We start from the raw sequence: 288,358 nt of genomic DNA, 5'->3' as shown, positions 1-288,358 counted from the left end.
TGGACATTTCTCCCTTCCCTTAGTTTGACCTCATATTTCCTAGTCCTAAATTAAAATTTTTATATTTCCTGAGTGGTCAGTGAAATGGGTACAAGTCAAAGATTGCAGTGCATTTTAAGAAAGACTTCGGAAGGTCTGAGTATTGTGCAAGTAAGCAAGTTTTTGACTTGGATCATTTATTAATGCTCTTGAAGTTGAGCAGTGTCCTATAAAATGATGGAATGATTTATTGAAATTATATATATATCTATATATATATATAGATTTCTGCTGTGTATGAAAGGGAGATAATTCATTTTCTTCTTCTTTTTAAAAAGATTTATTTATTTATTTGAGAGAGAGACATGCACAGAGGGACAGAGGGAGAAGGAGAAGGAGAGAAGCAGATGCCCCACTGAGCACAAAGCCTGATGAGGGGCTTCATCTCAGGACCCTGAGATCATGACCTGAGCCAAAATCAAAAGTTGGACACTTGACTGACTGAGCCACCCAGTGGCCCTACATTTTCTTCTCAGATCTTTTTATTCTTTTTGTGCTTATTTCCAGTTGGTATACAAAGACAGAGGAACAAAAATTCATGTATAAGCAAGATTCTAGGGATATAAGGATTTTAATCTGAGATTAAAAAACAAGAGGGATTCACTCAATTATTTTGCTTTAGTACTATTTTTTCTTAAGGAAAAAGGATTCAAAAAAGTTTACCATGTTTTTAAAATTTAGTGTTTTATTTTTAGAGTGTTAATTTTATATAGACCACATGACTATTAGACTTCCGTATATGTAACTTTTAAATATCCTGTGGGAGTGTTTATATGTATGTAGATATATGTATATATTTTTATAATCTATACAGCTCTGAAATTAATTTTGAAATGTATGGGAAAATAGGCTTTCTTGCCTATGCTCCTTCTTAAAGCTCTCTGATTAGCTATGTACAATATATTTTATTGTGGAAAATGATTGGATGTTATTATTATGCAGAATTACTTTCTAGCTGGTGAGGTGAGGGGTAATTTTTTTTCAAAGAATTCCCTTACTATTTTAGAATGTCTTTAAAATAATGATAGTTTTAATATAAAATTAATGTCTGAAGATTTTTAAGAACATAACAAATATTAGAAAAATAGTTTGTGAAACCTGGTTTAGAATATATTGACTAAAATAAAATTCATTCTTATTAATTTAGGTCATAACTGCTTTTGAACATCATGAAACATAAGAATGACTTTATTCCAAGTGAAGATCATTCAGTAGAGTCAAACTGTAGTGCTTTCCAAAGGAATTTTCTTTTAATGGCTTGCAGATGTTATTGTGCTCAATGCCAGTGAAAAAATGAATTTGGCTTGAAGACATAAAATGTTACATGAAATTAATCCCCTGCGTGGATTAAGTGTTTTCACTATCATGGAAAGAAATTTGGAAAAGAATAATAACAGATATTCTTAAAATGTATTACAGAATATCTTTGCTAAATATTTTAATGTTGTTCCTAAAGCAATCTCTTAAATTGAAAGGCCAAAAAACAATTTTCTTTCAGAAAGACAAAGTGTTTTTAGGATAAAGAAAGAAAATCTTTACATCTCAATATCCTGTAGTTGCTCCTTTCAATCAGCATTTTAAAATTTCCAATGAAATATATGAAAAACAGTTAAAATTTCTAAAAAATAAACATTTCTTTTAAAGGCATAAAATATTTGTGTCATATTTCAAATGTGTAAACCAGTGCTTCTCAGAAGTAGTCCTGAAAGTATCAGCATTATGACCAGCTTGAGGATTCCTATTAAAATGATGTGGTTGGAACTGGGGCATATATGGCCCAAGATGTCTTGTTGTGGAAACTTTACGGTACCATAGTGGCTGATGGACCATTCAGGATCTCATTCCCCCTTTTTCTTGGATCTACTCACCAAGGCCCAGACAGCCACATAGTGAAGGTAAAGGCAGCTAACTTAAAGAACTGAATTTCGTGGCTCAAAAGGAGCTTGTTAAGAATAGACTCTTGGGTGCTGGGTGGCTCAGTAGGTTAAGCCTCTGCCTTCAGCTCAGGTTATGATCTCAGGGTCCTGGGATTGAGACCCATGTCAGGCTTTCTGCTCAACAGGGAGCCTGCTCCCCCCGCCACTCTCTGCTTGCCTCTCTGTCTACTTGTGATCTCTGTTTGTCAAATAAATAAAATAAAATCATAAAAAAAAAAAAGACTAGACTCTCAACTCTTAACTGTTAGAATCAGCTTCAGAAAATGAAGATGCCTAGACCCCATTCCAACTTCTATATTAATTAGAATGTGACTTGATCCCACCTGATTCTGGAGCCTCTAATGCTCACCCAAAGTGTTCTGTGCTCTGAATTTCAGGTAGGCTGAATTTTCAGCTCTTCTAGGGAGGCTATCAGACAGTCTCTTGCTTCTACACCTCTATACATCATGTCCTTTTTACCTAAAATACTCTTCGCTGTCTCCTCCCCTATCCTTTTGCCTCTTTATTTCTTTACCTTCCTTGCTGAGTGGTGAGCTTCCTGAAGTCAGGAAGCATGCCTCTTCAGCTCACTACTCTATTTCAGTGCCCAGCACGTTGCTATGTCCTCAAGAAATATTTACCGAAAGATCTATTCTTTTATTTTTTCATTTTCTAATGGTGCTAAAATTCTAATAAATCACTCAGAAAAAGCAGCATCCCAATGTTAGAATTGCCTTAGTTATCTATCAAGTCTCCCCCCCCCCCCAAAAAAAAATTAGGACATGTAGATGAAGTCTTTTTCCTTTTAAAGGGGTTGGCACACTCATCATACCAAGTTGTCTTAAGCATTTTAAAAGCGTTACTGCTTTAGAATTAAGACATGATCTCAGTGAAGTGCTAAGAACTGGTCCAAAATACAAACAGGAAGGAAAGCAAGGAGTTGAGCATGAAGCTAATAGGGTCTGGACTCTCCTCTCTCTCAAGCACTCTTTCCTTACACCTATCCCAACTATGGAGTCAGTTCTGCTCTAACATCTGGGACCAGTTCTAACTTTAATACAGTAGAGTTTAAATATTTGTAACTAAGCTCTCAGACTCACTAGTGACTCTGTTTTCCTCTGACCTTTTGTTTCATTTCTAGAAAATTCAGTGCCTGTCTGTTAGGAGATCACTTCCTCCACTTATACTACGCTTGTGGAAACCGGGTACAGAGCAGCACCTCAGCAGTTTCTCCCAATCCACGGGGGCTTACTAGTTTGATGCTAACCAGTCATTCCTATTCATGTTCAAACAATCAAAAACAGAGCTAGCACTTGGGAAATGTGAACACATGCTACTCCCTCTCCTCCTTGAAACTCTCCCTCAGAAATAAAACCCAACCCTGGTAGCACTTTCTCCCTCCTCACTTTCACCAGATACCAATCATGGAATTCTTCAGTTCTTTTATTATCAACATGAATTCCGAAAGGTGTGTTACCTTCTATCCAGAACATGAAGTACTTGTATCTACTTTGCTTGTAACTTACACTTCATTGCAAGTGGTCCAAGATGAAAACTATAAGCAGTAGACTTGCACATTTCAGTCATATGACTCCTGATATTTTCCCTAAAGTTAGGAGTGGATTCAGTTTGCAGTGATTGCTGTGTGTGTCATTATTACCTTGTAACACAAGATTTTAAGAGTATATTAACTCATGCCTTATGAGATGAAGTATGCCATAGTTATACAAATAACAGCAGCTTGGAGAATTGATTTTGAAAAAGAATAGTATTATCTTTCATTCATGACTGAGATCCATTTGCCACGTATTGTCAGGCTCATGCCTGTAGGTGCCTGGACTCTGTGTCATATTTACTCTTTGTATACCAGCTAACAGAAGAAAAGCCAAGCAAATGTTAAAGAGTTCAGATCCCTTTCAGAAAAATATGTAATGTATATAGTAAAATTGTTTATGCTAAGAAAAGATTCTATCAATATATAGTGAAAACAGGGCTTTAAATAGTTTATAAGCAGCTATTTTATAAATCCTCTTTGTCTTTGTGGCCTTCATAAAATAACCCTGATTATCAAGACAGAAACAAATCAGATGTGTGAATCAAGTTTCTCCAAACACATAAACACTGGTGGTTTTTCTGTTAAAATAAATTCCTTAGGATTTATGGGTAAATGGTACTCCGGTGCCAGCAGTGTTGCCTCTCTGATCAACTTGCTAAAAGGTTGAATTTTTTTGGCAATAGACTTTTCCTTGCCATGATACAGATTGCATTTTAATTTTGCAAATGTATTAATTGGCTGTTATATCTGACTTTGTAGTAGGTACTAGGCACTCAGGGATTGAGCCTAGCTACGAAGGAATCACAAGTGTTTTATCTGCAGCCAACTGATGTTTTTCCTTAACTCTAGTCCTTGTCTAAAACTAAATCTGGGTTTGGAGCAATAGAAAAGAAAAAAATGGGAAAAACATTTTTCATGAAGAACCATTCAGCAAAGAATACATTATTTTTTCTTTACTCTTTTTTGTTCCAAATCTAATCTGTTTGTCTGAGGTTGGCATTTATTCTTAGCCAGATATTTATTTTTTTGCTATTGATTTATTCTTTGCCAAATGTTGCTATTTTGTTGACTTTCTCTATCATTTATTTAACCCATATTTTATTTGCTCTAATCTATGTATGCGCTGAAGCAAGACAGATTGGAGTTGAGACTCTCAGAGTATGGTTTTACAACTCCTAAGAAAAATTTCTTTCTCTTCTCTCCTCTGCCCACTACTCTAAAGATTGAGTCAGTATCATAAGGCAGATGAGGGTTAGGTGAACCCATCGCTGCAGACCTCTTAGATCTTTATGATTGATACATACCATATTTTATATATAAGCTATAGCTAATATCTTACAAATATTTCATAGTTAGAACATGCTAAAATGATTATTGTATTTTGAAGAAGGAACTAAAAGGTCAGTCTTAAGACAAACATTTGTCACTTTATAGCCACATTAGAAAAACATTCTAAGAGACTAAAATGAAGTTTTCTTTTTATGTGTCTATTATTAATACTAGTATTTTTACGTGTGAAAAGAGATTTGTTATTTCAAGTTATTATGAGAATGCAACTTTTTTTCACTTCATATAAAGAATCCAGGCACCCTAGATGTTCTGCAAGATTACTTTTAAACATACATGGTGTGGGTGTGTATATATATATATAAGTGCTTAATCAAACAGATGAATAGCTTTCTAAATAGAAGTATACAAGGACAGTTAATGAATCTCTTAATTTCTTAATTGTTCTTCCCTCCTGTGGACTTTGGGTAGAGCTTTTTTATTTTAGGTAACAGGTAATTGGGTTAAATGAATGGGTTATTTTCAGCCAACAGATCCTCCTTGGCCTCCCACTGTGTCTGAGGCACTGAGTCAGGGATTGGGATTAATCACCGGGTCAGGGGAAAATTCCAAACAATCATTAGTGTCTGGAATTGCTTGGTACATTTTTCCTCATCATAACATAAGATTGAAAAGGAAGAATTGTCTTTTTGAGTTATAAACTGCAGAAGTGAGACAATAGTATCAATTATAAATTTATTCATTTCCTAGGAAATCTAAGACTTTATAATTTTGTGGAGAAACAGTCCATACTGTTAATCTATGTGCCATTAATATAGCTTAAAAAATAACAGAAAGATTTACTGATAAGGATGCTAAACTTCTTCTTTTAGAAATTACCTGAATTATACCATGGACGAATTTCTATTTGACTATAAAGCCATTATCACCAATAAATCAGTTGATTGGGGGTAAAATTTCAACCATCAACTTTCTCTGTGATGATTTTACATTTTTTATTATGTTATGAGATTATGCTTTAGCCTAGGCCAGAAGCCTATTGCTGTGAGCTAGAAAGATGAGAATTTAATGAGGTATAAAACATATACACAAATTGCAATGTCCATGATGATGTCTTAATAGCTTAAGAGGCCTGCATAACTGGATTATAAACTGGGACATAAAAAGATACAGCATGTTGACATCAAGCTTGTAAATCAGCAACCCAAGGGCTTTAAGAGCTTCACAACCTAGAGCAGAGGCAATTTGCTTCAATTTTCTCAACAACAACAAAAAGCAGAATGTACAATGTCCATAGAGAACTATTTTCTGATTTCAAAGTAAGTCTTACTCGAAAAGTAAGGCTGGATTTACTTCTTTGTTGAAATAAATCAACATCTATCTTGGAGAAAGAATGAAGTTAATTTTGTTAAATCATTTTTTCCTGTAAAAGTTAGATTAGAGATCAAGAAGCCATTCCGTCTTTATTATAACAAAAGCTGAATAAAAGGAATGGGGAAGACAAAATGAGTGTGGAATGGGAAGGTGATCTTCTCCAAGTCCTGGGATCACCGGCAGTCTAGTCTCTGCTTCGTCAGTTTATTAAAGAGATCTCTGAAAAATAACCCAGCCAGATTCATTGGTTTTACAACTCAAAGACTTTCTGAAAATATCTTTCTAAACCTTTAGTTCTGGAAGTCAGTTCTATTTACTTTCTTTCCTTACCTTGCTAGATCTCAAAACAGCAGGTAGAGCAGCAGCAGCAGCTTGCTGAATATCATGGACAGTGTCTGATACTGCACGGCTCCCTCCACAGCCTTGTTAGAGGGGTGGCCATTTTTCTAGATTTCTCTTCCCAAATTAGAGAAAAAAAAGTCTATTGGAAAATGACTGATACTAACTTAAAGATGGTTGTATTTTATTAACATATTTAGGAGAAAGATAAAAAATGAAGGAGCAGTATAGCATAGAGGTAAAGATCTACTTTTTTTTATTAGCCAGACTTCATAGGTTCAGTTTCCAGATATGCTAATTAGTGACTTAATAAAGTTGTAATTTTGGGTAAATTTCCTATTTTCTCTGTATTTCGATCTCCACATCTGTAAAATGGGAATTATAGTAATGATAATAATATTAATAGCTACCTTGAGGTTGCTTTTTTACTTAGAACAAAACCTGGTGCACTGTAACACTATATAGAATTAGATGCTGGACAGCTCCATCCATTCCTTGCAGACTTTCCCTAATTAATCAGGGACACGGGCATACTTGCTGCTGTGTATTTCATATGGATTCAAAACATCTTTGTAATTATTTTGGAAGCTTGACACTTTCATACAGATTAAGGAAAATCTAGGGAAAACTTGCTTTGAAGGCAAAATGTTAATATCTAAGTTAATAATATTCCTCTTAGAATGTGATTTCTGTTGAAACTTTTCCTTTTGTTAAAAGGGAAGCACACTCACATTCTCAGGGTTTATAGCTGAGTTAAAAACTGAAAAACATTTGACTGTCAAAAGTTTTATGATATGTCAAAACTAGAGTTTTTATTAGAATTTGATGGAAAAGATTTCTAGTTTATTTTTTATCACTTAGACAGAAATTTTACATTTTAATAAATTTTGGTTGTTGTCTCTATCTTTTACTATTTGGGAAAAAAACAGATTTTTCTCTATATGCAGGTAGAAGTAAATAAAGTTTCATTGAAAAATACAAATATGCATTTCAGTATTTTCCAAAGTTGTCTGTTTTTAAGCATCTCCCAGGGTCCATTTTGATAATTCAGATTCCCAGAGCTCATTCCAGAGTTGTCAAATCAGAAGCTGTAAAAGAGTTTGTAATAACACTCTAGGTGATTCTTCTGATCAGATAAGTATGTAAAGAACTAACTTAAACAAATATTTCTCAGAATTAAACATGTCTTATGAGACATTTAAGTAAAAGGCAACATGGACTTTCTCAGAGAGACTTCAATTAATTAAAATAATGAAGGTTTGGAGAGTAATAAAGTTTATATTTTATAAACAAAGCTAATTCATTATCTTAATTCCTTTTAATCATCTCACTATTCAAATTAGTTATATTTAAATTTGTAATTTCCTTAGATTCACAAAATATTTAACTCTTTGACCGTCAAAAATAAGAAGTGCAGACCAGACTTGAGATTTTTAAGTATAGATCTACTTTTAATTTGTGAAGGGATTTTAAATATTTTTTTTTTATTCTTCAACAAATGATTTAAACTATCTGCATGTTGGTGCCTGCCAAGGTATTGTGTGAAATTTTACCAACTGGGAATTATTTCCTCATTCTCTAGTGTGATTAACACTTCCAGCTGTAGAATAATTAAAATGTCAATCAGTTCTGAAATAGACCAAAACAGTTTCTCATTTGATCCATTAGTTGGAGGCTAAATGGGGAACACGTCAGGTGTCTAGCCCTCAATCACAACCAAAGTTCACATCCCGCCCCTCTGTTTTCCCCCACCTCCCCTTCTTCCACTTCTGTGTACACAAACCCACTCTGGAGGCTGAGTGCAGGTTCTGCTCAAATTTGTTTTTTCAATACCCCATTGCTTTTTGGAAATGTGTTTTGTTAATTATCTTTAAGGAAAATTGGAGGAGAATGAGGTCAGAATATTAAGTAATTATTGAATACATCTGTTTTCTGCATGTACATATTTCTTGGACCATGATAACATACACTCCATTATTTTTTCCCCTGATTTCTTGAGATATAGTTTACATGTAAAATTGTATAAGTTTAAGGTGTACAAGATGCTAATTTGATACACTTATATATTGCAAGATGATTACCACCATTGTTTTAACTAATACCTTCACCACTCACATATTTACCATTTGTGTGTGTGTGTGTGTGTGTGTGTGTGTGTGTGTGTATGTTGGAAACATTTAAGATCTACTCCCTTGGCAACTTTTAAGTATATAATACAGCATTGCTACTATAATCACCAGTAGCAAATTTAGAAAATTTATTTTTATTTTTATTGTTTTGAGAGAGAGAGAGAGAGAATGGAAAAGAGCTTGCACTAGATCCCTAGAAAATTTATTTTTATTTTTATTGTTTTGAGAGAGAGAGAGAGAATGGAAAAGAGCTTGCACTAGGAGGGAGAGAATCCCAAGCAGACTCTGTGGTTAGATCAGAGTCCATCTGGGCTTGATCTCATGACCCTGAGATCATGACCTGAGCCAAAATCAAGAGTCAGATGCTCAACCGACTGAGGCACCCAGGTGCCTCTAGATCCCCAGAATTTAATCATCTTATAACTGGAAGTGTGTTTAGTTTCAAAACTTTTCCTTCCTGACTTGTGGTCACTGACCTGATATACCTCCCTTATAAAACCTTCCATAATGATCAGGCTTCCAAACCTAGAAGAAAAAAAGTGATGGGAAATTATATTCACAGCATGTTGGTGAATGATCAGTGCTTCATAATGTTCTAGAGTCTTTAGTCTTGCACCAGTGCAGGGGCTGGAAAATGCAGGGTGGAAGCAGAAATTTAGATTCATACATTTCTGAATTTTCCAGTCCCATCTCTGCTTCATAGATATTCTTTTATAGGTCTTGATGCCTGGAGTCAGCAGTGGTTATGTGGCTTTTATGTTTTCCTGTTAGAGTTCTTTTTAACTTAATTAAGGCTTTAATAGGAGTTTTATTTCCCTTAGAGGGTTATTGTAAAATTTAAAGTGGCCTCAGAAATAAGTACCCAAAATACCTGTTCCATCAAATATCTTTTTCAACTTCCTATTTTACTCAGAGGAATATTGCTAATCAGGTATAGGAACACTCTTGGATGAATCTGATACTCAGTCTACGTAACAGTCTATAAGACTTCTGTAGTGATTATTTTGGTGGGGTTTTTTGTTTTTGTTTTGTTTTGGTTTAGTTTTTGAAGTATTTTAAGAGGTATTAGTGAAATGTGAGTTCCTGAAAGGGGTATCTGAGAAAGTTCCTCTCATTTGAGGGAACCCTGAGCATCTCTTTAGCTAGTACCTACTTTGCTGAGAGGCTGAACCAAGATAACATGGTGATGCTCTTGTGATTTTTATGTTGAGACTTATACTGCCCAAGAGCACATTTAACCCATTAAAGCTTTCTTCTTACCATTTTTCTCCTTTTAAAATTTTTGTGTGCCTATGCCTATGGTATTTGTTGAATATTGAGACTTCCAAAACATGCACTCTTTTTTCCTCCTTCTCGAACACCAAACATTTTTGTTCCAAAGGAGGAGTTAAGACAGTCATAATCTTTATTTACCTTTTTGGGCAACAGAATTATTTTCCTGATTCCTGGTGTCATTATTCCCATACATTAAAGGCAATCTTTCCCTGATGACTGTGCTTTTATTGTGAGACCAAGAGACCAACACTGTATCAGCAAGCATTAATCCGCTGATCTAAGATTCATACTTGGAAAGGAAATTTGGGATCCAATAAGAGAGATGAGACTATGGTTCAACTAAAGAAATTGCCTTTTAAAAAGGACAATGAAATTCCTTCAAGTCTAAGGTGTGTGCTTTGAGCTGTTGAAAACTGTAGTTATTGTTGGAATTTTACTCCGAGTAGCAGATATTTTAATGTTGATGAGTCCCAAGTGCAATACTCTCGGCTATTTTTGAAGGCTATAGTGCATTAGAAAGCAAAAAATATAAAGTTACCCCGAAAATGTCAACATTGCATCTGAATGGGTTCAGAGCAAAATCAGTCCATGCCCTGATACCTTGTGCTTTCTCTGAGAACACAATAACTACAAATAGTGCCAGAGGGAAAAGGGAAAGGGCTTCTGTTGACTTCAAATAAAGGCGATGTCTGACAAAAGGGAAGCAAATGGTACCTGGATATGCTATTAACAAAAGCCTTGTATATCTACAGCTGCACTCTATGAGCACTTTGGAAATTAAAGAATTGCCAGCTTTTCCACTTTGGGACAAAAAACATTTGTGCTAAACAGCCGGTAAGTAAATGCAGTAAACATATTTTTACAGTGAATAGAATTGTTTTATATTTTGGGGACTGATTGTGAATTTCTACTGCTTCTTGATTAGCAAACATTTGGCAGTTCTCGAGTCTTTAGACTTTAAAATGCCAAAACAGATTTTTATTCTCCGACTGAGCTCCTATATATTTTTTTCATCCCTCTAACAATTATCCTCAAAACATTTGAAAGCACTAAAATAAAACGTGTTCTGAAAACACATTTGGAAACGTTTTACCTGTGTGACTTTAATAAGCATGTAAATAAAAAAGTATTGGGTTGCTGTTGAACTTCCTTAGGGCAGAGATGAGAACACAGTACATACGTAATGACTGTTTAAACTGTTGGTGGGCACTTCCTAAGGTCTTGCCTTGGGACAACTGAGGGTTTTTACCGCTGTACAAGTAGGCTAGTAAAAACAGATGTTTGTGTGAAGCTTCTTTCTTGGGTTTCTCTCTTTGTAGTGACATCCCTGCTCATTTTTTGAAATCAGTAAGTTCCTAAGAGATTTAAAACTTTTTCAATAATGACTTTTATCCACTTAGGCTTTTAAAAAGAGTCATGGCCTTATGATATTTTTTGTTATTGTATTGTAATTACCCCTCTTGGAAGGTTCTCTTTTCAATGGTTTTGAGTATCATGTTCTTTTCCTTTAGCAGTTCTTTAAGATCAGGAGAGTAACTATATTTGTTTTGCATCCATATTGTCAATATTGGTTTTCATTACAGTTAGATTACCTAATTAAATAGAAGGCAACTTTTTAATGTATCAACTTTATATAAAACTTGAAAATTTGGGGCACCTGGGTAGCTCAGTCAGTTAAGCATCCAACTCTTGGTTTCTGCTCAGGTCATGATCTCAGTGTCATGAGATCGAGCCCCACTTAGGGCTCCGTGCTAAGTGGGGAATCTGCTGACTCCTCTCTCTCTGTGCTCCCCCTGCCCCTATCCCGCTTGCTCACTCGCTGTCTCTAAAATAAAGAAAGAAAGTAAATCTTAAAAAAAAAACTTGAAAATTCAAAGTAAAGGAGTAAGTAAAATAGTTTAATTTTGTACTGTCTTACATGTTGGTTCCAATGCAGGATTTTGCAAATCTATGATTGTATGTGCATGTTGTATATGTATTTGTGCATGTGTATGTATACATATAAGAGGAAATCATGGTTTTATCATAATCAAAAATATTAATTAAAATATAACAGAGGTATATTCATTTGCTATTGCTCTGGAACAAATTACTACCTAGTGGCTTAAGACAATACACACTTATTGTCTTTCAGTTCTGGAGGTGAGCAGTCTGAAATGGGTTTCACTGGGTTAAAATCAGTGTCAACATTATTACCTCTTCTGAAGGCTCTAAGGAAGAATCTTCTTTTCTTTCCTTTTCTGTTTTCTAGAGGTCACTTGCATTCCTTGGTTCATGGCTCCTTCCTCCATTTTCAAAGCCAACAATGGCATCACTCTGGTCTGTTTCCATCAGCCCCTTTCCTTTTTTTGACTTTGATTCTTCTGCCTCCCTCTTATGTAGACCTTTGGGATTATATTGGCCCCACCTAGATGATCTAGGATAAGTCCGTCTCCATCTCAGAATCCTTAATTTAATCAGAGCAGCAGTCAATTTTTGCCACGTAAGTTAGTATATTTATAGGTTCTGGGTATTAGGATGCTGACATCTTTGGTGGGGGGCATCATTCTATTAAAAGCCTTTTAGTGGCACAAAATTCTCTACTAATAAAATTCTCAGCACTTACCTCTCCCTTTGGCAACATTTTCTATGATTTCTTAACCTCTCCTGAACTCCAGCATTTTTATCATCCATGTTGTTCACCTGTTATCTCAGGAAGCCATCCTTAAGTCTACATGAAATTAATCCTGATGCATCTTACCCAGTGCCCCCCCCCCCCATACCTACTTCGTAAACTCTGGGCTTTTCCTTACCTCTCCCTCAGGTGAGGTGCAAACGTTACTTCTAGTACAGACTTCCTCAATCTGCATTTCTTCTCTAAGTGCTGCTTTAGTTCCCTGAAACTGAAGCATGAATTTCTTTTGTAGGTGCCATTTATATCAAATATTACACTGGAAGTAAATTATTTTTCTACTTCTTACACTCAAGGTACAAGGAGGAGCATCTTCTTCCTTATTTCTGAGAGGCTCCTCCAGGCCATTATCCCATCACCACCATTTCACAATCCCTCCTTCGTTGAAGAGGATGACATCAAGTGGTTACTTTTCTCTCCCCATTCTTGACATGATCTGTTTGCTTCAAGAACCACACCTTTGTATTCTTCATTTTCTTTATCATTTTGCTATCATGACTTGCAAGTATCATTTCTCTCAGAGGCCTTATTGTCCATGTTGCTGATGTGACACAAACTATTTTCACCTTCATCACCAGTGACCTCCATCATCATGACCCCATAGCCTCCCTTAAGTGTGACAACACCTTGAACCTTGAAATTCCTTGGAACTTACTAAATGGAAGATGAGGAACTCTAGGCTTCTACTTTGTGACTTTAACCCTTCATCCCTTCCAACTTTTCCTGATCCTTTTTTCTTTTCTGAACCTGTTCTTCATTTTCATCTCTCTGTCTCTCACTCTCTCTTTTCTTCGTATTTCAGCCTCTCCTTGTGTATTTTATTAATACTCTAGAGCAGTGCTTTCAACTGCCTATGAAGTAAAAGACCAGCTTTTATTTCCTAACCCATTGTCAACTAATACATTAGTAAAATACAATAAATATGGATTAAAAATAAAAATGAAATATGACTAAAAATAAAAATAAAAGCCAAGACATTACTAAATGCAAAGTAAAGTTTTCTTTTTTTTTTTTTAAGATTTTATTTGTTTATTGACAGACAGAGATCACAAGTAGGCAGAGAGACAGGCAGAGAGAGAGGAGGAATCAGGCTCTCTGCCAAACAGAGAATCCAATGCGGGACTCGATCCCAGGACCCTGAGACCATGACCTGAGCTGAAGGAGAGGCTTTAACCCACTGAGCCACTCAGGTGCCCGCAAAGCAAAGTTTTAATATAAGATTCAACATAAAATTATATTCCTAATAAACATAATCAAAACAAAATGAAGTAACAGGAATTATAAAACAATGCATTGAAAATGTGCTTATAAATGATTAATATAGAGTATAGCCATATTACTAGTAGCAGTGTAGTATTCTGCAATCATAACTAAACAGGAACATAAAGTTTTTTTTTTTAAAGATTTTATTTATTTATTTAATAGAGATCACAAGTAGGCAGAGAGGCAGGCAGAGAGAGAGGACGAAGCAGGCTCCCTGCTGAGCAGAGAGCCTGATGTGGGGCTCAATCCCAGGACCCTGAGATCATGACCCGAGCCAAAGGCAGAGGCTTCAACCCACTGAGCCACCCAGGCGCCCCAGGAACAGAAAGTTTTAAGTGAAATAACAACTCTCCATATCCTCTATATATTCATTTTGAATAACAAATAAATATAAATTTGCCTTTGATGTGAAAATAAGCTTTCTTATTGCCTAATTCATCTAATCTAGAGTGTATGATAACTATGTACTTGTAGAAGATAATTCATACCTAAATTGTTTCTATATTGTCCTTTCATAGTACCTATAAGTACCATTGGCTCACAAAGGAATATTGACAGGAATGTGAGAAAGACGTAGTTTCAGTAAGCTTTAATCCAAAATGAAATAAGTGATGGTCTATTTTCAAAATTTATGTTCAAACTTTTATCAGTAGCTTATTTTAATAATTCATCCTATAAAACTCCAGTTAAATTTTAATTATACTTAAGTGAAAAGAAATGGATTCGAAAGCCATGAAATTCCCATGTATGGAAATTTCTATGTATTTTTCTTTCGATGAAAAGCAAATTCACAATATTCTATCAAGTGCATGAGATATTTGGTGTTAAATTTCTAAAGGTAAGGAGTAACAAGACAATCACACTTTTGGTGATGCTTATTGTTAAACCATAGAACTTATTATAACAAGTTGTAGAAATGCTGTTCTTTCATGCTTTTAGATTTCATTTTTGTCCTTTACTTTACTTATTATCAAAAAATATGTCCCATTCCTTCCTTGCATGGAAGTATTAAGATAATTAATAATATGAAATGTCTCAGGCAAATAAGCAAGCCTGGCTGTAAAATCACATATTTAGAAAATTCAGACCAAACTGGGAATGGATAGTTTAATAGTTTAAACTATTAAAATAGTTAATGAATAGTTTAAACATTTTTTTTGTTTTTGTTTTTAAAGGTTTTATTTATTTATTTGAGAGAGAGAGAGAGAGAGAGAGAGAGAGAATGAGAGAAAGTGTGAGGCAGGGCCAGGGAGAGGGTGAAGCAAGCTGCCTGCTGATCAGGGAGTCCCATACAGGGCTTGATCCCAGAACCCTGGGATCATGACTGAACAGAAAGCAGATGCTTAACTGACTGAACCACCTAGGTGCCCCTAGTTTAAACATTTTCAATAAAACTTTTGCCTTAATAAATATAATGCCTCATTCATGCAACAATGTTTTAAATATAAACATGGAATTTTATAAATTATAAAAATTTTATAATTTTATAATAAATTTATAAATTATAAATTCCATATTCATAAAATAGAGAATAATCTCAAATTTAATAGATTAGCCTTTACATCATCACAGTTCTCATTATGACGCCACACTTTCTGTTTATTTTTGCTGAAAACTTTTTTATAGGAAGAGACTTTGATGAAGGAAGCTCCATTTTGATTATACTTTTTGTTCAAGCTCTGAAATCTGGGCAACAGCCCAGAATGTTTCCCTGTTCTTGCACCTGTGAAGTGTGCCATCAGAAAATACTTCTACACAAAACTTACACTTCAAACCACATTTGCTGACTACTTTTATACATTTCAGGGCTACATTGTTTGTTGGCAATGAGGTCAAAAAAAAAAAAAAGGAAAGGAAAGATGGAAGGAATGAATGTACAAATGAAGAAGAGAATAAAGAAGGAAGGAAGGAAGGAAGGAAACCCCTTTCATATCAGCTTCATGTCTGAATTGCAGTTGTACTAAAAAAAAAAAAAAAAAAAAAAGCCACAGTAGCAATATCTGTGCATTCAACAAATTGCAAGTGAAATTGAGTCATTAACTTTACTGAATCTGTGTCTCTTTCCTTACCATTAGACAGTTCCTAATTTTTGAGCTTTGGTGTAACTGTAAAGTGGTACTTGAGCTACCCATCTTGCCACAGATACATCCAACATCTTCAAACAAATATTTTTGACACAAATTTTTTACTTCTCTCTTAATAATTAATATTTAGATCTTTATTCATAGTAAACCAAACTGCTACTCTACAAAAAGTCTTCCAAGTATAATGTTTAAGTGGGAATTATTGAATGTCTGCCAGCTTTTGAATTCAAAACTCTTTAAAAAATTGTTTTTGGGGCACCTGGGTGTCTCAGATGGTTAAGCATCTGCCTTCGGCTCAGATCATGATCCTGGGGCCCTGGGATTGAGACCTGCATCAGGTTCCTGGGTGGGGAAACTGTTTCTCAACCTCTCCCTCTACTGCTCCCCCTGTGTGTGCTCTCTCACTCTCTTTGTCAAATAAATAAATAAAATCTTTTTTTTTTAAATAAATAAAATCTTTAAAAAATTGTTTTGATTTTAAGTTACTTATGTTCTTTCTGTTATGTTTCTCTATGGTTTTCGTCCAAAATAATATATTGTGGTTTTAACTTTCTCCCATCAGTTCTGACTAAAAAATGATATACCTTGGTTTTAGCACTTCCCCATTAATTCTGACTAAAAAATCAAATCCAGTGTATAAGGAATTGTATATAATTTGTGGTAAAACCATTATGTATTCTACTGGTCTTCATTTTCTTGGAGAAAATGACTTGCTATTATGGCTGCATCTAGAAGAGCTATGTCTTTCTTGGTGAAAAGGTCTAGTGAAGCTCATTTCATCTTTTGTAAATTAGGGTTAAAAATAAATCCAAATTTTATTTTCCTAATTAATAATGTTAGACTATAAATTTAAACAAGCTTGATTAAAAATTAAGATTATTTTAAAATAATAAGATGTAAAAATACAAATGATTATTTTTCTCATTTTTATATGTTTTTGGGTTATGGTTAATGAAATAATCTTAAAATGTCACACATTGTAACACTGTGCCAAATGTGAGTTTTATAACTCCCAATTTGGTGTATACACTGCTAATGAGATCAGATCACGATTCTTCACTTGGATGTCACAGCAATATTGAATTGTTATAAACACTTCTAAACATTTATTTTCAATTTCTGTACTTATCTCTCCCATTCCAGACAATTAACAAGGATCTGTGCCAGTTCAGTTACCGCACTTTGGCCTCAAAATTACAGGGCATAAAAATATCTTGTGAAATTTATTAAAATGCAGCTTCAGAGTCAATAGGTCTAAAGTAATGTCCAAGAATCTGAATTTTTCAAAACCCCCTTAATGTTTCTTACAGGAAGTATTTAGACTACAGTTTTGTGATGGTCTCTCTAAGAAAGCTGTATCCCTTCCTTTCATCCTGTTTAGTAATCCTTGGAACAAAGTTTCTGAAAATACTGATTAGGAATCACCTGGCGTGCTTGTCAATAAATAGAATCATAGTTCTCACTGCATAATCTCTGACAGCTGGGCCTGGGAATCTGAACCTACATTTGTTAATTTTAAGATTTTATTTATTTATTTATTTGAGAAAGAGAGACTACATGAATGGGAGGGAGGGGCAGCAGGAGAGGGAGAAGCAGACTCCCTGTTGTACAGGAAGCCCGACACGGGGCTCAATTTCAGGGCCCTGAGATCATGACCCAAGCTGGACTGAACCATCCAGGTGCTCTGTCTTTAAGAAGATTTCCCAGGCCCCTTCTGTACATTTAAGTCTAAAACCTACTGGCCTGAATGCAATGTATCATCTGCTTTCTTCCATTTCCTCCTATATTTCTAGTCATTTTTATTCAAATACGACATGACATTTATTCTATTTTTAGATTTCTAATTGCTTTCCTCTTTACTTTACTGGCTTCTGTTTCCCTTACACCAAGGTTTTCTTTTCTTTTTCCTTTTTAATGTTTTATTAACATATAATGTATTATTAGCTCCAGGGGTACAGGTCTATGAATTGCCAAGTTTACACACTTCACAGCACTCACCATAACACATACCCTCCCCAGTGTCCATAACCCAAAGGTTTTCTTTTCTTTATTCTGTCCTTTAATGAGGTAACCCAATCTCATGACTTTAACACATAATGTCTGTGGATAAAGCAGCATTTCTAATTTAGACTTCCATCTTTTGTTCCATCTTACATTTTTAATTCCTCTGGGCAACTCTTCTTATATCTTTGGTATTTCAATAAAAGTATGACCAAAATCAAATTTGTCTGCTTTCACAAACTCTTTTATATGTTGATTTTTGCGGTACCATTTTATGAGTGCCACCATTTTTCCATTCCCTACGATCAAATCTTTAGACTTGTGTTTATTTTTTTCTATGACAGGCAGGATTCTAAAATGGCTCCTGTAATTTGTACTCCCTGAAACACATATCTTTTTGTAATCCTCTCGTCTTTAGTGCAGGCGATTCACTTTTGTGATTCACTTCTAACTAGTAGAATATGGCAAAGGTGAAGGAATTGCCTAGAAGCAACTAAGGTCCCTAATCACTTAACTCTGAGTTAATCAAATGGGAGATTATCCTGAGTGGACCGTCTTGATCATGTAAGTCCTTTGTAAGGGGAAATAGAAAACACTCTATTCCATGCTGACTTTGAAGAAATAAGCTGCCATGAATTCTATAGTAGCAAGGAAATGAATCCTCCCAATAGCCTGAAGAAATCTGGAAGTTGATCCTTCCTTAGTCAAGCTTCCAGATGAAATGCAGCCCCACTACCATTCTGATTTCAGCTTTCTGAACCTTGAGCAGAGTACTCAGCAAAGCCATATCCAAACTTCTGACCCGAAGAAACTAGAGAGAATAAATATATGTTGTTTAAGCCACTAGGTTTGGAGTAATTTGTTATGTAGCAATAGAAGAAGACTAATACACTTCTTTTCCCTCAATTTCCACATTTGCTCTTCAAATGAGCTCTTCGAATAAGGCAGAGCTCTTCTGCCTATACAGTATTTCTTCTGCCTATACAGTATTTCTTATTCTGGTCTTTCACCTTCTCATAGCTACCACTTTGGTTCAGAATCTCATTTATTCTCTTTTTTACCAACATATTCTTTTAAATGCTCTTCTGTCATCTGTATATCATCCCAAGAACCGCTATAGACACTGATCATGCTTGTATAGCTTGTATAGCTGTTGTTAGAAAGTAGAGTGTTTGGTGGTTTTTCTGTAGAGCAGTTAGCAGACACTAATGCCCAGGGCAGGGCTATTGGAACAGGGGGCTGAGATGAAGAGAGAAGAACCCTAGAGACAGGTTCAAAATGTCAGAGATCACTATGTTGTTTATGCTATCTAGGTGGACATTGAAAGTATAAAGTATTCTGGTTATTTTAATATTGTAATATTAATATAATGAACTAACTATAAATGAAATGACCCATTTTATATTGTTTCTCATGCATATCTTTATAGAAACATAACAATAGTGTCCCTTGACTTTTTGAGAAGAAATAAAAAGGACATGCATTTTATCTAACTCTTTATACCTAAGAAAAGTCAAGTATTTCAAAGTCCAGATAAAAAAATTTGATGCCATGTAGGTAAAAAACCTGTGATTGTCAAACCTGCTAACAAAAGGTGACTCACTTAAGCTCTTTCATGCAGTGGCTGCTTTCCACTAGGAAAAACAAATGCCAGTGTTAATCAAACCAGCATGGAAGTTAATTAGAACCCCAAGAACAAGCAGATGGGCTTTGCACCTTGGACACATGAGTACCCTATTTCTAAAGATGACCTCAAAAGATTGCATAACAATCAAGCCCTGCACAAGTCAAAAATAACTAATTAACTTTTCATTTTTCCCATAGTAATTTAGTTTTGCTCCTTGAAAATATTTTTAAACTGAGAAATCCCTATTAATTTCTGATATTGGTTGTTCAAAGGAGGGTAATGACCCTTTACTTGATTGTATATACCCAACATTTAATTTATTTTTTTATGTGTTCCTTAAAAACAACTCTCAAACATGAAGCATCTTTAGTTAATGGCCTCATTAAATCTGAACACAAAGAGAGGATTTCAGAGATTGGAAAACTTTCAAACATTGCATGGAAAATAGTTTCTTATCTACCTAGGAATTTAGAGATGGCTGTAACCTTTCCCACAGACGGTTCTAGAGGGACTGCCTCACCATCCCAGACCCCTGGAGTCTTAGAGTGGAAATATTAGGAAGATGGTGCAAAGGGAGGCTTTCTTCTCCACTGTTCCTTTGATATTTTATTATTATTATTTTTTTTTATTTTTATTTTTTTTTAATATAATTTTTTATTTTTTTTTTAAACATGTATTTTTATCCCCAGTGGTACAGGTCTGTGAATCACCAGGTTTACACACTTCACAGCACTCACCAAAGCACATACCCTCCCCAATGTCCATAATACCACCCCCTTCTCCCAAACCCCCTCCCCCCAGCAACCCTCAGTTTGTTTTGTGAGATTAAGAGTCACTTATGGTTTGTCTCCCTCCCAATCCCATCTTCCTTCATTTATTCTTCTCGTACCCACTTAAGCCCCCATGTTGCAACACCACTTCCTTTGATATTTTAGATGCTGCTCTGACCTCTCTCAGGTGTGGAATCCACCCACTCATTGGTAGCCCAGACCCACACTGATAAAAGAGAGGTCAAGGGTCACCTCAGATGTCTCTGGGACAGGTTTTGTTTTGCTATGTTAGCTTTTTTCCCCCCTCTATATTCAGTCAATCTACTGAGGCCCCACAATTATATCAACTGACCTGAACAAGCTTAACTTTGTCTTTCTCTTTCACTTTTTTAAATAGACAACTGGCCTAAATTTTTTTCTAACTGATGGCCCCATGCTCCCAAGTTGCCTGTGACCTTTGGATACTCCCCTTGGTTTGGGGGAACACCTACCTTTCCTTACCTTAGAGTAAAATTCATGCCAAGATTGAAACTCCCAGATTGGAACTGCTTCACAAATAAATGTCTCATTTGTGAATTGTGATTTCAACTGTTTAACTTTTATCATGTTAACCATTACTTCCCTCCATTTCCTCATAAACAGAAAAGTAAATAACAAAATAAGTATTTATTGCAATGTGCAAACTATTAGAGATACAGAAATAAATAGAGTGTCTGCACTTGAATGACTGGTAAGGGAAACAAATATGGGGAAAAAGAAAAGAATTAAGTTTCCTGCCACTGTAGGAAGAGATCATATGGTGCAGATGACTGCCCTATGAAGTGGGAAGACAGCCCAGGTGTAGCAAATGATTACCTCATATATAGGTAGGCCTTTGTAGGGGATGTGGTCTAATGGCAAAGACAATGAATCTTGGCTTTCGAATGCTGTGGCTGGATTGTCACTCTCCTCCACTGTGTAGCTGACCAGACTTTGGACATCCTCCATGAAGGACTAGAGATATCCTAGGTAGCTATGTTCCTTTTTCCATTTGCATTAATTCTTTGCATTGTTGCCTTATGAGTTTCCTCAAAACAAACTGAATGCAAATAAAGTAAAGTCTGGGTCATCTTGCTTGTCAGTGTTGGAATCCTGATTAGACTTTGTGGTGGTGTCCGCCTGCTTACCTGCCCCCTCATTACTCACAGTAAAGTCACTGAGCCTTGCCCCGCACCACTGGGACCAGCAGAGAGACATTAGTGGGGCTCAAAACCATGCAGCCGGAGCTGCCTGTAGGCTTCAAAGAAATCCCTGCTCCCCTCTCCTCCTCTGTTCACTCTTTTGAGCTCTAGATAAACCAATGGAGAAAGGCTTTAGGGAAAGAGCAGTGCTGGAGCAGAGGTTCCCTGAGGGGCAGTACTACCAGTTGGGGATCAGCAAGTGGGATAGAAGAGAGAGAATCAAGTCCAAAATGTGGATCCTAAACTGTGATGCAATCCTCCCACCGTAACCAAACAAGGAACAGCACATGCTGTTCTACCATATCCACATTATGAACCAATTAGTTAAGTAAGATGACTGCATAAAGGAAATATATCAAAACCATATAAGGAATGAAAATGGAATCCAGCTAAGGTACCAGATACCCACAGGGGAAGATGTACTCACGGCCAAAAGGAGCCAGACATTTGAAGGACAGGTAAAGGAGAATAAATAAAATGATAAGAAGAATAAATAAAATGAGTAAATAAGATTAGGTGAAATAGGCAGATCAAAAATTTAAAATAAAATAATACCCTCTAATACATGATAAAATAAAGAAAAAGTAAGCCATTATAAAAACAAAGCACACGTAGTGGAAAAATTGACCATTAAAAGGTAATAATTAGAATTAAATAATAGATGGGATAAAAACTGGAATGATTGCTACTGGAAATGAATAAACTGGAAGATCAGGTCAAGACATTCTCATGGAAAGAATTAGGAAGATAAAGAGGGAGAAAATACAAAAGAAAAATTAAGATATGTGAAATTTAGTAGACATAAACATCAAAATATTAAGAGACTAAGGAGAGGAAAAAATTGGATGGAGAGGAAATTATTGAAGAATAATAATGCATAACTTCTCAGAAATTATTTAATTTCTCAGAAATTAAACTAAAGTAAGTTTAAATAAATCATGTTGAAAGATTCTTAGGTTGTCAAATGGGATAAATAAAGAAAAATTCGCACATGGATACATTATGGTGACATTTAAGAACAATAGCAAGAAAATTTCAAAAGTTTTCACAAGGGAAAAAAAACTGAGATGAACCTCAGACTTCTCTGTAGGGACACTTGGAGCAAGAATGTGGTCACAATCTAGAAGGAGAAGAATTTAAATATGGAATTTTATTTTATTTTATTTATTAAATATTTGTGACACATAAAAAAGAAATAATAAAATAGACACCATATATCTATTATCCAGGTTGAGGAGTAATAAATTAATACATTTCTCATGTAAGTATTTTGCTTGGCCATACCAAATCAAATTCCTCCCTGCTATGTTGAATTCGGTGGGCATCATTACATGCATGTCTTCATGTTTTTAGTACTTGTGAACACATTTGTAGACAGTATGTTACTTTGTTTTGTACTTTTTATTTTAATAAGGAAGCCAAATGTTTTACTATCATTATTAAACAGTCATTTATCTTGGTGCAGCAATGAGCCAAAGAGATATATGGAAAAATTAAGATAATATTGAATATCTTCTGATGCATGCAGCTAAACAAATTTTATTTTCACTTTAGTTATTTCCAGAGGCACTTCCTTAATATACTGACAGGAACTCAGTGATAGATATGTAGACCAGTTACATCATTCAGGGTCTTTTTACAGAGAATAATGGCCTTAAAACATATTTCTTAGAACTACTTTTTATCAGATACTATGAGAAACTCCACACATTTTTAGCTAGAATCTAGTTTGAAAATCACCAGTGGGTTGTGAAAAAGGTATGAATTATATTTATTCGATAAGTTCATGTAATTTTTCTTCTAACAACATATTAGCAAAAATAGTATCTATTTTGCATTGGATATTGCTAAAATTTTCTATTTCATACCTTCTCTTCATCATTAGCCTAAGACATTTAGTGCTGAGACTCAGTTGTTTTATAATGATATAGTTGGGGATTCCATTTTCATTCCTTATATGGTTTTGATATATTTCCTTTATGCAGTCATCTTACTTAACTAATTGGTTCATAACATAATGTGCTGACAGGTCCTATATGTTCAACAAGAGGTTAACTTCTGCTACTTTTCAGGATAGAAAAGAGTTCACCAGAAGCTTTCTCACTTTCCAAAGCATGAAATTATCAATTTTGTCCCTACTTCTAGAAGCCCAGAGTAAATGTCATCCCACAAAGCTGTCCAAGATTGATTCTCAATGTTTGGCTGCAATTTTTCTATGCTATCCATTTAAAATATTTTAAAATTTTTTTGAAATATTTAGAGATTAGCAGGCGATCGTAAACAAATGTGCAGGAAAATCCCATGCACCCTTCCCCCACGCTTACCCTATGCTACAATATCCAAACTAAGAAATTGACATTGGTACAACTCAGAGAGTTTATTTAAACCTCATAATGTTTACATGTAATCATGTGTGTGTGTGTGTGTGTGTGTGTGTGTGTGTATAGCTCTGTGCAGTTTTATCACATGTGTACATTTTGCATAACCAACAGGATAGTTAAGATACTCACTCAACTGTACTATCACCACAAAATTCACTCAGGCTCGCTTTTTTTTTTTTTTTAAGATTTTATTATTTATTTGACAGAGAAAGAGAGATCACAAGTAGGCAGAGAGGCAGGCGGTGCAGGGTGGGGAGAGGAGCAGGTTCCCTGCTGAGCAGAGAGCCCGATTCGGGGCTCGATCCCAGGACCCTGAGATCATGACCTGAGCTGAAGGCAGAGGCTTAACCCACTGAGCCACCCAGGTGCCCCTCAGGTGCTTGCTTTTTATAGCCATACCCATGTTCTTTCCCCAGCCCCACCTACTGCAACCACTAGTCTGTTCTCCATTTTTGTGTTATTTTTATGAATATTACATAAATGTAATCATGCAGTATGTATCCTTTGAAAATTTTCTCTTTTCACTCAGCATAATTTTCTTGAAGTTCATCCAAGTTGTTGTGTGTATCATTATTTTTCCCTTTTTATTGCTGAGTAGTAGTGCATGCTATGGATGTACCATAGTTGGTTTTACCATTTACCCGTTGAAGAACAACTGAGTTGTTTCTAGTTGTTGTCAAAGCTATTATAAATAAAGTTGCTCTGCACATTTGTGGACAGGCTTTGTATAGACATAATTTTCATTTCCCTCAGGTAACTTATTGCCAAAGAGTACAATAACTAGGTAGTATAGTATAGTATAGTATGTCCATTTTAGTTTTCAAAAGAACTGCCAAAGTATTTTTCAGAATAGTTGTATTATTTATACTCCCACCAGCATTTTTTTCACCAAATTTAGTAAGTTTTCAACCACTTTTATATTTTTAAAAATATTCTTGCAGTCTTCCCTTCCTCTCTGTTTCTGGGACTCTGATGATATGAATATTAAATCTTCTGCTGTTGTGTTCCACTGATTCCTGAGTTTCTTCTCATTTTTTTTTTGTTCTATTTTTTCTGTTTTTCAGATTGAGTAAATTCTATTGATCTGTTGATCTTTTCTTCAAGTTGAGTGATTTTATCCTCTGTTATCTCCCACCTTACTACTGAAACCTTTAGGTTTTTCATTTCGTTTACTGTATTTTTCAGTTATGTAATTTTAATTTTTTAATTACTTTTTATTTATTTGCTGAGCTGTTTTAGTTTTTGTTCTTAAAATGGCAATTGATTGTTGAGGCATTTTTATGATAGCTAAAATCTTTGCCAAATATTTCTAACATATAATTCATCTCAGTATTGGCTCAGTTGATTGTCTTTTCTCATTCTAGTTGTGATTTTTCTGGTTTTGTTTTGTTTTGGCATGGCAAGTGGTTTTCAACTGTACTATAGACATTATTGTTATGATTTTGGGGGGTCCTTGATCTTATCTAATCCTTCTATTTAGTGGGTGGCTGCTTAGTTTAGGTTTAATGTCTAGGTTCTAGTCTCCTTTGTTGGCTTTAGTTTCCATGACAGTTTTGTTTCCAGGGCCCTTGCAAATTCTATTTCAGTACGCTTCATTCTTCGGGTACTTCTGTAGATCCCCTTCAGTCCCTGTCGGTGGCATCTCTGGAGTGAATGGTGCTGGGTGTCACTTGGCCACCTTTTGTTGTGCAGGGGAGAGACCTGGGTCTGGCTCTCTTTATATCACTGGGAGATTCAGGAGCTGTTTACATGGGCCTTGTGGATGGCTCAGTAGTGAATCCAAAACCAGGAGTGCCTGAGACTTCACCGCTGACACTGCTGCTGGTGGAGAAGGTTGTAGATGGCACCTGCATTGTAAAGCAAGGGTCTGGCCTCACTGCACATCTGTCCTGGACTCTCCATTGATCTTTTGGTCAGAGAGCTTAGACTTTCCTGGAGGATGTATGGTGAGTCTTTCTTCTTTCCAGCTTTCAGAGTCCTTTCATCATTGTCCAATGGGTATTTTTCAGGACATTTTAGCTATACTTAGAAATGAGAAGGTGAAAAGGGAAAAGTGAGTCTGTATCTCATTCCAGAACCAGAGCTGTTCATTCACTTTTTATTGTAAAGGTATGAACCTGATGTGGCGGTGGCAAACATAGAGGAGATAGGGAAGTGATTACCTGCAGCCTGGAAGCTCTCATTCAGTGATTTTTGCATGCATTTAAACTTATGAAAATGAGATCATAATTTTTTTTAAATTGAGGTTTCTGTTCGACTCTATGAGATTAATTCCGATTTATGTGTATAGTTTAAATTAACTCATTTCACTACTATCTAGATTATATCTCAAGTTATTCACTCATTTATGTTGGTGAATATTTAGATTGCTTTTTATTTCATTTTTTAATTTTTAAAATACCACATAGTAACTTATTTTCTATCCTTATGCTTATATTTTACTCTATATCTGATAGTAAATGAGTAATGAAACATACTTAACTCTTAAAAATAAGCTAAAGCTATGTAGATATCAGTAAAATAAAAAAAGATATAATGGAATAATTAGCAAAACCAAACTCTTCTTTGAAAATATTAATAGGCTAGAAAACCTTCTAGCTAAGATGATCAATTAAAAGAGAATTTGCAACTAATCAAAATACAGAGGGCATATTGACACAAGTGAGATAATAATTATCATCAAAACTATATATTCATCAACTTAATAATTTGAAGATGATTTATTTATCTATGTAAATAGACAAAAATGTAAAAGGCCAAATTCAAGGTAAAAAAAATAACTGAAAACCTAAATAAAAAAATTGAAACAATATTCAAAGACCTTTCCCCTTCTAAAAATCCTAACACATTTGGACTTCATAGGTACATTTTATCAAACTTTAAAGGAATAGATATTCCAGCTTTTAAGTTGTCCCAGAAAATAAAAAAGTGTGGGAGAGCTACCCAACAAGTACCCAACTCTATCTCTCCAAAACAAAAGTTAATTCTTAAAAAAGTTTAAAAAAGTATATATCATGTACATATGTATACATGACAATCAAATAGGATTGATATGGAGTCAAGAATGGTTCAAGATCGGAAAATTCTGGCAATGTAACTTATCACATTAATGGATTAAATTTAAAAAATCATTATTAGCATTACATAATAATGTTAAATAATTCTTATGCCTAGGTGGCTCAGTCAGTTAAGTGTTGGCCTTTGGCCCCCAGCAGGGTCTTGGGATGGAGTTTACATGGGCTCCTTGCTCAATAAGGCGCCTGCTTCTCCCTCTTCCTGCTGCTCTGCCTGCTGTTTTCAGTCTCTCTCTCTTCTGACAAATAAATAAATAAAATCTTAAAAAAAATAAGCAGAAAATGGTTTTGAAGTTAACTCATTAACCTGAAGATATTTGTGAAAAAAATTTAAAAGCACAACCTTTAATGGAGAAACCTATTCATATTCCCATCAAGACAAAGACTAAGACAGGAAGCCAATTTTTAATCCTACTTATTTACTATTACTAGAATTCCTGGACAGTGTTATAAGGGTAAAAAAAAAGCATAACTACTGTTAAGAATTAAATAAATGAAATGGAAGTATCATTATTGGTGGGAGATAATCATCTAAATAAAAAATCCATTGTGAAAAACTGCTAGGACTAATAAGAATCTAGGAAAGTAGTGGATTAAAAAATCAGTTTAAAGATTTCTAGTTTTCAGCTTGCATATGAGGACTTTGGAAATTGTCACTCTGTTCTAACAAGTAAAAAGCTGAACAGGTTGAAAAATTAACAGTTCTCTTGGGTTGATAAGAGAAGTAAGGAAAAGGGAAAACCACTCCTTCATGATTGGAGAAATAGACAACTAACTGAATAAAGAGTCATGGCTTACCAGAGCAGAGACTGACAAGCAGAAACCATGGAAACTCTACACCAGAGTAGGAAAACATGAACTAATTAATGGATGAATCGGTGAAGGTTCTGTGAGGACACCTTAGAGAATTAAAAAAAAAAAAAAAAAAAAATCCAGGGGGACCCAATGATAGGGGAACCTGCCCAATTTTGTGAGATTTACCTCCAGGAGCTCAAGGAGACTCTCACAGTAAATACTGGGGGAAAATACTCTTGAGCTACTGGAAGGAGGAAGAGAAAAAGAGCCATACTGAAATACACCAGAGCATAAAGCTTCAAGGGAAAGTAGTTAACTAGGGCCTAACCTGTTGGAGTATTATTAGAGCCTAACTGACTTAGGGAAAGAGAAATAGCCAATTCCAGCCTACTTAGACGTTCTCTTCCATCTAAGATTCAAAAAGGCCCATTGGATGGGCAATCTGCCACAATCTTTGCAAAAGAAACAATTATGAGAGGGGTGGAGCCTGGATTTCAGTAGGATGAATTAAATGGTGGAAGATGGGGAAATATCAATAGCAAATTAAGACCACAGCCAAGATGTTTAAGAGAGAAGGCAAAAGAGAGAGTAGCGGTAGGGAAGTATGATATCAAGAAACCAAATTTCTCCCTTCCTCTTCATCACTTTCTCTCTCTTACCCCAATTCTGGTTTAATCGTGAATTCTGTAAAGTTGAAATCTGGCCAAGTCTTAGGTAAGAAAACTTTTTAAAAAAGTTTTTCATATGAGAAAGGCTTGACTGTATTAGTAGGTGTTAAGGAGAGATCCAGTGAAAAAGAAGAGGCAGAAGACAGGAGAAAGAAGGAGGAAACTGGTGTAGTGAAGCTTTAGTGAGGGAATGGTGGGAGAATTAAAACAAAAGGTTAGACCTGTCAAGAACAGTTGATTATCATCAACTTCAAGTGTAATAAAGAGGATAAATTGGGAGAGGGAGAGGAATGGAATATTTGTGTGTGGTAGGGATGGAAATTGAGAGAATTCATAGAGTAGAATTGCCTTTATTTCTCTGTGAATCCAAAGGCAGAATTATCTACTGAAGGTAAGGTGTCAGATGAGGAGCTGACAGAAATAAAAGTCTAAAATGGAAAAAAACAATTGGCATTTCCTCTTTATTAGAGGAAAGAATGGAACCAGCTCCAGGATGCTTAGTAAATGGCCGCATCTCAACTACCTGAACTGCCTTCTCTGTTGTAAATCTTTTCTTACAAGTAGAAAGCCATGGCAAGCAACCTGTCACAGAGTTCCAACTGAGTTCTAAATGCATGTTTTTCTTTAAAACCTCCTCAACGATCACTAAACAGATGGCCTTCCACAGTTAACTTCACCAGAACATCTTGTCAGGCCAAGCCTGTTTAGCTTTGAAGATGGCATAAGTTTTCACTGGCCTGACTGTATTTCACTGCAGGGCTGTTCACCTACTAATTATTTACACAAGCTTCATAGTTTTTATAAAAGCTAAGTTCAGGAAAATATGTGACTATCATTTCCTTTTCTTCTTCTTCTTCTTTTTTTTTTTTCCTAATTTATTGCTTTACAAAAAAGTTTTGTTCTAAAACATGAGCCTTATTACTTCATTCCTTTGCTTAAAATGTGTCATAAGGCCCCATATCCTAAGTTAGGGTAAGACTGTGGCTCTCAAGTGTGACTCCATGACATGGACCACTTGTCCACTCCACAGCCTTATCCTATGGTGGAGAGTCTTATTCTCAAAATCGACATTCTTGGTTTTGTTTCTGAGCCTTCACACAGGCTGTTCTCTGTATCTGCATCACGCACCTCCTTATACTTCATCATGCTAATTTATATTCAGGTTTCATGTCTCAGTGTAGATAATACTCTTTCTGAGAATCTTCCCTAATCTTCCATAGGTTAAATGCTCCCACCCTGTGGTCCTCTGTGCTGCTATACAATTGCCTTCTTATCTGTTCATCTACCTCTGTATTTTAAGCCCAATAAGGTCAGATACCATATGTGAAGGGACACTTCCCTTTCTACACTACTTTGTATATAGTTCCTGACACATAGGAGGAACTCAGAAAATATTTGTTAAATTAAACCATGGTTTTGCTCTTTTATGATTTTCAGAAGAGAATGTATAAAACTAGCAAGATTGGAGTTTGGAGATATGATTCAGTTGCTTGTGCCAACTAGATAAATGACTAGATAAATGACCTTGTAAAATTCTTTAAACTTATTTGATCATTCTTTTTCTTTTCTTTTTTTTTCAAGATTTTATTTATTTATTGACAGACAGAGATCACAAGTAGGCAGAGAGGCAGGCAGAGAGGGAGGAGGAAGAAGGCTCCCCGCTGAGCAGAGAGCCCGATGCAGGACTCTATCCCAGGACCCTGAAATCATGAGCTGAGCTGAAGGCTGAGGCTTTAACCCACTGAGCCACCCAGGTACACCTGATGATTATTTTTCTTAATTGTAAAATGGAGTTAAGTCTACCTACCTACCTCTTTGTTGTAAGAAGTAAGTAAAGCGATCTTTAATTAGCACAATGAATAGGACAAAAATAGGGTAACAAGGATAGATTCTATCTCATGCTATTTTTTTCTACTTGAAACATCAATGCCAGCATTTTCTAATTGTTTCCCTCCTTTTCTTTCCCTTCTACTCATTCTATCAAGATGGCAGCAGGAAGTATATTTGAAAAAAACTCTTTATACAGTAGTTGAGATATCAATAGCAGCTGAAAATAACATTTGTTAAGCAATTACTCTGTGTCTGACATTGTGCTACCTAGTTTATATGTACCAGACCCCTAGCCCTTATTTTTATTATTTTATTCATGACATTCAGTGTTATGGAGGAGGAATTCACTTGCTCTTCCTGTAGTCTGTGGTGACAGTGAAAGACAAAATAGAATCTCCTCAGTTATCTTGGTATTTCAGGTGGATACAGTGCATGCCTAGTGCTACTTTTGTATTCTCTCACCTTTTCATAACAGTAGTGACCAGTAGGAAGAGAGGGGGTACATGAGAAGTTGACTCTGAGTTGCTCCTCTCCTGCAGTTTCTGCCTGCAAAGTATGCCTCTCTAAAGCTCTATAGATATGTTCCTTCTTCCCAAATATGTCACTAATTTCTTGGCCATCCTCTTCTTCTAACTCCAATAAATACCCCGCATATTTAATGTCACTGAGACTTCACATTGTTGGTGGTGTTTGTGGTGGTGGTGGTGGTGGTTTGTATGTTTTATGTAATTGCCTTCTTCTTGTCATATTCTTCTGTTGTCGCAGTGGGGTTTTAACTTCTTAAAGGCAGGAACTGGTTCTTAACTTGCCTTAAAAGCCCCAGAACCTACTATCTGCCACATGATAAGCTTCCCCAAATTCTTGTTAAGTGAATATGTTTTAAATAAATCAACCCCCTTGACTTGACACATGTATACCCACACTTAGACACACACAAATATTTGCTAGATAATTGGTATGGCTTTCACAATCGTGTTAAGATGTGTACTTGAAGTGTATTTGTAGCATGCAGAGGCTTATTTGGGCTAAGTAAAAGATACTGTCTGAATAGTGCTGGCCTGTATAGAAAGTTGGGGCTCTGAGAAGAACAATCATGAGAAAAGGGGTTTTCAAAATGAATAGGTTGTGCTTCTCTGTTAAAAGTAGGAATGATGAAAAAAGAAAGTGGAGCTAAGTGTGCTAACATGACCTTGGACATTGTTCTGGACTCTGAGCTAACCTTATTCTGCCACCTCAGTCAAAATAATTTTTTCAATTAAAGTCTGTGTTCTCATCTGTCAAAGAAACGTGCTAAAAATGACCTTCACAGGATAGTCCTCTGTAAAAGCTAATAAATGATTGCAAAAATCTGAGAGAAGGGAAAGCACTGGGTAAATCTTGAATAATAAATCAGGACCTTTCTGTATGAAGTCAAAGTAGGAGGCATTTAATTTGGACTCTTCCAGTGTTTGACTATCTGCTGAAGGAAAAAAGGATCACAGGAAATGTATATATAAAAGAAGAGCTGACAGTTGAGAAACTAAAATGAAAGTAACGACATAAACAATGTTAGGAGATGCCTTCAAGGAGACAAGTTCTCAGAAAGTTGAGATCTCAATTTAGAACATTTCTTTCTCTCTAATTGTTGTTCTGGGTGCTGCTGCGATATGATGAAATGGCCATAAACTTAGTGTGATAGGCTTGCAGAATAATTTAATTATAATTTAACATTTACTTTTATGCTATGCAATTACTTACATTGCTTTTTGCTGAAGACAATACATTTAAGCAGCTGCACACAATGAAAAAATAGCTGACAGGGTCAATTCTGAAGTTATACTAAGGTTTAGTTACATTCCTTTTTCACCCAGTGGACTTTACAAATTAGGCGGCATGAGACTGGTTGAAAGAAAATCAGACAAGTAATCAGGAATTCTTGATTCTCCTCTAACTTTTTCAAGATCTAGCTCTTATGAATTTTGTAGATTTCTTAATCTTTAGTGGGTTAGTGGCCATTTTCTTATGATGAATATTGTCTCTGGATGGCCACTATTTCTTTCATTCACTAACATTTTGTGAGAATGATACTAGTGTTTGCAGAATCAAAGAAAGCCTATGTCATTTATGAGATTAAATTCATCCCTAAAGCCAAAGTCATTAACATGTATTGGGTGTCTACACTATGGTATTGTACAAGACTGAAGAATCATGATGTTAGGCTTTCATTCTCTACTCTTGATTTTCTTTATATTTTTCATCTTCTTGAAAGTTTGCATCATAAGTAATTCTCACATGAGCAGTTTTAGTGCAAAATATTTGTTGCCTGGGTTTCATAAAGTGACTCTATGAACATATCACTTAGAATATTTTTGTGTTAAATACAGTTCCCATTCTCTCTTTGTGACTTGAATATTAAATAATTTATGTTAATTTTATATTAACAAGGATACCTTCTAACACATCAAATTTGGCTTCTGTAATTTAGAATTTGAGGTGATTCTGACAGTAAACAGGCTCTGTTAGAATTAGAAGTCCCAAGTAAAAGACATAACTTACAGGCTTATAGTTTTTAAAGTTTGCAGGTAACACAGAAATTCCTTAGTGTGTATGTGTGTGTGTGTATAGTGTCATATATCTGTATCTATATTTTATCATATATTATTTAGTCTATTTCTGTTTATATATTTTAGTCTATTTATATATTAAAAACTGACATGTACTTAAACAGTTTCATTGAGATAAAATCAATATAGAAAATTCACCCATTTAAAATGTAAAATTCAGTATTTTTAAATATATTCACAACGTTGTGCAGCAGTCACTACAATCTGATTTTAGAACATTTTTATCCCTCCTAAAAGAAAACCCATATCATCGATCCTAAGCAATCAATCCTCATCTCCCCCCACCCTTCCTACCTCTACTTCTAAGCAACCATTAATTTACTTTCTCCACCTCTATGAATTTAATTATTTTGAATATTTCAAGAAAATCAGATCACATAATATGTGTATTTTGTTATTTGATTCTTTTTCTTAGCAAAATACCTTCAAGGATCTCCAATGTGTAGCATGTACCAGTACTTCATTTCTTTTTATTTCCAAATATACATTATTTTGGTATATCACCTTTTATTTACATGTTCATCAGTTGAATAATATTTTGGTTGCTTTTTTTTTTTAACTGTTAAGAAATGCTGCTAGAAACATTTGCAGCTTTTGTAGGGACACGTGTTTTTATTTTTATTTATTATTATATAGTATAATCAGTATATCATATGTTAACTCAAACATTTTGAGGAAGAGTCAATGTGTTTTTCAGAAATGCTGCACAATTTTATATTCCCACTAACAGTGCATAAGATTTGAATTTCTCTACAAGCTCACCAACATTTGTTATTATATTTTTCGTTGTAGATGTTCAGTGGGTATGATGTGATACCTCTTTGTGGCTTTAATTAACATTTCCCTAGTGTCTGATGATATTGAGCATCTTTTCATATGCTCACTGGCTGTTAGTATACCTTCTTTAAGAGAAATGTCTATTCAAGTGTTTTGCCAATTTTTGGATTTGTTGTTTATTTTTTTATTGTTGAGTTTTAGGAGTCTTTTTTGTATTCTACTTATTAAATCACTATAAGATATATGGTTTACAAAAGTTTAAGTTTTTCACTATATTTTTCACTTACTTAATAATGCTCTTTGATGAACAAGAGTTTTTAGTTTGATGCATTCTACTGTCTCTCTAGTTTAGTTTTTATCTCATTGATCTCTGCTCTAATCTTGATTATTTCTCTTCTTGTGTGTGGAGTTGGCTTAATTTGTTGTTGATTCTCCAGTTCTTTAAGGTGTAAAGACAGCTTGTATATTCTGGATTTTTCAGTTGTTTTGAGGGAGGCTTGGATCGCTATGTATTTCCCCCTTAGGATTGCCTTTGCTGTATCCCATATGTTTTGGACCGAAGTATCTTCATTCTCATTGGTTTCCATGAATTGTTTAAGTTCTTTTTTAATTTCCTGGTTGATCCAAGCACTCTTAAGCAAGGTGGTCTTTAGCTTCCAGGTATTTGAATTCCTTCTGAACTTTTTCCTGTGGTTGAGCTCCAGTTTCAAAGCATTGTGGTATGAGAATATGCAGGGAATAATATCAATCTCTTGGTATCGGTTGAGTCCTGATTTGTGACCCAGTGTGTGGTCTATTCTGGAGAAGGTTCCATATGAGACTCTTAATCTCAGGAAACAAACTTAGGGTTACTGGAGGGAAGGGTTTGGGAGGGATGGGGTGGCTGGGTTGATGGACATTGGAGAGAGCATGTGCTATGGTGAATGGTGTGAATTGTGTAAGACTGAAGAATCTTAGACCTGTACTCCTGAAACAAATAATATGATATATGTTAATAAAAAACAAAGAAATTTCTAGTATTATAAATATATATATGTAATTTTTATAAGTTCTTTTTAAGTCTCCTTCAAATCATTGGAATAAAGCTGAGCAGAAATAATTTTAAAAAGGGTTTTTAATTTTAATTAAATCAACTTATCTATTTTGTCTTTTGTTGCTTGTGCTTTTAGTGTTATTTGGCTATGAATCCCTGTCAAATCCAAGTTTATGAAGATTTATCCATATGATTTATCCTGAGAGTTTTATGTTTTAGTTTTTATATTTGGGTCTTTGGTCCATTTTGAGTTAATTTTTTTTCAAAGATTTTATTTATTTATTTGACAGACAGAGATCACAAGTAGGCAGAGAGGCAGGCAGAGAGAGAGAGGAAGCAGGCTCCCCGTGGAGCAGAGAGCCTGATGCGGGACTTGATCCCAGGACTCTGGGATCATGACCTGAGCCGAAGGCAGAGGCTTTAACCCACTGAGCCACCCAGGCGCCCCTTGAGTTAATTTTTTTATGTGGTATGGGGAAGGGGTTTAACATCATTCTTTTACATGGAGAAATCCAGTTGTTTCAGGACTACCTGTTGAAGAGATCATTCTTTTCCTATTGAACGGATTAGTGCTCTTGTCAAAAATCAGTTAGCCATAGATGTTTAGGTTTATTTCTAGACTCTTAATTTTATTCCATTGATCTATATGTCTATCTGTATGCCAGTACTAACTTCTTTTGAATACTGTATCTTTTATAGTTTGGACAACTTGCATTTCATGTGAATTTTAAGATCATTTTTTCTATGTTTGCAAAAAATTCTGTTGGAATTTTAATAGGAATTGCATTGAGTCTGTAGATTGTTTTGTGTCATATTGAAATCTTACCAATATTAAATGTTCTTCTCTATGAACTTGGATGCATTTCCATTTACTTAATTTCTTTCAGCAATATTTTGTGGCTTTTGGTGCATAAGATTTTTACCTCCTCCTAAGTATTTTATTCTTTCAGAAATTTTTGTAAATAGAATTGCTTTCTTAATTTACTTTTCTAATTGCTTAGTGTTTATAGGAATACGATTGATTTTTATGTGTTGACTCTATGTCCTGATACTTTGAAGAATTCATTTATTACTTCTTGTAGTTTTCTTATGGAGCCTTTGGGATTTTCCACATAGAGGATCATTTCATCTGTGAATAGGAGTAATTTTACTTATTGTCCAATTGCTCTGGCTAGAACTTCCAGTATAATGTTAAATAACTGGTAAAAGTAGGCATTATTTTAAAAAAATTAAGGATTTTATTTATTTGAGAGAGAGAGAGAGAGAATGCATATGAGTGGGGGAGAGGCAGAGGGATAAGCAGACTCTCGATGTGGGGTTCCATCCTAGGACCCCTTATCTTGTTCTTGATCTTAATATGGAAGTTTTCAATCCTTTCCCCATTGTTAGCTGTGGGTTTTTCATACAAGCTCTGTATCATATTGAGTAACTTCCCTTCTATTTCTAGTAATGTTATAATATTTGCTTTCAACAATCACATATTTTAAACAACTTAAGGGAAGAAAAATAGTCTATTTTATTACAAAGATATTTACTATTTCTCTTATTCTTCCTTCATTTCTAAATTACCCCTTTCCCTCTATTATCATGTCTCTTGTGTCTGAAGAATTTCCTATAGCATTTCCTTTGGAACAAATTTGCTGGTAATAAATTCTCTTAGGTTTCCTTCACCTGATAATGAGCTTATCTAAATTTCATTCCTGAATGATATTTTTTCTTTGTATTGAATTCTGGTTTGACGGTTCTTCCCTCTTAACACTTTAAAAATGTTGTTCCAATACCAATAGTTTCTGATGAGAAATCCATTATCATTTAGACCTGATCTTCTGTAGATAATATATCATTCATTTCTATTTGCTTTTAAGTTTTTTTCATCTGTAAATTTTCAGAAATTAAACTATGATAATTCAAAGTATGGATTTCTTTGTATTTATTCTAATTGGGATGAGCTGAGCTTTCTTAATCTGGATGCTTGTGTATTTAACCAATTTGTTAAGTTTCGAGCCATTATGTCTTCAAAATTTTTTTCTGGTACTCTGTTTTATCCTTTGCTCTGGAGCCCTGACTACACAAATATTAGACCTGTTGATGCTGTCTAACAGATCTATAAGTTGTGTTTAATTTTGTCAGTCTTTTCTTCTTGTTGTTCTGATTGGATAAGTACTATTGAACTCTCTTTAATTTACTGACTCTGCTCTGTCTTCTCTATTTCTCTGTTGAATCCTTCCAGGGAATTTTTGTTTGTTTTAGTTATTGTACATTTTCATTTTAAAATTTATATTTTGTTCCCTTTCTATCATTTTTTGTCTATTTCTATTCTTTTCAAAAATGTTCACTTGTACTTTTTGAAACTTGATTATAATAGCTGCTTTAAAGTTTTTGTCATGTTATTCAATATCTGCATCATCTCAGCATTGACCTCTTTTACTTTTCTCTTCTTTTTAGGATATTGATTTTTTTTCCTGTTTTTTCACTTGCAGACTAATTTTGGATTGTATCCTGGAAATTTGGTACATTGTGTCATGAAATTCTGAGTCCTATTTAATTCTTAGAGATGGTCAATTTTGCACACGTGCATGTGCTCATGTGTGTGGGGGGATGGTGTGTTTTATCAGTTAATAAACCTGTTCTATCAGTTAATAGACATGGCTAGGTTTAGGCTGAAAGTTCCAAACTCCCTTTTGTGAGTTATGGTTCTAAGTTGGTTCATTTTTAAAGGAATTCATGGTGTTAACTGGCTCGGTCCATCCAGAGGCCAGTGTGAGGCCCTCAGGGTGGTCTACTGATGACAGATCAGTTCTCAGAGACTTTGGTGTGCTGTTTAGGGTCACATTCATGCATATGTAGCTTAGGTTATACACAATTTTGGGCCAACACTTTCTTGAATTTCTTCATCTTTGCCACCTTTTTGATGCTCTGGCTCCCAGAGGCTTCCATTCTTCTTTCTAGAAAGATAGGACTTTGGTTTGCCCACCTGGATGGATGCTTCCCACAAATGTGTCTGCTTTGTGTTCAGACAGCAGGACAATTGAGAAAGAAAAAAAGAATTGGGATCTTATTTCACATTCTCAGGACCACAGTTTATCATGTTAGAGAAAAGGGTTCTTTTTCCTCAGAGTTCAAGTACCTACCCAGCTGCCGCTGCCCAGCCTTGCCACCATTGCCGTGGGTTTGCCTGGGACTAGAATGGAGAAAATGGGAGGAAAAAGTGTTTTTTTCCTATTCTCTGACCCTGGGGATCTCTCTTCTTTGTTGTTCAGACCAAAAATAAAGAGTTCTCTTTGAACTCTTTTAGCCTACAACCAGAGTATAATTTGGGCCTTTGCAACTGCTTTTCCATTGAGTCTGGGAGATACTAGAGGGAAAAATATAAGAAATTCACCCTTATATTAGTCTGACTTTGAGTTCTGGTTTGCTTTATCATTCTGTCTGCTACCAGTTAACTTTTCAGAGTCTTTAGGTAGCTGCTCAATGCATCTGTCTAGGTTTTTAGTTGTATTCAGTAGGAGAGACAGGATGAAGTATGTTTGCTTTTATCTGAACTGGCACCAGAACCTTAAATGCATATTGAAGAGATTATATTAAAATAGATTATTCCTTATTTCTGTCTATCTCGTTTATTTGTTTTCCCTTTAGATTTGTATTTTCTAAACCACTCTAAGCAAATGGCACAAATTCTTTTGGGAGGAAAATACAGAACAATATTCCAGACCTTCCACTGGTATTTAGAGTTGTATTTTTATTACCTTATTACCAAGAATTACTTCTTTATATTCTACTAATTTTAAGTTCATTTTCTGTAGTTGTACTTGTGGCACATCATATCATATCATTTTCTATGTAAGAAGTTGTTAGATAAATACTTAAAGGAATTTGGAATTTTGATTAAGTTTATCTATTTAAATTAAAGTTCTTAAAGGTATGTATGCATATTTAAGAACAGTGCAAGGAAAGAAAGAAATTTCAGTAAGTATTTCTCCGGAACAGAGTAAGTCTTACCTGTCAGATATACATATACAATTCAGAGAGCTTGCTGAATATATGCTTCAAAATAAGATACAGAAGTAGAATGCTATTTTTAGGCAAATTCTTCTTATTGAATTGGCATATAACCTAGATTTTCTTTTTAATCTTATGGTCATCAGAGTTCATTGTATATTTTTTAATGAATAATTACACATGTACTAAATGTTGTACCCGAGCTTTTGCATCCAAGAGACCACCAAGGAGCCAAGCACGGATGCAATCACATGAGGGTTTATTTGACAAGCTTAAGCTTGGGCCCAAGTATACCCAACACAGCAGAGTAGGGACTTGGACCCCCAGCTTAGTTAAAGCTGGGGTATTTATGGGTTCCTGTTACTAAAGCAGTGTGTGGATTCCTGGAACCAAAGCAGGGTGCGGTCTCTGGAACTAAAGCAGGGTGGGGCTTACTAACGCAGGGTGGGGGAAAGTTCAGCCCTTGGGCACAGGGGTCTGAGATGGCTGCCGGAGCTAAGATGGCTGTACTTATGCTAAGGCTAAACCTGAAGTAGGATGGCCTTAATTTTTCTCGGCCTCCTAAATATTTGGTGATATTTCATAAGAAGAATCTAAGTAAGTCCATGTTTAAGTTGTTGAGTAAGAAGAGCACTGGAGTGGGAAAGGAGTGCAAGACATGACCTTAGTGTTGAAAAGATTTCTATGTGCCTGAATTTGTGTGAATTTAAGAAATAAAACTGATTTATAACTAAGCTAGTAAGGGTGGAGGTAAAGATTTTTCAGAATCTGTAATGAAAAAAAACAAAAACAAAAATGGTTATGTTTCCCTAAGGTGGATCTTTTTGTGGTAGACTATAACAAAGCAATAAAGGAATCGGCAATACTTGCATACCCAGTGGACTATTTAAATATTACTGTGACTGAGAACAAAAGACTTCAAAATTTCCCTAGCTCTCTTATTTAAATCTATATGGGAATACAGATTTAGAGCTAAATGGAGCACAATCACACAGGGAGCCTCTGGAGGCTACAAGGACTATGAATATTGATGGCAATTCACTTCTGTGTTGTGCTCTGAACAAATGACAACAGAGTAGTAAACAACTATTTCCTTGGAGATGCAAATAGATTCCATAGGCTGTGAACTGAGACTCTTTCCCACTCAGATCTTATTCAAAGCAGTGTATTTAGAAGGGTACACATACCTTAACAATTAGACTGGGTATGGCAAACTGGAAACAAAGAAACAGAATTAGTTCCAACTCATTATAACTGTAAACAAGACTCTTTTTCTCTCTCTCACCAAGTAGACTAAAGATGGCATTATTTTCGTTTCACACACAGTTTTAGAAATAAATTAATTCATTCTAGGAAAGTTGCCTTTAAGTACTTCACAAGATTTTGCTGTATCTGAATTCTGCAAGTGCTACCTTTCAGAGGTACAATATTTTCTGGAAGATTGTTGCGAGTTATAATTTTTACTCATTGAAAAGCTCTATCTTCCAAATAGGAAAATTTCTCTCTGGAGTCTACAGAGATTCATAAGTGACCTTCCAGATGACAAAATGCCATCAGGACCTAAGGGGACAGTAAAACATTACAATAGCTGATGCAAAATATCTGAAAATGATATTCTGAAGAGATAAATAGAATCCTTTCTCCTGGAGGACAAAAGCAGCTTAACACTGTTGGATTGAAATTTAGAAAAGGAAGAATATGCCCAACCTGAAGACAGATGAGCAGAGAGAAATAGTAGGCTTGAATAGTAAAACAATCTACATAGAATTTAGCATGATGTCTGTAAGTAAACATTTTAAAACATTAGCATTAAGATTAGCGTTTTTCAAAAGCAAGCAAATTTAGATTATTTACAAAACAAATAAAAGAAGTAAATTTGTGTATTGCTTTTTATTTCTATAAGGAAAATAGTTACAAAGTCTATTTTGGAATTCCAGAAAATTTTCTAAGAACAAGAGCTGGGTATTATTCTTCTTTGTGTTTCTACGACCTGAGATGAACTCTAAATACAGATATCAACCAAAAATCTGTCTACATAGCAATCTATAGGGATGCTCAGATATCACTGGAAATGGATGGGGTGGGGGAGTATTTTCCTGGCTTCCTCTTAGGAAGACCATTGCATTCTGTTAGAAAGGATTCTTTGATATGTCCTTGCATTTGGCAAGTTAGACCTTAATGAGTACGTTCAAGCAATAATGGATGAACTGTAAATTGCCTTCTAAGGAGCATGTTTTTGTTGTTGTTGGTGGTGTTTTGTTTTTAAATTGTAGAGCTTTAGAGTTCTCCAGTGCAAAGTACAAGCTCAAGCTCCTCAAAGAGCAGAGTGACAGAAGAGCGTAAAGCAAGATGAAAGAGGAGTTTGAGCTCTGCTACCAGTAGTTGTCCTTTGGTCTTTCTGACATGGGATACTCAGTGTGCTTTTAAATAAATATTTTGAATTATTTACACAATTGTTAAAAGACACAGCAAGTTGTTAGTTTTGGGGCAACCACATAACTGCATGTGGGTCTGCTTATACTTCTCACCATCAGAGGTGCTGTTGAATTCATGTCGAATGTTATTTGTTTGCTTTCCTGTTAGCGGATATTTCTGCTAACAAGAAGGAGGAAAAGTCAGTTTGAGTGTTAGGGACTAGATTTTGCAGATTCTGTTGGAGGTTCTCAATCAACTCAGTCAACTTTTCTTGAAACATTACTCTCTAGCTTTGTGCCATAAACTGGGCTGTCTCAGCTGCAAAACTTCCTCATTCCTGTACTGCTAGTAAATTTTCCTTGTAGAGCTGCGGTCAAATATGCACACACTCTTACATCTCACAATTTAAGGGTCTTTCCAAGATACAGCCGAGTCCTGTGAGCTGAGGGTATACATCAGTTCTTATCTTCACACACTTGCAGCAAGCTGGTCCAACCATGGCTCTACTTTCTCCAACCATCATTAAAGATGTTAAGCCCCTTAGATCATCCATTTTCTCTTTCATTTTCTCATCCCACTACTGTTCTCTCTGGGCAACTCCCAAAATATCAAATGTGCTGAGAAACTTCTGTTCTTAAATTATTAGTCTCTCATTCATCCTTAAACATCTCACTGACCCTTCCTCATAATGCCTGTCCTTAAGTGAGCACTGGCTCTTCCTTGAGGAAATCATCTTCCTTGTAGCTCTCCTCAGCTTGCAGCGGAAGGAAGGCTGTCATTCTCCAAAACCCTGTTTGTATTTTGGTCTGGGTTTGAATCCTTGGCCAGAGGCTGCTGGTTGTCCCTGGTCATTCATTCTCCTTTCTTTTATTGTAATGGAAGTTCCATTTTTTAGCTAAGTTGTAGTTGCCTCGAATAGAGATATTTCCTAGAATCCCTTACAATTTGGTGGTATGTGACTAAGTTCTGGTTAATGGAATATCAGCCAGAGTAGTATATAAACTTCCTCAAATGTCTTTAAAGGGTGAGGGATGAACCTTTCTTCTGGTTCCTCCCTTCTATTAGCTGGAGGTGTTTGTGATGGTGGAGCTGGAACAGCTGTGGCTTATGGGATGTTGGCCACAAATGGCAGAGCCACAGGAAGAAGACTTGGTTTCTGATACTTTGAGTAGTCTAACTACATTGGACTGCTTATTCCTATTTATGAGAGATATAATAAATAATCAATCTTTTTCCCCCCACTTACCACCAAACATAATCATAACAGAGGATACTCCTATTCAGTGTTGATTCTACTTTATTGTTAAAGCCAGTTATCCTTTGAGATTCATGCCATTTGCCTAAACCATCTTCTATCACTGCCCTCTCTTAACCTTACTCACTCCCTACTCCCTCAAAGACCTCAGCAGCTACTCTCAAGGATAGTTTCCACCCCCATGTTCTGGCAGAGTGACTTCACTATCCCTGTGTAGAAAACACTGTCACCATGCTGGCATCCTAGGTTTTTCTTTCTCAATTTCTTTGATTTTTCCCATTTGTATGAGTTGTTATGTGACATCATATGTCATGTTATGTGACAGTATAAAACAACTCCCAAATCTCAATAGTTTACAGTAACAAAGGTTTATTTCTTGCTCATGTTACAAGTCCATCCTGTGTCATCTTTACTCTACTACACATGCTGACTTCTAATTGAGACATTGCCATCTTATGGGAGAGGTAAAAAGACATGGTAAGCCATGTGCTGGCTCTTAAAGCTTCTGCTCAAAAGTGCCACGCATTAATTATACTCAAAGTTTCCTGGCTAACTTAATTCACTTGGCCATATGTAGTATCCATATGGTAAAAGGTAGACAATTTTTCTGAAAAATGATATAACATTCCACACTAATGCCCTTGCTAAAGATGTAACATAACAATAAGTATTTATAGACTGATTGAAATATAAAATCATTTTTTCATTAGAAAATATGATGTAAGTTTTATTTTGAAGAAACAGAGATCATCTGTTTCAATCTTTTATCCAATTCTGGGGCAATTTTGTTTTATCCTGACAAGGATTTGCTATTCTTTATTTAAAAACTGCTTAATAGGGAACTTAATATCTCATAACAGAATTCACTGATATTTAGTTTCACATGGATATGGTTATTTCAGTGACACTTTGAAAGGATCTAGATAAACATGTGGGATGAAATGCCAGTAAATCTTAAATTCCTTTAAATTTCGAATCTCTGTTATTAATACTTCTTTGTAACAAATTGTGATTTGTTGTCTCATAATGTCTGTCTCTTGGCTCATACCTGAGTTTGGAGATGAAGAATACGGTGCTGGTAAGAGAACTTGTCTGGCAAACTGAATAGCACATATCATCTCTAAAGAAGGCAATTTTTATTTAGCTCCAAACTGTATAATCCAGGAAGTTACTCTTTTACCCTGCTCAGAGGTTCACTTACCCTTAACTGGAGAAATGGGTTTCAATTAAAAGCAAAGAAAATTAACAATAATAGCTAAACCACAGCATATCTGGATGCTATATCTGGCCATAGGTTCTAGAATGTGACCACTCTGTAAGACTGACTGAATAGCTTAAGAATAAACTCCTCCCCTCTGGACATTTTTTTTTTTTTTTTCCTTATTGGCCGCTCAACTATGCCTTGTAGTTAAAAAACTGAAAGGAAATGAAACTGTGAAAATAAGAAAGCCAGGAACTGGGGAATACCCTAAATGTCTCATAGGTGCCTCTTCATTTATGAGTTTCATAACATTGTGGCCAGAGACAGTGAAATTATACATATGACATGAAGGATTCCATCCCAACAGGGCTGGGCCTGATAAGAAAAGTAATTGATGTCTCTCATATACATGGTTTCTATCTTGCTGTGGCTTTAATCATTGATAAATCTTTTTAAAAAGGCAGAGAATTAGAAGCAGCATCAGTAGTGTGCAAGCATGTGAGAACTCCCTTCTGGTAAGAACAATGATGAATCTTGTCTGTTTTTTGTCATTCAGGCACCCAAGAATCACTATCACTATGACATATATTATTACTCTGCTTGGCATTTCTTATGTTTATAAAGATATCTTGAGGTACTGTTTTTTTTTTTTAACTAAAATTCAGTTATATATTTCTCCTGTTTGCATCAAGTGTTTAGCTTCCTTTAGAGAACACAGTTTCCTGAAGAGTTCACAGCCTTGTATTCCATGCTTCACTCTAGGATTATGCTGTATATCAACCTCCAAATTGCTAGCCAGTAATTTCTGGAATCTATCCTTTTTTCTGATGTTAAAAATTAGAATATTTCTTTACTCCATATTTCTGGGATGTGCTGTATTTGTCATAATTCTTCAATAATCACTAACAGTTGGTTCTGTGATCATATCTGTAGATTTTGTTTCCTGGGATATAATTAGAACCCAGGATCTGGAAGTCATTTAAGATAGGTCCATGGTCTTGTATTATTCTGATTTTTGTTTGTTTGTTCACCAAGTATTTATTTAAGCTCAACATGTTTGGATTAGGAATTGGGGATGAGCTATACTAACTAGAAACAGATTTTGCTTTCTAAGATTTAAAGTATCATAATTAGAGTTAAAAGGATTGAGTGTTGCCCATGTAGAAGGACTACATATCATATTTATTTTATAATGCTCATTTTTTTCTTTACAGTATCATGGGACTGATGCCATTCATTTTATAGAAGAGAAAGCTGCTGAACAAAGGGTTCCAATGAGTTATTGAAGCGCTCGCAATTCATAAGTAGAAGTATCAGTATTTAAACCTAAAGTTTATACACGTATCAAGTTACAACTCTGGCACTACTTAACTTGAAATTGTCTCTCATTAATCCATTTGGCTGTGGTAGGTTTGGCTTTAAAGATGTTCTTCTTAATGGAGAGGGCTGAAACACAATAGAGTTCAGGGTAATGCTTATTTCCTCTATCCCACAGATGTTTCCTAATTCCATCAGTGGGCATAGATGACTGTGCAAAACTAATATTACAATACAGGAGATTGTCCTTTTCTTCCTCCTTTGTCTAGCCTTCACCATACTTGTTAATACCCTTTTTATTGTTTGTTCTAAAACTTGTTGACACCTGTCTTTTCTATACATTTCAACATCTCTATCATGGGTTTTTTCTCTTTCTTTTTTTATGTGTTCCTTCTTTCACTTGCCTATATGTCCTTTACCTGGAATCATCAAAGACATCCCTGGAGCTGTATTTTAAATGACATTATACTTTTGATATAAGCCAGACACAGAAAGGAAAAAAAAAATAGAAAAAAAGAAAACTGCATGATCTCACTAACTTGTGAAATGTAAAAAAGTCAACAGAGACAGAGAATAGAATGGTGGTTACCAGGGATAGGGAAGTGGAGGAAATGGAGAAATGTTGGCCAAAGGGTACAAAGATGTAGTTATGTAGGATGAATAAGTCTAGATATCAAACATACAACCTAATAATCCTGTATTGAATACTGAAATTTGCTAAGAAAGTAGATTTCAAGTATTCTTATCACACACAAAAGAAAGGTAACTATGTGAGGAGATGGTATGTTAAATAGCTTGACTATGGTAATCATTTTACTATGTGTATGTATATCAAAACATCATTTGCTCACCTCAAATATATACAATTTTTACTTAAAAATTAATTTAAAAACAAGGGCCATCTTCCCCCATGGTTTATTCTTCTTAGTATCATACACAGCGATTACATTTTCTCTTTAATTGAAATATCTTGCCTCTGAGTATATTTGATAATAGCAGTAATCCTTTCCATCCCCCATATTTCTAGAAATCAAATTTTATTAAATCTTTTTCTTTGATAGCATCTCCAAAAGCAAAGTGCATCCTCTTTTATAACATTCAATTCAGTATTTACAAGCACAGTGATGCAGGTCATGCTCTGCAGAAAGGTGCCCTGCTAAGGAAATGTGATTGGGAGCTGTAATCACCCTGAGTTTAGCCCTACAAGTCATGAGGCTGCACAAAGCTTGAACCCCTCCCCTATAAGATGGGATGCATGTGAGTCCAGGCCTAGGGTTCCCTTCCTTAACTATTATGACATGATCTTTTTATTCTAAACTTGGAAGCTGCCATTTTCATTTCATCAATGAGCTCTTTTTAGTAATAGTTAAGTCTAGAGCAGCAGTAATCTTTTTACTTCCACTCATCTTCGGACATGAAAAATCAGCAAGATAACTTAATAGAAATTGCTTTGCTTTGATCAATGTGAGTTCTAGTGAAACCTAAACAGGTGAAATTGCCCAACTCTTGGTAGGCATATTTGCTAAGAAAAAAAAAAAACCTGTATTAGAAAACATATTTAATTTGCTCAGTCTGGTCAGTGGTCAGTAGCAGACAAAAATATTCTTTGTTCTTTTTAAGTCTTACTTCATCTTTATTCACATAGAAACCCACATCCCATAATGAAGTTATTAACAAAAGTGATAACAGGAAGGATTTTGATATTTGTGTTTTAGACTTACAGTTCAAATCCTTGTTTTTCTCAGAGGCTCTTTTTAAAATTAATTTATTTTTATTTAAATTCAATTAGCATATAATGTATTATTATTTTCAAAGGTAGAGGTCAGTGATTCATCAGTCTTTTATGATACCCAGTGCTCATTACATCACGTGCCCTCCTTAATGTCCATCACCCAGTTACCCATCCCCTGACCCCTCTCTCCTCAACAACCCTCAGTTTCCTATGCTTAAGAGTCTCTTATGCTGGGTGCCTGGGTGGCTCAGTGGTTTAAAGCCTCTGCCTTCGGCTCAGGTCATGATATCAGGGTCCTGGGATTGAGCCCCACGTCGGGCTCTCTGCTCAGCAGGGAGCCTGCTTCCCTTCCTCTCTCTCTGCTTGCCTCTCTGTCTACTTGTAATCTGTCACATAAATAAATAAAATCTTAAAAAAAAAAGTCTCTTATGCTTTGTTTCCCTCTCTAATTTCATCTTGTTTTATTTTTTCCTCTTACCCTATGATCCTCTGTTTTATTTCGTTTCTTTTTTTTTTTTTTTAAAGATTTTATTTATTTGTCTGACAGAGAGAGAGAGAGAGAGCACAGAAGGGGAAGCGGCTGGCAGAGGGAGAAGGAGAAGCGGGCTCTTCATCAAGTAGGGAGCCAGATGTGGGGATCGATCCCAGGAGCCAGGGATTATGACCTGAACTGAAGGCAGCCACTTAACAGACTGAGCCACCCAGGTGCCCCTGTTTTGTTTCTTAAATTCCAGATATCAGTGAGATCATATAATTGTCTTTATCTGATTGACTTATTTCACTTAGCATAACACCTTTTAGTTCCATACAAGTCATTACAAATGGTAAGATTTCATTTTTTGTTGGCTGAGTGTGTGTGTGTGTGTGTGTATATATATATATAAAACACCTTACTTATCCATTCACCTGTCAATGGACATGGACTCTTTCCATAGTGTAGCTATTATGGACATTGTTGCTATAAACACTGCAGTGCATGTGCCCCTTTGAGTCACTATTTTTGTATCCTTTGGATAAATACCTTAAGTAGTGTAATTGCTGAGACATAGGGTATTTCTTTCTTTTCCTTTTTTTTTTTTTTAGAATTTATTTTTATTGACAGAGACATAGATGGAGAGAGAGCTCAAGTAGGCAGAGCAGCAGGCAAGGCGGGGGGGTGGGGGGTGGGAAGCAAGCTCTCCACTGAGCAGGGAGCCCGATGTGGAACTCAATCCCAGGACTCCAGGATCATGACCTGAGCCAAAGGCAGTTGCCCAACCAACTGAGCCACCCAGGCACCCCAAAAGGTATTTCTATTTTTAACTTTTTGAGGAACCACCATACAATTTTCCAGAGTGCCTGCACCAGTTTACATTTTCATCAACAGTATATGAGGGTTCCCCCTTTCTTTGCATCCTCTCCAACATCTGTTGATTCCTGAGTTGTTAATTTTAGCCGTTCTGACTGCTATGATGTAGTATCTCACTGTGGCTTTGGTTTATATCTCCCTGATAATAAAGTGATGTTGAGCATTTTTTCATGTGTCTGTCAGTCATTTGTATGTCTTTTTTACAGAAATGTCTGTTCATGCTTTCTGCATGATGTCTCACATTTAGGTCTTTAATCCATTTTTTAATCTATTACTGTGTATGGTGTAAGAAAGTGGTCCAGTTTCATCTGCGAAGAGTGATAATTTGACTTCTTCTTTGCCGATTTGGATGCCTTTAATTTCCTTTTGTTGTCTGATATCTGAGGCTAGGACCTCTAGTACTATGTTGAATAGCAGTGGTGATAATGGACATCCCTGCCGTGTTCCTGACCTTAGCGGAAAAGCTTTTAGTTTTTCTCCATTGAGAATGATATTTGCGGTGGGTTTTTCATAGATGGCTTTGATGATATTGAGGTATGTGCCCTCTATCCCTACACTTTGAAGAGTTTTGATCAGGAAGGGATGCTGTACGTTGTCAAATGCTTTTTCAGCATCTATTGAGAGTATCATATGGTTCTTGTTCTTACTTTTATTGATGTGTTGTATCACATTGACTGATTTGCGGATGTTGAACCAACCTTGCAGCCCTGGAATAAATCCCACTTGGTCGTGGTGAATAATCTTTTTAATGTACTGTTGAATCCTATTGGCTAGTATTTTGTTGAGTATTTTCGCATCTGTGTTCATCAAGGATATTGGTCTATAGCTCTCTTTTTTGGTGGGATCCTTGTCTGGTTTTGGGATTAAGGTGATGCTGGCCTCATAAAATGAGTTTGGAAGTTTTCCTTCCATTTGTATTTTTTGGAACAGTTTCAGGAGAATAGGAATTAGTTCTTCTTTAAATGTTTGGTAGAATTCCCCCGGGAAGCCGTCTGGCCCTGGGCTTTTGTTTGTTTGGAGATTGTTAATGACTGTTTCAATCTCCTTACTGGTTATGGGTCTGTTCAGGCTTTCTATTTCTTCCTGGTTCAGTTGTGGTAGTTTATATGTTTCTAGGAATGCATCCATTTCTTCCAGATTGTCAAATTTATTGCCGTAGAGTTGCTCATAGTATGTTCTTATAATAGTTTGTATTTCTTTGGTGTTAGTTGTGATCTCTCCTCTTTCATTCATGGTTTTATTTATTTGGGTCCTTTCTCTTTTCTTTTTGATAAGTCGGGCCAGGGGTTTATCAATTTTATTAATTCTTTCAAAGAACCAGCTCCTACTTTCGTTGATTTGTTCTATTTTATTTTGGTTTCTATTTCATTGATTTCAGCTCTGATCTTTATGATTTCTCTTCTCCTGCTAGGCTTAGGGTTTCTTTCTTTTTCTTTCTCCAGCTCCTTTAGGTGTAGGGTTAGATTGTGTACCTGAGACCTTTCTTGTTTCTTGAGAAAGGCTTGTACCGCTATATATTTTCCTCTCAGGACTGCCTTTGTTGTGTCCCACAGATTTTGAACCGTTGTATTTTCATTATCATTTGTTTCCATGATTTTTTTCAATTCTTCTTTAATTTCCCGGTTGACCCATTCATTCTTTAGAAGGATGCTGTTTAGTCTCCATGTATTTGGGTTCTTTCCAAACTTCTTTTGTGGTTGAGTTCTAGCTTTAGAGCATTGTGGTCTGAAAATATGCAGGGAATGATCCCAATCTTTTGATACCGGTTGAGTCCTGATTTAGGACCGAGGATGTGATCTATTCTGGAGAATGTTCCATGTGCACTAGAGAAGAATGTGTATTCTGTTGCTTTGGGATGAAATGTTCTGAATATATCTGTGATGTCCATCTGGTCCAGTGTGTCGTTTAAGGCCTTTATTTCCTTGCTGATCTTTTGCTTGGATGACCTGTCCATTTCAGTGAGGGGAGTGTTAAAGTCCCCTACTATTATTGTGTTATTGTTGATGTGTTTCTTTGATTTTGTTATTAATTGGTTTATATAGTTGGCTGCTCCCACGTTGGGGGCATAGATATTTAAAATTGTTAGATCTTCTTGTTGGACAGACCCTTTGAGTATGATATAGTGTCCTTCCTCATCTCTTATTATAGTCTTTGGCTTAAAATCTAATTGATCTGATATAAGGATTGCCACTCCTGATTTCTTCTGATGTCCATTAGCATGGTAAATTCTTTTCCACCCCCTCACTTTAAATCTGGAGGTGTCTTCGGGCTTAAAATGAGTTTCTTGGAGGCAACATATAGATGGGTTTTGTTTTTTTATCCATTCTGATACCCTGTGTCTTTTGACAGGGACATTTAGCCCATTAACATTCAGGGTAACTATTGAGAGATATGAATTTAGTGCCATTGTTTTGCCTGTAAGGTGACTGTTACGGTATATGGTCTCTGTTCCTTTCTGATCTACCATTTGTAGGCTCTCTCTTTGCTTAGAGGACCCCTTTCAAGATTTCCTGTAGAGCTGGTTTGGTGTTTGCAAATTCTTTCAGTTGTTATTTGTCCTGAAAGCTTTTAATCTCTCCTTCTATTTTCAGCGATAGCCTAGCTGGATATAGTATTCTGGGCTGCATGTTTTTCTCATTTAGTGCTCTGAAAATATCATGCCAGCTCTTTCTGGCCTGCCAGGTCTCTGTGGATAAGTCAGCTGCCAATCTAATATTTTTACCATTGTATGTTACAGACTTCTTTTCCCGGGATGCTTTCAGGATTTTCTCTTTGTCACTGAGACTTGTAAGTTTTACTATTAGGTGACGGGGTGTGGGCCTATTCTTATTGATTTTGAGGGGCGTTCTCTGAACCTCCTGAATTTTGATGCTCGTTCCCTTTGCCATATTGGGGAAATTCTCCCCAATAATTCTCTCTAGTATACCTTCTGCTCCCCTCTCTCTCTTCTTCTTCTGGAATCCCAATTATTCTAATGTTGTTTCGTCTTATGGTGTCACTTATCTCTCGAATTCTCCTCTCGTGGTCCAGTAGCTGTTTGTCCCTCTTTTGCTCAGCTTCTTTATTCTCTGTCATTTGGTCTTCTATATCACTAATTCTTTCTTCTGCCTCATTTATCCTAGCAGTGAGAGCCTCCATTTTTGATTGCACCTCATTAATAGCTTTTTTGATTTCAACTTGGTTAGATTTTAGTTCTTTTATTTCTCCAGAAAGGGCTTTTATATCTCTCGAGAGGGTTTCTCTAATATCTTCCATGCCTTTTTCGAGCCCGGCTAGAACCTTGAGAATTGTCATTCTGAACTCTAGATCTGACATATTACCGATGTCTGTATTGATTAGGTCCCTAGCCTTTGGTATTGCCTCTTGTTCTTTTTTTTGTGTTGAATTTTTCCGTCTTGTCATTTTTCAGAGAAGAGTATATGAAGGGGCACGTAAAATACTAAAAGGGTGGCAACAACCCCAGGAAAATATGCTTTAACCAAATTAGAAGAGATCCCAAATTGTGAGGGGGGAGAAAGGGGATAAAAAGAGGTTCAAAAAGGAAGAAAGAAAAAAAAGAAAAAAAAAAAAAGAAAAAAGAAAGAAAAAAAAAAGAAAAGAATTAAAAAAAAGAAACACCTAAGAAAAATATAAGAAAGAAAAAATATATGTATTAGATAAACTAGTAAAAAATCGTTAAAAAAGAAAAAGGTAACAGTTAAAAAAAAATTTTACCCGAAGGCGAGAAAAAAAAAACAAAAAATGAAAAAGAAAAAAATTAAATTAACCGCAAGACTAAAAAAAATCACAGGGAAAAAGCCATGAGTTCTGTGCTTTGCTTTCTCCTCCTCTAGAATTCTGCTGCTCTCCTTGGTATTGAAACCGCACTCTTTGGTAGGTGAACTTGGTCTTGGCTGGATTTCTTGTTGCTCTTCTGGGGGAGGGGCCTGTTGTAGTGATTCTCAAGTGTCTTCGCCCCAGGCGGAATTGCACCGCCCTTACCCAGGGCGGGGTGAGTAATCCGCTTGGGTTTGCTTTCAGGAACTTTTGTTCCCTGAGCGCTTTCCATAGAGTTCCGGAGGACAGGAATACAAATGGCGGCTTCCTGGTCTCCGGCCCGGAGGAGCCGAGAGCCCAGGGCCGCACTCCTCAGTGCGCGCTCAGAGAACCGCGCCCAGATACTATATGTGGAAAACCCAAAAGACTCCACTCCAAAACTGCTAGAACTTATACAGGAATTCAGTAAAGTGTCAGGATATAAAATCAATGCACAGAAATCAGTTGCATTTCTCTACACCAACAGCAAGACAGAAGAAAGGGAAATTAAGGAGTCAATCCCATTTACAATTGCACCCAAAACCATAAGATACCTAGGAATAAACCTAACCAAAGAGACACAGAATCTATACTCAGGAAACTATAAAGTACTCATGAAAGAAATTGAGGAAGACACAAAGAAATGGAAAAATGTTCCATGCTCCTGGATTGGAAGAATAAATATTGTGAAAATGTCTATGCTACCTAAAGCAATCTACACATTTAATGCAATTCCTATCAAAGTACCATCCATCTTTTTCAAATAAATGGAACAAATAATTCTAAAATTTATATGGAACCAGAAAAGACCTCGAATAGCTAAAGGGATATTGAAAAAGAAAGCCAACGTTGGTGGCATCACAATCCCGGACTTCAAGCTCTATTACAAAGCTGTCATCATCAAGACAGCATGGTACTGGCACAAAAACAGACCCATAGATCAATGGAACAGAATAGAGAGCCCAGAAATAGACTCTCAACTCTATGGTCAACTAATCTTCGACAAAGCAGGAAAGAATGTCCAATGGAAAAAAGACAGCCTCTTCGATAAATGGTGCTGGGAAAATTGGACAGCCACATGCAGAAAAATGAAATTGGACCATTTCCTTACACCACACACGAAAATAGACTCAAAATGGATGAAGGACCTCAATGTGCAAAAGGAATCCATCAAAATCCTTGAGGAGAACACAGGCAGCAACCTCTTCGACCTCAGCCGCAGCAACATCTTCCTAGGAACAATGCCATAGGCAAGAGAAGCAAGGGGAAAAATGAACTATTGGGATTTCATCAAGATCAAAAGCTTTTGCACAGCAAAGGAAACAGTTAACAAAATCAAAAGACAACTGACAGAATGGGAGAAGATATTTGCAAACGACATATCAGATAAAGGACTAGTGTCCAGAATCTATAAAGAACTTATCAAACTCAACACCCAAAGAACAAATAATCCAATCAAGAAATGGGCAGAGGACATGAACAGACATTTCTGCAAAGAAGACATCCAGATGGCCAACAGACACATGAAAAAGTTCTCCCTATCCCTCGGCATCAGGGAAATACAAATCAAAACCACAATGAGATATCACCTCACACCAGTCAGAAAGGCTAAAATCAACAAGTCAGGAAATGACAGATGCTGGCGAGGATGCGGAGAAAGGGGAACCCTCCTACACTGTTGGTGGGAATGCAAGCTGGTGCAGCCACTCTGGAAAACAGCATGGAGGTTCCTCAAAATGTTGAAAATAGAACTACCCTATGACCCAGCAATTGCACTATTGGGTATTTACCATAAAGATACAAACGTAGTGATCCAAAGGGGCACGTGCACCCGAATGTTTATAGCAGCAATGTCCACAATAGCCAAACTATGGAAAGAACCTAGATGTCCATCAACAGATGAATGGATCAAGAAGATGTGGTATATATACACGATGGAATACTATGCAGCCATCAAAAGAAATGAAATCTTGCCATTTGCGACAACGTGGATGGAACTAGAGCGTATCATGCTTAGTGAAATAAGTCAAGCAGAGAAAGACAACTATCATATGATCTCCCTGATATGAGGAAGTGGTGATGCAACATGGGGGCTTAAGTGGGTACGAGAAGAATAAATGAAGGAAGATGGGATTGGGAGGGAGACAAACCATAAGTGACTCTTAATCTCACAAAACAAACTGAGGGTTGCTGGGGGGAGGGGGTTTGGGAGAAGGGGGTGGTATTATGGACATTGGGGAGGGTATGTCTTTTGGTGAGTGCTGTGAAGTGTGTAAACCTGGTGATTCACAGACCTGTACCCCTGGGGATAAAAATATATGTTTATAAAAAATAAAAAAAATAATAAAAAATAAAAAAAAAAAAGAAAGTGGTCCAGTTTCATTCTTCTTCATGTGGCTGCCCAGTTTTCCCAACACTATCTGTTGAAGAGACTGTCTTTTTTTCCATTAGATGTTCTTCCTGCTTTGTTGATGATTGCTGACCATAGAGTTGAGAGTCCATTTCTGACTTCTCTATTTTTTTCCATTGATCAGACTTTTGTCTGTTTTTGTGCCAGTACCATACTGTCTTGATGATTACAGCTTTGTAATAGAGCTTGAAGCCCAGGATTGTGATGCCACCAGCTTTGGTTTTCTTTTTCAACATTCCTTTGGTTATTCAGGGTCTTTTCTGGTTCCATACAAATTTTAGGATTATTTGTTTCAGCTCTGTGAAAAAATTTGATGGTATTTTGATAGAGATTGCAATGAGTGTATAAATTGCTTTGAGTAGCATGGACACTTTAACAATATTTGTTCTTCCAGTCCATGAGCATGGAACATTTTTCCATTTCTTTGTATCTTCCTCAATTTCTTTCATGAGTGTTCTATAGTTTTCAGAGTATAAATCCTTTGCCTCTTTGGTTAGGTTTATTCCTAGGTATCTTATGATTTTGGATGCATTTGTAAATGGAATTGACTCCTTAATTCCTCTTTATTCTGTTTCATTACTAGTGTATAGATGCAACTGATTTCTGTGCATTGATTTTATATCCTGCCACTTTGCTGAATACAGGTATTAGTTCTAGCAATTTTGGGGTGTGGTTTTTGGGTTTTCCACATAGAGTATCATGTCATCTGCAAAGAAAGAGTTTGACTTCTTCTTTGACAATTCAGATGGCTTTTATTTCTTTTTGTTTGATTGCTGAGACTCGGACTTCTAGTACTATGTTGAACAGTCGTGATGATAGTGGATATTCTTTCTGTGTTCCTGACCTTAGGGGAAAGCTCTCAATTTTTTCCCATTGAGAATGATATTTGCTGTGGGCTTTAATAGATGGCTTTTGTGATATTGAGGTATGCTCTCTACCCTACACTGTGAAGAATTTTAATCAAGAAACGATGCTGTACTTTGTCAATTGCTTTTTCTGCATCTACTGAGAGGATCATCATATGGTTCTTGTCCTGTCTATTATTTATGTAGCTTGTCACATTGATTCATTTGCAGATGTTAAACCATCCTTGCAGTCCAGGAATAAATCCCACTTGGTCGTGGTGAGTAATTCTTTTAATATACTGTTGGATTCTACTGGCTAGTATTTTGGTGAGAATTTTTGCATCCTTATTCATCAGGGACATTGGTCTGTAATTTTCCCTGTTGGTGGTGTCAGGTTAATGCTGGCTTCATAGAAAGAGTTTGGAAGTTTTCCTTCCATTTCTATTTATTTATTTATTTATTTATTTATTTATAAACATCTTCAGAAGAATAGGTATTAATTCTTCTTTAAATGTTGAGTAGAATTTCCCTGGTAAGCCAGCCAGCCCTGAACTCTTGTTTGTTGGGAGATTTTTGATTACTACTTCTATTTCTGTTCAGAAATTGGGTCTGTTTAGGTTTTCTATTTCTTCCTGTTTCAGGTTTGGTAGTTTATACCTCCTTAGGAATGCATCCATTTCTTCTGAATTGCCTGATTTGTTTGCATATAGTTGCTCATAATATGTTCTTATAAATTGTTTCTATTTCTTCGGTACTGGTTGTGATCTCTACTCTTTCATTCATGATGTTATTAATTTGATCCTTTCTCTTTTCTTTTTGATAAGGCTGACCAGGGTTTTATCAATCTTATTAATTCTTTCAAAGAACCAGCTCCTAGTTTCATTAATCTATTCTACTGTTCTTATGGTTTGTATTTCACTGATTTCTTTTTTTTTTAAAGAAATGGTCTTTTTTTTTTTTTAAAGATTTTATTTATTTATTTGACAGAGATCACAAGTAGGCAGAGAGTCAGGCAGAGAGAGAGACAGAGAGAGAGAGAGAGAGAGGAGAGAAAACAAGCTCCCTGCTGAACAGAGAGCCCGATGCAGGGCTTGATCCCAAGACCCTGAGATCATAACCTGAGCTGATGGCAGAGGCTTAACCCTCTGAGTCACCCAGGCACCCCTATTTCATTGATTTCTGCTCTAATCTTTGTTATTTCTTTTCTCCTACTGGGTTTAGGCTTTATTTGCTGTTCTTTCTCCAACTCTTTTAGGTGTAGGATTATTTTGCATATTTGAGACCTTTCTTGTTTCTTGAAAAAGGCTTGAATTGCTATATATACTTCCCTCTTAGGACCATTTTGCTGCATTCCAAAGGTTTTGAACTGTTGTGCTTTCATTTTCATTTGTTTCCATGAATTTTTTAAATTCTTTAATTACCTGGTTGACCCATTCATTCTTTAATAGGATGCTCTTTAACCTCCAAGTCTTTGAGTTCTTTCCAAATTTCCCCTTGTGACTGAGTTCTAGTTTCAAAGCATTATGGTCCAAAAATTTGCAGGGAATGATCCCAAATCTTTTCCAGCCAAAAATATTCTTGATAAGATAGATATTATTCTTAATTTAGAATTAGAAGACCAGTGTTCAAGTCTTGGTATCAGTTTCCTCTTACTAACATCATCACTTTTTAACACCATCACCTTTTAAAAGTAACTAGTCTTCTCTGTATCTTTTTACCTTCTATAAAATGAGATCAAATGAGTGAATGAAGTTTTTTAACTCTAGAAATTAGTGTAATAACACAAGCTCTTGTGTTTTTCACCTCTCATATGCTCACCTAGAAGAATATCTACCAAGCTATAATCAGATGGATCTTAGGTGGTCATTTGTTTTGTTTGGGTTTTGTCTCTGTGTTAGAAGCTAGCTTTAATAACTACTCCAGAACTTTATTATTTTACCAAAAGTCAGAGTCAAAATATGTTGGTGTGTGCTTTTAACTGTTATAATTTAGCATAACACAGTATTTTACTAGCTGACGATTACTTAATGCCTTACTGGTACTATTTGTAATTGTCATGACAAATCTATTCCCTTAGGACTCAATCATATATATAGAATCTATAGTTCTATAAGTCTTTCAAATACTTACATAAAAGAAGATGATTTATAATTACATAATTTAAAATCTCAAACTGAACTGTGTTTGGGCTCTGAAAAATACTGGCTATATGATCTTAGAAAAGAAGTAATTTTAATTTTTGAATGCTTAGTTAATTCATTTAAAAAATAGTGATAACAGTCTTGCTAACTGAAGAATAAATGAGACAATGTAAGATACTATGTATGAAAAGTACATTATCACCAGTTAATTGATGTAGTTACTCTTTTTAAAAAATGCAATCTTACACCATTATTAAACTAGGAGTCCATTTAAGGTTGTGTAAAAGTGTTGCACAGTTTCAGGGGGTGCCATTTCCAGAGAACTCCATGTAACTGGCATGCCTTGCAGTTGTACAGAATCTTCACTTTGAACTTAAGTACTCCATGGTCTCTGGATTCCACTAACTCAACAAACATATAACCAGTGTCTAGTGGGAGGCTGGCAGTGTGCTAGATGACAAAAACAAATAGGGTACAGTTCCTTTTTAATAGAGTATAAAACTTAATAAAAATTTTAGATGGAGAATTACACTAGAGGAAAAAAAAGTAGCAAGGGCCTTTGTTTTCACATACTTAAGCACACTTTAGGAAAATGTGTCTTCTCTGGGTGGAAAAGTAAGAAAAAGCTGTTCCTTATGGGGGGGATGCAGGGGAGTGCAAGCTTCTTACCACAGACCCACGACTTGGAGAGCTAAACTCAAGCTGATTTCAGCCCCCAATCATGTTTCTTAGCAGGGAATCTTTGTGCAGAGCACAGCCTGCACAACTGTACTTGGATACCCTGAAGTGAAGATTATATTCACTTTTGGATATGCTATCACAAAAGATCCAGTGACACTAGGGAACCTCAGAATTTTTGCATTATATGTAAAAAGCCAAGTTACTATGTTTTAGTTCATTGTTGCATTAGATGAAATATGAATCTGGCATTTACAATAATTGAACAGCAATTTAAATTTTTACTATGGTGCTTAGAGAAAATGCCAAAAGGGATTGCATTCACAAAACAGAACTTACTTTTTTTTTTCTTTTGTCTTTCTCTTCTAATCTCTCATACCCATGGGTGGGTGGGAGTGGAGGAAATACATTTCTTTCTGTCCCACTGATTTAAAAGTCATCAGATTTTTATAGGAATTGGTCTTATTCACAGGTAGAATAAAGATGAGAAATGTTGTAATAAGTGTGATATTTAAGAACAAAAATCATTTGCAAACATTATTAAATTCCATAGAGTGGGCTAGCTAAGCCAGAATAGTTTTTTTTTTTTTTTTAAATTCACTACCAGCTAAAGTTAGTGGTGGTATGTTACAAATTACTTGTCTCCCAAAAGTCTTATAAAATATACCACAAACTAAAGTTTAAATAAAACAAACTGCTGCACTTCCTTTTGATTCCTAACCCTAAAAGCTCATGAGAAATATATACACTTTGGGATAGGGAACAGATAATTAATGGTTGCCTATAATTCTGAAGCTGAGCATGTTCAATCTGGGTAATTACACCAAATCAGGCAGAAACACTATTATCAGCTGTTAAATGCTATTGTACCACTAGGCTTTTTACCTTTGTTTTTCCACTTGAGATGAGACATGACACCTTAATTGAATATATCCTCAAGTTGATGACAAATTTTAAAATATACAAAAGTACTTTCCCCCTACTGAGTACTCAAGAACAGTTCTAAAAGTAGCTGAGACCAATCTCACAAATCTACAGATAACAATGTATTTTACCCGATCATTCTGAGGTCTCTTCTGGAGGGGCACCAAATACCTCTATATTTATAATTCATGTTTTAAACTAAATATTTGATTTTCAAACCAATTTTTAATTTTATTCGTACTCATTCAGTGCTCTATTTGAATGAGGCTGGAACAAGAACAAGATTGAGAATCATATGATCCTAGAATATCTAAGTACATGAGGTGGTGTTTTGCTTAGTACCCTAATGTGCAGATGGCAACAAAAAAACTGATGGAATTTAGTACTTGTTCAAAAAAGTCATCAAATTAGCTGTGACCTACCAAGAACTAATACCTGATTCCCACTGAGTAGTATGCTTTTAACTCTGAAATGCTCCCAGGAGTTTTGGTGTTTAGAACTCAAACTGATGTCAGCACTTGGACAAGAATTGAGACAGGGAACACTACTCCAATTTTATTTTATAAATTTATGTCCATCACTTAAGCTTCAATGTTGTTTAGTAGTCATGACCACTTTGAAAACACACAAGGCAATAGGAGAGATAATCTAGTCAGAGAGAGAGAGAGAAAGATAATGATAGATACAAAATATCAGTATCTTCCAAAAGTATTTTTTTGACTAATATGTATTTTCCCTTATAGTTGATTTTTATTGTAGATATAGAAAAGAAAATACAAACTGATTTAATATTTTTAAAACCCTTATATTTTAAGGATTTTTGGCCAAGATTAGATCACTTCTGTCCTCAACATTCTTCATTCAAAAGATTTTGAAATAATTATTTAGAATAAAGCACAACATAAAAAATAATGTATTCCTTTTTCATGCACTGGTGTTCATTTTGAGAAAACAAATGGACTAAGTTGTGGAATGAAGAGGAAGAAGCTATAGACGAATTGCAGAACCATATAGGATTTCCAGATACAAAACTGTTTGGGGAAAAATTTAATGTTTCAGATTTTATACCTATTTAACTTGCTGTGATGCTGAGACATCTAATTGAAATGGACTAATGAGCAATGGAAGCATTCTGGCTCATCTCATAAATTCAAGTGAGTCATTTAGATTGTGCAAGTTTCCCAAGGGACAGTTAAGCAAAGAAGGACAAAGGGTCAAGAACTAGACAGTGGATTCTCATGTTTTAAAATGAGATTTAAAAACTGAGAAATCAGGAAAAAAAAAAGTCAAACAAGAAGCAGAAGAATTGAAAGGGAAGCTGGAAATCAAGATAATTTATCCTGAAAATCAGTCATGGAAAGGCCTGAAATCCTGGTGATGAGTAGGCTGCAATGGAGACAGTTCATCCAGGATATCTGAGTGTCAGCCAGACCTCCACAATGTCTTTCTCTCCCACCGCCCTGTGACAATGAATGTAACCTGCTCTCTGGTCTGAACCCTGCCTTCAAAGTTCTGGACTTATTCAGGGTTGAAATAAAAGATTACACATATGTCTTTAAAAGTGGTTTACCCTGAATGGCTGTAGACAGTTATACTAGGATAAATATTGAACATTAAAATACATGTAGACTATATAGACATTTTATCTTTAGGGCTTACTCCTCCTCTTGATTCATCATTTTCTTGCTTGATATTCTGACTTTTCCAATCAGATTTCTTCTTTCATGATCTGCTACTGCAGTGCCATGAAGATTGTGTGGACTTTTATCCTAGATTTTTAGAAATCTGGTAGCTCGGGCATCATCCCATTTAGCCTCATTTCATGGGAAATAAGCAGATACGGAACAGGCTTACGTGCTTTGCCAAAAAATACAGCTAACTGGCTTCAGAGACTGGTCTAAAGTTTCCAGATTGACATTCTGAGTTAGCTGTGATTTCTCTTATTTTTAGTGCATATTTATATTACTTCAAGGACAGAGATGTTTTAATAGACGATAATAATGGCTTGATCTCAGATTTACTGTTGCTATGTGACCTTTGACAAATTATTTCACTTTTCAGCACCTCATTTTTCTCACATTTAAAATAAGCATAGCGGTGGTACTTTCTTCATAGCATTGTTGTGAAGACTAGACGGGCAAGCAAATGCATGTAAATCTTTAGAACAGTGTCTCACAAGTAGCAGGCAGTCAATGTATGCTAGCTATGTTGTTGTTACTGCTATTATTATTTTTATTCCTTGGTATATACAAATTTTAGGATTCTTCTCAAGGAATTCATACTGTTGTATAGAATTAATTTAATAAAATTGAACATGTTCCTGAGAAGTTTAGGGACTTAGGAGATTTCGGTTTGCTTCTAACTCTGCTATTTTATCTGGGTACAATTGGAATAGTCATTTAAACTATATGAGCCTCAGTTTCTTCTGTTACAAAAGAGGGCAGGAATGATTCTTGATTCCTAGGGTTACCGTGAAGATCAAACAAACAATGACTATGAAAGAATTGTGTAAGTTACAAAATGCTGTATACATGCAAGACACTATTTTTTTTTCCTTTGGCCCTTCATGGGTCACTAAGTCCAGTGGAATCCTGCCCTACATATGCTTCAATACAATATGAAAGCAGGTTGTATGACACCATTTCTTTTCTCTTGTTCACGCATATGTGACTTCCTTCTTTTCTCTTCACTCCCCTCCATTCCCCTGCCCTTCCCTCCTTTCCTTCCCCTCCTTTCTTCTATTTTTCCTTTCTACAGTTATATTTTAATGCTATTATGTGCCAAGGCATGTAATAAATATTGCAAATAACAAAGTCAAGATTTCCCTCAAGGAATCACATTTAGATACACACACACACAAGAAATAAATTGTATTATATGATGAGCTCAACAGTAAATATATGGACTGGATAAGAAGGTTTACTTATACACTTATTGAATTGGGTCTTTGGGAATACATCTTCATCCATTGTTATTCTTTTTGTAGTGCAAAATCTTGAAACCCAGAAAACAAAAGTTGATTCTTAAACATGGAGTCGTAAGTACGTTGGCAGAGCTCACATATGCAGGATACTCAAGAATTGCCTTTCAGCTAATTACTTTGCAAATAAATAAATACACAATTTTAAATATTTAGGTAAGAAATGTTTGATTAAGAGTCTAACAATTTTATAAAGTGACTGCAATTTTCTGAAATCTTAAGTTGATATTCTGTATATAATTATTATTATGAACTATGAAAGGCAGTCTCTCAAATATGCAGAGATTTTTTTATCAATATCCAAATTCCAAATAACTTATCTTTATCTTTGAATCCAACTTAGATGACACACATTGATGAAAAAATTATGATCAACATTTGAAGTATTGTCTCTTATTGACAAGCAACAACATTTTAAATTCACATCAGCATGGAGATATTTTGAAGTAGAAGGTACAATTTTAGCCCTTTATAAACTGTAATCCAATGAAAAAGAAACAAAAATATATTCATATATATTTGTACTTAAATACATGAACACAAGTGAGGAATTATCAGATCAATTGAGATAATTATAGTTGGGTGACTTAGTCTGAGGAGAACTGCAAAAGGAATTACAGCAAAGATCCCAATGAGCCTGTAATCTCTCCTTTTGCATTTTCTTCTCACAGTTATTATTTCTTTGGTTATTTGTGGTAATTGGGTCATATCATAACCTTTTCCCCCTTCTTAGCTGCGTCATCACTGAACATCTTTCTGTGTGCCCCAGTCTTTTCATCCACCCATCTGTCTAACTGTTCCATTCGCCTCCTGCCGTGTCTCATGGCAGTCGGCTCCTAGCTCAGCTCTGCTTCCACCCACCTCTTCCTTTTATGCTCCAATGCACAGTGAGCTCAAAATGGCATCAAACTGATCTCCCTCTACTTGAAGGATCACAACACCATTGCTGCAAAATACAGGAAGTTTCTAAGTTAACTCAGCTTTCTTGTCTTTGTGTCTGCTAGTTAAATGCCATTTTCAAAAGAATTCAAATCAGTTAATTCAGGTTATATCAAATCGGGTGACTCTTCCTTTGTGGCACTTGAAAATTTGTTTCCAGTTCTGACTGAAATGTAATGTAATGTTGCTATGTTATACCAACTTCTTATTAAGGAGGTTTACTTGAAGCTTATTTTCATGTAAAATCTCATGAGGAATTTACAAAATACGTGTACCATAAACAGTGAAAATATTTGTAACACATAAAATCAGAATTACATTTAAAAACTTTAAAAGTATATCTTTTTCTATAAAAGTCCTTACCCCCCCCAAAATAACATTAATTTATTTATTATATCTGACCATAATGACTAAATTCTAGGGAAAGTGAGGAGAACAATAACAAAGAATTAGATAACAGAAGCTTACTTAAGTCATGGAGACATGTTGTCCATAATAGCAGCTATCATAATGGACCCCTATGTGCTATGCACTATTTTAAATGCTCTACACATACCTGTACTCTGAGGTATGCACCATCATTATCCCCATCCTACAGGTGAGAAAACAGAGGCCATAGGTGGTAAGTAACATGTTTAAAGTGACCTAGCCAGGGACGCCTGGGTGGCTCAGTGGGTTAAGCTGCTGCCTTCGGCTCAGGTCATGATCTCGGGGTCCTGGGATCAAGTCCTGCATTGGGCTCTCTGCTCGGCAGGGAGCCTGCTTCCTCCTCTCTCTGTCTGCTTCCTCCTCTCTCTGTCTGCCTGCCTCTCTGCCTATTTGTGATCTCTCTCTGTCAAATAAATAAATAAATAAATAAACAAATAAATAAATAAACCGACCTAGCCAGTATGAGGCTGCCCCAGACTTTGAATTGTCATTTGGGTTTCCAGAGCCCACTCACATAACCTGCTGTCTACTCAGTAATAATTTCAAGCCTCCCATTTACCATAAATATATTTTACATAGAACCTAGTAGATGAGCTCAGTCAGAGGCAATCAAAATATTTCTTTTTTTTTTTTTTTTAAGATTTTATTTATTTATTTAATAGAGATCACAAGTAGGCAGAGAAGCAGGCAGAGAGAGAGGAGGAAGCAGGCTCCCCGCTGAACGGAGAGCCTGATGTGGGGCTTGATCCCAGGATCCTGAGATCATGACCTGAGCTGAAGGCAGAGGCTTTAACCCACTGAGCCACCCAGGTGCCCCAAAATATTTCATGTTTGAAATATGTTATTTTATTCAAAAGCTCACAGACATCAGGCTAAAGTTCAATAGACTAGGCTGATGAGCTGGGATGACCTTAACCTTTCTGAGTAGGCTCTATAACCTTTGAACCTCTTTTCTTGAGTGTGTAATGAGAGAAGTCATAATCCTATCTTGTTGGGTCATTTTGTGAATTACACAAAATACTAACAGTGAGCACAGAAGAAGTGCCCAGTAAATAGTAAGTACCTGTTTACTTACTATTACCTAATACTAAACAGATTCATTCTTTAAATGGCAATCTTTTGAATTCATCTACTCTATTTTGAAATTCCAATGTCATGTAGCTGCTTGCAGTGAAGCTATGAAATGGAAAAAGTCCATGGACTTTCAAGAACAGTACTTCCTGAAAACATCTGTTTCCAAATTTGCAAATATAAAAATGTTTGTAGAGAGGTTCCAGCTTTTTCAAATCCTTTTGTCAAAAGTCATGTGTTTCCTGTGCATCTTCTCATATAACAATTTAATTACTTTTTCATTTCTTTTAAACTGATACATCTATCTTTTGTCATGGACACTTTTATCAAAGGACAAAATATTTTACTCCATGAGTGCTAATGTCACAAGACAAGTAGTTAACCACAAAATTACATTATGATGGGGATACCAGGGATTTGTTTCCTGACATTTATGCCTTAGCAAGCTAATACAGCAAGACATGATTTTTCGGATTAGTGGAAAAAAATAGACATTCAAGAGTATTAAATCTTCAAATGCCATGAATATAGAGAATTCCTCTAAGTTTAGTGCTATAAAAATAATGGGTAATCCTACTATATGATTGTAGTTATAGCAAACACTATTATTCAAGGTAAATTAACATTCTATTTTTAAGTGTAAACGATAAATATGATCTATTTCTAAAACTTGCTTTCAGAGTGTTATGTGTAGCAGAACTTGAAAGACATTTTGCCAATATTTTCCCTTATTAAAAAAGACAATTTAGGGCACCTGGGTGGCTCAGTGGGTTAAAGCCTCTGCCTTCAGCTCAGGTCATGATCTCAGGGTCCTGGGATCGAGCCCCGAATCAGGCTCTCTGCTCAGCAGGGAGACTGCTTCCCTTCCCCCTCTCTCTGCCTGCCTCTCTGCCTATTTGTGATCTGTGTTTGTCAAATAAATAAAATCTTTAAAAAAAGGACAATTTATCCTTTTAGAGGAAATAAAATATATATGTTTATAATTAATTAATGCATGACACCTGAAAAAGTTACTATGGTACTAACTACCTGATGTTCAAGATGTCCTTTGGCTTTTTAGTTTTCCTCTTAAACAGGAAGTCATATTTTTATAAAGATAAGCAAGTACAATTCCCCAAAGACTGAAAGCCGGTTTAGGAAGGTCAAATGAGTTCTAATATTGGCAAAATTTTCCAGATGCAGTTTAACAAATTAAAGGAATATCTTTTCCTTCCATCCATCCTTCCTTCCTTCCTTCCTTCCTTCCTTCTTTCTTTCTTTCTTTCTCTCTCTCTCTCTCTCTCTTTCTTTCTTTCTAAATCGCTTAGCCTATCAGTATCCAAATTAGTGATACTGTACCACACAATTTAAAGACCTAGTTTTAATTGTACAACATTAACCACACTATAAAAATGCTACGCATGGAGCCATCTCAGTGATCTGTTTGGAAAGCTTACACTAAGAAAAAAAAGGAAAAATCCAGGTTTGTCTTAAATTCTCTATATTGCTTATATCGACTTTACTAAATTCTCTGGTGATACATCTTTATTTCTATTTTTCCTTAATAGTTTTAGCAACTAGTTTTTACTCTGTCACTCTAAGACATGACTTAGAAATAAATATGTTGTGTGAAAGCTTTAGATTATGAGGTACAGTTTTATACTATTCTCAAACTTCGCATTTTATGTACTGTATTTTATAGCTTTAAAATATAAACTTTCATTGGTTTGATCTACCTGTGTTTCTTTTTTTTTTTAATTTTCAAAAAAGATCTTATTTATTTATTTGACAGAGAAAGAGAGAGTACAAGAATGGGGAGCAGCAGGTGAGGGAGAAGAAGAAGCAGATTTTCTGTTGAGCAGGGAGCCCAATGCCATACTCTGTCGAAGGACCCTGAGGTCATGACCTGAGCCAAAGGCAGCCACTTAACCGACTGAGCCACAAGGCGCTCTCTCCTATGGTTCATGTAATTTTTATGAATTCACCACAAACACTGGTCTATAACATACTTACTGAAATTTTTGCCATACTTTTATCAGGAAAGTAGTTATTTTGTCTGTGTACTCAGGCAGTTACCAGCATTGCACCAATGTTGTATTGAATAAATTGTTGAGTATTTAGATTTTTCTTTCCTTCTTTAGCTTCTGTTTAGTCCTTAACCTCTTGAAATGTGGCCACTTTCCTTTTCCACCACATCTGCTCTTACTGTGATCACCTGTGAGGTCCTTTTACCACAGTCCATAGTCTTCACCCTTCCCTACGTCCTGCCAGTAATTGCTGTTACTGATTCCTCTTTCTTGTCTGAAACTCTTATTTTGGAGTCTGTGACACCACATCCTCCTGTTTTTCATCCTATCCTGTGGCTTCCCAATTTGATCCATTGAAGTGTCTTCCTTTGCAGCCCACTGAGCACTCATTTTACGTAGAAATTTTCTTCAGCCTGATTTTTGGAGGGATGTCTTTTTTTTTACCTTAGTTAAGCTCAACTTCTTCTAAGGTGTCAGTGAACCACATACATTACCGCGACTCCCAGTCTTTTTTAAGGGGGGAGGAAGAAAGTGGGGAAGGGGCAGAGAGAGAGGGAGAAATAATCTTAGGCAGGCTCCACACTGACTACAGAGCCAGACTAGGGGCTCAATCTCACAACTTTGAAATCCATGTCCTGAGCTGAAATCAAGAGTCGGATGGAAGCTTAATCAACTGAGTTACCCAAGTGCCCCATGACTCCTAGTTTTTATCTCTATCTTACATTTCTATATTTAACTCTACATCTATTTACCAAATTGTTAATTGGAATTCACTTACCGGAATGTGTTTCAAGTTCAATGAATCTAAAATAAATTTAGCACCATTCTTTCCCAAACCTAACAGTCTTCCCTTACTTGCAATATCAGTTAATAACCCCACCCAGTTTCTTAAATGAGAAACTGGAAATCATACTAGACTCATTCTTCCCCACTGATTATATCCAATCATTCACCAGGTCCTATTGAATCTACCCATATTTTCTTGCAGATAACTGCTCCCCTGCTGGCCCTCTGTCACCATCTTCATTTAGAAATGCATCCCCAATTGTCTAGACCATTACAATACCTTCTCTTTCTTTCTCACTCTAGTCTCTCCCCTTTTCCCTTGACTTTCTTTAAAGATCTTTTTCATCCAGTCCTCACCTCTGTTTGACATCAACTCCTTCCTATTTCTACTTTGAACTCTCAAAATATTAAATTTCATGTACTCTTCCAAAGGGGTCGTGCTCTCTCAACCACCTTTGCATTGGCACACTCTTTTTTTCCCTTTCCAATTCTATTTCCAGTGCCTACTCTCTATGACCTACCTAGCTAACTCCTGAAATGGAGCCACTTAATTTCTTTTTCAAGTTGCTCTTAGCTTAGGTCTATCTATTGATCTGTCAATCAATCTATCTAATCTATCTGCTTATTATGTATTCTGTCTACATTTGTCTTATATATTCATTAGCATTTTACTTAATAAATGCTTACTTGGTACCTACTATGTGTCTGACAACGTGCTAGGTATTGTTAATACAGATAAATGAATAGGTAGGATTCCTGGTCTCAAAAGCTCCATCTTGCAGGTAAATCTTAACTTGTACATTACTCATTTATTCTCTGAAAGCTTTTCTGTCCTCTGCCTCCCTAACAGGGCACACTTAGGCTATTGTCATCATGCTCTCAATGTATACACCCCTGGCATCTTTGTAGACATTATATTATTCTATTATAATTGCATAATATCTCCACATTAGATTGTGGGCCACTTAGGTTTAGGGACTCTGTCTTTCATCCCTCAATTCCTGATTTATAGGAGCAACTCAACAAATAATTTTCCTTTTTTTTAAATTTTTTTTATTTTTTAATAAACATATAATGTATTATTAGCCCCAGGGGTATAGGTCTGTGAATCGCCAGGTTTACACACTTCACAGCACTCACCATAGCACATACCCTCCCCAATGTCCATAACCCCACCACCCTCTCCCTACCCCCCTACTCCCAGAAAACCCTCAGTTTGTTTTGTGAGATTAAGTGTCTCTTATGGTTTGTCTCCCTCCCGATCCCATCTCGTTTCATTTATTCTTTTCCTACTCCCAAACCCTCCACTTTGCATCTCCAATTCCTCATATCAGGATCATATGATAGTTGTCTTTCTCTGATTGACATATTTTGCTAATCATAATACCCTCTAGTTCCATCCACGTCATCGCAAATGGCAGGATTTCATTTCTTGTGATGGCTGCATAGTATTCCATTGTATATATATATAAATATACATATATATACACACACCACCTCTTCTTTATCCATTTATATGTTGATGGACATCTAGGTTCTTGCCATAGTTTGGCTATTGTGGACATTGCTGCTATAAATGTTTGGGTGCACGTGCCCCTTCAGATAACTACATTTGTATCTTTAGGATAAATACCCAGAAGTGCAATTGCTGGGTCATAGGGTACCTCAATTTTCAACTTTTTGAAGAACCTCCATGCTTTTTTCAGAGTGGTTGCACCAGCTTGCATTCCCACCAACAGTGTAGGAGGGTTCCCTTTTCTCTGCATCCTCGCCAGCTTCTGTCATTTCCTGACATGTTAATTGTTAATTGTAGCCATTCTGACTGGTGTGAGGTGGTATCTCATTGTGGTTTTGATTTGTATTTCCCTGATGCTCAGTGATGTGGAGTACTTTTTCATGTGTCTGTTGGCCTTCTGGATGTCTTTTTTGCAGAAATGTCTGTTCATGTCCTCTGCCTATTTAACAAGTAATTTTTTTTAATGAACAAATTAGTGCAAAACTCTGGAAACATCTACAGAACTTTCTGAACCATTTAAATTTTATTGTATCAAAATATTAGTTTTTGATTATTCATACCTTTGTTTTTCTATTTGACATTTTTTTCTTTTAAAGATGCCAATTTAAAATCTATCTAAATATAATTAGAATTTATTTTCCTTGAAATAATTTATTTATTGGAAATGAGCATGTAATACAGACATAGTGGAAAACATGGCCATTGTTCTTAAGAAGCTCATATTTTAATAAGGAAAACAGGATGAATCTTTGTATTTATATTACAAATCCATTAAAATTTCACTTAATAAGTCTTGAGGAGTGCCTACTATATGTTAGGAACTGTGCTAGAAATTATGGATTTTTTTAAAGAGTAAGAAGGGGTTCCAGACTTTAAGAACTCTGTTTTACATATAAAGAACTAATGCTGCTTATATCCACAACAAAAGAAGAAAACCAATTAACAGAATCATTAATTATAAAAGAAAAAAAAAGAATCATTAATTGTGCTTTGTGAACACCTCTATTGTAATACATTTATTTTAATTAAGGCCTTCTACCTAGATCAAAGGTGTTAACATGGCTTCCTGGTGTGAAATGTAAGACTTGTGAAATACTAACCACTTGCAAAGACCTGCAAAGTCCTGTAATTAGTGGAGGACTTGTACTTAAACGATTAACTTTGATAATGTTAAGTGTAAAAACAAATACTGTGGACACTAATAATGATAACAGTCTTTAACCACTTACATAGTCAAGAAAAATACAATCTAAAACAACTTATTAGCTGTAATTATAGAGGGACCTTTGTATGTATGTATGTATATTAAGTAAAATGTCAAATAGGCAGAGCAATGGCTGAGTACACAGAAACACTAGAATAGTGACTAAAGTTAAGAACTTCCAGACTGGTAAGATTTCAACTGACTGATGGGCTGTTCAGAAAACATTAATCAAGGGGTGCTTGGGTGGCTCAGTCCATTAAGTGCCTCACTTTGGCTCAGGTCGTGATTTCTAGTACTGGGATTGAGGCCCACCCCCCCTCCTCCCACATGGGGCTTTGCACTCAGCAGGGAACCTGCTTCTCTGTCTCTCTCCACATCTCCCCTGCTCCTGTGCCTGTGCATGCTTTCTCAAATAAATAAATAAAATCTGAAAAAAACGGAAAACATTAAGAAAAAAGAGTAGGGAGGCGAGTGGGGAAAAGGGTTAATTTAAATAGGTGATGGGATTAAGGACGGCATTTGGGATGGGAAGATGTATGGAATTGTTGATTCACTCACTATATTGTACACCTGAAACTAATAAAATACTGTGTGTTAGCTAATGAAATTATAATAAAAACTTAAAAAAAGGGAGAGAAAAGAGTGTTTACCAAATAGGAAAGCAAATGAATATAGATACATTTAGAAGTATGGGAATACAGCAAGTTCAACTTTGGAGAAATAAATTACTTCTTATGTATTCTTTTTTTTTTTTTAATTTGTTTTTTTAAAAGATTATTTATTTATTTATTTGACAGAGAGAGATGACAAGCAGTCAGAGGCAGGCAGAGAGAGAGGAAGCAGGCTCCCTGCTGAGCAGGGCTTGATCGCAGGACCCTGGGATCATGACCTGAGCCGCAGGCAGCGCCTTAACCCACTGAGCCACCCAGGTGCCCCATACTTCTTATGTATTCTTGAGTATTCTTGAATACTTCTTATGTATTCCTGCTATTTTAAAAGATATATAGCTATGAATGAAGGTTTATATCAAATATGTTGGTGCTCATTTGCTTTTAGCTTGGAAAGCAAAGCAAAAAACCTTAATTTCAGAGAAAATATATGTAATAATGTGGCACATATAGCTATCAAACCCATCACAATTTTGTGCCAAAGTATTTTTTGTTTATAATTGTAGATATATCAGGAAAAATTCAATGTGTGCCACAAACTTCAATGTGTGTCATTGAAAAATGGAGTCATTCAAGTAGTGAAATAATTGTGTGTGTAGAAGATGAATAGAATATGGAAACTGAAAAAAAAAAGGTTAATATTTAAAGTAACACCCGTGTAATATTCTAGTAAATTTGATGTTCCTTGAAGGACCATGTCTTTAAAAGGGGAGGTTTTCTTAAAATAGATGAAAATACCTTTAAAAAAAAAAACAGGTAAAGGCTAAATTAACTCATCTTATGAGGAAATATTACAAAAGCCAAATTCTCTATTTTTTATTTCTGCTATTAAAAACACAACAAGAAATGTGGCAGTGGTTATAGTTCTATTTCTACTGTTCCAAACCAGTGTAATTTGGAGTACCTCTAGCTAACTGACAAAGTGATATTCAATATTTCCTGTGGATTCATGTTAATTTGTAGTTTTAATTTGTTACCATTCACAGCAGAACAATTTCCTCACCAGGTTTCCTCATTGAATACAATTCTCAATTTACCAGAGCTCCTACCACACAATCTTTAGAAGTAGAGAGGCAGGATTGATTTTCAATAAAAGAAGGAGATTACATCCTTGTACAATGTCCATTATCTCTAAAAAATCTTTAGCTTATGATAATATAGGTTCTAATTACCTCATTATTCTTAGTTGCAATTATTTACCATGAAATACCTGATATGTTTCCTCTTCTCCAAGAGAAAAGAAAGCTCATCTCACACTTGCTTTCCTGACCACAGTGTAATTCCTAGACCGACTCTTAGATAACCAAAATGGTGATCAAAACAGATACGAAAAATTAAACAAAACGTTTAGAAAAGATGGAGCCAAAGATATTGCCTTAAAACTTCCTTTACCAACTTTTAGAATCTGTCCAAATTATGAGAAAAGAAGGAATTGGGGAAGTAAAATATCAGCAGTGAAATAAGGAATAGAATAAACAATTCTGCTGGTTGCTACTATTTCCTACTAAACTTCAAAGCATTTTTTTCAGATATTTCTATCAAATATAAAGATGACTTTGGAAACTGATAACTTCTTTTCAAGATTTCTGCACATTATTAAGAGAAATAAGTAGATAAAATTCCATCAAATATTACTATATGCTCTGATCAGGAGATCTTGTAGGAAAAATGGAAACTCTTCCACTGCAGATCAATAGCATTCCTTATCTATTAGGATGGACTTCGCCATTGATTTCACCATGTCTCATTGTTTTCTGGAAGTTACTGTTATTTTTTGTTCCCCTGCCCTTGTGGAAAGCAAACAAATAAAATAATGCTTTTTTCCAGACTCTGCCTTTGTTCAGATTGCTATGTATCAAGTTCCTTAAATTTATTGTGTTTTTGAAACATAGATTAAAAAATAAAAAGGGAAAATAAAGTCACAGCTGTGTATCTTTGACTTCCACACTATCTGTAGAGCTCTCAAATTTAATTAGCTCTGTAGAAAATGGTGCACAACAATCATTGGCCATTTGGTTCACTATCTTCCCACCAGAGTTGCTCCTAGAGTGGGTGAATCACTTTGGAAGAGTGGAGAAAGCGAATGGAGACCAACAGTTGAACTCCCTTACTGTCTGTTAGGCTTCTAGCTATAATCTCTTGAGTTATCTTTTTGTACTTGTAGTCCGTCATATTTAATAGCAGAAAAGATTGGATTTGGGTAATTCTTACAGAGGTACTAAGTGTTTAAACAAGTTTACTTAGTAGAGAGAACGTATGTGCCCATTTGACCCACACTCACATGCACACACATATACACACACACTATATATGATGTATATACATAACTTTTTTCTGTAAACCATAAACCTTTTCCTATTCCCAAAAGTGAATGACAAATTAAAGCTCTTTTAGGGATTCTTCTAGGAACCTGCATATCTCAGTGAACAATTCAAAGATATAACAACCTCTATCTGTAATTGTAAAATGATGTTCAGCAAGCTATTGTTCAGAAATCAGCAGTTACCAGTCTTGTTGTGTCACCTTTGCTAAAATTGTTTATAGTCTGGCTCAGATTTTCAAGACAGGGTTTGAGGAAAAATTCCATATTTTGTCTTGTTTGTATCATGCAAACCTTGCAAAAGATGGTCAGTATATATGTGGCTTTATGTGGATGTTGAGTATAGTTTTCAGAAAGGAGATATTCCAAGATCCCATGAAATTTGCTATGATTGGGGAATAATGTAGAAGATATGATAACAATCTGTTTGAAGCCGCTTTTTATAGGAGTGGACTAATAACAGACGGGTGGAGAATGACTATGGAGAGTCTTAGACTGGAAATTTTATAGTCTATCAAATGTATTGCCAAAATGGCAATACAGGAGAGCAATCTAAAAATTGGAATGTACTTTCCAAGAGTCATGAAATTCTCCTTTCTCTATTTAGGCTGCATGGGCTCCTACTGTAAAAGTTTCAATAAATATAGAGAAAAGGCAAACAGAGACAAAAACTCCTCAACTCCCACAATCACAATGACCTACAAATTTTTTAATTAGTGTTATTCGTAATATGAATCTGTATCATGCTTAAAATTGGTAGCCCTCCAAAAAAGCACCAAATTTAATGCTAAAAAGAAACAAAAGAAAAGCAAGCAAACAAATGAACAAAAGACCTTAGACATAATCTATTAAGGTAGGTAGAGTAAGACAGAAGATATTTTTCTATTATAATTTTAAAATGACAAGAGCTATGTAATTACAAAATAAGACAAGACTTGAAAAAATATTAAGTTATATTTATTTATATATATATGGTTACATACCAAGAAAAACAAACTACTAGAATTAAAATGTGAGTTCAGTAAATAAACTGATACAAAATAAATATACTAAACCCCCCAATAATGCCCTTGAAAGCTAACAATAATGTTTTAGAATACAATTAAATAAAGTTTAATGCAAAACACATTCATTTACCAAGAAATGTGCAGAATGTACATGAAAAGAAAGTTCTACTGAGGAATATAAAAAGAAAACAAATAAATAGAAAAGTATTACATGGTCTTGGAACATTTTCTCCAAATTAAGTTGTGTATTTCATGCAACAGCAATCAAAATTACAAAGATTTTTCTTGAAAAATTTGTAAAATATATTTGGAAAAGAAGTGGATAAAAATATCCAGTAAAATTCTGAAAAAGATAATGAAGGCACTAACCCTGTCAAATATGAAATTGTAATTTAAGCTACATTGATTGAAAGTGTGGTGAGACTCCAAGAATAGACTAATCAATGAAACAGAACAAAGTCTCCATAAATTGACAGCAAAATTAATATCTGACAAAAGTAGCTTTTTGAATCAGTGAGCAAGGTTTTGGTTATTAGAAAAAAAAAGAAGAAAAAGAAACAAAAAGAAATTTCCAATATCTATTTGAGAACCAAAATAAAATAAATAGAGCTTTAAGTCATTCCTCAGATCAACATGAATTTTGGATATATTAAAGATGTAATATAAGTAATAGAAGAAATATTAGATAAATATTTTAACAAATTTGACATTACAAAGCCCTCTAAGCAGACATCAATGGTCAACTATGTAGAGTATAAATTCACATATTCAATTAAATAAAAATTAAAACATAGTATTTTACAAATATACTATGAAAAATGAGAAAAACATGGTTGGAGATATATATTTGTAAAACATCAATACTTTAATGTCTTAGTTACAATAACAGTAAATGACTGATTAAGATAACAGAAAAGTAATTTTGGGAGTTACTCATAAAACCAAGAAGGCTTGAGAGGTAGGTTTAAATCAGTGAGCAAGGCAGAGCAGGTATATCCAAGGTCTATACAGGAATAGCATCTTACCACCAGGTAGTCATTGTGAAACTTCTAGACCTTGTACTCTACCTCTATATTATCTCTAATAGACTCTGTCTTCACATCACTTTTAGATTCAACATTCCCAGCAGAAGTATCTGATTGGCCACCCTTAGTTCATGGGACTCTGTTCTACTTGCCAGAAGATGGGGAGAGAAAATGTTATTTCCCATTTAGCTTCCAGAGTTTAAAGCAGGAAGGAATTCCCCCAAATTAGAAAGGGAATTTGCTGGGCAGCCCAATTATTTTCTACTAAAACATGCAACCCTTTACATTTAAAGACCAAATACTCCAACAGATATGCCAACAGTAACATAAATGAACACAGGACATTAAAATGCAGTTCTACTTCTCAAATAATGCAAGTTATTAAAACAAAATATGCAAAGAAATTATCAACCAAAATTATAAAAGTTTGGATATATCCAGTGCTGGTGAGAATGTAAGATAATGGACACTTTGATGCAGTGTTACTGGGAATATAAATTAATGTAACTTTTTAAAAAAGATTTTATTGGTTTTTGTTAGAGAGAGAGAGAGCGAGAAGAGTGCGTGCATGACTGGGGGAGAGAGGGAGAAGCAGACTCCTCACTGAGCAGGGATCCTGATGCAGGACTCTATTCCAGAATCCTGGGACTGAGCCACCCAGGTGCCCCTTAATGTAACTTTCTATAGAATATTCTCAACTATATTTCCACCAGAATATAAGCTCCATGAGTGATGCCATTCTCTTCTGTTTTGCTTATTTCTATGTTCACAAATCCTAGAACAGTACTTGGTACATTGTAATTCCTATAAATTAGTTCTATAAAAGCTACTCAATAGATTAATGGCAACATTTAACTCATATTGGTGTGTGTGTGTGTGTGTGTGTGTGTTTGCTATATAATTTCACCTCTAAATATTTACCCTAAGGATGTAAAGATCTGCATGTTCAACAGTCAGTTTTTGGTTAAATATTCTATGGTCTTTACATCAGTGGAATATTACATAGTTTTAAAAAATACAGATGTGTATGTATAAAAATACAGATGTGTAAAAAATACAGATGTGCTCCAGTCTCATGACTGGGGCACCTGAGTGGCATAGTCACTTAAACATCAAAGTCTTGGTTTGGGCTCAGGAAGTAATCTTAGGGTTGTGAGATGAGCCTAGTGCCCTACTCAGTGCCTGGTGTGGAATCTGCTTAGGACTCTCTCTCTTTCTCTCAAATAAATAAATCTTTGAAAGAAAGAAAAAAGAATGTTCATGACCCATTAATGAATGCAAGAAAAGCAATTTGCAAAATGATATCTTATTTGATTTAATGTTTAGTTTTATTTTTTCAAAAAGGAAGGGACATCTCTACAGGTGATACCTGCATGGACAAAAGCCTGCTAATTATATGTATCAAAAATGGTAACAGTGGTTCATCCTTTATCCCTTCCCTTCTCTTCTCTTTCTGAATAATTCAGTCCCAAAGCCACTGGGCTGGATCTTCATGAGGGAGAGGGGCTGCCACGGACTTTGTCATTTTCAGTAGTTGCATCCTCCACAATCCGAGTTTCCAACAAACTTATATTTCTTACTTTTCCAGGGTCATTCATACTAGTTCCCTGATCTTAAAAATTCTTTTTGATGTTTAGTACAATTATTGTTCTCCTTGTTACTGCCTGACACTTCTACCTCCTCCAAATACTCTGACTTCCTTCCATATCAGCCTAAACTCCATTTAATTACTCCCTCAGACATATCTTCAGTTTGTTCCAGTCATCCTCTCTTGGAACTCATCCTCTTGTTGAGAAGACTAGTAAAAAACCAAGAAAATAAATAAACCTATATCATGTGAGGTAAGGTTAACATAAAGGATAAAAGAGGAATGGGGTGTGGTTCTAATTTTACATGGAGGGAGTTGTGTGCCGAACATGTTCAAGGGACATGGAGGACAGCAGTGTAGCTCTGTCAGAGTTATGGAAGGGTGACAACAAAAGATGACCTCAGTGAGGTACAAGTAACCAGAAATGTGGGGCCTAAATTTACCACCTAAAATCTTAGCCACCTTTAACTTTTTGGCATATTTTCTTCTAGTTGTGTTTTCTACCCAAATTCTCTTACATAGTTGAGATTATGCCACGTATTTTAATTTTTCGCATTAAGCCTTTTTGATATTTCCCCTTCAGCATTAACAGTTTCCAGTGGCATGACATTTCCAATATATTTTAAGTCACTGCATAATATACTATTAAATATACACAGATGCAATGTCATTTACTACATACTGGTCAGAATGTTCTGACTGCTCACATAGAAAGCACATAAGGCAGCACAGGTGAATGATTCTGCAACTCCTCACTGGTTTTCTCTCACAACTCTGTGGAACAGTTCTTACCTCATTCCCATGACTGCACCTCTTCTCTGTTCCTTTTATTTTGCCTAGCCCATGCCAGAATCCATATTTTATAAGGTTCCTCTTTTCCTGTTTCCCGGGCCTGAAACCTCTGGAATTCTCAGTAGTGGGACAAAAAACAAACAAATAAATAAATAAATAAATAAAAATAAAAAAGTAAATCACTCTCTTCAGACCTATTTCTTATAGACAAAATAAAGGAGCCATATTTTTATATGTTAACACTTCACAAGTTTGTGATAAATAGTACATCAGCACATAACCAACTTTTTTTTTTTTTTTTTGAAGAGAGAGAATGAGAACGTGCACATGTGGGGTGCAGGGAGGGGCAGAAGGAGAGGGAGAGAGAGACTCTCAGGCATGCTCCATGTTGACCAAGGAGAGTAACGTGGGGCTCAATCTCATGATGCTGAGATCATGACCTGATCTGAAATAAAGAATCAGATACTTAACCGCCTGAGCTACCCAGATGGCCCAGCACATAGCTGACTTTTAAATTCCCAATTATAGAATGCTAGTATTTTTGGAGTAAAACAGAAAAATGTGTAGTTTCTATTAGTGTGTCTGACACACAGTTTACAAATAATTTAATTCTCTTAAACAGGGACACATATGCCATATTGAAGACCTTATTAGTTCATTATGCCTTGAGTATCTTAGAAGGAATGCATGCCATCCTCTGCCCACACAGCAACAGTATGGCTGGAAGCTCTTTAAATATTGGGGAACCCAGAAAGAGAAACAGAAAATAAAAATTGAGAGGAAATACACTAGCAGATGTTTTATCTCCTTTAGGGAGGATTCTAGAGATTATTCCAATTTGGGCCATGGGAGGTGGATGGAGAGAAGGTAATTGGGATCATCATGGAGTAGATATGAAACTCCCATGTTTTTAGCACAAAGCTGTGTTAAGAACATCAAATATTAGCTTTCTAGCATGAAGGCCCTTTTAGGCCAACATTTTGCATACACTTTTATTGAATCAAGATTTAGGAACACGACTTGGATATTCATCCCCAAAGTGATCAAAAGATCTGTAATATCAAATCAGCCTTTATTAAATATTAGCCTCATATCTGAGGTAATGCTGAAAAACTTATCTCCAGTTCCTAAGAACCCGAGTGCTGTAATGAAGTAGCACAGTTACTATTACTTGATTTAAAATGGCCATGGATGATTCACAGGTGTGCACCGTGGGGCTAATACTACATTATATGTTAGTAAAAAAATTTAAAAAAAATATTTAAAAATGGCCATGGATATTAGTGCTATATGTGCCATTATTTAAATAGCATAACAAAGACAGTTGAGTTTCCTGAAACCATCACCTGCTCGTTATCTTTATTATTGTGATGGTTATATGTGGTGTGTGTGTGTGTGTGTGTGTGTGTGTGTGTGTGTGTTGGATAAATAGCAAAATACCATGAATGTAGTTTTGTTCACTACAAATTTCTGTTCAGAAATTGAAATCTCAAGAAGAAACATTTTTATACTGAAACCCAGATAAATTACCATTTTGTCTTTCAAGCTCGTGGACGTTTCCTCCCTAAATCTTCCCAGCACATCCAGAGTATGGCTTCCGGTGGAGCCACCTAATCACACAGTGGGAAAGATACATTAATGGAAGTCAGAAGTATGGCACTGAATAGACTAATGGAAGCTTTTTAAGAATTCCAAGTACTCTTCATATTAGAACTTTTGTCATACAGGTGACAATATTAACAGTAATAATCCTCTCTAACAAAAGACTAATATGAGGTCTGACTCGGTAAGAGCCACTGGTTCCACTCTGCTGTATCCGTGGATGCCCTGATTTTCACTTCTAGCCCTGAGTACATATTGTTCAATTCAATAACCTAAATTTTCACTGGTAAAACAACGTCAAAATGAATTCAGTAATTAGCTTCTCCATTAGGGGGCTCATTTAATTTCAAAGTTAATGCTATCCACATTTCCATTTCTATTTAATCCAAATATAGAAATGCTATAGTAACCAGACAGTATGTTCTTTGAAGAGCTAAACCCATGATACTGCCATGGCATCAACAAATGTTAATTAGAACACCGTTCCAAACAAGTGAAACTTTTTCCTCATCTTTTTTCTTGAATTTATTTGTTTTGCAATTTTAAAACAGTTAAGAAATATACAGCTTCTCTCCATCTTATTTCTTGAGAAAATTTTTAACCAATTTCTAAATAAGATACATGATTTTGTAAGATTCAGAATGGAAGAATATGGGTTGAGATTATTTTGAGATCAAATCCGAGAAATTTAAAGCATCTATGGAAGGTTTCCTTGAGAAATATTGTTTAAAATACATGGCTACCTGGTGGGGTAGCAAAACAGGTTCCATTCCATGAACAGGTTTGGCATACATGAAATTATTTAGTGTGATAATCATTACTTTAATTCTTTCTAAGGCTATGTATCTATATTCCAGACATCCTAATAATAGTCCAGGGGCTATGAAAGTAGGAAAGGAAAATATCAAGATTTGAAACAATATCTAATTATTCTCCAGTAGGAAAAAAATGTTAAATGGAGTATGGCATTGTTAAATGGAATATGGCTTACTTTCACTCCAGCAGGAAGGAGGACTATTTAAATGTGGAACTCTGTCTAAGTCACATTTTCAAATAATGCTGTCGGCTTTTCCCCAGAGGAAGGTGGAGATCAGAGATTTTTCATTCCATAAGTATAAAAATATAGGATCGTGTGACTTACATATGTTAGCAGAATAAAACAAAGAAATGATTAGTTGATTTATTGATTGCTTGAAGGAGAGTCAGAGTCATTCTAACCATTTGGAGGTCAACCTGGAAGACTTCATCTAGAAAAAGTCTGATCAACTCACAGAAACAGTAGATTTGAGACAACCCAAAGAAAAGTGTAAGAACTATCTGATCAAAAGGAATCACAAACAGAGAACAAATGAAAAGAAGCAATCAGTCGCCTGCCATCAAAATGAATACTGTTGAGTACAATGAGATAAATTGGATCCTCCTGGAGTGGTTGAAGTTATGATTAGGAAAACTTTCTAAGAATGATCTTTTGAATGACTACAATGAAGTTTTCAAGTAAGAATTATACATTGACAGTTTTTTAAATCTTCCAAAACACTGGTCAAGCAATAAGGATGTTTGACCTCTGCTTCCTTAGAGCCAAATCAAAGACAGGCTGTTTCATAAGAACAGAGCACCACCTTGTGTTTGTAAGTTATTACACCTTCCTGAGACACCTATGGGAGGCCCCTGCCATCACGGTAAATGAGAACTGGTCAGTTAGAAGGCTGTTGAGTGAAATAGGCAGATATAACAGCTTCTCAGTCCTTTTAAACCCTTAACCTCATGTATTTAGCTGTGTTTATGTTCTAAGAAAGATAAAACAAAATAAATGACTAGTACAAAAACAAAAAGTATTTTTGTACCTTTTAATATAAATGTTTTATTTCAGGAAAGAATTCTGTAAGCTAAATTCACAGCCCTGATCCTGATCCTAAGTTGATTTTGCATTTGACACATTATACTCATTTTTTAAACTTGAGCTAGGTTTGATATCAAATCTCATTAAAACAATTTTTTTTGAGTTTGAAATGACTGAGAAGTGCATTATTTCCCAAGTATTCAATATATTCTTTAGAGATCATCAAATATTAACTACTCTAAGTTGAAAATAAATTCACCTGATTTCTAGTAAAACCATAGGAACATTTATCAAGTAAGAAAAAAACATTAGTCAAATAGCATTACATACCTTTACTTTCCTAGAATTATTGTTCTAAAGATTTAATTTTTTATGTAAAGTGAGAAATTTTAAGATCTGCAACTGATGCAAATGTAATTTTGCTCATTCCTTAAAATTAAACTCAAATCTTAACAAAAATTCCTGTGTGGTCATCCCATACTCAGTATTCCTAGGGTACTTGGTTTTGTAAAATTAAATCTGTTTAGTATTAAAGAGATTTTGCTCATGTCTCATCTCATTCAGCATGTTTTCTGTTCTTTGGCTAAAGCCTCCTGGTCTCAACTCCTTTCAATGTCCCCCAACTGTCTAGAAGGATGTTCTTTTCTCTAGGACTTTCTGCAGTGATAGAAATGTTTTCTGCACTATTCAGTAAAATATCCACCAGCCACATGTGGCCCTTAAGCAATTGAAATGTGGCTAGGGTAACTAAGAAACTAAAATTTTAAATTGTATTTAATTGTATTCAGCATAAACTTAAATTTAAATAGTCCCACGTGGCTAGCAGCTACTCTATGAACAGGGTGGGTCTACAGAAATGCCTTAACAAAAAATAGCTGTTGAGTGAATAAATGACAATTATTCGAACATGATGTGTTAAGTGATTTCTACTTTTTTAGTGTAGGAACTAATTAAAATTCTCATCTTAACATTTTATGTCTTTTCTTGAGAGCTTAACTCAATCCCTGTGAGAATTTTTTATGATCTAAGCTATTGGGATAGTTTTATTTCCTTCAGATACAGGCTTTATGCCCTTCGTTCTCATATGGTTAAAAAAAAGCATTTTATTCCCTTCATCCTGGATGAATTCTGGAAGCAATAAATTTAATTGTTTCACTAGAACAACATAGGAGGGTTTTTACACACCTACATAAGTAGATTTGAAATTATGTGAGTAGACTTCAAATTCAGTACCATCTTTTCTAGATTTCCAAAATAAATTTATAGTAGAACCCAGTATCTCATTAGTTCTTTTTCTCCCTCCCTTCTCACCAACTATGTAAAATAATAGGGCATCCTGAAAAGCTTTTTCGGGTTAAACCCTACAAGTGCATAGGCATACCTTAATATTTTGTATTCCATCATTCAATTCCCATTTTGCTTGCATTTATTCAAAAATAGTATTTATTGAATCTATATTATATGTCAGGCACTCTACCAGATACTTGGACAGATACAAAAATCAACTCTAGTCATAGCCTTAAGGTTTATAGTTTTAGGGCCAGAAAGTAGCTAAATTTAACAGTTCAAAATATATACTGAGTAATTCTTTCAGCAGCTCTATGAATATTAACAAAGGATAAGGTTTGAAGATGTTAAGTCACTTCTTTAAAGCAATTTATTTGGCAAATGAAAAAATCAGAATTTGAACTCATATCCTCTTACTTGCAAGCCAGAAACTGATAGAAGCTATGTTATATTGAATTTTTCATAAATAGTTATTTTAAATATAACATTATAAATGCTCTAAGAGTTTTGGGGAAATGCTGTGAGAGTTCAGGTGAGGCACTAAAAGTAGGACATTTCTCATGAATTCAAGTCTATTGAATATATATTTCTTTGATATACAGAGAGGTGGATTCGAGCATAAATGAAGTAGAATTTTACCTCATAATCAGATAAATATTTGTCAAGCAATATCTAATTTGAGCTAGAGACAAAACAGATCCCCTGATTACTAAACTAGTATTTGATGCTGTGCAGGAATCCCAGATCATGCCTTTTCAATTTACATACAGGCTTCTCTGGATCACTATTTGAATAAAATATCCCAAAACACCATTAGTCTTTAGTGTTCAATTGCTAAACATGAAATGCGAGACACATATGGTTTATTCCAGGAGAATGGGGAGTGGGTCATCTCACACGGACTTTTATATGGGAAGGAAAGTGAATGTTTTTATACCTTAACATGAAACACGTATTCCTTATCTTCTAGAAACATTTTTTTAAATACACTTTTTTCTTTGTTTAGTTTATTTTCTAAATGTGTAAATAAAGAGACTTGCTTATCTAGTTTTTGATTCGTGTTTGTAGAAGTGATAACCACCCTTTGTAGGAAAACTGTATTATTTTCAAGCAACTGTAATCTGTATCTGTGGTTAAGTATGAGAACTCAGTATTGGATTAGTATAGCTTCCTGTCAAAATGGTTAATGTTTATAAAGTTAATGCACATTGAGCCTATTTCTTCTTATCCTTTTTCTATGAATACTTTCCTTCTTCCTGAATGTCTGGATATTAAATATTAGGGAATATTAACATTTCAATTTTGGAGGGAGGTCATTATGTGGACTGAACATGAGTATCTCGTGGCCATCCCATGACCAAATTAGTGTGAAGAGAATGAATGTTCTAGGAAAAACATCCAAGCTGCAACCTTTAACATGTTTCTCTGGGGGACATTACTAACTCCCCGAGAGTCTTTTTTTACATCTCAAGAAGGCTCCTCCCTCCCACACCTCAGCAATGACTGAAACTGATTTCCATCCTTCCATAGCAGCTTATAACTGAGTCATATTCTATCTACTTCTCCAAATTAAAATATGATATAATGTCGTGTACTTTGAATGTTATAAAGCAAAATCACACTGGCCTCCTAGTGAATTAAGCAGTCATCTTTTTGTTGTTTGTTTTGAAATATATTTGACATATAACATTGCATTAGTTTAGGGTATAAAACATAATGATTTGATACATGTGTATATTATGGAATGATTACCACAGTAAGTTTACTTCATATCCATCAGGCATGCAGGTATGATTTTTTTTCTTATGATGAGAATTTTGAAGACCTACTCTCTTAGGAACTTTCAAATATATACTATTTTGTTATTAACTATAGTCATCATGCTGTCCATTACATCGCCAGTTTCTTTTTTTTTTTAAATTGTAAATTTGTACCTTTTGACTACTTTTGACTATACATTTTGTGCCCTTCCTCTCCTATCCCTTGTCTCTGGCAATCACCAATCTGTTTTCTGTTGCTGCAACTTTGTTTTTGTTTAAATTTCTGGTAAAATATTCTATTTTGTTTAGATTACTTTATTTCTCTTAGCGTTTATGTTCTGTCATTTCTAGATTTCATGGCTAGTCAGTTACACTTATGAAGAAGCAGTTCTATACTCTATCTAAAACATCTAAATTAGTTCTTCAGCTATCTTTATTTATTTGTAGTCATCTCTGTGCTTAATCAATTTACAACTTTATACATTTTTGAGCACTTACAGTCTGTCCAGCGCTGTAGCAAGAAACCCAAAGGAGGTGGGAAACATTGCTTATGTCACAGGATTTCCAAGCTTGTTGGGTGCCAGACTTAACAAATAACATCAATATTGTCAGACAAAAATAAAGATAAAAATAGCATTGTCAATAAACGCAAGAGGAATTAGAAGAAATGAAAGATTAGTGTGGGCTCAGTATTCTTTTCATAATATCCTTGTGAGGTAGGAATTATTTCACTCCATTTTACACATGAAGAATGTATCAGGGAAGCAAAGTGGCTTTTGGGAATTTGACTCCAGAGCTTCTGTTCTTCTTGCTGTGTCACCACGTTAGGGAAAGCCAGAGATGGCACTCAAGCTGAGTCTCCAAACATGTGCTAAGCTGAAATAAACCAGAGGGCAGGAGGTCAGCCACAGAAGCTTGGGATGGGAATGAACATGGCAGATGTGAAGGTTTGCCTGATGAGCCAGAGGTTTGTGTTGTATAGTAAAATGAGTAGGACTTGGAGCCAGAAATAGAAGGTCTTGGAAGCCACGCACACTCAGGAGCTGATTCTTTTGTGATAGATTGTAGAGCAGGGCAATTGCACATTCAAAGGACATTTTAGGAAGATTTCTTTAGTAAGTGAGGATGGATGAGAGTGGGGAAAAATAGTTGCAATCAGAAGGACAACTTGTCTAGAAGTTGTAAAGAAAATATTGCACTGGATACATGGTTAGAAAAAGAAACTCCTTTTTAAGCTTCTAAATTTTGAGCTCCTAAAACGAGGAGTATATATTCCTCATCTTTATTTATGTATCCCTGTTTTCTTCTCAGTCAACTCAATGCAGCTTCCATAACCACCATTTCCAGCTATTTTGCTCAGCAGTAGAATAATTGGCAAGGGAACACCGGTTTACTTGTTTATTTGAAGTCTTCTCCATCAGTATACAAGGGCCACGAACAAAGGAAATTTATCTTGCTCATCTTCAGTATTCCTAGAACTTTGGATATATCCCAACACATAATAGGTGCTCTAGAAGTATGCTTTTTAATTTTTACATCACTGGCTTTTGTTTAAATCACTATAATATCTTTCAGACTTAACGGGTGGACATATTTGCATGGGAGGACTGGAAATATATATTATGCAGTCTTTAGCAAAGTTGCTCATGGGAGAATCGCATATTGGAGTGTAACTAAGTTTAAAATGATGGTGGCCTAATTCCAATTACTCAGAAGCTGATTAGTTTGCGAATCGTCCACAGGCCCCCTGCTTCTCTTCCTTCTAACTGCTGCCAACTTTTGGCTAATTTTGTGCTCATTAGCACTTCCTCCAGAGCTTGGGCAAGGCGAGGGTGTGACCTTTGAGTCTGTCCATTTTGCTGCTTATTAACAATTTTAGGAAGGATATGGTGAGATAGAGATTAAGAACTATTGGCAAACATGAATAAATATTTTATATTATTTTGTATAGGTTTTATTTACTCATGTTGTTATTCCTACCTTATACCTGACTTATTTGAAAGGTAAGTGTGTAATATGAGTTTAATGTACCTAATGGTCTCTCTGATCTTGAACATTTGTTGCCACATCCATATATATATGGATTATAAAATGGAAATGGATATCTAATTCCAAAGGTTAAATTCAAGACAGTTGCATGCCAAAGTTATTCAGTGTGTTAGTGTATATCTTTTATGTTTCTTCATGTTCAAGGATTTAAACAACTTATGTAACTTTGTAAACTTTTTTGTTTTAATTAAGAAGAGCCACACATATTTTAAGAGCTGCATATATTTTAATGACTTACTTTGACCACAAATCCATATACCATATACCCCGGTGATGAAAACACCAGGTTCTGTGATGAATTTTAATAAATTACAAAATAATGTGCAATGAGAAATATCAGTAGGAGAATTAGATATTAAAATATTAGACATGAGGAGACAACATAAAAATAAATTATAACCATAAATTCAAATTCATTAAGATAAAATTGAAATGAAGGACAATAATATTAGTAACATGGATAATTTGCTGCAGGACTCATGGGCTCAAAATACACCTAATAGTTGCATTTTCTAAAGAAATGCAATAAAAATATTCAGCTATATAGATCTACCAAATTATTTGATGAAATCTCTTCTTCATACAGTAAAAATTATTGTTCTGTGATTCTGAAGTTAGTGGGAATTTGTCACATAAAAAATCCATTATTTTAATTGGCATAAGTGTTTGTGTTTGTGTGGTGAATAAAGAGGTTAAGGAATATATAGGTAGAGATTAAACCGTAATCTTTCACTTTTATCTATGGGAAAAACACAGATGGAAGTAAATTCAAAATTTATAAATTTTCAAAATTTGTAAATTCAAAATTTACAAAATTCAAAATCAAATTCAAAATGGGTTTAGTCTTAAAATTTTGTTAGATATTTGCTAGATGTAAAGCAAAATAATGTGGATGAAAATAAAGAGTATAGCATGACTGAAGAAAATTATAGACTATTTGTAAAAATGTATTATTGACTTTGCCAGAAACTTAATTTGAATTAATTTTAAATGGACACTAATAAGTTAAATTAGACAATTTGTCAATGTATTAATTAATAGAATATATTTCCCAGTATAATACAGATATACTTGTATCAAGCATTACTGTGTTTTACTCATGTTTTCAAGAATTATTAAGTGCTGTCAGTGAAGATCTCATTAATCAGATTTTTTAGTCTGCAAAGTTTATATAAAACAAGGTGAGTTATAAATAAATATATATACAAATAAATAAGTTTAAGAATACTCCAATTCCAAATTTTAAGTGCATCAGTACTGCTGTATTTCTTTCAGGTGCTGCCAACGCATTATCATCATAAGTTCTATTTGTATTAGAAATTCTGAGGGGAAGAAACAAGTAATTCAGCACAATACATTATTTATTTTTTACTATGTCTTTTGGCTATTTAATAGCCTACCAGAGAAGTGTGTATATATTAGTCACTGATTGATGCGCTTTTTAAAAAAAATTTTTGTACTTATTATTCACAGATAGTTGTAAATAGGACTGTATTTGAATTCTACTGATCAGTACTAGTTGTTTATGGCTGGCATCTGTTCTGAAGGGTCCATGCCAAAGTCATACTAATTATTAAGTATTTTGAATATCATCCTAGTTGTCATATAACTTTATTGGCTTGTATGAACAAAAACAGGAATTTTGTTAGCTAATCACTAACCTTAGAAAACAAACAATTTGGGGGCCGTTGGGTGGCTCAATCAATCAAGCGTCCAACTCTTGATTTTTGGCTCGGGTCATGATCTCAGAATTGTGGGGTCATCCCCACTTTGGCTCCACTCAGCACAGAGTCTGCTTGTCCCTCTCCCTGCCCCTCTGTCCCTCCCCCCTACTTATGTTCTGCACATGTGCCCTCTCTCTCTGAAATAAATAAGTAAATCTTTAAAACGAAGAAGAAGAAAACAAACTATTCTTTAAAAAAAATAATCACTATATGTGCAGGTTACTTAGAAAATAAGCCATGTTGTTTATATTTTCTTTGAAGCTTCCACCATAAATACAGTATTGTCACAAGGAGTACTGTGATTGACAGAAGGATACCAACAGATGCATTCCAAAGACATACAATTCTTTACTAATGCAAGATGAAGGTATTCTTGCAGAGATTAAGTAGAGCAGGCATTAACGCAGCATGCTTCCAGGGAGAAGAGCTGCTTTGCAGACCCTCAGAAACCCCACAGGGAGTCAGCTCTTCTGGAAACTACCTGTGTGGGGTGAGGCAGTGGGCAGGTGCTGGAAGCTCTCTCTGCCTCACTGTGTCAGAGATTTTACATCCTCCCGAGAACTCCTCCTGACTGCAAGGGACTATGGCAAAATGCCTGCCTGTCACACAATGGAAGAGCAAAACAACTTTAGCACCTACCTCAGTCATTCCTAGGACCAAATGTAAAATGAGGTCATTTCTCCAGGAGCAGCCCTCTGCTGGCCCAGACTCCAGGCCTGTGTGACTCCTCCTGGATTAGTATCGTTTTTACTAGTCAGCCTGAATTTTATATTTTGATGATATCAGTAGTGGAATAAGTAATTCACCTACTACTCAGTTATCTGCTCTTCTTAGCTTCTGACAATGGAGAACTACCAAATCCTCCTTGATTCCTTGCTCTACACCCAAGACAATGACAGATATTTACTCTCCCTGGGCCAATAGCTCCACTCTCTACATATAGAAGACAACTTTATTTGTGTATAACACGCTCTTTAGTTCAGTTTTGTATAGCTATTCATTGAGGATGAGATGAACTATTTTTATCTGTGATATGAAGTGTGGTGAATACAGATTCTCATTGCCTCAAAAGCTGTGTAGATCACACTTGCCTATTCTGGAGTATTACAGGATGAAAGACTTAAGCACGTTACCCAACCTAGGAGAGATACACCAGAAGAAACTCACTCACTCCCTTGCTCACTTGCTCACTCACTCATATATCTCTAAGTATAATAGCGTCCATAGAAATTACCTTCTAGTTGTAAGGACTTCTCCTTTCCTGATCATTTATTTTCTTTAGAACAGAATACCCCATACATGGCCATTAACTGCCGTCTGCCTTTTGCTTATCATGAAGTTCGGAAGAGATAGGAAAGCATCAGCAACTTTTCTCAGAGTACTAACACAAAACAAAGGCAAAATAAGGCCAGGCTATATATAAAATGAGTACATTATACATAGGGTATTCAGTAATCCAATTAAGGAACATACATTATTAACCCAATATACCAAAATATCTGCTTTCCCTTCATTCTTAAGAGCACAAATCTTGTTTGTACATACAGTTAGAAGTCCGACTGGTTGTTTTCAGCTGAATTCAACTTTACCGGTCACATGGAGGAAAAGATTTATAGTTGCAAGACAGAAATACTTGTCCCCCCCCCCAAATATTAACCTGGGATGAGAAGAATCTGTGCAAAAACTAGAATAAATACAGCATGTTAAGTAAACTTGCTTTTAAAATGGAAATCAAAGTACTCTATCTCTTTCTGTTTTTTATTTTTTGTGTTTAATTACAAAGCAATGCATACTTAGAGAAATGAGATAAAGGAAAAACATCACTAATCCTCCCGATCTGTCCAGTTAGCCCCCCCATCCCACCCCTCAAATGGGACTAACCTTAATGTGATCCTTCCACCTCATTGTCTAAGCTAATAACAAACCTCACTTATATATAATCTACATATGTTCTTTCTCCTCTTCTTTTGTTAAGCAGATATGAAGTCCTACTAGAAAAATTACTGTGAAACTACCTTTTTATTTAATATAATGTAGATACCCTTACAAGTCATTATACAGAGCTCTGACTTTGTTTCAAATAACTATATAATATTCCATGGTGTGGGTGTTCTGGAAGCAATTCAACCTTCTCCTATAAGTGGACATAATTTTGTTGTTATTTTCCAGTATTTATGACACTCAAGCAAAACTGCAGTAAACACACCTGCCTCTGTATATCCTTGGGCACTGCTGTTTCTAGCATAGAATCCCATAAATGCAGCTGCTGGGTCAATTAATGAGTGTATACGTCTTGTTTTTGTTTATAATGCTGTCTTATTTTATAAAGATGTTTTATGAGCTTCCACTCTTTCCAGTAATACTCACTCATTCTAGATATTATAGTTCTTTAATTTTCATTAATTCAGTCGGTGAAAAATGGTACTTTGTATTATTTAAATCTGCATTTTTCTGATTACTAGTAAGATTGAGAATCTTATTTTATACTTATTGCCCATGTGCATTTGTTCTTCTGTGAATCTTTCCTTATCAATCTATAAATACTTGTTTGACTTTATAGCTATTAAAGTTTTATTATATGTATATCAAATGTTTTTATCTATGGCTTTGTGATCTGTACTTTTTAATTCTTATGTAGTCATACATATTCTTCCCTACTATTATTTTGAGTCTCATTATTTGCTTTAAGCTTTTCTTTATTTAAAAAAAAATTCTTCTTAATAGTTTTCTAATGTTTTAACTGTAGTTTGAACTTCATTCTATTTGGAGGATTTTTTAAAAATGGTTTGAGGTAGGGACTCTGATTTTTTTTTTTTTATCTCATATGGATAAACAAGTATAACACTTCTGAAATAAAATGCCATCTATAGTATTTACTGTTTTCTAAGGTATCATTTTGTATTTGGGGATTCTTTATTTGTCTGTAGGAACTTATTTAGCTATTTAAGTGCTCACAACTAGTATTTTATTATGATAGCTTTATAGTATGCTTTGGTATCTGTTAAGATGCTTCCAATCCATACCCTCCCAGATTCAATTTTTTAAAAGATTTTAATATTTATTTATTTATTTAAAGACTTTATTTATTTATTTGACAGACAGAGATCACAAGTAGGCAGAAAGGCAGGCTGGGGGGGGGGCGGGGAAGCAGGCTCCCTGCTGAGCAGAGATGTTGACTGGATGTGGGGATGTGGGGCTCAATCCCTGGACTCTGGGATCATGACCTGAGCCAAAGGCAGAGGCTTTAACCCACTGAGCCACTCAGGTGCCCCTATTTATTTATTTTTAAGTGATTTATATACCAGTATGTAGCTCAAACTCGTGACCCTGAGATCAAAAGTCACACTCTCCAACAACTGACCCAGCCAGGAGCCCCCAGATTCTTAAAAAAAAGAAAAAAATTGTCTATATTTTTATTTTTCTTTCTGGATTTTAGTGTAACTCTGTCAACTTCAATATAATTTTATTATAATCATAATTACCAATTGTTATATATGTAGTAACATATATATCTTACATTCTTCAAATGCTTAACATTTTTAAAATAAATGTTACATTTCTTTTCTCATAGGTCCTATAGCATGTTTTAAAGAAATTTCCTTGAAGTTTTTGATATTTTTGTTTGCTTATATAGATTTTTCTTTAATATAATTTTTTATTTTTTATAAACATATATTTTTATCCCCAGGGGTACAGGTCTGTGAATCACCAGGTTTACACACTTCACAGCACTCACCAAAACACATACCCTCCCCAATGTCCATAATACCACCCCCTTCTCCCAAACCCCCTCCCCCCAACAACCATCAGTTTGTTTTGTGAGATTAAGAGTCACTTATGGTTTGTCTCCCTCCCAATCCCATCTTCTTTCATTGTTTCTTCTCATATATAGATTTTTTCCCATTTCCAAGATTTGATGTTTTTATTTTAAGTTGGAAGTACTTAATCTTATTACTATATCATCATAGAATTATTAATATTTTATATAAGAGTATATCATTTTCTTCTGTCTTGAAAAGTGTTGAATGATTCGAGCTTAAATTTAAGAAAAAATAAAAACAAAGAAACTCTTGATCAAGTATGTATATATTATATATATATATATATATATATATATATATATATATATATATGTGGTATGTGTGTGTACTGGCCTAAAGAGTTCTTTTTTCTGAATGGAGTGGCCCATCAACCAATTGCTAAGTGTTGTAGATGACACACAAAAGATAAGGAAGAGAAGAAGGAGCAACATCTAGCCAATCAGTTCATTGGAATAAATACTGGAAGCCAACAAGAAGACAAATGTCACCCTCAGAAAATTCTTAATCCATTCAAGATACTGAGTAACCTTCCATAAAGATGAGGTCTGGGTCCAGTCCATCCCTTTGCTTCTGGGTCCTGAGACTGTTTAGTGATGGAGCTTAGCAGAAGTCGTGCTGGGCCAGTTTCCAGGTGACTGGTAATTCTCCTGCCTGTCTTTTTGGGCATTGAGCTTTGAAACCCTGTGGCACACTGTATGGAAACCAAAGCTGCCTGATGGGGAAAAGTGACCATAAAGAGAAGTGTGGGTGTCTCAGCCAACCCCCAGCATCAACCACCAGTCACATGAACAAAGGAGAATTTGAGGTGATTCCAGTTCCTTCAAGTCGTTCCAACTGAGGCCCCAGACATAATGGAGTATCTGTGTATCTACTCTGCCATGGTGCACTTCCAGATTCCTGAAGTACAACTTCAGTAAGTCTATGAGTGGTTGTTTTAAGCTTATAAGTTGTGGTACCATATTAGTACCTGTACAGGGATAGTAACTGAAATAAGTGTGCCCCAAAAATAGCCTCTTTAGTATCTATGTCTCTTAAGGACTTAATGATGGTCATTGTTTCCATAGGGGCTGCACTAGAGTGGCATACATTTTGAAAATAACCTCAGGAATTTAGATATGCCATCTGGCCCAGAAGTGTATTTGTACTTAGGCCCCAACATTGCAAATAAATGTTAATAATATAGCTGTTCTTCTGAGTTCATTATGTTTAGCTTTTTGTGAAATCTCTTTGCATATGGTCCTGTATGGATTACTTCCAGCAGGCCTGATATTGTCCTAGCTGTTTTATGAGAGATATCCTTTATGCCACTGATCTTGGCCAGTGCATGAAACAGGCCCACTTCTGAGACAAGTTTCAGGGCAGTTTGTACCAGCTTGTGAGTTAATTTATTGATAAAACAATATTGGTGGTTTGCACCTGGTTTGGGTGCAATGCCTATGGGCTCTCCTATTGGTTGGCCACATCGATAAGGTGCCTACCTGACCAGTGGAGTGGGTATAAGACCCAGCTAAGATTCCGTTTTGCACTCCTGATCTCAAGGTATTCCCTACACTGTTGGAGGTTCTTGATCCAAGAGAACAAACACATCTAGGATGGCCCTGCCAAGGGAAGACCAATGGAGTCCACCCTGGACCTCTCTGGACAGCTTGTTATGAGGCAGCCCTTGTCTCTGATGCATAAATAGTGATACTACATTTTTATGTTTCTCTTGCATCAAAGTGGAGATGTGTAAACATTGTGCTTGAGTCCTGTGAGTCTTCTTCATGTCTTCTTTAGTTTTGTTTGGTGTCTAATTGCCACTGTTACTGTGGATACCTTAAACAGATCTTTGTGCTGGTCTGCGAATGCACTTCACATACATGTGCACAGCATTAGCCTCTCTTTTAGTTAGGTTACTTCTTTTCTTGCTCCATTGTATGGTGGCTTCTGGTCTTTCATTGTCTTGAAATACACTATAATTTTGAGTAGGACTAAGGGTTAAGAAGGCGGCTGCCAAGATTTCTGAAGTTGGGAAGATAAATTGCAAATAAAGACAAATTTGCATTTCATATGCTGCAACGCTGTGTACTAATAGGGTAACACCACTAGCCCATTTTGAGAAATGGCTTTTGTGGTGACAAGGTCAAAGAAAATATTTGGTGTCCTACCAGCATCCCCCCCAGTTCTTACCAGGCAGTTCTCCAGTGAGGTTCTCCATAAACAAAGCCTGATGGCTCTGGTCATTAAACCAGTGCCAAAGTACTAACACAGATATTTTGGTTATTTTCTCTCTGAGTACCATTCCTCATCACTTTGAACTTAGGTGATTTGTTTCCTCCCATGAAATATTGTCTTAAATGCTATGTCACTTATGCAATAATAATAGGCATGACATAATTTTCCAACTTCCCTCTGGAGATAATACAAACATATGACTAGATGGAATCTTTAGGCCTGAGCTCCTGAGTCATTATAGTAAACAGTAGTCCTTAAGTGATTGTGCTGGGCAAGAAATGTAAGCAGGAAATAAACTTTCATGTGTTAAGCCGCTGATGAGTGTTTGTTACTACATCATGACCTGGCCTGTCCTGCTACAATAAGGTATTCCTCTCTTACATCTGCTTTTTGGTACATGCTGAACTTCTGGGATATTCTGCCTTAAGTAAATTCTAGGAGAGATTAATTGTTGAATGATTCTTCTATAGAAACTCCTCTCCCAATTTACTTTTACCATTTCTTTTTTTATTCTTGGATTTGAAACATCATTGCAAATTATGTTTTAGCTGTTTTTTATATTGTGTAACTAGAAAATGTTCCTCTCTAAAACCTGTGTGTTGTATTCTCATGTTAAGGTGGAATATATATTCCTTCAAAGAGACATTTATTTCTTGATTTTTCTGCAAGGATGTGGTAACTGTTTTCAATCAATGCCCTACTTCAGTGGTTACTGGTTACACCCATTTTTGCACGATTACAAGAGGAACACAAGCAACAATAATTTTGAAATTCATTACAATGCCAGGGTTTATATGCTCTCATTAAGCATTAATTGGTAGTTGATGGCTATTGCTATTTTTAACACCATTAGTTCATAGCAATATAATTAGTAACGCTAAGTACAGGAACCACATTAATAGCATTACTAATTGTAAATCTGGAGATAGAAACACAACATGACTGGTTAATTTCCAGGCAATATCTCATGATAATTAGCTGTAGGACATTTGTGCTGAACTAGAAAGGTAAATAATTTTAATTTTTTTTTTACATTTTTTGTCGTTTGCAATACTAATACCAACCTTTTATGCATGGATCCCATTCCACCTTCTGATATTAACATGTTTTCCTTTTGAGCTCCCTTTTGATGTAGGCTAAGTAGTGATTCATTTGTCTCTTACAAGAAAAATGTACTGTCGTTTGTTGAGCAGATTTTACTGTTCCATACCCAAGTTATGAAAAGGAAACATAGTAAATGACTTGCTACTTCTATTACATTATAATTGGCTTGTAAAATGTAGTGCAAAACCTCTTACTAGTCTTTGGTAGGTACCCTTTCTTCCATCATTTCTCTAGCAGCCAACTGGTCAACTTCATAAGTCTACTATTAAGTTTCAATGATTATAGAATTAAGGGGGAAATTTCTCAAGCTACAATAAGTGATTTTTTAAAAACCCACTAGACAGTCTATATTTACATTCATGCTCTTCAACATGTGCCGATTCCTTCTGTAGTCACACTTTGGGCTTTAACAGTCTATAGTACCCATGATACCGGGGAACATAGTCTTTAAGTGCCCTATATGTGCTTGCTAAAGGGCAAGGTTTAGAAAGACATTCTCTGTTGCTGTTGTTGTTTTCTTTTCCTATTCTTTGCAGAATTTTGGTGGGATATGTGTGAGGGGATTGAGAACAATGAGACACTCTGCTGTAGTCAAAATATTTGAATCATGGTGTAAGAAATCATAGACTATTTAATTTTACATTAATCCTTCCAAAATTATTTTTCTATTAGCTATGAAGCTCTTCAGAAAAAATTATTGGTAACATGCCATTTCAGACATGTCTTTGCATTTGTTTTGGTTTTTTGAAAGCACTAGATTACATTGGCAAACACTGGTTTTCCTCTCTTGACTTGGTTTTCCTTATTATTTCACATTTGAGAGTCACCACGTGTATCTTGCTGCTTCATTGGTAGCAGGGGGATCAGCCAGAATGATGATTTCAGCATGTTGAAACTGTGAGTGTCAGTAGATTCTATGATTTATGATTGGATAAAATGGATAAAAATGAGTTGATTGCTTAGTGAATTAGTCTGTAATGTTAATACAAATTCAAATGCTTTTTCTACAATGAGAAGCAAGAGGGAAAAAAGAAAGACACATGGTTGGTGAAAGCCCTGGAAGAGTTTATTTCCCATACTGGCATTTAAAGATTTTGTGAGAGGAGTAGTTTTGTTTTTCTCTTTCTTGAGCTTTCAACTCTTAACAGAATGTGCGTTAACCTGTCAAAATGTGCAATGCTATTATTTAGTTGTAATTAGTTAATGATTATGTCGTTTCTTTTGGCAGAGAATGCCTTAACTGATGAAACAAATCTTCTACTCACTTTAAAAATATACATATATAAACAATAGAGCAAAAGAAGCCCTGGGAAGGCACTTGAGGATTCTTTATTTTCCATCACATTAGCACATTAATGTGCGGTGAGTTTAAAGAAGTGGCATGAATAAGCTGCTACACTGTACTGTTGGTAATATTGACTTTTATGGGCAATTTAATTTTAAGTCTACAGTATATGATTTAAAGCAGTTCTGCCTTTCCATAGACAGAGTATGAAGGTGATCCTTGTTCAGTGCAACACCAAAAGAAAATAAACTATTTCATCCTTCTCTGGTCATGGTTAAGGTTAGTAGAAATAGCACTACTAGTTGCTTTGCTTTCATCAGGTAATCATTTTTAAAGTGAAAGGGGATAATTAATTAGCTGCAGCTAATTATTACAGGGAAACCTGGTAGCTGAGTGGAAGAGAAGCGTTTCAGCTTAACGATCAGATTAAGATGCTTTCTCCCCTCTTGTGAAAAAAAAAAAAACAATAGAGGACTGAATTTTAAGATGTTTATAACAACATCAAATTTATTTTACTTTTGTTTTTTGCAACTTGGGAACTGAAGTAGAGTGGCTTCCCCTCCCCCACTCCCCCTTGCAGGCTTCACATGCAAGCAGGCTGCTCTGGAAGCAGGCAGGTAACAGAACAGGTGGCGACCTGTTGGGGGGGAGCGCTCACTCCAAGTGTTGCGACTTCTAGGCCATCTGCCTGAAGCGTCCGAGCCTCCAGAAAGCCTGAAGTTTTCAGGATAATATATGGTCAGTCTGGAAAAAGAATTAAATACATGTGTGACTCTGTTGTGGGAACAAGACACATGTGTAACAAAGGCAAGTTTTATTTGTCCTGAGAATGATTGGACCGTGAAATGATAGAATATTTAGAATTTTAACAGCCATGCACTATCTGAAGCAGATGCATAGGAGGGAGGCTGCAGGCTGAGAGTGATGCCCTGGCAAACCCAGAGAAGACAGTGTTTTATTGTTCCAGACCTTTATGTATCCACCAGCAGATGTCCCTATAAGGCAATAGTATCTTACAGCTACAACAGCTGATTATGAAAATCAGAAAGTGAACCACTCATCATATTTCCAAAGATTAATGGGATTAAATCCACCATGTACTTCAAAATGTTTCCAGAGATAGATAAAATGCAATGTAGTGCGAAAGGAAATTCAGTTTATTTCAGAAAACTGCATGGAGCAAAATTCCTTTTACTTATTTATTTTTATTTGAGGAGTCCCCAGCCTTTATCAACACTAAAACCACTTCTAAAATAAAATAGCATAAAATAAAGTAAAGTAAAGTAAAAGAAAAGAAAAGAAAATTCTTGGTTGTGTCTGTGTTATTAGTATACTTTAAATATCCATTGAACAAGGAATAATACTCAAGGTCCCCAAACTACTCTGAATTCAGTAAAACGTTTAATTGAATTTATATTTATTACTGGGTATAGTATCTTCATCCATTTGAATTATGTTTCCAGGAGACATGCTACTCAACTTGCTGATAATTTTCGATGCACATACAAATTTAAGGAATCTGGGAACAATACAGTCTTCCCAGTGTATCTGTATCTGTATCTCCAAATACTGAAGCAATAGTTTCTTCCATTACACTTTTCCTTTTTATTTTAAAGATTCTATTTATTTGGGGGAGGGTGGAGAATGAGGGACAGAGGGAGAAGCAGACTCTCTGATGAGCAGGGAGCCCAGTGTAGGGCTTGATCCCAGGACCCCAAGACCATGACCCCAGCGGAAGGCAAATGCTTAACCAACGGAGCCACCCAGGCGCCCAACCCTTTTTCATTCTTTAGAGTTATACTACTTCTTGAAAGATGGCAAACAGCGTAGAAGAAAATTGTTGCAAAGAAGTAACAATTGGCTTGCAAAGTGATAGCTTCAGTGATAAAACATGCTAAAATCCAAAATTAATACCAACACTGATAAGCATTTCTATTTTTAAAGGTAATAGGCATATTTGTTTTTTTCCCTTTATGAGAGGCAAATGCTATTAAGGCCAAAGTGCCAAGCTAGGTGTAATAAAAAATATGGATTTTGAAACTAAACAAACTCAAATTTCTAACTCTCTGCCACTTTCTAGTGTGTGAGTCAGAGCCAGTTATTCAACATCTAGTTTATGTCTTCTCAGTTGAGAGTAACAATAAAAATCTCATAGAATTGGTGCAAGCAATAAGGTAATCTATAAACATTCTGGTGTGTTATGGGAATTTAAGAAGTGCTAATTCCCTTACTTCATTTCCTCAATCAGTTACTTTATATTTTATGATTTCAGTGAATATTAATTCATTTGCTTTTCAGAAGAAGGTGAAATTACCTCCCATTGTGAGAATTAGAGAGGGGTTCATGGTCATGGAAGGGCATAAAAGGGTGGGAAAATGTCAGATGAAGTCAGAAGTAAAGAGAATATAGAAAATGCATACCACAAAGTTCTGGACCTGTCGTATCAGTCAACTGAAAATTTTATTCTGAGCTTTCTGGGAGGCAGTGCAAAGAAGGATACACTCATCTCTCGTCCATTTCCTCATTCAGCAAATATTGGAGCACCTCCTGTGTGCCAAGCACCTATTCTAGGAGCTGGGGATAGATCAATGAGCAAAACAGCATAAGCTCACATTCAATGGGAGGAGACAGGCAATGGACAATATAAGTAAACTACATAGTATTCTAGATTTAGCGAGTGTTTTGAGGGAAAGTAAAGCAAGGAAGAGAGACTGGGGGTTGTGCTGACGGTGGCAATTTTAAAATAGGACGGCCTCACTGAGAAAGTGGCAGTTGAAGTGAGCCCTCAAGGAGTTGAGGGTTTCAACCCGGCAGATCTCTGAAGGAACACAAAGGCAAGCAGGAGAGTTTCTCAGTGGGAATGTGCCTGGCATAGGTGTCCTGGTAGTAAAACAAAAAGGAATTTCTGAAGCTGAGGGAGGTGTGACTCAGTGGACACACCCCTCAACCATATCTCTTCTCCAATGTCATTCTTAAGATGTCCTCATTGTTGAATCACAGACCTGCACCCCTGAAACAAATAGTATGTTATATGTTAATTAAAAAAAAAAAAAAAAAAGATGTTCCCATTGTGCTTAATAGGCTTCATGTTAGGAGGTGGCTCAGTAAGATCAGTTCTAGAGTTGTTGAGGGACAATGATTTCTAAACTGGCTGTCTTAATCCATGATGTAATGTAGCTCACCTGGAAAAGAACGGTCTAACCTTGTGTCAGGGAATCCACATACTCGGATTTGGATAATGTGGGCAATTGTGTGCATTTTTCTGAAGAAATCTTTCTAGTTTTCAGCAGATTCTCAAAGGGGTCCATGGCTGCAAAAGGATTAATAATCACGGGTGGAGAATGAAAGAACAATCCTTCGGACAATCTCTTTTTCAATTGTCCTTTTCCTTTTTAATCACTGTGGAATTTGTGAGAAGAAAATACCAGGTTACATTCTGCAGCTGAGTAAGGACAGAATCATGGCTTAATAATCACCCCAGAAAGGGTCAAGGAGAGGGAATAAAAGGTAATAACAAGTGAAAATGAAAATGAAAAGCACGAGAAAAACACAAAATATGAAATTCCCTATGTTGGCTAGTGAGCATGGGGGGCGTGGTAAGTTAAGTCCATAAGAACAAGAGAATGTGGGAGTAGGATCCATATAGGATAACCGGATAAAGTCAGTTTGCTTTTCATCTAGGCAAAGTTTTGTAATAGCAAATAGAACTCTACTATTAGACGTTTCTAGTAAGAAGCCAACCAGACACCTACTTTAATTTCTAAAATCACCAAAGCATATGCTAACGACTCTGAAATGGATATCATCTTAGCTATTATTGACACAAACAGAAAGTAATACTGTAAATGAGAAACAAGGTGATCCATGAAAAGGGAGAAAGAAGCAAAAATGAAGTTAGCGTAAAACAAAAAGAATGAAAATAAGAAAACATGTCTCAAAGTCTGTGTATCTGATAACTTCCACTCATATTTTGCACTATATCTTTAAAAATTAAACTGGTCTTTACAGTGGTTTATCATTAATAGCACAAAAGGATTATAAGCTCTGAGCTATTTAGGTGATACGGGAGAAATAAATTCCGAAGGCCAGCCAGTAGATACTGGGACAGCCTGCCAGGAAGGGTGTGGGTCTTCTACCAAGATGGATATTTGAAAGAAGACAAAGCCCAGAGCCCACTCTGGGACACTTTTCATAGTTTTCCACCTCTTTCCTGCCCTCACGTCTCTCCCATCCTCACCAAGCCAAAAAGATGGGAATGAATAAATCACCTCTGTAGCCTTCTTCCACCTTGAGCTTTAAAGATTCCTTGTTCTCATCCACCCTCAAAAGGGATAGATATTTACTCAACACTCTCCTTCTTTTTTTTTTTTTTTTTTTTTTCAGGGACTCCTCTGCCTTTCAGGCATTACCAAACATATAATTAAGGAATGCTTTAAAGCTTGAGCAGGCTCAGTTTTTAACACACACCCCTACCATTTGAAATGCAAAATGGAAATGCTAATGCGAGTTTCCTTGTCTATCACCATTCCCCAAGCTGAGAAATACTAGATCTCAAATATCTTCGGATTATCTCTTGGAATAGGTAATGAAAAACACTGAATGTTCAATCCATAAGGTAATTGTACTCATTAATTACAGGCCCCAAATTTTCACAATGAAGATAGATTCAGTATTTTTACAGTGAAGTGGTGATTACTGAGCAAATGCCAAGCCTCATTTATGGGAAAGAAGGAATGATCCAAATCTATTCTCTGAGGATTTTTCCTCTGACCTTCACCAATGCTCCTAACATGTCACCTAGCCTTGCCTCTAGGAGTGAACAGTTTTCTTAGAAGTATGATTAGAGAGCAGGAAAGAGCAACCACATGCCATAGAATGTGTCCTAGAAGGCATCAAATGCCCAGAGGAGGTAAATTGTTTTGTGATTTCATTTCTAACTGCTTGTCCAACATGCCCATGTAGGTGCCCACAGGGACTTCAAAGTCTGTATGTCCCAAAGCTAACGTGTCTACTTTTTCTGTTTTCTCTTGTATCCCCCTTTTCCTAGGTATTCAGGTTCAAATGTCAATATATCTCAGGTTTCCTTTCTCACTTTTCCCCCATTTCTAATCAGGGTTCTTTCACTTCCACAGTGTATAATAGCTTGTGTATTTCACCAGGGTCTCTGCTTTTGCTCAGGTTCTAATCTCTTCAGGCTTTACATTTTCTAACTCATCTTTCAGCCAACAGTCTCTCCCCCCTTCAGTATATCTTAACGTTTCAATTTTCTGGAAGGAGTGCTTTGTTCAAAAACCTTTACTGATTCTCTTCCAGCCACAAGGTAGAGCTTAATCCATCCTCCCTATCACACATGTGCACACAACCACTCAATTCCTGACTCACTTCTAAAGAACAGAGCATAGAAATGAAAAAAATACTTAATTTACAGTAAAGTGATCTGGCAGACACTGCCTTAACCAGGTGATCGAAATTACACATCACCAGGGATAAGTCATGTTGCTACTATGTGCCTCTGTATGATGTGATAAAAAGAGCCCTTCACTTCCGTGGGTTCCTTCTTCAAAACCCATAACCCCAGTTTAAAACAAAGAAAGACCTCACAGAAGGAAGTTAACAAAGTAGCTGACGAGCACTCTTCATAGTTCTCAAAGTCATGAATAATAAGGAAAAACTGAGAACTGCGGAGACGTGATGATTTTTTTAAAATTTATTTTTTATTTATTTTCGGCATAACAGTATTCATTATTTTTTCACCACACCCAGTGCTCCATGCAATCCGTGCCCTCTCTAATACCCACCACCTGGTACCCCAACCTCCCACCACTCGCCAATTCAAACCCCTCAGATTGTTTTTTAGAGTCCATAGTCTCTCATGATTCACCTCCCCTTCCAATTTCCCCCAACTCCCTTCTCCTCTCTAACTCCCCATGTCCTCCATGCTATTTGTTATGCTCCACAAAGAAGTGAAACCATATGACAATTGACTCTCTCTGCTTGACTGATTTCACTCAGCATAATCTCTTCCAGTCCTGTCCAAGTTGCTATAAAAGTTGGGTATTCATCCTTTCTGATGGAGGCATAATACTCCATAGTATATATGGACCACATCTTTCTTATCCATTCTTCCGTTGAAGGGCATCTTGGTTCTTTCCACAGTTTGGCGACCGTGGCCATTTCTGCTATAAATATTGGGGTACAGATGGCCCTTCTTTTCATGACATCTGTATCTTTGGGGTAAATACACAGGAGTGCAATTGCAGGGTGGAGACATGATGGTTAAAGCATTATGGTATCTGAATGGGATTCTAGAGTTTTTTGTGTGTTTTTTTTTAAGGACATTAGTGGGAAAAGTGGTGAAAGCTGAACAAAGTCTGCAGATTAGTTAATAGAATAGTACTTTACCAATGTTAATTTCTTGGTTTTGAGACATGTACCATGGTTATTATATAAGATTTTAACATTACTGGAAACAATGAAGGGTGTGTAGGAACTTTTTACTATTTTTGTGACTTTTTGGTCAATCCCAAGTGATTTCAGAATTTTAAAAGCATATTAAAAAATAAGTTCATTGGTTCTTAATTCTCAAATACAGTTAAACAACTACTACTTTTTCTAAATATGTATTTCAGCGCCATATCCACGGAGATACTGGTTCTGTAGGTCTGGGTGGGGTTCAAGAAGCTGTATTTTTAGGGGCATCTGGATGGCTCAGTTGGTTAAACATCTGCCTTTGGCTCAGGTCAAGATCCCAGTATCCTGGGCCGCTAGTTGGTCTCCCTGCTCAGGAGGGAGCCTATTTCTCTCTCTGCCCTCCCATTTCTGTTCACATGTGCTCTCTCTCCCTCTGAAGTAAAGAAAATCTTTAAACAAAAAAACAAACAAAAAAGAAGCTGTATTTTTAAGCTCTTGCAGATTCTGGTATGCTGCAAGTTTGAGAATGATTGGCCTACAGAACTAAACTGTAGCTTGCATACAAACCCCAGAACTGGGCCAAATTGAGCCATTAAATGTTTACATTCTTCCTTCCCAATCAGAAAAGAATTTCATCTTTGCTCATCTTGCTTTCCAGGACCCTCAGATTTGCTTCAGATTTGTTGGCTCTTTCAGTCTCTCCCCCAACTCACACCCCCCTCCCCGTTTCCCTTCTTTTCCTCTCTTTGTCCAAGGAGACAGGTTACAATGTAAAGATCCCTAGTGATGTAGTGAGTCTAATTAATTCTAAGCTTCTCTCTTCCCTAATGAGAAATGAGTACATCTAATGGCAGCCTAGGTTGAGCAAAGTAGTTCTTTACAAATTAAAGAAAAAAATAAATGTTTTTACCTCCTAGATTATGGATTAGTCAGTACTATAGCACTTATAAGTATTATCTATCTGACTGCTCTAATGAATAGATAAGAAACAACGTTAGCTGCTCTGTATGTTTTTTTTTTTTTAAGATTTATTTTAAAGTAATTTCTACACTCAACCTGGGCCTCGAACTTATACCCCTGAAATCAAGAGTTGCATGCTCTACTGCCTGAACCACCAGGCGCCCCCCAATTTAGTTGCTTTTTACTTGGCACTTAGTGAATATAAAGTGCTGCATATTTAAGACAGTTTGTCATCCCTCCAGAGGTTATGTAGTATCTAGTTTAAAAATAAATAAATAAAATAGGGAAAGCTCTCTGCATATCTTTTTAACACTTAATCTTCCGACTGATCTTGTGAAATAGATGGTTGTTAATTCCATTTCACAGATGAAATAATTTAGGCATGGTGAGCTTAAATAGTTTTCTCAAGGTCATCTAGCCAGGAGCGGAGGGGACAGGTTTACAACCTGGGACCTCAGTTACCTACTGCAATGTGCTGCTGACCTATAGAAATATGCTGCAAAGGAGTCTGGGAAATGCTGGGAAAATCTATAAAGTAGTGCATTACAATTTGATATCTGAGTTGATTCCAGACAATGTAAAAGGTAAAATTGGTGTGCATGGGTGTATACCATGTATATAACATTTAGCTGAGATGCATAGTATATTCTTCCCTAGCTTATAATGTTTTATAAAGGAGGACCAATATCGTATGTGTATGTGTGCATGTGTGATTTTTCTGTCAAATTTTTAGCAGGCTACCATTTTGATTCTTACTCACTAGGTAAATTTCCTGGATCTGAGAAATTGCCCAAGGATTGAAAAATCTGGGATCCAAAGTAGTATGCATAGGTGTGTGGTGGTAGGAAGGCATCATGAGACCAGGGCAGAAACTTTCTTTTAATGCATGAAGAAGATTGGGTAGAAAACATTTCAGTTGGACATCATCTAATCCCAGGTCTCTACAAAATGACTGCATATGTTTGCTTGTAATGTGTTCTCAGGAAATTTCCCAGAACAAGCAAATGAAACAAGCCTGCATTGTCATTCCTGGAAATCTCCAGTCTATTACAAAGAGGAGAGCACCTGTTTTAAAATAGTCTGGGTGATAAATCACAGAAGGTTGCATTAATCAAGGCAGCCTAAAGCTGATAAGTGCAATTATGGGTTTGTCACCCTAGGGAAATATCTTGATCAAGACTCCTCGAACCTAGTATAAACCCTCAAATTTTTGCCCCAAGACTTCTGTACCTAATGTGGGGACTTAGCACATCTTTTCCTTAGGGTATTGAAGGCCTTCTGGCAGGGCCTTATCCAATATCCACAGTAATGAAACCTTGTTCTGGTGAGATCTATTAATGGCGTGATGATGGAATACCTCTACTACCAATTGGCATCAGTCGTCACACATCACAAGTGAAAAGGAACAAAAACAAAAACCAAACTTGAGTCTTGTTCTCTCCTAGTCCCATATATTATAGAATTTTAAAAGGAATGAGTGGAAACTAGTTGTATCTAACCATTCAGAGAGATGCCTGGCTTAGGTTGATTTTTTTAATGTTATAAAATAGATTTTTAAGGCAATATTCTCATAATTCAGGAAAAACATGAACAAACAGATTTAGGACCAAAATATAAATAATTAAGCCATTGTTGTTGAATATTATTTTAAAACTATGCATTTATTGATAGTTGGTATGAGTTATTACCTATGATCTTATTATGAAAAGTATTTTATTTTTCCTATCAACAAAATGAGAGAAATCCATTTCGATGCTAAAATACCTAAAGCTCCTAAATTCTGATGTTAATAATCTAATCTCATTTCAAGGGCTATGCCAGTCCCTCTTGCTCCAGAGTTTACTCTTCACATTATGCTCTGCACTGTGTTCACTCCTTCTAGTATGCAACCATGTATCACCAACTGCTTCTCCCACATTTTTGACTTGTTGCCATAGATCACACTTGGCAATGTTGAGTAACACCATGTATGCATACAATATTATCCCATTAGCCTCTAATAGCTGAGTCTCTATGGGACAGACGTTACCATACTCTTTTGTGTTTTCATAGTTCTTTCTTTTTCCATGTTACACTTAATTTATGTTTGATAAATGACAAAGCCTGAAAGAAAATGGATATTTTGCAATAAACAAAACAAAACAAGGACACATATCTTTATTGAACAAAGTGTTGATCTCCAGAATATATGAAGGTCCTTATAGAACAAGATGAAGAAAAATTTCATAGAAAATGAGCAAAGACTGGGTGCCTGGGTGACTTGGTCAATTAAGTATCTGCCTTTGGGAAGCCTGCTTATCCCTCTCCCACTCCCCCTGCTTGTGTTCCCTCTCTTGTTGTGCTTCTCTCTGTCAAATAAATAAAATCTTAACAAAAAAAAAAATGAGCAAATGCTAAATCCACGTGGCCAAAAATTTGTGAAAATATGTCCAGATACACTCATAACATGCAAAGTAAGGTAATAGTGAGATATCACTTTATTCCCATCCACCTGGCAAAACTCAAGAACTGTTCCTGCCAGGAATGCAGAGGAAAGGGTACTTTCATACATTGTAGCTGGTTTTGTGAAGGCTAAGGCCTTCTTTGAAAACCATCTGACAAAACAAAACAAAAAAAAGAAAACCATCTGACAATGTCTATTAAAATTACTACTACACAGACTGTATCTTAGCAATTCAATTCCTGGAATCGCTTTCATAGAAATAAAAATACAAACAAATAAAAATGCGCATGTATAGATGGCTGTTACTCCCTTGGTAAATATCATGAAACCAAAAAAATAGTGAATCAAAGAGTAAGCTAGTTAACTTGGAGGAGTTTGCCTGAGGGATTGTTGAGTGAGAAAAGCAAGATGGAGGGCGCCTGGGTGGCTCAGTGGGTTAAAGCCTTTGCCTTAGGCTCAGGCCATGATCCCAGGGTCCTGGGATTGAGCCCTGCATCGGGCTCTCTGCTCAGCAGGGAGCCTCCTCCTCCCCACCCCCGCCCCGCCTCTCTGCCTTTTTCTCTACCTACTTGTGATCTCTGTCAAATAAAATAAATTAAAAAAAAAAAAAAAGAAAAGCAAGATGGAGAAACGTAGGCTTGATATGATCCTTCTTTTATAAAAGAAAGACATACCTTCCTCTATTTATAGGTATTATATAATGGTAGGTATGAATATTCATGCATGTGTGAATTTCATGTAAGTAAATGAACATGGATGAAAGTGCAGAAGGATATTTACCAGATTGTTAACATGGGACATAATTCCCTGGGGAGAAGAGGAGAAGGAAAAGAGGGAGAGAGGAATATCAAAAGAAATAGTGTACTTCAAAAAACCAACCACCTATTCCCAAGTGCTGGAGGGTGAACATGGAGTTTGCTGGTGAAGAGAGGTGACTTGCAGTGCCTCAGTGAGAAGGAGGATTTCATATGTAAAATTACACATACATGCATATTGGTAGAATTCTTCTTTAAAGTGACTAAATAGAGTGAGTTTTTTCATTCTGTAAAGTATCTCGGTGTCTTCATTGAATCAACAGTGGTTTCATTAACTGTTCATATCAGGATAATTAGTCCATCCATCTCCTGAATAAGAATAAAGAGAAGCTAGGACTTCAGCCTGATAATTTTGATTTTTTTAATACATAAAAGGAAAGATGTCTTGAACAGAAACTCCCTGGAGACAGCATGATGGTGAAAATACATTAGCCTTTGAAGTCAGATTTCCTGAGCCTCTAACTAACCCCCACTTCATCATTAATTAGTTGTGTGACCTTGGACCAGTTGCTGAATGTTCCCTGCCCTCAGTTTATTCAGCCATAACATGGGAGAAGGCATAACCTGTGTGGATGGTCTGTGTTAGAGACTGAATTATATAATGTATGTGAGTGCGCCTAGCAAAGTGCTTGGCACATTGCAGACTCAGTTGGTTACATGAAAAACAAATCAACATTAACTAAAGGCTTGGAGAGACTGGGAGCCAGAAAAATCATGTAGTGCTGACTTTAATGGATATTTTTGATGTGGAAGCCATTTGAAAAATGATTATGCACAATTAGTCGCCTTCATTCCCTGTAACACCAAGGTGCAATAAATAATCTTGGAATTGTCTGCACGGGATTCGGGTTTGCACAGTGGGATCTCTGCTCGCTTTGGCTGGCTTGCACGGCCTGTTCCGAGTTGTTTTTATATATTGTACAGATGGATCATGCTTTCAGATACACCAAGTTGTCCTCTACAAAGGAAGAATTTATGAAGTCCTGTGGTTTTCATTTCATGAAAAGTGGATGTAATTTTTTTTTAGATCATTCAGCTAAGATTATAGGTACTTTTCCCTAATAGAATTTTCTTCTTATGTATTGGCCTCATTTTTAAGAAAATAGGTTTACTTGTACACTAAATCCATCCAAACTGGAGGTCTGGCTAGGTAGGAACCAGGTAAATAAGATAGAACTGAATTTTGTAGATATTTTTGATATAGCAAGCTCTATGGAATGTGATTATGTGTAATTCCCTTTTGAAAGAAAACTTTCACATTGAATTAAGCTGCAAACTATGAAAACTGACATTTGGGGGAAATTTAAAAATATTGTGAAGTTTTCTGAGCACTGGAAGAAATTTGGTGGAGTTCTCTGTATGTGGTTTATTTGATTTTAATCTATTCTAATATATTTAAAGATCTTGCTATAATTCATAATCTAGAAATCTTTCTGGTGTTCAATTTTCTCATTTACAAAATACAACCCTCTTGTGAATCTTTTAAAGGAATTTTAACAGTGATCCTCTAACGTCTTTTAAATTAATCCATTGTAAATTATCAGTTAATCCAGTATCTTTGATTTTTCCACTAGCAAATATAATTTTCTTCCTCCATTAGAATTTCCCATCTGGAAAAGCTCCTTTTTCATATTTTTCTAATAACACTAGATTCTTTTAAAAATCTTTACACGTCTCCTATAGAGCAACATTTACTGAACTAGTACTTTATGAGGAAAGATATAAAACAAATATCTTTCATCCAAACTGACCCTGGCAATTCATGAACTCATTCTTTAATTATTTTCCTCTGGTCATTGTACCATTTCTGTTTTGTTTTTGTTTTTTTTTTTTTTAAAGTCTACTCTGAATGGCTGAATAGCCCTATATGGACAACACGGGTTAATTAGCTCAGATTGCTACTTAGATGAAGATTATATTGCTTGCTATAGGCAAAAGAGCCCGTATTTACTCCTGTAACATATATGCTTCTTTTTGCACATGAAGCTCCTGACAGGTGTTTGGTTCTGCTAATTGGCTCCCATATTTGCTTTTAAAAAGGCAACACTAAAATCCTGACTTTAAGAATAGGATTCAAGTGTTGCTATATCTTTATTCTTTTGTGTGAATTGCTTCATATATTCTTCAACTTAAACACAAATACTTCCTTATTGTAAATGGTGAAACAATATACAACAAAGATGTGATAAAAATGCCAATTATCACACATTCCTTTCATTCCTATTCTCATAACTCGCTAATTTTGCTTTTCTATTTGTTCACACAAAGGAATATAAGTACATAAATGCAAAAAAATGTAGTTTTGGTTGGTTGAATATTTTATTATCAGAGTAGTAGCATAATCTATGCATTTCCTTTTAACTTGTTTTTGCTTTTGTTCACTTGATGTATCATCGGTAACCCTATACATGAGTAGATATTCATCTATAGTTTTTTCTGTCTTGAAACACACAAACAAATTTGTACAAAAATGAAAATAAATAATACAAGCTGGCTTGATATATTTTATAGAAACATTTGTTTCTTTTTGTGTTTAACTGTATGTCCCTTACCTTGTCAATTAACCTAAAAGATCCTTCTCCCTTGATATTTAAGCAAATTCTGCCTCTAGATTTTTTGATCCCCTCCTGGGATTGATGGGCACACCTCACATTTGAAGAGTCATAACAAAGATTCCTTACCAATTTTAACAATTCTTCGCTGCCTGAATTCTCAATTAAACACCAGACAGTAATTAAATCACCCAAGAAATGAAACCATGTCCCTCAGATTTTAATATGACCAGCCTGTTATTCTTCAGATTATGTAGGTGCTAGATGAAAATCTCAGAGGTAAAACCTGAGTGAGCTATTAAGATAACAAGAAGTTTTGATAGCTTGAATCCCCATATACTTCTCAGGCTGCTTGACGGGGAGGCCATGGTCTATGATTTTTCCCCAAGGAATGTCATGCTTGTGAATTATACATAGGGTCAGCTCAGATCAGTGAAAGGTTAACCTATGGGAATACCAACCCTAAGAAAATGGTTTACCTCACGAAATATTTATATTCTCTTTGGGTATTCTAAACGTTTTTTCTCAGGTCTTGTCTCTTATCTTCACATATGCTAAATCTAGGCATCTGTAATTGTGACAATACTGTGATGTGCTGCTCCAAAGCCCCTTCAGAAAAGAGGGGCTTGTCATCCCAGCTGCCAGGAGTACTGCCAGCAGTCAGTCCTCTCCAGGAATTATCTCAATCAAAACAGCCACCTTGCCTCGTGGTCACACCTCTTAGAGATTTAAAGGCCCAGCTTTCTAACTTTGATTCAGGACAGTTCTGAGGGGGGCATCCATTCTTCAGAACTTCCCATGGGTCAGCTGGAGTTTCCAGTGAGACTATCTTGCACCTCAAACTCTCCATCTGCCCAGTCTTGCTTCCTCCCTGAACTTCCATCTGAAAAATACTTATATATAAAACTGACTTCCTCTTGTTCCCCAACCTGCCTCTTCCTTCATCTTTTGAGAGAAACATCATTTTATTTTAAACTTGAAATCTTTTAATCACCTTCAAGATTGGCCCTTCCTTCACACTCAGTTAACAGGTCATTCTTGTATGTTTCTTCACAGGGTCTTTCATGGTTGTGCTTCCTTTCTTTTCCTCAGTTTAGATTTTCATTGCTACACCTACACAATTATGATAACCAACTTCCCTATCTCTAGCTCTGTCCTTTCCATCTGTTTGCACTCCACAACCAAGTGCTGTTCCTAAACCAATTTTTAGTGACTAACATAATATACTTGAGCAAAGCCAACAGGCTGGTTATTAGTGCTCTTCATCAGTATTTCCGGTACTCCAGACAGTAGGATTATCCTTCTTGACTTTTATGGAATTAGACATGACTATATGGCCAATGAAATGATGGTAGAATAGATGTCACTTCTAAGGGGTAACTGTAGAGCCTATGTGTGTGCATAACTTTTTTCTTGATCCCCTTCCATGTGGCATTTTAGATGGCAGAGACCTTTTAGATGGTTAACACTTATTCTCTAGGTGCGGAAACACACAAAAAAAACCCCTTACCAACTTGAGGTGAATATGTAGCAGGAACCAGAGTTCAACTTTTTTTTAAAGCAATTAAGATTTTTGTTTTCAATCTCAGCATAATTTAGTCTATCCTGTGTCATTCGAGTTTCTAATTGGCAGTCAGCATAAAATCAAATTTCTTGAGCCTCTCCTTTGAAAGGCTCCTCTACCCGGTCCTAACTCAACTTCTTAAGGCTGTCTCCCACTCTTTTCTTCAACAAACCTTCAGCTCTGGCTAATCTGATCTCCTTGTTTTTTTTTTTTCTCTCTAAAACTTATTCCAGAGTTTTGATCAGTTTTCTACATTTTGGAATTCCCAAACCATTTTCTTCTCCTGGTCAAATTATTTGCTGCCTCCAAGCCAAATTTAGTCCTCCTTCTCCATGAAGTGCCCCTCAGCTCTTCTTCTCTCCCCAACCATCCTCAACTATCCCCAACCACCTCAAGGTGATGTGGCCTTTAAAAATCATATGACATTGTGTGAACTCTTCAGGTTACTAAATGCCTATCTCTAAGTGGAAGATAGAACATTATGATTCACCCTCCCCTTGCCCTCAAAAAACACTACTACTATATTCTGAAATACAGTTTCTGAAGTATCTGAATCATTTTATCACCATTGACTAGAAAATGATCTATCTCAGGGTATCTCATGAGAGACAGTAAGTGACCACCATGTAAATGTATCACATCAATAAAGCCAGCTAAGCAATGTGTAATTACTGTGATATATGTGGTACATTTTTAGCATTTACTGCTGGTAGCAAATTATTTCTTTGGAATAATGAGTTTGCTTCTTACTTACATTTCATTTTCATTAAAAGTTTTTCTAATCTATGCCATCTAATAATATTTTTATCCCATCTATGTAGGCAGTTGTATTGATTTTTATTTTCTGTATGTGGGCAAATCTTAGGTAATATTTTGAATTAAAAAAAACTTACATCTGATTTCAATCAACTTTATTTTAAATGGGGAGGGCATCATGGATATGTTCTAATAAGATATAAATTTTATTAAATAATTTAAAAATCATTATACATAAGGAATGCCTTTCTATATTAAATAATACTCTTTGAATTAGTTTTGTGTGTGGGTGTATGTGTGTATGTATGAAAGAGAGAAGGAGGAAGCAATAAGTTCTGTTTTCTGTTTCAAGCATTCTTGTTTGATACACTTGTAATAAATTCTTAAGATCAATAATTTTAATTGAAAATAATGCACATAGAATTTTTATTCTCAGATACTGACATTGTTTTGTTTTTAATTTTCCTTAAATTGTTGAAAGTGATTTTTCTAGTATTCATTCAACAAACATTTATTGAACACAAATTAAGTGCCAGTTACTGTGCAAATCATTAGATATGTAATGATGAACAAAACAGTCTTTGGCTTCAAACTACCCACAAGCTAATGAGATCATTAGTGACTGCAATAACTATACCCTTTACTCCAATCATCACATGATTTCAATAGTACTTTCCAAGCTTAGAAGATTTCCTGTAATTCTATGAAGGACAACTCTACCTTTGCCCCCTATAGACAACTATGGCATAATATAAGCAGTATTGAATCTGGAACAAAGAGATTTAAATTTGCATTCTGGTTTTTAGTTACTCCCTAATCTGTCACCTTTACAAAGCAATTGAACTTTTTGAGTAATTTTCACTCCTAAAATCAATGTGATATTTATCTCATAGGCTATATAGAAGATTAGAAGTTAAGAGTTATGAAATAAGGTAGTAAGTTTCTGTAATCTCCATGCTAAGTGGCTTCTTTCTCTCTTGAGTTCTGTAGAGGAATAATTACACAAGGTAAGTTTCACTGCCTGAATTTTGTAGCTGAAATTTATCACCTTTATCATCATCATTACCATCATCATCCTAGTTAAAATTTTGGCATGCCTTCTCAATACCATGCAATGGGCAAGGTTGTATATTTAGTGTTTCTCAACCTTAACTGCACATTAGAATCACATGGGTAGCTTTAAAAAAAATGTGCATGTTCTCTATTCCAGACCAATTACATCAGAATCTCTGGGGGAGGGACTCAGGCACCAGTGCTATCTAAAGCTCTCCAGGTGATTCCAATTAGGATGAGAACAACTACTTTGATTAATTATCTCATTAAATCTTTATGAAAACCCTAAAAGTAGAGGTGTTCATTTCCATTCTCTTCTTCTTCTTTTTTTTAATAGAGGAAACTTAGGCTTGGCAAAATCAAAGATTTTATTCATTGCACATACCCAGTCAGTGGCAGATTTGGGATTCAAACCCAGATCTGTTTGGTTTCAGAGTCTATGTTCTTCTTCTTAAGTTGTTAATTATATAATTTCACTTCTATTTTGCCCATACAACAGAACGGAAGATCAAAAATAAGAGGACTTTGAGCTCAGTTTTGTACCACTTTTTAAGGATTTCTACTTCTCACTGTTTTCTATAGATAGGGATTAACAATTTAACTTAATTAAAGTGTTAGGAAAACTTAGGAATGAAAATGTTCCATTTCCAGATAACAAAATAAGGAGCCTTATTCTTTACAAAACAAGTAATGCCTATGATAATTAAATTCAGTCTGTGGGCAGAGGTAAGAAGGAATGGAATACAAGTTTAATAATTGCTTTTAGGAAGCAAGTAAAAATGTTACAAAATATTTTCCTGAAATATATCTTTCCCATTTTTTTTACCTTTAAGCTTTATATGTTATTTTGTTTTTGGTTGGAATCTTATAAATATAAATGGCATGAAGTTGAATTTTTGAAAATCCTAACTGTGAGTCTTTGACTTTCTTTTGAGTCTTAGTCCTTTTTTTTTTTTTTAAATTTTTTATTTTTATAAACATATATTTTTATCCCCAGGGGTACAGGTCTGTGAATCACCAGGTTTACACACTTCACAGCACTCACCAAAGCACATACCTTCCCCAATGTCCATGATTCCACCCCCTTTTCCCAAACCCCCTCCCCCCAGCAACCCTCAGTTTGTTCTGTGAGATTAAGAGTCACTTATGGTTTGTCTCCCTCCCAATCCCATCTTGTTTCATTGATTCTTCTCCTACCCACTTAAGCCCCCATGTTGCATCACCACTTCCTCATATCAGGGAGATCATATGATAGTTGTCTTTCTCTGCTTGACTTATTTCACTAAGCATGATACGCTCTAGTTCCATCCACGTTGTCGCAAATGGCAAGATTTCATTTCTTTTGATGGCTGCATAGTATTCCATTGTGTATATATACCACATCTTCTTGATCCATTCATCTGTTGATGGACATCTAGGTTCTTTCCATAGTTTGGCTATTGTGGACATTGCTGCTATAAACATTCGGGTGCACGTGCCCCTTTGGATCACTACGTTTGTATCTTTAGGGTAAATATCCAATAGTGCAATTGCTGGGTCATAGGGTAGTTCTATTTTCAACATTTTGAGGAACCTCCATGCTGTTTTCCAGAGTGGCTGCACCAGCTTGCATTCCCACCAACTGTGTAGGAGGGTTCCCCTTTATCTGCATCCTCGCCAGCATCTGTCATTTCCTGACTTGTTGATTTTAGCCTTTCTGACTGGTGTGAGGTGATATCTCATTGTGGTTTTGATTTGTATTTCCCTGATGCCGAGTGATATGGAGCACTTTTTCATATGTCTGTTGGCCATCTGGATGTCTTCTTTGCAGAAATGTCTGTTCATGTCCTCTGCCCATTTCTTGATTGGATTATTTGTTCTTTGGGTGTTGAGTTTGATAAGTTCTTTATAGATTCTGGACACTAGTCCTTTATCTGATATGTCGTTTGCAAATATCTTCTCCCATTCTGTCAGTTGTCTTTTGGTTTTGTTAACTGTTTCCTTTGCTGTGCAAAAGCTTTTGATCTTGATGAAATCCCAATAGTTCATTTTTGCCCTTGCTTCCATTGCCTTTGGCATTGTTCCTAGGAAGATGTTGCTGTGGCTGAGGTCAAAGAGGTTGCTACCTGTTTTCTCCTCAAGGATTTTGATGGATTCCTTTCGCACATTGAGGTCCTTCATCCATTTTGAGTCTGTTTTTGTGTGTGGTGTAAGGAAATGGTCCAATTTAATTTTTCTGCATGTGGCTGTCCAATTTTCCCAGCACCATTTATTGAAGAGGCTGTCTTTTTTCCATTGGACATTCTTTCCTGCTTTGTCGAAGATTAGTTGACCATAGAGTTGAGGGTCTATTTCTGGGCTCTCTATTCTGTTCCATTGATCTATGTATCTGTTTTTGTGCCAGTACCATGCTGTGTTGATGATGACAGCTTTGTAATAGAGCTTGAAGTCCGGAATTGTGATGGCACCAACTTTGGCTTTCTTTTTCAATATCCCTTTGGCTATTCGAGGTCTTTTCTGATTCCATATAAATTTTAGAATTATTTGTTCATTTCTTTGAAAAAGATGGATGGTACTTTGATAGGAATTGCATTAAATGTGTAGATTGCTTTAGGTAGCATAGACATTTTCACAATATTTATTCTTCCAATCCAGGAGCATGGAACATTTTTCCATTTCTTTGTGTCTTCCTCAATTTCTTTCATGAGTACTTTATAGTTTTCTGAGTATAGATTCTGTGCCTCTTTGGTTAGGTTTATTCCTAGGTATCTTATGCTTTTGAGTGCAATTGTAAATGGGATGGACTCCTTAATTTCTCTTTCTTCTGTCTTGCTGTTGGTGTAGAGAAATGCAACTGATTTCTGTGCATTGATTTTATATCCTGACACTTTAATGAATTCCTATATAAGTTCTAGCAGTTTTGGAGTGGAGTCTTTTGGGTTTTCCACATATAGTATCATATCATCTGCGAAGAGTGATAATTTGACTTCTTCTTTGCCGATTTGGATGCCTTTAATTTCCTTTTGTTGTCTGATTGCTGAGGCTAGGACCTCTAGTACTATGTTGAATAGCAGTGGTGATAATGGACATCCCTGCCGTGTTCCTGACCTTAGCGGAAAAGCTTTCAGTTTTTCTCCTTGAGAATGATATTTGCGGTGGGTTTTTCATAGATGGCTTTGATGATATTGAGGTATGTGCCCTCTATCCCTACACTTTGAAGAGTTTTGATCAGGAAGGGATGCTGTACTTTGTCAAATGCTTTTTCAGCATCTATTGAGAGTACCATATGGCTCTTGTTCCTTCTTTTATTGATGTGTTGTATCACATTGACTGATTTGCGGATGTTGAACCAACCTTGCAGCCCTGGAATAAATCCCACTTGGTCATGGTGAATAAACCTTTTAATGTACTGTTGAATCCTATTGGCTACTATTTTGTTGAGAATTTTCGCATCTGTGTTCATCAAGGATATTGGACTATAGCTCTCTTTTTGGATGGGATCCTTGTCTGGTTTGGGGATCAAGGTGATTCTGGCCTCAATAAATGAGTTTGGAAGTTTTCCTTCCATTTCTATTTTTTGGAACAGTTTCAGGAGAATAGGAATTAGTTCTTCTTCAAATGTTTCGTAGAATTTCCCCTGGAAGCCGTCTGGCCCTGGGCTTTTGTTTGTTTGGAGACTTTTAATGACTGTTTCAATCTCCTTACTGGTTATGGGTCTGTTCAGGCTTTCTATTTATTCCTGGTTCAGTTGTGATAGTTTATATGTTTCTAGGAATGCATCCGTTTCTTCCAGATTGTCAAATTTGTTGGCGTAGAGTTGCTCATAGTATGTTCTTATAATAGTTTGCATTTCTTTGGTGTTAGTTGTGATCTCTCCTCTTTCATTCATGATTTTATTTATTTGGGTCCTTTCTCTTTTCTTTTTGATAAGTCGGGCAGGGGTTTATCAATTTTATTAATTCTTTCAAAGAACCACCTCCTAGTTTTGTTGATTTGTTCTATTGTCTTTTTGGTTTCTATTTCATTGATTTTTGCTCTGATCTTTATGATTTCTCTTCTCCTGCTGGGCTTAGGGTTTCTTCCTGTTCTTTCTCCAGCTCCTTTAGGTGTAGGGTTAGGTTGTGTACCTGAGACCTTTCTTGTTTCTTGAGAAAGGCTTGTACCACTATATATTTTCCTCTCAGGACTGCCTTTGTTGTGTCCCACAGATTTTGAACCATTGTATTTTCATTATCATTTGTTTCCATGATTTTTTTCAATTCTTCTTTAATTTCCCGGTTGACCCATTCATTCTTTAAAAGGATGCTGTTTAGTCTCCATGTATTTGGGTTCTTTCCAAACTTCTTTTGTGGTTGAGTTCTAGCTTTAGAGCATTGTGGTCTGAAAATATGCAGGGAATGATCCCAATCTTTTGATACCGGTTGAGTCCTGATTTAGGACCGAGGATGTGATCTATTCTGGAGAATGTTCCATGTGCACTAGAGAAGAATGTGTATTCTGTTGCTTTGGGATGAAATGTTCTGAATATATCTGTGATGTCCATCTGGTCCAGTGTGTCATTTAAGGCCTTTATTTCTTTGCTGATCTTTTGCTTGGATGATCTGTCCATTTCAGTGAGGGGAGTGTTAATGTCCCCTACTATTATTGTGTTATTGTTGATGTGTTTCTTTGATTTTGTTATTAATTGGTTTATATAGTTGGCTGCTCCCACGTTGGGGGCATAGATATTTAAAATTGTTAAATCTTCTTGTTGGACAGACCCTTTGAGTATGATATAGTGTCCATCCTCATCTCTTATTATAGTCTTTGGCTTAAAATCTAATTGATCTGATATAAGGATTGCCACTCCTGATTTCTTCTGATGTCCATTAGCATGGTAAATTCTTTTCCACCCCCTCACTTTAAATCTGAAGGTGTCTTCGGGCTTAAAATGAGTTTCTTGGAGGCAACATATAGATGGGTTTTGTTTTTTTATCCATTCTGATACCCTGTGGCTTTTGACAGGGGCATTTAGCCCATTCACATTCAGGGTAACTATTGAGAGATATGAATTTAGTGCCATTGTATTGCCTGTAAGGTGACTGTATATGGTCTCTGTTACTGTATATGGTCTCTGTTACTGTATATGGTCTCTGTTCCTTTCTGATCTACCACTGTATATGATCTCTGTTCCTTTCTGATCTACCACTTGTAGGCTCTCTCTTTGCTTAGAGGACCCCTTCCAATATTTCCTGTAAAGCTGGTTTGGTGTTTGCAAATTCTTTCAGTTTTTGTTTGTCCTGGAAGCTTTTAATCTCTCCTTCTATTTTCAATGATAGCCTAGCTGGATATAGTATTCTTGGCTGCATGTTTTTCTCATTTAGTGCTCTGAAAATATCATGCCAGTTCTTACTGGCCTGCCAGGTCTCTGTGGATAAGTCAGCTGCCAATCTAATATTTTTACCATTGTATGTTACAGACTTCTTTTCCCGGGCTGCTTTCAGGATTTTCTCTTTGTCACTGAGACTTGTAAGTTTTACTATTAGGTGACGGGGTGTGGACCTATTCTTATTGATTTTGAGGGGCGTTCTCTGAACCTCCTGAATTTTGATGCTCATTCCCTTTGCCATATTGGGGAAATTCTCCCCAATAATTCTCTCCAGTATACCTTCTGTTCCCCTCTCTCTCTCTTCTTCTTCTGTAATCCAATTATTCTAATCTTATTTCGTCTTATGGTGTCACTTATCTCTCGAATTCTCCCCTCGTGGTCCAGTAGCTGTTTGTCCCTCTTTTGCTCAGCTTCTTTATTCGCTGTCATTTGGTCTTCTATATCACTAATTCTTTCTTCTGCCGCATTTTTCCTAGCATTGAGAGCCTCCATTTTTTATTGCACCTCATTAATAGCCTTTTTGATTTCAACTTGGTTAGATTTTAGTTCTTTTATTTCTCCAGAAAGGGCTTTTATATCTCTCGAGAGGGTTTCTCTAATATCTTCCATGCCTTTTTCGAGCCCGGCTAGAACCTTGAGAATTGTCATTCTGAACTCTAGATCTGACATATTACCAATGTCTGTATTGATTAGGTCCCTAGCCTTTGGTACTGCCTCTTGTTCTTTTTTGTGTGTTGAATTTTTCCGTCTTGTCATTTTGTCCAGAGAAGAGTATATGAAGGAGCAAGTAAAATACTAAAAGGGTGGCAACAACCCCAGGAAAATATGCTTTAACCAAATTAGAAGAGACCCCAAATCGTGAGGGGGGATAAAGGGGATAAAAAGAGGTTCAAAAAGGAAGAAAGAAGAAAAAAAGAAAAGAAAAAAAATTAAAGAAAAGAAAACAAATAAGAAAAATATAAAAAAGAAAACATATATATATTAGATAAACTAGTTAAAAAACGTTAAAAAAGAAAAAGGTAAAAGTTAAAAAAAATTTACCAGAAGGCGAGAAAAAAAACAAAACATGAAAAAGAAAAAAATTAAATTAACTGCAAGAATAAAAAAAATCACAGGGAAAAAGCCATGAGTTCCGTGCTTTGCTTTCTCCTCCTCTTAAATTCTGCTGCTCTCCTTGGTATTGAAACCACACTCCTTGGTAGGTGAACTTGGTCTCGGCTGGATTTCTTGTTGATCTTCTGGGGAAGGGCCTGTTGTAGTGATTCTCAAGTGTCTTTGCCCCAGGAGGAATTGCACCGCCCTTATCAGAGGCCGGGGTGAGTAATCTGCTCGGGTTTGCTTTCAGGAGCTTTTGTTCCCTGAGCGCTTTCCGTAGAGTTCCGGAGGACCGGAATACAAATGGCGGCCTCCTGGTCTCCGGCCCGGAGGAGCCGAAAGCCCAGGGCCCCACTCCTCAGTGCGCCCTCAGAGAATAGCACGCAGTTACTCCCGTCTGCCTGACCTCCGGCCGGGCTCCAAGCTCACTGAGCCTGCGACTGTTTCAAGGTAACACCGAGCTGTGAGCTTACTGTCCGCTCTGTCTCTGTAGCCGGCTTCCCCGTTCCAATAGGAACGCAAGCTCTGCGACACTCAGACACCCCAGATCCTTCTGTGACCCTGCGGGACCTGAGGCCACGCTGACCCCGCATGGGCTTCGCCCCAGTTTAGCCTCTGGAGCGATGTCCCTCAGTGGAACAGACTTTTAAAAGTCCTGATTTTGTGCGCCCTTGCTCCGCCGCTTGCCGGGAGCCGGCCCCTCCCCCCGGGGTCTATCTTCCCGTCGCTTTGGATTCACTTCTCTGCCAGTCCTACTGTTCAGAAAGTGGTTGTTTTTCTGTTTCCAGAATTGCTGTTCTTCTTCTCTTAGATCTGCCCATGGATTTTCAGGTGTTTGCAATCTTTAGATAAGCTATCTAGCTGATCTCCGGCTAGCTGAAGTAGTCTCAGCCTGCTACTTCTCCGCCATCTTGACTCCTCCCCCCAGTCTTAGTCCTTTAATAGTTAAATTTAACCCAGTCACATTTATTGTGCTTACTGATCTATTTGCATTTATTTCTGACATATAATTTTGTGTTTTCTAATTATTGTTCCCCACCTTTTTGTTGTTTTCTACCTTCTTTTGTATTTTTCAAGTTTTATTTTTCCATATTTTTTTACAGTTTTGGAAATTATACTAACTATGGTTCTTATATGCAAACAGCAGAAACAAATTCTAATTGATCTGAGGAGAAAATGCATTGATAAAAAAGTATTGTGTATCTAATTAATTTAGCTGACCAGTTGTGTACAGTGGAATAAACTGTCGAAGTAGTTTATTTCTAATTGCCTGTAAACTTGAAGTAATGGTTGACAAAGATCAAAATTAATAAAATAAAATCCATTCTAATGCATTATCTGTAAGAGTTGCTGGGGCTCCTCAGTGGCTCAGTCAGTTGACAACCCACTGTTGATTTCAGCTCAGGTCATGATCATAGTGTTGTTCAGTGGGGAGTCTTCTTGGGATTTTCTCCTCCTTTCTAGTGCATAAGCTCTTGCTCTCTAAAATAAATAAATAAATAAATCTTTAAAAAAGGAAGAGTTGCCATGTGTTTCTGTTTATGACTGTCAACCCAGATTAATTAGTGGTAGTGCCTCAGTTTATTAAATCAATTTTTTAAAATAGTGAATATGATTCAGGATGGTTATTACCTGGTTTGAGGTGATAAGTTGGTGATAAAGGGACCTATAAAGTTAGATGCAGCTCATGTAGGTCATAGCTTTTGTTTTGGAGTAGTGGGTTTACAGGTAGTTACTACATTACCAAAAATGAATAAATAGACAAAAATAAGACATGTTATAGGTTGGTATGAATCAAGGATCATGAATAATCCAATTTTTTTCACTTGCAGTTTAAGAAGAAAGTCAAAGTTAAACCAATAAGAAACTAGTATCTCCAAACTATATGAAAAACAGAGATTATGAGTAATTTATTACCTAATTCAGATTAAATTTACTTTCTTTTGTCAGTGATTAGGTAATTCAAATTTTTTTTTTGAGAAAATCAGACCTCAGCAGTTCACCTTATTGTACATAGTCAACCTTGCCAAATAATTTATCCCCCTGTTTTAGAATCAGAAAATATCCCCATTGTAACTACATTTAACAATAGCTTAGTTTAGCACTGAGTTTCAACATTTATGCCATTACAGAGTTTTCTAACGTTGAACACTGCCTGGGTCCTGACATGGCTATTGCCCTACCAGGCCTCCTGAGCTGCATATAATTCCTGTGTTTTTCTGGCTGGATTTCACCCCAAAGTCTGACTGACACTCTATGTTTCTTCTCTCTCACATTTGCCCAACTAAGTCCTTTGTATCCTGTCATTTTCAATTTAGATGTCACCTGGGAAACCTTTCCTGACCTCCCTACCACCCTCTCTGCTTGGCCTAAATTTATCTCTCTGTGTTCCAACATCTCTATGTTGTAGAATCTACAGGAGTAATGTTTGACGGAGCTTCCTCCATTTGACTACAAGCTCTAAAAGGGCAAAAAACTATGATTCATTCACTTTTTTTATCTCCAATAATTTGACTCCATATCAGATATCTATGTTTTCTTTATTTATAAATGCATTTCTTGATGTGCAACTTATGAGTCAGGTAGAAAGAAAGAACACCTTGCTTCTTTATAGTTTTCTGCAACTACATTATACAACTTAAAAAAATATTGTTATATTTATTGGTTGGATGTTAAGTAAGTGCTGGTAAATCACTTATGTTTCAGCAGCTGACTGCTAAACCCCCCTTAGTCAGAGTCAAACATGCTATAGTTATGGCTACTGTTTTATCTGACAGCAAGCCTACCCATCTTACTGGAAAGGAGCTCATTTTCCAATCAGACATAATGAACACTTAAGGAAGTGCTACACTTGAAAGAAAACATTGCTTCATGGACTTTATGTCAACCAACTGACCATATGTAAATATTCACATAGACACTTTCTGCCTCTGTTGTCAATGAGTGGGCTTTTGTTTAATATTTCCAGTTATACTTTAGAATTGCTTTAAGATATTAGTTAGTGACAAAACACACCCTATTGTTAATTTACCATATAATCAGCTTAAAATGACCAAAACTCCCAGAAAGAGTACCATAAGAAGTGATTGGTGATGGCATTCATCTCTCTTAGGTATTAGAACTAAAGGTTAATGATGATAGTGTAAGAATTCCAGCAAATCAAGGGCACTGTTTAAAAAATTCTTGAGCTGGGATGCCTAGGTGACTCAGTTGGTTAAGTGTCCAACTCTTGATTTCAGCTCAGGTCTTGATCTCAGGGTCCTGGGATCAACCCTCGCCCCCAGTGGAGGGGGAGTCAGGCTCTGTGCTCAGCAGGGAGTCCACTTGAGATTCTTTCTCTCTCTCTCTCTTTCTCTGCCCCTCCCCTGCTGCATGTGCTCACACACATTCTGTCTCTAAAATAAATAAATTATTCTTTAAAAAGATTCTTGAACCCATTTCTCCTATTTTCTCAAAACAGTTTATTCTCTGTTAATAAATATAGCGTAGAAAGATGTTTGGTTAGTGGAAGGAAAACGGGGTTTAAATTAAATGAGGAGAGTTTAAAACCTAGCTTCAGCATCTCATTTGATCAAATTACTTAACTTTTATGAACCTCAGTTTCCCTATCTGTGAAATGGAGAAAATGGTACACTGAAGATTATTGCAAAGTCTACAAAATGATGCACTAGATCAAGCACTGGGCATAGAATTAATGCTCAAAGATTAGTTGCCATTAGACACAATAGGAAGAGAAAACCAATTACCTAAATCTTTGCATTTTTCCCTTTTCCTCTCTTCATTGGGTGAGTTTTGGTTTTGGAGCTTGATTATATACAACTCATTTTACAGTGAGTACCTGTGAGTATTCATGAAGCTCTTGGTTAGACCATCACTCTCAAATACCAAAAATAGCCTTTGTGTGACATCAGTGTTTTCTGATTTCCTCTAACAGCTGAGGTTTATAATTGTTCTGATTGTAAGCAGTCACTCATTTTGTGCAGAAGATTACACAACCAGTAAAAACAAGGTTATCTGAGAGTAAAGACATTTCTTTAATACCTAGAGTATACAAGTTGTCAAGTGAAAGAAATTCTGCTCCTTCATTCAGAATTAGACCCATCAAAACACTGTGCACAATAAACAATTCTAGACTCAGTTTACATTGTTGGCACTGCTTTAGATATACATCTTTATTTCTGAGGCTAGTGGTGAAACTTCTGATCTGTGCTCTCTGTGCATATCATACTTGCAGTGATGGGAAACAGAGTGGCTGCTGGTGTGTGCCCTACCCTGGTCCAGGAGATGTGTTTGTTTCTTTATGCAGATCTCTACCCTTTCCCCAAGGCTAGAATTTCCAACCAAAAATAATCCTTTAGGTTTTGTTTAGCTCCAATCTAATTACTTCAAATATGTAGGTGTTTAAAAAAAAAAACAAAAAACAAAAAACCGAAAAAACACAAACTTTCTTTCTGATCCTGAATGAGGATTTAGTTAAATGCCTGTTTAAGAATTGATGAGTAATTTAAAGGATTTAGGAGAACATTCTGTGCTATTATATGCAAATACATGCCATGCATGGCTCCCTATGTCATTAACCTGGCAGTCATTTCATGCATGACTCCCCATCTTATTAAGCTAGCAGTATGGAATATTTGATTTACTAAACTGGTATGAACTACTTAGTGTGCTAATATAGGAATATAACTTTTAAATTTCTTTGGAATAACTATCTTCGAAACAGATTCTTGAAGACGATAACATTATTTTGACAGCTGTGCTCAGTTTCTAAAAGTCTATTTTAGGAAGCTTCTTATAACTGTTGGAAATGTACCTGTGTGATTTGAATGAACCATACAATAATTGAAAATGAAAACCATCATAGCAATAAGAGCCCTTAGAATTCTGTAGCAAGCGATTCGACAACACAGGTAAATAAATTTGGTAGAAGCATTTGCTTCTAGACAGGATGTTTAGCAATGTATGGTTGCCTGAGAGTCTGCCACTAGGCTTCCAGTTACCATGATGCTCTAAAAACTCTTTTTACAGCCAAGGCCCCCCTGGCTTTCCTGGCTTTCGTTGCCATAGCAGCATTCATTGGCCATGGGATTTACAGGAAAAAAAAAAAAAAAAAGGAGGGGGGAGGGGGATTGCATATTTGTAAAGTTGGTGCAGTGCCAAATGTAGCAGGAATTATAAATGCAGGATGCTGGATTCTTCCTTTAGTGTCCATTTCAGCTGGCGCCTAATGTCACCCACATAATCACAAACCACTCTGTCATCATTCAGACCAGCTGCATGAAATGAGACAAAGGGAAATTTAGCAGCAACGGAGGGAATGGTAATTTAAAAGGCTTTTAAATGATGTTTTCTATGTTCCTCAATCAACAATATTTTAAAGCCTTTAATTTTTTTTTCCCTACAATAGGATTTCCTTGTTGTTGGTGGCTTGACTGATGACATATTAGTACTAAGTTGGCCAAAAAAATGTCAGAGACTAGAAAGGAGGTCAAATAGATAAATCCAAAAAGGAGTAGAAAGGAAATATTTATAGTAACCTTCATTGCTGCTAGATTTTTTTACATTTAAATTATACAGGTAAATTTGCATTTATCCTCTGCTTAAGGTATAATTTTTGAACCACAAGCATTCAATGTTTATCAGACATGTCTTTCAATAAACACTTCTAGATTTGTAATATTATGTTGATCGTTCTTCAGTCATGACACGTATTTCAGACTTCACAGGCAACAGGAAAAAAATGTTCATGGGGGAAGAAAAGCAAGTGAATAATCCAGGGAAGTTGGTGAACTGTGACATGTCCAGGGCTCATGTGAGCCATGAATATGGAAGGGGCACTGTGTAGGCCAGGGGTGGGGGAAGGGGGATGGGAAGAGACTGTTAGGTGGGGAATTTGTCCAAGAGAGGGAATATACAATGTGTTTGCTTGCAGCAATTCCAGGATTCTGGCAAGTGCACTAGGACACACAAATGGATAAAGTGATCTCTTAAAATGGCAGTAGTTTATTGGTAGATGGTTGGAAATGAGCTGTGAGCGGACCATTAATGTTTGGCTGAATCTTTTCTTGGTTAAAAAAATTTATTTTTAATGAACTTTTCAAACTGTAAATAGTGCCTGAATATAATGATAAATAATTTCATAAATTGAAGAAAATAGAGATCTCAGGCATCGACTCTCCATTATCTGGGAAATTGGTAAACCACAAAGATGACATTACAAATCAGTGGTGGAAAGGAAAGACTGTCCAGTGATCAGTCTGGGCACAATGTGGTTATCTCTATGGGAAAAAAATGAAAAGAGGATTCATCTATCAGATCATAGGAAAGAAATAGAAGTGACTAAAAATGGAAATTTGAGTAAAAGAATCTAAAATCTTTAAGAAAAACATAGGATCCTATTTTTTATTTATTTATTTTTTTAAAGATTTTACTTATTTATTTGAGAGAGAGACAGTGAGAGAGAGCATGAGAGGCGAGAAGGTCAGAGGGAGAAGACTCCCCATGGATCTGAGAGCCCAAAGCGGGACTTGATTCTGGGAGTCTGGGATCATGACCTGAGCCGAGGGCAGTCGCCCAACCAGCTGAGCCACCCAGGTGCCCAAGGGACTATTTTTATAATTTTAAGGGAGGTAAGGGTTGTTTAAGCAAGCTATGAAAGTATAAATTTTGATGGAGAAATAGCATGGTTTGATCAAAAAAATAATACAAGCACAGTGAGAAGACAAGTAAGTCTAGGAGAAGATATATTTTCAGTTCAATAGCTGATCAAAGATTGTTTTGAAGGCTAAAGAAAACACTACAATAAATTAATCAAGAAAAAGATTTTTTAAAAAGTCTCAACAGACTAAAGTAGCTAAATAACATGAAGAGGTCATTCACAGGAAGCCTGACCTGGCAATGAACATACCGTATCAAGGTGATCAAATTCATCAGTAAGAGAATGCAAAAGAAAATAAAAACAAGAAAGTACTATGTAGATCAATGATCAGCAAAAATTTAAAATCTGACAATTCCAAGTATTGGTGTAGGTTTGTGAGAATAGTGCTCAGTACTGGCGGGAGCTTAACCTTTTATCAGGGCTTTGGAAAACAATTTGGCAAGGGATGGTGAAGTCTGAAATGTGCCTCCTTTAGGACTGAGCAATTCTATATCCAGGTGAACACATATGAACACCAAATATTACAGCATTAACTAAAGTGGAAACAAATATATCATGGCATTTTCGTATTTTGGGGTACAAAATGCCTATTAAAGTGAATGAAATAAATAAAAGTTCTAATAGATGATGAGAAAAAAGTTGAGTAGGAAGAGTAAGTTTCTGTATTAGACATAAAATATGGTACCATTTATGATACCATAAATATGCTGTTATGGTAATATAAAATAAGCTGTTAATGGATACATATCTCTACAGCAAAAGCATAAAAGCCTGAGTATTCCAATAAAGGAAAAATGGGCAAAGAATTAAGCAAAGGCAGAAAGAACAGATGAAGTGCTGGCTGAGGTAAGAACACGTTACCACATTTGAAGTGGTGTTGCCAAACAAAACCAAACTCAGACCTGGATCTGATGAACTTCTGAGATTCAATAACAAATTGTTTTTTAAGATTTTATTTATTTATTTGACAGAGAGAGATCACAAGTAGGCCGAGAGGGAGGCAGAGAGAGGGGGAAGGCAGAGGCTTTAACCCACTAAGCCACCCAAGCGCCCCCTCAACAACAAATTTAAAAGAAATAGAACAGAGGAACATTTCAGACCTCAGAAGGGGGGTGTAATCAGTGAAATTCACACTATGGGTCACATAGTGGATATATAAATATCCATAGTTATCTATGGATAACTAACTCTGTTTCTTGAAGAACAACAACAAAAATTGCATTTGGATCCTGATTAGAAAACACTGTGAAGTTACATTTATGGGGCAATTGGAAATGCACATAGCGACTGAATATTAATATTATTTTAGGTGTGGTACTGGTAATACCATCTATTTAAGACTATACAGTAAATAATTAAAGAAAACAGTACAGAAGTAAGCAGGGCAGTCCCAGTTCCTATTTTACTACAAATTACGAGTAGGGAACAACAATCAGCTTTGAACACATCTCTGGAGTGGTCAGAAAAGACTCATTCATATCTTCGTTCATTTAACAAATATGTAGAGAAGACTTCATAATATCAGATAAGATACTCTAATACACTGGAGATGTTAGTCCACTAAATAAAATTTCCACCCTCACAGAGTTTATACCCTATAAGGTTAAAAATGGGCAGTAAACGAATAAACATGCAAATCAATATATCATTGATAATAATCAGTAGACCGAAAAATTAAGCAGGCAGGGGATGGCAGAGGGGCAGGTTACTATTTTATACTGTCAGGGAAGGCCTCACTAAAAAGACGCTATTTAAACTGAAAGATCTGAAGAAGTATAAACATGCCAATAGCCGGGTAGTGCAGTGAGAGTGGAGACTTCTTGGCAGGGGAGTCCGCAAATGTGAAGGATGTGGGATAAGAGTCTAGCTGGGGGTGATCTGGAAAGAGTCAGGAGGTCAAGGGCTGCTGGAGTGCAGCAAATGATGTGAAGAGTCAGAGATCACAGGGCGAGGTGATGTGGAGCCCTGCAGGCCAAAAGTAAAAACCAAAATTTTGCTCTGAATGAGGTGGGGACCTAGTGGGAATTTTCAGTGGAGGTGTGAACACTCGGACTTAAATTTGTAAGATTTACTCTTTTGCCATGTTGAGATTAGACCTTAAGGCAAAGGCAAAAGCAGGAAAACCAGTCAGTCAGTCAATTACAACAATCCATTTGCCTGTTACACCTCAGTCCCACAATCTTATAACCAAACTTCTGATTTTTCTCCTCAGATTTCCAGCTCTTGGAGTCTTCCCATTTATTTTACTTGACCAAACCCAAACCTCCTTTTCTTTCATACCCACATAAAATCCTTCAGATTTGGGGGGCTACCTTCAAAAAATATTCAAAATGCAACTTGTTCTTTTTTATGATTATGGTAAAAATACATAACATAAAATTAACCATTTAGTCATTTTTAAGTGCATTTTCTATGGCATTAAGTGCATTCACGTTGTGTGAAACCATCACCACCATCCATCTCCAAAATGTTTTCATCCTCCTCAGCTGAAACATAGAAACACTAAACACTAACTCCTCATTCCCTCTCCCTCCTCAACCCTGGGCAACTGCTCTGGTACTTTTTGTTTCTGTGAATTTGACCATTCTAGGTACCTAATGTAAGTGAAATCATACAATAATTATCCTTTATGACTGGCTTATTTCACTTAGCATATGTCTTCAATGGTCACTTATATCATAGCATATGTCAGACTATCCTAGCTATTTAGGGCTGAATAATATTCCATTTTCTGCATATACTGTGTTTTGTTTATCCATTCATCAATCGATGGACACTTGGTTTGTTTCCACCGAGGAAAATTTACTCATTTTGCTTGACCTGGGACATCCATCTTCTCTTGCCCTAAGATGTCAGCATTACTGTTCTCAGGCCTTTCAGATTTGCACCAGGCCTTACCCATTGATCCTCTGATTCTTGGGTTTTGACTGGGACTGCATCCTACCACTGGCTCTTCTGGGTCTCCAGCTGGGACTGCCTGGCTTTCATAGTCACAGGAACAAATTCCTATAATAAATATCTTCTTATCTATATCTATATCTATATCTATATCATCTTATTCGTTCTATCTCTCTGGAAAACCCTGAATAATACACTTACTATCAAAGTTAAGACTGCCATGTGAATTCACTACCTCATATATATATATAAAACCAAATTATAGTTTATTGGTATTATTAAGTATTTTCTATGCATAAGATAATGTATCATCTGTAAGATTGTTTTTGAAAGAATGGTTACTGTTTTCAATGAATAAGTTTAGTTTGGGACATGAAAACAGATGGGAGATAATGCCCAAGAAATAACTTATTGCTTTTTTTTTTTTTTAAATTTATAGCACTTTTTATTTTAAGATTTTATTTATTTATTTGACAGAGATCACAACTAGGCAGAGAGGCAGGCAGAGAGAGAAGGGAAGCAGGCTCCCTGCTGAGCAGAGAGCCCAATTCGGGGCTTGATCCCAGGACCTTGGGATCATGACCTGAGCCAAAGGCAGAGGCTTTAACCCACTGAACCACCTAGGCGCCCTGACTTATTGCTTTCATATCCTGGGACAGAGATGGGGCAGTCTTGGAGAAGAGCAAGCTTACACATAGACTTATTCTCTATGGCAGTAATTAGTGCTGTTTGGTAAGTATTTTTTGATTCTCCACAATCTGGGCTTATGGTAGGAATGTAATTTCCTCCTTCTTTGTGATGGGATAGAATCCTGGTACTACTAGCTCTGGCTCATGAATTGTGAGAAGATGTGATATGTGCCAGACCAGTTAATGTCTTTAATGCTGCTGTGAGAGAGACCCTCCAAAGCTGTCTGTTCCTTCTGATATGGGAAATTTCACAATACTGGTTACTCTGTGGGCCCCTGAAAAACAAACCTTAGCAAAGTCTCACTGATAATATGAGATAAACGTGCAGGAGAAGGAAGATACAATATATTTCTTTTTCAACCAGGAGATTTGAATATTGTTTGTCACTGTTTATACTGACTAATGCAGTCACTAAAACTTGTGTTAAATTAGCTGTTACTTAACTTTTGGGAGAAATGAGAGGGCAGAGATTGGCAGAGCAGTGTAAAATTATATATTTTATGCTGCATAGGTCATCTGCTTGAAGGAATGGCAGTTGAAATCCTTCTGGGAGCCTATGGGAAAGTTTCATCAGCCTAGAAGAGGCACATTTTACTATTCATCCACCCAGAACAGCTACCTTTTCTAACTCATACTAAGTTACTTTATGTGCTAGTGGTCACCTCCTATGTGAAGAATATCAAATTGACAGATTTTGCTGCAATCATATTATAGTATTTTGCAAATAAGCTGGAGTCTCAAGCATATGTGGAAGGGTGATTGGAGAAGGATTGGAAATAGAGAAAAGAAATACTCTAACCCTGTTGCTTCTGTGCCAAACACTGTACTTATTTTAACTCATTTAGCCCTCAAAAAACCAAAGAACTGTCCTCCAGGTAGTACTATTATTCCAATTCCTAATTTGCAGGTGAAGCAACTGAAGGTAAAATGTTTAGATGATTTGCCCAAAATATTTTTTAACAAATGGCAGGGTAGAATTTAAACCAAGGTTGTCCAAACTTCAGAGGTTGAATGCATAATCTTTATGCTATCCGGTTTCACGGTTAATGAATGCTAGACTACGGATATGTTAGACAACGCTTCCATTTATTCACTCTTTGAAGCAATATTATTGAGCCCGCTTATGGGTCAGACATTGTTCTAGGAGCTGGAGAGACAACATTAAACAAATCAATCTCTGCTTTCCTAGATTACATTCTAAAAGTTGACTGACAGTAAACAAATCAAGATATAACGTGTTGAGTTATGTTAAGGGCTATCAAGAAAAAGGAGGGACGGAGGGATGGTAGAGAGTCTGATAAGACTGTTTGGGTGACATGTGAGCAGAGTCGAATGAAGGGAGAGAATGAGCGTCATGAAGATTTAGGAGAACATTTAGCTAAGAGCAAGCTGCAGGTGTGACGGTGTGCGAGGAGGAGTCAGTGTGGCTGGAGTAGAACAGATACAGGGAGACCTGAAGGAAGAGAGTTCACAGAGAGTTGAGATGGGGAGAGGCAGGACACGATGGCAAGATAAAGTAGATGGCTAAGGACTGACTGTACAGTCACACAATGTACATGATTATATATATATATTCAATATGTATATGAATTCATATATATGCATATATGTATATATATATATATCACAACATGTAATGCATGGTTGTATATCATTACAATAATAATGAACTTAAGAAAAATTATTCTGGTTGCTCTGTGTAGTTAGAATTTAAGCAAAAATATTTTGGAGGAGGTATGTACAGTACTAGAAGGAAAAGTGGTTGGAGTCTTACCAGAATAATGACAAGAATGGAGAAGGGAAATAGATTTCACTCCAGTTTTCCTCCCCCAGATCTCTGTGTCCCAATTAGAGCTGTCTTTCAAGTTTTTGGCAGGTTCTGCAGCTTCTTGCCTTGGACAATGCCCCATTGCATGCTATTCCCTTTCTTTCATTTTTCCTCTTCACTTCCTCAAGAGCTGCCTTCTAGATTCCCAAGACTAGGTGTGTCATTGCCAATTATAGTATTATATAGTGTGGGCACCCTTACTCCTTCTCAGTTGCACTTATTATAATTATAATGAATTATCTAATAATATTTCCCCCTACTGACTATGAGATCTTTAAGGGGGAGAGGTTAGTTAAGTCTTGTTACTCCTCAGGCCCCAAACTTATTACATGTGTAAAACTTTTTTAAAAAAGTAGAATTAGATCTCTTCTTTATTTCCCAATACATATATTATTGTAGTTGAAGGGAAGAAAAAACTGTTCCATTTGGGGCTCTAAGTAATCAAAATTTAAAATTGTTTTAAAAGACAAATGCTTTATACTGTGCTCATCTAGCAAGTTGATAATTCTACCCGAAGCCTCAACAGTCATTAGGTTGACTAATAAGAGAATGTAGATTATCTCATATTTGACAATGAAAGTAAAATGTCTCTATACAATGTCCCCGTGATACATTGTTTACAAATCCTGAGCAGGGAGAAAAGGATGCAATTTAAAAATCTGTTTTTCAAGGAAAACAAGGTCAATGCACTGAAGTGTTGCTTTATTTTTAAGATTCCAAACTTGTAAAAAATTTGTATTCCTAAAATTAGTAACATAGCTTAGTGGTATTCTGTGTTTTCACAAAGGTTGGTGTGTTACTAAATTATACTGCATCATGTTTGGTTTCTTCAATCTCAGTATTGAAAATGTCAAAAAAAGTCTAATCACTTTTGTCAAAACAAATTCACAACATCTTTACTGTTCTGCATATAAGAGCTAACTGGAAACATTCATTAATCTAGCACTTTAGGATTTTAATTTCCAGATGGAATGATTAGCATTTCTGAGCTTTTTATATTCAAACCACAAAAATAAGCCCTTCTCAGGAGTCACTGGAGACAAATAATTTAGACCTAATATTTTGCTAAGTTAACCACTATGCTGTATCATTTGGAATATTCACTCTGACTCCATATTAGTATTTTTCAAATTTTGCTCTAATACAAACCAACTTATTTGAACTAAGGGTATCAATATGACACATACTGGAGAGTTCCTTTGTATATTTTAATTTTTTATGTATATGACTCCTATGTTTCTCTGTTTTCTTAAGAATTATTTTGTAAATTCATTATATGAAAATACTGAACACTACTGTGAGAACTAAATTGTAGCTCATTGCTGTAGTTATAATTCAGATAATTATATTACTTTGTTAGTTATTTTATTCCCTTGTTTCCAAGGGAAACAAGGAAACAAGGAAACATAAAGTCCTATACACTCTCAATATTTAATAGGTTTTAAAAGTGTTAGGTGGAGAAAAACAAAGCAGTAAGGATGATGTTGATATAAGAATACCCTCATTTTATTCAGGGGATATATTCATTGAAATATGAGGAGTTATTGATTCAATTGTTCATGGGTTCTTGAACCACAGTCCTTATGGAAGCTTCCTACAAGCACCTTTTCATTATTTCTCCCTTTCTCCCACTTATATGGAACTAGTTTTAATTTTATACACATCATTCATTTGCTTTGCTTCTATTTAAAATTGATGTAACCCTATATAAATGTATTCCTAAAGTTTGTTTAGCTTTTCCTTTAAAAAAATGATTTATTACTTGATTGAGAGCAAGAGAGAGGGCATGGGAAAGAAGCAGAGGGAGAGAATCTCCAAGCAGATGCCTGGCTGAGAACAGTGCCTGACATGGGGCTGGATCATATGACCGTGAGATGGGGACCTGAGATCACAACCTGAACTGAAACCAAGAGTCAGAGACTTAACCAGCCGAGCCACCTAGGCGCCCTATATTTAGCTTTTCCTTTTTTGAACACTTATATTGGATCATACCATATTGCTTGTCTATGATTTGCTTTCCTCACCTAGTATTTATTGATACATATAGTTATTGAGTATTCTGTTGTATGAATCTACTACCATTTGTTTATCCATTCTAGTTTCTAACTTTTTTGCTCTTATGAACAATGTGGCTAAGAATGTCTTCTAATGTGCAAGCTCTAGGATACATACTTGAGAGTTTTAGATTACTAGGTCTTGGAGTGTGGAATTGCCAGTGTGATATTGATGTTGATGCCAGTGTGATGATGATGATGATGATGTGCCAGTTGAATTTTATTTAAGTGATAAGAAGTCTAAAGTTATATCAGCTTACATTTTTATCACTTTTATTTCTGCAAATCCTTGCCAACATTTAGTATTGTCAGACTTTTAGTTTTTCTAAGGTAAATATCTCTTTATAAGTTTATTGACTGTTTTTATTCTGTACATTTCTATCATGACCATAATAGGTCATTATCTCTAGTGATCCTTGCCTCCTGGTTTTCATGCCCTTTTGTAATCTCTTCCTGAGTGAGAGCTAGACCTCATGATTTGCTTGTCACAAATAAAATGTGGGAAAAAATGATGGGATGTCAATTCTGAGGTTAGGTTCCAAGTAGTCCGTGGATTTAGTCTTGTTTGCTCTCTCTCCTTCGTTTACTATTACTCTGAGTGAAGTCAGGAGTTGTTGTGAGATCCCAAGGAGGGGTCCACATGTTAAGGAACTGAGGGAGGCCCCTGGCTGAAAGCTGCAAGGAACTGGGGCCCTTACTCCAACAGACTGCCAAGAACTGAATCTTGCCAACAACCAAAAACCATGTCAGTGAGCACAGAAGGAGCTTCTGCCTTGACGGAGTCTTCATATGAACTGTGGTACCTCCTGGCACCTTGGTTGCAGCCTTTTGAGAGACCTGGGTGAGGTGCACTGAGCCACCCCTCACGTGGTTCCTGACCCACAGAGACAGTGAAATAATAAATGTTCATTGTTTTAAAACTGCTGAGTTTTAGGGTAATATTGTTATTCAGTGAAGCCAACATGGTGACTTTGAGACTGCCATTTTCTTATGGCTTCATAGGAACTCTTTACATATCCTGAATATAATCCTTGTCAGTTCTCTATGTTGCATTGTTTCTAATTGTAAACACATTTTCCCTTATGTCTTTTGAACAAAGACTTCTAAAGTAAGTCTCTCTTGTATCTATATGTATCCAAAAATCCTTTTTATCCTTGGTACTTTTGGGATAATAAAAAATCCTTTCCTAACTCGAAGTCCTGAAGATCCTCTTCTATATTCTCTTTTTATTTTATTTTTTAAAGATTTTTGTTTATTTGAGAGAGAAAGAGCACACACATGTGGGTGGGTGGGGCAAAGGGAGAGGGAGAATCTTAAGCAGATTCTGTCCTGAGCAGGGATCCTGACTCCGGGCTTGATCCCAGGACCCTGAGATCATGACCTGAGCCAAAACCAAGAGTCTGATACTAAACTGACTGGGCCACCCAGGTGCCCCAATATTCTCTTTTTAAAACTATGTAGATTTTCCTTTAATATTCAAGTTCTTTAATTCATTTGAAATTGATTTTCTTGTACTATGTGAGGTAGGAACTATTTTAGTTGTTCTTCCATTTGGAAAACTGCCATCCCCTCATTTATTGAATAACCCCTTCTGCAATTACAAATCTATCCTTTTTTATACATGCAAAGGCTTGTGTTGGATCTTCTATTCTATTCATTGCTTTATTTTCTTATTTCTGTGTGAACACCACAGAGCTTTATTTTTATTTTGTTTTTTAATTTATTTATTTATTAAAGATTTTATTTTTATTATTTATTTGGCAGAGAGAGAGAGACAGAAAGAGGGGAACAGAAGAAGGGAGAGTGGGAGAGGGAGAAGCAGGCTTCCCACTTAGCAGGGAGCCCGATGTGGGGCTTGATCCCAGAACCCTGGGACCATGACCTGAGCCAAAGGCAGACACTTAATGACTGAGCCACCCAGCAACACCAGAGAATTTTAATTAGTATAATAATTTCATAGTAGGTCTTGATAACTGTTGGAGCAACTCCCCTACCTAGTTTTTCAAGAGTGTTTTGACTAAACCTATCTCTTTGCTTAATCATATGAAATTTAACAACTTTCAGTTTATATTAACAAACTTTTTTTGGTAATTTTTATTGAAATGCCATTGACTTTATAGATCAATTTGGGGAGGATTGAAATCTTTATGATAGTAAGAATTCCTATTCATGAATATAGGATAGTTCTGCATTTAGTTAAGTTTTTTTCTTCAGAAAAGGCACATTTTTTCCTAAATCAGGTGTAATCCTAAGTTTTACCTTCTAACCACTTGTTGCTGCTTGGAATATAAGTGGTTATAGTATATCCAGCAACTTTTCTAAACTCTAATTTAATCTAACAGTTTATCTATAGAATCTTGACTTTCAATCATTTTATCTTTGAATAATGGCCATTTTGTTTCTAATGTTTGTAATTTGATTTTCTTTTATTGTTTTATTGTACTTATACTAAGTATAATGATGAATAGAAATAGAATTAATAGGCATTCTTGACTTGTTTCTGATTTTTGAAAAGAATTTTTAAAAACATTTCACCACTAGGTATGATGTTTGCTATAAGGTTTGTAGTAGGTACTTTGTTACATTAAGTTGGTAGGTACTTTCATGTACAGCTTACTGAGAATTTTTGTCATAGGGGAGCCAGAGCAGGCTTGTAGTAACTGACTGACTGAGAATCAGTCTCAAATATGCCACTGAAGGTAAGGTTTTGGTTGGATAGTCAATTTGTGCAATTATTGCCTTAAAAAAGAAAGACAGATTCTACTTAAACCTATGCAAATGACTCTATTGCCATTAAAGAAAGGATACCAGTAAGAGTTTCTGAATCTGGGGGTTCACTGAGAAGCAGATATCACTTCAAAATGTTTCATTTTAGTTTATGAAAGAAGTCTATTTAAAGAAGTGTTAGAACTAGTTTGAGAAAGGATTTTTTCAGATAGTCATAAAAAAAGAGCGCTAAAATAGCATTGACAATATTCTAAGCAAATAGTGATGATAAAATTTTTCTAAGCAGTTTGGTGAGTGCTACTTAATTAATTCTTATCTAATGAATTTGGGTCAGTTGTCTGGTTTCCTGAAGCCTTTTACCTATGGACTAAAAAGAGTCCTGGAAATCCTGACTCAGTCTAATAGTATGGTTTGAAAGTTATCTACATAATGTTACCTGAAGAGTTTGTACCTAAAGACTATTCTTGAGTAACTTGTATGGTCCTTTCCAAAAGGCTTTCAGATTGCCGTTTTTTTTTCTTTTTTTCAAGTTTTAAACTCCAGTTAGTTAACATACAGGATCTGTATGTTATGTTAGTCATATTACTTTTGAGTGTTGAATCTGGTGAATCATCACTTACATATAACACCCAGTGCTCATCACAAGTTCCATCCTTAGTACCCATTACCCATTTAACTGATCCCCCAACACCCCTCCTTTCCAGTAACCCTCAGTTTGTTCTCTGTAGTTAAGAGTCTGTTTTATGGTTTGCCTCTCTCTTTTTTTCCCCCTATATTCACCTGTTTTGTTTTTTAAATTCCACATATGAGTGAAATCACATGGTATTTGTCTTTCTCTAACTTATTTTGCTTAGTATAATATACTCTAGCTCCATCCACATCATTGCAAATGGTAAGATTTTCATTCTTTTTTTAGGGCTAATATTCCAGTGTGTGTGTCTGTGTGTGTGCGTACCACATCTTTATCCATTCATCAGTGGATGGACACTTGGGCTCTTAACATAATTTGGCTATTGTTTTTTTCCCCCATAATTTGGCAATTGTTGATGATGTGCTATAAACATTGGAAGGGATATGTCCTTTTATATTTATTTATTTATTTTCAGTGTTCCAAGATTCATTGTTTATGAGCCATACCCAGTGCTCCATGCAGTATGTGGTCTCTTTAATACTCACCACCAGGCTCACCCAACCCCCCACTCCCCTCACCTCCAGAACCCTGTTTGTTTCTCAGTGTTCACAGTCTCTCGTGGTTTGTCTCCCCCTCTGATTTCCCCCAACTCACCTCTCTTCTCCTCCCAGTGTTCTCCGTGTTATTCCTTATGCCCCACAAGTGTAACCATATGATAATTGACTCTCTTCTTGACTTATTGCACTCAGCATAATCTCCAGTCCAGTCTATGTTGATAAAAAAGTTGGGTATTCATCCTTTCTGATGGAGGCATAATACTCCAATGGATAAAGAAGATACAGAATATGTCCTTTTAAACCCGTACTTTTGTATCCTTTGGGTAAATACCTAGTAGTGCAATTGCAGGATTGTAGTATAGCTCTATTTTTAACTTTTGGAGGAAGCTCCATGCTGTTTTCCACAGTGACTGCTCCAGGTTGCATTCCCACCCACAGTGTAACAGAGTTCCCCTTTCTCTGAATCCTCACCAACACCTGTTGTATCCTGTGTTGTTAATTTTAGCCATTCTAACAGGTAAGAGGTGATATCTCATTGTAGTTTTGATTTGTATTTCCCAGATGATGAGTGATGTTGAGCATCTTTTCATGTGTTTGTTAGCCACATGGATGTCTTCTTTGGAAAAATGTCTATTCATGTCTTTTGTCTTATTTATTAACTGGATTATTTGTTCCTTTGGTGTTGTGTTTGATAAGTTCTTCATATATTTTGGATACTAACCCTTTATCAGCTATGTCATTTGCAAAACCCTCTTTCATTCTGTAGGTTGCCTTTTAGTTTTGTTGATTGTTTTCTTTGCCATGCAGAAGATTTTTATTTATTTTTAAGATTATATTTATTTATTTGAGAGAAAGAGAGAGCAAGAGCAGGGTGGGGGCAGAGGGAGAAGCAGTTTCCCTGCTGAGTCGGGAAACCAATGTAGGGCTTGATCCTGGGACTTTGGAATCATGACCTGAGCCAAAGGTAGACACCTGATGACTGAACCACCCAGACTCAAAATATTTTTTCTTTTTTTTAGATGTTATTTATTTATTTGACAGAGAAAGACACAGCGAGAGAAGGAAGAGAAGCAAGGGAGTGGGAGAGGGAGAGGCAGCCCCCCACCCAGCAGAGAGCCTGATGCAGGTCTCCATCCCAGGACCCCAGAACCCCAGGATCATGACCCAAGCCGAAGGCAGCCACTTAACAACTGAGCCAGGGGCCATCCAGGCTCAGAAGATTTTTATTTTGATTTTTATTTTGGTGAAGTCTCAATAGTTTATTTTTGGGTTTTGTTTCCCTTGCTTCCAGAGATATATTTGGTAAGAAGTTGCTGAAGCTGATGTCAAAGAAGTTACTTCCCATGTTCCCCTCTAGGATTTTGATAGTTTCCTATCTCATATTTAGGTCTTTCATCCATTTGGGGTTGATTTTTGTGTAAGGTAGTATAAGAAAGTGATGTAAGAAAGTGGTCCATTTCATCCCTTTACAAGTTGCTATGCAGTTTTCCCAGCACCATTTGTTGAAGAAACTATCAGATTGCCCTTCTTGAAGACATAAACTCTGGTCTTTAATTTACAGCAGAACCTTAAAACATGCATTGAAGAATATCAAAAGGTATCTGTAGACTATAAACACTTAAATCACTGTGATTCTATTACTGCAACTAGTAATAGAATGATGGAGAGTAATATTCTCTAACTGGGTATAATAAATATGTATTTCATAAAGATTTTGATCAGTCTTTCCCCTAAAGATAAAAACACAATGTTTAGTAAAAGTATTGAGAAAGCTCTTAGGCTTTCTTATAAAGTATGCAAACTTAACCCAAGAGAGTCACTTTTTTTTTTTTTTAAAGATTTTCTTTATTTATTTGACAGACAGAGATCACAAGTAGGCAGAGAGACAAGCAGAGAGGGGGAGAGGAGGAAGCAGAGAACCGGATGCGGGGCTCGATCCCAGGACCCTGAGATCATGACCTGAGCTGAAGGCAGAGGCTTTAAACCACTGAGCCACCCAGGCACCCCCAAGAGTGTCACTTTTGATTTAATAATTCTTCCCATACAGATTTTACATTGTGTGTCTAATTAAGAAATGTCTAAATTAAGTTCCAATCTTAGGAAACCAAGTGAAAGTTAATAAAGACACATGAGCATTTGATTAAAATGGATAGGATCATGAGTGCCAGAAAAACAACAATTGATTATCAAATTAATCAAAGTGACAAAGCACTTAAAAATAAATATAGAAGGAAGGAACACTATTGTAAGAAATGCTCGCTCTTTCATTGAGAAGGAAACTGTTTATTATTAATAGTCAAGGACATAATAAAGATAATATAAAATACAGACTACAGACATGGCTTCTCGTAAGATACAGAATCTCTGTTTTTAATGTGCATTTCTTTCATATTTAAGGTAAGGGTCATCAAATACTATCTATAAATGGCAAGAAACTGATATTTTAGGATTTGCAGGCCCCATAGTCTCTGTTGCAACTACTCAACTCTTGTTACAGCAGAAAGCAGCTATAGAAAAATGTAAATGAATGAGTTTAGCTGTGTTCCAATAAAATTTTATTTATAAAAACAGGTGACTGGCCAAATATAGCCTATGGGACATCATTTGTTAACACTTGTTTTAGGTGAAGGCATTAATCAGAAAACCAAGGAAGCAAGTTCATCAAAACAAAATGTGAATTATAGCACATTCCATAGCTTCTTTTCAGAACCAAGTGTTATAAATCTAGGCAGATAAACTCATGCCCCAAAGATAGGAACTTTCTGTAGCATATAAAAATGAGAAGCGAGAGTATTTAAAAATAAATTAGTCATTGATCAATGTTTCAGTATTCCATCTCATTTATAAAATATCTACATGGGGCACCTGGGTGGCTCAGTTGGTTGAGCCTCTGCCTTTGGCTCAGGTCATGATCTCAGGGTCCTGGGAGTGAGCACCACACTCCCACTCTCTCTCAGAGCACTCTGCTCAGCGGGGAGCCTGCTTCCCCTCCTTTCTCTGCCTGCCTCTCTGCCTACTCGTGATCTCTTTCTCTCTCTGTCAAATAAATAAATAAAATCTTTAAAAAAAATCTATGTTTTCTAAGAATTATCTATTAGTTGCTCAATTTAACATTAATTGAAAGTTTTAGAAAATATATTTAACTTAACACACTATAAATTACTATCAATTTAAAAAGTTTACTAACATGATGCATTAATTAAATATAAGTATATATTATTTATAACTTGAATATCATGTAAGAGTGTTGTCAGTATATTGATTTATCAAAATGTATGAATTTAGGATTTCCATAATAACATTATCTAGGTGATAAAAATCCAAGTAGAATAAAATGTGTGTTTGTATAATACTTAACACTGATAAATCAGGCGAAAAACCGTTATTTATTTAAAATAAATATCTTAAACTAGTCTCACTTTTAAAATGTTTCTGTGCTAACAATTTCTGTAAGAAGGATTTTTTAAAGTCCAGCTCATTTAAGCTATTAGAAGTTTAATTCTCTTATTTTCTGGGAATTTTAGAAATATTTTATAAAAATGCTTATTTATCTCTATAAGCCAATGCCAACAGAGTTATTTTAATTTAAGAAACAAACAGAATAATTCATTGAAGCTTCCAGAAATAGAAAAACAATGACATGTAAAAGCATTTAAATACAGACAAAGAAACACATAGAATACTGTAATTCATCAGTTGTACAACCTCAGCTATAGGTAAAAACTAAGCACAAACATAAAGACATATTGTTCCATACATCAAATGCTATTTTTCTCAATGAGTACAGAATTTTTAAATCAATTTGAATTCAAAATGGAAATTAATAAAAAAGAATAAAAAATGAGATTTTCTTTTCTTTTATCTAACCCAGAAAATAGACATTTATCATCATTGAACAGTAATCACCAAATGGTTAGATCAGAGATTGGCAAGTCAGCCTGTGGGCCAAATTGGCTTACTGCCCATTTTTGATGTTTCACAAAGAATAGATTTTACACTTTTAAGTGTAAAATAATATTTTATGACACATTAAAATTAAAAAAATTAAACCTTTAGTTCTAATACATAAAGTTTTATTTAACTGAGTCATGCTTATTCATTTACATAATGTCTGTTTGTTTTTATAGTACAATGACAGGGTTGAGTAGTTGCAACAAAGACTATATGACTCTTAAAACCAAAAATATTTACTATCCAGCCTTTTGCAAAATTAATTTGCCAACACCAGTATAAGACTATAGAATAAACTCTCAATCATTGCTACCTCACCAGAGGAGAATAACTTACCAGTTTATGTAAATCAGAAAAAATATCAAGACAAATTCAATGCAGGAACAGAAGACAGAAACAAAATAAACAGTTAAAACTTCTACTGCTGCTTGGGATTCACTCTGAAAGTCAAGAAATGTGCTCTTTGGTGTAGGCAGACTACAAAGTTCACTTTTCTGGTAAGTTCTGATAAGTTCACTTTTCTCTGTTAGGTAAATTCATTGGGCATCTCTGTGGATGACCATCACACTGTTAGGTGATAATTTTTAAAAAATAGAATGGATGTAAATATAGATATGTTTCAAATATTTTATTGAATTCAACCAGTCAGGCGTAAAAACCAGTTCCCTATAGGATTGTTTTACATTAACATTCCATGAGATTGATCTATAGCTATTTGTGTGTGTGTATGTGTGTGTGAGAGAGAGAGAAAGAGAGAGAAATCTTAATCAGATTTAGATGTCCATGTTCTATTTTGTTCATGAAAATTCAGAAATTTTCCTTTGTGTTCCGAAACAATTCAAGATTAGTATTTGTTTTGACATTAACAATATTAATATTACATAGTTTCTGAAGATTTTGTAAAATTCCCTGGTAAACTATCTGGGTTTGGTGACTATGTAAATAGTGCTTTAATAACTTTTTGCAGTAGTGCCATGGGAATTGATCTATTTAAGCTTTCTATTTCTACTGTGGTCAGTTTTATTGAGTTCATTTTATAGAAAACTATCTGTTATTTCATTTTGAGTTTCAAAGTTATTTGGATCAAATTACAGAAATTAGTCATACACACATATATGTGCATATATACATATGTATATATATATATATAACTATTTTCCCCTTGTTACTTCTTATTTTGTATATTTGTGCTTTCTCTCATATTTTCAAAATTAGATTAGCTAATGACTTATTTATTTTATTAGATATTTTTAACATCATTATTTCTATCCTTTTTCTAATCCCATGAATCCCTGTTTTTATCCTACAGTTTCCCCTTTTGTATACTTTTGTATTCCTTTTCAAACTTTTGAGTTAGAAAATAATATATCATTTTTATTGATACACTTATGTAAGGCTGTGGATTTCCTTCAAATCACTACTTTTATTATATCATAGATTTTGATATGTAGTATTTCCATTATAAGTATGGTCTAGAAATACTGTAATTTCAGGATGTTTATTTTTCTTTTTAATCCAAGAGTTGTTTCATGGAGAATTGGTTGCTGTTTTTTAATTCCAGATGGAAAAATAATTTTGGAGAGATTTGAGGCATTTTATTTGTTTGGTTGGTTTTGATTTCTCTTTTGTTACATTGTAAGAATAGACTCTTATTTGTATTATTTCTATTTTATGGAGACCTCAGAAACCATGAAGCAGAGATTGCAAACCATGCTTACTATGCCATTTCTGAATTCTACATCAGAATTCATGAGGATAATAAAACTGTTGTTTTACACTAGTAAGTTATGGAGTGGTTTGTTACTCTGTAATAGAAAACTGGCACATGGAAAAATGTCAAAAAACTTTACTTTATGATTTTAAAGAATAAAATAAATTCATCAGTGGATGTGACACTATAGGACATAAAATCCAACCAATTTTCTGATGTTTGAATACATTTTAAATAAAATTGCCAATCATTATTATCCAGATTCTATTTAGGTATCTCCAATGACTGGGAGTTTACTGATTATAAAAGCTTTCCATAATCAACCTAGAGTTATTCTTCTTGCTGGGTTTAACTAGTAGGATATGATACATTCAAAAAAAGAAAAAGAAAAAGAAAAGTAAAGAAGAAAGTAGACCCAGTTTTTTCAAAAGAGATAGTGTATACAATCATTTATCTGGTTCAATTTTTTCTAATCTTTAATAGAGACAGAGTAATATAACAGCTTTTATAATTTCTGCCTTTATCTTCTGTTCTCTATAAAACAAAGAAAATTTTAAAATGGTACTTTGTATAGTATTCAATTTATTACATAACTGGCTGTCAAACATGACTGGTTAGAACTGATTGATATTTTTCACTGTTTTAGAGTTATTTCTTTGACCAGACGCATATTAGGACTTATATGATTACCACTCTTTTGCTTTAAATGAAGTGCAAAAGTTCCATCTGCCACTATTTTATGTGCCCATGGCTGGCTACTGACTTTGATGTCCAGAATATAAAATCTGGGAGCCATCGCTGTGCCTCTATGGTAATCATCATTTATTCAGTATGAAGCTGTCTTTCTCTTTGCCATCTGACCTCAGGATAAGAAACTGTTTTCAAATGTCCATCATTTTAAAATCTTGGTTGGTGTTGTGTTGTGGGCTGTTATAGCTCCAAATATCCTGAAGGCTTTGGGCTGAGTCCCTGATTTCATTTCAGCTCTCCATCGCTACATCATTTGGAGCAATAATTAGAATGCACCCCCAAAGAGTTTATGAACTTAAGGTTTTTGGAATCATTCTCAAGTTTTCCTGGAACTTACCCAGTTATAATGATTAAATTAGATCTGATCCTATGGATTACAATGGCTCTGTTTTGTGAGCGTTCTAATGTATCTTAGACCAGAGACTTCTGTGAATCTGTATCCCTTGAGGATTGACAAAAACCAAAATAACATCTTAGATTTGGAAACATTCAAATTATGTCATCTGATACTGATAAATTTTGGAGAATACATATTTTAAAAATGTAGTGGTTAATACCATTATTATTTAACCAGTTTATTGCTGGTTTTGCCAGAGTAAAGAAAGAAAGGAAGCAAAAATAAGAGTATAATCATTGGGAAGATGAAAAATTTTGCAAATTTTATTGGGAAAATAAAGAGAAAATCCTAAAATAAATAAGTTGAGTTTTAATTTTTTTTTAAAATGTGCTATTCATAGCCAATAGGTAGACATAAGCAAAATAAGTTTTCATTTACAGTAATATGTTTTTAAAATATTCAACAAAAGACCTTGGAACTACCTTGTTTGTATAAGACTTATGTGACTACAACTATAAAATTTTCTTGGGAGAGAATTATTGAAGAATTTGGGAAAATGAGAAAATGAACATTATATAATGTTGGTTGGGAAACTGGCATATATAGTGTTATTCTAAATACCTTTACATTATGCCCATGCATAAAAATATGATAAAAAGAAAACATTAGAATTTAACATTGGTTTTCTCTGAGTTTTAATGTCTTGTTATTTTTCCCTCAAGGTTTTCTATGCTTTCAAAATTCTTTGTCTTAAGTATATATTTTATAATTTGAATAAAAATTTTAATCATTAAAAATTATCTCAAGATTTACTGAAATATATTTAACAATTTAGAAAAAAATAACTAAAATTAGTGAATAAAGTTGTGACCATCTTCTCAATACTCTGAGTAAAGATTCATATATCCATATGATTTTTAGGAATTAGAAATGACTGCTCCTTCATCCCATATTATTATTATTATTTTAAAGATTTTATTTATTTATTTGACAGAGAGAGATCACAAGTAGGCAGAGACACAGGCAGAGAGAGAGAGAGGAGGAAGCAGGCTCCCTGCTGAGCAGAGAGCCTGATGCGGGACTCGATCCCAGGACCCTGAGATCATGACCTGAGCCGAAGGCAGCGGCTTAACCCACTGAGCCACCCAGGCGCCCCATCCCATATTATTTTGAAGCAAATGCCAGACATCATATTATTTCAACTTCAAATATTTCAGGATATGTTTCATTTTTGAAATAAAAACAAAATACCACTATCATATCTGGAAGCTTAAGAATAATTTCTTAATATTAAATACATAGTATTCAAATTCACTAATTATTTCATAATTCTTCATCATTTTTTGAATCAGAATTCAAAAAAAGTATATACATTTCAATGTTTGATATTACTTTTCACTCTCTGTTCATCTGTAGGCATCTCAATGACTTGTTGGAGGTTGAATTTCATTTGTTACACAAACTGGGTCTTTTATTTTTAGACCCTTCCATGATCTGGAGTGACTGGATTTTGCTCATTAAATTCTTGTGTGTCATTTAGCATATTCCCTGTGTTTCTATAAATTTCTGGTTAGAGCTAGAAGCTTTGTCAGTTTCACATGTTTTCATTTTTTTCCTCTTTTTTTCTTTCTGATGTTGATGATCATTTGTAGCTATTTTAAAATGTTAAAATTTTTTTGATACTCCCACCATTCAAGTGTGGGATATATAAGCTTTCCACATGAATCTCAGTGTACATTAGTGATTTTCTTATAACCAATAGAATGCAGTGAAAATAATGCTATGAGCCTTTTAAAACTAGGTCAGAGAAAAAATCGTGCAGTTTCTACTTAGCTTGTTGTGGGTGCTTACTCTTGGACAATGGTTCCCTACCAAAAGTAATCTATGGTCTCCTTCCTTCTCCTCAGGGGACATTTGGTCTGAGATATTTTTGGTTGTCCCAGCTGAGAAGGTTTTACTATTGCCGTCTATTGAGTAGAAGATAGCAATGCTGCTGAACATCCTACAGTGCACAAGATAGCTCCCTGTAACAAAGAATCATTTGGTCCAAAAATATCAGTAGTGCCAAAATTAAGAAATCCTGTGCTAAGGGGTGTCACCTGTCATATGCCAAGTCTGATAACTTTGAGACTCTCATGTGGAAAAATCCACCTGATACTTTAGAGCTCTCATTGACAGCCAGTATCATCTTTTACATGAGTGGATTATCATGGATATTCAGTCCAGCTGAGTTTTCAGATCACAGTAGCCTCAGCCACCCATTGCCTTCAACTTCATGAGAGACTCCCAAGTAAGAGATGCTCAGCCAAGCCCATTCTGATTCCTGATTTACAAAATATAAGCAAAATAAAAGATTATTTAATCCAAGAAAAATTGGGGTGATTTGTTAAACAGATAGGAGAAGGCACTGCTTAAATCCATTCATAGATTAGGACTTAGGAAATGGATATAGTTCTATCCTTCTTTCTTCATTTATTAATTGCAATATTTGTACAAAGAAGAAATTATCCTGGTTGACTATTTAATTACAGTAATCTACAATTTATATAAGAAACCCAGCATGAATGCTTAACTACAACCTACAAAAACTGCAAATACATTCATACAAACTTGCAAACATACATAAGAAGGGGAGAAAATCTTGAAAGTAAGGAATGGAGGTTGATAGAGTATTTCAAAAGAGAATAGTTATAGTAACATCTGAATGCTCAACAGTTACAATGGGAAGGCAGGTATCAATGGATGATGGTTTCGATTTGCTAAAGAGATAACTGCCATGCTAGAATTCTATAATCAGTGAAAATATTCATTAAGATTAAATGTGAAATAATGATCACATTTAAATGAGTGATAACAATAGAAATTAAGAGTGTTTATAGCTTCTACAAAGCTCTGAGCTCACGATATTATTTTGGTTTTCTTTTGTCAAATAAAAGACAATTATTTCCAGTTTCTCTGATGTCTCAGTGGGACCAAGTGACTGAGTTAAGGCCAATAAGAAGAGGACACAAATAATGCACTAATTCTAGGCCTAGACTTAAAATATTTTATAAGATCTTTTAAGCTCCCTTTTTCTCTTATGTGGCTGCGAGTAAAGAACTAATACTTAGTCCTAAATTTGCCTTCCTTAGAAGTCTGATTTACTTAGTCACATTTCTAAGAAACTTTTCAGAACTTCTGCCAAACCCACAAAGAGTGCAACATGAGCAAAAAGTACATTTGTAAGAGTTATGCTTCTGAAATTTTGAGAAATGTTTGTTAAAGAAAAAGTATTAATTTCCCAATTAATACAGGTATTGACAACTGAAGAAAAGGCTGAAAGCTGTAAATTCATTTTTGTATACTGACAGTCCATTTGGCACACTGTTACCTGGAGTACTCTAAAAGGCAAAGTTTATCTACTAAGAAAGCAGCTCTTGGAAATATTATTAGGTTTAAAAAAAAAACCCTTAGTGTGTATTGATTATTATTGGTAGATTTGATGAAATATTATAGGAAAAAATAAGCTTAAGAAAGAATTGGAAAGTTTTGCTGCCATAAAAAAGAGGTATCCTAAAAAGCCCAGAAATTCAGGTTCGATAGGTTGAAAAACTGTTTCCAGATACCAGTGTTAAGAGTTGGGATTTTTAAAAAGCCACAAGAAAAATAAAAGCCTAGTCAAACTTCTTAGTTTGATAAAGTAACTGAGAGCACAGATTAGATGAAGGTATGGTTTTCCAACTTATGTTTCAGATGGCCTTATATAAGGTCACCATAATTACATTGACAATGGAAGTCAGAAGTTATAAGAAACAAAAGAAATCAGGGTCAAAACAAATTTAGGTGTTTACTGGCTTATGAAACCAACTGGAAGCAAAGAGAACTAAGTTTTGTTTTTTAAAATATTTTATTTATTTATTTGAGAGAGAAAGAGAGAGAGAAGCTGAGCACATAGGGAGGGTGAGAAGGAGAAGCATACTCCCTGCTGAGCAGAGAGCTAGATGTGGAGCTCAAGCCCAGGGCCCTGAGATCATGACTTGAGCTGAAGGCAGATGCTTAACCTACTGAGCAACCTGGGCACTCTGAGAACTAAGTTTTTGAAAAAAATTGTGTTACTGAAAAAATCATAGCCAGGGCGTTGTTCTAAGCCAAAAGCTTTTGACATTTTGGAACTCAAAACTACATTTGCTCAGTACCCCTTGCATAAGTTGAAAATGGATAGCTTGAAAAGAAGAAATATTTTCTAATATTCATTTCAAATATGTCAGGTAAGACAAATGGAAGTGAAGAACCTTGCAGAGGGAAAGACAAGGACCATAAGGGACGGTGGGCAAGGGTTTCCCACCCAAAGAGCAGACTCAGGTCTAATCATGAATGTTCCCAACCCAGGGTGAAAGATCTTCCTAATGTCAGATCCTGCATTGTTGTGGACCACTGATTAGTGTTTCTTTATTGTTTCCTTGTCTAAATGATAGTCCCCTATACAATTATGCTGTCCCTGTTACCATATAGTATATTGAGTATATGGAGGAAAGACAAGCAACTATTCTTTTAGCCCACAGGTTTTAGGATCACAACAATCTACATCAAAGCCTGATAGAGCAGATTGTTCATTACCCAGATCACAAAAATCCTCATGATCAATGTCCACCTTGGATGTGGCAGCTGAGAGTGGCACTTTCCATGCATTCCTGAGCTAGGCATATTTCCTCATTTTACAGGCAAGGAAACTGATCTAATAAGTACCTTGTTGATTTTTTAAAATATCTTTTTCCACTATACATATCACAGAATGTTATTGTTGAATTGTAATTGAATAATGAAAAATTTGAGGGTATATATGTTGCTGCAGTTTGATATGAATAAATATGAACTTAGTTAGTTTAAAAAATAGCTGGTTGGAGGGGCACCTGGGTGGCTCAGTGGGTTAAGGCCTCTGCCTTCAGCTCAGGTCATGATCCCAGGGTCCTGGGATCAAGCCCCACATCAGGCTCTCTGCTCAGCAGTGAGTCTGCTTCCCCGCCTCTCTGCCTACTTGTGATCTCTCTCTCTCTGTCAAATAAATAAATAAAATCTTAAAAAAAATAACAAAACTGGTGAGAGATTGAGTTTAATTACCACTAAGAAAGTTGAAGCTTTCTGCTTTTACTTTTCAGCCTTTTGTCCTACCACTAGACAATTGTCAGCAAGTCATCATAAGCACAGCAAAGTAGACTGCAGGTGTTGATAATGATCACTTATAAATTTTCACACTGTTCCAAAGCTGCATTTTGTTACATATTCCAGATTTAGCTGTTTTTATTTTAATTGGTACTTTTTGAGATTTGGTATCTAACCAGCTGGCATGGTCCAGCAGGTGAGGCAGAGAAATAGTATTTTTGTCATGGTAAAATTGAAGGCAAATTGACTAATGTCTATCAATGGTACTTGAAATAGGCCACTTCTTCTCTGTTGACTTATATATTCATAAGATAGTGGGTGGGGGTCTTGTCCTCTGGGAGGACTTATATTTTTCCCACATAAAGAGATTTTGAAAAAATCCACAAAATAACATTAGGAACATAGAAGCCCTATATAGTTTAACACTTGTCGATTTTGATGTTCTACTTACCACTAATGAAATTAGAATTTATTGGTCAAATACATAAAATGCTTGAGGCATAAGTGACAACATTGAAGAAATACACTCATTTCCTGACAATTAAAGAAATTTGCACATTTACTTTATATATTCCCTGTCCCAACCTACCAATGCACAAGCTCTTAATACAGGTTTTATACTTAAATAAGTATAATGTTTTACATAACAATTTGACACATTGATCTCACAGATAGCATGTGATCCACACGTACTTATTAGTGATGAGGAATCTTTAATTTAAAAATAGCTAATTCAACATAGTACTAGAAGTTCTAGCCTCAGCAATCAGACAACAAAAGGAAATTAAAGGCATCCAAATCGGCAAAGAAGAAGTCAAATTATCACTCTTCACAGATGATATGATACTATATGTGGAAAACCCAAAAGACTCCACTCCAAAACTGCTAGAACTTTTACAGGAATTCAGTAAAGTGTCAGGATATAAATCAATGCACAGAAATCAGTTGCATTTCTCTACACCAACAAGACAGAAGAAAGAGAAATTTAAGGAGTCAATCCCATTCACAATTGCACCCCAAACCATAAGATACCTAGGAATAAACCTAACCAAAGAGTCTAAGAATCTATACTCAGAAAACTATAAAGTACTCATGAGAGAAATTGAGGAAGACACAAAGAAATGGAAAAATGTTCCATGCTCCTGGATTGGAAGAATAAATATTGTGAAAATGTCTATGCTACCTAAAGCAATCTACACATTTAATGCAATTCCTATCAAAGTACCATCCATCTTTTTCAAAGAAATGGAACAAATAATTCTAAAATTTATATGGAATCAGAAAAGACCTCGAATAGCCAAAGGGATATTGAAAAAGAAAGCCAAAGTTGGTGCCATCACAATTCCGGACTTCAAGCTCTATTACAAATCTGTCATCATCAAGACAGCATGGTACTGGCACAAAATCAGACACATAGATCAATGGAACAGAATAGAGAGCCCAGAAATAGACCCTCAACTCTATGGTCAACTAATCTTCGACAAAGCAGGAAAGAATGTCCAATGGAAAAAAGACAGCCTCTTCAATAAATGTGTCGGACTCCGGTAGGTTTTGCGGGCCGACAGGCAAGAGGAGAGCGTCCGGGCCAGCCGGTAGCTCCCCTTGCGGCTGAGCAGGATGGCGAGTGTCGCGAGTCCAGGCGCATTAACGAACCACACCAGACTCGGGGGATCTGTCGAAGCAGGATCTCACTTTATTGAGCGGGGTTGCAGCTTATATTGGGTAGGGGATGGGAAATGAGGTCAGCGGGGAGAGAGCCTATGGGGTTTGGTTACGTAGTCAGTAACTGGGTAGGGTGTGTTGGGCGAGAGGAGGAAATATCAGAGATAAGCAGAACCGAAACCGCCACGTTGGCGCCAATACTGCCACAGTGGCTCCTTTTCTAGCCGGAAGAAAAGGCAGGCCAGCGCCATCTTTGCTGTGCCCAACATTTCCCCCTTTTGTTTTTGTAGGCATGACTTCTGTCTTAGGTTGCCAGTGGTGAGGTAACAGACTTACCCGTCATTGAGGGTCATACAGCAAAGGTATGTCCTCTGTCTTAGGTTGTTCTGTCCCTCCCATTGGTCTTACCCGTCATTGAATATCATGCAGCTCTAAGGCCTGTCTTAGGTTGCCCCGGTCTTCATGGGGTCTTACCCGTCATTGGCCAATAAAGGTCGTTGGCGCTATTAGTAGGTGTCTTCATCATGGGCGGCCAATCTCTGATAATGTACTTGGACATTCATTAATTGAATGGCTTCCATCCTCTTTTGCACGAATTGGGCCAACTTGTTTATAATGCAGGGGCCAAAGGAAACTAGGAGGATTAGGGTTAAGATGGGTCCCAGGAAGGGGAGGATGAAGGGGAGTAGACCATTAAAGCCTGTCCAAAAACACTGCCTTTTTAAGCTCCTTAAGGTCCCCAGGCTCCCATGGGTACCATGGAGCTGGACGGTTACCCCCTGGGTTAACATTAGTGGAGGGGGGTCGCACAGGGGGGCTCTTACTTCAAGGTTTGGGTTGGAGATCTGGGGGCCAAGGGGCTTCATCAAAAGGGTTTAGAGGGGGATAGAGTTTTTTGGGTCTAGCGGAGGGGCCGTCAGGAATGTTTGAGGCGGGAGTGGGAGACTTCTCTTGTGGCTTGTCTGATATAGTCGGAGTGGGCGTCCCAGAAGGGAGTTTGGTTGCCTCGGATTGGGAAGGGGGAGGGGTGCAAGATTTCGGGGGGCAAGGTGACTCCTTAAGCCTCTTTGGGGGTCTGGGTGGAAAGCAACTCTTTAGTGCCGCCAGAGTAGGATATGTACCCAAAGGGGTATCTCCCCCCTGTTTACGTGGGCTTTATGGATTAGCTGTTCAATACGATCCCACGTGTCCCAATCAAAAAGGTTACCTTCCGGAAGCCAAGGAGCCACCTTAACAAAGGCCTCCCATGTCTTAAGGGCTTGGGAATCGGTGAGGGAAAGACCGCGGCTTCTCATAAGGAAACGCAGGGATTCAAGGGCAGGGTCACTTTTGGAAGATGACTGCCCCATAATTTATGGGGTTACACTCACCCGAAGACTGATTGGCCCGTCAGCGAGAAGAACGAGGAGAGGGTCCTCACACGGGGCACCAGTTGTCGGACTCCGGTAGGTTTTGCGGGCCGACAGGCACGAGGAGAGCGTCCGGGCCAGCCGGTAGTTCCCTTGGGGCTGAGCGGGATGGCGAGTGTCGCGAGTCCAGGCGCATTAACGAACCACACCAGACTCGGGGGATCTGTCGAAGCAGGATCTCACTTTATTGAGCGGGGTTGCAGCTTATATTGGGTAGGGGATGGGAAATGAGGTCAGCGGGGAGAGAGCCTATGGGGTTTGGTTATGTAGTCAGTAACTGTGTAGGGTGTGTTGGGCGAGAGGAGGAAATATCAGAGATATGCGGAACCGAAACCGCCACGTTGGCGCCAATACTGCCACGGTGGCTCCTTTTCTAGCCGGAAGAGAAGGCAGGCCAGCGCCATCTTTGCTGTGCCCAACATAAATGGTGTTGGGAAAATTGGACAGCCACATGCAGAAAAATGAAATTGGACCATTTCCTTACACTACACACAAAAATAGACTCAAAATGGATGAAGGACCTCAATGTGAGAAAGGAATCCATCAAAATCCTTGAGGAGAACATAGGCAGCAATCTCTTCGACCTCAGCCGCAGTAACATCTTCCTAAGAACATCGCCAAAGGCAAGAGAAGCAAGGGGAAAAATGAACTACTGGGATTTTATCAAGATCAAAAGCTTTTGCACAGCAAAGGAAACAGTTAACAAAACCAAAAGACAACTGACAGAATGGGAGAAGATATTTGCAAACGACATATCAGATAAAGGACTAGTGTCCAGAATCTATAAAGAACTTATCAAACTCAACACCCAAAGAACAAATAATCCAATCAAGAAATGGGCAGAGGACATGAACAGACATTTCTGCAAAGAAGACATCCAGATGGCCAACAGACACATGAAAAAGTGCTCCATATCACTCGGCATCAGGGAAATACAAATCAAAACCACAATGAGATATCACCTCACACCAGTCAGAATGGCTAAAATCAACAAGTCAGGAAATGACAGATGCTGGCGTGGATGCGGAGAAAGGGGAACCCTCCTACACTGTTGGTGGGAATGCAAGCTGGTGCAACCACTCTGGAAAACAGCATGGAGGTTCCTCAAAATGTTGAAAATAGAACTGCCCTATGACCCAGCAATTGCACTACTGGGTATTTACCCTAAAGATACAAACATAGTGATCCGAAGGGGCACGTGCACCCAAATGTTTATAGCAGCAATGTCCACAATAGCCAAACTATGGAAAGAACCTAGATGTCCATCAACAGATGAATGGATCAAGAAGATGTGGTATATATACACAATGGAATACTATGCAGCCATCAAAAGAAATGAAATCTTGCCATTTGTGACAACATGGATGGAACTAGAGCGTATCATGCTTAGCGAAATAAGTCAGTCGGAGAAAGACAACTATCATATGATCTCCCTGATATGAGGAAGTGGTCATGCAACATGGGGGCTTAAGTGGGTAGGAGAAGAATCAATGAAACAAGATGGGACTGGGAGGGAGACAAACCATAAGTGACTCTTAATCTCACAAAACAAACTGAGGGTTGCTGGGGGGAGGGGGGTTGGGAGAAGGGGGTGGGGTTATGGACATTTGGGAGGGTATGTACTTTGGTGAGTGCTGTGAAGTGTGTAAACCTGGCGATTCACAGACCTGTACTCCTGGGGATAAAAATATATTATATGTTTATTTAAAAAAAAATAGCTAGCTTGGGGCGCCTGGGTGGCTCAGTGGGTTAAGCCGCTGCCTTCGGCTCAGGTCATGATCTCAGGGTCCTGGGATCGAGTCCCACATCGAGCTCTCTGCTCAGCAGGGAGCCTGCTTCCTCCTCTCTCTCTCCGCCTGCCTCTCTGCCTACTTGTAATCTCTCTCTGTCAAATAAATAAATAAAATCTTTAAAAAAAATAGCTAGCTTGTTATATTTTGCATTGTCATAGTACACACATGTACACTACATTCCACAGTACATTTTTAGGTCATTTTAACAATAAATTTAAAAAGTCCTGTTCCTTGGTTGTTTCATTTTTCTATTGGGTATCCTAGAGCAGCAGTCTTCTGATTCATTAGTTTACTACAAAATTCTGACATTTTACTGAAGGTGAGTTTTTATGCCTTATTCTTTATTCAGTCAGTATTAAATGCCTGATTTTTTTTTTAAACCAGTGATTTCCACAATTACAAGAAGGCATAAATACTAGTGAAAAAGAGCTCCATACATACACCTTATTATTTGAAAGCTGTGATTGAAAAATTGTTCTTGTTAAGGTACTTTGTTGCTATTAGGATGAGAAGCTTGGACCCTTTCTGTGTGTTATGTATGGAATATTTCTATCTCCCCAAATTCATCTGTTGAAATCTAAGCCCCAAAGTGACAATTACATTCAATATTTTCATACATTTGAGGTGGGGGTCTTTGGAGATAATTAGGTCATGAGGGTGGATCCCTCATAAATAGGATTAACAAAAGAGTTTGCTAGTCCTCTTTATGGCATGTGTGGAAAACTGGCAATTTGCAACTCAGAAGAAGGCTATCATGAGAACTACCTGACCATGCTGGCAATCTTGGACTTCCTACCTCCAGAACTGTGAGAAATAGATTTCTGTTGTTTATAAGCCAACTAGTCTATGGTACTTTGCTATAGCAGCCCAAACTAAGACACTGCTTTTTACTAGGTTATACAATCAGGATTATAACTGAAATCCAAAGAGATAAATTGTTTTGTAGAATTAAAGGAAGCAAACCAGGGTTGAAAAAATGGAGATCAGAATTTGAGATGATGCAAAGAGAAAATCAGAGAAATATGTGTAAACATGTCTCTATCTATCTATCATCTATTTATATGTTTGGATATACAAATACATAAATTGAAATATATATGATATTTATATAACAACAAATATTAAATTCAATATATAATTGATGGCTGCATATTCCTAGTATTGTGGATTGAATTGTGTGCCCCCCAAAAATATGTTGAAGTCCTAACCACCTGTACTTGTGAAGTACTTACTCAGAAGATTTACTTTCAAGTACTTACTTGCAGACTAATCAAGTGAAAATGAAGTCACTGGGGTAAGCCCATAATCTGTTTTGACGGATACTCTCATAAAAGGAAAAGAGAGAGACAGAGGAGGATGTTCTCTTTAAATGTGATACTTTATTACAGTACCCCTGGAATATTATTATACTTAGCTATCAAATATCTGAAAAAGAAAACCAAGTTCATGTTGTTGTTTACTTAAAAGTGTGAAAGTTCAGTTTGATAACACTTTTTGTTCCAAATGCATACCAAAAATGGGTAAAATATAAAATAACATGGCCTTCTCAGACACAAAGTCAACATATTTTTGGCCAGAAATGGAAAAATTTTTTAAAAAGATTTTATTTATTTATTTGACAGACAGACTGCAGAGAAGCAGGCAGAGAGAGAGGAAGGGAAGCAGGACCCCTGCTGAGCAGAGAGCCCGACTGGGGACTTGATCCCAGGACCCTGAGATCATGACCTGAGCCGAAGGCAGCGGGCTTAACCCCTTGAGCAGCCCAGGTGCTCAAAAAATGCAGAATTGTTAGGAGAGCACCTGGTAGGGTCTTCCTGACTTGAGGTACAGATAGGCAAAAGTTTCTAGAACCTAAAGTACACCCTCAAGAAAGGGAACTACAGTGAGGTTTGCTACTTAAAGTCTAGAGCTGCTTATGGCTCCTGCTGAGAAACAAGACAAATATAGTCACAGTCTCATGATCAGAAGACAAGCAAAGCCACCCAAAAAACCACTACGTTGAAAACTCCTTTAACAAATTCCCAAACTCAGTGTTGATAAAAACTCACAAGAAAACTATACATGGAAAAGAATTTCACCAATCTGACCGAAGTCATCTGTCAAAAACCTACAAGAAAATGAAGATTTCTATTAAGTCAGGGACAAGAAAAGGATACTTACTTTGATGGCTTGTATTCAACAGTAAAACCTAGCTAACAGTAAATGCAGTGATTGAAAATAATCATAGGGAGAAGAAAAGGAAAGGACTAAAAGAAATAATAATTATTATAGGAAAAGAGATAAAACTTGCATCATTTGTCAATTACATGATCACCTAAATGGAGAACTGAAGAGAATCTATAGACAAATTAGTAGAATAAACAGCATACAGTAGTTAATATCATTCCTAAAAATGAATATATTAATATTAACTAAAACAAATCAATCAATATAAAAGATCATTTAAAGAAGAAAAAGTTGTATGGTATAAGACAGACAGAGTAAAATTAGCAGAGATCATGAAAAAAGACCCGAATAAATGAAAAGTTATACTTGTGTTTATTTTGGGGAAGGAAGATGATGCACCCCAATTAATCTCTAAGCCTAATGTAATTTCAGTAATATTCTTCTTTGTTTTTTTCCATGGAATTTGAAAAGTACAATTGCCAAAGCACATGGCCAAGAATAACTAAGACAATTTGAAGAACTGGGATAGTATATTTAACCTACGAGATATCAGGAATTTTAATAAGTGAACAAAAACGATGTTGGTACAGGACAAATAAATAGACCAATGGAATATAAGGATCCTAGAAATTCACACACTCATATATGACAATAATAGATGAGAGATAAGACATTGCAAGTGAATGGAGGAAAAAACAGTAAAAGGTAGTAGAATACTCCCCAAATACAAATACATCCACTTTGGCATCAGGATTATTAAGAAGCAAATACACCACTTTGGCATCAGGATTATTAAGAAGCAGATATAAGAAAAGTTCCCCACCCTCCCCACATTTGCTTAAAAGCAGGACATAAATTTGTAAAGATGTCTCTCTTCTCCTGTCTACCAGGAAGGATAGAAGTTAATCACTAGAGACAGTTCTAGACCCTCCCCAGCCCAGAGATGGCACCAGAGGAAACATAACACATTTTACTAACTAGCCCTTACTTACAATTATTTCTCCATATTTTTGCCTTCCCACAATTTGCCACTCCTAAAGCTCAAAGTCCTTTTCCTGTGTCTTGTCACTTCTCTGCAAAATGATTGTTCTTTACTAACAGGCTATCATGCCTTTCAGTTACTCATCTCTGAGTACTCCCATGTGTATGTGTGATGCATGTTAATAAACTTCTTTTTGTTTTCCTCTTGTTAATCTGCCTTTTACCAATCTAATTTAAAGGGCCTCAGTTGGAAAACCTAAGATGAGTAAAGGAAAAAGATTTTTTTCCTCCTCTGCAATGGGATATTAGATAAACAATATTGTGGTGGTGATGGATAATCGTTTATCCATGTGCAAAATTAAATTCGATTCTTGAAAACATTTCAAGGCAAATATAACATAATATCTTTTTGACCTTTGGGTCAGGAAGGAGACATGAAAAGCATAAATCATAAAAGAAAATTCTGATATATTTGCTATGTTATAACTAAAACATTTTGCATAAAAAGAAACTATAAACAAACAAAAAAAACTAGTCACAGACTGAAAGAAGATATTTGCAGAGCATGAATGACAAGCAGAAGTACAACTTCCCAATGAAAATATGCAAAGCGTATGAATAGGTCATTCACAGGAGAAAAAAATTAAAGTGGCCAATAAATGAATGAAGATGCTCAATTTCACTAGCAATCAGGGAAATGCAAATTAAAACCATAAGAGAATCTCACCAAAGAAAATATACAGATGGCAGATAAGTATATGAAAAGATGCTCAACATCACTCATCATCAGGAAAATGCAAATTAAAACAACAATGAGATACCACTGCACACCTTTAGAATGGACAAAATTCAGAACACAATACCAAATGCTGGAAAGATTGTGGTATAGCAGGAAATCTCGTGTACTCCTAGTACTCCTAGGCAAAATTATTCAGCCACTTTGGAGGACAGTTCGGTTGTGAATGACAAAACTAAATATACACTTACCATATGATCCAGAAATCACACTCCCTGGTGTTTACCCAAAGGAGCTGAAAACTCAAGCCCACACAAAATCTTGAACATGAATGTTTATAGCAGCTTTACTTAAAAATGCCAAAACTTGGAAGAAACTTGATGTTGTGATTTAGTGTAAGAAATATCAGTTTGGTTTTTGTCCCCATTCCTGGCACAGAGCTCCTGAAATCCCTATAAATACTCAGAGTCTCTTTTCTTGTAATGAGAGGACTCTGGGTGGGTTATTCAGATTCAGATGGCTCTGAAATAGGTACTGGTCATCAGAAAAACCAAGGCTTAGTCAGAAGCCCAGAATTTTCAGCCTAAGCACCCCCATTCTCCAGAGAGGGGATAGGAGCTAGAAATGGAGTTAAAGATTGGTCACACCTGCATGATGAAGCCTCCATAAAAATCCCAAACACATACGGTTCAGAGAGCTTCCAAGTGGGTGAATACATCCACATACCAGAGGATGATGCACTCCAACTCTCCAATGGCAGAAACCCCAGAAGACCCCTCCCAGACCTCACCTATATATCTCTTCATATGGCTGTTCATGTGTATCCTTTAAAGAAATGGCAAATACAAGTGTTTCCTGAAGTTCTGTGAGCTGCTCCAACAAATAATTGAATCCAAGCAGAAGGAAACCGTAGGAACCTTTGATGTGTAGCCAAGTTGGATAGCAGTTGTATGAACTTGAGAACCTACTACTTCTGATGAGCATCTGAAGTAGGGGCAGCCTCAAGGGACTGAGCTGTTAAGTGTCAGAACTGAGTTAAATTGTAGCACACCCAGCTGGTGTCACAGTGATTTGCTTGGTGTGAGAAAACCCACACACATTTGGTGATCAGAAGTATCAAGAGTGTCCATAATGTAAGAATAAAGGAAAGACACGCAGGAAGAAGATTAAAGTTTTTCTACACATGAGCAAGATGTCCTTCAGAAGGTAAATGAAAAAATAATTTGTGGCATATCAATACAACAGAATATTATTCAGTGCTAAAAAGAAATAAGCTAGCAGGACATGAAAAAACATGGAGGAAATTTGAATACATATTACTAAGTGAAAGAAGCCAGTCTAAAAGTCTACACTGTGTGATTCCAGCTGTATGACATTCTGGAAAAGGCAGAATTACGGAGATGGTAAAAAGATCAGTAATTGCCTGGGGTTGGTAGGTGGCTGAGGAAGAGAGGGATAAATAAGCAGAACACAGAGGACTTTTAGGCCAGTGCAAATAATAATGATGAATACATGTCACTATACATTTGTTTAAACCCACAGAATGTACTGAAACATCAAGAGTGAACACTAATGTAAATTATAGACTTAGATTGTCAATGTTGTCAATTGGTGTCAATATATGTTCACAGAATAAAATAAATATACCACTTGAGGGTTATGTTGATAATGGGTGAAGCTGTGCATGTATAGGAAATCTCTCTAAACCTTCCTTTCAATTTTGCCAATTTAGCTGTGAATAATATATATATAAGAACTTCCTGCACCTGTCACTGGCAAAAAATGAAACAGAAAAAGCAAAATGCCTGACAATGACAAGTACTAGAGAGACAGAAAGTCTTAGATACTCCTAGTAGGAATATCAAATAGTCCAAATCTTTAGAGATCAGTTAGGTAATACACAGTAAAGCTGATGTATCTCATGACACAGAAATAATAACTCTCAATGTATACCATGGAGAAACTCTTGTATGAATTAATCAAGAAGCATGTACAAGAATTATCATTGTAGGGGCCGCTGGGTGGTTCAGTGGGTTAAAGCCTCTGCCTTCAGCTCAGGTCATGGGATCCTGGGATACTGGGATCAAGCCCCCCATTGGGCTCTCTGCTCAGCAGGAAGCCTGTTTCCTCCTCTCTCTCTGCCTGCCTCTACCTACTTGTGACCTCTCTCTGTGTGTCAAGGAAATAAATAAAATCTTTAAAAAAAAAAAAAAGAATTGTCATTGTAGCATAATTCATAATGGCAAAAACCAGAACAAAGTAAAATACACTAATTGGATAAATAGATAAATATTACACATCCATCTAACAGAATAATGTATGGATTTTAAAATAAGCAAGGTGTATAAGTATGTGAGTGTATGTGTGTGTGTATGCCAACATGAATACATTAAAAAAAATTAAGTTAAAAAATTATAGAATGTGAAAAATTATGTAATATTTATATAAATTTAATAATCCTCCAGTGTGTTATATAATAAAAAATAATGTTTTGGTACTACAAGATAAAATACAGAGAACCAAAATTAGAATTTTTAAAAGCATCATTAATTTACTTTTAGGAAATCATTTACAGTTACCATTTATCAGAAGGGAGATAAAATCTTATTAATTAAATGAGCAAAATAAGGAAGAACACAAATACAATGAAAGATAGAAATCTACAAATAATTCAAACCAGTTTTTCCAAATTCTCTCTAAGGAGTTTGTTAGAATTGCTAAGACACAGCATAGCATCTTTTGAGTTTCTTTTTACTTTGTCTACCCACCATTCAAAAGGAGCTAATTAGCAGTAAAATGACCAAAACTCAGGAGCCAGAGGGAATGAAAGACCAAAAAAATCCCTATGTAATTTACAATCTAGATAATCAACTCTCAACTAATCAGAATTTGACTTTAATAAATGCCACTTCGTACAATAAAATTAAATCAAATATGGAAAACTGCTCTGGGGCTGTTCTTTGTAATCAGTTTGGCCTCTTTGAGTGTCAGACATCACCACCACTGTCATTATCAGAACTTGGAACAGGAACTTAGCTGTTATTTGCCTATCTTCCAACTTTTCAATACAATAAGTACATATTTTATCCATTTTTATGATTTCAATGTGGGTACCTGTTTTAGGACACTGTAATTACTGTTTTTCACTCAATACAGGAGTTTTATATGTGTTTGGCTTTTTTTTTTTTTTTTTAAGAATCCTAGGAGAACACTTATTAAAAAAAAAAAAAAATCCGTTTCTTAGTGCCCCCAACAAAATGTAGCAAAATAAGTCGATTTTTTTCTTTATTATCTTCTCCAATTATTTTATAAAGAAACTTTGGAAAGAAGTATATTAATCATTTAATATTTAAAGCAGAGTTTTCTATAGAAAATAATAAAGAATCCTACTAAAAAAATCACCTATTATTGTTGATAAAACCCCAAACTGTATTTCTACACAGAATGTGCACTTCATAGGAGAGATTGAATTTATATTGAGATGGTTTTGAGTATTTACAAGGAAGCAGCTCACATATGATAATAGATTTATGTGTGAAAATTAAGTAGCACTTTATAGTTCTAAAAATGCTTTCACAATTTATTATGTCACTGTGGTCTTAAAGTAATTCTGTAAGGTTACAAATGCTGTGTGCCCATTTTATAAATGAGGATATTGAGGTCTCAAAAGGCTATATGACCTGATAAGATCATCTAACTAGTGGGTAGCAGAGTCCATTCAAATTTAGGTCTTCTGATTCTAAATGCAGGGCTTCTTTTATATGTTTGGATGCTTTGATAGGAAGCGTAAACAGAAATCTTGGCATTACATATTAATATTTTTAAATGTCTTTGATTATCTTACCACTATATTCCGGAAAGAAGAACTGGAGTAAGTATTATCATACTGCAGAATTTGAGAGGAAATTAAGAAGATAGTGCCTGTAGAAAGTTCTAGAACATAGTAAAAGTGCAATAAATGTGTGGCAGGGGTACAATCCATTGCCTCACCAGTTCAGTGGGGTCTTTCAAGCTATTTCTTTTAGATTCATTCTGGTTCGGGTCTAGGATCCCCCTATATGCCCCTCCTTAAGAGTCTCCTCTCTTAAGGATTATACAAAAGAGTCTCAGGCTGCTCAATGTAAATTTGTTGATATTGGGGTGGGGGTGGAATATGAAGAGGGGACCCTGAGTTTCAGGGGAAAGATAAGCATCAGACCAAATGTGTGGTTTTGGAAATAGGCTGACCTTGGTTTCAGGCTGTCCCAGTTTCTCTTTTTTTCCCTCCTCAGGAGGTGGGGTACAGAATCCTTGCCCTGGCACTTCGTTCCCCCTACCCCCACACACTCTGCATAACTCTTAATTCTATTTTTCTCCTGACCATGGCATCTCTTGGTCGAGTCTTTAGGAGAAGAGGAAAAATTGTGCAAGAATCTCAATCTGTTTAGATACTGGGACTAAGGAATTTTGAGCATGGTAACAACTAATAATAGTGAACATTTGATGTTTACTATGTGACAAGTGCTATTCTAAGCAATCTATGCATATAATCTCACTTATACAACAACCCTATTTTGTATATGAGGAAACTGAGCCACGTAGAGGTTAGATAACTCGCTTGAAAGTAATTGATTATCAACTTACAAAGCTGGCATTTGAACTTAAAGTCTGGTTCAAGAGTCCGCACTCAAGCACTTAACCATGCTCCTTTCAATAGGACAGCTTAAGGGGAAACCCTGGCAAGACCTTCCAATCTAGCTGTTGGGAGTGGTGAGGAGGTGGTTCAAAGATGCTTTCAGGGTGAAAATGAAGGAGTCTCTGAGGACAGAATGGGAGAAAGCATATCAGTTAATGCCTCAACATAGTATCTTTCCACAAATGAATATTGACGTTAAGCAAAATAGACCATACGGAGAATAATCTCTCATACTAGATGTGCTGCTTCTATTAGTTTATCAAGCAGGTGAATAAATCTTTTTCATATTATAATTTTTAAGAACTTTGTATTTAAACCACATGTGATTTTTCCATCTTGGAGTATTTGAACAACAAGTTCTCTAATTTAATGTCAAAATCAACTAATAGATTTTAGAAAAATAGTCACATCTTGATTGATCTCATTTGAATAGTATATTAGCTCTTGTGAGCACTCAGCTTCAGAGTACAGCTTTCCCCCTTCTCTTTTACGTGATATCCCAACAGCCATTTAAGAATATTGATTTTTATTTTTGGGGGGATAAATATTCAATTAACTCTGGTTCTTTCTGTTAAATATTTTCCAATTTTTGAAACATTAACTTGCAATTATGTGTGAAGCTAGATATTCTTTCTGAGCTAAATTTTAAACTCTCAGTTGAATTTTATATTATACTCCTGTGATAGGCTATGAATTTTAAAGTATCCTAGAGATAGCACATAAATCAATTTGGTAATAGTCTATTACTTTTGGGATAATTGCATTACTGTTTTGGTGTCAAGAGTTGTCCTGATGAGCGAGAGTCATCTTGTTAGTCATCTATATATTTCAAGCATTAGTAAATGAATGACACAGTGTGGAGTGTAAATTAGAAATGGATGAATTGGTTGCACCAAATTAGTATTCCACTTTTACTACTCTGGCATATGAAATGGTATTTCATAATTCAGAGTCACTCTTCAGAACACTTCTCCATGCCACTTTTGCTTACCACTTTTATTCCTTTAAATGATTATTGAATATTGATTTTTCAAAGAGGAAACTATAGCATGCTCCTTGAAGTCATTTTTATGTCTTATTTGCCTTCTCAAGACTTCCTCCTTGATTGTTTCTTCTTTTTTTCCAAGCTCAAGTTTACTCATACATGCTTAGGCAAGGGAATCTCAGTTATTATACTTCAGACAGTGAGAGTGAACAAGTTTTGCAATGTACCCCTGAATGAATGCAACTTGAAATTTTAAAGCAGTTTTTTGATTATATGTGACTATATATAAATACATTATTGTTTTATTTATTATCCTCCTATTTAAACAAACTAAATACATACTAGTCATGCTATTCAATATAAACGTGCAGCAAGTTGTCACTTAAATAACATACTCCCGCTGACCTATAAAGTGTGACTTGATTAATTAAAAAATGCTTGCATTTTTGAGTCAATTTATGTACAGTAAAGAAATATCTTTATTATAAAAGATTAATCTGATACTAACACTTTCTGATAATTTGGGTTTATAGGGAAAACTTTGAGGTATATTGTTGGAATAGAGATAATATGATACTAAAGTGAATATTACTAAGATGTTGATTAAAAATTAGTGTTATAATATTAGTATTCATCCAAATGTTAGCCCATTCATTTCAAGATAGACTCAGTTTTTGGAGGCTTATTTATATTTAGTGTACTTTAAAATTTACTCCATGTTCACCTTGAGCTCACAGTTTATAAACAAGTACACAGTAGAAAAGTAATGAGATAAATTCTGATGTCTACATATTATTTTAGAAATTGTAACATAAATGAGAACTTCTATAGAATGTTTCATGTATTGAATGAAGCAAATTTCCCCCCATCTTGGGAGAGTGATGTCATATCAGGGCATTTCATACAGTGTATTGTGGCAGGACTGGAGGCAGTTCCCTAAAAGAAAACAACTGTGGCTAAAACCCCAAAGGATGAACTGGTGCCCTAAAGTATCTTTTTAATATTTCTAATTGCAACAATTCTGTGGGTGAAGGGAACAACACACAAAGTGATAAGAAGGGAAACTTGAAGTACTTGTGTTTCTAAAAACATCATTTAATAAATTATAAGAAGACTAAAAGGAAGTCAAGCAACTGAGTGAGGAAGCATGGGTTATTCCCCGGATGGCCCTTAAAAGATGGGGAGGAGAGAAAGCCAAGTGTTGATTGTGGATAAAATATTTACAAAACAAACCCCATAGGCAATAGTAATTGAAGATTTTATATTTTGACTTATTCAACTTTTATGATATAATTTTTTTTTTCCTCATTGAGTTTAATTAAGCTTTCCCCAGGGTCACAAGCCTTGAAAACTTTGAAAAAAACAAAGCATTTTGTTTACCAGGCGGGTTTCCACGGCCCTTTTTTAACTGAAGTATGTATTTTGTTAAAATCTTTTCCAAGGGCTGATGTTCAACATTTTAACATGCTGACTTATTTTTTAGTTTGGCAAAGAGAGTGCCTTCTGGGTGAAAATGTTTCTCTAAAGTTTTTTCACAATGCTGATATTTTTTAAATCTAGTATGAATGACATCTTCAATACCTATATTTAGGAAACATAATATTCCTGTAAATGTTTTCCACTGCAAGGTAACAAAATGTATGTGCTTAATATAGGAAAGTATTATGGAACTGTAGTTCAGATATGTAATCCAAATATATGTATATTCAAATAATTCTTTCCTTCTTTTATTTATTTCAATTATTGGTTAATTCATTTGTCCATATATTCATCCTTCCCTTTGTTCATTCATTCATTCATTCATTCATTCACGTAACAACCTGCCATGTGCTACTTATGATATTAGGAGATATTAGTAAAGGAAATAACAACAAAGGAAAGAAAGAAGGAAAGAGAAAGAAAAGAAAAGAAAAGAAAGAAAGAAAGAGAGAGAGAAGGGAAGGAAGGAAGAGAGTTCAATGTTTCCTACATGTTTCTCTTTAGAGTGAATCCTTTCTGCTCCTACATAATATAATTTAAAAATCAGTTACCTGATGTTTTAATGGATCTAGATTGGATTTTTGGACAGACATGGAGAAGTAAAAGGAAAGGACAACACTCTCCAGCTCTTTCATTCCCCCCAGAACCCAAAAAGACCTAGAAATTCAGTGACTAGGTAAGGGTCCCCTGATTATCACTGGAAAGAAATATAGCCATAGTGGGCTACAGGAGAGCAGGTAAAAAGAGAGAAACTTTTTATTTTTTAAATAAAATAGGTCATATTTATACCACCTATATAATGTACTGGAAGAGGTTACTTGGGACAAAGTGCATAGATCAAAAGGAAATTACTGGAGATCAGCATTTATGTGTTTACTTAATTTTCTTGTTAGGAAACATCACCTCCATCAAGAATGGTATCTTCCCTGTCACCTTGGTTCTGTCCAAAAGTGTTTTTTAAAAATAAGGTCACCTCCATATTTATTTTAATGATATTGGTGAGTTTTATTATCAGCAACTAGGGAGATAAAAACTGTCTTAGAAAAAATAAGTCATAGAGGGCTTAATAGCTATGATGAGAAATCCGAACATGGTGATTCCACCAGTTACATGTACTTTGGGTGTTTCTATATGCATCAAAATATCAAAGAATTAAAAATCATGCTAATGCTTTTTCACTGAATTAATTTTCTTTTCTCCCCCTTTATAATTTTGTGGAAATCTCAAGACCTTTTTACATGAAGTCAAAAGTATAGAATATACAGGAATAGAATCCAGTTTTCTGGGTAATTCAAAATATCTATTTGATACTATTATTTGTTAAAAGATCTCCAGTGTTCTTTTTTTTTTTTTTTTAATATTAATTCAGCAGAGTGTCCGACTTTTGATTTTGGCTCAGGTCATGATCTTGGCTTCCTGAGATAGAGCCCTGCCTCTGGCTCTATGCTGAGTTGGGGAGTCTGCTGGAGATTCTCTCCCTCTGCCCTTCCCCCCACTCATGCTCTCTTTCTCTCAAGTAAATAAATCTTTAAATGTGTATGTAGATAGATATACATAGATATATAGATATAGACATAGATATAGACATAGATATGGATATTAACCAGTAGTTGCTAACTGGAAGTTCTGCGTATGGGAGTATACCACTTACTAAGGTGACCACAACAGTGCTGAGGATAAGATTGCTGAGTCTCACCTTCACAATTATCCATTCACATTCACATATTTGACTATATAATTCCAATTCTGTCCATTTTGTTATGGTAGAAATACAGCCCAAAGTATATTGGTTTTTGATGAATGCTTGTGTTTTTTTCCTGATGTAATGAGATGGAAGTAACGGAAGTAACATGCACAGGAGTAGGTGGTAAACTGTCAGCGTAATATTCAAAAAGTTATCTATCTTGCATATACTATACATATACTAAATATAAACATATACATAAGGATATACTGACACGTATATATGTATATGTGTGTGTGGATATATACACACACACACATATATATTTGGAAAAACATTTATAAAACTGTTATCATCCCTGTTTTACCACCAACAGCAATGGCAGAAAATGTTAAATGCTTACAGTAAACTACTTGTTTTATTCTTTATTTGAGAAAATGTTTTTTTTTTAAAGATTTTTTAATTTAGTTGACAGAGAGAGACCACAAATAGGCAGAGAGGCAAGCAGAGAGAGTAAGAGAGAGGGAGGGAGGAGGAAGCAGGCTCCCTGACCAGCAGAGAGCCCAAAGCAGGACTTGATCCCAGGACCCTGAGATCATGACCTGACCTGAGCTGAAGGCAGAGGCCTAACCCACTGAGCCACCCAGGCAGCCCCGAGCAAAATGTTTTTAGGCAGTTTCCTATTCTCACTCCTCCCCTAATGTCAATGTCTTTTCATTTAAAAAAAGAAAGTCCTCTGCTGTTCAAAGTATATGTTAATCTCTGGACAAAGGTAGTTCCTTGGGAAACATGAGTTTCAACACATTGACCTTGTCTTAAGAATTAACACCAGAGATTAATTTTTTATACACAAACACACAAAATCACAGACACACACATGTAACAGAAACACCTGTATGTGAAATATACATATATTTTACACAAGCATCCCCTATTGTTCTGACACTCCCGACATATCCAATAACTTCCTCATTGGACACTGAAAATAAAGTACTATAAATCAAACAACATATACTTGAGACTTGATTTCTTTTTCTTCTTGTGAGACAGCCAGCCTCCCTCCATGGAAGCTGTTCTAAGGTCTTGTACTATAGCTCTGTTGAAAAATTGCGCTGGCTCGCCAAATATCTTAATGACTTTTCTCTCAGCAGTTGGTAATGGTAAAATGTTATTCTAGTAACCATAATGTCTCTCATAAAACAATTGCATACAATATGTACTGTACTTCTATTTTAGTGAGCTCTTCTGTCAGAATAGCAGTGCCAGTAACCATTTAGCATTTCATAGCAAAGTGCTTACCAGTCCTTCAAGTGTAATATTGCAGAAAGAGTGAAGAAATGCGTGATTAAAAACATTCTCTGAGAGTGGACCATTTAACGCAACCCGATGCTGCAAAATAAACCAGCCTTCACATATGTAGGCGCTCATCATATAAATGACAGTTCTATGTGGTCATTTAATTTTACGATCTCAATTCTCGCATATATTGCTCACATAAATATAGTGTTCTCCTGCAGGGAGGTCTGCTGGGTGTTATAAAATCAGTGAGACCTCAATGGGTTCAAATGGACATCTTTTATAATTATTGCTATAAAATTTCTTGACAATGCATTTTGTTGTCCAATGGCTAAAGAAAATGATTTTCCAAAAGAATGGGTTTCAACAAAGAGAGTAACAGAACCTGGGAATTTGTTCCTGTATTCACCCATATTTAAATTACCTTGGTTACTCTCACCTATTGGAGGCCTTCTTGCTCTTCGGAACCAGGTCTTACCATGTGGATTCCAGTTAGAGGTGGTCTATGTTTGAATCATTTTCTGATTTCATGAGGCAGTATGGAATATCCAAAGGAAAGGATTAATTTGCTGTGAAGTGCAATTACAATCTATTTACAGGGAACTTTTTCAAGCACTTGGAAAAATAAGGAAAGGGTAGAGAGAAGTGTTCCATAAATTCAGGATTAGAAATAGTTTGGAGAAAAGACTCATCAGCACTGGAAAATGGTTCCAATACTACTATGCATTGCTTGAAGGACTCTTACTACTTTTTCTGACTTCTTCAGTGTCATATAAAGAATTGAATATGGTAGATTTTCTCTGCAATGTATTGGGATAATTTGATTACCTCTTAGTTTTTGTATTTCCTCTAGGATAATAAATTATAATTACTATTGTTGCCTGGTGTGACAAATGTGTAATGGCATACTAATTGGATTTGGGTATTTGTTCCTATGATTGTCCTGTAAGTACTATAGCAAACTTAATTGTTTATATGACTGTTTAGAAATCCAATGTAATGTTTCCTATTTATTGTTGAAAAGGAAATGAATTGCTTAATATGTTTTTAAATGTTAAAACATTAATGAGTCACATTCGTTGAACTAGAAGGAAGGGAAGTGAGCATGAACCATGAATTTACCCTTAGGGAGAACACAGGAGTGTGGAGTAGTAGCACAGGTGGAGAAAGCATATCCTGAGGACATTTAGGTTTATTTTCCCATAGGTCATCTCTATGACCACCTGTAGGGCTCATTTGTCCTTTGCCTTTTCTTTTGGTGCTGGTCTTGCAGCAGCACTAATGTTGGGATAGAGATTTCTCTCTCTCCTACTTTCACTTCTGAAGTGTGGGCATGGTTTCACCTTCACATGTGGAGGAGCGGGTAATATCAGAAGCTAAACCAATAAGGAATCACATTCCTCTCATCTCAGAGATTGGTTCCAACAGGACACATAATCAAGCTCCATTATGAAAATCTTACACCTGGGGATTTAAGATCTTTTATAAGACAACTGGGAAAACAAAATAAAACAAAAACAATAATGAAAAATAAAGCTTGTTTGGAAAATGACCTTAGAGTTGTGAGAGTGGGGAGCTCTGTTCCTCCCATCTTACCACCTAGTGGTATCAGGAACTAAAGTTTCCACATGGAAAAAGAACAGAAACCAGAGGCAATGAAAGACCAGATTTTGGATCACATTTGAACCCTCCAAATAAGCTTCTCACCAAAATAAACTTACTCCAGAAGATTTTAACTAAAGTACCTCGAGCTGAGTTTCCTGAAGTTTGCTATTGAGAGAGCCCTAAGTAATCCATGTCTTTTATTCCTTAATTTTCTTATGAAATCACTAATCATCACCCTTTTGTTTTTTGCCTAAGGTCATTCAGGTTTGTTGTTTGTCACTTGTAACCAAAATAGTATGAATAAACTCTTCTTTGCTGGAAGCAGATTCTTCTATTTTGATTTTTACTTCTCTTGTGTCAAAGCTATCAATTTTTTTTATTCAATTATATAATTGTACTGATAAAATTGATATTTGAGTGTCTTCCATGTGTTAGACACTATTGGTGCAATGATAAAAAGCACATAGTCTCTGTCTCTTGAGGCAGAAAGTCTAATGGTAGAGAACATCATTAAAGAAGCATTTATGAGAACAGTATGAGGTGAAAAATACACTAAGTTTTTATAAGGACTTAAAGGAAAACCAAGCCCTCACTTGGGAAGTCCAGCAAGGTCTCCTGAGTGAGGGACATCAAACCTGAGGTTTGAGAGATAGGCAGGATAAATCCAGAAATGTTGGGGGCAAGACAAGGAAGAGGAGAATTGGAAAAGTCCAAATTTCAGAGAAAGCATGATGACTTCAGGAATCACAAAGATTTACAAAATGGCTCAAGCTTAGAGAAGGAGCACAGCAAGGGAGGTGGTTTAGGAAAGGAAGAGGCAAAATTTGAGAAGTGTATGATAAACTAGACCAGGAAGGGACTTACCAACAAGGAGAATTTGTCAGTTATCTTTTTTTTTTTAAGATTTTATTTATTTATTTGACAGACAGAGATCACAAGTAGGCAGAGAGGCAGGCAGAGAGAGAAGGAAGCAGGCTCCCTGCTGAGCAGAGAGCCTGATGCAGGACTGGATCCCAGGACCCTGAGATCATGACCTGAGCTGAAGGTAGCGGCTTAACCCACTGAGCCACCCAGGCACCCTGTCAGTTATCTTTAAAACAGTGAAAAGCCAATCAGGTTTTAAGTAGGGGGGTGGAACGGTCAGATTTTGGTTTGTCAAGTAAAATCAAATCCAGACCTAGATAAGGAGAGCCTTTTTTATTCAAAAGTCCTATTGCAATAAAAGAGGCAGACTATTGCAATAGAGGGAATAGAATTATTGTAATAGGAAGAATGCCCCAACCATGAAATCTACAAGTATTTCAAAAGTCAGGTAGAAAAGGGCTTTTCTTTTATAGTGAGGAGTGAACAAGGTCAGAAAAAATCAGGCATGGGGAAGTAAGATGAATGGATGAAAGTGGCATGCTTAGTTAATAGATCAGATAATGCTTTCCCTGAGGTCATCCTATTCCTAAAAGGGGTCATTCAGAAGTAAATGTAGGCTGTTTTATATTGAAGAAGGGTCAAAATTCAGGGACCTGGGGAGGAAGGGAAGCTTAACCAAAATTTGTCAAGTGAAATTAACAGGTATTTTATCCAGATTGATTACTGGTATAAGAAGTTCAGTTAATTGTTTATGAAGCAAAGAATGAAAATTTGGAAGTTCTGTGTCTAGTTTTATCATAAGTAAAGAAGAAAGGCATCTGTGAGTTTTATCTAGGTCATATGGGGAAGAGTGTTTCATTGTGGTAAGCCATATCCTAGGAAATGAAAGAGTAGGGAACCTCTTCTTTTTATTTTTTTCTTATTTATTTAAGCATCCTCCACACCCAACATGGGGCTCAAACTCACGGGTCAGAGTTCCATGCTATACTGCCTGAGCCAGCCAGGCACCCCAAGGGAGGGTAAACTGCTTAAACATTGCTATTTTCCAGGATCACAGAGCTCAGGTGAAGTTTAATATGGTCAGATTTTAGAAAGACCTTTCTGACTACACCATGGAGAAGAATTTGAAGGGGCATGAGACGAAAGAGAAAAAAAGTGTACAGTACTTCAGATGCCATTACCCTGGGCCAAGGTAGAAATACTAGGCACATGGAGAAGCAAATGGATTGCAAAGATTTCAAAAATGCAGAATAGGTCTTAGTATTTGAATCTGGGAGTGAACAGAACACTTAACTCTTAAGTCGCAAGGGCATTAGGAAGCTAATCCCTTTAGCTGAAATTTCCCTCTTGAATTCTCCAGTGGTCTTTTGGATTTTTCAGTCTGCAAGAGGTCCTCTGAACCACTGTTTTCCAAAGAGGTTTTAGTTTATGGATATAATTATTTTTATTTTCAGAAAATTTGTCTTCTATGCTATCCTCAAACATTTTTGTCTATTTAAGTTGTTCTTTTTTCAGTACAGAAATTATATATGCACTGAATCTCCTTTTACTCTTGCATAGTTATTTTGTCTCTGGTACTTTTCAATTTTGTCCCTTTCCTTTTTATATATCTTTGTTTTGTTTCATGTGTGTGCTTCAGTATGCTCATCCTCTCTGACTCAGCATCAGGGTGATGTTAGGGTCTGCATCCTGGTTTAGTAGGGGAGGAACTTTTCTTGGACCTTGAGTCCAAGACAGATGCTTTAAGTACTGCCAGCCAATTTCATCATCTAGGAAAGCATGAACTTCTATAAAGAAGATGCTTGCGTGTACAGCTGCCTCAAGAAATGCATGAATGAAGAGTGATTAACAGGAGGCTTCTAACCAGACACTATCTAATGGGGCCCAATTTTCACCATTATTTTTATGCCCAACATGCTGGTCCAACACAGAAAAGTGCTTTATAACAAATCTTAGAAACATATTATGTCAATGATTAATGCCAAAACCTTCTGCCTCATCAACAATTATCCAAATCATTAATTTCCCTGATTTGACAAAAGAATAAGATGTAAATCAGATATTTAACTAAACCATGCCTTTTTTTCCCCATAACAGAACTCTCCTAACTGTAAACACATTAATATTTCCCTTTGCTTAGATCCTTTCAATAAAGATTACATCAGTCTCTTCCTATTCTGGTGTTTCTTTTAATTGATCTAAATATCGGAAATTAGGTCTTACATGATTAATTATAGAATTTTATGTTCCTTCTATATTTAATAATAAAATTAATATTTTTTTATTTCTTTAAGAAAAGTAATTTTTTCTGGTACATATACTCACTTGAGTTTTATGTAGGTTGATAAGACTTGCTTCTGCAAGATTGGCTTCTCCAGAAATAGACCCTGAGATAAGGATTCATGTGAAAGTAATCGTTTTGGCAAATAATCCAAGAAAACATTGGTAGGAAAGTAGGGAAATGAGTCCATGAGGGGAAGAAAGCCAATAAACGTACATTAATGAGCAGACTTCTGCTGTTGTCAAATAAAGTTCAGTCCTGATGGAGGCCTCTAAGGGACTGTGCAATTTACCCCTGAGAGTTGTTCTGTCAGAGGTACTAGAAGCTGGAATATTTATGCTTCAACTCTTGTCCATCACTGGACAACTCTTGTCGCCCACGTCTAGGGGAGATTAATTTTCCAGCATTAAGGCCTTTTCCATGCTGTGGCTGAGTATGCTCCTCAGCACTTAACTAAGCGTTTGGGTTCTTGTGTTAAGAAGCTGTATGAGAACAGTAAATGCTGAAGGGGAATGGCAGTACAATGACAGGGTGTACTGTGGGCCACCCCTGGTACCATTCAGATTCACTCATGCTCCACTTTAATTTCATGATGTTTGGTCACATAGTGACCACGGTCACATAATTTCACTATGTTCGATTCTTTAAGATGATGTCCGGTTGTTTCAAAAATAAAATATCCTTTAAAATGATAGAAAATGAAGAAAAAAATGGGGTTGCAGTTTTCCCTACTACTACAGTTGATCACTAGGTCATAATTTGTAAACCATACCTTTTATCTCACTCTTTTACAATCTATCAATCTTTATACCCCCTCACTCTTAGCCAGCACTTCTGCTAGTCTAGGTTATTTGCCCAGTAGATAAACCAACCCTTCATTTCTTAGGGGTATACTTACATTCCCATGTTAAACCATGATTACTATAATTATTAATTCACAGTTATTACCAGGCACTGGACCATTAAAAGCTATGTCAACAAATCCTCTAAATTCTAAACATAAGCCTTTTTTGCCCCTTTTATATAACACCAACCTATTTCCTCATGATCATCAGAGTCAGTTACTTTCATAGTATACTAATATTTTTTGCCTGCTTATCTACCACCATGAGGACCCTAAAATGACCAGATGAAGGACATAGCTTTATTTTTAGTGGAACCTACTGCTGCCACTTTGAGAACCAGGAATTCTAATCCTTCAGTACCTAAAATTGTAGGGACAGGAAGTACACTTTAGCCAAACAGTCGTTGAGAGTGACTGCAAGAAGAACCACTGCTACTTCCACCCTTTGGTACTCAGATCATTGTATTTTAACTCTCTGAGACCCAACACTGTATAATAGCCATTAGTTGGAAGCATCTCTCACACTTTGAAAAATAGCATCCCAAACTGGCAGATGCCTCAGCTGAGACTTTAAGAACCTATCATGATGTAGTATATGACTGAGTTAATGGGTCCTGTGGTCCTTTACCTATTACCTCACTTTAGATCCAAGGCTGTTTCATTAAGGGTCTCAAGTTAGTAGGTCAGGCATTCTGTGAGATCTCAAATATGATCCTAGAGAGGAAGGGAAGGCAAACCATAACTAAAATACATACCTGTCTAAGAAAGGATGAAACACTGTTACCTCTTAAGGGAAGGAGTCCACTGTAATCGATTTATTATCAAGAGGCTACTTGGTCTCTTCAGAGAAGCCCATGTATGGGTAGGCAGTTTTTACTCGGCGTTGATCATTATTGCTTGCAGATCAAATATTCACCAGCCACGGTAGCTACATTAGCTTCGGTAAAAAGAAACTTAAGATATAGGACTGATGGATAGCCTCCTCTCTCATCGCCATGGCTCCTTTCTTCTTGAGCCCAGTGAACAAGCTCAGGAGTGACCAAGGATCAAGTCTGACTCATACCTACTACCCAACTCATTCTGTCCTACTGTCTTAAGAGCTTCCTTTGTTTTGGATGCTTTCTGAGACACAAAAATCTGCAAACTTTGTGCCCACTCCAATAGGTTTTACTACATGCCTCTTTCTCTGATTCCTTGGTATCAAATAATCCCACCTCCATATGTCTGGGTCCCTGACCAACAAAATTAAACCATTTTCTATTTCCCAGGAATCTATATATATCCTGATGTCAGGCCACTTCTCCTCACCAAAAGAGTTAACTGTTAAGTATATTGTTAGAGGATTTTCCCTCACCGCGATACATTAGGGCCACCCACATATGGGGCTATATATCTGTCAATATCTATTTTTAGCTTCTGTGAATATACTGAGCTTACTCATCTGTGAACCAGGTCAGGGCTTATCTCTTTGTCTTTTGTCAGTTTGTCATAGCGAATTCTTCTTACCATGACGCCATAGGGGTGATCTGAAGGAGAGGAATCAGAGCTATGGAGGTAGGTGGCAAGAGGTATATGTCACCTGTCATGGAACTTATGCTCCACAGACCTGCTTCGGTCTGACACCATGCCCCCATAGCAAGTTCCGTGCTGCCGCTTGGGCCGTTCTGTGACCTAATCTCATTAACTCTGCCACTGTCATTCTGAAAATGTGCTATTGATACAGACCCCATGCTTACTAGCCTAGTAAACAGAATTCTTTCAGGTGCTGTGGGGGCAGCAGCAAGAACCATGAGCCCTCCTTATGGTCACACATCTTCCTACCATTTCTCTCTGCTCCCAGAATGGTACCTAACTGCCTAAGCATGAGACATCTCTGGCTGGGGTATACCAAAGTAGCTTCCCTTCTTCTTACCCTCCTGGCATTCTCCCTATCTTCTTCTTAAGGAGAATGCAGATCCAAGGCCCAAGTTTGCATGCAAGAGAATGTGTAGGCCTAGCTAGGGAGACAGACCAAGATTGGGAGGCCTGGCCCATCTCCAAGTGAGTTACAGGTACTCAACCCTTTTCTCTTCCCTTAAGAGAGTCAGTCCTGTTGGGTGACCCCCAAGACCTGGTTCTCATAGTAGGAGGAAAGGTTGGAGGGAAAGGTGCACAGACAGAGTCCGTGTTGCACTTCTGCCAGATTGTTCTATGTCTGTGTCTGGCTATGGGGGTCAATTTTGCATTGTCTTTCTTCCTGGAAGTCCATATTATATAATAAAAGTATATTTCTATTAATATAATTATCTATTATTAAGCAAAATGTGATTTTTTTTTGCAATTTATAAGTTTATGTTGTTATTTATCTATCACTATCATCCCATTATATAGGTAAAAAAAAATTCTTAAAGGAAAACTTTATGTTTTTATATTTTATTTTATATACTTTATTTACATTTTAAAATTTTATATTTTAATATTTTAAAGGCATGTTTTTCCTGCTCTTTGAACAAGGGGCCCACATTTTCATATTGCACAGATCTCTGAAAATTATGAGAACTTCTTGATAAAATTCAAAGAGTCAGAAGGGAGGAACTGAGGGAAAAGGAGGGAGAAGAATGGAGGGCGGAAGCAAAGAAACCTCCACATTAATGACTAGCATAATTGTAAAAATACTTATCATATATGAAGATTTTTATGACACTTGTAAAACAAGCTAATAGCAGTGTCAGAGTTAATTATTGCTAATAACAGTGGTCATCACTTTGTGGCCTTTGAGATTGGTGCTGTTAAATATCAAAGGCACTCTGTGTGTTTGTCCATTTGCATTCAACTGAAGTTTGATTTTGATACCATTTATCTGACACTTTTATTAATTGCTTAACTTTCCAGAGGTTGGAGCCAAATGTATTTGCCTTGGAAGCAATTGAAACGAAGTGTTCACTAACCATAGAAAATATGCATCATGCTCTGCATTATATTAAGGCTACCAAGGAAAGCTCTATTTATGCAAGAATATAGTTGGAAGCAAAGTGAAAGTCAATTGCCTTTTTTTAAATGGAAACAAGCCAAGTGTAATCAATTATACTTGGATTTTTGTGAAAGCAATTCTTTCTGTTGTATTAATAATAGGTGTACCCCAGGAAAAGGATTGCCAGTCAGAGAGATGTAGGAGGTATGGTGAGTAAGCTGAAGGGAAGGTTATAAGTTGCACAGTGGCTAAAGTGGGAAGTGTGGGTGTTAACTCCCTAAAAATCTTCCAAAGGGAAGAAAGGTGATGGAGAATAAGGTCAATCAACAGCTCTTTAAAATGTCAGTAAGTTAGAATCTGTTCCAACTTTTAGAGGAACAGGACAGAGTTCATGCTGTATCTTTGTGGTTCAAAATACAGAAGCCAGAACTTACAAAGTGAAGTTCTTTTACTCTTTTTCCTCTTCCTATGATTTTCTCTCTCGGAATCCCTTTCACATCTTTTATTAAGCAGGGATCCCCTGCCAGCCCATCTCATTTTCCTTGTTTCTTCTGCCCAACTGGCTTCTGTATTTCCTTTGAAACTCCTATAGTGGAATGTGATCTGTTTTCACTACTGTTGGAGGAAAACTCTACTGTAGGTTCAAATGGGTGGGGGCATGCACTTAACTGGCAACAAATTAACAAGAGAAAAGACAAAATGTATTCATACACATATGAGCACACAAAAGAAATGGCTCCCTGAATACCTAGAGATAGGGATTTATATACCTACTTCACATGGGAAAGGGAGAGACAAGCTTTCTATTGGAAGAATAAATGGGCTTAATAGGAGATTGATGCGTGGGTTTTTAGGGAAACAAATGGAAAGTAATAATAATATTTGTTTGCAATTTCTCTAGCTCTTTTCTGTCTGTGAAACTGCTCCAGAAAGGGGACTTAACTATAGCCTTGCTCTCCAAAGACTCTCCCTTTAGTCAGATAAGGGAAACTCCAAAAAGGATTCTTTCTTTTTCTTTTCTTTTCTTTTCTTTTCTTTTCTTTTCTTTTCTTTTCTTTTCTTTCTTTTAACATCTGTTGCATCTCAAATTTCTTCAATCTAAAATCATCTTCATTCCAACTCTGAGGGTCTGAGGGGATTCCCCACACTACCAAAAATAAAGAGTTTAAGGCAGGAGGAGACTGGAGAATGTCCTGACTAAGGATCCTTTTGACTTAAGCAGGTGACTATAAGGAGTCTTCAGATGCTGGAAGGCAGCAGAATATGACACCCCAAATATGCCAGTTTGGTATATTGGTTATTTTGAACTGTAGTCACTTCAAAAACATCAAATTCAAGGAGAGGCTTCCTTTGAACTCTCCTTATCTGCCTAAAGACAGGTGCTCCAAAAGAAACTACAAGGGGTCATAGACCCCTTCCAAAGAGGTTCATCAACAAAGATTGACTCTTATCATAGGATAGGGGACCCAGACAAACGTCATTAACTATCGTATCCCCTATCTTTTCTTCTAAGGACTCATTCACCTTTCCTAAAATAATTTACTCTCCTTTAAGAGACTCACATCTCCCCCTCCCCTTTCCCTATTAAAATGCTATTTAATTGAATTTTCCCTCTCTCTCTCAAATAAATAAATGGAATCTTTTTTAAAAGTGTGAGTCCTAAATTACCCTTATTTGTGTCATTTCCTCTGTTTCTGTCTTGCATACCCATAGGAGAACTTCATCTGGGTGAAACAGATAAATCTGCCTTCATAGATCAAAGAAATACAGTTCAGACCTACCTAAGAATTTGTGCCATTTAATCTTTTATTGTTTGCAATGTTAAAACAGATGGCTTTTTGCAGAAGCTAATTAGTATATTGATGAATGCTACAAACCAACTTTGTAAATAGTGATGCTTCCAGGTACATACTAATTTATGCAAGATGAAAATTCAAGAGCCTGGGCTGTCCTGATTTTCATACATCTTAAGGAAAAGCAATATTGTGTGTTGAACTGCATCCTCCAAAAAGATATATTGAAATTATAAGCATGGGTGACTGTGAATGTGACTTTATTTGGAAATAGGGTCTTTGTAAATACAATCAAAGTAAGATGACTTCATGGTGGACTAGGGGAGCCCTAACTCAGTATGACTTGGTGTCTTTGTAAGAGGAAGAGAAAAGACAGTAGAGCTCTGGCCATGTGAAGACAGACAGAGGCAGAGATTGGAATTACTCTGTCACATATTAAGAAATACTGTGACTACCAGAAGTCAAAAGAAGTAAGGAAGGTCCTCTCCTAGAGCCTTCAGAGGGAGCATAGCCCTGCCAACATCTTGATTTCAGCCTTCTAGCCTCCAGAGGGTGAGAATAACTTTGTGTTGTTTTAAACCACCTGATTTGTGATGTTTTGTTACAGGAGCCCTAGGAAACTATAGGTGATAAAACAGTTTTCTTTCTTAGGGGCCAGGATCTGTTTCAACTGGCTGAAGCATCCTTGCTTTCAGGAATCTGAGTGAGTTTCTCAACTTTTCTTTCCCAAACTGAGTTCCTTACACTTGAATGCACTGTTGGTTCTTTTAAAGACCTGGGTGAGATGTATTTTAATTTAGATATGTGTCCCCTGTTGTTCTTTCGCAGCTGGTATAAAAAGTCAATTATACTGTGTCTACTAAGTATTTCACAAAAGAATCTCTGAATAAAACCTAATGCAAAAAAGACTCAAAGAGAAGTGACACATAAATTCAAATTCATTTCATTTCATTTTCACTTCAGATTTATTGATACAACCTTGAAAACACCTATTTGCACCTTGATTTTAGCAAAATAAGTATTGAATATATTTATTTGGGAATTAAAATAATAATGTGAGAGGTAAATCGGTTTTATTTTAAAACACTGTACAGTACCTAGTTGGTAACCTAGTAGGTGCTCTGTTGTGTTTAAATAAAGGAATTTTTGGAGCAAAGAAGGAGATAAAACTGAAGTTTTGACTATTGATACGTAAATGCAATGTATAGTCTAAAAACATTCCATCATATGCTTGAGAGGGCATGGTGTTTTTATTGATGAACACAGAATACAAATATACAATAGTGTATTTTAAAATAGAGTCTCTGTTGGGATAAGGAAGTTGTTTTGGCATAGCTCAGACCCCAAGTATTTTTATATTCCTATCCAATTTTTCCAACAGAAAGTACAGGAAACATATTAAATGACACCACAGGGATGGAATCAGCAAAACTTTAGACTATAAGAAATTTTATAAAATAAATGACCTGGTTCCTTAAATGAATAAATAATGAATAAATTTCATTCACAGGTGCACAAATACATGAGAAAGAGAAAGAGAGAGATGGAGGTAGAGCTATAAATTAAAATCTTGAGAGACGTATCAATGAACACCAAAGTGTAGATATTATTTGGATCCTGATTTGAACACATAAATTTGTAAAAAGTATTTGTGACACAATAATATATTTAATATTAAAAAATGTTAATTTGGGGGCCTATTTTAATGACTTAAAAAAAAACCATTACCTTTTTTAAAAATATGCTGAAGTTATTAGAGAGGAAATTATATGATATCTGGTATTGAATTCCAAATACCCGTGGGGGCTGTGGAGAAACAAACAATTATATAGATGAGACAAAATTGGTAATAAATTGCTAATTGTTGAAACTAGGTTATGAGAATACGGTTATTTAACATTGTTTTTCTTCTTGCATATAATTTTTAAAATTTCCATGATATATGCAAAAAAATTTTTTAAAAATGTAAATAGGTCTATTCCTTGGCTTAAAGGGCTTCAAAATTTAGTTACAACATGTCTGAGTACATAAAATTAGCCACAGAGATTAATGCAAAACTCTAGAGTTACACAAATTTAAATCCTAATCTCAGGTGCAGCTCATTAGGAAAAGAGAATATTTGTGACCTAGCTGTAGAAGAAAGAACAAGACTAAAATAGGCCAAAGGATAAAGGAAGAGGGAATTATTTGACATCTCAGGCTATATTCTAGATTTTTCCCTTGTCTAAACAAAGAGTCTTTATTTTCCTTTACTCTTACACTGAATACTTTTGATACCAACCACTGATCAATTCTCTGGCTCCAGCGGGATATCCTAAAATCCAATTCAGCTTTGACACTATCTACCTGGAGTTAGAGTGAGATCTCACAGGTTAAGGGCTCAGTCCCATAAAACTGTCCCTACTCATGTGTCAATCTCAAATCCCAGGTTGTCTCCTCTACTTGACTGCCTATAAATCAATGTTCCCTGGACTTCCTTCTTGGGTTCAGCGATTTGCTAGAATGGCTCACAGAACTCAGGGAAACACAGTTAATAGCTTCTTATAAAGGATATAATAAAAGATATAGATGAACAGCTTGATGAAGAAATACATAGGCCAAGGTCCACAAGGGTTCTGAGTTCAGAAGCTTCTATCCCTCTGGAGTTGGAATGTGCCACCCTCCCATCACACGGATGTGTTCAATAACCTACAAGCTCTCTCTACATGTACATTAGGGCTTTTTGTGAAGGCTTTATCACAGGGACGTGAGAGACATGACAGATTATTAACTCACTTTTTAGCTCCTACCTCCCACTCACCCCAGAGGATAGGAGGTAGGGCTTAAAATTCTAAGCTTCTAATCATAACTTGGTCTTTCTACTGACCAGCACTTATCCAGCAGCCCACCAAAAGTTATTCAATTAGAACAAAAACCACGCCTATCACCCAAGAAATTACAAGGGTTTGGGGAACTCTGTATTAGGAATGGGACCAAAATCAAATATTAGAAAGAACTGAGGACAGAGATAAATATATATATTTCTCATTTTACACATCCCGATCTAGTGCCTTCTCGTCTAATTGTACTACCTTTAGTCTATTTCTTAGGCCCAGACCTAGAGGTCATGCTTATTTCTTTTCTCTCTAAAGCTTCACTATCATCAGATCTATCATCAAATGCTATTGACCTCACCTACAAAGTACATCTGGACTCTATTTTTCATTATCTTATCCATTACCACCCTAGACAAAGCCACCACCATCTCTTGCCTGGGTGACAGTCTTCTAACTGGTCTCCTTATGTCTTCTCTTGATCCACAGTTAACTGCAGGGTAATCTCCACATAACAGCTATGATAAGCATTTTTAAAATGTGAATTTAATTACATCCACTCCTGGTTAAAATCCTACAACTTCTGATCATAGCCCTCCCTGACCAGTGCTTACATGTCTCAGACCTCATCACATGACTCTCTCCCTTGCTTACTCTTCAGTTGTACGGCAGGATTTTCCTTGCTGTGGGGTCTTTGTACTTTTTGTTTCTACTGAGAACCACTTTGCTTTAGCTATTTACAAGGTTCTCTTTCTAAAAAAAAATAATTTTTCAAGTCTCTGTTCTTTCCTGATCACAGTCTCTTATGACCATCCAATAACCCTTCTCTATATTTTTAAAATTTCTTCATAACTGTGAAATTAACAATGATCTATTTGTTTAAACCTGGCTATTGACTCTACCAGTATAAATTCATTTCCCAAAGGTAAGAACTATGTCTTTTTAACAATTTTCCTACCTCCTAGAACAATGTCTGGCATGTAATTATAAATATTGATTGAGACAGCGAATGATCAATAAAACTAAAATATCTAAGATATTGGGTGGGGCTGGGGCCAGTGATTTAAGGACAAGTGGTTAGGCTGAATTGGAATTTAATGTAGGAAATTAATCAGAAAATTTTGCAACACTAATTAAAAACTAGATTTTTATAGGACTAAAAAATTGGATTGTATTTAAGCAATTCTGTCTTCTGTCTTCTGAACTATGCAGGATTCAATACTATTCATAGGCAAATGGATTAAAGTCATAATTACCTGGCAGTCTTTAAAACAGAAAAAAGTAGAATGAATACTTTGACCCATGGAAGGCTGCTGAAATAAGGGACTTGTTTTTTATTTCAGTAACTTTTCATCAATTATTACAAAAGACTGTTTAAAAACTAACAGTGAATAGTAGTGAATAGTAGTAGTAGTAGTAGCAGCTGTTATTTACTTACCACTAGAGAGAGACTGGGTACTCTACCAAGAACTTTGTAAACTTTGGTTAATTTAAATCTCACAACTATATAGTGAGGTATGCATTATTCTTCCAATTTAACCTATAAAGAAGCTGAGGTTTAAGAACTTAGAAATCATCCCTAATATCTTAATATTGTAAATGACAGAGCTAGAATTCAAACTATATATATATTTTAAAGATTTTATTTATTCGTTTGACAGAGAGAGAAAGAGAGGCAGGCAGAGGGAGAGGAAGAAGCAGATTCCCCGCTGAGCAGGGACACCCCCGCCACGACCCCAGCAGGACTTCATCCCAGGATTCTGAGATCGTGACCTGAGCTGAAGTCAGATGCTTAACCAACTGAGCCACCCAGGTGTCCCTAAACTATATTTTAAAGTAAGCTTAATGATTAAAGTTTTAACATATGTAAAGAAAGGTAAGCAAATATAAATGTATGGCTCAATGAATTCTCACAATTTTAGCATACCTGCTTATCCATAATATTCCTTATGCTGAAAAGTTCCTCTTGTTTAACTCTTATCATGACTCAAATCCTTTGGCGTTAGATAGTGGCTGAGGCTTCCTCTCTCTTTACCTCTATAAAAGAAAAAATGCACTGGACAAGTTAAATAGACAAGGAAGAGTTTATTCAAGACTATTGCAATAGGGCAAAGAAATTGAACAAAGTTGCATTGAACAAAGGGCCAAAGGTCTGCAGAGTTTTTAAGCACTGAGGTGTGCTAGTGGAAACCTACTCGAGGATATTGGAAGGAGGCTGGTCAATGTAACTAGGCCATCTCTTGGCTAATTGGCATTTATTGAAGTTAAGCTCCTATCTTTCCCTCTATAAAGACTGAGAGAAAGATACTATCTTTTTTTTTTTTTAAACTACATTTAAAAAGACATCCCTGGGTTGTAAAAGAATTATATCTCAAAGGACCAGAGAAAGAGCCTAGAATAACAAGTTTTCTAAAGTAAATACTCTGTAGTCAGGAAGAAACCCATTTAAAATTTAGTCCAGCTGAGAGAAACGTTAAGGTCATCTTGATCATCTACCATTACTAATATTGTCACATTCATTTCCATTCTGAAGATGATTAAATTTAAGGGATAGTTTTGCACAATACCAGAAAGGAGATACTATATCATTACTTCAATATATAAAAATGCAGTCACTCTGGTTCTTCAGATAACTTGAAGATAACTAGATAACTAGACCACAGTTTTAGTGATAAGGGATTTGCAGGGCATGGTCTTTGCAGTGAGGTTAAGGGAACATTATTTGCCCAATTCTGTTTAGAGAATAAACTGTAGAAATGATCATGATAGAGCAGAGATACTTAGGAGGTGATAACATCCAACAGGAAAAGAAATTCTTTAAAGTTGTTAAGAGTAGTGTAACAAGGTATAACAACCTGAAATTAGATCATTAGGTTATACATTAGGGAAATATTTCTAAATGTAGGGCTGATTAGATTTAGGAATAATTTGCTGAGAAAAGGCCACTGAGGTTGCATCAGTAGGAATGGTCAAGAGTAGATTAGATAAAATACAGATTGCTATTTGTGACCATAGTGATGTAGTCAAACCCACAGTAATACAGAGGAACAAACTCTATGACCCTGGAGATGCTTTTCACCTCAGTGGTAAGATCTATTTGATTTTACAAAACAACAAAAACAAAAGCATTATAATTTGTAATATTAAATCACAGTTGAGGATTCCCACAACAAAAATGCATTTCTCTTTACCCTGTTTTCCTTAAAGCTAGCTTTTAGAGGGTAGATACTTGCATCAGTAAAGAAAATGAAAATGATGCCCATTTTACATTATAAGGAATTAATTTGCAGCCAATGTGCTTATATTAACAAATTGTTACTTGGTTAGAAAATAGCCTGAGCAGTACTTTGTCTCCTTAATGGCCCTGTTTAACAATTCAGTTTAACTGTTTTTGCTTAATTTTCATGCTAATTTTAAGCTATTCCCATTCTTTGAAGTTTAACAGTATTTTAAATTTAACAATGTATTGATGTTTGCATTTAATTTTTATTTGATTTAGCTTATTTTATTCAAAATGCTTGATTGGTACTTGATTGTTTTGTAAATGATGCAGAGTATTGGATAAAATTCCCAGGTAAGGGATTGATTTCCTATTTTAAATAAATGTTAGGACAAGACCTTCCTTACTACCATGTAAATTCTTTAGATTAAGTCTGAATTATATCAGAGTACCTCCTTTCTTGTCCAAATAAGGGAGATGCTATACATAAAGATTCATTGCAGATTTTTCTCAGGTGTGTTAATTTGCCTTGCTACCTTATCTCCTCTAGCTCCTTCTGTAATATGTGTAGCCATTTAATAATATTAAAGAGCAATCCTGTGTGCCAGGAATTGTTCTAAATAACAAATCCATACCACGCCTAAGGTAATTACTTTAATATCTTAAAACCAGAAGAACCATTGATTATTGTAGTTTTCCTCGTCACCTGAGAATTGAGGCCTAGAAAGTTTTCGGAATCAGAGACAAATTGTAATAATAATTCAAGCTTTCATATTACCTTTGAGTTAATGCTTACTTTGGGGATGGGAAATGTAACAAATACTTGGCCACTCCTTCCCCTCCGCACTTCCATCACACTGCTCACGAATTACAATACTCTGCTGCGGTAGATTCAAGAGGGAGCCAGAAAAACCTTTCCCACAGTGTTTCAGGCACCCACTACAAACTGACAGGCAAGTTGATGCTTATACATTTATTAATATCCACACTGTTTAGAGGGAGTCTTGATGCAACACACACACACACACACACATACACACACACACACACAGGACTTGGAGTTAGAAGACTAAAGATGAAGTTGTACTCCTGACACTTACTCTGCATGTCACCTTGGACAAATCATCTCACTACTTTGTGTCTCATTTTGATTATATGTGGAACTTAAATTTCTTATGGCTTTGAAATTTTATGAAATTTGAAATTTCCAAGTGAACAATTTCAAAAGAGCCCTCTTGATCTATGAACACTAGAGATAATGTTGCTGAAAATCAGGATTTATGAAATATCTTTAGCCATACAGGGATTATTTGGGTAATTATAGTTACATAGAAGCAATGCTGTATGTTTTGAATTTGAATAGTTATATTGTTATATTGTAAGGGCCTATTTAGCCAGAGCAGCCCCACCTCGGTTGAACAGCCATTTTGTTGTTAATGCAGTAAAACTTAAACTGACCCTGCCCCTGCCCCCCCAACCGGGGAAATTACTTAAAGGCAAGTCCGGAAAACCAGTCCCAGGTAACAAAGCCCAAATACAAGGGTGGGTCAGGTCAGGTGGAGATAACAGCCTGAATGCAGGGATGAGTCCAGTCAGGGGGAGACATCCAATCAGTGGAATATGCATATTATCTCCCTAGCTACCAAGTGGTATGGGCCCCACCTTTTGGGCACCAATTCTGACCAAGGTGATAGGCTAGTTCAAATAGCTACTATGTGGTGAATTGTAGTTCAGTTGACCACCCGTGTGTGAGCTAGCATGACTGTGCAGCTTTCTCTGTGTGTTGCAATCTCATTGGCCACCTATGTATGGCCAGGCTCAACCACATGGTCTTTGCTCTATAAAAGTTAGTCTGTGAGGCAGGGAGGGGACGCCCTCTCTAGTCTCTTTGACGGTCGGTTTGATTCTTGATGCTTGGCGCGAAATAAAGCTTTGCTTGACCTTCACTTTGTATCATTCTCGCTCCTTTGACCAGGGACCCATTATTGCGGGACCCAACAATATATGTTATGATATGAATTGAATATAGAGGGTCATAAATCAAAAATGTGACACTGGTTTTTAATTAGATCAAAACAGTATATATTTTATGTCTAAGGAGTACAAATCAACCTTCTTAATGAACAGAAGCAAAGAAATGACTCAGTGTAACAGGTAGATTTACTTAGATATCCCTAAGTTACTTAAAGGAAAGGTTCTTTGGTATTTGTATTAAAATATCATCTAGGGGCAGCTGGGTGGCTTAGTGAGTTGGACGTCCAACTGTTGTTTTCAAGTCAGATCATCATCTCAGGGTACTGAATTGGAGACCTGCATTGCGCTCTGGGGACTGGGTGTGAAGCCTGCTTGAGATTCTCTCCTTCTCCCTCTGGCCCTGCCTCTCGTCCCCATGCCCCATGACTTGTGTGCATGCTCTCTTTCAAAAAAAACAGAACAAAAAACAAATCTGGCAAGTGTGAAAGGTAATTATCTATTTGATACTTGTGCTATCTGTTGAAATAACAAATGATAGAAGTTCATTGGCTGTTTCTATATGATACCAAAATACTAAATTTAGTAAACAAAATTTCATCAAATTAGTTCTTGGTGAGTGTGTGGCAAAGATTTTAACTTAGCCAAACAGGGGCTTGGTCTCTACCCTAGGCTTCTGGGAAGTAATCTCTAAAGCCTTGGAATGTTGTGACTCCTAGGACTATCTTCATTTGCTGGGGACCTTGGGCCAGCCAGCTAGTAACCATATCATGTAGGGCGGGGCTCTGAGACATACTTACAATGAGATGGAGGGTGGGTGGGTCGTGTGGTATCAGATGACCTCTGGAGGAGCTAGAGACTGAAATCAACCACGTGGGCAATTAATTATGTCTATCCATGTGATAGAGCTCCAGTAAAACATATGGACCCTGAGGCTTGTTTAAGCTTCCCCAGGTGGCAAATGCTCCGTGTGTATTGTCACATGTGGATTTCAGGAAATAAGTGCTTTTCAGGATTTCACAGGGAAAGAACAAGGACAATGGAAACTCCATATATAGTTCTTCCCCAGACTCTGCTCTATGTATTTCTTCCCTTGCCTGATATAAATCTTGTCCTTTCTCTATAATAAACCATAACCATGACTTTAACAAAGTTCAGTGAATTCGGTGAATGTTTTTGGTGAATTATTGAAACCAGTGGTGGTCTTAAGGGCTCCCAAGCTTTCTGGGGCACCTGAGTGGCTCAGTGGGTTAAGCCTCTGCCTTTAGCTTGGGTCATGATTTCAGGGTCCTGGGATTGAGTCCCACATCAGGCTCTCTGCTTGGCGGGGAGCCTGCTTCCTCCTCTCTCTCTGCCACCCTCTGTGCCAACTTCTGATCTCTATCTGTCAAATAAATAAATAAATAAAATCTTAAAAAAAAATTCTCAAAATTTCTGTTGGCATCAGAAATGAAAGCAGTCTTATGTGGACTGTGCTCCCTTTAACTTATAGTTTTCTAACCTTCACAGATAGAAGATAGTGATCATCCATATGTAGTAAGCCATTAGTCACCCATGGCTATTAAGCACTTGAAATATAGTTAGTGCCATTAGGGAAGTGAGCTTCTAGTTTTATTTATTTTAATTAACTTAAAAAACAAAAGCAGTGTGAAGTTTTTACATTAATTACGGGCTGAAATAATATATTTTGTATACCTTGGGTTAAATAAAATATATTATTAAAATAAGGTTATGTTGTTTCTGTGGTAGACTGAATAATGGCCTCCAAAGATGTCCACATCCTAATCCCTGTGAATGTTACCTTATATGGCAAAAGGGACTTAACCAATATGATTAAATTAAGGATCTTCAGATAAGAAGACCATCCTGGATTATCCTAATGGGCCTGATGTGATCACAAGCATCCTATATAAGAAGGCAATAGGAGATCACAGTTGTGATCATGGAGAAAGTTGGACTGATAGGAAGAAGGGGCCTAGAGCCAAGAAATTCCAGGGGCATGTAGAAGCTGAAAAAGTAAGGAAACAGATTCTCTTCTCAGAGTTTCCAGGAGGATCCAGCCCTGACAACATCTTGATTTCAGCCTTATAAGATGTCTTTCATATTTCTGACCTCTGGAGCTATAAGAGAACACATTTGTGTTTTTTTAAGTTACTAGGTTTGTGCTAATGTGTTACAGCAGCAATAGGAAACTAATACGACTTCTGGTTACTTTTAAAATTTGATTACTATAAATTTTAAATTAGATATGGCTTGCATATTTCTGTTTGACAGCTCTGGCCCAAATATTTTTATTATGTTCTAATAATTTTTATTTTTATAAGATCAATTAAATATTTCAGTCTAAATCTTTCATTTATTGTTTCTGTAAGAAATTTTTCTTCCTGGGTATTAAATCATTTGGTAATTTTCAAATGCTCAGAATTTTTCTATATGATGTTAGGGATAAAGAAGTAGTATGGGGCATACTGAAGTTGCTGATATGACAAGAGACATGTAGAAGTTCATGAAAGAGACATATAAAGAGGCTGGTCTGGTTCTAGGAGCCTTCATGGAGGAATATGGACTTGGAATGCAATTACAATGATGAATAAATCTTCAGTGGTGGATAGGGCTTTTGAGTAAAAAGCATAGAGTGAAGAGAACACCGAAAAGAAGTACAAGGGAAACAAAATGTCAAAACAGCATAGACAGAATTGCAAAACTAAAGAAGCTTAGCTTGATGATATTGAAAATAGGGAGCTATTGAAAGTTTTTGAGGGAGACGATGTAATAAAAGATGTCTTGGGAAGATTTTACAAAAATATTTTTCATATTGGTTTAAAGGAAAGCTAGGTGAAGTAAATAATCAATGAGCAAAGATATGTTAGCTATATTCTAGGTAGGAGCCAAGAGGGCTGGCTGAGGTAATTAGGGGAGGCTAGATTACCCCAAACCATGATTTATTTTTCCTAACACTGAGTGTGTGTGTTTTATTTAATGGAGAACTTTAATATAGCATTCTAAAAATTATCCAAATGACCCAACCAGATGCAGCTCCATTATTAATATTATAGCTGTAGCCATACTTTATTTACTTCCTTATATTTCTAGGAGTTGATAAAGCATAACATAAAGAGCACGAGCTATGGAATCAACATGGTTGGAATTCTATCTATCTAACTAGGCCACATGCCTGCAAGTTACATAACTTCTGTTAGCTTCAGTTCCCTCATCTAAAAATGGTGTCATTAATCATTTCACATATGTCATCTTGAAAATTAAAGGGGAAGTAATATACTTAAATATTCAGTGTAGCATAGTCAGGATCAGGAGAGTATAATAGTGTTCTAGTATTCTACTCATTTGAATTTCATGAATTCAACTATATTGACTCTACAAAAACAGAAAGGGAATTTTTCCCAGTTCAAATTAACCTAATCCCTCAGGATGCTAAAACTAAAATACAAAGGGAAACAGAAAGAAACAGTTTTGGTCTTTCACTTTATAAGGATCGGTGTCCTAGAAGTTTGAGGACAGCACAATAGATGTTCACTTGTAATTTTGACTCTGCAAGGTTTTTTGTCTTACTTGCTGACTTTAGAACCTATTCCCTGTTTAGATGTAACTTCACTGCAAATGTGTTCCAGAAGTTCAATATCAAATCTTTCATAGAGTGCTCACTTAAGAAAAGATATTAAATACCACTATAGTTAATATCAGTACAGTCTCTGGATACGCCTACATTGACAATCAGCACATTGAATTGCAACATCCTCCTACCCCCAGGGTCGGTGATAGAGATGTGACCTGTTTCAATTCTTGCATCCGTCTAATTAGAGAGAAGCCATCTTGCAGATGTGTGTGATAATGTTTTTCTCTGTTCTGTGCTAATATATTTGTAAGATCCTTCTAGTTCTTTTGTTGCAAAGACTGTGATGACTAGATGACTTATATTGAATTGAACTAGGAAGATTTTTTTCCCAAAGGTGAATAAATACCTAACATTTGCAAGCCAATTCATTATGATTAGGAATAAAATGGGCCCTGTCTGACCAGATACACTGCTGTATTACCTAATGTAGTCATTTTATTTCTCTTTATATTTTATTGTGTTCTATACACAGATAATGTATGTATCTGATGATTTGCTTTGTTAGAGACTGTAAATGAAACTTCACAAAACCATCTTGAAAATCATGTAGTGAAACAAGAGTTGGAAAGATTTTTTTCCTCCTTATCGTCATTGTTGCTTTCAGTTGAATAAATGTACATTTCTTGCTGACTGCAAAAAAAGCCATTAAAAAGCTGTTGCCAGCTAAAAGGTTTCAACACATAGGGAATTATATCACTTGCTTTATTTTTCCCCCTTAGCAGAGACAGACATGGTTATAACAACCAAATCAAAGAACATTTGTTTGAATGATCTGTAATCAGCACTGCTGTTGTCTGTGGAAGTTGTGAACAGTTCGACGCTGTTAAAAACTTGTACCTGGAAAACTGTGTGTGTTGCTTTCAATTTAAGCACAATTATATTAGTGCTAATATTAAAATAAAATAATGGATACATATCATCTTACGAAGTCTGCCAGCTGTGAATGCAATATGATTAAAATGCAGTCTGAACAACAAATATCAAACAAATGATGGAAGAGAAACTAACCAAAACACCACTGGGTTCAGTGGAGAACTGGAACAGCCTAGAGCAGTAAGATGGAAGAGTGCTAAGAATTAGTCACATTATCACAGGATTTTTTTTCCCTCTGAACTGCACAATTTTCTGACAGAAAATTCAGGTTAATGGCCTATCAACTCATTTGTAGCACATTATTTAAATTCCAGTTTTGAAATAATGAAAGAATTTTACAACTGGTGTATTTCTAATCGTGATTCAGTTACTCAGCTTACTAAAACATTGAACTTGGGTTGTCAAGCAACTGATCTATTTTTACTCTGCTTGAGATACTGTACCAATGTAAGTTATTCAGAAAGAACAATAATATTTGCATGGCACTTTAGAGTTTATGAAATGCTCTCACCTAAATTCTCACTTTACCTTGACAATAATCTTGGGAGGTAGTCAATGAGGCGGTCAGAGCCATTGGTTTCCAGAGGATACTATATAATTGATTTGTCATCCTATACTCTCTTTCTCTGCCCGCTTGAGTCCTTTGAGCCATTCTTTTTCCTATAAGATACTTTCCAGGAAATGAACATTCATCCATCGGGACAGTTTCCCCTTAAGTTACTTCTCAGTGTGCAGTAACATTGATATATACGTTTCTCTTAAAATACAATATAAGAAAAAAAGCCTGTAAGCTTGGTCTCTGGGGAAAAGTTGAATAGCACAAGTACAAGAAATACCTCAAAGGTGTGGACTGGATAGGAAGTAGGATCTATTTCTATGCAAGAAATGTTCTAAACTAACACCTTCTAGTTATCAGATATGGTTCTACTGAATTTAGGAATGGTAAGGGGAGAAGAACTCAGTATTCTCAATCCATTACAAAATGTGTTTATTCTGTTATTTGAATGTGCTTTTTAAATGAAAGTGAGATTTGTATGAAGAAAATCAGCAATAGTTTAGACTAAAGCTACAGTGTGGTACGACTATAACTTTTTTTTTTCATGAACTCAGAATGCTGACCACAATACTTCCTACTCCAGAAAAATAAAATCAAAACAAAGCTAACCAGATGAGTTTCACAGAGATTAGTGTGGGTGGAAATGAATGGTTTGGAATTCAGTTTGATTTTGGTAAGCAAAATTGCTTATCTTAAATCTCAGGAGTTGGCTAAATTTAGTTTTCTTTACCTCCAATTCCATTTGGAATCAGGAAATGTAGAAATAAGTATTTGTATAATCACATACATACATGTATTTAAATTAATTACAAGAGAGAGGCAATATTTTATGAATCTTAAAAGTGGGAATTAAAAAGTTTCAATTCATTCTACCTTTTTCAAATTGATTCTACAGCATGAGGAAGAAAGAAAATAACAAAACCAATTTACAATTAATCATATTTATCAAAACATAAATAGTATTATTTTTTCTTTTACAAAAAAGACACATTACTTTGTGAATGTTTCAGGGAATGTTAAGTATACACAAGGTAAGTTTATAGGAATTTAAAGAAGAAAGTAAATGACCAATAATCTCACAAAGTAGGAATAACTTCTGGTAACATTTTGTTCTAATTCTTCTGAAATTCTTGTGGCTTCTTCATTTGCAATTGTCTCACTGAATCACAGACTTTAATATTCATAAAGCAGTAGAGGGCAATAAGAAATAGAAATGAAAGAAGCAGAAGGGAGGCCAGACGAAGTAGCAGCATTTAAAGCCAAGACAAGTTTTAAGTGATAAATCAAGCAAGGGTTTAAAAGCAGTTGAAGGTATGGTACCATCTGCTCTTATTCCAGATGTACCCAGGTAAGACATAGGAAGCTTTATCTTGTGAATATGAAATGTCTGAAAGCACAAAAAGCTTAAGTCAGAGAGAAGCACAAAACCACACAACATTTTTAAAAGGGGGATGTACTATTCTATTACTGAGATTTTTTTGTTTTATTTTTTAAATACTTTTTTGTTTATTTATCTGACAGAGATCACAAGTAGGCAGAGATGCAGGCAGAGAGGGTTGGGGGGAGCAGGCTCCCCGCTGAGCAGAGAGCCCCATGCCGGGCTCAATCCCAGGACCCTGGGATCATGACCCGAACCGAATCATCAGAGGCTTTAACCCACTGAAGCACCCAGGCCCTCCTGAGCATTTTGAAATTTACAAACCACAGGCTTAGTAAACTGTTGCCTAATTGTATTTTCCAACAAAATACCTCATCTTAGAGTGTGTCAACTTGTGTAGGTGGAAGTACAACTTCCAGGAAGATGGATAGTCATCTCCAGCCTCATGATAAACTCCTAAGCAAGTGCTTAGCTCAATGACCTTATCCTTGGAGATTTCATTTTCTCTATAGTCCTTTCTTAATGTGTAACTGTTTTTTATCATGTTCTGGGAACTATATCTGGCATTGTCTCATTCGCTAAGCCTTATTCCCCAGAGTACCACAGAGAGGAATCTGCTTCCTCAGTGATGCTCTGGCCACCTTCATCTACTACTCCTTTAGTCATATTAGCAAGTGAACTAACTCTTTCCACTAACTGATGGTACATTCATTATTTGAGTTGCAATGGTTAATTAGCAGTCCCCTTCACTTTCTACAAAGTATAGTATTTTGTGTATGTTAGAAAAGAATAATAGCACCTTGGGCTCACATGGCTTTTCTCACCTTCGGTGTTACAACTAGGCAGGTCATTAACTGATACAGAGTATGAGGTCAAATACTGATCCTTTTGTAATTCACAAAGGATGAATGGACTACCACAAAGGAAAGAGCCTCAGGGAGTAGCAGGATGTGTTGACTAGTTTTGTAATCTGAGACCATTTAAAATGTAGGAAGCCATAGACTCTTATCAGTCATTGGTGAAGGTGTTTTTCAGAGCCTACCATAGAGCCTTTTGGACTTAGTCTGTAACTGGAATTATGGAAGGACATACCCTGAATGATTTACCGTTAATCCCCTGACTCAAGTATGTAGCAAAAGTAATAATATTATAAATGCAAAGGGTACTAGTAGAAGGGAAAATCACCATTCTATTTTCAGGAAGTCACATTTCACCATTGACACTTTTCAAAACTACCGTATGCTGATATATCTAAGATGATAATGGACCAACTGGAGGATGGTCTCAGCCTTAAATTCTACTGGTTACAATTTAGTTGATCCCTTTTACACATTAAAAATACTTGGGGCGCCTGGGTGGCTCAGTGGGTTAAAGCCTCTGCCTTCAGCTCAGGTCATGACACCAGGGTCCTGGGATCAAGCCCCACATTGGGCACTCTGCTCAGCAGGGAGCCTGCTTCCCTTCCTCTCTCTCTGTCTGCCTCTCTGCCTACTTGTGATCTCTGTCAAATAAATAAATACAATCTTAAAAAAAAAATACTGTTAGCTCCATGTGTGAATGATGACTTAGTCACAAAAAATGTCTCTGCTCTCTGAATGAAATGTGCCCATTCTTTTTGAAATTAATCCTTCACCTGAACATTTATTCCAATACTGTGTATATCCTTACACACTTTATTCCATTAATTATGCACTCCTTTTGTATCTTTAACCTTTTCCTCTTCATAGGTCCCATTTACTCTTCCTGTAAATATGTCAGGTTTCCGTTTCTGTAACAAACCTTCTTCCATAAGTCTCCTGAGGCACTGTTTTGTCTCATTGTGTTTTCATCACCAGGCTTCTAGACGGAGTGCTTCACAGTAGTTGCTTGGTCTTCCTGTGACTGATGAATTCTTGCTGGTTTTGAGACCTGGTATGACACTGGATTTGCTCCTCTGAAGGTCAACTGATGCCTGATGAGCACCGATTTAAGATTGTTCTTGGACCTCACCTTCCTTGAACTGTTTGTGGTATTTGACCCTTTCAACTAAACCCTGCCTTTCTTCTCCCTTGACTTTCATGAACTCACACTTTTGAGCTCTCCTCCTGTCTCCCTGGTTGTTTCTCTTCTCGTTCACTGATTTCTCTGCCAATCCTGTGCTTGTAAACCTGTAAGAAATTGTCACTTTAACTCTTTAATCTTCTGACTCTCTCATCTTTATGGGAGACCTTGGCCAAAGGATTTTCACCTTTAGCCTTATGCAGATGGCTCCCAAATCAATGTCTTGGGTTTCATTCTGAACTAGACATACATATATATGTATGCAGGTGTGTGTGTACAGACACAGACACACACACACACACACACACACACATACACACACACTTCCAACTTTTTTTTTTTTAAGATTTTATTTATTTACTTGACAGACAGAGATCACAAGTAGGCAGAGAAGCAAGAAGAGAGAGAGGAGGAAACAGGCTCCCCGCCAAGCAGAGAGCACGATGCGGGGCTCAATCCCAGAACCCCGAGACCACGACCCAAGCCGAAGGCAGAGGCTTTAACCCACTGAGCCACCCAGGCGCCCCACACTTCCAACTTTTGGCTACATATCAGATATATTATTTTTCCAGCTTTCCAGATCATCTAACTCCTTCTCTAGGTTCCTAACCCATTTGTGTTTGTGGCTCCAATAGCCCACATTTAAAAAAATTTGGAACCATTCCCTATTATGTAGGTCCCAAGTCCACCCAAGACTAAATCCTGTCAACTTTTCCTTTCTCTTCTCCTTCATTTCCCTCTGTTATAATTTCCTAGTTAAGTCCCTCATTAGCCCTTACATGACCCAGATATTCTGTCAACCACTTACCTAATCAGTCTTCAGGCCAGTTTCTTGACCTTTGCCAGTCCATCCTAAATACCACTAGTAGATCAAGATCTTTTGAGTGTTACTAGGATCATTTCATTTTCCTACTTAAATTTTTTCAACTGTCCTCCATACCTACTGAATTCTAGAAAATCCTTAATTTCATGTTATTTACTTCTGACATTCCCCCATCTCTTTTAACATTTCAGTTATTTATGAGACTCCTATAATGAAAAGCTCTTTTTATGATCTGTTTTAACTATCTGTATCTATCTCTTATTTTTCAACTAGAAAGCAAGTTCTTTAAGGGTCAGGATTTTTAAATTTTTTGATCCCTGACCATACCTAGCACCAGGCCTTATTCAAAGCAGATATTCAATTGGAGATATGTATGGAGAATATTTTATGCATCTAGAGAGTGAAAAGTTGGTCATAGGCTAGAGAACATTCAAGTATGTTCATTGTCTTATTTAGTATCTGAATAAAATTTTGACAAATGGAAAGCCAATGCATTTTCTTGTCCAGCTTATTCTATTCATTCCATACCTAATACCTGAAAATAGTTCTACCTTTTTATAATAAAAAAGCAAATTACTGTTTTTACTGCTTTCAAATTAGAAAAATTAAAAATAGATAATCCCAGATATTGATGATGATTCCAAAACATGACCACATTATTTTTTTTTATTGATGGTGTAAGTTTCTTGTGTAAATTTATAATAATATACTTGAAAAGCCTTAAAGATAAACTGTTTGGGGGGAGGAATCAAGATGGCGGAGAAGTAGCAGGCTGAGACTACTTCAGCTAGCAGGAGATCAGCTAGATAGCTCATCGAAAGATTGGAAACACCTGCAAATGCATCGAAGGATCGAAGAGAAGAAGAAGAATTATCCTGGAAACAGAAAAACAACCACTTTCTGAAAGGTAGGACCAGCGGAGAAGTGAATCTAAAGCAACGGGAAGATAGACCCCGGGAGGAGGGGCCGGCTCCCAGCAAGCCGCGGAGCAATGGAGCACAAAATCAGGACTTTTAAAAGTCTGTTCCACTGAGGGACATCGCTCCTGAGGCTAAACCGGGGTGAAGCCCACGCGGGGTCAGCGTGGCCTCAGGTCCCGCAGGGTCACAGAAGAATCGGGGTGTCTGAGTGTCGCAGAGCTTGCGGGTATTGGAACGGGAAAGCCGGCTACAGAGACAGAGCCGACAGTAAGCTCACAGCTCAGTGTTACCTTGAACCGGCTGCAGGCTCAGTGAGCTCGGAGCGCGGCCGGAGGTCAGGCAGATGGGAGTTACTAGGCGCTATTCTCTGAGGGCACACTGAGGAGTGGGGCCCCGGGCTCTCGGCTCCTCTGGGCCGGAGACCAGGAGGCCACCATTTGTATTCCAGTCCTCCGGAACTCTACGGAAAGCATTCAGGGAACAAAAGCTCCTGAAAGCAAACCTGAGTGGATTACTCAGCTCCTGGTAAGGGCGGTGCAATTCCACCTGGGGCAAAGACACTTGAGAATCACTACACCAGGCCCCTCCCCCAGAAGATCAACAAGAAATCCAGCCGAGACCAAGTTCACCTACCAAGGAGTGCGGTTTCAAACCCAGGGAGAGCAGCAGAATTCCAGAGGAGGAGAAAGCAAAGCTCAGAACTCATGGCTTTCTCCCTGTGATTTTTTTAGTCTTGCAGTTAATTTAATTTTTTTCTTTTTTCATTTTTTTTCTCTTCATCTGCTAAAATTTTTTTCAACTTTTACCCTTTTCTTTTTTAACGTTTTTTAACTAGTTTATCAAATATATATATTTTTTATTTTTTATATTTTTCTTTATTCATTTTCTTTTTTTTTAATTCTTTTTTTTTCTTCTTTTTTTCTTTCTTTCTTTTTGAACCTCTTTTTATCCCCTTTCTCCCCCCTCACGATTTGGGATCTCTTCTGATTTGGTTAAAGCATATTTCCTGGGGTAGTTGCCACCCTTTTAGTATTTTACTTGCTCCTTCATATACTCTTATCTGGACAAAATGACAAGGCGGAAAAATTCACCACAAAAAAAAGAACAAGAGGCAGTACCGAAGGCTAGGGACCTAATGAATACAGATATTGGTAATATGTCAGATCTAGAGTTCAGAATGACAATTCTCAAGGTACTAGCCAGGCTCAAAAAAGGCATGGGAGATACTAGAGAAACCCTCTCGGGAGATATAAAAGCCCTTTCTGGAGAAATAAAAGAACTAAAATCTAACCAAATTGAATTCAAAAAGGCTATTAATGAGGTGCAATAAAAAATGGAGGCTCTCACTGCTAGGATAAATGCGGCAGAAGAAAGAATTAGTGATATAGAAGACCAAATGATAGAGAATAAAGAAGCTGAGCAAAAGAGGCACAAATAGCTACTGGACCATGAGGGGAGAATTCAAGAGATAAGTGACACCATAAGACGAAACAACATTAGAATAATTGGGATTCCAGAAGAAGAAGAAAGAGAGAGGGGAGCAGAAGGTATACTGGAGAGAATTATTGGGGAGAACTTCCCCAATATGGCAAAGGGAACGAGCATCAAAATTCAGGAGGTTCAGAGAATGCCCCTCAAAATCAATAAGAATAAGCCTAAACCCTGTCACCTAATAGTAAAACAATAGAGCAAATCAACGAAACTAGGACCTGGTTCTTTGAAAGAATTAATGAAATTGATAAACCCCTGACCAGACTTATCAAAAAGAAAAGAGAAAAGACCCAAATAAATAAAATCATGAATGAAAGAGGAGAGATCACAACTAACACCAAAGAAATACAAACTATTATAAGAACATACTATGAGCAACTCTACGCCAACAAATTTGACAATCTGAAAGAAATGGATGCATTCCTAGAAACATATAAACTACCAAAACTGAACCAGGAAGAAATAGAAAGCCTGAACAGACCCATAACCAGTAAGGAGATTGAAACAGTCATTAAAAATCTTCAAACAATAAAAAGCCCAAGGGCCAGACGGCTTCCCGGGGGAATTCTACCAAACATTTAAAGAAGAACTCATTCCTATTCTCCTGAAACTGTTTCAAAAAATAGAAATGGAAGGAAAACTTCCAAACTCATTTTATGAGGCCAACATCACCTTGATCCCAAAACCAGACAAGGATCCCATCCAAAAAGAGAGCTATAGTCCAATATCCTTGATGAACACAGATGCGAAAATTCTCAACAAAATAGTAGCCAATAGGATTCAACAGTACATTAAAAGGATTATTCACCACGAGCAAGTGGGATTTATTCCAGGGCTGCAAGGTTGGTTCAACATCTGCAAATCAGTCAATGTGATACAATACATCAATAAAAGAAGGAACAAGAGCCATATGGTACTCTCAATAGATGCTGAAAAAGCATTTGAAAAAGTACAGCATCCCTTCCTGATCAAAACTCTTCAAAGTGTAGGGATAGAGGGCACATACCTCAATATCATCAAAGCCATCTATGAAAAACCCACCGCAAATATCATTCTCAATGGAGAAAAACTGAAAGCTTTTCCGCTAAGGTCAGGAACACAGCAGAGATGTCCATTATCACCACTGCTATTCAATATATTACTAGAAGTCCTAGCCTCAGCAATCAGACAACAAAAGGAAATTAAAGGCATCCAAATCAGCAAAGAAGTCAAATTATCACTCTTCGCAGATGATATGATACTATATGTGGAAAACCCAAAAGACTCCTCTGGAAAACAGCATGGAGGTTCCTCAAAATGTTGAAAATAGAACTGCCTTATGACCCAGCAATTGCACTACTGGGTATTTACCCTAAAGATACAAATGTAGTGATCCTAAGGGGCACGTGCACCCAAATGTTTATAGCAGCAATGTCCACAATAGCCAAACTATGGAAAGAACCTAGATGTCCATCAACAGATGAATGGATCAAGAAGATGTGGTATATATACACAATGGAATACTATGCAGCCATCAAAAGAAATGAAATCTTGCCATTTGCAACAACATGGATGGAACTAGAGCGTATCATGCTTAGCGAAATAAGTCAAGCAGAGAAAGACAACTATCCTATGATCTCCCTGATATGAGGAAGTGGTGATGCAACATGGGGGCTTAAGTGGGTAGGAGAAGAATCAATGAAACAAGATGGGACTGGGAGGGAGACAAACCATAAGTGACTCTTAATCTCACAAAACAAACTGAGAGTTGCTGGGGGGAGGGGGGATGGGAGAAGGGGGGTGGGGTTATGGATATTAGGGAGGGTATGTGCTTTGGTGAGTGCTGTGAAATGTGTAAAGCTGGTGATTCACAGACCTGTACCCCTGGGGATAAAAATATATGTTCATAAAAAATTAAAAATTAAAAATCAATAAGTAAATAAATAAATAAATAAAACCTTAAAAAAAAAAAAAGATAAACTGTTTGACCCAGAAAATTCACTTCTATGAATGTGTCCCAATGAAAAAACAGATTATGTTGAAGCATTTAGCTTTCAGAATGGTTGATATAGCAATTTCAATAATATGAAATTAGAAAGTTAAAACGGGACGCATAAGGATTGCAAGGGAAGAGATACAACTGTCACTATTTGCCAGTAATATGGTCAGCTACATAGATAACTCAAAGGTCAACAGATACGTTTTAGATCCAATGAAAAAATTGACCAAGCTTACTTAAACTAGATAACATGGTAGACAATGGTATGACACTTACAACAGCAAAATGACCTGCAATAAAATGATGAGTCAAATGTTTATGGGAGAATGATATGAAGAAATACAAATATATTGTGACTCACCCTGGTTTAATAAGAGGCTCTACAGTTATAGTACTATTATAATACTGAGCAGAATTGACCAAGAAACAGAACAGAGGACTCAGAAATACATCCATAACATGGGAAGTGTTATATAAATGTGGCAGGACAAACTGGTGAGGAATGAAATTATTTAGAAGTTATTATTGGAAAAACTGGTATACTACATAGGAGGAAAAGTTTGAATCCCTTTCTTACATCATTTATAAATGTGTACTCCACATGTTTTGAAGACTTAGGTGTTCAAGAAAAGTATAAAATTAAAGGAAGAAAATGTAGGAGAATAAGCTAGCAAACTTGAAGTGAAAAAATGACTTCTTACAGACGAGCACAAAGAAACAAATCTTAAGGGAAAAAATAATTGATTTAACTGTATCAAACTAAAGATCTCTGTTCAATCAAGGACACCTGAAACAAAACCAATTGATAATTATAGGAAGAGTTATTAGTAACATCTAAGAACACAAAAGGTAAATACATAAAATATAAAAAGAATCGTCTGCAAATCAAGAAGATAATAAACTCAGTAAAAAAATGGGCAAAAGATATGAATTGACAATTCACAAAAGGAGGAAACTAAATGGCTAGCAAGAATATGAAGAGCTGTTTAGATGCACCAGTAATCAAAACATACAAATTCTAATAATGATAAAATACAACCTATGAAATTATAAAACTTCAAAAATTGGCTAAAATTAAGAATTATTAAGTATATTATGAAATAGCAGTCTCCCTACACCACTGACACTTGTTCTGGAGGACAGGCTGGTTAGATTTTGTGTTATTGCAACAGTTTGTGATCTAAAATTCCATTCAAGGATGTATATTCCAGAGACTTTTGTATAAATCCTTAAAATGATACATAAGGATATGATTAGCCTGTACTGTTTGTGGAAACAGGGAATTAGAGGCAGTCTAAATTATCTATGACTCCGGGCATAGATAGATGAATGAATACTATGGAATACTACACAGTAAAATTAGAAGCCATTAGCTAGAAATACTTGGAGCCATATACTCAGCTTTAAACAATGATGTCTGAGTGAGTTTTGAGAACAGACTCTTTAACATTATAGCATAAATTAATTACTATATATTTTATAGTGATGAAGATATATCTTAAGATGTCTAGTAAATATATTAGAGTGAATGCATTGGGAAAGTTGAGTTAAAAATGGAATTCAAGGCATAAATAAATAATTTTTAGCAAAAGAACAATTTTCAGGCATTGGATGGAATGAACTATGAAGAGAAAAGTGTGATAAACTCAGTTTTCTACTTGAAGGTCTGTATAATAAAAAAGTCACCTGGCTGTTGTTCCTGGTTTTTGGAAGGTAGACTCTAAATTCTTGGAATTTTCCAAGCAATAAGAATGTTTGTTATTTATGATGGGACCCTTGATAGTTTACACTAATGAGTTGTCAGGAAGGTCAACCAGTTGTTTAAAGGGTGTTTACTTTGATCTTTGTGAGATGACTTCAATCACTGGACTGGGAAGGGGCTGGAGATGAAGTATAACACCGTGGACAAACTTTCAATCAATCATGCCTATTTAATGAAATGTGGATAAAACTCAGGTGAGCTTCCCTGGTCAGCAGTACTTTGCAGACTGTCCATACTGATGTGCTGGGAAGGTTATATGTCCCTGAGGATGACAGAATTTTTGTGTTTAGAGCACTCCCAGATTTTGCTCTATGTGTCTCTCCTTTGGTTGGTTCTGATTTAATACTTTTGTTATAATAAAACTGGAGCAGCTGGGTGGCTTAGTTGGTTAAGCATCCAACTCTTGATTTGTGCTCAGGTCATGCTCTTAGTGTGGTGAGATTGAGCCCGTGTCAGGCTCTGGACTCAGCACAGAGTCTACTTGGGTTTCTCTTCATTTGCTCCTCTCCACTCTTGCATGAAGGTGCTCGCTCTCAATCAAATAAATAAATGAATCTTTTTTTTTTTTAAGATTTTATTTATTTATTTGAGAGAGAGACAGTAAGAGAGAGCATGAGCAAGGAGAAGGTCAGAGGGAGAAGCAGACTCCACATGGAGCTGGGAGCCTGATGTGGGACCCGATCCCAGGACTCCAGGATCATGACCTGAGCTGAAGGCAGTCGTCCAACCAACTGAGCCACCCAGGCGTCCCAATAAATGAATCTTTAAAAAAAAAAAAAAAAAAAAAAAAAGCAACCTACAATATATGAGTCTAGTGCTTTCTAGAGCTCTGCAAGTCACTCTTGGGGATTATGGAACTGGTCAGAAGTGAGAGTGGCTTGGAGACCCCCAAATCTGCAGCTGGGGACTGACCTATGAAGGACTGAGCCATTTGCCTGTGAAGTTTGGACTAACTTGGGTTGTTTTCAGAAATAGTAGGTGCTTGGGTGGCTCAGTCACTTGAGCGTCTGACTCCTGGCTTTGGGTCAGGTCTGATCTCAGGGTCATGAGACAGAGCCCTGCCTCAGGTTCCAGGCTCAGCAGGGAGTCTGCTTGACGTTTTCTCCCTCTCGCTCAGCCCTTCCTCTCTCTCTCATGTGGTCTCCCCCACTCTCTAAAAATAAATGTCTTTAAAAAAAGAGAAATCCTCACAGATGTATAGAACAATAAAATCACCCAAATATTTAACAATAGGGTGTTGACAAAATAGAATACCTTCATTTATTCAGCATTATGATGATATGTAATTTATAGAAGAATGATACTTTTTTTCCAGATTCATTGAGATAATATGATGTTAGATATGTAAGTTTAAGCATTTCATGGACATATATATTGCAAAATTATTATGATAGTAGGGTTAGCTGACATCTCTCTCTCCTCACATAATTATCATTTCTCTTTTGTGGTAACAATGTTTAAGATCTACTCTCTTAACAACTTTTAGGTATATAGTGCAAAATTGTTAATTATAGTTGCCATGTTTTACATTACATTCCTAGAACATACTCATAGCTAGAAGTTTGTAATCTTCGACAAACTTCTCTCCATGTCTTTCACCTGTAGCCCTGGTAACTAACATTCTACTCTCTATTTCTTTGAGGTTGGCTGTTTTAGAGCCCACATATAAGCGATATCATACAATATTTTTCTTTGACTTTTTTCCTTTAGTGTAATGCCCTTAAGGTCCATTCATATTGTGGCATAAAGCAGAATTTCCTTTTCCTTTTTTTATGTCTGAATGATATTCCATTATACGTGTGTGTGTGTATATGTGTATGTGTATATAAGGAAAGTGTGATACATATATACGTATGTAAATATATATAAAATTACATTTTCTTTATCACCTATGATAAATATATATATAATATATGTATATCATATATATATATTTTTTCTTTCTTTATCCACTGATGGACACTTAGGTTGTTTCCATGTCTTGCCTATTGTGAATAATACTGCAGTAACATGTGGATACAGATATTTCTTTGGGATAGTAATTTCATTCCATTTGGATATATCTCAGAAGTATGATTGCTGGATCATGGTAGTTTTGTTTTTAATTTTTCTCAGGAAACTATCTTTTTCAATAGTGGTTGCAACAATTTACATTCCCACCAACACAGGTTTCCCTTTCCTCCACATCCTCTCCAAGACTTGTTGCTTCTTGTCTTTTTGATAATAGCTATTTTAACAAGTAGGGGGTGATCTCTCACTGTGGTTTTGATTTGCATTTGTCTAATGATTAATGATGTGGAGCATCTTTTTATGTACCTATTGTCTATTTTATGTCTTTAAAAAATGTCTATTCAAGTCTTTTGCCCATTTTACAATCAGATTGTTTTTGTTGTTATGGATTTGAATGAGTTGCTTATATATTTTGGACATTAACCACTTACCCGGTAGATGGTTTGCAAATACGTTTGTTCATTCTGTAGATTACCTTTTAGACAACTGCAAGAATGATACTTTAAAATGCTATTCTAAACACATTAAGTAACAAAAACCAATGAAATATTTCCATTAATTCTATTTTATTAAAAATACACATATATCAGGGCGCCTGGGTGGCTCAGTGGATTAAGCCGCTGCCTTCAGCTCAGGTCATTATCTCAGTGTCCTGGGATCAAGCCCTGCATCAGGCTCTTCGCTCAGTGGGGAGTCTACTTCTCTCTCTCTCTCTCTGCCTGACTTTCTGCCTACTTGTGATCTCTCTCTGTGTCAAATAAATAAATAAAATCTTTTAAAAAAATACACATATATCTCTTATAGTGGCTTATGAAATTATTTTTTCCTTCTTTTTTTTGTTATTTTCTAATTTTTTCTTTATTAATCTTGTATTTTCTAGAAAAATTAAAACTCAATTCTCTGAATTTTTAGAAGTATGTTATTATAATAAAATCCTTCATTATTTTCCTAATTTTATGCCGTGTTTCTTTTCCCATAAACTGACTACTACAACAAAATGCTTTGGTGAGCTCTAGGTTCCTCTGAAATCCGGATCAACCTCAGATGCTTGCTTGTCTGCTGTCCAGAAACCTGGGTTTGTGGCATGGTCTTCTGCATTTGGCCTTTACTGTTTTTGCTTTTTCAGGGTCTTTGCTGTTAGCTCTCAGAACTCCTGCTCAAGATGCACTCTGCAGTGTGGGTGATCTTATTGTTTGGTGGTGCGAGCGAGCCCTTGAAAAAAGTGCAATGTATTCACCTTCCCCCACCCACACCTGTGAGGCAAAGTCTGACCCCAGGGAGTCTAGAAACTATGTGGAAGCTACCATATAATAGTCAAGGGTATGGAAATTCAGGACCAAATACATCTGTGACATCATTCCAAGAGATAGAAATCCACTTGGGAAAGACTGGGGCCACTGTCCTAGTTTGTTCTATTATTAATATGCTATTGCCATTTAGACAAGAAAAGCAAGCTAAAATTTAAGGCATCAAATATGAGGTGACTTTTTTCCCTTCAGAGTTTTTACCATAAAGACAAACTTGGCTAGTGAAGAATCATCTTTACATATAACCATTTGTAGGCTAATTCTTCCTCTGATTTTGTGAATATTTTTATTGCTGGATATTGCTTGATACTAATAAACTTTCACAGTTTCCTATATTGTGATATTCTATAGTCCTTAAAGTATCAGGTTTAAAATGTGAGCCAGCAGGTAATTTTTTGGAATAGCCATGTTGGAGAGAATTCCATAGAACTTCTCTATGTGGTGCTTACATTATTTAATTTAATATTACAAATATATGCACCTCCTTTTCTTATCTCTGAAATATCACTTTCTAAAGATACTGTGCAAGAAAACAGAATCTTGAGTCTTAGATTGTTGCTATAATTGGTAGTCCCAGACCCTACTTCTGGCCTTTGTTTTAAGAAATTGTGGCAAGAGGGTCCTTGTGTGGCTCAGTTGGTTAAGTTTCTGCCTTTGGCTTAGGTCCTAATCCCAGGGTCATGGGATCAAGCCCCATGCTGGGCTCCCTGTTTTGCGGGGACCCTGCTTCTCCCTTGACTCTCTCTCTCTTTCTAGGTCTCACAAGAATAAGTAAAAATCTTTAAAAAACAAAACAAAACAAAACAAAATTGTAACAAGAACACATTTTTTTTTTAAATGATCTTGGCAGAACTTTTCTGCTCTGCATTTTACCCTTTGTTTTATTAAGCTATTAATGATAATGAGCACTGTACTAGGTGCTGTGGGAAATCACAAGAAAGAAAGCCTTATTGCCCACCTAGAAGGCACAATGGTCATGGTTTAAATGCTGCCTGAGACAAACAGCTCTTCTTATGTCCTCATAGGAGGAGCTGGTTCAGTCTTAATCTATGGGGATGCAAGAATTCTTTTCAATGAGTGACTTTTTCCTTTTATGTTTCTTTTATGTGCATCACCCCCATCCCCAACTCCCTCACATTTTTTTTTTCTTACTCATTTCACTCTGCTTCAGGAAGGGATGGATAGAAAAAGAGGACGGAGGTTTGAAGAAGATGAACGAAATTGTAAGAAAGTGGATGAAGCTATACTCTTAACTTTTATATTCCTAAATCAGGATTTGATCACAAATATTAGTTCATTATTGTAGCTACCTATGTGGGGTTTTTTTTGGTCTGTAATGAAGTAAAAGTAATAGCACTTAGTGTTGAGGAGGGAAAATTTTTCTCTACCTTTCAATTTTCTTCTGGCAGGTATAAGAATTAAATTGACGGGGCGCCTGGGTGGCTCAGTGGGTTAAAGCCTCTGCCTTTGGCTCAGGTCATGATCCTAGGGTCCTGGATCGAGCCCCGCATTGGGCTCTCTGCTCGGCAGGGGCCTGCTTCCTCCTCTCTCTCTCTCTGCCTGCCTCTCAGCCTACTTGTGATCTCTGTCTGTCAAATAAACAAAACAAAACAAAATAAAAACAAACAAACAAAAAAAGAATTAAATTGACATGAGACAGATTAACAGGAGGAAAAAAAAAACCCACAAAATTTAATTATGTGTGGATGGAGGCCCCAAAATAAAGTTGAGACATGAAGAAATGACCAAGGTAGGAAGTTTTTTTATGTTTTAGACAAAGAAACAATAAATCTATGAGAAATTGACAGGATGAAGAAAACTTATGTTTGGGAGTTTCAGTTAGTAAGGAATTCCAAACAAAATTAGGGTGGGGTAGTGAATTAATAAAAGTAACAAGGTTTGTTTATACAGACTTCTCAGCTCTGAATCTTCTATCTCTAGTGATAAGGATGTTTCTTTACCTCCTGGTATAAAGGAGAGTATTTTTCAAATAGGAGATTTATTTTCTGCTTTTTGGAGACAAAGAGGGATTAGAGTGCTCTTCTTACAGTGGGTGTTTCTTAAGTAACTTTAATTCAAAATAATTAATATAGTGGCACATTTTGGGGGTGGCCTGCTCTTGGTCCCCATGCTAAGAAGCAGAGTAGATTAACTTTTCCAAAGACTCCCCCAGTACCAACCAAGGTTTCACTAGTCCAAGTATCATTAATCTGCATTTAAGGGAGTTCCAAGCTCCTTGCTGATGAACTTCTATCTCCTCTTCTCCAGTTACATTACTTAGACCAGTGGTTCACAAAGCATAGTTCCAGAGCCTGCAGTATCTCTTGCTCCTGAAACCCTGGTAGAAATGCCAACATTCACACTCAACCCAGACTTAGTAAGAAATTCAGGAGATTCAGCTCTTCCATCTGTTTTTTAACAACCGTCCAGATGATTCTGTTGCTCATTTACAATTAGAATCACTACTTCAGGTAGTTGGTCTTTGTAACTTATTAAGCAGTGGTCAAGTTAACAGGCTTGAGTCAACTGCTTCAAATCAAATATTGGTTTTACTGATTCCTGGCTATGTGACTTAAACTAAATTACTTAATTTCTCTGTGTTTCATTTTCCTTATGCATGAACCAGAGATATTAATAGTACTATCCCTGCAGGTATATTGTGAGGATTAAATTAATACACCCAAGTGAAATAGGACAATGCATGACACATTATAAGAATCAACTACAATGTAAATAAGTGTATGACACTACACACATAAATTATCTATATTACTGACTGCTTTGGTTATGTTTTCTCTATTAGCTTTTGAACTCTTGGAAGGAAAAAAATTCTACTTCTGTAGCCCCATAGAACTGAGCATATCATTTTTTTAAGACTAATTTATTTATTTGAGAGAAAGAGTGACAGAGAGAGTACACACGTGTGGGCACATGAGTGGGGGAAGGTGCAGACGGAGAAAGAGAACCCCAAGCAGACTCCCTGATGGGCCCAGAGCCTGACATGGGCCTTATCCCATGACTCTGAGATCAAGACCTGAGTTGAAATCAAATCAAGAGTCAGATGCTGACTGAGCCACCCAGGCATCCCGCATTTCATTATTAATATTACAGTTACAACCTGAGTGCTTACTATGTGTCATGCAATGTGCTAAATAAGAGCTATAATTTCATTTAATTCTTGGAATGCTATTAATTAGATGTCATTACCATTTTATAATATATACATTTAACTGGTTGCTTGATATATTCTGCTGATTACCTAACTGAAAAAATCTGGATTAATTTGTCCACTGCAATTATTTTTTGCATTATTTCAGAAACTTTGTAAATATCATAACTACTAATGAGTCTCAACCATTACTTATATAAACAAGTCACTGAAACTATAGATCTTTTATAGCCTAATTTTTTGATTGTGTAGAATTTCTGTGCACCCATTTATATATCTTATTAATTTGTTATAAAGAGCAAAAAATTGTAAATGTAAAAATGTAAGTCAAATTGTCTGTAAATGACTTAAGGAATATGTTAATGATCTTGCTCCAAATGAATAATTATAAAGCAGGTGCACTTGAGATATGATCATTTAACTGACAGCAAACAGCTTCTAATGGCTTCAATAACCAAGATAATGGTGGTATCAGAGAAGTCTGTTAAGCTTATTGTTCATACCATCCATTTAATACGCAAGAGAACTTCAGCTGGAATCTCCCCGTAGACCCATTGTCCTGCTTTTTAAATAGCAGTTAATTTAAACACATGCAAAAGTCAAACTCCATTATTTCTATCATACTTTTTTTTAGTGAACTATATTCTCCTGTCACATAATTCTGGAAGAAAGAGACACTTCGATATATTTATAGGGGCATTGTCTTCTGTTGTTGAGATTTATCCCCCAAACATACAATATCATTAATGGTTAAAGGCACAGGAAATGTGGACGCTTGGAAATACAAGTTTCTCACCAAGGCCCTAAAGAGGTCACTGTCACCATGTTCCCTGGTTCAAAAGGAAAAGAAGCTAGCATATAAAAGCAAAGTTGGCAAAATTTTGATTTACTGTGTTTAGGATGCTTAATTGAGATAAACATGAGTCACACTTTTTTAAAAAAATTTATTTATTTATCTGACAGAGAGATAGAAAGAGCTCACAAGCAGGAAGAGTGGCAAGGAGAGGGAAAAGGAGAAGCAGACTTTCCACTAAGCAGGGAGTCCTATGTAGAGCTCTTTCCCAGGACTTTGGGTTCATGACCTGAGCAGAAGGCAGATACTTAACCAACTGAGCCACCCAGGCGCCACATGACTCACACTTCTAAAAATAAACTAAATCTAGAACTAGTGCTTGCGAACATTAAATACAGGGGAAAAATGATGTTGTTTCATTTGAGCTTCAAACTTTCTCTTCTCAGCAGGACCCTACCTATAAGAGGAATCAAACTCCAACTAGCTTAAGCAGAAATGAAAGTTCATTGACTCAAATATCTGAAAAATCAGATTGTTTCTCCTCCAGCCAGGCTTTCTCATAAATGGGGCAAGGTAACTAAAGTGCATCCAACCCGTCATGCCAAAGACCCACATCAAGCCAGCTTAATGACCCCAGTTGAAAAATGGTTTCTTCCTTTTTTGACCTGACAAAAGTCTCCTGGTGGAGAATCTGATTGGCCTAAATTTGGTTGTGAGCCTGTCTCTAATGCAAGAGGGCAGAATATAGGACAATCCCCTTTAAATACAAGCATGGAATTAGTACCCCACATAAAAGCAGGATTCTGTTATGAAAATAAGGGAAAGTGTTGCTGGGCAGCTCATAACAACAGATTCCCTTATATTTCATTGTGGATTGTCCAGCACCCCCCCACTGTGTGTGTGTGTGTGTGTACATTTGAAAAAAAAAAAACAACATAATACATGGTAACTACCCTAAAGATTCTGAAATATACATATCCTTTCTCTGGTGTTTAAATTCTACATCTGTTACCAAGTTTGAGATTTCTCTAGTTTATCTGCATCTGTCCCCTGGTAAGAGAAAGGCTCTTCATAGTATGGTCAATCATGGCTAATGATGCAGTCCTCATTTTAGAGTCTGTTACTTGCAACACAACATTCATGACATCAGTGTATCTAACTGTAGGTGACAATTCCAGTCCAAAAGTATGCTGTCTTTATCCTTAAAGAATGTCATTAGAGCTCCACCTTTTTTTTTTTTTTGACAGATTCTCCCTTATAGGCAGGCTGTTCATTTCTCTAAATATTACACTTTAATAGCTTCTCAGCCTCAGTGGAAAAGGAGTTGAGGATTAAATGATATTATGCACATGAGGAGCTGATCACAGTGTCCAGCATAGAAAATACTCAGTGATGGTCTTTTATATTTGCACTTCTCATTATTATTTTGTCACAATCATTGTCATCATCCCCTGATAGCTTACTAATAAGTCAGTCAAGGGATTGACTTGATTTAGGTCATGTGATCATCCTTGTGGTAGGGCGAAGGGAGATGGAGTCACACTCCCTCTCAGACCTGAAGAGTGAGTTACAGACTTAATGGACTGTATTTCCAGAAGAAGGAACAATGCCAGGTAACCAAGAACAACATATATCCACTAAATTCCCTTATCAACCATCTGGTCCACACCTTGAATAATTTTTTCCTAAAGATCCTTAAACTTGTGCAAATTTATAAATCTTTTCTGATGTCAAAATTTGAAGCTGTGGATAACTGACCTCAGTTATTTGGGTTATTTTAAGACATGACTACTTAAGGATATTAACTATATGGGTAATGCTGCAAATTATAAGATTCAGAAACTTAGTAGGATTCAAGTATACGTTTCCAAGTTCTCAAGCTCCAGCTAAATTACATATCCAAGTATTGCTTGCTATTTAAAAGCTGACTTAGAAGTCATTTCAGACAGAGGCATTGGTTTAAGTTATTTAAAATTTAATACTATTTTTATGGGTAAGATGAATACAGGTAATATGACCTATACATATATCCCACTGTCTGTTTCCAGTATTTTCTTTTAAGAGTTACTTCAACTAGTATACTACAGGAAAGGGGGTGGGGAGCCAGGATTGTGAAGATATCTGCTCTAAGCATAATAAAACAGGTGTACCTTAATAGGTCTACCAGGAATGTTTTAGCTGTTAGCATCTTTTAAATGCTTCTGCTGAGAAACCATGTTTTCATAACAAGGTTGGTGAGTATTAAACCTGTGATAGTTCTTTCTGGGATTACTATAATTTACAAAAACAATAAAAACCTGCTAAAAACATTTATGTATTTTTAAATGTTGTAATCTAGGGATCCCACTGATGTTTGTGGTGAAAGATTTGCCCAAGGCTACGTAACCCTGCTTGTACATTGCCAGGACTGCAATCTGTTTTATGACAAAACAGATTCATTTATCTCCAAATAAATAAATTACTTTTGTGAACATTTAGAAACATTTGCATAATTAGGCTGTAAGATCTTAGCAGTCTTTTTCATAATAATTAAACTAATCTAATCTTGGACAGGGTAAACAGACTTACTAGGATGAGAGCAGCCTTCAGGCAAGGAACTTACCGCATTCTGCAGGAACTGTAAGGCTGATGATGTTTGTTAATTATGCAGAGCTTTTACTCCCTAGTAATGGCAGCGTTTGTATTGCCTGAAGCTTAGATAGCTACTCCCAGGCACATAAAATTAGACTCTGCTTTTTTGACATTCTCTAAAAAAAAAAAAAAACAAAGAAGATACTTCAAAATGATTATATGCTTTCAGCAAGGAGGGTATTAGCTTTCCACTGATGGATCCTGGATCTGCACACAATTGGCCCATTCTTCAGTCATGTGATCTTGATTATCTTTAGATCTGGAGCCTTTCAGACTGTATACAGATACACAGAACTGAAGCTTAATAAAAGAGCAGTAAAATGAATGACCAGAAGTTCCTTGGAATCCCAAGTTTGAAAAAAAAGACACCTTAGCAAATAACTCATTTTAAAGAAGGCTCATTTTATTTATAATTATTAAAAGGGAATATTGTAAAAATAAGTGTTTTGCAAATTTTCAGTGTTTTTTCTAAATGGTCTATCAGGCAGGTTGGCTGATGTAATAATGGTGACTTAGCTGGAGAGAACCACTGTTTATCTTTCTGGTTATAACTAGTATACTTGCCTTCAAAATGCAAAGCTTAAAAATGATCTGACAGATAAGAGATGAATTTCATGAAATTAATTGACAAAATTTTCATGTAATACTTTTATATCTCCTCTTGCAAAAGAAAAGTACTCCTGTGCTGATTTTTCAGAAGAAATCTTAATAATTGATGTTTCTAGAACCAAGTCCTAAAAACATTAGCAAATTAAAAATATATAAGTGGAATTTGCAGGAGCCACAGGAAACAGTAACATACAATGCATTTATTCTAGTCATATAAAATGTTAAATAAATGTGGTTGTAATAACACTAGTCTTCAGAAAAGTGATGATACTGTCTATTCTTTACATGTTCTCTCTCATTTTTGTCTATAATTTATTCATTTATGCACAATATGTTTTATTTTCACTTGTGTTTAGATGGGCTTCTAGCATGATCATTTATTCTTGGAATGTTCAAACCTCAGTGCATTTAATTAAGACATCACAAGCCACTATCTCCATGGGAAGAGATTTGTGATGTCACAAGCATCAGGGATAAGAGACTGACAATCAGGAACTAGAAATTAAGGATGGAAAAAGTGCCATGTGAATTGAAATGTTTTGGAAGGAAACTCTTTCTCAAAGAAATTTCCCAGCAGTGAAGTTGAAAACTATGACTTTTGCTCTGTCTTTTATAAATTACAATTTTGATAACTTGGAAGTTCATTAAATAATTATTAAAATTTTTGGATTATATTCACATTTAGCCATGAAACATGCTTTTAACTAAAATATCCTCCTTCTACTATTCTATTTTAGGAAGTTTATATTTTCCCTTTGTCACTTTCAGAATTTTCCTTTTTCTACTTTTAGAAACCACAGAGTATATGACCTGTATTCTCTTTTACTTTAATTAAGTGAATAGTTATGTAAAATTAAGATGACAACTAATCATTTTCTAATAGTTTAATTTTCAGTCTACAATTGCAATTTCACTGTAGTTTTAAAAATACTAGTTGTTTACTTTTTTTTAACAGCAGTAGCAGATACCTTTTTCTTTTTTAAAAAATTACAGTTTTTCCAGAACTTATGGTACTGAGACATGCAGAAATTCGTTTGCCTGCCTTTGTTGTGGAGAACTGGGAATGGGACCCAGATCTACTTAATTCCAAAGCCTAGGTTCCTTCTTTTACTGTCCTCATTGATGAAGCCCTTAGCCATTTTCTTCCGAATTGTTTTGTGACCCAATAGTTGGTTAAAATGATCATTATTTCCAAACTTTTACTAACCTTACACTTCTGTTAGTACAGCTCTTTTGGGGAGCACTTGGGTGACTTAGTTGATTAAGCGGTGCTTTTCAGCTCAGGTCATGATCCCGGAGTCATGGGATCAAGCGGGAACCTGCTTCTCCCTCTGCCCCTCCCCCTGCTTGTTCCATCTGTCTGTCTGTCTGTCTCTCTCTCAAATAAATAAATAAATAAATAATTTTAAAAAAAGTTTTTATTTATTTATTTGACACAGAGAGATCACAACTAGGTAGAGCAGCAGGTAGAGAGTGAGGGGGAAGTAGGCTACCAGCTGAGCAGAGAGCCCAATGAAGGACTTGAACCCAGGACCCTGAGATCATGACCTAAGCCAAAGGCAGAGGCTTAACCCACTTAGCCACCCAGGTGCCCCAATTAAAATCTTTTAAAAGAAAAAAGTAAAGACCTTTTTTCCAGATAATACATCTGGAAATAATATAAATATAAATATATATATATATATATATATATATACACATACACACACATATGTGTATAAGTGTGTGTATAAATGTACTTATATATATGTATTTATCCTTAAGTTAGGTCCATGTACTTCTATCACTAAATACAATTAATAATACATACTTAATTTTAAGAATTTGCATTTTAAGACTCTTTTGAATAAAAGGAGATTCAAAGAATCAATCTAATAACACTTTTGCTCTTCCTCTTTCCACCCTCCACCTCAAATTAAGAATTTATCTATCTGGGCAACTGGGTGCTGGGAGACAGGTAATTCTCCATGGGTCTCGCATGTTTCTTCACATTGTATGACCAGAAGCAGTGAGTGTCTTTTCTCCAAGACCAACTTTTCAAGGATGTTTGTATATTGAATCACCTTGGAAGATAGAGATAGTGTCTCTTTCTGGAGCAAAAGGCAAGTCTGTTGCTCTTCAGTATAATAAAGGTTGTATCTGCCTCTAGGCCAAAGCACAGGCAGTTTTGCTCATAGTCTATTGTAAAAGCCTGGGTTTCCCAAGAAGCCTTGCAGACACAGGGAATATGCAACCTCTCCCTGACTACTCAGCATTGTCCTCGTGGGACTTGGGGAGGAAGGGGTTACTGATGCAAAATGAAGCTTATGTTTGCATGCTCCACCTTAAGTAAGAAAGTCATTTTTCTCTAGGCCAGGAGTCTCATGGCTTCTGCCAACATCTGTAACTTTTTAGGGAACAAGCACAGTAAGCACCTTAGACTCTTCTCAGTTTTTGACATTGCCCCAAGAACAAATGATGATCTTCATTGCTAATTAATTTGGCTTGAAGATTGATAGTTACAGTCCACAGGAAGTAATTTTAAACTTTGGGGCCAATGGCACTTATAAAGTGCCATCTTTAAGATCAATCCTTATAAAACACAGTAAGAGCATTCAAATGAACATAGAAGAAAAACTGGTGGGATAGAAGACACAATACCAGTGTAAATCTGAAAATTAAGTCCTTATGAAAGGTGGGTCTGGATTATCTTTTTATTAGTAACTGATTTGCTCTAACTTCTTCTAAAATATGAGTTTTCTTTTAAATTAATTACCTTGAAGCAAATCTTAGCCTTCAATTTCATCATAAGCTATTTAGTTTAAGCACTGTTTAAAAAAAAAAAAACTCTTGGTAAATAAACTTTATTGTAAGGGGGAGGAGGGACGCTGTTTCACAAATACTATTAACCATAGGTTCACAATCTCTCATTCCAACCAGGACTTATTTGCCGATACTAAAATGTATATATATATATATATATATATATATATATGCATATATATATACATTTACATATGTATTAAAAATAAGATTTTAACAAAAAAGGGATTAAAATTTTTGAGAAATAAATTATGTATCTTCTATAATACCAAAATTTGTTAATTTGAAAGGTAATATATAAACCCAGGGAAAATTCATTTTTATGAGTAATTGAAATGAACCCATTTTTCAAATAGTCTCATATAATTTTGAAGTTTGGGGCCAATGTTTTTGTCCATTCTGATTAAATCATTATGGTTGACCTCACAAAATTATTGTAGGCCTTCAGTTGCTCTGCTGTTTGCCTACACTCACATTATGAGTATTATTGTCAATCTCTTTAATTCAGTATCCACTATGTGTAGTAAATATTGTCAAAATTACTTACTGCAACTCATAAATCCACATGCTCAGGCAAAACCCATCGCAGAATGCTGCACTATACTAAAAGCAGATGAAGAAGCAAGGCCTGCAGGCTCCTGCCAACCTACCCTCGCTATTCTCTTTGCCTCACACTCATTTATCACATTATACAAAGGACACATTTCCTTCTGACACAGAAACTGAAGGACAATGTCAGGGTCAATACAAATATTAAATAATAACAAAGTTCATTTCTTTCTTATCTTAGACAAAAATGAATAATAAAAGAACATTTCAGATTTTCTTCCTGCAAGCCAATGAATTATTTTTTATACACTTTGGACTGCATCTTATTTGGAAACCACTAAAATTATGCCAGTTTATTTAACTTCAACTCCTTACCTGCCCTTTCTTTTGTTTCTTTACTACATTGAAATTCATTTCCAAGGCTCCTCTCTCCTGAAGCTCCATGACTTACAAAATAGTCTTGACCGTGGGAGAGTGAGAGAAGTCAAGATATTTCTTCCCCTCTTTCTCCTTGTTTAGAAGTTCCTTTGATGACTAATTTCTATCTGGGTGTGTAGATCCTATTGAAAAGCTTCTATCTCCCTGGTTTTGTCATCTAGCAGGGAGATCCTCCCACGCCCAGCCCTAGCAGTCATTCATTGGTCTGCTTCTGGATTCTGCTAACACCAGTTTTTCCTCTCGTCCTCCAGTCTTAGGACTTGTAGTGACTTTTTGCTACTGCTAATCTCTAGGTTGCTTTTTGGCCTACATTAACAATCTTTTATGTTAAAGTACTTCTTTATAAAATTTGGAGTCATTTCTGCTTTTCTGACTAGCCCTTGAGTGACAAAACAGGGTATGTTAATTTGAGTGATAAAACAGGGTATGTTAATTAAGGATTATTCTATATCTAGCAGCTCTGTTTATCTAACATGGTTAAGTTCATGAAGAGAAAATGACTAACTAAGTTGAAGGTGAAAATGTTGAATATTTTTCAGATGCATGTATGAAACAAAATAGTCCCTGTTCAGATAACCAAATTACTTAATTGGGTAACTGGAAGATTTAGGCAGTAGTCTCCATTAAGATGAAATCTCACTCTGATACCACACCAGGAAAGGCATCTAAAAATCTCACCGATATCAAACCACTTCCCCAAACCTGAGAGGTCTTAAACTGAATAGAGACAGGCCACTTCTGTAACATAAGCCACCAGTATTGATAATCTCATTTATGTGAGTTAAAGAAAGCAAATCAGGAGTGAGGAAAACTTAAAAACAATTAACAAAGTACTGAAGGGAAGATGATTATGATTTATTGGTAAATCAAATAGCTATGCTTTATTTGTTGTAAAAGTTTTGGTAGAACATCTTATCAATGAGACTCTTTAAATGTAAAAATATTTTGGTCAGAGAACCACCAAACTCCACAGATGTCATAAAGAGACTCTGCTATTGATTTATACCTGTTTAATTTCTTCCTGGAAACTTGGTCATGTCAATAAACTATTTATGGTCCTTTGACAAATATCTCTGGTGACCTTCATTAAAATCAGGATTAGGTAATGACATATATTAAATGCACGAGGGACAACTATGCTCCAACATCCTGGTAAAATCCTTTAGTACATTCATTCCGACATTTTGTCTGAGGGTCTTTATTCTGATCAACAGAATAAAGGCATATCATTTTATCATTTTATCCTGACTGCATGGCAGTATCCTATGTGCTAGAAATTACACACACACACACATATGAAGAAAACAGAACCTTGACTGTTAAGATCCCAGTATGGTGAGGAAGACTCACAGTCCAGTAAATATACATTGAATTTTCAGTTGGTAGCCAAATTTCTTTCTGTGATTTGAGAATATTCTCCAATTATGCTACTTACCTGCCAAAACAGATATGTTATATTTTGTTCTCTAAAAAGAAACAGTGTTCTACCAGTATAAAATTACCTTGTAATTTGTTACTTGCTTTTGAATGGGCAGAATCTCTGAAAATACCAATATTTCCAGTGTTTGGAAGATACAACACTGTATCTCGTAGCTGTTTGAAAAAGCTTGATACATGTCTGTTTTAATATTATATTCTAGAGCTTTTATAGAAAGACTGGAGATATTTTTTAATTATCCCATGTTACCGACAAAGATTCTACAAGAAACACTGTTCTACTCTTATCTGATTCTTGCTTTTCTTTAAGACTCTTCTACCAAATTGGCAGTCTGGCCCAATGTGAGTATATCTATGACTTTAAAAAAAAAAAAAAAAAGATTTTATTTATTTATTGGAGGGAGGGAGAGAGTGTACACACAAGCTTGAGCAGGGAGAGAGGCAGAAGGAGAAACAGACTCCCTACTGAGTTGGGAGCCTGATTTGGAGTTCAATCCCAGGATCCTGGGATCATGACCTGAGCAGAAGGCAGACAACTGACTGAGCCACCCCGGTGCCCTGTCTATGACTTTTTTAATTGAAGCCAAATATTTAAGGTATATTTAATGAAGTTTCAAATAACCAAGTAACCACAGGGCTAAATTTTGTGGGCTATGTGGGCTTTTACTGTAGCTCTAAAAGCAAACATATTTTCTCCTTACCTCCCACACAATTTTATGCTCTTTGTGTTTTCTTTATCTTGTAATCCAGTATTTTGCTTGTAATGCTTATTTAACAAATGTTTGTTGATGAATGGACTACTGACTCCAACCTATCACTTTAGAGAGAGTGAAAGAAAGTTTGCTTTTGGCAAACTAACTTAGCATTGGTTACTCAGTGGGGAGTAAGTTGACAGTCATTCGTTTACATATTATTAATTGCCCTCAATTCTCTTTTTCTCCACTGTCAGTCTCTTCAGATTGAATGTCCTCATCTTTGTCCTAAATTAAAGGTTAAAGTAGAAATAAAATCTTTAAAGATGAACACTGCCAAGGATAGTCATATTAGTACTCACCTATGATTTTTTTTTAATACAAAAAAATCAAGTGTGATTTTACCTATTCCAACACCTTTCATCACTCCTCATGGAATCAGCAAATGAACTTCCTAAAAAGTCTAGGTTTTTGCAAGGTTCCTTCATAGCAATTCACTGAAAAAAAAAAATATGAAAGGGGTGCCTGGGTGGCTCAGTGGGTTGAAGCCTCTGCCTTCGGCTCAGGTCATGGTCCCAGAGTCCTGGGATGGAGCCCCACATCGGGTTCTCTGCTCAGCGGGGAGCCTGCTTCCCTTCCTCCTCTCTCTGCCTGCCTCTCTGCCTACTTGTGATCTCTGTCCGTCAAATAAATAAATGTCAAAATAAAAAAAAAAAAAGAAAGCCTTGGATAGCAAGTCCATGAATATAGCACACTAATCAAAATGCACTTCTTGGCACTTTTCCTGTGGTCACCCAAGGGAAAATATGTCTGCCACTCCACAGCAAGCACAACACTTCCTCCCGACTTTCAGGCAAAACACCAATGTAATTGACATGTACTACTAATCAGATGAGTATAACACATGATAATATCTTCTCCTCTGTGACTAAGTGTGATATGCTCCAGTGGTTACCGCAGCGTGCCCGAATCAACTCTCTTTATATGCACATAGGTGTTCCAGTAATGCATTCCAAAAACCAGCACGAGGCACTCTATCCGTATGTGGTTAAATAATTGAAGCAATTGCCATGTGAGTTGCTGGCCACCACATCTGTATATTTCTTAGGCTGCAAACAGTACCAGATGTTCTACCAGATGATGGTTTATGATGCCACAAGGTATTTCTGACAATCCTAGTGGAGATGCAGACCCAGTGTTAACTTTGTCCTGCCGTGACAGTGAGAGCCAAGAGGAGAACAGCTTGGTGGCCAAAGAGACACTCGCCCAAAGGGAACCACCCATCCATCATTGATACTTTGATACCTAGGGAGAAGAAGCACATCTCTCCACAACCACAGGAGTTCCCAGACTTAATAAAATTCTCAAATAGCATACCATTCTGCAATTTTTAAATAATTAAGCTGTGCATTCCATTAGCCATTGTTGAATATCATCCTAAATTTTTGCTTAAACTTGTTGCTTATTTTATTTATGTGCTAACCTTCTAATTGTATAAAGAATGTTTAACTTACTGCACAGGGCCACTGTGATTGTCACTCAGAATACATTTCTGTAATTTTATTAAATTCCTATGTCTACATTTTTAAGTAAATTTGTGGCCTATCTGTTGCTGTCACTCCAGTAACTTCTTTTTGAAAATAGTTTCTTTTAATTCATTTCATAAATATTTAGTGGGTACTCTTGTATACCACCTACTGTTCTAGGCATTGAGGATATGATAATAAATAAAATCTTAAAAATTTTTATCTTAAAAGATAAAATCTTTGTTCTCCTATAGTTCATATTAAAGCAAGAGAGATCACATTCTCCTGGGAGAGCTTATATTCTATTGAGAAAATGCATTTAAGATGATCTATTATAAAATTAACACCTGTGTATTCTAGAAGAGTACCAAGACAAGGAGGTGTAGCAGAGGAGGGTGACAAGGGCTCCTCTCTGCACAGGAGGATGGCCTGGCTCTTCAAGGCAAAGGCTTCAGGAACCAGAATGATGTTGGCAGCAGGTGCCGTTCGTCTGTCACTCTCAGGGCTGAAGGAAGGGCAGAGCAGCTGTACTTGTGGAGACCACCTCTGCTCTGGAGCTTTTCCTTCAAGGAGTTTAAGCCCTCCAAAGGGTCCAGAGTTCCTGGAAGTTAGAGACTTGTGCGGCCCTTAGTAATGTGACCTTGAGCATCTCCTCCCTGGGATGACTCGAGTTAGTGAGCATGTTCCTGATAACCTCCTGAGTTTATAGCTAGAGCCTTACCCAACATATCCCCTCTTTCTAGAATCCGAACGAAGTTGACTCAACTGACTTAGAGTTGACATACCAGTTCTTCCCTTGTTCCACTCCAGTTAAGTTCCCTGGCTCCAGTTCCTTCGTGCCCAGCAGGAACTTTGTCCTCAAAACCTAGTATAGGGAAGCTTCTGGCCTCAAGCCTGTCTGGCTTGTAATATCCAGGGAAAGCAGGAATGATGAGAGGCCAGTAATGAGCTGGTCTTGGAATACCTCCCACATCTGGGGTTCAAGGTGTGTACCAGACCTAATTGCTGGCTGGACCTTCGATGACAGCCTCTGGCAGGCCTTGCAGTGGTTCTGTGGAAGATAAGTCATGAGACTGCTTAAATGTTCCTCAAGGATATAGAGTTGTGGGATCTAATCATGAGTAGCCCCAGGGCTGGAAAGTCACCACAGCTGTAGCCTAGAGGAAGAAGTGCTTTTCTAAATAGGAAAGTTGTTTCAAAGCATTCCTGAGTTTTAGAGAATGAGTTAATAATTAGTGAAATTAGTCAGATGGTGATAGGGTTAAGGTGGCAAAAAATCTCAGCATCTTAACCCCGATTTTAGCTTGCAGAGCATTTGGAGAACTTCATTCCTGGGCTAAGGGAGTTCAAGATGCTCAGTTCTCAGTTTTACAGCCCTCAAGCTAAAGAGTGGTCATAGGCAATAGATAGCTTCATAACATGCTTTACATCTCAAAATGGGCTCCCTCCTTTTTGAAGCATTAATTCATATATTCATTACCATATTGCTGGGAACATCTGGCATAAGGAATGCAATTCAGAGGATTAGGGACTGCTTCTCCCTGTGACAGAGCTTGGAGCCCTAGGCTCTCTGAGACCCAGGACCAGGAGGCTGAGGCATCTGTTTTCCATCTGTAGGCAAAGTAGCAAGTTGGAGAGAAACGGGTGTGTTCTGGGTTTGCATTTTACTGTTCCAGTCAGGTCAGGGCTTAGTCAAGTTACCTGGCCAAGGTCACAGCAGAACTCTCCTGGGTCGGCAAGGAGATACCGTAGCCTCTTCCTTTGTCTCCATCCTACTCCATTAGAGAGGAAAGTTCTAATCCCTTCTGGAACTCCAGAGCTTTATACTAGAAAAGAAGCAAAAGGATCTCCATATTTATGGAGAAATAACAATAAAATAGAATAAGGGTTTTTTTTTAATTTTTTATAAACATATAATGTATTATTAGCCCCAGGGGTACAGGTCTGTGAATCGCCAGGTTTACACACTTCACAGCACTCACCATAGCACATACCCTCCCCAATGTCCATAATCCCACCACCCTCTCCTGTCCCCCCTCCCACCAGCCCCCTCAGTTTGTTTTGTGACATTGAGAGTCTCTTAGGGTTTGTCTCCCTCCTGATCCCATCTTGTATCATTTATTCTTTTCCTAACCCCTAAACCCCCCACACTGCATCTCCACTTCCTCATATCAGGGAGATCATAGAATCAAGGTTTTTAAAAAGTCATCTCTAATCTTACATCTAGAGGTAAATCCTGTTAATATTTTAACATCCTTTCTGCCTTTCTTCCCTGTATATTTTTCATGGTTTAAGCCCAATAAATACACAATGTTGCAGTCTGCTTTTTCTACTTATCATTATCCCATAAGTATTTCCCCCATTACTAAAAGCATGACATATCCAACATTTTAATAATTGAATTATATTTATGTATGAAGAATTACTTAGTAAGTCACTCATTGTTGGAAATTTAGATTATTTCCAATTTTTCTATGCTGAATGATATTTTAACGAGCCTTCTTGTATTTCAGTTATTTCCAAGATATGAATATCACCAGAAGCGAATTATTACATGAAATAGTTTCCCAAGGATAGTGTGTGGTAATTCATTTTTCAAGGAAGTCTTTCAAACTCTAGACATTACTATTATGCAATAACTATGCCAAGTATTAAAATGAAAGAGTATCTTATTTCATTGTACATTTATTTGGTTGCTGGGGAAGGCAACTGTTCCAGAATTTCATTAGAAATTTGTACTTCCTGTTTTGTTAATTGCCAGATAACTTGTCTATTAAAGGTAGGTAACAAGATACACTCTGAGACAAAACTGTTTGGATTTGCCTCTTAGCTCCTCCACATACTACCTGTTCAGTCTCATGTTCCTCATCTGCAAAATGGGGTGATGATAATGATAATACAACTGCTACCTCATAGAGTTGTTGTATTAAATGGGTTAATATCTACAAAGTGCTTAGAACAGACACAAGTAGGTGTTCTGATAGTATCGCAACTAGTGATTTTTAGATCTGTATAGGTTACCTTTTACTATATCACCAACTATCCCAATACTAAGCTGCTAAAACAGTAAATATTTCTCATGTTATTGTGGGTTGTCTGGGCATTTTTTGGATCCCAGCTGAGTGGATTGGGTCTGGATGATCTAGGACCTCAACTGGAATAGCTATGATGCTGGGAATTTTCTCTCCTCATGGTCTTCCATCCTTCAGGAGGCTGGCCTGGCCTAGACTTGCTCACATGGAGGCATAAGGTATCCCTAACAGCAAAAAAGGCAACATCCAAAAGCAAACACTATTCATGTGTCTGTAACAGTTCATTGACCAGAGCAAGTTATAAAGCCAAGCTCAGATGAAAGAGGTGGAGAAAAAGGCTTCACTTCTTGATGGGAAAATCTGTAAAGCCATATTGCAAAGGGCATGCATAGAGAGAGAGAAGGGATTTGTGGTCATTTTTTGCAATCTATTACAAAAGCCAATGAGAGTAAAGCTAATGGATATAAACTAATTATAAATCTCCATCAGAGGGTTCATTCAAAAAGAAAGACTGCTTTTGAGAATCATCTTATTCATCTTATTCATGAATGAATACAGCTAATTCTAAAGTTAATATGACCCTTGTGTGTTCCTCCAAGAGCAGAATTTGGCCCACTGCGCATGCCACTCACTGTCTTTATTTACATTATAAATTATTGCATTTTATTATGTCTACTCTCATACCATCTCCATTATAGTGTATTATTTTAATATATGTTAAAATGGAATTAGCAATTAAATTACTACACCATTATTCATACAACCTAAAGTGTTTGACCTCAATCTCCAGAAGCTAGGGGATTTGTGATTGACTAAACCTCTATCTATGTGTGTATGGGCTCCTTTAATTGTGCATGATATTTTCGTGGTGTTGATGTGGTCAGATTCTGCTTTAGTTCTATTCATTTTTCATGAGGGAGCCCAAGTTCTATATGGGGCATCATTTGAGTCCTCGTTTACATGAACAGACTTGAAGATGTGTGCCCCATAGGGTCCCTATACTCCCTTTAAATTCAAGTATCTCTGATGTGTTTTCTTAATTTGTTATAATATAGAATTATTTGCAATTTCTAGCACATATTCATCAAAAATTAATTCGTTCCTTATTATCCTCAGGTAAATAAGTCTATTTCTATTGGAAACTCTTGTAAGGCAAGATCATACGTTTTATGTCCTCACAATTCTTGTCATGCCAGTCAATTTAACAAGTGCCAAGAGCAGTACCTGGTGCTTCTAGTTCTTTAGGGTTGCTGTTATGAAGTACATACACAAACTGATGTGTCTTAAAACAACAGAGATGTATTGTTTCATAGTTCCGGAGAAGAGAAGTCCCAAATCAAGGTATTGGCAGCACTGAACTCCCTCGGAGCACTGCTGGGAAACCCTTCCTTGCTTCTTCTCACATTCCAGCTGCTTTGGCATTCCCTGGTTTGCAGCTGCATAACTCCAAACTCTGCCTCCTCATCACACGATGTTCTCCTTATGCGTTGTTTTGTCTTTACACGGCTGTCTTCTTACAAGGACACAGGTCGTATTGCACACAAGCATGATTTCTTCTTCACGAAGTGTACTTGCAATGGCCCCGTTTCCTAATAAGGTCACATTCCGAGGTATACAATCCAACCCATAACTGTAGATAAAGAACAAATATTTGTGGAATAATCAGCAAGCATCGAATTTTGCTAGGTAACGTTCTTCACATGTTTCTACCGAATCTGCAAAAGAAGTTTTGGCCCAGATAGATGAAGAGGAAAGTACGTTATTAGAAAAATAACAAAATAATTTATGACTTTAACTCATTCAAAAAGCCTACAGGAAGATGTTCAAATTCATTAGTAAAAAGATATGCAAACTACTATCATGATCATGGGGGTCAGAGATTTTTCTTTAGAGTATGGAGAATAATGGCAGATCCTAGGTTTCCCTTGCATTTCAGCTTCACTACCTTCGGGCAGTTTGTTCTGATCTCTTCTCATGGGTCATAGCTCTCCTGAAGTTGTTTATGGACCACCATGTAACTTTCTTTGATAAGAACTTGCAACAATTGTGATTTTTACATTTATTTGAGTAAATATTTCACCATGGACCTTATACTCCAAGAAAACTGTGCTAATTTTCATTTTTTTAAAAAAATCTGCAACACTTAGCATAGTCCTTGATAGCAGGTACTTAATGATGATTTGTTGATTGAATGCATAAATGAATTAGTGAAATGGGCCGAAGTTTGCCTTGTCACTGGCTCTAGTAAATATCTGTTATTGTATTTGTTGTAAATTGTTATATATTTACATGTTATTATATTATAAATATGTTATTACACATTTTTAAAATATTTAATGCTGTTAAATAAAGCATAGGCAAGATTATAAGGGCAATGTTTATTTACTTAGGTGAACAAACTGTTTTGAAGCACTTTACCAGCACAGAGTTGCATACAAATATTTAGTATGCTAATTACAAATAGTAATTATGTACTTCTGTATGAGCTCTTTCTCTTGGAAGAACTAAGTAATCCTGATTTAAGTTACTATATATACTTGAAAATTATGGTGCTAAATTATTTTTAGATTTATTTATTTACTTGAGAGCGAGGGAGCATGCAAGCAGGGGGAGAGGCAGAGGGAGAGAGAGATTCCTTCAGCAGACTCCCCACTGAGGGCCAAACCCCGCACTGGGCTTGATCCCAGGACCCTGAGGTCATGAACTGAGCTGAAATCAAGAATTAGATGCTTAACTGACTGAGCCACCTAGGCTCCCCTGATGTTAAATTTTATATACATATTGTATATTAGTGTTTAATTTATGTTGGCTTATTTTTTCTCTATCCAGTCCAATTTGGTATTTCCTGTATTCCCTGAAATTAAAATAGTATGTGTTTTAGACCCACAAACACATATACACACATACACACATCAGGGCCAAAGTGACACTAATTATTCCTCTTCAATACCAAGTAAATAATATTCTCCTTAGGATTTATAAAATCACCTTCCTAATCCATGCTGCTAAAAATGAATTAACTTGTTCTGATATTTTAAAGAATGTCTAATTATTTAATTATCTCCATTATGTGAATAAAGCTTTAGTGGATTCCCTTCCTAGCATCATCATGTTTTTCCTCAGGGCTAAGCTTCATTTGAATGTACAGCAAGTTCACACACACACACACACACACACACACACACACACACCATAATGATATAATGTTACAAAGCAATTTTAATTAAAACTATTGAGAATACGCTGTTGTTATATTTTAAAATCATCTTCCTCTGAGAATGATATGAAATGGTGATGTGTATACTCCGGTGGGAGACCCAGCAAATGTTAGCTTTTAGTCATTTTCCTGAGACCATGCAAGAGTTCATCTCCAGTCCCTGGTCGGGCTCTTGTGGGAATAGAAATACCACGCTCTTGGCTTGACATCGGTGCCATTTCCAAATGTTACCATGGTGATCACCTATGCAGCATTACTAACCCTTCTCACAACAGCTCAATTTGAGATTCAAGTTTCACGTTTCCATGATTATGGGAGGGTAATTATTTCATTACTCAGGGGAAGAAGATTTAAGAGGTAAATAGCTCTTCATTAAATCTTAAATGATTCTAGTCTTTTTAGGCCACAGAAATGCCAAATATTAAAGTGATGAAATTCAGAAGAGTAAAACGTGACTGGGAATTGAAAAAAAATTCAATTTTTGCATACTATAACCATAAATATTTTTTCTCTAGTGAAAATATCTCACATAAAGTACAAGTATATTGTGTCAATAATTCATGATTTAAAATAATTTTCATGTAAACTAAATGCAGGGAAATGTTTGCACATATACTTGAATAGAAATAAGTATAAAAAGAGAGGGATTTTAGAAACTGATCTGGTTTGAGAGGAGGTAATGTCATATTATACAAGGCATATTTTTTTCTATCTATCTAAATAAGAATTTTATTGTAAAAGAAAGGATTCTTATTGCACAGATTATTCTGTCACGAAGCATTACTGTTGTTTTTATTTACTATTAATATTTGAAGATTATGAAGCTGAAAATAAATACTAGTATGAAATATTTTCAAAGTGTAGTTGATTTTATGAAATGTCACAGGTCAGCTGTGAATTGAAGATATTTGCAGAGTCTCTTAAATATTAAAATAAGTGGCTATTTATGCTGCTCAGCCAATGACAGTACAGGGGATTACTGGGATGCAGCTGAACTGTCCGAACCTCAACTCTCTTGGAAGAAACCTTGAAATGCTGTATTAGGTCAAAAAGGTTTGGCTGACTTATATTGGATGCTACTTGTTATGTCCTCCCCAGGACAACAAAAATTTCTAACCACACTATGTTCTTTCTAAGGTTTGTTTGTTTGCTTTCTTTCTTTCTTTCTTTCTTTCTTTCCTTCTTTCTTTCTGTCCCTTTTTTTCCTGTGTGGCCTCTGACAGAAGTCCACTGAAGATTTTAAAAGAGAATTAAAGACACATGGCAGGTTATTCTCCTATATGTGACAGAGGGCGTGCAATTCAGTATGAGCGGTATAATTCTGACCTGCATGAGATCCTGTAATCATATGATGCATAGATTAGAGAGGGCAAGGAGGAATTCATTCATAATCATTTTCCCAGAGGAAAGAAAATCTGGTTTAAGCCCATTTCCCCCTTTCTTGGTTCTTAGAATTTCCAGACACCACATTGATTAACCTGTAGTGGTGACGGGTTTCTTTCTTCTTTCTTTCTCTTTTCCTTTTCCTTCCTTCTTTCTTTCTTTTTTCTTGTTTTTTTAGCGGAAAAAATTAGAACTGATTGTTCGTTGACTCACTGATTGAGTAATTAATTAATTAAACATTATTCATCCTTAACCCTGTGGAGATGTGAAATGGGAAGGTTAAGAGGTTCAGAGCAGCTGTAGTCTTCAGCTCCTCTCTGCTTAGCATTCACATGCCATGGAGAACCTCAGCGAGGGTTCTCCAGCTTGCACAGCTCCCAGAAGACAGAGCCTGCAAGGCGCAAGCAGTTAGCAGTCCACTACAGAAGCATGTAAGTCATGAAAAACATTCAACGGGTACTAGGTTTTTAAAAGCTGTATCCAGTGTTTTAATACATATGGTGTCCTGAAATTTGTGGACCACCAGGGGGATCACAGTCTGGTACAGAATAGGGCAACAACGTCAACAGAGGGTGTGCTGAAGAACCAACCGTTCTAATGTCCCAACCGTTCTAATGTCCCTTGTCCCTTCCCCACGCAGACTTTCTCATGCAGTCTTCTCATTCAACTTATGTCTGCGTCACACACTAAACTCCCCGCCTCCAACCCCTGCTCCCCCAAATCCAGGGTCCTATTGAAGGACTAATTACTTTTTAAGTAAAGTAATTTAGACATCTTCTATTCAAATGTTGTCTGTGTGTGTGTTTGTGTGTGTGAGAGAGGGTCTGGGGGGTGGGAACCTGCCTTTCATTAAAACAAAAAAACCCCCCAAAACAAAAAAGGCCCATGAAGTTGTTGATTTTCAAATAAAAGCTGCTCTGTCTTTAAAAGAATTTCCCTCTGCTCTATTGATACAGCTGGGGAAAACTATAGCCTCGTTTTAAAATAATATGTCTACCTGTACTCTAAATTTGCTATCTCTAAATTTTGGTTCAAATTTGAAGTGCATGCTTCAAATATCTTACAATGTTGTCAATTAGTCCTCAATAGAGCTGAAAAAAATGTGTAGTTATTTATCTGATTTTGCGATAAGTCTTTGAGGGCACACTGCACAGTGTTGCAAATTAGAAACAAATGAGTGAGGAGCTCCTGAATGAATAAGCCAAGAAGGCACCAGTCAATTTCAGGATTTCTTGCTTCAAGTTATTTTCAAGGTGCATAAACTAAATTGTGCTATCATGTTAAACAATCTTAGTGGCTTAATGCAGCAAAATTTATTTCTCACTAAAGCAAAGCCCTCTGTGAGTCTGGGTAACACTTTGGAACAACTGTCCACATTGTGGTACCTCAGCAGGCTTGGGGCTTTTCCAGGACTGTTGTGGCAGAAAGGGGAAGGGACAGAGTAGAAAACAGAGCACAGGCTTTTACTGGCTCAGCCGGAAAGTCCATATGTCGCTTTCATTTACACACATTACATAGAACGTTAGCCTAGGTCCCACCTAACTGCTGTAGGCTGAGTCCCAGGAAGGAAGGAAGAATTGATATTCCTAGATGAATATCTGGAAAAGAGGAGGAGGATGTATAAGGAAGGGGCGAAATCCCAAGTCCCAGAAAGGCATGTCTTTATTCTCATAAACTATCACTGGAGTTTTTACTGTGATACGCTTCTGTCTGATAGAGCCTCTAATGATACGAAAGAAAGAGCTCCTTGGGAAAGAGAAAATAGCCTGTGCGTACACAGTGCTTCGTAGCTTGGAGAGAAGAGGGAAGAAGGATGTGACAGTAGCTGAAGGATACCCAAATCTCACACTTTAGAATAAAAAAAAAAAAAATCTGCTAAATAATATAATGCCTACCAAAGAAAGTAGAATGAGAGGAGGAAGAGCACTATTCATTTAGTTAGTGTGGATTAATGGCTACTATCATGTCTCCTGAGCAGAAGGATTTACTAAAACAACCTCTTAGTTTCATTTTGTGCTAACAACTCTACCAACTACCTTAATTAATTGCCCAAAAACTGTTAATAACCATGTCATCATAGACCATCATGTAAATGAGCTTTAAAAAGTAAAATCTGAAGAGCAATCTTGCCATTCATTTATCTGAACTAATTATAATGTAGGAATAATTCTCACAGCAGGTGAAAACTGCGAAAAAGCATGCTTTTGCGGGAAAGCAAAACATTTTAGATTTGACATCAAAATTTTGGAAGAAACAAAGAGCTTCCTTTTTTGCAAGGGAGTATTTTAAGTTTGTTATTTTTGTTACATTCACATTTTTAATGAAGTATTTGTAAAAAAAATCAAAGAAGACATGGTGCTTGCTTCGATAGCACATAACTAAAATTGGAATACTAGAGAAAAGATTATTAATTTAGCCCCTGCACAAGGATGGCATGAAAATTCGTGAAGCATTCTATCTTTTTAAAAAAGATATGGAAGATTGTGGTGTTTTCTTTTTAATGTTGATGGAATAGAGTATCATATTTTCATGAAGAAATTATGAGCAGAATCAACAAGGAAGAGAAGGTATTACACTTGAAAATCGATGGATGATATTCATAAACTGACTGGCTGTTTTGTTTTAGTGACAGTATAATTTATAACTATAAAATGTAGAATATATCCTGCCAATGTGTTATTCCAGTTGTGGAGTGGAGGATAACCTCGTGCCTGACAAAATGGAGCAAGAGGCCATAAAGAGATATACTACCAGCCCAGTGAATCTGGCTGTCTTCCCCCATGCGACCATGGTGCTATTGGCCGTTGGCATGTTCCTCGCCTCTTGGTTCTTCATTTATGAGGTTACCTCCACTAAGTGCACTCGGGACGTCTATAAAGAGCTCCTCATCTCCTGGATGGCCTCCTCTTTCTGGGCTTTGGAGTCTTCTTCCTGCTGCTCTGGGTTGGCATCTATGAATGAACTCTCAAGGGGTTCATCCAGGGGGCTTCACTGAATCCCTGCTTCCATAAATTAATTCGTTTACTATTGTTGGAAGTGTCCTACCTGCTTCTCATGATAAAGACAGATCAAAAAATGACCATCAAAAAATGTAGAATATATCATTTCTTAGGAAGGCAGCCTGGTGCAGTGAAAAGTGATGGATCCTCTTACATTTTAGAAGTGAGCTTGGGTTTACTCTTTTTTGCTTCATGGAGCCACAAGATGTAGAATTGGTATGAAGACAAGCTGTTATGGTATGTAATGGACCCATCTCTGTTCTTGACATATGGTTAAGTAAATTATTGTAGCTATGTTTTCTTGTTTTTTACCTTTGTAAGTTCTGTTATTTACATTTTCTTGAATTTTATTACCTTTCCTTTTGAGGAACAATCCTGTTATTTATAAACTAGTTTATCCTATAATGTTAAAAAGTGTTCAGAAAGGCTCCAAAGGGGAGAATATTTGGAAACTTTCAAGAACAGTCTCAGTTTTTAGAAGGAACCTTAAAACTCTTCCTAGAAGCAAATGGTAGTTTTAAAGTCTGCATCTACTGAAATAAATTGTTTAAAAATTTAGTTTTCCATGTGTGAGGAAAGTTGCAGCATCAGCATAGGTGGAAAAAAATCTATATGCCCTGATAATTAAGTTATCTATGAAAGTATATATAAAAGGAACTCATTAAAATTATTTAGAAGATGAAAAATCTCATGACCTTCATTTACACTGCCCATTCTGACCTGGGACAGAGAAGTAGAAAAGCACAAGGAATCCTAAGCCATAAAAAGTCATTTCTTTATTTTAAATAAAATATCAATGGATATTTTACTATGATCGCTTCTGTAGGGTTTTACCTTCATTTTGATTTCAATAAGTGAAAGTTTTGGAGGGTAGCATATAGGTTTGCTAATAACCTCATCTAGCTCAACTTTATGTCCCATAAAGTTAACATCTTTTGTTAAGAAAAAGCATCCAAAACTTGTAAATAAAGCAGAAGATGACTGAGTAACTTGTCAATGTCATTGTTTAACAGATCCGTCTGAGAATTTAATTTAATTTTAAAGGAGAATACACCTGTATTGACTTAACTGTTTACTGCTTCATCATTTTTTTAAAAGATTTTGTTTATTTATTTGACAGAGGGATCACAAGTAGGCAGAGAGGCAGACAGAGAGAGAGAGAGGAAGAACAGGCTCCCTGCTGAGTAGAGAGCTCGATGTGGGACTCAATCCCAAGACCCTGAGATCATAACCTGAGCCGAAGGCAGAGGTTTAAGCCACTGAGCCACCCAGGCGCCCTGCTTCATCATTTTTTTTACTATTTTCCATATACATGTTACCTTGTGTGATTCTAGCTAGGAGAAAAGATGATGCCAAATGTTATTTTGATTTCTCTATAGGATATTACATAGTTTTGTACCTAGCAAATCCATTTAAGCATTCCTTTGACTGACTATTATTTGAAAAAATCATCCTGACCCTTGTTAAAGAATAGTAAGGGCGATTTTATTCAAGGGACTAGTGCAATGGCATTTTGCTGTAGGGGAGACAGAGATTGGGCTCAGTTCTAAATACAAGCAAAAGAGAGGATTTATAGCCAAAGAGCAGGGTGGGGGCATTGGTGGATAGAAGATTACTGTGGAGGTATCCAGACTACTGGGGTAGGGAGGGTTTCGGCTAAAGACAGGCTAGGGCGATCAGGTATTAAGGGGGAAGGGAGATAAGGGATTTGATCAGATTTTGTGGGTGATCAGGGGCACCTGGGTGGCTCAGTGGGTTAAGCCGCTGCCTTTGGCTCAGTTCATGATCTCAGGGTCTTGGGATCGAGCCTCGCATCGGGCTCTCTGCTCAGCAGGGAGCCTGCTTCCCCCTTTTTCTCTGCCTGCCTCTCTGCCTACTTGTGATCTTTCTCTCTGTCAAATAAATAAATAAAATCTTAAAAAAACAAAAAAGATTTTGTGGGTGATCAAATATTGATGGTGGCATTTTCTTGTAAACTGACTTGGCAAAATTCTTGCTGCTAGGGGTGATGCAGGTGTGACAAGGAAGAGCACTAAAGCCCAAGGTCAAGACTTTGAGGTTTTGAGGAGCTTGATGAGAATTAGATCAAGGAGAGCCTGTCTTTGTCATTAAGTATTTCTGTTTCTCAAAATCTCCTTTGAACTGGTCTTTCCATCCGACTGGTTCCTTCGTTAATTGATAAATTAATTAGATCTTTGATATGTGTTCATTTTATATTTATATGAGAGTCATGTTTTGAATTTTTTTAAAAATTGTACTTTAACCCCTCAATCATAAGCTCATTTTTATGTAAAAGTTTTTGAAATGTAACTTTCAAAGTTGTGGAGGAAATAATGTCTCTTGACAATAGTTTGATCTAATTCTATGCTATTAATCAGTTTTTTAACTAATTAGCAAGTTATTGCACACATATAGTAATAATATTAGCATCTCCAATAAGAATATGTTCAATTAGGCAGTAAGGTATCAAATATTTCTCTCAAGAGCATTTCCACATTTTAATATTTTAGGAGATTAGGATTATCACAAAAGAGCTAAGTAAAACCATTTTATGTGCTCTGTAAATGTAAGATATGGAATAATTCAGGGGCAATCATTTATTGCTTAAGTGATATGTTTTTTAAACAACATTTTAATAAGAATGGCATAGTGTCTTGACAGTAAAGTTTGTATGCTTAGAGTATGCATTGCCCTTAGATGTGATTTGGGAAAATTAGGTAGGAATAGAGATGAGTTAAAGGTGAGGAGACCAAACATTACTTTATATGCCCAATGTTTTATATGTTACTCCTTCTTTTTCTTCCTTTCAAGTATCAGTTTGGGCCCAAATGAGAAAGTGGGTAGTTGGAGGAGAATTAGTTATAAAAGGACCTCTTACAAAGGTGTGAGAATCATGTCAAGAAACCACTCTTGAGAGTGTAGCTTGTAACAGTGGGTGTTACCTAGACAGAGGGCACCCAGGAGGTGCTGTGCCCTCAGATTGAGGCAGCTGACCATCAGGGAGAGAACTGCAGGGATGAATAGCATGACTTTACTCTCCTTTCTCCATCCCCTGTGGATACTCCCAGTTGGCAAACTCTAACCAGAATCCAAAAGATAAAGTTGTGCATGGATGCCATCCATATTCCTTAGCCTCCTCATGGCACAGGGTAGGGTGGGGATGGGTAATAACATGGATCTAAAAGATAATATGAAAGATGTCCTGCACATCTGATAAATATTCAACAGGGATGTTAGTGCTAGAATATAGAACAGGAGAGACCAAGACTGGACGACTTTTCTGGCTGGGATTAGAGGTTTGTGCAATCCAGTTTCATGCCAAAGGATCATGTAGGATTGAGTGGGAACACCGTCTGTCCCGGTGGGGAATTAGGTCTGGAGGGAAGTAGTCAGTAAAGTCCAGGGAGATGCAGATAAATTCTCTGAACTTAGGTAGTTGAGCTGAATTAACATTCTGGAAACAACCAACTTGGTGACAGTGAGACAGTCCCTTTAACTTGCCTAGTTTTACATTTTTCATGTGTAGTGGAATGAATGCTGTATCTTCATATAATTTTAAGTGGGAAAATAAAAATGGGAGCAAACTTTATCAGTTTTTATATTGTCTTACTTATAAGTATTGTTTTTCAAAAGACCAGCTAAAACAGCATCTTTTGTGTCCTCATATTATTATTTATCAATGAATTCTCCCCGAAGGAGGCAATCAACACCAGATTGTTAGGGTCACTTTAATCAGAACTGTAATGGTTTACTCTACTCTATGAAGTTGATATTTACTCTATATATAATGAGGAAGCAAGAAGTGATAAAATGGTCAGCTGTAAGAATTAAGCCTTTATGTCCAAATGCAGGGGAAAAGCTTTATTTTAATTAGATACTCCTCTCAAGTATAAAGGGAAAGGTAAGTTAGTGTCTCTATTACAAAAGAAGCAACTCAAGGTTAAGTAATTTGAATGTGTACTAGTCAACCCTGAGAGAGAATGAGGGGATTGGTATTTAACCTAAGGTTGGGTGCATTTCCAGCCTTGGGGCCTGGAAGGCCCTCTCTGCATTTCACTGCAGAAATCGGTATGTACAGCCTGATTGCCCCTGTCAAGTGTGTGCTTGGCTTGCTCTCCAGCTTGCATGTCTCTGCTGATTACTGGCAGCTTGAAATTGTCCTGAAAGAGAATGAGTGCTCTTGATTAATCCCCATGCACAGTATCAACATATTATTGATTCATTATCAGCACATCGTGTTTCATTTCTCCGCAACAGGGATGGGCTGAAGGCAAACGTGACTTCAAAACAGATGCAGCCCCATGAACATCCAAGTTGGGTAGCTGGCTGCATTTTGTGGGTAAAGTCCTTCCATGACATAAAATGCCGAAAATATTCCTCTTCTCTGGAGAACAACTGTAGAGTTTAACACTCCAGTTTAACAACTATAAAACAATCTGGCTTATTTTATTATTTATGTGTTTTGTTATAAAAGCAGCAGATAAGCAAGTTCTCTAAGTTAGAGTGCATTAGATATTAAGCACTTTATTATATACAGTTTTCATTTGTATCACTGCTAAATATAAAGCTTTAAAGAGACAAGTGAACATTGATTTATTCATTAATCATTTATTCAGTCATCCACTTACTGAGACCTACTACATTACATTGTATGCTAGGCACCAGGAAGACAAAGTTGCAAGGGTATGGTTAGATTCAGAGTTCACAGTGAGAAGAGGTAGGTATGTGAAAAAATACATATATAGATTGATATCTATAAATTATTGCTTATATATTGTGTATAAGTATATATAAATTATATGTAATATATAAACATATAAAACAAACATGCATACATTTAGTAATAGAAATATATACAAGGCAATGAAGGGATAATTAATTCTTAAAGCAGTATTTCAGAGAAAATTGTGACCATGCCAGGGTCTGGGAAATAAATAGAGGTTCTCCCGGAAGATGAGGGTAAGAAGAGATCTTTGATCAAGGAAACAGCCTGTGAAAGAGAACTACAAGTTTCCTTTAGGTTACGCTAAGTAGTTGAGTGTTGAGTGTTTTTGAAGCATACATTTCAAAAGGGAGGTGATGAAATATTAGGCTACAAAGGTAGGAGAGGGGCGGTTTTCTATACAAGCCTTCTACACAGGCTGGCTTTTAATAGGCAGTAGGGCTCTGAACACTGGAATCAAATCTGCATATTCAAAGACCACCCTGATACATTTGAGTGTTACATCATTGGAATTACAGATCCTAGTCACAGGCTATTAAAACAGAACAGTTGAGCAAGTACCTTGAAGAAGTGACAATGTGGATGAAGGCAGAGATTCAGTAAGTATCTAAGAGATATAATCAGAGGCATTTAGTTCAGATTGGAGGTTGGTAATAAAGAGTCATTGAGGATGCCTCACAGGATTCTGTCTCATGTCTGTTCCCTACCAACTGAGGTAGGGAAAAGCAATAGAAAAGTCAAATTGTGGTGGTAGGAAGCAGGAACGAAAGATGGTGTGGCAGAGTAATAATAATTGGTGATGTTTTCACATGGTTGACTTTAAAGGGTGGGTGTCTGGTAGACAATGGAATCATTATGTCTGACACTCGGCCATAGCAAGGCAGCTGGATAATGGAAAAACCCGAATGCTGGGCAGAAATGATAATGGTACATATTGCTATCAGCTAGGTCATAATGGCTTTGTCTCCAAGACCACACCCAAAATAGTGCAAGCTAAAATAGAAGACTATCTTTTGCAATTCCACAGGTTAACTATGTCCTTAGAAGTCACTTCTTTTTATTAAGTCGTATTGACCAGATCTTCATTTAAAAAAAAAATAGTAAGACCACAAATATCTATCCACTGAAATCGAGGCTCTTGCTAAGGTATTTATTATTTCTACTTTTTAGAAAATATTTTGGAAAAGAATTTTAGGCTTTCATAGAAGTTGCAAAAATAGTACAAAGAATTTTCTCTGTATGCTTCATCTAGCTTCCCCCAAAGATGTCATCTTAGACAATAATAGAATTATCAAAATGAGGAGAATATTACTATATTATTAACCAAACTATAGACCTTATTCAAATTTCACCAATTTTTACATGCAATCATTTGTTGAAAGCCATTATAGTTCTTTTAGTGTATGGCCCTATGAAATTTTAACACATGTGTAGATTTGTGTGACCACTACCATAGTCTGGATACAGAAAAGTTTCATCACCCCCAAGTCTCTCCTGTCAAATTAGAATCATTCCTTTCCTCACTCCATCCTCTAATAATTCAGAGTGATTTTTTTCGCCCTCCATCTCTATAGTTTTGTCTTTTTGAGAATGGCATAAAAATGGAATCAAACAGTATGCAACTTTTTGAAAATGACTTTCTTTACTCAGCCTAATGCCTTTGAGATTTGTGCAAGTTGTATGGGTATTATTAGCCAATCTTTTAAATTAAAAGTTACTCTCACTTGCAAAGCCTAACTCAGGCCTGCAATTACTTTGGGGTTTTGGGCACACATGATTAATAGATGGTAATGTTTCCCTTATGTAAGATTGAGATTTGACTATACTATATTCACATGCAAGGAACCACGGGGGGTCACCCCAGGGAGCTGACCTTAGCAGTACTAACTGAATGCCTCACCTGGATCCCTCAGAAGCCAAAATATGCAGTGGGTCAATCAGAATGTAGATACCTCCAGGGTGATGACAGATCAGGACATGAATTTCCCATGGTTACAGGAGGCAAGGGAAAATTCCTGGCTAAAAGCCCACCCAGAGGATGAGCTCTGAGTTGTGGAACCTGCCAAGGAAGCATAAACCTATGATATGGATTGGAACTAGAGCATTTCTGGTGCCCCTGCATGTCTGGTCTTCCCTGGGAAACTGGCAAGTGCCTATGGATGGTACCTGTGGTTAGCCTGCAACAGGCAATTTCCTTCGCAAGTATAAATAAACACTCAGGTTTGCAAGTGTGCAGCAAATGCTTCAGCATGGGTTAGAAGTACTGGGCAAGGTTTCTGGCTACCAAGCCATGTGGCCTTCAGACCAAATGCAGGAGAGAAAGCTCCCAAGAGGGAGGGAGGTCCAATGTTCCAAGCGTAGGGCCGCCTATTAAGTTGAATGACAGGCTGTCTGCTCTTCCATTTTTGCTGCCTTTAGAAACCTTTAAAGCCAGGGCTTGAAATCTTCTGCTTGGGATTAGTCATTGAAAACATGACATTGATCCAGTTATGGCACAGAATGGTCAGAAGAATAAGTGAGCAGCTAGAATCTCACAAAGCATGCCAAACTGTTGGTGAGGAACATTGGAGATGGTGGCTCCTGGAAGGTAAAGCTGTATCAGAGCTGTTATCACCTCTTGTTCTCTGGCTTTCATGTCAAGCGTATAGCTTTGGCTTACACTAGAAGAACTGCCTGATGGAGGATGAGTGTAGGATAAAACGCATCTTTAGACATCAACAGCCATGAGAGACGGAAAACCTACTCTGGAATTTGCATTATTTGTTAGCTATTCACTAGGGGTTACAAAGTAATTATACTCATTTATCACCATTTAATACCTACTGTCAGCAAAGTGCCAAGGCCATAGTAAGAACTCAGTAAATATTTATGGAATAGAATTAAAAAGTCTTCTGGACTTCCTAAGACAAGGGCAGGTGGCCCCAAAGGCATGTGTTGCAGCTTCAGAACAGTGACCACATTCCAATTTCATGGCCTTTCAAAATTTTTTTTTACATTTTTGCATATTTCTCTAATATCTGGCTTAAAAGATAATATCTAGGTTTTCCATGGTTGAAATATTTAAATAAAATAAGAGATGTTAAAAGGACAATTTAATAGTCTTTTCAGATAATTGTGGACATCCTCTAATATTCCGAAAACTGAACAAGTAGCCATTTCTTAAAGGTTAGTTGCAATGGGGAATCTGAGATCGTGTCAAGGAGTCTCTTGTACTGTTTTTTATGCACACACACACACACACATACACACATGCACATGCACATCTGTCTATTCATTGGTTTATCTTGCCCTTTGAATGGCTCTTTTATCCATGCATTATTTTATAACAACCTGCATTGGTCATTTGGGAAATATTCGTTCATGGGTCGAGTAATGTCTCTCTCTATTTCACTAGAATGTAGACATCTTGAAGGCAAAGAGTGTAGTGTGTTCATTGATAGATCTCCTGTATCAACCACAGGGCCTGGCACACGACAGTCCATAAATCTGTGTTGAACTGATTAACGGATGAATGGAGATCATGTGATATATCCTCTACACTACTCTCCAGATTCTTCCTTGCATGTGACACTCTTTAAAAAGTAAAATACTCATTTGTTTAGTACATTGATTTGTTAATATACACTTAGTTTTATTCTCCTGGTTCTGTGATGTATAAACTTTATGATCCTTGGCATCGGAGTAAAGCCTCCTAGCCTCAGTTTCCTTATTTTAATGGGGCTAAGAATCCTGTGCTACTAACAAGTTTCTGGGAGGACAAACTAGATCATGATATTGAAAAGAACGTGTGCATTTTCTTTGAGCTATATAGGGGGCCTTTATTCACACTTCATGTCAAGTCTCTAATTTGTACTTTATTTTCCTCATTTGGTAAGGTTAGTGGTTAGCTAAGATAAAAATATTCCTTTTCAACCATTTCCCACAACCCAAAACCACAAAATACCTCCCATTTGTAATTAGATCATATTATCACTCATAAACTGAGAATATACATAAACCAATCTTCAGAGGCATTGAAATTCTCACAGTTTTTTTAAACTTTTTACTTCATCTGTTGTGTCAAGTCCTGGGTTATAGGAAGAGGTAAACTTTTTATGCTAAGCAGGGAGGTGGCTGATTATACTTGCAGAAAATTACCCAACAGATACTGAATTTACATTCCTTCAACATATTCGACAAAAATAAAACTTTGAAACAATTGACATCCACTAAGTACAGCCAAATTGTAAAAGAATTATAGGGTCATTGGGAGATAGAGAGATGAGCATTTGTTCGTGAGTACTTACTATGTACTTAGTTATCTATCATGACTGAAAATAGGCAGAGACAAAAGCATACACCCCCGGAAACTAAGGTCCAGTTTAGGGCCATGTATGTACTGTTAAGTGAAGTGAGATAACTCCATGAGAATTCATCGAAGAAATGTTTATTTTCCAGAATTTCTGTGATGTGGTAATACACTTTAACAAGGAAGGAAATTCTTTAAAAGGACAAAAGAAAGCAAGTAGTTGGGGACCAGACGGACTGTGGGCACGAGGAGTCTGGACTCTCTTCCATGTGTGATGTAGACTCACTGAAAATACTGGTCTGTGGAGGGACGTGATGAGAACAGTGTTTTAGTGAGATTAATCTGGCAATAAAGTTCTCAGCTAATGTGAGCTGGAGCCAGGGGATCTGTCACAAGTGATCCATCCAGGCCACTAATATAAGGCTAAGATAAGATCTTGAGCTAGATTAAGAGCAGCCAAAAGTAGAGATGACTATGTAGCTTATAAGGAAGCATCTGTTGCCAGTTCTGAGAGAATTAGTGGAATGCTTTGAACTTGTAAAAAAGTGGGCTACATGTTTTCCTATTTATGATATTTCAAAGTGTGTTGAAAGCTATTTTTTAAAAGTATGCACGTGGATATGCTTCTGCCAAAAATGAACTTTAGGTTTTATTTCTATTCTCATGGAGTCTTCAAGTCCTTACACGGCCCTTACTTACATTGCCGTCTCCATTGTGTATTCTGAAGTCATTTGACCTCTAACACTGTGTGGATGCTGTGTCTGAACAGATGGAGTTCACCCTTCAGGTTTAGACGTTGACTTGTATTTAAACCTAGCCATCCATGGTGACTGAACATGTCAGTTATTCAATGTGAATACCTGTACCAAAATTAACCATAGAGAAATAATGCTGCAACGTAATGGGGGTGTTGCAAAACCCTTTTCAGGAGACTCAGATCACACTTTTGTAGAGTCGTTTTTATTTTATAATCCATGGTAATCAAGGAAAAGTTGATAAATGGTGATAGATGGAAGAGAGCATTGTTTTTATTGATGATGTTATTACAAATTCAAACATATATTATAATCTGTCCTGAGATTCTTATTCCTGATAAAGCCAATATAACTTAGTTATGTGTAGTATAACATATATACCACGAGTGAGCACAGACATACCTGTTTTTGAAGGTCATAGCTTGCTTGGGATGATCTGCTCTGGCATGAACAACTCTCTTTTGTCCTTGGGTGTCCAGACCACAACTGCATTCAAAACAACACAGCCATGAAGGATTACAAAAGAATTAATTCTTCCTGATGGTTTTAGCATAGGAAAAACAAAAAACAAAAAACAGTAGAAGTTATCTTGAGACTTAGGACATGGATATGGAATGAGTCCTAATGGGATCAATAGATACAAATACATAGACTAGTGATACTGTGAAGAAACCTGTGAGTATTAGACTAGCCAGCAACAATTACAGTTAGTAGGGTGACCTGCTTATACCAACTTGCCTAGAACTCCCTCAGTTTAGAATTAAAGTCTCCACAGCCCGAGAAAATCCCCATTGGTCACCCTAAATCTTAGAATTCTTTTTTTTTTTTTTAAAGATTTTTAAAATTTATTTGAGAGAGAGAGAGTGGGTGTGCACAAGCAGAGGCAGAGGGAGAAGGAGAAGCAGACTCCCTGCCTAGCAGGGAGCCTGAGGTCGGCCTCCATCCCAGGACCCTGGGGTCATGATCCAAGACAAAGGGAGACACCCACCAACTGAGCCACCCAGATGCCCCTAGGAATGCCTTCTTGAACAGCATGTGCATTGGTGTCTTTCCTCCTTCACTTCACCTTACAACGTTTCCTTCCCCTCGTGGAATTCACCTGCACGTCAGCACCATCACGGTCACTATTGAGACCTCTCACTGAAAATGGCTGCTGACGGTCAAAAGCCGTCTAAGTAACAGAAACAAGAGGCAATTTTTGCACAGACTTTCACATGCATGGCACCTTCCAAGTTTCATGGGTCTCCTCCTACGTGTTCATGTAAAAATCCCTTATCACTATTCAAAACCATTACACTAAAAACCTCATCAGCCAGTTCTGCTGAATCCAATATTTAACAACAGACTGTATTTGTAGAGGTGGGGTGAGAGAAAAATTTATTTGCCAAATATTTATTTTATTTTAAAGATAATAACTTTGGTATATAATTACATATTGGAAGACCTATGTTGTTGAAACCTCTTTCAGATGCGCTAGAAGTACTAAAATAGATACAATCTGGTAGGTTGTCAGGAAAACAGACAAAAAAACCTGCTAGGTCAGGAGCCCAGCTGTTTGTGGAGGGCATTAAATTTTTTTACAGTCTTTCCCATAGGCCAATATGCTTTTATGCATTGATTTATATTTTAATAATGACAGACTCCACTGGCATGAGCATTTCAGTTCCTCGGAAATTAGATAAAATCATAATTTAGACCCAAGATAAAAGGTGGAGGGAATTAGCATTTTGCAGCATTAATTAGCTTACTTGCCCTCACTTATTTCTGATCAAATGGAGGATGCTTAGTGCAGCCACAAACAGGGCTACGAGTATCCTTCAATTGTATGATATGACATTGATGTTTCTAATGCATGTAAATTCAATAGCTTTGCCTTGATTTTAAAAGTCTGGCTTTAAAAACAGTGGTTCGTTTTAGATCACTAGGGTAAGCAGTGAACAAAGGAAACGATTGGATGTAAAATATAACATTGAAAGGACTCCTGTTAAAAGAATGCCCAGGCACTGAAAACACTCTGAGAGCATGTGCAATTATGTGAGCTTTCTCCCTGTTCGCTCCTCTGAATTTCTTCCCCAGCATTTCACTGTCTCACATCTTCATTATGATTCAAGGTTGCTGGAAGAAGCCGGTAACTTTAGCAAGCAGGCGTTTCATTTTTAAGTAATTGTTTGCATTGTTTTCCGAAGCACACAACTTCAATCTCCCTCAACCAGCTCCTCCCTGGCCCCATGCCTGCCCGGCGGCAGCCCCTGTACCCTTCTCAACCTGTGCATTTTCTCCACTGTTGTCTCTCCAGCCCTCCGTTTCTCACTTCCCCTTTCCACATGGCTGCTTGGTGTGCAGATGATGCCTTCTTACAGATGTGTTCCCTCCCCTGACAAACAATTACTCCTGTCCCCCCAGCGGGAGGCCATTAGGACATCATCACGGGTTCTGCTAAGTCATCTCGCCACCACAGTTGTGTGCCATCACCTCCCATCTGAGACTCTCTAGGCATATGCCACGCAGGGAAGCTAGCAGTCGCAAACGGCGGCACCTCCAGGCGAATTATTTGTTATTTGGGTCCAGAAGTGTAACAGATAATGGCTAATACACTAATGTCTGAGAGTCCCATTGGATGCTTTGACTGGCATCATTTGCACCAAACTTGCAAAAGATTGAATGGGTTATCATGTGCTAGCTGAGAGGTTAAAAAAAAAAAAAAAAAAAGAAAAGAAAAAAGAAAGAGAAGAAAGAAAAGAAAAGAAAAAGGAAAAAAAACCCAAAAAACAGGCGTTTTCACATTTCCATAGCAATTACACACAATGGTTCAGAAGAGACATGACAACAATAGTGATTCTATAGTTATTCTGTTTGTTCAGACTTTCAGCATTCTGAGCTTTGAATCAGTGAATTATCTGATATTAGCTATTATCCTGGAAAATGGCTAACCAGTGCGACATTTATTTGTATTTTAATCTCACAGACTCAGCTTATGTGGATACACATAGCGAAGACCTATCTAAAATGTATTCCTTTTAAATCAATGAAATACACATGCAACTGAACACTTACGGTTCTTTTTCTCAAGGTTTCTCTGACAGCTGTACCTATTAAATTCTTTTGTTTTAAGAGGTAGCATCTCACAGGGATCTCGGTAAATTTAAGCTCAATATTTAATATATTATGAAATAAGTGGATTTTGGCATGATGCCACATTAACACTTGGATTGTTTTTTATTGATTCTCAGGTCTAGTTTACTGCTGCACTGGGGTGCAATGTGTCTTTGTGTAAAATCAAACAATGTGCTAACAAGCTAAGACTTCCGCAGAGGCCCAGAAGGCAAATGAAGAAGGGGGCGCTGTTCTACCCTGTCAGAAACCTCAACAGTTCTCTTGTTTCTGTCACCGGTTTGCTCAAGCTCCTTAACCTCATCTCCTTAAACCTTCAACATAAAAAAGGCATCCATTTAGGGTCCTTGAAATGAAATCCAGTCTAGATTAGCGTGAACTTCTGAATTACAGGATCTTCGGAAGAAACAGTTTTATTTTTGTCCAGGGCACATAGGTAATTGAACCACACACTGAACACAGTGTCCCCCGTCTGGCGCAACATAGACACTCAATAAATACTTATTTAATTGACTGGAACTGAATCCAAGAACTGTGTAGAAGCCCTACTTTAATGAGCAGGTGAAAATAGTTTCTAATTGGAAAAGCAGAGTATCAGCCACAGAACCCAAGCTCTTCTTAAATTTTAACTAGCCACTTGCACTTGGAAAGATCTTCCCGAAGTACTTGAATTCAGCGTGTTCTCTTAAGTGGCTAGAAAAACGTTCTCGCTCAATGTGGTCTGTATTGTTTATTTGCTCAGTTAAATTGGTTTTCTTTGCTTTATTTTTTCCCTTCTACTGAGAGGGAAAAAGAGAAACTATAATCCTGTTTTTTTTTTCTTCACCTGGATTTTCACAAATTCTAAATTAGGCCAAGGGAATTTGGACTATTTATTCTGTATTTTATCCTCATCCTCTATTCCCTCTAGTAAAAAGATTTACAAAAATAAAGAAAAATGGAGTTCCAGTTTTATTTACAAAAATAAAGAAAAAGGGTATCAGTGACATAAAAATGCAGGAGCTTCAGTCCTGTCTTGATGCATCTCATTTCAACTGTCAGATACATCCAACTTCCAAATCCGGTGTCTTTGAAAGACAGAAAGAGAGAGAGATAGAGAGCATGCACATTGTTTTGTTTATGTACTTGGAGAGAATGAAGTCTGAGAACCCATAAGTGTAGAAACTGACCTGTTCCTGATAAGCCTCAAGTGACTTAGTGTCGATTAGTTGGTTCAATAAATATTTGCTGAGGTCCTACTATATTTGAGACATTCTGCTGGCAGCTACAGGGAGATACAAGACGGGCAAAGGTAAGATACTGTTTTGATGGAGTCCCGTAATATAGGAAGGGGTGAGAAAACTATAGCATACAAATAACCACACAAAACAGAACAGTCTGTCAATTACAGAGGTTAAAGTCAGATGGACCTGAGTTTGACCCCAACTCAGGATGATCCTGATCATACCACTTAACTTCTTAGACTTAAATTTCCATATCTAAAACGGTAGGCTCAATGATGTCCCTGTAAAGATTAAAGGTACCATGCATGTAAAGTATGTAGTGTACTGCCTGGGACGCAGTTAAATGCTTTAAAAAATTGGGATTTATTAAATGGTCTGAATTGAGGGTTTTTCCAGAAAGATGGTGAATGTGATGGGCCTTGAAGTAGAAACAGAGTATCACCAGGTTTACCTAGCTGAGGTGGGTAAAGGGACATTCATGTTCAAGTTTACGTGCAGAGTTGGCATCATCAATCCCTAATGTACTGTTGGCCTGGACCACCTTCCTGGGTGGTGCACTGAGAGCAAAGGAAAGAGGGTTGAAGAGAAGGGAACTTGTGGAAACTAAGAGAAAACAGAGTCAAGCCAGAATTCCTCACTAGCTGTTTGCACAGCGCAAGACAAAGGGAAAGTTTGCTCTCCATCTGAGCAACACCTTAGTAGTCCAAAGAGATTCATATCAGAAGATGTGAGAAGGGCTTAGGGGTTGGGGAGATTAAGAAGAGATAATAGGAGAATTGAGGGTTAACCTGGAGGTTGTAAGTGCTAAATCAGAGAAGGCAGGGGAAATCAGAATGGTTCTCAGTTCTGCTGCCTGGCCTCAGGAGCTGATAGCAACAAGGGCAAGACACATACTTACTGGTCTGCCTGGACTCTGCCTTGGTCAGCAGTGTTCTGAATCTGGGGTGTTTAGAGGCAAAGGAAAGGGAAATTAGTCATCTGCATAGCTGCCTGGAATTCTGTCTGAAGCAGTTTAAATCTCCTCCTACTACTAGGTTTTAGATTAGGAGAGGCACAGTAGAGGAGTACAACGTATTCTGCCCAGTTTGGAAGTACAGTATATTCTGCACAGTTGATATGGGGCCAGCGCCAAGGAGAAAATAGAGCATATGATTTGAAAACTCATGGAAAAAGTGAATATTTAAAAAAAAAAAAAAGTGAATACCCTTAAGTTTGGGAGATAAGCCCAAAAAGATATATAGAGGTAATAATCTAGGAACACTGCATATCAGGCTGAAGAGGTATATGTAATTCAGAAGCAAAGGGGACATTCTTGCATATTATCAAGATGCATAAGGAAATAATCAGAGCTGTGTCTTTTGGAAATGGACCAGAAGGAAAAGAAACAGAAAAACTAGAGGCAGAGAAATGAGTTAGAAGGTGGTTAAAAGTAAAGTACTGGTCTAAACCAGTGGGGAGGGGGATGAAAAGACAAATGTATGGAGGTAGAATGAGAATTCCCCGACTGGAATTCATAGCCGGTCTGAGTGGGAAGCAAGGCCAGGGTTATGCTCAAGGTGTTTGCAGCCATTACAAGCCATGCTTCTGGAGATGAGAGACGTTTGGCCTATGCCTGACCTTGGAACAGTTTTGTAATTTCTGTGCCTTATTCTTTCTTATCTATATAATTGACATTTTAATAGTACCTACCCAAATAGCATTATGGAAAGGAATAACGAGCAAATACATATAAACTATTTGGAAAAATATTTGGTATGCAGTAAGTAGCACATAGCCCAGAGATACTTGGAGACTTTGAACTTCTTCTCTGAGAAACTGGTGGATATGGTGGTGCCACAAACTGAGAAAAGGGATATGGGAGGAAGAATATATTTGGGGGTAGAGATGAGGACGAGTTTTAGGAGTCAAATTGTCCACATTTGACCTTTACCCACACCATGGTGCAGATAACTCTGTCAGTTATCTAGTCTGTGAGAGAAAGCTGATGACAAAGGGCCAGAAAGAAGAGGGTAGAATCATCTAGATGCATCATAGGGTATGGTAGTAGTGTTAGCCTTTGAATGGGGAAGGATTGCTTCAGTCTCTTTGAGAATATCACTATGGAGATGTTTCAAGGTCAAGAAAAGGAAAGTTGAAGAGATTACTTTGAGTGATTTTAGTAATGAGAGAAGTTTAGGTCCTTTTGAAGCACAACAGATCTGGAACAGTAGCTGGCAACCTGAAGAGAGTGAGAAAATTTAGAAATGGTAGCTGAAGGGGTTGAAATAGTAACCTAGCGATGAATAAAAGAAATGTAAAGTCACCTGGCTACGGATTCTTTTAGGAAAATGTCTTTTTAGATTTCATTTTCCACATGGGTGATAAGTTCTAAAATTTAGATATTCTATTTCAGTCATGAAACCCTTAACTTTTCTCAGTTGAAAGCTCGCAATGCCACTTGGCCAAGTATTAAAAATGATTTGGGGCCGGCTGAAAGACATGTGATGTGCCTGTGTGGGAGCTGAAAGGTTTGTGTGTATGTGTGTGTGTGTGTGTTTTGTTGTATTGGGGTTAATGGTGTGAAAGTATAAAATAACACCATTCTCAGTGTTTAATTAACTTTGAGTTATTTTGAGTTTCCTTAGGTAACATCGAAAAGTTTCTTAAAGATTATGCTAAATAAATCATCAACCAAACTACAAATTAATTAATTGACTTCTATAAAAATCTATTGACTACCTTGATAAACCTGGTCTCACAAATTTTATCCTTCTGAACAATCCTTTCCACGTAACATAGGAAACAGAACCGGGAAGAGTGAAATATCCTGGCTTTCCCTATGTACACTGACTAAAGCCTGAGACGGAAATCAGGGATCAATTCCATGTCACTCTGGTTATTAGCACATGGAGTAACTGTTTGGTTTTAGCCTGATTCATATTCTAAGATGGCTTTCAGTATCCTGCAGAGTCAGCACTGTTCATTTTGAGGTGTTTTCCATCTACTTTACATGCATAATTGCTCTGCAACTGGTAGATTTGTTGAGTTCAATGTGAGCAGTCTTAAGGCAAAGAGGCATCCCATGGGCACAAGATGATTTTCTTCAATTTCAGCCTGCGGTGTCAGGAACCATTCTGGACTTGTGACTGGCACTGTGCTCAACAACCTGCTGGATCTACGTTTTCCCTCAGTGGGTTTTGAGTGGTTCATTTTAGGGAGTTGATACTGTCTTATGGGAAGATGGAGTGCCAGCTGGTTATAAAATGCCCCTCAACTTTCTCTGATATCTCCAACAAACCTATCCTAAACAAAGTTTATTAGAAGGAACTTGGGATCTTTTAAAACTCTGTACTAGAATCCCCCTATTCAGCAGCAAGGATTGGTATACTTGGATGCTGCTGGTTAGGTGTATATGAACTCAGTGGGGTAATAGCAGTAACCCCCCAGAATAGCAATAGTAATTATCTGAGTACTCCCTACGTGCCAAAGTATCTTCTAACCCTCACAATCATCCTTCATGTTAGATACAATTAGTCTCATTGTACAGTTGATAAAATGGGGTCTCTAAAAGATAAATTCTCAGTAATCACATATCTAGTAAGTGATAAACTTTCTGTCTCATTTTAATAGATTACTTAGCCTCTCAGTAGGAAATAATGGGAAAAAGATTGTTTGGCTCCAGTTTTGCATGTTAAAGCCCATTCTAGTTTATGGTAGATCGTGTCTCTCTCTCCATTATGCTCAAATGAGTACCATACCCCTTGTGAGGATACCTGAAAGTATTAGAGCTACAATGACATCATGTACAAAAGCTTAACCCTCAGTAGATTTCCTTCAGACCATATCATTGTGGTAGTCCTCAGAAATTAGAAGCACAAGCTTTTTCATTTAAAAGGAGCTGTTGTAATTTTAGACTAGGGTAAGGTTTTTTTTTTTTTTAGGGTAAGATATTTTTAAACATTTTATCTACCCAGTTGCCTTTACTTAAATTCAGGACAAATGTTTTTGCTGTTATTGAACTCACCATCATTTCTAACAAGTGAGAGGGTTCCTGGTAAATTTTAGATATATCTAACTCCCTTTTTTCCAATATGTATACTTGTAGGCTACTGGCTATGAAGTTACACCTGTTCCAGCTATGGGATTGAACTAATTCCTTGCCAAATAGAATTTGCATGGTTTAGATTAATGATCTGATGTTTCAATAGCCATTCAAACCTTTTCTACCTGGTATCTTGGTATGACTGTGTACTTCATTCTAGAAACTGGACTGTTTGTTGCTTTATTGATTGCATACATATCCCTTTCTTGTTAACCTCAGCCTCATTGCCTAGTTGCTTCTGTTTCTCTCTTGCTCCTGCTAGTCTTCCAGGTTCAAGCCTCATAATTTGTTTTCAGATACCTGTGGCAGACCTTTGACATGCTAATATCCTGCCTTACCTAGACCTCCATACATTTCCTACTTCACATTTTCTTAATTAGGAGCCCTGTCTAAAGACCTACTATTGGCTCTTCCTGGAGGGCATGTCCTATTCTGGTGAATTTTTCTTCATCTCTGAGTCTTGATTTGAAATAGCTGATCTTATCTGAGCTTTAATTTTGACATGAATTGAAAGATAGACTCCCAGTTTAGAAGTTTGTTCATTAGGATATTGAATTGTGTTTTTCTTTGGAAAACTTAAAGGCAGCTAACTGCTCTTCTCTTCTCAAAAACCATGTGGTAGGGAAAGATGTGGCTACTCTTTCCCTCTCGAAGAGAGGAAACTAAGGAAAAGATAACTATGGCTATTTCAGATCTCTTACGCATGTAGAAACACAATGAACATGGTCAACATGAGTCTCCATAGACAATTAGAGTACCTCTGTGCTTACCACGAGTTAGCTCAATGAAACCATCGAAATTATGCAAATTGAGAATAGAAAGGAGTCCCTCCATAACTGATCTAAAAATCCATGAAGAAGTCCTCCAATCACCAAATACAAGTTTTTCTTGACCATTTTCAGCCAGACATTTTACTGTGTGGGGGGCATAAAAACCTGTTCTTCACTGTCAAAAGATTCACCAACTTAAAAATTTGATAGTTTGTGGATCATATGTGACATTCTACCATGTAGGGCCATGGCATAAGGCAGAATGAGGAGGACAGCAAGGCATTATTCCTTTTGACAGCAGGCCATAAAGGGAAGGGTCTCCTTTATTGCCGCACGTAGACTTTTTGCCTGACATCTAGTGGCCATTCCAGGAGTTACAGCACAGGATACTAGCAAAGATTGAGTGTGGGTGAAGAAGGCACTACAGATTTGAGGTAGCCGAAAGGAAAATGCCTCCCCATGAGTTTCTTCTCACAGCCGGGGACATATACCACATATATTCTTCTTTACACCTCATTTCCCAAATACGATCCCAAATAATTATTTAATTTTGGAGCTAGGGGACTCTCACCCAACTTTCATTTAATTACATTCTAACCATTGTATGAGGATATAAAGAAAAGCAAAACTCTACAATTTCTGACTTTAACGAATGTTTTAAGATCAGCTTTTTGGAAAGATGAATCCCTACTTGTTTACTGAGACTATAGTGTATCATTTTTACTTCTTGGAAAGAAATAGATATTCAGTTACTAACCTACTTCAGAGGGAATAACTTAACCTGTAAAATGATGAAAATAATTAATCATAAACTTGCTTTGAAGATTTAAGAAGTTAGGTCATGTAAATAACTTTTTACAGTGCCTGAAATATAATAAGTACTCAAATGGCATTTGTTATTATTATTTGAGGGGGGTTCATGATAATAAACATTAGACAGTTTTAAATATATGCATATTAGTGAACTTATTACCTGGAAAGAGTATTATTCCTCCAAAATGCTAAGGTCTACCTACTTGGAGAACTCAAGTGTTATATGTGATATTCAGTGATCACAGAGGTTCAAAGTTCAAGACACATTCCCCATCTCTTGTCCAGCCCTCTCATTTACATATCAGGACATGTTGTGTGAAATGCGCAATTTAACAGGTTTCACAGATAGTTAAGGATGAGACTAGAATCTGGGTTTTCCCATAAAGTTCCAAGTATTTACCAGTACTGCAAGTGGCTTACTTATATCATCAAATCAATACTGACAAATAGATTTTCTTTCACATAGTGAAATATGAGATGCCTGGCTACGTGTTTGTACTATACAGGTGCAAAAAATAAGTTTTGCACACTTCTACACATTAAAAAATTAATAATTTTGATAGTACTACAGAAACACTTCTTACTCACTGTTGGAAAGTTAGCAATATAGGTAAACAAAAAGGTTAGACTAAAAAGCCAGCCACGGACCATTTCTCAGGCATACATATATGCATATTTGTTATGTTCACTTACTCCCTTTTATGTTGTTCTATGAACAGATGTACATATATTTCAACTAAAAGGTAAGTTTAAATTGTGCATACGGTTTTGTAATTTGGGTTGTTTATTTAGGTTAGGAACACATTTCCACATTGATATTCATCTATGGCATCATTTTCTTGGTTGCATTGTATCTATTATATGCTCATACCAAAATTGTTTTAATTAATTCCTCTTTGAAATCAAATTAATGACCAAAAGGAGAATTAGGCTTTTGGAAAGCAGGAGACCAAAGAGAGCAAGAAAAAAACTTGGTAGTGCTATTGAAAATCCCGTTTCTTCTCTTTCTTTAGACTTAGGCCTTTATGTGCCCTCAAACGGTATCAGACAATTGAAGGAAGGCATACTTTGATGAGGATGTACTGACTTGGGTCCTGCTGAGAAAGAAAGTGAAGTCTTTGGTTGAGGGAATAAACTTGGAAGTATGTGTTATGTAAATGGCAACAAATGGAGCGCTTTATAAAGTCCAAAGATGGAGGGTAAAATACCAAAGGGTAAGATGCCATATCTCCCCAGTGACCTGGGGCAGGCCCATATCACAGCTTCACAGGTAAGCAAAACTATCTGTATGAAAGGAGCTGAAACTTTCCCAGCTCACACTGTTGCTTTCTTTCTAGCATGTCCTTCCACAGTTCTTTGAGACCCATTTGGATCCAACATCTGACATATATATTGTGTATATTTTCCTTATGAAATAAATGTGTTTTTATCACTCAATAGTGCACTCCTCGCTTCTTCTGCAATACTAATAGCAAATTATTGAGAACACTAGTAATGCTCCTTGGATCCTGCTGGGTGTATCCACAGGCGCTGCCTTTGATCCACATTATCTGTCTTGTGTGCAGCCTGTCACAGTGCAAGTGAACAGGGGAAGCTGAGCGCCAAAGGCCCTGTTTGGGGACAGGCGCTTTGTGAATGTCTTGCCAACCATGCCGGCCTTGTGGAATTACAGCACCAGTGGACTGTCAGGTCTGCACCTAGCACACTGACAGGTAGAAAGCACTGGAGAAAAATAGGCAGTTTGTATCTTCCAGGAGGCAAAGGCATAAAACACCTTATTCTCTCCCTATTTCAAAAAGACAAAGGTCGAAATATTAATAGTCACAGAACACTATAGTTTACCCACCTCTGACATTTTTCTTTGTGCTCCAAGTTCAAATATTTCTTCAATCGAAGAATAAAATTTTCTAGCTATATTATAGAAAAAGTACAATAGAATCATAAGTAAGGATTAGCTATACTGACTAATAAAGAGTGTTTACTTTAAAACAAAAACAAAAACAAAACAAAATTTAAAAACCTCACTTGTCTTCCATTGCTTCCTGCATTAGAAAGAGGCAGAGGGCTCTGCTAGTGCAGCATTATTGAAATAGTGTTCACACCCATTCCAGTAGATGGTTCACACACTTTAATTCCCGTTAAAAACTTAATTAAATTGCATGATTTATTAGCTTGTGTTAAATGTTGAGAAAAGCAGTCTGGAACACCTACACATTCTGTGTAAGACCCAGCCAGCTGTCTCAGAGAAAAGACTTTTGGTTTTGTGTAAACTTTGCAAACTACTGAATTGTTAACACGCTCTTTGTTGGATGTTCTTATACTCCTAATAGACTCCACATCACTTGAAAAAAAAAAAAAAGTCGTGTTCTGAAGAAAGAAAAGGCAGTGTGTATTTTGTTAAACAAATCAGCATAGTCAATAATGATATTCTTCTTTGATATCTAACAGATTCTGCTGTATCTTGATAACTATTAGCCTATAAAGCTATTTTGTAACATAGTCCACCTCTAATTTTACTTTCTCTGAAGCCAACTGTCAACTGTATTTATCTCCATGCTTTCAAACCTTCTAGAAATGCACATCTTTCTGTGATTGCTTTTAAGAGCACAACCTTAATTCAGGCTTCCTATACGCCTCTGGTTTATGGTGATATTAAACTCAAGCAAATTCACTCATTGAAATCAATCTGGGGGAAAAAACCCACTGGTCTATAATTTAAGATTATTTGACTGTTCACTGGAAAACGATTAGATAGCATAATCACTTACTGAGCCTCAATCTGCATTTTCTGAAATACTTGTACCTACTACATGAGAGATGAGAATGGAGAAAGGAGAAAAAAATAGCAGCAAACACCAGAGAGCCAAGCCATTCTGCAGCTCTGTAGGTGCAAGTCGAAGTTAAAATGCCTTTGGAAGGGAGCCTGGGTTGTACAGTTGTCTGTATCCAACTTTTGGTTTCTGCTCAGGTCATGATCTCAAGGTTGTGGGGTTGAGCCCCAGCATCAGGCTCCATGGTCAGCAGGGAGTCTGCAAGTCTCTCCCTCTGTACCTCACACCCACCCCTCTGCCCTAGTGCATGTGCTCACTCTCTCCCTTTTAAATAAATAACTAAATCTTAAAAATAAAATAAAATACCTTTGGAAAGATTGAGGGAAGCCTGACTAACATAATCACCTAAGGTATTTCATATCTGTGGGTAGTCACACACAGACACACACATATGTGTGCATGCATGCTCACACACACATACATAGACATATACAATTCTTGCTCTGAACTCATCAGGGAGCTCCTCCCTAACTTAAGCCCAAGCTTGGAAAGAAGTCAGTTGTTATTTCTCTTTCCTGACACTATTACATCAAAACAGTATCCAGGCATTAGACAGTATTTATTAGCTTGTAAGGCCAGAGATAATGATCCCATTCAATCAGAACATATGAATAATTCAAGAGTCCCAACTTCACATAATTTCTGGCTCTACTTTTAAAACGAGTAAAAGAACTATTTGTATCATTTATTTATTTTTGGTGACAATGGGTAAAAGACAAAAGATGTTTTGGGGTGTGTGTGTGTGTGTGTGTATGTGTTTCCTAGAAAGAGAACTTCTTGAAATGAAACTGATCAAAGACAGTGCCAAAAGGACAGATAATATACATATGTAAATATGAAAAAGCACGATACTACAAGGGGGATATACAGTTATTACCTCTATATTGTCTTTCTTTGTTTCTAAGATTTTATTTATTTGAAAGAGAGACAGAGATGGGCGTGAGCAGGGAGGGGGAGGGACAAGTGGACACCTGCTGAGTAGGAAGTCCAACACGGGGCTTGATCCAAGGACCCAAGATCATGACCTGAGCCAAAATCAGACACTTACTGACTGAGCTTTGGATTATTTCTATATAAATTTGTTGAGGGTGTTATAATCACTGTGGATAGTTTCATATTGTTTTACACAGGAAACAATTATAATTTCTAAAAGACCACTGAAGCTATAACTTTAGGGGTCATTTCTGTAGTGTGCAATTTGAAAAGTACATTTGAAAGAGAGAGATTCTTCAACCTGTAAAGAGAAGTTGAAATAATTTAATCTTAGATAATGCTGCTACTTCTTATTTTCTAACATAGAGAGTAATAGGCAATGGAGGAGGGCATCTTTTCCGTTCTAAAGTAGCTCTGTTCTATAGAACTTTCTGTGATGAAGGGATGTTCGATATTTACACTGCTCAGGATGAAAGCCATTAGCTACGTGTGGCTATTGAGCACTTGAAATGCAGCTAGTGCAGCCAAGGAACTGTATTTTTTTAAAGATTGATTATTTGAAAAAGAGAGAAAGACAGAGAGAGAGCAAGCACCCAAGCAAGAGGGGCAGAGGGGGAGAGAGAAAGAGAGAGAGAGAATGTCAAGCAGACTGTACTGAGCACATAGCCTGATACTGGGCTCAATCCCAAGATCCTGAGATCAAAACCTGAATTGAAACCATCTGACTGCTCCACCTGGATGTACCCAAGGAACTGTATTTGAAATCTTATTACTTTAATTTAAATATAAATAACCACATGATGCTAGTGATTCCCTGTTGGACATCATCCCACGATGAAGTCTTCAAGGAGAGTGGCTGTTGGATTATTGGTAGATATTATTATTAAAGTATTTTAATCCTTCTTTTAAATTTACCACTTCTATTCAAACACTCACTTTCTTATTATAGATTATCCAGGTTTTTGTGATTAATCCATCCTTCTTTTGCCAAATCATTTCAGAAAATTGGAGTGAAGTAGTGTTCCAACTGCTGCTTTTGGTGAGATATACTCTGATGAGTGGGGCATAATACAAACATTGGAATGAATCAAGAAGAAGAAGCAGTAGACAAATCAGGTAAGAGAAAGCTTTTATTTGTACCTCCATGATTTAACAATAGGTAAAAATATATTATTGATTTAAAAGACCTTGGGAAGAAACTTTATTGGGGGAACATTCCCTACAAAAATATCTGGTCTTCAATAAGCTAATTGGTTTCTCTAAAAATATAAGATGACTTCCTTTAGGAATTGAAGTAGTGTTGATTGACATTCTTGTCTTTATTACATTCTTGTAGTGGGTTTTTTTTCTCACCCCCACGCAGAATATTCTGAAAAAGAGGAATCAGTAAAGTAAAAATGAAAGGGTAGGAGTCAGTGAGATCAATCAATATACTTTTTGAAGTTTATAAATAACTACCATATGCATTGTCTCAATCAGCTGTCCACAGAAAGGATGGTCATTATTAAATCCCAAGGTACAGATGCATTTGTTAACTTCCAGATACAGTCCAAGTGTGTGCTTGTGCATTCATATTAGCCATTAATTAAGGGCCACTTGGGGGACTTTAAGCTCTTAAACTGGATTAGTGAGAGTGATCAAAAGGACCAATTGAGTTTTGTAAATTGGGTTTTACAAGATAAGGAATAGACTTTGAAAAGGACTTCCTAAATCAGACATCATTGATTTCTTCATCACAACCTTAAAATGAGGGCTATCATCAAGAGGATTTGAGCAAAATCATCAACTTAATGTTGACACTATCTCCACAGTAGCTGAAATGTGATGTGTTGTACCAACAATTAGTATCAAAATTTTGGAAGCAAAATCCAATGACACTTAATGATTTAGAAGCTAAGTTTGAGGCAAAAGGTTCCTTTCCCTGTAATAGTGGCTGATTTAGAAAGAAGCTCATTGATATTCTTAAGAGTCACTAATAAGTATTTATATAAGCCTATGTTATTGATTTCTGAGCTGGCTAATTAGAATGTTGTTAGACACAAGCATAATACTCATATATTTTCTACTATTATTGTTCTTATTTGGTTAAGAAGGGCCTTTTTTGAGTTTCAGCTTTGGATACTTTATTTCTAAAGCTCACAAAGCTTGCAGGGTACATGTTCCTATTTTGAAAATGAGGTTGGGGGAAAGGTTCAAAGAGACGAGTAAAATTCTTTATGGCTATATAGGAAGTAGGTGCTAGAAATAAATCTTCCAGAATCATCCAGTCCAAGTCTTTATATGGACTTTTCCTCTATATGACTGTCTTCTCTCCTGTCTTTCAGAAGCACACTGGTCATTAATTTAGGGCCCCTCCAGGTAATGTAGGATCATCTCAGCTCAGAATCTTTTACTCAATTACATCTACAAAGATGCTTTTTCCCATACGGTCACAGTCACAGTTTCTTGGGGTTGAGATGTGCCTGTACTGTTGGAAGACTACCATTCAACTACAGTCAGAGACAAAAGGTTCCTATTTTCTTTTTGAACCTCAGAGCTCCACACCGTTGGTCCAGAAAAGGGCTCAAAATACTCCTAGTAAGAATGGAATTAACTCATAACAAATGATAGAAACAAAAAACAGGCAGGCAAACTACAGAACTAAGTAGGAGGCAGTACGTGGAGATATTAAGGGCACAGATACGAACATTAGGCTTACTGTCTCCATTACAATGAATCTCACTCACATGCTCCTTGAAGATAAGTTGTGAACCTTGGAAATCTTCATTTTCCTCATCTGTTTAATAGGATTATATCTCCCTCATATGGTTGATATTGAGGCTAAATTAAAAAACTAAACAAATAGAACAAAACAAAAAATGTCAAGAGTTTAGTATAAGCAAACTTAACCAAGCACTAAGAAATGGGAACCATCATTGTACGCTCCCCTAAGCACCATTTTTTGTGTTTTAGGCATTATTATTTATCTATTTCTATATCTATCTAATCATCTATCCACCCGTCTTTCACTTATTTGCTCATCTCCTTATTTGTGTTACTATATGTGTAACTAAAAATGATTATAAGTAGGAATGAGTCAACCCAGAAACACGAGACTTTCTTCCTTAGAAATCACCTTCATGGGCCATAGTAAGTGAAATGAACATTCTTTTGCCTATAAAGACCCTAAACATCCATTATCCATTTGTCGTTATTAATCACTATTATTTCAGGATTTGTGATAGAAACAGGAGAGTAAAAGATGATTTAGACAATTCTGGCCATCAAACCATTTACGTTCTATTCAAGGTGACAAGTGAGTTATACAATAGTTGTCCTATAGCATATTCAGTGCTTTAAACATGTATGATCAGGAAGCCAATGGAACCAAAGATTATTTGGGGAGCATGCAATTTTGTAGGGCATGAGAGAGGCAGGTCAGAAGACTCCTTACCCAAAGAGTTATACTACAGCAGGAAGAGCAAAGGTCCAGAAGTCTGGGAGGAAATCAGAGTAATAAATCTTGTCACTAATCAGATGTCACTATCCTTGTCACTAATCAGATATTCCTTAAACTCTCAATAATTATTTTCTGTAAAACAAGGTTAATATCTAGATCATTAGATGGTTGTGTGGGTTAGTTAAATAAAGCATTTAGAACAATACCTGGTACCTAGAAAGAACATATAAATATTAACCATTTAGTTGTTGTTATAATCACTACTAATTAAGTTCCTATTGCATGGAAGTTCAACAAGTCTTGTATCCTTTCCTCTCCTGAATGACAATTCCCTTCTCAGAACTATGCCAAGAAAACCATTTACCCCTCTCTGCCCCTTCTATACTCTCTGATAACAGTCCATGTATGTTGCAATAATCTTGTTTCTATGTTTTTCTTCTCCACTACACTGTAATCTCTTTGAAAACTAGGAACATATCTTATTCATACATATTGTCTTAGACGTATAATAAAAGGTTAATCAGTGACTGTTTCTTGAACTGTTAAGATTTCAGGTACATACTTTCCTGTTTCCCATCCAATAAATAAATAAATAAATGAATAAATAACATCTGACAGGCTATGAAATTGTGTCAACACACTCCAAGAGAAATTTCATATAGATAACTTCAGATCAGAACATTAAGACGAGGTCCATTTAGTATAATTGTATTAGTTTTCTATTTCAAGGTAACTAATTATCACAAATGTAGTGATTTAAAATAACATGCATTTGTTACTCAACAATTAGGGTTCTTCAGGGACGTGTGAGGTTGGAATTGAGGTGTTGGGTGGGGTTGCAACAAATGGGAAAGGATTTGCTGGTTGTTGACAGAATTCATCTTGCAGCTTTAAGACTTAAGGACACTTGATTCTTCTAAACCAGCAAAGAGGACCATGTCTCTTTACAGTAAGGTTGTTAGCAAGGTGGAGTCTTACATAATATTAAGTAATCAAAAGAATGATATCCCAAATCTTGGGATATGTAATATAACATAATAATGTCAGTGACATCCCATCATCTTTACCATATTCTGTTGGTTAGAAGCAATACCCACCCACACTCAAGGGGAAGATACTATACAAAGGGTATATACAAGACATAGAGACCACTGGAGCCACAATAAAGTCTGTCCTCCACAGTAACATTGGGGTGCCCAAGAGTTCTGAACAATGACTTTCACTGTTTTTATGGAGGACCCTGGACCCAGGACCAGGATTAGATAAGAACAATAGTAAGTAACAATGCCATAGGCACTAAGGAGAAAAAAAAATGTGAAAAAGAAAGCAAAATACTTCATATATAATTCTCTTAACGAAAATCATATAATGCTGAGACGTATTACTCTATGAACTTGGATGTATCTACTGGTTGATATATTTTGTTAGAACCATCATTAGGAAGACAATTCATCACACTAGAAGAGTTGTACTGAGCATTATAAATTACTATAATAATACACTGCACCTGATAGTTATTAATTTTAGTGCTGTCTGACTTATCATAACATTAAACCATTCTGTATTTGAAGAGAGACAAATAGAAGTTTATTTTCTTGGTGTTCTGAGATATGGTGAACATAAGATACTTAAGAATAATAATTAGAAATCAAGAGTCACTGTATATCCTAGACCAGAGTCTATGGTTACATGGATTTGATAGTTAGATATCCTAACTTCGTGTGTGTGAGTGTGAGTGTGTGTGTGTGTGTATGTGTGTGTATGTGTGTGTTTTATATAGTCATTCTATGTTTTTCTACATGAAAGTGGCTGGGAAACTCACCTGGATTGTGATACCTGCCTAGGACACCACAGTGACTACCTGAATGATGCAGCCAGTCTGCCTGCCTGTTTCAGGGGCCTCTTCTCAGTAGGCTAATGGGGGAAGCCCACCTTCCCAGCTTGAGGAAGACTTCGCTAGGAGTTGTGCTTTCCTTATGAGCTCTGAATAAAGGCCCAACTCAAAGGACTTTAAGAGTAAGGGAGCTAGAGTTACAGAGTGAAGAAGTTGTCATGTCAAGTAATAGTGTCAAGCAAATACCCCATCTCCATAGGACGAATAGTATTCATGCCCAGTGGGTTATTTCTATTCAGGAAGATAGGCCTAACCATGTCCAAGAAGCCATGAGTTGGGAAGTACCTATAACTTCAGTATTTACCTACAAAGAGATTAATTTTGATAAACATTTAAACTTTAATATTTTCTTAAGCTTTTTGTGAATAAAATGCTATTCTCCAGAGGCAGTGGCAGCCAGATGTTCACTCTTAAAAGCTGAGGGATTTGGTGGCCATTTCAATGCCATGTCTTAGAAGACAATGAGCAGGGCACCTGGGTGGCTCAGTGGTAAAGCCTCTGCCTTCGGCTTAGGTCATGATCCCAAGGTCCTGGAATTAAGCCCACATCAGGCTCTCTGCTCCACAGGAAGCCTGCTTCTCCCTCTCTCTCTCTGCTTGTGTTCCCTCTCTAGTTGTCTCTCTCTGTCAACTAAATAAGTAAAATCTTAAAAAAAAAAAAGAAAAGAAAAAGACAATGAATGGCTATGGAAATGTTTCAAGCCAAAGGAGGCTAATATGACAACTAAATGTCACATCTAGTTCTAAACTGGATCCTGTATAGGAGGGAAGTAAAGTGCTATAGAGGATATTATTAATTAAACTGATTAAATTTAAATACAAATAGTCAGTTGGGTAAAATCATTGTACCAATATTGAGTTTATTGGAATAAGGCAAATGTAGTAAAATGTAAACAACAGATACATGTGTATAAAGAGTGAGTGGCTTTTTTTTTTTTTTTTTTACTATTTTAAATTTGCCAACTTTTCTGTAAGTTTGAAATTATTTCCATATTTAATTTATTTATTTATTTGGCAGATCAGAAGTAGGCAGAGAGGCAGGCAGAAAGAGGAGGAAGCAGGCTCCCTGCTGAACAGAGAGCCCGATGTGGGGCTCGATCCCCGGATCCCCAGGATCATGACCTGAGCCGAAAGCAGAGGCTTTAACCCACTGAGCCACCCAGGCGCCCCAATTTATTTATTTTTTTTTAAAGATTTAATTTATTTATTTGACAGAGATCACAGGCAGGCAGAAAGAGGAAGGGAAGCTGGCTCCCCACTGAGCAGAGAGCCCAATGCAAGGCTCTATCCCACCCTGGGATCATGACCTGAGGCCAAGGCAGAGGCCTTAACACACTGAGCCACCCAGGAGCCCCGTATTTCCATATTTTAAAAAAAGGAAATTTATAATTGGTCTCATGTGATCAACTTTTTTAAAAAAAGATTTTATTTATTTATTTGACAGAGAGAGATCACAAGCAGTCAGAGAGGCAGGCAGAGGGGGAGGGGGAAGCAGGCTCCCTGCTGAGCAGAGAGCCCCATGCCATGCGGGAATGTGGGGCTTAATCCCAGGATCCTGAGACCATGATCTGAGCTGAAGGCAGAGGCTTTAACCCACTGAGCCACCCAGGCACCCCATGTGATCAGCTTTGACAGCAATAATAACCTCTTTGTCAAAAGCAAAAGGAACAGTAGTAAGTCCATGGTATGTGGGGCCCAAAGTCTTCCTTATACTACTTGATCTCTTGTTTTTTCCTGGAGTAAACTACCTATAGAAGGAAAGACTTTGGAATGTCAAATAGCTTTTGCGATAGAAAATGGTGGTAGATATCAGAACACCAGAACCTCTCGTAGTTTGGCTATTTCTGACTGCACTAGATAATTTTAAAAAAGAAAATGACAAATTCAGTGTTTTAATTTCTCAGCTCAAGGCATGAATAAAGAGCCAGAAAGTTTCTAAAACTGAATGAAAAATAAAACTTTACTTCTTATAATCATAGAACTGAGTTTTCTGAAACAAAGATTGTCTCTGCAGATGGTTGAGTTACAATGCAAACTGAATTCACAGCTTGTAAAGTCTCCTGTGTTCAAGTTAGGATGTTGACAGAGAAAACTGAAACCTGGAAAACAAATGAACCCTGGATCTTGTCTTATGGAGGTGCGTATGCATTCTTTTGTTATTTTAATTTTATAAAGCAAAATATAATACGCATTCAGTGAAACAGATAAAATACATGTGGTGAAAAGTACAGTTCACTAAATTTTGACAAATATCTACAACTATGTAATTTATACACCAATCAAAATATAGAACATAAGTATGTTTTTTTCAATTTTTTAAAAAGATTTTTTGCATATTTATTTCAGAGAGAGAGGGAGAAAGAGAGGTGGGGAGGAACAGAGGACAGAAGGAGAGAGAGAGAGAAACAGACTTTCTGCTGAGCAGGAAGCCTGATGTGGGGCTCCATCCCAGGACTCTGGGATCATGATCTGAGCTGAAGGCAGATGCTTAACTAACTGAGCCACCCAGGCACCCAAACATAAGTATGTTTATTTATCAATTATGTTTATTCACCAACCAAAAAAGTACCACATGCCCCTTTCCAGTTAATTCCTGCCCACCCCCAGGAGTAATCATTACTTTGATTCCCATTATCATGGAGGAGTTTACTTCTTTTTTTTTTTTTAAAGATTTTATTTATTTATTTGACAGAGAGAGATCACAAGTAGACAGAGAGGCAGGCAGAGAGAGAGAGAGGGGAGGAAGCAGGCTCCCTGCTGAGCAGAGAGCCCGATGCGGGACGCGATCCCAGGACCCTGAGATCATGACCCGAGCTGAAGGCAGCGGCTTAACCCACTGAGCCACCCAGGCGCCCCGAGGAGTTTACTTCTTTAACTTTTTGTGTTGACAGAGTAATTAACACCCCCCTTACCCATGGATGCCCACATCCTAGTCTCTACAATCTATAATTATGTTGGGTCACATGCAAAGGGGCTGGATTTAAAATAGAGAGACTGTCTGGGATTACCAGAGTGCAACCTACGTCCTTAAAAGTGGAAGAAGGAGGCAGAAGAGAGCATCAGAGGGAGACATGACAACGGAAGTATGGCCAGAGAGATGCATATTTCTGGTTTTGATGATGGAGGATGTGGGTCATGAGCCAAGGAATGTGGGTGAACTCTAGAAGCTGGAAACGTAAAGAAACAGATTTTTCCCTAAAACCTCCAGAGAGGAACAGAACTCTGTCAGTATCTTGATTTTTAGCTCAGTGAGACCCACGTTAGACTTTTAACCCATGTAACTCTAAGAGACTGTCTGCATTGTTTTAAGCCACTAAGTGTGTGATAATTGTTACATCAGTGATAAAATAATACACCTAATATATGCATAATAATACTGCATGGTTTTTTTTTTTTTTTGGTGTGACTCCTCTTGCTCAGCCTAATATATCTGAGATTCCTGAATGCTGTTTAATACATAAGCAGATATAGCTGAATAGTATTTCATTTATGAACATACTACAATTTCTCCTGCAGGTGGACAGGTGAACTATTTTCAGCTATTATGAAAAAGCCATGTGTTCTTAAGTTCATTTTTGTGTGTATTTTTGATATCTGGGGCTCCCAAACCTGTGGCTAGAACCCTTCCTAACAATTCCTCCCATCAAGTGCCTCTACCTCAAAAGACCTTTCTTTACATTGTGATACAGAGTTCAAACTTCTCTTTAATAAAGGAGCTTAGAACACTAGTATTATGACTATTTCTATGAATAACAGCAGTAAATCACCTTTATAAGGTTACATATCATAACTTTTGATACTTACAAAAATAATCTGAAGAAATCTAGAGAAGGGAAACGTTTTTCTTTCTTTCTTTCTTTCTTTCTTTTTTTTTTTTTTTTAAGATTTTACTTGTTTATTGGACAGAGAGAGAGAGAGAGAGATCACAAGTAGGCCGAGAGGCAGGCAAAGAGAGAGGGGGAAGCAGGCTCCCCACTAAGCAGAGAACCCAATGTGGGGCTCAACCCCAGGACCCTGAGATCATGACCCACTGAGCCACCCAGGTGCCTGGGAAATGTTTTTCTTAAGTTACTGTGGCAGAGGGAGGTAGGTAGAACCAGAATCCAGGCAAGACTTTTGACTCAAATTCTTAACATCTGTTCCATTGCATTTCTTTGCCTTATATATCCATTCTAAATAAATCATTTATTAACTACTTATCAAATGATTACATAATGCTTCTACTATGCTAAGCACAATGCTACCACTGCCCATAAAAGCATATTATGTATTTATTTTGAAGTATAATGTAGATGATAAGCTCTTAATACATAGCAACAAAAATGTCATATGGCATATTCTATTTTCTCATTATAATAGGGAAAGGCCAACATTTTGTGAGGTTCCAAATGTAACTCTATGTTCAGAAGTGTGACCATTTTAAACATAAAAAAAGGAGGAGAACCTCTTCATACACCTGCTTATGTATACAAAGTTAATTAGCTTTTTCACTTTTATCACATGACTTAAGTGTTTCTTCACTTGGAAGAAAAAAAAGATGTATGGTCTCACTTCTAATGAAAATAGCAATATTTGATTAGCTTTATTTTTGATACAATGTAAATGATCAGGCAGGCCTCTGATTCCCATTCTTAGACTGATTCACTGTACCTACCTACCAGTGAATTATTCTCATTCAAATTATTCAAAACAGTGTCTCCTCAACTTACTTGGCCATAAAAGTTTTAAAAGTTATCATTTATTTTCTAAACACCAAAGACTTGTGAATGCTAATGCCTACTTGCATAAAGGAACAAGCAAAAAGTTGCCTCACAGAAAAACTAATAGTTTCATGGGCTGATACTGATTTGATTTATATGTTTAATAGGCAGTGAACACTGAATATATCATAAATGCACAAATGGGATCAGCGGTTGCTTACAACGTAACATACGATGAGATGGTTATTGGGAGGGTTTGCCTGTGTATAGCTGGGCCGTTCCAGTGTGGTGCCTTCATTCGTCTCTAGGCAATTGTCTAGCTTCCTCTGAAGTGGCATACCTTTAGGCAGTTTTTGTATAAAAATAACTATCTAAGTCTATGTAATTTTTAGACCCATTATTAAACACTTTTTAGCAAAACATCAGGTTCCCTTGAGGTTCTGCGTTTATTTTTCCAAAACACATATTAATACCACCCAAAGCATAGTTTGAGAAAACCTGGTCTCTTTCTCTTGCTCTGCTGCTTCTAGGCACGACTCTGAGACAGCGAGTTTTGGAAATGTAGAGTCCATATATGGCTGTATTTATCTCTGGCTGCACTCCAAAATGAAACATAAATTATGTCTGCATAATCATTTCCTTTGTTCCTTTCCACTGGCCTATGTCAGTGGTGGTGCTCTGTGGATGGAGTTACAAGGGGCAGAACGATAATATCATGCCAACTTGTAGGCACTTATACACTAAATTTATTTTTTAAAAAATGCATCATAGTTGCACACATAAAAACAAAAACAAAACCTAGATTCTTACATGCATAGTGAACATAAAAAGCAATTTCTTGGTAATGCAGAGCCCCTAAACAGAAAAGGAGAAAATTTATTCAGATACTTGGGCTTATCTTTATCAATAAACTGTGCTTTAACACTCTCATCTTTCTTTCTACCTTCCAGACACCGGCTTATTTCTTCTTTCTTTAGACATCCTTTCTTAATACCCAAGGTCATATTAGCTATGTCTTCACTGTGCTCCCTAACACATTCCAATCACAACACTTTCTCCCACTGTAATGGGATTTCCTCTTTGGTTTTGTGTATTTCCTAGTGGATTTGTAAAATCTTTATGTGTAGAGATTATTTCTGTGGCTCACTATTGTCTTCTTGGTGCCAAGCATTGTCTCTAGTACATAGTAAGTAATCTGTAAATTCTTGTTAAATTAATAGCTGTACTCTCTCCTCTACTTTCTAGCTAGATATAAATGCCAAAGGGAATACAGACCAAGAATTAACAATTATGTGAGCATAATGTCTTGTGTTTTCATAATCCTGGTGTTGATAGTATTGAAAAACACAATAATCCTCTCATGTCTTTACTATCTACATTGGCTGAAAATTCCAAAATATTCAACATTGAATAATGTTGGCTCAATTAGATTTCAGATATATATATATGTGTTTTGTTTCTGTGTCACTTTTTCCTTCACTCTTTTTTTCCCCTTTCTCTCTTCATCTTCTTTGTTGTTGTTGTTGAGTTCTTGTTTAGGAAACAATTTTGGCTGTCAAACGGTTAAATCATGGGCAGCACTGCTGAGTTTGACTTCTATGTGCTTGATGTTCTTATCATTAACTTTAAATAGACCTATGCTATAAGGCTATTATGAAATACAATTTTAATGTTTTCATTTTTTTCAGATGCACCTTTGAATATTTTAGATGCTTCTCTCTGAGTAAAATTTGCAGTCCTACACTGCAGGTAATGGATCTCTGAGGAGGTTTAAAATAGTGTAGTCTACAATGGGAAAAGTAGAAGAGACTTGTAAGTCCATGTGTTAGGGTTCTCCAGAGAAACAAAACCAATAGCATGGATGGATGCATGGATGGATGGATGGATGGACAGATATAGAGATAAAGACAAAGATTTTAAGGAATTGGCTCATGTAATTGCAGAGTAGACTGGTAGATTGAACACCCAGCAAAGAGTATATGCTGTGATTTAAATTCGAAGACATTAAAAAAGTACCTCTTCTTGGAGGAACATCAATCTTTTTCTATTTTCTCTGTAGACTTTCAACAGACTGTGGAGAGTAATCTGCTAGACTCAAAGTCTACTGATTTAAGGTGAAACTCATCTTAAAAATGTCTTCATAGGGGCGCCTGGGTGGCTCAGTGGGTTAAGCCGCTGCCTTCGGCTCAGGTCATGATCTCAGAGTCCTGGTATCAAGTCCCACATCGGGCTCTCCGCTGAGCAGAGAGCCTGCTTCCCTCTCTCTCTCTCTCTCTGGCTGCCTCTCCGTCTACTTGTGATTTCTCTCTGTCAAATTAATTAAAAAAAATAATCTTTAAAAATGTCTTCATAGAAATATTGAGAATGATGTTTGAACAAATACCTGGTTGCTGTGGTCTGGCTAAGCTGACACATAAAATTAACCATCACAGTCCAGGTAATACATCTCTTTCCCCATAGATAACAGAAATAAACAGTATAGAAAGACTAAGTGGTTGTGTGAGCTGTTGTGTTTGGGATCTCTTCCACTAGAGCAAGGGTAATCTAGGAATCAGTAGCAAACAGGATCCAATAGTTTTCACTATTAAATTTAGAATGGGCCGTGCTATAAACTTGTATGGCTTTAGGTGTAAGTTGTCCTAAAGCAGTGCATCAGTTGCCTCACTGTCAAAAATAACTATAAATTCACGCCGATACAGTAAGTAGAATACACATTGTAGAATACAATCATTCCTATTGTCTGCTTTCTTCTGTGATAAATGAAGAGAATCTGATATTGAATATCAGAAATGGAACCCAAGAGGCTAGAAGCTGTCTCTAAATTTAGAGTATAAGATCTAATTGGGTTCTAAATTTGAGAAAATGATTGCTCCTTGCTTCCAATCAATGAAGAGTGCTGAAAGAAATGTAAACTATGTACATGTTACATTTTCTTTTACATTTGTAAGTACACCGATTGCTTTTTATCCATGTTTGAATGCTTCCACAAAGCACGATCAAGAATGCTTGTAAAAATATTTGTCTACATGGGAAAGGAAAGTCCCATGTTTTCGCCATGTGGGAAGACAGGTGGCCTCCTGGAAGGGGTCTACTTCTGTATATCATAGATGGGAATGGCCTTCCCTGATGAAAAACAAAGTGCCCAAAGAACTTGTCAAGGGGCTTGTCTTAAGGTAGACCAGGTGCTCACAATACCACACAAGAAAGATACCACGCAGTGGGGTCTGTTCTCTCCCTGATGCGTGCAAGCTCCATTACAGATAATGGGAATTGCATATGTATTTGCAGAAAGTGCTATGCTGTGTGAATTGGAAAGGAAAAGAAAACACAGGCCTGAGACTTTAAAAGAAAGAAAAAAGAAAAGGAAAAAAAAAGGAAGAAAAGAAACTAAAAACATTTTGCCTCTATACTCCTATGGTGATAATAAAACTTACTGATGCTGAAAATGAAAGCATGCACTTTCTAAAGAAACTAAATGTGGTTACATACCCTCCCACCTATGTGTAAGCTCAGATTCAAGAGCGTATTTGGCAACTGGTACTTTAGCTATTCATTTGCTTCCATAAAACAGTAGGTATATTGCATGGGGGTGTTGCCTTTATTTTTCTCTTCTTAGCTATTTATTTTCAATGATTTAAAAATATTATAATTACAAATTCTGGAATTAATATAACTGTACAAATATAAACTTTTTTATATGTAGAGACCAGACACACAGGCTTTGGTAAGCATGGACATAGTCAACTGTCCTACAGACAAAAACAATAGTCATAGGGATCAGAATATTTACAAGATTATAATTTTAGGCAATAGTTGATAAGAATATAAATTAGTTATTATTAAAACAGGTAACATAAAAAACTCAAGCAGAGATGGTGCTGCTTTGATGTACATAAAATTTGGGGACTGTGTAAATATTTTGAATTCTTGCCAATAGCTAAGCACAAATTCCTAGCACGGATCAAAATCTTCCAAAATGAATCTTGGCAAAACAATAAAACAAGACAAAACCAGAAAATATTGAGTCAGTCCCATAAAGGCATTAAATGGGCTGCAAATAGCAATTGCTTTATTTCCGAGTCAATTCATTTTGGCAAACTGCATGGTAATATAATGTCTTTTGTATGGTGCTGAAAGAACAGTTTTCAGTGTGACTTGTGAATAGACCCTTTACTAATGATTAACATTTACTACATGATAGTTAATATTCATAATAGAGGAGATATGGTTTCTGCAATATAATTTAATCAAATGCCATAAAAATTTTCTAGGTTTTATTTTTTCAAATTTTTTTATTTTAACTGACCAACATCCAATTATCCCTGTGTGTGGTTTCTGGGAACAAAGGGAAGATAGTTTCTCTTTCGCATTGCTGCCATGATCCCTGGGGCTGTAAGAATTATTAAAATCACAGCCACAACTTAGATTTGCCTGGGCAATTAATAATTCTGGAACTTATCTAGTCTCACTGGATGAATTGTCCAACATTTTAATAATAAAGTTTATAAGAATAACTATGATGATGGCATTTATAAGGACTCTACCCGATACTCTACATAAATCACTGTTCTTTCTCACAGTAATCCTGCTAAACACTCCTAGTAAAAATGCCTATTACAGATGAGGAAACTGGACTCAGAAAGCTAAGCATCTTTCTCAAGATTACACAGCTAGAAAGTGCTTGAATGACTAAGCCCAAGTGTCTATGACCCTATATTATTTTTTTTTCTCCCTCAGCCATACTGTGGGTAAGTGCTTATCTTGAAATCAAGAATTAAGTTATTCTATATGAGAGGTGGTCAAACAAAAATTTCATGTGTCACATTTTTTATGTAAAAGGAAAATAATATTTCTTATATATAGGCATAACTTCTTAATTTTAATATTGTCCAAATAAATTAAAGCCACTGTGACAAATCACATCTTTGCTTTGTTATATTTTAAAACATAATACAAAGATGAAAAATTTTATTGCAAATAAAAACTCCTTTAAAATTCATGATATCAGATAGATGCGGGTAACACATCTGTTGATACAGAATGCTTCAGTGTACTTTAAATTCTGGAATTGGAGGATGCTATTAAATTAGGACATCAAAGAGCATCAAAGTCCTGTGCTATTTTGCTTATCTCAGCCCTTGTTAAATCCATCACCAGAAATAACAATGTGCCAATATTGCTAAAGTTCTAGGGCATCTATTTTTTTTTAACCAAATATTCTATGTTTTAAAGTTCCCCACAAGTGCATAAATATTAAAAGCTTTTGCTACCAGAATGAATGCTAAGTACTTAACTTATTTTTTTCCCCAAAGTTTTTGAAATAGAAAAGAAAACTTCCTTTTGTTTGACTCAAATTGGGTTTCCAGATGTCCAGGGTCAAAGGTTGGAAATAAAAGTATCAAGTTCTGGCCTACTCTAACCAGACAGCATGCCCAAATGTGTGAGAGCTTTCCCAGAGGGTGTCCTTTTGTAGTTTTATTTTTTCTCTTGTCTCTCTTGGTAAGAGGTCCATATTCACACTAAATTATGCCATTCTAAATCCACCTCATAAGCAGTCTAGATCTCTCGTATTTATTTCTTCAGTAATTGACTGCATTATGAACCCTTAAAATGCTTGTCATAAGTGCATAAATTTGGAGAAAATAGTAATTCTCTTCTTCCTGATTTTGCCATGCTGTTTCTGCTTGGTAACGTTTGACGTTCTCTCACTTTGTTAACAAACTACTAATATAAGATGAGAAAGGGTGAGATAATAAAATACAGAGACATTGTAAACTTGAGTTTTTTAATTTTTTTGCTTTGGCTGAATCGTTGACCATTAACAATTACTTTATGTTTTAAGAATTTTTTAAATTTTTTAATTTAATTTAATTTATTTACTTACTTTCTGCTGATCACATTTATTCAAAAAATATTCTGGAAATTGAAATTTTACTAGAAAATATGTTAAAGGATCCCTTTCAAAGGCTTGAATTCAAATGTCAACTCGAAATACCATATTATCAAAAATGAACGTAGAGTAACATCCATGACTTTTGTTCTTAATTCTTCAAGAAATATGCTAAACAGTTTATGATATTATAATTAAAAACTCAACAAACATAAAATGAGCACTTATTAGAGAAGAGCTCAGCACAGAGAAGGAACAAAAAATTAGTCTTTTCCTTTATGTTAAGTTGAATTATATGTGCCCTCTCATTTCTATAGTTTATTCTAGTGCTTTGGGCCTTTAATGTAGATTTTTAAAGCTATGGGACATCTCATGAAGCAGTCTCTAAAGCTCTCTGTCTAACCAATTCCCCATGGTGAAGAAGCCACAAAAAACAGTGAGGGAAGAAAGGAAGAGTTGGAAGTGAGGAAAGAGAAAAATTACGAGGGTAAAAAGATGCAAGTGCCAAAATTAATCCATGATCTCTTATTACCTGGGAGAACATAACATAGGAAACAATGTATTACAGCTGTGAGCACAGCTATGCACTTGAGTTCTGTTCCCCAAACCTCAAACTTTTCATTTCAACTGTGATGCAGATGCTTTGTCCATATACAAAAGGAGAGTTTCCTGTTTGTTTCTGCTCCTATCTTTCAAAACTTGTATTTAACCAACGATGACTGTCCTTTGCTCTCTTAGAGTATGTTGAACCCATAGGGCACCTGGGTGGCTCAGGTCATGATTCCAGGGTCCTGGGACCAAGTTCCACTTTGGGTTCTCCGCTCAGCAGGGAGCTGCTTCTCCTTCTCCCTCTGCCTGCTGCTTCACCTGCTTGTGATCTCTCTCTATCAAATAAATAAATAGATACAATTTTTAAAAACAGAGTTTGTCAAACTCATAAAACATTATTTGAGAAAAATGAATTTTTTAAATTGCATTTCTCACAAAATACATGATATTTTAATAATAGAATAATTATTAATATATTAGAACAATAGAAGAATAATAGAAATAATAGAATGTGCTCTCAATTTTTTTTTCTTTAAAAGATTTTATTTATTTATTTGACCCAGAGAAACAGCGAGAGAGGGAACATAGCAGGGGGAGTGGGAGAAGGAAGACCAGGCTTCCCGCCGAGCAGGGACCCGGATGCATTTGGGGCTCGATTCTAGGACCTTGGGATCATGATCTGAACCTAACGCAGACACTTAACTACTGAGCCATCCAGGCACCCCTCTCAGATTTTATTAATAATATTAGTTCTATATGAATTTATGAATTTAATTTAGGCTTCACTTTTAAAAAAAGGTTTAGACCTAAGTTTGAATGCTTTGGATGACACATCAAACTCAAGCTGATTATATAAAAAGAAATCTACTGGTTGTAAAACCATTCAATTCTAAGTACTGTGAATGAATGCAAAGTTTAAGAGTGTAACTTGAGGAGTGAGATTGCATGGCCCTTTAAATCCTGACTGTCCCAATTTGGCGAGTAATATTACTTGTCTTTTCACTGTTTCCTTATTTATAAATGCCTCTTAGGTTTATTATGAGGAATAAAAAAGAAATGGCATCTATAAAGCACAAAGAACAGGGTCTAACACATAGCCGTTGTTATGAATTACAATAAAAACTCTATAAAGGCAGGGATCTTTTTGTCTTATGTCTTATTTGTTCACTGATGTATTCCAAACACCTAGGAGAATGAATACATATAACAAGTTCAAAAATATTTTGGAATAAATAAAAGAATCTCCCAATTTAAAGAATAATTTTGTGTTGGTAAGTTACAATTTTATGGTAAAATATGGCTATTAATTAAGTAATTAACATTAAATAATTAATTAACATTAAATAATATCAGTAGAGACAGAAGAAATACAATCCATTTAAATACACAGAAAATATGCAGAGAAAATGGGATTTGGATTCATTTATTTTTATTTATTTTTTATTTTATTTTTATTTTTTAAAGATTTCATTTATTTAGTTGAGAGAGAGAGAGAGAGAGCAAGAGAGAGAACACAAGCCAGGAGGAGAGGCAGAGGGAGAAGCAGACTCTCTGCTGAGCAGGGAGCCTGATGCAGGCCTCAACCCCCGGACCCTGGGATCATGACCTGAGCCAAAGGCAGATGCTTAACTGACTGAGCCACCTAGGTGCCTCGGATTCACTTATTTTAAAGAGGACTCATGAATTTGTTAAAAAATTAAGTGTGTTTCCAAGAAATACCTAAGGGGGAAATGTCATATGGAGTAGTACAAGAAGAATTGGTGGGAAAATGTATAATAAGCCACTCGAATAAAAATTAAAGTAATATAGTAATATTTGTAAGACAAGATAAAATTTGAGGGGGAAAACTATTAGTAATGGCAAAAAAGTATTCCATACTGCTAAAGAAAAATATTCATAAGAAAGTATAAATAATTTATATAAATATAAATATTAAGTATATGATAACTTAGGTTTAAATATGTAAAGCAAAATCTACAGATTTAAGGTGAGACTGTATCAAATACAGACTTCCAGGCAAATTTTAATATACTCTTTGCAGAAATTCAGAATCATGAGAAACAAATTAGAAGCTTAACAGGATTTGGACAACATACGTGAGTTTGATATAATATATATCTCTTATGACCCTTTATTTCACAAATAGATAAAACATTCTTGTCAAATACACATGAAACATTTCAGAAAACTGAACACATGTTAGGCCATATAAGGAATCTCAAAAATATCTTTTTTTTTTTTTTAAGATTTTATTTATTTATTTGACAGAGAGAGGTCACAAGTAGGCAGAGAGGCAGGCAGAGAGAGAGAGACGAGGAAACAGGCTCCCTGTCAAGCTGAAAGCCCGATTCGGGACTCGATCCCAGGACCCTGAAATCACGACCTGAGCTGAAGGCAGAGGCTTAACCCACTGAGCCACTCAGGTGCCCCAGGAATCTCAAAAATATACTGAAAATAACTATATGTAAGCTATGGTGATTGACTACAATGCAATAAAAAAATAAATCAAAAGTGCAATAGTTCTCCCCTTCCCTTATGCTTAAAAACCTTAGACTGTTAAACTACTTTAAAATAAATGTGTTCACATCTAGAAGCCAGAAAAGAAAAAGAAAAACAAAAAAGGCAAAATAGGAGAAAATCTAAGAAAATATAAGTAGAAAAAAAGCAGTAGTTAATAAAAAGCACAATAACAAGTGCTCAAAAAAGAAAAATAAGCTCCTTGAAAAGAATAATGCAATATTAAAATACAGGCAAGATCAATCAAGAAAATAACAACAAAGGTACATGTAAATAATATAAGGAACAAAAATGGGGCAATAACCACAAATTGAGTAGAGATTTTTAAAAAGCTGCAAGAGATTATGTTAAATAACTATAAATTGGAAACTTAGATGTAGTAGACCATTTCGTAAGTGTTAAGTTTCTAAGACTGAATCAAGAAGGAATAGAAACCAAAGTGTATTAATAACTATCAAACAACCAATTAGGTATCATGATCAAAGTTTCAAGATCGTGTTTTGCCAGATTTTCAGAAAAGAGAGAATCTCTCTCTCAATCCTATCTGTTAGAAAGTATAAATAAAGGTGAACAAAATACAGGGCAGTCATTTATTCAGTGCTCTAGAGATAATTTTCTTTGCTCTTTTTTTCTCTGATGTTCAGCGTTCAAAGCTGTAGGAAAAAAAATGGCAACCAGAATATGTTAAAAAGTGACTCACCATGTGCACCATGGATTCTGGAATTAAGTCTCTAGTATAAACTCCGCTATGTGGATCAGATCTAAGGAGCCAATCCTTCAATTTCATGAACTCCACCTTTCAGAATGAAGAAACTTGCCCTTTCCACAGGATTCTCTCTAAAAAAAAAAAGGGTGCATCACTCTGTAGAATTAGAAACCCGATATCAAAGGTCATTTCTCTGCCATGAATTCCTAATCTTAACCATAAGCTCCCTTCCCATATTTGATAGAGAACATAGATGCCACCATCACTAATTTTTTGTGACGTCCGTCGCACCCTTCAACTTCCAGTAGCGTACGTGAAAATATCCAAACAAATTCTCTAACTCTAGTTCCTCTAAGCCTGATGCATGTCCAGGTTAATTGCATTACAATGCCCATTATGTTTTTTCAACATCTCTAATATCTTTCCTTCTTGTGAGCCTTTTCCTCACCCTCCACCATAGATTAAAAATAAAACAAACATCAAAACAGTTGTATTCGCTTTATATTGCTATATAACAAATTACTACAAATTCAGCAGCTTAAAACGAACACAAAAGAATAAAATCAAGCTATTGGCCAGACTGCTCTCTCATCTGACGTTCAAGGTTCTTTTCCAAGTATATTCAGTTTGTTGACAACAACTAGTTCTTTAGAGTTGTAGGACACAGGTACCTGTTTTTTTGCTGGCTGATGACTAGTGGCTGTTCCTGGAGTCTGCCTCTAGTTCCTTGCCATGTAATTTACCATAAATAGTTAACAAAATGGGTATTGGCTTTCTTCCAGGCTATTTGGAGCATACCTCTCTGACTTCCCCCTCTGAGATCAGCTACACAAAGTATGCTTTCAAAGACTTAACTGATTAGGTCAGACTCATCCAAAATAGTCTCTCTTTTGTCGTTTAAGATATCATAATCACAAGAGTGACATATTGTACTGACAGATTCTCTTCATATTTAAATAAGAGAGAATTATACAGAAGGTGAGGCTCACTGGGAGCCATCTCGGAGTTTTACCTTCCATAACACCCAAGTCAAATCCAAATATAAATCAAAAATTCTTTCTTTTTAGCTCCCGCTCTTATTTCCTTTTACAATGAAATGTGAGCTAATACTTAGATTTACTGCTTTCTCTACTTCCTCACCTCTTATTCCAAAATAGATTTTTCTTTATTTACTTGCTTATTTATTTATTTGATTGAGAGAGGGCTAGCACAAGAGAAAGAGTAGAATGAGGGGAGGGGCAGAGAGAGAAGCAGACTCCCTGCTGAGCAGAGAGCCCAATGCAGGGCTCCTTTCCCAGACCCCGGGGATCATGACCTGAACCAAAGGCAGACCCTTAACTGACAGAGACACCCAGGTGCCCCAAAATAGATTTTCTTTTAAAACTATGCCAAACCCATATACACTGTTGTCCACTAGCCATGTTCATTTAGAACATCTCCCAAATGGCATGTCCCAATATGAATTTATTATATCTTCTCTCTTTCACTTCTTTTATTATCCTAATCTAATTAGTGCTCCAATCAACTATCTGTTCTTCCAAAATAGAATCCTGGAATACTTCCTTAGTATATATGCATTATTTCCCACATTTCAGTAGTCATTAGGTCCTATCAACCTGACATGAAAATGTTGACTTTGGTCTCTTCTCCAACCACGTAGCCATTATTTTAGTTCAGTTCTGTTACAGTTTCCATTTAGAAACTCTTCTTTTTAGCCTGTGGAAGCTACTCTCCGCTTCTCCCAACATTTGCAGTTACTTCTTTCCATCCTCCAAACTGCTCTTCCTCACTGTCTCACTAAAGATGGAAATGTCCAAGGAACGGTTTGAGGTTCTTTTAAACTTCAGAATCCACAAGGCCAACACTATCAACTTGTGTAACTGATAAAAGATAAGCAGTCAGAAAATACCATCCCTTGAAACCTGACTGGATGAATCTACCAAATCTTTTGACGGGCTTATTTATGTAAGTTCTCTACCTTTCAAAATATCAACAAGAACAGATTAAACAGAGGGAACAAGCTTATTAATACAATTCTGAACCCCATTCTACTCCCAAGTCACCTCCCACCCAGATAAGTAATTTGAGAAAAAGATAATAGTGATTTGAACTGCTCTTTGTTATTTCAGTTAAACCCTTATCATGGTAATATCCCCCCAGTGATGTTTTTCCAAAACTCTATCCTCCTACTCCTAAGCCGTATTTTGTTTCAAAATATTCTTTTACATAATCGTGTCCAGTTTAGCAATGCTGCTCCTCCAGTGTTAACTGCTTCACAGCCTTCCCCAAGCCCAACCCCTATCCCTTTCCTTGATCTTGTAGCAATCGTTATCATCCTGCCCACTATAATTAGATTGTTCTGTGAGAGGCAGTGATTAATCCTCAGGGAAACAAGTGTCTTCCTAGAGGTAAGACGGTGGCTCACTTGGGCAAATTTCCTCAAACTAAGAAGCAGCATTAAAGGATATCAGATATTCTGGATCTCAGTTCTGCCAGGTGTCTCCCAAACTCTAACACGGTGGTTTTCAACACCTAACCCTCACTAACTTTCAGACTTTCGGAGATGTACATCTGTATCTTAAAATCATATATCGACTAGAGTTTGGGAATTTTAAAGTTATTAAAAAGTTAACCCAACCTTGTTTGTGTACAACTGCAGCCCTCTCCTGAGCATGTCATTTACACAGTAGAAATATTTTTTTGATAAGACAACTCTGGTAGGACAAACTACTAAACATTCCTGGATAATGTTTTAAAAACCCTTAGGCCACCAGCAGGCTCAAAGCGGGTTTGTGTCTCATATCTTTGCTTTCAAATTCCTGCAGTGACTTTACATATATTTTTCTGCTAATTTTGATATCATCGAGCTGGAGACTCTATAGTGAAAACCTTTAATAATCCTGAAGAAGAGTGCAGTTTGGTACACTAAAAAGCCTTTTTCTCTTACTTTCTCTGCACATTAAATTTTTAAAAAAGTTAATCTCAACCATTTGCTAAAATCTCTAAAAGAAGATTTTTTTGGCGTTTCGTTCTGGAATGAAAACGCAAAATGATCTGAAATACTTTAAGAGTATTCAATGTTTCAAACTGTTTCTAACATGACACAATTTAAACTTCAAAGAAATGGTGATTTATTCAATAAAACAAGTTGTATGGTTCTGAATGATGGCTCAAAGGACCTTTGTGGACTCATGTTTTCCCTTAAATCATGGATGGTCTTATCTCAATTTGAGAGCTTGAATATTTTTTTCTTTTTGTAGCCTTAGTCACTTCAGTTTTAATATTGTATTTCTTAAGAGGTGACTAAAAGATTATCTTTAAAAATATCAATATATCGACACTGATCTGTGATATGTAGAATTGTCTATTGAAATGGAGATAGTGACCATAGTTTTTCTGACAATCACCACCACTTTGAAAGAAATACCTGAAACAATTTTCTAAATGGAAACTTTAATCAGGAAGAAAAAAAAGTTTGTGAGAACATATACTTTCTCAAATTTTATGAAATATTGTTTTACTATATATTATAATGTGGCTTGAATGAACTTCTTGGATTACTAGATTTAAATGATGATAATTTTCTCCAAAAGCATCATTAAAATGATTTACCAAGTCTTTGCTTATGAAAGACACTTATTGAAACTAGATAAAATTAGATAGAAAGATAATCCCTGAACACTAAGAATTAATGATACATATTGGGGCACCTGGGTGGCTCAGTCAGTTAAGTATCAGACTCTTGATTTCAGCTCAGGTCATGATCTCAGGGTTGTGAAATCGAGCCCTGCATTGGGCTCTGCCCTGAGCATGGAGCCTGCTTGAAGATTCTCTTGCTCTGCCCATGCCCCCGTTTACATGCTTTCTTTCTAAAAATAAATAAATAAATATTTTTAAAAAGACCATTTAAAAAAGGTTATGTTAGATACAAATGTATTGATCTGAAGGAGTACTCGCACCCCAATGTTTATAGCAGCAATGTCCACAATAGCCAAACTGTGGAAAGAGCTGAGAGGTCCATCGATAAATGAATGGATAAAGAAGATGTGGTTCATATATACTATGGAATATTACTCAGCCATCAGAAATGATAAATACTTACCATTTACATAGACATGGATGGAACTGGAAGGGATTATGCTGAGCGAAATAAGTCAGTCAGAGAAAGACAATTCCATAGTTTCACTTATATGTGAGTTATAAGAAACAGGGCAGAGGATCATAGGAGGAGGGAGGGAAAACTGAATGGGAAGTGATCAGAGAGGGAGAAAAACCACGAGAGACTCTTAACTTTAGGAAACAAGTGGAGGATTGTTGGAGGGGAAGTGGGTGGAGGGATTGAGTAATGGGGTGATGGGCATGAAGGAGAGCACGTGATGTGGTGAGCACTGGGTGTTATACACAACTGATGAATTGTTGAACACTACATCTGAAACTCATGATGTACTATGTGTTGGTTAATTGAATTTAAATTTAAAAAATTGTGTTTTTCTATTATTCTCTGAACAATAACATCAAAGTCTTATAGGACCTTAATGGAATAAAAATTAAGTTACTAGCCAGACAAAGGGCTTTAACGAATTAGGTCACTATCATGCAAAGAAGATCAGAAAACAGTTTTTCCAAGAAGAAAAACTGTCCTCTTTCCTGTGGTATGACTCAGATTCAGGTTGCTGATATTAACTGACAAACTGCTGGCTATGAATACTGAATTAAACTAATAACCAATCATCTTATAGCTTACAAGGCTTGCAAAATTCTTTTTAAAAGATCTTCACAGTTTATGACTCAATTTACGACAAGTCATTATAATATTTCTGTGCATGTGGGATACATATATGCAGGCAATTATTTTATAGCTGTAATATAACTATGTTCAATTTTAGTTGACCACAAACCACCTTTGGAGGTAGGAGGAACAGAATAAGTGTGTGTGTTACATACAACACACATTTATCTCTGCCATATATATGTCATATTATATATGTAATATATATATATATAAAATGTTGTTATATAATGGAAGATATATAATATATAAGAGGTTTTAGGATACAAAGAATTATTCTTGGCTGGCAACAGATAGCCCAGAGATATTTTATCTGTTCTTTCTGTGATGGAATTACCCACTTACACACTTTACTAATATTCATTTACCCTAATCCCATATATTTTTCTAGGACAGAAAAATTAAGTTTATTAAGCACATTTTAATATATTTAATAATTCAAAAAGCATAACAAAATAACCTAAATATTTTACTCATATCATAATACTTCTGGAATATTTTCCACAAAATGCATCTTCAAATATAAGCTAGACCTAAGGAACACTTAAATACGTGTTTTTTATTATGTACAATAGCAGAAGCAATTGTTTATTAGTTCTAGAAATAAAAGCAACTTGAACATGGGCAATTACAGCTGAAGTATCTTAGAAGATCTCTTATTTCCAGTTGTCTGGTTAGTTCACCTTCTACTTTTTGAGTCGGTGTAATGGAAGTGAATGGTTGTGGTTTTCATATCACTTCTGCTTTTTTTTTTTTTAAACTGAGAAATATTAAGAGTCAATGAAATGTCCAACGTTTTTACGTACATGTGTTTGTCATGATGCTTTCTGATCCTTGTTTATATATATGCGAATCATTCTACCAATTCTAGAATGATCCAGGATTTGATTTTGCCAAGTGATGGAGGGTTAAAACAAACCCCAAATTTAACCTGTTCTCATTACCCTTGAAAAGCCCTTCACCATTTACTCTCTCCTGAAATTTCCTTAACCCTTTCCCCCAACAAAATACTAGCAACAAATTTGTTGCAATTTTTTTTTAAATCTGAAGCAATAAATTTCAAAATGGTCTTCAAAATTATTGTTATTGTTATGGCTTTTTATTCTAGAGTAGCTTTATTTATGTCTGCAAATTCAACTAGTGAGTTCTTCTCTAATGAGCCATTGACTGCAAAGACTGGTTTTCACCAGATGGGGATGTTGCATCAGGAAAGAGCACACCTGTAGCATAAAAACAAGATTCTCCTACAAGTACAGAGCACAAAACCATCTGTTTTCAAAGTTTGAACATGAAATTAATGCTTAAAAATACTTTGAAAATATTTAATTGCCATGATAATGTAGATGATTCACATTTGTTAGATATTTGCAAGTTGCACTTGATTTATTATTTATTTTTTTTGTTTCTTCCTGGCAAAAATGATTTTGTTATCAACTGCCCTTTCTGTTTCCAGGTAAAGATTTACAACCATCTAAATAAATGATCCTTTAAAGAGGAAGATGAAATGTGTTGGATTTCTTTTAAATCTCTTGAGATGGAACTATAGGTCATATGTTATCAATTCACATTTTGCTTGCATTCCAATTTATATTTCCTTGTTCTTAGAGAAAAATACTGTATTCTTAGGATCTCTTTGGATAACACTTCACAAATACACTTAGTAAATACTGGTATGTTTTTGTTTATATTACATTTTAACTACTATTTTTATCACATTTTTAAAGAAAAATAAGTGTGGTTGGCAAAATGTTTCATTCACTTGATCATCAGTATTTCACATAGGTATTAATGAAGTTGTATAACATGTTTTATTATATGTGTCTGAGGTGAAATGTGAATATTTAGGGCTGTAGATAAGTAAGTTTTTCAGGAGAACTTCAGTTTAAGGAATTCTTTGAGGTGATTAACTTAAAACTACTTGAGGATGAAAACATATGAATATATACATAAAAGGGCTTTTTTCCCACCTAATTTTCTCCCTATATTGTTTCAAATGAGCAGGAAAAAAAACATGTTTAGGATGCAAAGTTCACTCAAATTATTTATTGGGCATAAATGAGCGATAAATATGACAACTTAATTATTTTGTATGTAAATCAGGGAAAAAAGAAATTCTTCAAATCTAATGCCTTTCTTTTAGATTGCTTCATCACATTTCTATACCTATTGGATGTAGGAAATAAAATACTAGCAATAATATAATAATAACAGGAAGATGGAGGAGAAGGAAGGGGAGGAGGAGAAGGAGAAGAATTCTAAATCTTCCAGTTCCACCTCCCACGTATCTAAGGAAGTTACTTCTAGGAATTTCGAAGAAACATCTCCATGAACTTCTACCAGTCTGTCCACTATGGTTATCACACGTTTTTTTCATCCTCTTATGGTTCCCACTTTTCCAATTCCATGGCCTGAAAACGTCATCAACTCTTCTTCATGAAACTAGAAATGACCATGAAGAGGGACACATATTTTGTTTGGCTTCCACCTGATTTAAAATATTAGTTAAATAGTATTTGAAAAATTACAGATCGGAAAATTTCACATTAAAAAGTATGTATGTTTAGCATAATGGTCCGAGCTGAGCAGGAATAGCACCTACTTATGGTTGGTCTAAGGACAAAATGAAATGATGATTAACAATAACAATAGCTAGTATGTATTGAGTACCTACCGTGTCCAGAACTGGGCGTATATTACCATGTCTAGTCAACCTAAAGTGTTTAACACAGCCTGTAGCACAAAATCAGCATTGAAGAAATATTAGCCATTATTGTTATTTCTAATTTCCCCAAATTCTATGTAAGATATAGTCATTTCCTAGATGGGAAAATTGAAGTTAAGAACAAATAGCCAGCTCAACAAATTGTTAGCCAATAGCCAATTGTTATTTTATAATGGCTAATCTTCATAACTACCTCACAAGGTAGCTATTATTCCCATTTTACAAATGAAAACTCTGTGGTCCAAAGAAAGTAACCTGTAAGGGAAGACCCAGGATTTGAACCTGATTTTGAGTCTAGTGCTCCTACTGGCCCACCCCACCTCACCTCCTGGTAAATTGCACCTGCTCTGTGTGCAGTCATTCCCTCTGCCCTCTCTTGTTCATGAGTTATAGAGAAGCTCCTTTAGACAATGAGTAGTAGGGAGGATGCATGTGTTTCGGGTGGGAAGGGTTAGAGGAAGCTTACTGTTGGCATGAGTAGCACCTGATCTGCAACAACATTCAGAAGGGCTTATTACATGCCAGCTGCTGTCTCAGTTCTTCACATATATTACCGATTTAATTTTTAGGGTCACCCTATGAAGTAAATATTGTTATTGCCCCATTTACAGAAAGAGGACACTGGCATTTCTCTGACTTAACTAGTCAGGTCACCCAACTAATAAGGGACAGAATCAAGACTGGAACCAAATAGCACACACATGTACACCGAATGTTACTCAACATTTACCAAACACCTTTTTGGTGCACATTCCTCCATCCTAGAGTTTGAGGGGGTTATAAAAATAGTTTACAGCCTAGAATGGTTGGAACTCCACATATATAGAACTTTTTTGTTTTAAAATATATTGACAGGGGAGCATCTGGGTGGCTCAATCCGTTAAGCTACTGCTTTCCAATCAGGTCATGATCCCAGGATCATGGATCCCTGGAATCTAGTCCTGCCTCAGGCTTCGCCTGCTCTGCAGGGAGCCTGCTTCTCTCTCTCCCTCTGCCTCTGCCCTGTTCTTGTTCTCTCTCTCTCTCTTGCTCACTCTGTCTCTCAAATAAATAAATAAAATCTTTTAAAAATATATTTTGAAAAGTATTATATGAAGGATCTTAGGGAAATTAACCTGGCAGACAGTGGAAAAATGAGTGGAGTGAGGAGAGACTTGAGGTGGACGGAACCAAGCAGGAAGCTGTTGCAGGGGTTTGGGAATATGCTAAGAAGGGTCTTGGTAATAAAACAAATTCGGAGTGTTGGCAGTAGAGTTGTTTATGCATGAAAAATTAATTCTCTTCAAAACAGAAGGATATGTATATGTAATATCAACATAAATTACTGCTTTGGAATACCTCTAAAGGTAAAAGCAATAATTTTACAATTACACATAAGCAAAGGTGCATCTCATTAAATATACCACAAAACTGCTTCCAAATGAGGAAATGGTTTTCAAGTAACAGCACAACTAACATTTAACTTATAAACATTTCTGGCACACATAAACATTTAGTTCAAATCTCTTCATTCTGCTTTCAACTTAGTATTTGCATATTGAGCATTTTCTCTGCTGTGTACTAGAGTTTTCAATCATAACAAATGCACCTGAAACAATTCCAGCCAATGAAGAAGTTGGACAAGAAGGAGAAAGGAGTCTCCTGAAATCCTTTTTTTTTTTTTCCCATTTCAGAAAGGATACATTCTTACATTTCTCCTATCCCCCTGGAAATTATGTGTAATCATGTTTCTGTAAAATAAACATAGTATACATATATGCTACTTAAAGAAATCCTGTGATGAATCCTTTGTCATTAATGAATCACCCTTAATGTATCTGTCTGTCAATCTAGAATCTCATGCTCTATCAGGCTTCCTTAGAGTATCACCTATATCATTATTTGCTCCAACAACTTATGAATGAGCCCTCCTCTATTTGGAGGGAGAGATCAATACCAAAAGTTACAAAATAACAATAATATTGAGAAAAATTTGCAGGAAACGTGTTTTTTTCCCCCTAATCCAGAACTGTTTAGCATTTCAGTGTCAGTAATCATTAACGTATTTTTTAAAGTATGCTTAATCTCACAGGGAATGTGCCAAATCTGTTTTTCAATCAGTTGTACTTGTGATATAGAAAACATAAAACTATCTGAAAAAAAGAGAATACTTTGAGTTAAATTTGATTCATAGAATCTGATGCATGCTTGAAAAATGCCTATTTCCTTTCACGAGTCTATTTTGCTCACAGTTGAAATGCTGAGGTAGAAATGAGCACAGAAAGCTATAGATTTTCCTAGCACAAAAACTGAAGCAGAGACTCAAATCAGGATCTTGTTTTGAGTTAAGAAAATCAGATTGTGCCAAGACCCCAGATGTGGTGTGTTTGTATAGAATGAGGAAGCTACATTCTTTGTTACTCCCGTGAGCTACCTGCTGTAGGGCAAGATGTAGTGACGAATGCTTACTTAATTGTAATAAACCAGCCAGCTCTTTCTTGGATAGCAAATGAAACCCAGAAAGTTTTGCTATGTCACAGCTATTTAACAATTTTTAAAAGGCTTTGATATTCATGTTTTCCATATCAAACATTAGCTTTATGTAAAGTTCTGATCTCTAATGTTTGGGGATTTTAGTAGAATGGGAAAAATATGGACCAGGTAGAGAAAATATTATGATGTATAAATAAGATCAAAATATCGGGTAACATAGACTGACTGCCTGTCTCTTATTCCCTATTTTTATTTTTATCATCCTGTTTTAAAACATGTTAGAATATTAATAATAAATATATGTGAACATAAACTATTTATGCCATTGCTATGGCCAGAGGACTGGTTGATATTTAAATAAAGAACAAAGAATCAACAAAGAAGATAACTGGTTTTCTGTTTACACAGATAATATAAAATTGGGTTATTTATTAAATAAAAGGTTTATAATTAATTATAATCATTATTAGTTGGAATTAACTATAGTCTTTATATTCTCTGAAAGAATGACTTTCCACAAGTATATCTGAACTTGAGGTATTTTGAATTTTATATCAGGAATCTGACGTATGATAATAAAAGTCTATTGATGTCTTCAATAAATAGATGCCATCTCTCTTAAGCTAAAACATTTTTAGCCCTAACCATTTACATATATGATGAACATGCATTATTTTTACTGCTTTATTGATGTCATTTTTATTCCATTATTACATTTATTATAATATTTTATATTGATCTTTGATTTTCTAGCCCAATGGTACTGCAGTTATTATAGAGTTAATGTGGGTGTGAAGTTACTTTTAGAATTTCAGAACTTTTAGATTTGTTGGGAGGTTGACTACTGAGGTAAACTTCAGAGGAAGCAAGCTAGAGGACAAAGAAAGACTTTGTAGGGACTTCAAGGGAAATGACTTGGAATTAGCAACAATAACTGTGTCTTTGAGAAAATGTTTCTTGTGGACATAATAATGGGCCCATTTGAAAACAACCAAGTTTGGTTGTTGACGGAAGGAGATGGGAAGGTATGCTAACATGACCTACTTCAAATAACTGAATAGGGAAGTTACAGAAAGAAAAGTATAATCCAATGAAAGCTGGAAGACAGAGGGAAAATTTGGAGAAAAATTCTTTGAAAAATGGTTTCTGAGTTCAACTTGCCATAGTTTTGTCTTCACAGCCTCTAATATAAATCTACTTACTGTAGAGGAGTGAAATGCATAAGAGAAAAAAGGATGTTAGTGTTGCCAACAGAGTTAGGGTTAGTTCTGTGGAGTGTAAGAGCACCAGAGCAGGAGTCGGGAGTGGGTCCCCAGACCGTGTCTATGACCATGTGGCTGCATGACTTGACAAAGGTCACTTAAACTCTAGAATTCATTGTTTAGCTTTGTTCAATGAATGCAGTGCCTTTAACATTAATAAAATTGGATGATATTCCAGGTTACAGACTTGACCACCAAGTCTGGGATTTAATGGAAATTTTTGAAACATGTGACAGAGAAGGAACTTTTTGTTTTCTCAACTAGAATGAGACTTATCTCTACCCTTATCTTGCTGAGAATGCCTAAGTGCTAGCTGAACTGACATGCACGGTGAGATTTTGTCACCATTCTGACTGGGGACGTCTTCAAGAGTGTTACTGACTATGCATCCATGATGCTCATCTTAGGAACAAGCACTGGGTTCTGAGTTGTTGCAACAAGTTTGGCAGTGCAGCTTGTCTCCCATATGCAGAGTGTATTATTAATAGTGAGCTGTATTAGAAGAAGCCAGCTCAAGGACACTAACTTGGCAGAAAATATTGGGTGTTTGGGACACACTGTAAGTCTGAAAAAGTGGGGAGGGTTAAGTTGTCATCTTTTTTTCATTTTTACTTTTTCCTGTTAAATATATAAATATAAATGAGCAAGTGAGCAAGTAAATAGCGAGAGCTACAAAAGATACTGTTAGTTTTTTAATGAAGAATGAAGCAGACTAACAGGAGTAGGTGTTAAGTCTGCTGTGTGAGCTACATTGAAGTAGTATCAACACAGAGAAATAAAGACAGTATCAGGATTGAGGTAATCATTGGTCTGATCACAATTGCCCCTTGAACAACACAGGAGTTAGGGATGCCCACCCCTTTGTTCACTTGAAAATCCATGTATGAATTTTGAATCCCTACAGGCTCAACTGCTGATAACCTACTCTTTTTTTTTTTTTTAAAGATTTTATTTATTTATTTGACAGATGGAGATCACAAGTAGGCAGAGAAACAGGCAGAGAGAGGAGGAAGCAGGCTCTCTGCTGAGCAGAGAGCCCAACGCGGGGCTCAATCCCAGGACCCTGGGATCATGACCTGAGCCGAAGGCAGAGGCTTTAACCCACTGAGCCACCCAGGCGCCCCTGATAACCTACTCTTGACCAGATGCCTTAGTGATAACAGAAACAGACAACTAACACATATTTCATATGTTATATGTATTATACACTGTATTCTAACAATAAAGTAAGCTGAGGAGAGAAAATGTTATTTTAAAAAATCGTAAGAGAAAAGACATTTACAATACTGTCCTGTCTGGTGTAGGTGGACCCATCCTGTCTAATCAATGTTGTTGAAGGGTCAACTGTACCGATCTTTAACATAATCAGTGTTCATAGAAAGGCTGAGTTAACTCAAGGGTAGACAGTAAATGATGGTCTTTGAATCAATAATAGTTTATATTTTGCTATGATATATAAACATATTCCCCACCCACAGTCTGAATTTCCCTCAGAATAAATCAAATCAAGCCCAGGGCATTGTATTGTGGTGATTAGTCACAACATGATTACTGCTTATGAGTTCTGTAGCCCATTCGCCCTGCTGTTTACAAGTATTACAATATAGTCTTTCACAATACTCACAGGCCTTTGGGAACATACAGGAACCACAATTTGATTTGATCAATAGCAGGAAGTTCAAAGGATTGTTACAATATGCTTGGGACCGTGTTACAATATGCCAGCAGTATAACCATCTCCTGGGTGCTTATTAGAAATGCAGATTCTTGGGGCTATCCAGACCTACCAAATTAGTAGTACTAAGGCTCAGACCCAGCAGTCTGTGTATCTGTGTTTAAGCAATTTCTTTAGGTGATTCTGATGGGTGCCAAAGTTTAAGACCATGGCTCAGTGGTTCTTCAATTTTGGTATTCCTAAAAATTATCTGAAGAGCTTTTTAAAATTTAAAGACAATGTAATCCCAGTCAAGATCCCAAAAGAATTTTATTTGCAAATTGATCTGTTGATTTTAAAATTTATGGAAATTCAGAGGGTCAATAACAACTATGGCAAACTTGAAAAGAAAAAAAAACAACAACAATCCACAAACAAAGCTGGTTGTTTTACACTACAGGAAATGAAGACATCATTACTACAATAATGAAGCCTGTGTGGTCAAGAGGCGAGAAGAGACAAATCCAACAGGAGAGAGAATCCAGAAATGGACCCACAGCATGTGGTCATCTAATTTATGACAAAGTTGACACAAGTACAGCAGCAAAAACTGTGTCCTTTCCAGTAAATTGTTCTGGGTTAACTGAATCCACATGTAGGAAGAAGAATTAATCTTTACTCTTACTTCATTCTAGGTACAAAAATCAATTTTAGATGGGTCACAAATATAAACAAAAGATGGAACAATAAGCTTTGACATAAAAACAGGAAAATATTTCTATGGACTTAATATGGGCAAAGATCTCGAAGAAATAACAAGTCTGACTGTAAGAAAAAAAAATTACTGCATTAAAATTCAGAACTTCTTTCATCAAAACACTACCAAGAGAATAGAAAAGCAAGCTACATAGTAGAAGAGATTTGCAACACCTAAAGCTAGCAAAAGATTTTTATCCAGAGCGTTTAAGAACTTCCTCAAATACGAGCACCTGAGTGGCTCAGCTGGTTGAGTATCTGACTCTTGGTCTCATTTCCAGTCATGATCTCCCAGTCGTGGGATCCAGCTCTGTGTTGGGCTCTGCACTAGCACAGAGATCAGAATCTGTTTTGGATTCTCTCTCTCTCTCTCTCCCTCCCACTCACATTCTCTCTCTCTCAAATAAATAAAATCTCAAAAAAGAACTCCCTCAAATGAATATAAAAAAAAAATAGACAACATTTTAGAAAGATGGAAAAGAGACTTTTACAGGCACTTCACAAAAGCTCATGTCCAGTTGTATAATAAATATATGAAAGAAAAGGTACTCGACTTTCTTAGACATCAGTGAAGTAAAAATAAAACTATAGTATGACACCACAAAACACCCATTAGAAAATGGCTGAAAATAGAGACAGAAAATACCAAGTGTCATCTGTCATGATACCGGGGTCCTGGGACTGAGCTCTGAGTTGATCTCCCTGCTTGCGGGGGTTGGGGGTGGAGCGCCTTCTCCCCCTCCCTCTGGTTCTCCCCCAGCTCATGCTCTCTCTCCTCCTCACTTCCTCATGTGCATACAGTCTCTTTCTTTCCCCTCAAATAAATACTTCTTATAAAAAGAAAGGTAAAAACCTACAATTTCATATAAAACATGAGTGAATTTCACAAATACAGTGCTAAATTTAAGTTAAAGACAGGAAAGAACTAATCCATGGGAATTCAACTTGGTAGTGGAGGTGTGGGATAGTGGGAGGGTACAAAAAGAGGTCTTCTAGGGGGATCTACTAAGATTCTATTTTGACTTGGATACTGGTTATATAAGGATGTTGAATTTGTAAGATTTAATGTGGTATACAATAATGATAGGTGCACTTATCTGTTTGCAGGTGATACTTTAATTTTTTAAAGTTTCCAAACAACAGTAACAAAACAGCTGAGAACATAGTGAAACCTATATTTTAAAATCACCAGTCAGGGGCGCCTGGGTGGCTCAGTGGGTTAAAGCCTCTGCCTTCAGCTCAGGTCATGATCTCAGTGTCCTGCAATTGAGCCCAGCACTGGGTTCTCTGCTCAAAGGAGAGCCTGCTTCCCCTCCTCTCTCTGCCTGCCTCTCTGCATACTTGTGATCTCTCTCTCTCTCTGTCAAATTAATAAATAAAATCTTTTTTAAAAAGTCAGAAAAAATAGATAACAAATTAATAAATAGATAAATACATACATACATACATACAGACATACATACACCTGTCAGGAGGTAGTGTCTGGGAGAGATGGAGCTGGGTTATAAAAG

The 288,358-nt window shown here is 36.4% G+C and overlaps 1 non-coding gene and 1 pseudogene across 1 annotated transcript; both read left to right on the top strand.

Annotated features, from left to right (window-relative positions):
- Window positions 1–229,327: 229,327 nt before the first annotated feature.
- Window positions 229,328–229,435, top strand: LOC123394609. Its single transcript, XR_006609367.1, has one exon. It is a non-coding gene; the product is annotated as a U6 spliceosomal RNA (small nuclear RNA).
- Window positions 229,436–229,690: 255 nt separating this feature from the next.
- On the top strand, window positions 229,691–229,932 carry LOC101690842 (annotated as a pseudogene).
- The last annotated feature ends 58,426 nt before the right edge of the window (window positions 229,933–288,358 follow it).

Source organism: Mustela putorius, unplaced genomic scaffold (assembly GCF_011764305.1).
Source record: "Mustela putorius furo isolate JIRA1106 unplaced genomic scaffold, ASM1176430v1.1 tig00003834_pilon_pilon_pilon, whole genome shotgun sequence".
In the NCBI taxonomy this organism is placed as follows: Eukaryota; Metazoa; Chordata; class Mammalia; order Carnivora; family Mustelidae; genus Mustela; species Mustela putorius.
The sequence above is the reverse complement of the archived record's forward strand: the minus strand, read 5'-3'. Positions and strand labels throughout refer to the sequence as shown.